Consider the following 244931-nt stretch of genomic DNA (forward strand, 5'->3'; position numbering starts at 1 on the left):
ATATTTTTTTAACTTAGGTTAGGGTTAGTTAATTAGCTACACTGTAAAATATTGACAAATGTAATGGTAACACATAGCATATTTGCTCGAATTTTCTGCTTGTTTTTTAATCTAAATCCTTCCCAGTGGTTGAAGATTTTATGAGGGCAAATATATTGCTTTACTGTTTACTTCATGATGGGGAAATCTCATCAAACAAGCATGTGTTTGCGTGTGATTGCAGGTGAGTTGTAAAACTGTTACGCAACTAACAGATCCCACATCCTTAAAAATGCACACAGTGGGGGCCTGGGTAGCTCAGTGAGTATTGACGCTGACTACCACCCCTGGTGTCGTGAGTTCGAATCCAGGGTGTGCTGAGTGACTCCAGCCAGGTCTCCTAAGCAACCAAATTGGCCTGGTTGCTAGGGAGGGTAGAATCACATGGGGTAACCTCCTCATGGTTGCAATTAGTGGTTCTCGCTCTCAATGGGGCGGATGCGCGGGCATCAATGGGGCATCCACTCAGTAATTTTTTCCCAAATGAAATTAATAGTACTTTTGACAAGTCATAAAAGCTGCTTTATTTCACATGGTGCACGTGGCCTCATGTTGAGCTTACATGACCAGCCAAATACTCACTGTATCTCACTAACCCCTCTATTATCTAACACTTTCACTCACAGAATAATTGAATCATGCTGAATGTGAATAGCCATTTCTACAACGGCTTTCATAATGGAAATCTATTTGATTTTGCATGATCCTGAATCCACAGCACTAGGGGACAGTATAAGTTCAAGATGACTACAATATTAGCCTGCACAACATACATTTTTTTAAAAAAAATAAAAATAACTGAGTGCATCTATAAGTTGTAGCCATTTCGAATTTAGGCTTCCATAGAATAATTGCAAATGTCAAAGTAATGTAACAAGAACACACATGCACACACACACGACAAAAATTATGCAGCCACAAAGACCACAAATCATATAACAATTATTATTTAAACTCAACCTGTCAAAGACATGACAGGTTTCTCCCAAAGCCAGAGTTTTGTGTTGTTTTGAATTCATGATCCTCAAATAGCATCGTCATTGTTGTCTCATTGTTCTCACATGCATAATGTTGTCATCCTGATACCATAAAAAAAAGAAGAAAAAAAGAAAAAAGCAGCAACTAGCCTAAATGAAAAAGAACCGCAAGACTAAGAGAGTGATATGCACACTTAACACTAATGTGTTTTGTGCTTTGCTTGCTTTTCCTTATGGAGAGCAAACAGACACACAGCTGTTTATACACACAAAGGCCACAAACCAAGACACACCTGATGGTGATACACCCATGTCAGTCATCTCAAAATCTCTCTTTTTTTATTCTTTCCGTTTATTCATCCATCAGAGCAAAATGTGTGGGTTTAACGATGAGGTTATGATAGATGATACAAGTTTTATTCTTTGGACTATAGAAAGTCTGTCATCTCTATAATAAGATCAGGTCTATAGTTCTCATCATCAGCACTGATAAAGCACTCAGGTGGGCAAACAAACCCCAGAGAGTAAACAGAGTGTTGACTGACTCACCAAAACACAACCTGGCAACCATGGCACTGTACTACCAGCAAAACATGCAACTTAACAAACCAATCAAATTTAACAACATCCTCTCTCATACAGTCTCCTTTCTTGACTTCATAGCAAGGAAAAAAAGTTACTTTTTATTTTTTTATTTAATTTAATGTAAATACTTTTTTACTTTCACTCAAGTTTGTTTTGGCTAGATACTTGGACTTTTAATTGAGTAAAATTTTCACTCAGTATCCATACTTTGACTTAAGTATAATTTCTGAGTTCTTTTTACACCCCTGCTATCTATCTATCTATCTATCTATCTATTGTTGATTCTTCTTCTTTTTTAAATCGTCACAAATGCCATGGACTGAAAGATTTTCCATGTCCCAAAGGCTCGAGTTCTTGTCAAGTCCGAATCCATTAAAAGTTTAACTCAAGTCCAAATTCGAGTACCCCAACACTACTGTATATTATGGTAAAATTCTCTTTAACCTAATTGTGCTAATGATATCTTTGTAAGACTGTTGCCTCTAGAGAGAGACAGGAGGAATTGTATATCCAACAAATATCAAACCTAAAAGTGAATTTACCATGCTTTTTTGTTCATGTTATATAAGTAATTTATGTTCCAGTTTTGTCCATAATGGGGCTCCATAGAGAATTTTGAACAGCACTGCTTCTACAGCTACAGCTTGAATCAACTAGTTTTCCGTTACTCCTCGATAGCCTTAAAACTGCCTTTAGTTATTGTAAACCTAGAAGCAGGATAGATACTATGTTCAGGACTGTTCATGAAGGGATGACCACTCTCAGATTTCACGTAGACATGTGAGTAAGTTAATTACCCACCACCACACGCACAATTATTTGGTAATGATTGCTTTAAAGTTATGTTGATTGCTGTCACTTGAAGTGGTCCGATTCTGCAACAAATTAGTCTTCTGAGCCGGTTCTTTTTAGTGAATCAAAAAGACTTATGAATCAGTCGGAGCTCGTGTAGGCTCGTTAGACATAATTATGTTATTGTTTGTTCATGTATGTAAAAGAACATGCATACATAAGAAAACTACATATAGTTTAAGAAACATTATGTGTTTTACTTTAAAAAGAGAAAAGTCTGAAAAGGCTACATTACCTGGTGGGCTCAAAATTTAAGTTTGGACCTTTGGATGAGGACATGTCACGCTACCTGTCCGTTATATCTTTTTAATTTGAGGAGCTTCTACCAAATTACAGTCAGATGAATGTGTGCCAGAAATACTGTAGAGTTTGGTTGCACTGCCTTTTGACTTCAACAATATGGGAAGAGTTTTCGTTCGACACAGCCGGGTTGCCAGATTTGAACAAGTTTGCAGGCAAACAACACTGCGTGCTGCAGCCATGGAAGCCAGCAAACAAACTGGATCAGAGATAACAGATTCCACCAAACGGGTTGCCAGAATGTTTATACGCAAATTAGCCAACTCAGCATCCGTTTTAAAGGATTTCTGGGCTTTAAGCTGTCTCCATCTTCCAAAGGCATCTCCAATATTTATCCTTGTTTTACTACGCCTCTGGTCATGGTGGTTTTTAGACAGATGGCGTGGCTTTTTAGGTCGGGTGGTTATCTCTGATCCAGTTTGTTTGCAAGCTTCCATGGCTGCAGCACACAGTGTTGTTTGCCTGCAAACTTGTTCAAATCTGGCAACCCTGTTGTGTCGAAATACTATTGGTGAGTGGTCAGTGGGCGGGATCACACAGGCCAAAACATAAACAGAAATTCCGGCCTAGAGTGGAAACTTCAAAGTAGAATATACTGGCTGTAGCATTGTTATCGGAGAATCCAGTATTTCAACTTAGCATGTTTCCTAATTCTCTAATAACATATTATGGTCATTTTGTGATTTAGTACAGTAAAAATATTACATATAGCACCTTTAATACATTTCAATTTTGAATAATAATTGAAACTAGAATTTTCCAAAGTAAATTAAATGCATTTTACAAAGTGTAAGATGACTTGTATATTTGATGACTTAAGTGTTTTTTTGTTTTTTTTTATTATTATTATTATAATTAATTTATTATTTTTATCTTCTCCTTTCTTTCCTGTCACTTACCTGTTTGTTGTTGTTTGCAAAGGAAATTAGCTAATGGAAAACGTCTTTCTTTTGCCAGTTGCAAATTTTGTTAGCTCATATTTTATTGTATTTTCACAGAGAAATAAACACAGAGGGACTGATTGAGGAATACATTTGTAAAAATAGGTTTTTATTTTAGATGTTAGAAATCAACAATAAAAACAAAGAGACATAGTTGAGGAGGATTCGTCTGGCAGACAGAAGACAGTTTCAGATCGGAGATGAAGACTTCAGAGGAGAGAGACAATCATAGAGAATAAAGCACCAGCCTCTAATCTTCATTTGATCAGGAGTTACAGAAGCGGTTGTGCTTGTTGATCCATAAATGCTTCAGTCTTGGATCATTTTTGTACTGTTCACATAACAATCGTTTTTCCATTTCCTCCTCCTCTTTCCTTTTTTTCTTCTCTTCCTTTTTCCCCACCCTCTTTTCTGCCCAGTTAAGGAGGACAAGTGCTCCTTTTCCTTTGTTCTTATCCTGGCCTTTTAGTTGTTGCTGGGTTTCCATAGGACCATCAGAAGGGCTCACGTGGAACAATCTTATAATTTGATCATCCATCTCTTTTGCTTTTTCAGAGGCGAAGTCTGTGTTTGCCATAGAGTCTCCAGATCCGTCTTTCTGTTGAGGAGCTCTGGTTTGGGCCTGCAGCACCTCAGGCACTGGTTCCTGCACCTCGCCATCCTTCTCCATCCAACCAAAGACCCTTTCACACTTCATGCCATCCTTTAGTGATTGCTGCTGTTTGGCTTTCTCAATTTTACTGTGAGAGAGCGCTTTCCCTGTATACTCCACAAACTCAGTGTCTTCAGTGTCAATGTCAATGAGGAGGAGTTCTGGAACTGGGTCAAACACAGATGAACTGGCTTGAAGCTGTGATTGTTGTTCCACTAACGATTCAAGAAAGTGTCAGGGCTATTACATCATCACATGCAGGAGCTGAGTTTTGAGGAACAATCAATGGTTTTGTCATTGAAGAACAACTGGCCTTGGGTTTGATCTTAGCGGCTTGTGGAATTGGATTTCGGCAGGACATTTCAACAACCAATGATTCTGCCACTGGAGATCTGAGAGAGGAAGAACTGAGTAGAGGTTTGATCTGAAGGGCTGGAGGAGTCTGTTTTCGAGAACCTTTTGAGCAACCAGTGCTTCTGCCCCTGGATATCTGAGAGAGCAAGAACATGCTGTGGGTTTGATATTGAGGGCTGGAGGACTGGTGGAGTTGAGAAATGTAGACAGTAGGAGAGTTTTGTCTTCAACTAGCAGTGGACTTGAGTCTTGCTCTGTTATCTGTCTGTCACTTTCTCCTTCATTCTTCCATCCTTATTTTTCTTTCTCTTCTCTTTATTGCCTGTCTTTTCTTTTCTTCAACCTCATTTCTCTGATGCTCAGTTGCCGTCACTCTTGCAGCAGGCAGAGGTTTCAGAGGTTAAGGCTGTTACTGACTAGAAGGTTGGGGGTTCAAGCCCCAGCACCACCAAGATGCCACTGCTGGGCCCTTGAGCAAGTCCCTTGACCCTATCTGCTCCAGGGTTGCTGTATCATGGCTGAACCTGTGCTCTGACCCCAGCTTAGCTGGGATATGTGAAAAAAAGAATTTCACTGTATATACGCCAAAAATAAAGGCTTCTATATAGGTCGAAGTAGGCTTCTTGTAGGCTTGTTTCTTCTTCTGAGCAACCAACGGTTTTGCCATTGATAATCTGAGAGAGAAACAAGCTGTGTATTTGATCTCAGCAGCTAGCGGAGTTGGTTTTCGAGAGGACATTTGAACCACCAAAGATTCTGCCACTGGAGACCTGAGAGAAGAAGAACTCGGCAGAGATTTGATCTCAACGGCTGGAGTAGTTGGTTGTCGAGCAACCTTTTGAGCAACCAACAGTTCTGTCACTGATGATCTCAGAGAGGAAGGACCTGCTGTGGATTTGATCTTGAGGGCTGGAGGACTGGAGGAGTCATGGAATGGGCCCGCAGTAGAGGTTAATTTTTAACCAGCAGTGGAGTTGAGTCTTGCTCATTTATCTGCTCTGTCACTTTCTCCTCCATCTTTCCATCCTTCTTTTTCTTTCTCTTCACCTTTCTGCCCATCAAGGAGTCGTTTTTGACACTGGGAAAAAAAAAGGTAATTCTGCAATTTAAATTATGAGCAAATTAAAGTGCTTTTTGACCTTGGATACATGTCAATCTATTGTATGAGGACTTTAAAACAAAATTAGGCATGTTTAAAAATGTCTCGGTTACTGTCGTAACCTCCGTTCCCTGATGGAGGGAACGAGACATTGTGTCGATGTAGTGACACTAGGGGTTGCCCTTGGGAGCCCCAAATACCTCAGATCTTTGAGAAAAGGCCAATGAGAATTGGCGAGTGGAATTTGCATGCCATTCCCCCGGACATACGGGTATAAAAGGAGCTGGCTCGCAACCACTCATTCAGGTTTTGTGCTGAGGAGCCGAGACAGGGTCACAGCGGGTAGTACAGCATTGTGGCAGGGGGAACACAATGTCTCGTTCCCTCCATCAGGAAACGGATGTTACGACAGTAACCGAGATGTTCCCCTTCTGTCACTCACTCGACGTTGTGTCGATGTAGTAACACCAGGGGTCCCTATACGAAACGCCACAACTAGCTGAACCGTGTTACGTGGACTGCCGATGCAGGTGCAAGCAAGCTGCTGCGTGCGTAGTAGCAGGTGCACCGGTCTGCACGTAGCCTCCCCCAATGCCCCAAAAAACATCATATAGTTCCCACATCCCTAGGAGGGGGAAGAAATGTATCTAGTATGGGAGCAGGCCGTGCCAGCCGTGGCCTTTTCTCTCTATGTTTTCTCTGCACAGAGTATTCAGTTATTCGGCTGGGGCCATTTTAATGCTCAATATATGCACCGGGGAAGGTGTTTTTTTCCTATCCTACTCTTTCTGGGGGAAAAGACCCCATGGAGACCACATTCTGCTTGGAGGGGAGGTAACGTGGCAAGCACGTCATGTGGGCTCAGAGCCGCACATGGAAGAGGCGTGGTGGTAGGTCCTGCCTGAAAGGGGAGGAGCTCTACAAACATGGCGACCGGGACAGAGAGGCCTCTGTCGAAGGGAGACACAGGTCTGCTGACAGGGAGACCATACTGCGGAAAATACATCACAGGGGGTTACCGGAGTAACCTGCACCTGTGGAGCACCCACCTCAGTAAGGGCATAGTAGCACACGTACTGGTTCCATCTGTGAATTCCTCCACTGAATTCATGAGCCACAGGGCTAGGGAGGAAGGACATCTAGGGTTCACGGGTTCGTGAACTCGCATGGGAAAAGAAGCGCACATCTTCGCCTATTTGGAGGGGAAAGGCGTTATACGCAAGTGATACACCAGCTGTCCGTATTCCCGAACTTAATCCTTTTTGAACCTTTCCCGAACCTGTTCATACCTGACAGAACACGGGACAAAACCAGCTCAACCCGGAGACTGTAAAATCTCGCGAAGGTATTGGGTGTCACCCAGCCCGCTGCCCTGCAGATGTCTGCTAGAGAGGTGCAATGGCCAGTGCCCACAAGGATGCCAGACTCCTTGTGGAGTGTGCTCGTATTCCCGAAGGGGCAGGCACAGCCTGGACCTGGTATGCCATAGCGATGGCATCCACGATCCAGTGGGCAAGCCTCTGTTTGGAGACAACGTTCATTTTCCGCTGTCCGCCAAAGCAGACTAAGAGCTGCTCAGAGTGTCTAAAGCTCTGCGTACGATCCAAGTAGATGCGCAAAGTATGCACGGGGCAAGAGCTGCCTCTGCGACTTTCGTGAAGACGTGGGGGGACAGGGACAGGCTGAAGGGGAGGACCTTGTACTGATACACCCGGCTGTCGAAAGCAAACCGTAGGAAGGGTCTGTGTCGAGGTAGAACCGAGACATGAAATTACGCGTCTTTCAGGTCTACCACCGCGAACCAATCTTGATGCCGGACACACACCAAAATGTGCTTTGGTGTCACCATCTTGAACGGGAGTCTGTGCAAGGCCCAGTTCAGAACTCGCAGGTTCAAGATTGGCCGCAACCCACCGCCTTTCTTCGGTACAATGAAGTAAGGGCTGTAAAACCCTTTCTTCATCTCGGCTTGAGGGACAGGCTCTATCGCGCCCTTGCACAGAAGGGTCGCGATCTCCACATGCAAGGTGGCAGTGTTCTCAGCCCTTCACCGAAGTGAAGTGGACGCCACTGAACCGGGGCAGGCGCCTGGTGAACTGAATCGCGTAGCAGAGTCGGATGGTCCTGGCCAACCACCGCGACGGGTTGGAAAGCGCTAGCCATGCGTCCAAGCTCCGGGCGAGGGGCACAAAGGGGACGATTGTGTTTAACGTACCTGTGGGTGGGGCCTCGCGGTGGGAGGAAGCAGGGGATGCCATGTCGAGGAGCCTCACTTCGTCTCGAACTCGTGGCTGCGCTGAGCGGGAGATCCCGCCAGGTGGCTGCGCTTTGCGGGCATAGGTGCACCACAATCACCTTATCCACCTGAGGGACCTCCGTATACCCGTGGGCCGCCCCGCCATCGAGGGTAGTGAGAGCAGACGAGCTGGGAGGTCTGTTTCGGGCAGAAAAAGTTGCCCTCCATGACCTCGTCAGCTCGCCGTGCACTTCCAGGAAGAAAGGGAGTGGGGGGGGCGTGGCCTCGAACCCAAGAACCAATCATCTAGCCGCGAGGGCTCAGGGGAGGGTGGAAGGTTCCACTCCAACCCGACACAAGCAGTCATTTCACCGTCAGCCTCAGACTGGGTGGGCCGACCCGAAGGTGGCAGCCCAGTCGAGTCCTCGGTGTCTGACATCGCCAGTACACTCTCTGATGCAGTGATCGAGCACTCATCCCGCTCCTGAGCTCCGAAAGGGACACTAAGCTGGCCCTGGGGCGAGCAGGTCTCCTCTCTGAACTCGCTGGAGGCAAACGAGCATGCTGGGGAATGGGAGGTCCGCTGGGATTTACCCGGCAGAGCCGTGCCCATTGAAGCCCCCAAATTGCCTCCAGCACCAGCCGGGCTGGCCTCGTACCCGGAGGTAGAAGGCACGGCGCGGAGGGCGGCTAGAGTGACTTTCCCCCGGAAGAAGCAAAGCCGTGACCACAATGATGCCAAGGTCATATTCTCGCAATGAGAACATGAGTCATCCACGAACGCTTCCTCAGTGTGATTACGACCCAGACACGTGAGGCAGTGCCTGTGGCCGTCGGAAGCAGAGAAATAGCGACCGCATCCTGGAATCACACAAAGACGGAAAGGCATCTTGAAAAAGACGTCTTTTTAGATGGCTCTAATAGAGAAAATATACTCTTTGCAGGAATATAAACTCTCTTAGCACTGTCGAAGCGCCCAGGGGCGTAATCTGCACAGATCTGTGCAGAAGGAGAGAAAAGCCGCTGGAATGCGCCATATATCCAACAGTTAACGCTTCTTGGGAGGTGAATGGACCGGTAGTGGAAGACAGCTTGCTGACACACAACCGCTCGGCTCCGAAGAAAAAATCTGAATGAGTGGTTGCGAGCCAGCTCCTTTTATACCCGTATGTCCGGGGGAGTGGCATGCAAATTCCACTCGCCAATTCTCATTGGCCTTTTCTCAAAGATCTGAGGTGTTTGGGGCTCCCAAGGGCAACCCCTAGTGTCACTACATCGACACAACGTCGAGTGAGTGACAGAAGGTGAACCATAATAGGTGCTCTTTAATGAAATAATTGTCCTGAGATATCTCACTGGTCTCTGTGACAGCTGTAGACTTTGTAATCATCAAATAAAAATGTGTCCATGGTCCGCAGACAGTGACGCTTTCTGCCTGTAAATCATCGTAGTATTGTAGTTGCAGCGAATTACTGAGGCATACTGCATTTTTATGCCATATTATTTATATAATGTTATTTTAGGAAGTCAGTAACCGTAATATGATTACAAGAATTTGAATTGTAATGTGCTACACTACCTTTTATACTAAAAAGTAATTAGATTACAGTGATTAATTACTTTGTAACTAACCCTAACCCAACACTGTCTATATATTAGTGTACTCCTAAACGTTGACAAAATTAACTTTTAGCAAATATACACATTTAAAATCCACAGTCTTTCTCTTCTAGGAAAACGGACCAAAAATATTGATAGCTCAGTATGCACTGCACAGATTTTTATCCAATCAAATGATCTCTAGAATGAGAATGTCCCTCCCCCTTATAACACCTGTGTGAACTTGAGAGGAACTGACTTCATCTACTAAAAATGACCCATGGTTAAAAGTAATTTCAAAAATGGCAAAGTGGAGTTAGTTCTGAGAACATTTCTAGTATGGTTGCAGATATCACTTGGTTTGATATGCCACTCTGTTTGACAGAAAACAACCTGGCAACCATGGCACTGTGCTACCAGCAGAAGAACAGGTTGCATTTTAATGGGAATAAGGTTTGCACTTTTCAAATCTTTTCATGGCTCAGCAGCTCTTGGTTCAAAAAGGATTAATTATTTTGTTCAATCAAATTATATTATGTTTTATGTGTGGCACTAAAACTAGAACAATTATTGTTTCCAACATTATTGCCAATGAGCACACTGGCAACGTAAGAGAAACATCAGGCCTAAATGGAAATTAGACCTGCACATGACCTGTATTTGCATAGCCACAGCTTTTCAAACTGCGCCTTGACATGCAAGTGTCTATCTTTTCTGGAGGGAAAAAAACCCCACTTCTTTCATGGCAACTGGGTGAGATCAAAACAAAACTCCAAAACAAAAAACTGAAACTCTGTCGTCCATAACCAAACCTCACCAAATTGTACAACCCCAATGTGAGATTAAAAATGGAACTGAAACCACAGCAATGAGTCACACTGCTTATCACAGGACACCGTCAGTTCTGAAACTAATTGTTTAGCAAGCACTGTTCATGTGGTGGCTACTATGGGGAGCTTTTAAGGGGAATTGACTGTATGTTGCCAAAACAACAACTGAACTGTTTGGTCAGTTCGTTCTTAGATACTAAGGTTATGCAAAGTAAAAGATGAATGAATAAGAGGTGGGCGTCAAACCACCTCGTCACTGTTGAACTGTGGGTCAAGCTCTGAAGCTTGGCATCCTCCCAACCCTCCCACATGCTCTGGCCTTGCCCTTCAGTGACTTATCAGGCATTTAGAAGCTGTTGCTATGGGTACTGGTCTTAGGTTTTGGTGAAAACAGAACGATGAAAAAGGGGAAAGGCCTGCGGTCATATCTGATGTTACTCGTTGGTTTCCTCTCTCTGGTTTGGTTATATTTTAGCCTAAATGATGCATGGTGTCATGTGTCATCAGCTAATTCAGTCATTTAAGCAGACATCCTATTGCACTGTTACAATATATTGTTTCATTGTAATATGAGTAGTTAATTCCTTTTTCTGTCATCTGGAAGACTTTTGAGTAGTTGAAAGGATGAGATGAGAACTTTTGATGTAAAGTCACAGACACTCATTTTGGAACTTTTCACTCACTTAAACATCTGATTTATGCTTTAACCATGAAACTGTGTGTGTCACATGGGCTTTATGGCATCAGCTTTCCTACAAGCACAAATGAGCTTCAATTTTGGTTTCGTTCTCTCTGTTCTGTCTATGACAACACTGCCGCTCTGTGGTGTATCCTGATACAACTCATGTATATCATCTACTAGAAAAGAAAGGTGCTATCTTTAACAATTTAAACATATTTTTCACACTTCATGCCAGTTATGATGTTAAAATGTATATAATATTCCAAGGCATCAGACTCAAGAATGCAGTTTACAACAGTCAATTTATGTTATATCTAAAAAAAATTACTCAATCACTCAGAAAACAATAGGCCTGTTTAAAAATAAAGGCTAGTTTTATTTGTGCAAAACACAATTTGTTCTTTGTTTATAAGAGTAAGCAATGCTAAGCAGGCTAGCAAGATACTAACACTTGTGCAGCATGCTGTCAGCAACAGGAACAGGAATAGGAAGCCATGTCTGGTTTCCTGGTTCCCTTGCTCATTGTTTTCAACTGTCTTGTTTAGCCTATCAGTCCTGAGGCCTGTACCATGAAGGTTGCTGAACGAACTCAGGGTTTCAGGATTGGTTTCAGGTTGACAAATTCAAACCAATCCTATCAGGTTTAATTGGTACCATGATCAGTAGAGGTTCTAGCTTGTATGGTGTCCTGGGCATATATATATATATATATATATAACAGCTGGTGTATCAATGCGTAAGTGAATTCATATACAGTAGGCCCACAACAAGAACACACAGGCTTATTAATTTTAAAAGTTTGCATTTATTTAAAAAAATAAAAGCTTTTATATTTCTTTTAATTGAAAACTTTATATCATTCAAAACTATTACAAATAAATATAGGCTACTATTGATTACAAAATGAATATAAAGATGAATATTCTCCCTAAGTTTATTTTCCTTTTTCAAAATGTAGTATATCAAAAAGTGTTTTTAGGCAATGGAATAAGCTACTTTGTAAATATATATGGGATAATAGGAAACCTTAAAATGTCTTAATTCTTAAGTTGTCAAAAAAGCTTAGAGGACTAGAATTCCCAAATTTAATAAATTGTTATAAAGCTGCCCAAATTCAATCTATATTGATTTGGATGAACAAAGAATCTAAAGTGAAATGGAGGAAGATGGAAATGTATCAAATGGGGTAACCTATATTAGTATATCCCTGTTCCTACCCAAACAAAGCAACAAATTTAAATCAATAGATAATATTTGTATTAATAGTACTTTTAGAAGTTGGTTAGAAAATAAGAAATAGTAAAATTAAGAAAGATATTGTTAATTTACAAGAAATTGCTAAAGATCCTGATTTCATGCAAAATCGATTAGATAATACATTTAAGTTTTGGGCAGATAGAGGTCTGAAAAGATATCAGCAACTGTTCACTGATAAAGGAATGGATACCTTTTCAAAATTAGCAAAAAATTATGAGCTTCCAAAATCACATTTATTTAATTATTTTAATATACAAGTAAAATAAATAAAAAAAGGAATGCATCCATTAATAAATTATATAATTGATACATACAATACAACTAATCCAATAAAAATGTTAGGAATTTTAAAGAGTGCACTTGAGATGTGACATTGTGAATAAAATGATTTGTAGGGTGGATGAATTAAAAAAAAATAATAATTAGTCAGCAAGACTGGGAATAAATATCATATAATACATTCCATACTACTCATTGCAGTGTTTGGAGGGAATATGCTTGGAAGATACAAATTAGATTTTTTTTAGAACACCTGTTATTCAAAGTAAATACAATAGCATGGTAAAAGGGGATTGTTGGAGAAATTGTGGAGAAAAAAAAATGCTCATTACAGTCAAATTCTATACGAGTGCTCTAAATCGACAACTTATTGGAATGAAGTGATTAGACAGGTTAATTTCATATTTAACTGCACTATAGAAATACATCCAGCCATTGTCCTTAAGAAATAAAACTGAAAATATATTTAGGGTAATCAGAATAGCAGCTTTGAAACAGATTACAAATAATTGGCGTAAACCAGAACCCCCCCAGTTTCAAAGATGGAGAGAAATTATTTTGGAAATATACCAGATAACATTTATAATTAATAATAAAAGTCTGGAATGTGAACATAAATGGGATTTTCTTAAAAATATTATAAATGAATTTAGATAGATTGTTCCTTCAGATTCAAAATTAGATAAAATGAGGTATGATGTCTTCTCATTTAATATATATCTATCTATCCATCTATATATATATATATATATATATATATATATATATATATATAAGAGGTGATGCCTTAACTTTCTTTCCACTTTATTTAAAATAAAATAACATGTAAATGAATGAATTATACATGTTATTTATCAAATATGTTGTGAATGGTTATTTGATATGGTTATTCAAAAATGACCGTGTTTTTTTATTTCTCTTTCTTGATGTACAATTTGAACATTGTCTTTAGTAAAAAAAAAAAAAATGCAAAAATAAAAAGCATAAAAAAGGCTACTGTTGATTAATTAAAAAGTGAGCACTTGGAATACTGTATGCACAAAAAAAAAAAAAAAAAAAAGGTATGCAATAAGACATTTGTTCTGTTTATAAAATACATATTTTGTGTACTGCTTATATTGCTTATTGCTTATATTATTATAACTTCAATTAAAATACTGCATGTTTATTTTGAGTCCATATAAAAAAAGAGGTTTGGGTGGAATTCACCCCTTTCCATAGCAATCTTGAGCTTTTAATCTTTTAAAAACTATAATTTTTTGCATGTATCATATTAATCCATCTTACTGGCCAGTTGTACTGGCATTTTATAGATAGCTTAATATAATGTTTATATTTTCAAATATACACTATATTGCCAAAAGTATTCGCTCACCTGCCTTTAGACACATATGAACTTAAGTGACATCCCATTCTTAATCCATAGGGTTTAATATGACGTCGACCCACCCTTTGCAGCTATAACAGCTTCAACTATTCTGGGAAGGCTTTCCACAAGGTTTAGGAGTGTGTTTATGGGAATTTTTGACCATTCTTCCAGAAGCGCATTTGTGAGGTCAGACACTGATGTTGGACGAGAAGGCCTGGCTCACAGTCTTCGCTCAAATTCATCTCAAAGGTGCTCTATCGGGTTGAGGTCAGGACTCTGTGCAGGCCAGTCAAGTTCTTCCACACCAAACTCGCTCATCCATGTCTTTATGGACCTTGCTTTGTGCACTGGTGCGCAGACATGTTGGAACAGGAAGGGGCCATCCCCAAACTGTTCCCACAAAGTTAGGAGCAGGGAATTGTCCAAAATCTCTTGGTATGCTGAAGCATTCAGAGTTCCTTTCACTGGAACTAAGGGGCCAAGCCCAGCTCCTGAAAAACAACCCCACACCATAATCCCCCTCCACCAAACTTCACAGTTGGCACAATGCAGTCAGACAAATACCGTTCTCCTGGTAACAGCCAAACCCAGACTCGTCCATCAGATTGCCAGATGGAGAAGTGTGATTCGTCACTCCATAGAACGCGTCTCCACTGCTCTAGAGTCCAGTGGCGGCGTGCTTTACACCACTGCATCCGACGCTTTGCATTGCACTTGGTGATGTATGGCTTGGATGCAGCTGCTCGGCCATGGAAACCCATTCCATGAAGCTCTCTACGCACTGTTCTTGAGCTAATCTGAAGGCCACATGAACATTGGAGGTCTGCAGCGATTGACTCTGCAGAATGTTGGCGACCTCTGCGCACTATGTGCCTCAGCATCCGCTGACCCCGCTCTGTCATTTTACGTGGCCTACCACTTCATGGCTGAGTTGCTGTCATTCCCAATCGCTTCCACTTTGTTATAATACCACTGACAGTTGACTGTGGAATATTTAGTAGCGAGGAAATTTCACGACTGGACTTGTTGCACAGATGGCATCCTATCACAGTACCACGCTGGAATTCACTGAGCTCCTGAGAGCAGCCCATTCTTTCACAAATGTTTGTAGAAGCAGTCTGCATGCCTAGGTGCTTCATTTTATACACCTGTGGCCATGGAAGTGATTGGAACACCTGAATTCAATTATTTGGATGGGTGAGCGAATACTTTTGGCAATATAGTGTATTTTTTGCTATGGCTAAAAAGGGTAAATGAAAAGCAATTAAATAAGCTGAAAATCTACATTTAGATTCTCAAATAAATAATTTATCACGAAGAGTCGATTTTGTGGATTTTTAAGATGTTATTTATAAAGTGTGCTTTAAGAGACACGGGGGAGTGACTTGACTGCGTCAGAGATGTCATTTTTACATATAAGCTATTTCTTTCTTCTTGCTTTGATCTTAAACACACTGCAAAAAACTGAATTATACCTGGCAGTTCTGTGGACAGAAATGCCTTGTTGCTGAGAGAGGTCAACAAAGAATGGCCAGACTGATTCGAATTGACAAAGTCTACGGTAACTCAGAAAACCACTCTGTACAACTGTGGTGAAAAGAACGGCATTTAATGTTGTGGCTAATCTGTGTGGCTAAACTGGGTGTGTGTGTGTGTGTGTGTGTGTGTGTGTGTGTGTGTGTGTGTGTGTGTGTGTGTGTGTGTGTGTGTGCACACATACACATTGGCAGCCAAAGGTTTGGAATAATGTGCAGATTTTGCTGTTTTGGAAGGAAATTGGAACTTTAATTCACCAAAGTGGCATTCAACTGATCACAAAGTATAGTCAGGACATTACTGATGTAAAAAACAGCACCATCACTATTTGAAAAAAGTCATTTTTGATCAAATCTAGACACGCCCCATTTCCAGCAGCCATCACTCCAACACCTTATCCTTGAGTAATCATGATAAATTGCTAATTTGATACTAGAAAATCACTTTCCATTATATCATACACTGCTGAAAGCTATTTGGTTCATTAAATGAAGCTTAACATTGTCTTTGTGTTTGTTTTTGAGTTGCCACAGTATGCAATAGACTGGCATGTCTTAAGGTCAATATTAGGTCAAAAATGGCAAAAAAGAAACAGCTTTCTCTAGAAATTCATCAGTCAGTCATTGTTTTGAGGAATGAAGGCTATATAATGCTTGAAATTGCCAAAAAACTGAAGATTTCATACAAAGGTGTATAATACAGTCTTCAAAGACAAAGGACAACTGGCTCTAAAAAGAACAGAAAGAGATGTGAAAGGCCAGATGTACAACTAAACAAGAGGATCAGTACATAAGAGTTTCTAGTTTGAGAAATAGACGCCTCACATCTCCTCAGCTGACAGCTTCATTGAATTCTACCCGCTCAACACCAGTTTCATGTACAACAGTAAAGAGAAGACTCAGGGGTGCAGGCCTTATGGGAAGAATTGCAAAGAAAAAGCCACTTTTGAAACAGAAAAACAAAAAGAAAAGGTTAGAGTGGGCAAAGAAACACAGACATTAGACAACAGATAATTGGAAAAGAGTGTTATGGATCTTAACCCCATTGAGCTCCTGTGGGATCAGCTAGACTGTAAGGTGCGTGAGAAGTGCCCGACAAGACACATCTATGACAAGTGCTACAGGAAGTGTGGGGTGAAATGTCACCTGAGTATGTGGAGAAACTGACAGCTAGAATGCCAAAGATCTGCAGTGCTGTCATTGCTGCACATGGAGGATTTTTTATGATAACTCTTTGAAGTAGTTTAAGAAGTTCTGAACATTTTTTTTCAAATTGTAATAGTAATTTTTCACATTATTAATGTCCTAACTATACATTGTGATCAGCTGAATGTCACTTTGGTGAATAAAAGTAACAATTTATTTCCATAAGAGCAAAATCTGTACATTATTCCAAACTTTTGGCCGCCTGTGTGTGTGTGTGTGTGTGTGTGTGTGTGTGTGTGTGTGTGTGTGTGTGTGTGTGTGTGTGTATATATATATATATATATATATATATATATATATATATATATATATATATATAAAATGTACTCTCATAATATGCAATTAAATGTTATTCTGTGCATACCCCTGGCATTTTTGTTCTCTCTTTTTTCAATTAAAATATGTATAAAATACATACATACATATAAAAAAAACAAGCATGCGTGATGCGTCACCCAGCTTGCCACGCCCCCATCCGGGAATATGACACGCACTCCTTCTCCAGCATGGCGGCATCAGGTGAGGGATTTGTAGGTTTGTGCCTGGGCCGGTTGTAAAATTGTGGGTGTGATGTGTCATTTATGCAAGGGAAATTTCTTTCAGTGACAGATAACGTGTGATCGGAGAGATCGCACCCGTGATGGAGGCGATTTAACGGCGAGGAGTGATTGCAAATGCTTGATCTTGACTTGTGAAGGGACGCTGCGTATAAACTGGCACCAGCAGCTGCGATTGAATGCACAAGAGCATAATGCATCAGCTCGTTTACTTTCTATTTACAAACAGCGTATGAGAATAGTTTAAATGTCCCTTTGAACATATTTAATTCAATATAGAAGTTGTAATCGTTTATCAGAAAGTAAATAAGGCATATGCAGCCTAGCCCGCGTCGTTTTGTTTACATTGCATTGCATTGTTTTATGTTTCAGTTGTGAATACAGTATTGCTTTCTGTTTGCAAGTGAAGCCCTCGAGGCACTAATTAAATAACTGTCCCAACCGCATGTACATGTAAATAGTTTTATTAGCGCAGGCGCAGAGTTGAGGGAGGGGCTGCTGTAACTTCATACATTGGCTTAAGACTTTCCCGCGTTTATCTCAGGACTTATGTAACGTTATATGAACATAACGTCAACGGATTGGCTCAAATATCTGACAGCAGAGCGCCTTGTTTACTTGGCAAGCTTGCGGTATTGACTGCCGCCTTCTGCACTGTCTCGGGATAAGCGCTGTCAGCATTGCTCAAATGGAGATCTTGTGCACCTAAAAATGAAAAATTCTGTCTTCATTTTACTCCCCTTTATTTTGTACCAAACCAGTAAGCAGCAGATGTTAGGCAGAATGTTAGACAGCGTCACCATTCGCTTTCATTGCATCTTTTCTTTTTTCTAAACAATGAATGTGATTGGAGACTGAGGTTGTCACTCTGCCTAGCATTTCCTTATGTGTCTGTGGAAGAAAAAAAGTAATATGGCTTTGGAACAACCTGAGAGTAAGTAAATGATAACAGAATTTTAATTTTTAATTTTTGCATTTGTCTGGGATAAACATCCTCATAGCATTCATATGTTAAGATGAGTCACTATTTATAATTTGTAACCATAATCTTTATAATATGCTCTGGAAAAGCATGTCTGCAATTGTGAAATTCAACCCTTATGGAGATGTCACACTCACATACAAATTTTCTAACAAGGCTGACCTTAAAAGAGAATGGTGCAAATACATATTTTGACAGTCTTGTCAAAACTTAAAGCTCATTTAACATGTCCATATGTAATTTAGCATCAAAATGTGCAGTCCACCATTGTAGAGTTAGCTTGTGTGTTTTGGTAGTTTGCAGAAACCAAACGGGCCAATGTTGACAAAATTAATCAACGAACAGAAATAAGCAACGTCTGAGCTGCCTCCTTCAGCTTTCACAGGTCACTGCCACTCCAGTGCCAGCTGACCTGAATTATTGAATACAGTCAAGTCAGAAGTTTATTTACACTTAGGTTGAAGTCATTAAAACAAATTTTTGAACCACTCCACAGATTTAATATTAGCTATAATATTTAACTATAGATTTGGCAAGTCGTTTAGGACATCTATTTTGTGCATGACACAAGTCATTTTTCCAACAATTGTTTACAGACAGATTGTTTCACTTTTCATTGACTATATCACAATTCCAGTGGGTCAGAAGTTTACATACACTAAGTTAACTGTGCCTTTAAGTAGCTTGGAAAATTCCAGAAAATGATGTCAAGTCTTTAGGCAATTAGCCAATTAGCTCCTGATAGGCAAATTGGAGTCAATTGGAGGTGTACCTGTGGAAGTATTTTAAGGCCTACCTTCAAACTCAGTGCCTCTTTGCTTGACATCATGGGAAAATCAAAAGAAATCAGCCAAGACCACAGAAAAAAAAAAATTGTGGACCTTCACAAGTCTGGTTCATCCTTGGGAGCAATTTCCAAATGCCTGAAGGTACCACGTTCATTTGTACAAACAATAGTGCAAGTATAAACACCATGGGACCACACAGGTAGACAAGTATCTATATCCACAGTAAAACGAGTCCTATATCGACATAACCTGAAAGGCTACTCAGCAAGGAAGAAGCCACTGCTCCAAAACCGCCATAAAAAAGCCAGACTACAGTTTGCAAGTGTACATGGGGACAAAGATCTTACTTTTTGGAGAAATGTCCTCTGGTCTGATGAAACAAAAATGTAACTGTTTGGCCACAATGACCATCGTTATGTTTGGAGGAAAAAGGGTGAGGCTTGCAAGCCAAAGAACACCATCCCAACTGTGAAGCATGGGGGTGGCAGCATCATGTTGTGGGGGTGCTTTGCTGCAGGAGGGACTGGTGTACTTCACAAAATAGATGGCATCATGAGAAAGGAAAATTATGTTGATATATTGAAGCAACATCTCATGACATCAGCCATGAAGTTAAAGCTAGTCACAAATGGGTCTTTCAACTGGACAATGACCACAAGCATACCTCCAAATTTGTGGCAAAATGGCTTAAGGACAACAAAGTCAAGGTTCTGGAGTGGCCATCACAAATCCCTGACCTCAATCCGATAAAAAATTTGTGGGCAGAACTGAAAAAGCGTGTGCGAGCAAGGAGGCCTGTAAACCTGACTCAGTTACACAGTTCTGTCTGGAGGAATGGCTAAAAATCCAGCAACTTATTGTGAGAAGCTTGTGGAAGGCTACCCAAAACATTTGACCCAAGTTAAACAATTTAAAGGCAATGCTACAAATACTAACAATGTGTATGTAAACTTCTGAACCGCTGGGAATGTGATGAAAGAAATAAAAGCTGAAATAAATAATCCTCTCTACTATTATTCTGACATTTCACACTCTTAAAGTAGTGATCCGAACTGACCTATGACAGGGAATTTTTTCTACGATTAAATGTCAGGAATTGTGAAAAACTGAATTTAAATGTATTTGGCTTAGGTGTATGTAAACTTCTGACTTCAACTGTATATGTTGGGATGAGGGATAATGTTGTCAGAGCGTTTGCTCTTTGTTTTGGTTGTGCAGCAGGCTGTTGTCGCCCTACAGTAAACACTGATTCAGTTGCACAGCCCTGGAATGTCCTGACAGTGCAGTTTGTCACAAAATAGCTCAGAAACATGTAGCCTAGTAGATAACAGCAATGCTTCTCTCCACGTGTTAACTGCAGCAGTCCCCCAACAGATGAGACTCTATCTTGGGTGTAAATAAGTTTTCTTTGGTGTATACATTGGGTGGAAGACTTGGAAGTTTTAGATAGTTTTATAATTTGCCTTGTGAAAATCACGTCTTCTCACTAAAAGCCAGTTTACACTTCTGTGTCGAACCTATGGCAGAAGTATAACTGGCCAGTGCAGTGGTTTGCATTTAGAGTTCTGTGCTGGTGTGTCTGCGTTATGTTGACCAGATGACCATGACAAAAAATAAAGTTAGGACCAGTGCCATGTATCACAGAAAAAACTGAACAAATTCTGGATTCCAGGATTGGTTTTAGTTTGACAAACTCACCAAATCCAGTCATGTTTCATCAGGGTCAAATGATATCAAGACGCTAGTTACAAACTTTCTATCAATTCAGAGTTTAATCCCGAGGTTATGATTAGTTCACATGTGCATTCACATGAATGAAGCGAACAACCAATCGCGTGCAAGTCAGAGCGAGTCACATCTCGCGTGAGAGTCAGCGAGATTTACTTCTCCACTGAAGATGTTCATGAAAATTATGATAAATTATAAGACTTTAAACAGTTATAACACAGCACAAGAGGACATTAAAAAAATATTATCAAATCAATTTTACACAACATGAATGATGACTGTGAAATCATAATTATAATACCTTCACACAGCACAGAGGATCACTAGTAAATGATAAAGAATTTAAAGGCATTTACACAGCAAGAAGAAACATTGCTGCTGCAGCTGCTAGAGCACGAAATTGTTTTTGAATGTGATGAAAATATAAAAATAGATAATATATCTATATGAAAGTAACTTTATATAGGTCCACAACAAGAACATTCAAGCTTGTAATTTTAAAAGTTTAATATCTTGATTTGAAATGTAAAAAACTGAAATTAAAAGCTTCAGTATTAATTTAAATTACTAATTTAATATAATTTAACACTATTAGACATTAATACACTATCCAATAATAAAAATGTGAGCAATTGGAAAATGAGTAGATGGTATGCACTAATAAAGACTTATTTGTTCTTTCTAGCAGCATAAGACACAATAAAGAAATATTTGGTGTGCTGGTGTGCTTTGATTGAACTTCAAGTGAAATACTGTATGTTCATGGCATCTCTGCCAGCAAATCCTAATAAGAAGGGGTTTGGGTGGCATTCACACTTTTCTGATATATCTACAGTATATTGTGGAGTGATTAAGTTTTTATATTTTAAAGTCATTCGATCATTATTGATACTGTATTAAAATCTTAATTGAAATTATATAATTATTTTAGGTTTATTTATTCATACATACATATTTTATGGCCAGTGTGGGAAAATTATTGGGAAAAATTAAAGTGTCTTTAAATAAATGCAAGACTGCCAAAAATCTATTTCTTGCGATAAATAAAGATCATAAATTTACAAAAATTATCTCGTTGAAGTGCACATTAAATTGGAGTGAGAGATACTGGGGGTAGTGACTGTCACTTTGCTCACAGCTGATTGGACCAGTAACTGGATGAGAAACCCAGATGAAAGCCTATCCACTTTACTGGTAATTCAGAGTTCAGAGTTCGCTTAAACTTGAGTTTAAACTTATCTAGCTAGCTGCTTAATCTAGATTTGTGACATAGGCCACTGATGACCCACCCCAAACCCCAATTACTGGTAAAATCTTCAATCAACTGATATAAGTTTGTAGTTTTGCACAAACTTCTTAGTGTCTAATACTTAAACACTAATGAAAAAAAAATATATAAAAATCGGTTTATTGTTGTCGCTCTCCTATGTTGGAAAAATTGAGCAGAAATAGAGTGTGCACTGCAGGTGATATGGCACAGAACTTGTGACAGATCAATACATGACAAACACTTAAAGGGATAGTTCACCCAAAAATGAAAATTCTCAGCATTTACTCACTCTCATGCATCCCAGATGTGTGACTTTCTTCTGCTGAATACAAAGATTTTTAGAAGAATATCTCAACTCTGTAGGTCCATAAAATACAAGTGAATGGTGGCCAAAACTTTAATGCTCCAAAAAGCACATAAAGGCAGCATAAAAGTAATCCAAAAGACTCCAGTTCTTAAATCCATATCTTCAGATCAGAAGTGATATGTTAGAGAAAGTGGAGATTTATAGTAAAAAACCTTTCACCTCCATATACTTCTTTTGTTTTGCCAAGTCGCATTCTTTGTGCATATCACCATCTACAGGGCAGGGAGGAGAATTTATGGTAAAAAAGGACTTAAATATTGATCTGTTTCTCACTCACACTTTCTTATATCGCTTCTGAAGACATGGTTTTAACCACTGGAGTCTTATGGATTACTTTTTTTGCTCCCTTTATGTGCTTTTTGGAGCTTCAAAGTTCTGGACACCATTCACTTGCACTGTATGGACCTACAGAGCTGAGATATCGTCTAAAAATCTTCGTTTGTGTTCAGCAGAAGAAAGTAAGTCATACACATCTGAGATGGCAAGAGGGTGAGAAAATGATGAGAGCTTTTTTATTTTTGGGTGAACTATTCCTGTAATTTCATACACAGATAATAAATGCACAACTGAAATGTGTCCTAAAATTATTTAAATTCATTAAAAATGGAATGAATGTATGGTTTATTTGGTACATGTGTGCAAATCTAGACTGTAGCCTATGTCAGATGAGAGGCTGTAGTAGGCTAATAGAAAGATTATACATTTTATTTTGCCATTTGATTAACTTGACCTGAACTGTACGGCGCTAATATTATCCACCTCTCCCTGGTTTTTGGCTTCTAGCTGATGAGGAGGCCTTTCTTATGAGCAGACAGACAGACAGCAGCACCAGGGGTGAGGGGGAAAGTTTAGCACAGTCTGGGAGCTGCTTTGACTGTGGAAATGAACGATCCTCTCATTACTTGTTGCTTGTTTCTCATAACAGAAAAAGCACAGCAATGTCAGTTTAGTAAATCATTTAAGCCAAGACTGATTTTGGGGACAAAAGGCGTCCCGACTGTACATCCGTTGGACCACGGGACACAGCTCGTAAAACCGGAACGTCTGGTCACCCTAGTCTGCGTATTTCTGTGAGTACATAGCCAAGTGCTAGTATATTGAGAGAAAATGCCTTCATTTCTGAAATAACCAAACATTTCATAAAAAAAAGCCCATGCAATTTGTGTATTCAAAAGTATTTATAACTAAATTGTTGTAGCATTAAAATGAGTTCATCAAAGTATGTAGTATTTAGGTGCATATTATGTATTATCCATGTTTCCTGCCATACAAAGGAAATGGATTGGGCATAAACTGTATGCTTGTTCATGAGTCACTTTAATAATAATCATTAAAAAAATCATCAAATTAGTAAATATGTACTCGCTTGACCAACACAAAATGGGTGTCATTTTAAAGCTGTCGTTAGAAGCTGGACTTTACAAAGCATTTAGGCAATAAAACCAACTCTGAACAGGTTCTTTTCAAATTCGCTGACAAATTAGAAGTGTTCTGTTTTCATAACTTATATGATTATTTACTGTACACAATACTGTCAAACATACGATCAAAATGTCTAAAGCCCCTTTCACACACAGATCCCGGGATTAATCCCTGGAAAAGTCGTTCCGGCAACTGTTCTGCGAATAGCTCATAAGATCATTTTTGTTTTGTTTGATGTTAATTGTTTTTGTGTTATTGGCTGCTGTCTACCAACTGAAATGCCTCCCAAGAACAAAAGAGACTGAAAGTGAAAGTAACTATCAACCTCCATTGACAGTGATACTACCCTGCAACAGTTAAGTTGTGCATTTGATTCAGTAATTTAGTTTGATTCTAAATGGGTCTACCTTCCTAAAAATAAGAAAACTAACTAGCTTACACAGACAAGGTAAAACTATGCTTTCTTTTTTTCTTCAGACATTAGCATTTATTACAATCAAAAATGATTAGGCTATTCATTTGCTGTTTATTTGTTGGTGTTTTTGTCTTTGTGTGTGTGTGTGTGTGTGTGTTTTTTTGCACTAGCCATTTTTTGTATGCCTTAAGCACTTTTTCATTTACAAATAAAACATACAAGTAATACACACATTGTAGCCTCTGCTAAATGTTGCTCTGTGATTAAGCATTGAGAAGCGTTGAGGCAAATGTCATCTTTTCGATCATGATTTCTACAAGCTGTAAAATTTTAAATAAAAGCTATATTTGGGTGAAAAAACAAAATGGATTATTTGGAAACTGTATTGGAATATAGCAGTAAATAAATGTTCTGTATCATTATGTTCTTGCCCTTTTTAGGGTTAAGAAAATAAATGTATGTGAACAAACAGTTGGCCTATCGTAAGGTTGCAAGCGCTGTGGCGAGATAGTCTACCTAAAAAGCTATACTGAGTCATTAAAAAACTGGTAAAAGTGTACTGTATCTGGTTGTGTTTCTCATGTAAGGGGGTCTATAATTAATTAGCCTATACCTCACCGTATCTCTGTGGAATGATGTTCATGGATATGGTACACAGCCCTTTTTTCGTCACAATTTAAAAACTGGGTATTGTAACCATTATTTGGCTAAATACCCACAGTTTATTTTTAACATTTTTAAAAACCCAAAGTTCCTCTGTACATCACAGACTTAAACCGCACCATATATGAGGGGGAAATAAAGTTCAAGCTCCGACATTCGGTGTGCTGCGCTCTGAATGAAAAATGAATTAATTTGATCACGTCAGGTTGGTGAAGCTGTAAATGTAGCCGATTGTTTAATTTAACTGATATTTACAATGGAAACGTAATTTCTTGACTTGTAAAACAATTTTTAAAATCCTGTTCTGTGAATTAAAACATATGGCAATGGTTTATGACAGCCATATGTATTTTAAACGGCGGTACATCATGAAACGTTGAATCTCTATTCTGAGCGCAAACTTTCTCCTTCGCATGATATATATGTCATAACTGCGACACGCAACCTTCACGATATCGTCTCTGCTTTTGTTCACACTGACACGTCCCAGGATTGATCCCGGCAATGTTACTAGGGTCTGATCCTGGGATCAAATTTTCGGGCATTCCGGCATCGGCTCGCGTTCGCACAGAAGGATCCCCGTCATTGATTCAGCCAATATCCCGGGATCAGAGCCCAATGTGAATCACAAAGGCATTTTTGCTCCAACATTTTAAATTAAGGGTGAATTTTTGCCCTGAGTACCCCTTAATTTCAGACCCTGACTAACTCTAATCTCCTCAACAGGCTGCACTTTTTGAGGTATCATTCATGTCATTTAATTTCTAAAATGTCTTTACAGCTAAAAAGAATAAGAAAAAGGGTAAGACCCTTACCCTCACTGACTTCTTAGCAGAGGACAGCGGGGGAAATGCTCCACCTACTTACGCACCTACAAAGCCCACCAGCTGGGCAGATGAAACCGATGATGTGGAGGGAGATGGTGAGATTCAGTTACTAAATTAAACATTGTCAACCACATTTGATGTGTTGGGGCTTTGCTCTCAAAATATGCTCTCATACTTTTTTTCTCATAGTTTGATAAACTATCAGTTTCTCAGAAGTTGAATTCATTGGGATGAATTTGGCTTCACTCCCTGACTTTTACAGTTACAACATCATGGCACACGGAGGAGGACGTATATCGTGCGCCACCCATCGATCGGTCCATTCTGCCAACGGCTCCACGTGCCGCCCGCGAGCCCAACATTGACCGCTCCCGTCTACCCCGCAGCCCCCCCTACACCGCCTTCCTGGGCAACCTCCCTTATGACGTCAGTGAAGACTCCATCAAAAACTTCTTTCGTGGACTGAATGTGAGTTTCCTCTCTTCTGCTGCAGTTTGAAAGATTGCAGAAGGCATTGTCATATCCTCTGTCAGAATATTAGCAGACATTGGAGTCACAGGCGAATTTGTTCAGTTGTTTGTGTTGTACTTTGCCAATATGGGTGCTGCCAAACAGCATCTGCTAGAGTTTCAGGCTTGTGCTATTTTGCATGCACCACAACACCTGGTAGCAAATTGTGCATGAAAAAGACAATTTGCAAAGTGAAAATGTTTTCAGAGCAAAATAAGGAGTAGTTTCCTCAAAATGAGATTCTGGAATAGTTCTGAGGAAGTGATCAAGCTCTTTGAAGACTCATTATACTCTGGAAAATCAGATGGTTCTGCAGGAATTATCACTAGAAGTGGGACTGATTTATCGCTTTTACTGATTAATCAGTGCATATAGTTGCTTTTTGGAACTATCGGTTATCAGCAAAAGTCTATGCGGATAGTTGCCGATTTGCACAACCTGAGATTGAGAATTTTTTTTAATTTATTTTTTAATTGTGAATCCCTGAACTCTGCAACAGTGCAGCTAAAAAAAAAAAATGTATGCATCATTAATCATTAAAAAAAAACAATAACCAAAATGTCAAGAATCAATAAGTATTCATCCCCTTAATTTAATACTTGGTTGAACTACCTTTTGCTGCTATTACAGTCATCAGTCTTTTTGGATAAGTCTCTATCAACTTTGCACAAAGTGATGGAGCAATATTAGCCCATTTTTCCTTGCAAAATTGCTTAAGCTTAACCAAATTAGTTGGGGATCAGCGATGGACAACAGTTCTGAGGTCTCTCCACAGATGTTCAATGGGGTGAAGGTCAGGACTCTTGACTTGGTCATTCAAGTGCATCAGTTTTCTTCATTTTAAGCCACTCCAGTGTTGCTCTGGCTTTGTGCTTTTGGTCATTGTCCTGCAGAAACACAAACTTCCCAATTTTACACTTGCTGGCAGAGGGGAGTAGGTTCTTATCCAAAATATCTGTGTATTTTGCAGCATTCATTATCCCATCAATCTTCACAAGATTGACAATCCCTGCTGCTGAAAAGCACCCCCATATCATCAGCATGTTTCACTGTAAGGATGGTGTTATGTGGCTGATTTCAAGGCACTTTGACAAGGCAACATTTCAAAACGGACCAAAACTGTGTCAATACAAGTCACATGTAAGCAAACTGTCCCCTTATTGGTCAGAATGTTTGTGCCCTGTTCCGGGATTTAGCACATCCATCGATAGCTGTTAAAATGATATACCTGTAAAAGTGCTGTTAACCGTAACACATTTTCAAGTGTTGTTTATGTCACGCTTATGTAAAACATCACCGCATGGTACAAAAAGCACGTTCCAGTTGCACGGCAAATACACTTTATCTGACACACAAATGATATGCGATGTGAAATTTGCTTCATGGCCATTTTGATCCGTCATTAATTGCTTTTGCATTATTTATGCATTGAAAAATGCCTGTTCTCACGGTCACAGAGCTGGCTCTCGCACACACACACACACACACACACACACACAAACAGTAGAGAGAAGTCACAGAATTATTTTTTTTTTTAATCTGTCAAAAAGTTGCTGATGTCATCCTACCTTTGTTCTGCCGCTATCTGCGAGATGCGATCATACTAAAATTACCTCAGGAATCATAAAACAGCTCCTATTTTAAACATGCTACTATATCTAATATAGTCGCCAAAAGGTTTTATATGTGTTTTGATGATGAATAAGTGAAGTGCTGATCTACAGATGTCTTCTCCAAAGATCCATCAGGTATGTTCATGGTTTTTATAGGGATATTGTTTGGTTTTTTTGGTCCATTGGGTTCAATTGCATTCTCACCACAAGCAAACCTTTTCAGGGTTCGTTTGCTATCAGTCCGAGACCAACTCATCTTGGTGGTCTCGGATCGATTGTTTTGGTGCGGATCCGAGTGCGATTGCTGTGTTCATATATGCCTAAACTAACCGAACTAAGGGAGAAAATGCACCAGGTTCCAAAACAAATGCTCCAAATGAGCCAGGTGTGAAAACGCCCTAAGTTTGGGGGGTGGCAGCCTGCCCTACGCTGAGTGGCTGTAGTTCCATATTTCTTCAACTTCTGTATGATGGACTGCACTGAGCTCCGAGGTATGTTCATTGCCTTTGAAATGGTCTTGTATCCTTCCACAGATTTGTGCTTCTCCACAGTTATATCCCTCACTTGTTTTAAATGCTCCTTTGTCTTAATTTTTGTTTGTTCAAAGGAAAATCCAGCCATACAATTTAATCTTATTGAGAGGGAAGGTATTTATGCTCATGAAGTAAATGAAAATAGCTGATCCACTAATTTCCAACACTAGTGGAGACTAGAGCAACAAATTTGATGTTTATAAGAAAATATCTTGCACCAGAGCAAAGTCAACCTAGTAATTATGAAGGATGTGAATATTTTTTTATTTTTTTGAGGTTTTGGGGAAAAAAAAGTTATTTGTCAAGATAAATACTATGTTTTGGGGAAAAAAAGTCTGGAGTCTGACACAATTTTTTTTTTGAAAACTGCACTGGGGGCTGAGTATGTTTTCAATACACTGTGTGTGTGTGTGTGTGTGTATATATATATATATATATATATATATATATATATATATATATATATATATATATATATACATAAAAAACTATGCATCAGGTTAATTTGGTAAATACTTATACATAGTGCATTGTAACCAGGCAAAGTCTCTGTAATTTCAAAATAAAAGTCCCCAAATCTTTTTTTTCTGGTTTATTATTGGGAGTTATAACATTATGAATTCAAATTTAGTGTATTATAAACATATCAGAAAAGTCTAGGACTCTTAAAGGGTTAGTTCACCCAAAAATAAAAATTATCTCATCATTTACTCACCCTCATGCCATCCCAGATGTGTATGACTTCCTTTCTTCTGCAGAACACAAATGAAGATTTTTAGAAGCTCTGTAAGTCCATACAATGCATGTGAATGGTTGCCAAAATTTTGACACTCCAAAAATCACATAATGGCAGCATAAAAGTAATCCATAAGACTCCTGTGGTTAAATCCATGTCTTCCGCAGCATAAAAGTAATCCATAAGACTCCTGTGGTTAAATCCATGTCTTCCGAAATGAAATGATAGGTGTGCGTGAGAAACAGATAAATATTTAAGTCCTTTTTTGCTATAAATTCTCGTCTTTGCCCAGTAGGGGGTGTATGCTTGAAGTATGAATGTGAATCACCAAAAACACAAGAAGAAAGTTAAAGTGGAGACTGACTGAGCAGGGAGGAGAATTTATAGTAAAAATTTAATTAAATATTGATCTGTTTCTCACCCACACCTGTCATATCACTTCTGAAGACATGGATTTAACAACTGGAGTTTTATGGATTACTTTTTTTGCTGACCTATGTGACTTTTGGAGCTTACAAATTTTGGCACCCATTCACTTGCATTGTATGGACCTACAGATCTGAAATATTCTTCTAAAAATCTTCATTTGTGTTCTGTAGAAGAAAGAAAGTCCTACACATGTGGGATGGCATGAGGGTGAGTAAATGATGAGAGAATTTTATTTTTTGGGTGAACTATCCCTTTAAGAAAGGGCTTAATATGACATTTGTTTATCGTGTTCAACCATCACAGAAACTGCTCTTGAGTAAATTTGTAAATACTACATTTATTTTGATGGTGTGGTACGTTAGTGCAGAAAGTAAAAATATTCAGTGTGGTCTTTCAATTGATATGAGGTCATAAAAACGGCATGCATAATAATTATACAAGAATAGACAAAATGCTGTTTTAAATGGTTTTAGGTGGAGTATAGCATGTCACATCGTAGAACATGACAACTTCCCAAATGTATTTCATGTCAACTACCCACATGTAGTACATTGGTGTAGTTAGCAGTACAGAATTGTACTAGTGTAGGAGTGTAGTTTTTATTACCACAGCAGGAAGCAAAATCTACAAATCAAATACTAAGTTGAAGTGGCAAAAAATGAAATAGGTTCAGATAATATGGTTGATTGACGTTTTTGGATGTGAAACCTTCAATATAGATAGATTGGGGCACTAGTTGATTGGATGCAACTGATCAAAGCAACCAGACAATATATTTGGATGATGCACCTGTAGTTTTAAGGTGCCCTGATTGAATCTAATTCTGGCAGCTCTGGGACACAAGTGAAGTGACCCGCATGTACCAGGATATTGAACACAGATCTGAGATCTGCAAATAAGATGATATAAGGCAGGAATGTTTAGCAGAAAGACTAGTAAGAATTGAGCTGTCTGTGAGTATATCTCTTCTGTCCATACAGATCAGTGCAGTTCGCCTCCCAAGGGAGCCCAGTAACCCTGAGCGACTGAAAGGCTTCGGCTACGCTGAATTTGATGATGTAGATTCTCTGTTGCGGGCACTCAGTCTCAATGAAGAGGTGAGAACAGTGATCAGTCATCTTGTTAAAGAAACATACATTCAGTCAAGCATGTCCAGACTTTTGAATGTTTACATTTGGTTCTGAATCAGAGCACTCTGAGTTAATGTTTGGGTATATTCATGTTTAGCCACATAGTGGTGCATGTTATCTGTTACAACCATACAAATTTGAGACGCAGGCTCACAGTTGTGTAATGCACAGCAATATTTTTATATTAACCCTTAACCCTTACTCTCTTTTTAGAACCTTGGAAATCGTAGGATCCGTGTAGACATTGCTGACCAGTCCAATGAAAAAGGTTTGCGTGGACAGTGTACAGATCTGTTGCTATGCTGTATTATACAATTGTGAACCTGTATTATTTAAAAGGCAGAGAGAAGAAATTGTATTAAAATTTTTACATTCAAAATGCTGATTTAGCTATTTTTGTTTCCTCACAATCAGAGAGAGATGAGCGGTCCATGTCAGGGAGGGACCGTAATCGTAGCGAACGAGACATGGGCCCAGATAAGACAGATTCTGACTGGCGGGCAAGGCCTAAAGGTGACGCAGATGATGGTCCAAAAAGAGACGAGGCCTTTGGAGAGCGTAAGTAATTATTTAAGCCACAACTCATCTCAGTTTTGTTATTAAAATACTAATAATTTTTTTTCTATATACATCTATACAATTTAAAAAAGTATTTCATTTTGTAATTTAAATATATATATTGTTATGATCCAGACCGTTACCGTGACGGCCAGCGGTGGGAAAGCGATCGTTATGACGGAGGAAGAGAGCGATACCGGGAGCGTTATGACGATAGAGACCGCAGAGACTACGACAGAGGTATACAAGACCCTTTTCATCATTTTGTACTGATAAACAGCACCTCAGCTTGCAGAAATGTATTTGTTTTAGTGATCGGCTTCTATATTGTCTGAAATATGCCCATTTTAAGGTTATATGCGTCTACTTGACCAATTAACAGAAGCATTCGTTCTAGTGTAAGTTTCAAATTTTACTAACAGCCTTGTGAATGGAAAGTAAACATTGTCTTCAAATGTATTTGATTGAATTCTGAGTAGACCTAAATATTGTATAAATATTTTTTAGCAATTTTCTATAAAACATTTCATTTGCCATCATTAATTTGTTTATTGTCAGTTTTGCATCAGCTAGCTGTATCTCTAGATATCGCTATCAGCATCAGTCAAAACCCTGCATCAGTAGGGATGAGAATTCCAGTTCCTCTTATAGATTCTTTCAGTACTTTTCAGAAAGAACAATTTTGAAATGACAAATACAATTCTTATTGCATTTACTGCCTGTTGCCAAATGATGAGATCATGAGATTCTGATTTCTACAGAGCAGATATAAGAAATCAGAAATAAATTTAAAACAATTCATGTGAAAGGCATGCTTGCAGACTTTTTATAAATAAAAATTCTAAACAAACAAGAAATGTGATGACATTTGCATTATTATGTTATTTTATTCATCCACTGGTTAGTACAAATCTCATGTGTATCTTTTTTTTTTTTTTTTTTTAATCCCCTTTTCTCGCAATTTGGAATGCCCAATTCCCACTACTTAGTAGGTCCTCGTGGTGGCGCGGTTACGCACCTCAGTCCGGGTGGCCGAGGACAAGTCTCGGTTGCCTTCGCTTCTGAGACCGTCAATCCGTGCATCTTATCACGTGGCTCATTGTGCATGACACCGCGGAGACTCGCAGCATGTGGAGACTCATGCTACTTTCCACAATCCACGCACAACTTACCACGTGCCCCATTGAGAGCGAGAACCACTAATCGAGACCATGAGGAGGTTACCCCATGTGACTCTACCCTCCTTAGCAACCGGGCCAATTTGGTTGCTTAGGAGACCTGGCTGGAGTAACTCAACACACCCTGGATTTGAACTTGCGACTCCAGGGGTGGTAGTCAGCGTCAATACTTACTGAGCTACCTAGGCCCCCGCTCATGTGTATCTTTAACTTCCCACTGTCATATAACTGCACTGCCTGATTAAAGTCTCACAGGTCTGAAGTACAACATTAAATAAACACATTAACATTTCCAGAGACAGTTTAGACTGTGTTATGTAATCTAATATTTTTATTCATGCTTGTGAGATTTCAACAGTTCTAATTTCATTTTAAGTTGGACATTCATAAATTGCGCATCAGTATAAGATTAATTCAGTAACCGCTCTGACTGATGTAAAGTTTTTTTGGTTCACTAAAAGAACCTACTCATAAGAGTCATTTGTTTTTGAATCGGACTACACTGGAAGTGTCAAATGTTTCGAAATATTACAAAACTGTTTCCAAATATACTTCATATGAAAACTAATGGGTGTGATGTCATTTAGAACAAAATCTGGCCAAAAATACAGAGTTTTTGCATTAATTTCGGTGGTTCGTAACAGCTCACCTGGGCAAACATTTAGGAAAACTTCTAACCGGCTGCTAAACACCTTCTTACTGCCATTGGTCCACATCATCATGCATCTGTATGATCGTTCATGTAGAGAAATTTACCAAGACCATGTCCTGCGATGTGTGTGTGTATATATATATATATATATATATATATATATATATATATATATATATATATATATATATTTTTTTTTTTTTTTTTAATTAGTCTACAAAAGGAATCAAATCTACACAAATACTCTCAAGTGCCCATTCACTCTTGTGCCATCTGCAGTGAAAGCCATTTAGACATCTGCCCAAAGTAAGATATGCATCTATCATCATTCTTTTGTCTGTATTCTACACAGTAACACTTTTAAACACTCATCCTTGCAGCAGTATAAGTGTCATCATAAATTACAATAACAAAGTGCGTATTATGGCCACGTATAGCATGTAAGGCACATTAGCGCCATGAATTTAAAATGTAAACAAGACAAATTAAACATTTTCTTCTGCATAAATATTACTTTAAATCATCATCGAGTGGTTAAAACAGTTTCTTTTACTGACCTCATGTGAATTCTACTCATAGAATGTAAATTACTTAAAGTCATTGATAACACATTTTAATGTCACATTAGTTAAGGTTTTACATGTAGCGTCCTCATATTTAAATGATCCTCCAAACACCTCCCACAGCGGTGTGGCGGGTGTCTCAATGTTCGGGAACAGTATACCGTTGCTCGGCTGTTTAGAACTTCTTTTTACCTCTGAATGAAGAGCGAATAAGAACTTTTCTGGAAGTATATTGAGGTCTTATAGTCACTCGTTCGGGAATCAGGTAACATTGGATGCGTTGCGTGTTTCACGCTGTAGATTCAAAAGTACCGGCTCATAAGAGTCATTTGTTCGGGAATCAGAATGCACTGGGTGTGCTGCGTGTTTTATGCTGTAGATTCAGTAGGGGGCAGCGCAGCTGATGAAATGCGCTGCAGGAAACACTAGCCACTTTTCCACCATCTGGCCAGTGCGAGCCAGAGCTATCAACTGGTCAGCCAGGGCCAATAGCCTCGGACCTCGAGCAGCGAGACCGAAACCAATCTGCATTCCCACCATCAGGCCAATAGCCCCACAGCATTGCCCTAAAACTGCCCTTAATACGCCACCCTGGTGCCAGTATCACACACCCCGCCCATTTCACAAGCAAGAGGGAAACTCGAGCTGAGGTATCAAACTCTGGAGACTAGCTAGCCCTCGAAATAAACACAGATTTGTACTGTGCCCGCAATTTCTTTTTGTTTTTCCAAAACATATTACGTTTGTGCTAGATACACAACTTGGAAAGTTCGGCAACAATATACTTAATCACGTCTTCGTTCGTCAGATGCTGTCCATCTGATGTTGCACATTTTCATCAGCCCAAATATTATGAAGAGCCCTGATTTCATCTACTGACCTGTACTGACGATTCTCCATCTGTTAAGTGAAGCTGGTAGCTAGATATGAAAAATTGGAAAGGAGTATCTTGGTGCTGAAACCTCTGACCTTACTCAGCGAAACTCCGCCTTTCACATTGACCCTGCCTCATTCCCCAGTTGGCCTTCTATGGCCCAAGGGTAATTGGTGGCCCAAGGCCATTGGCCCCAAGGAAGCCCCGAGGAGGCACGATAAAGCCCTGGAAGTGACAGTGGGAACGCAACTTGCCCTGGCACACTCTAGCACACCCTCATTTGGCCCGATAGTGGAAACGCAGCTAGTGTCACAGTATTTTAGTATGGTGTTCGGCACGTATCAGTTGAAAATTAAACGCGCAAGAACTGTTAACGGAACCGAAAGTCATGAAAATCGAATGGTTCCACTATAAAAAAAATAAATTAAAAAAAGGAACCTGAACAAGGTTCTGAACAAGAACTGGTTCTCGGTTCCCAAACCTTCACATTGGTTTGACCACTTGTTTGTTTATATTTTGTCATTATTTCAGGCTACGATTCTCGCAGTGGGGGGCGTAAGCCTTTTGGAAGTGGTTTTCGGCGTGACTACGATGACCGACGGGAAGACTTTCGTGGCAGCGGAGATCGCTATGGTGACCGTGAAGACAGATTTGAGAGACGTGAAGAGAAGCGTGAGGACAGAGGTGGGCTGACGTTTCAACCATTGACTGGGTCACTTCAGTAACAGATGCTGTGGAAGTCTCTTATCAGGTGGTTTAAATGGACTGTACTGCATCCATGTTCAGGTCCCCTTCAGAGGCCCAAGCTGAATCTGAAGCCTCGCAGTGTTCCCAAAGAAGAAGAGCAGAGCAGCGCTCCATCAGCCCCATCAGGACGAGCCGCATCCATCTTTGGAGGTGCCAAACCAGTGGACACGGCCGCTAAAGAGAGAGAGGTGGAGGAGAGACTGAAGAAAGAGCAGGAGAGACTGCAGAGGCAACTGGAAGAGGACAAGAACAGAGGACCTGAACGCAAGCCCAGAGAGAGGTACACCATACACAGATTACACTCCACAGAGCATTGTCAAAAAAAGCAACAAACTTTTATAATCTCTTATAAAGTATATAATCGCAGGTGTGCTTTTTGCTAAAGGTGAACTATCTAAAGACTTAAGTTGTCATGATGCCAGCATTTCAGAAGTCGATGCCAGTGCCATTGGAACTTGACTATTCTTGATAGCAGTTTCATTTTTCCACTCCTTTATTTAAAACATTTTCATAAAGAATTAAATAAAACAATGGCATATAGACTTCAACACTTGATACTGTAATATGTGGCTCTTGACACTTCTTTATGACTAGCCTTTTTTTATTTTTTTTATGTTTTTAGATGTTTTTTAATATGTTATTAGGGCTGTCAATCGAATAAAAATTTTAATCAAATTATTAATAAATAAATTCTGATTTAATTAATCAAATTAATTGCAGATATTAGTATTTTCTTATAAAAGTCCCCAAAGTAAAGATAATTTAATATAATAAATAATGTATAATAATTCAAATAATTCTAAATATAATTAATAATTTAGATCATAATGAAAAATATTGCATTATTAATGCAGACGAGTAAAGCATTGATTAGACAATATAAAAAGTGAAAATGTTACTATAGGTTTTTATAGTTTTAACTGTGATATTTGTAGCAAGACCATGGTAACCACAGATAAAACCTAGCATGGATCTTCACTAACATGGTTAGATGTAACATGATTTCTAAAAAACAAACTACAGTACTTTAAACACATTTCAAAACTATAAATACAAAATGTAAACATTTAGAAACTCTCATATTTGTAACAAAAACATATTCCTTCACTCCCATATAGCTTATTATAAATATAATTTAGCTGTAGTTGTGATATGATAATATTTATTATGAATATATTTCTTCCTAAAGTATGATAGTTAATACAGTTAGGGTTACTATAGTAAATTCAAGGTAATTTTTTTTTAAGGGTGGTGATGTGTGAAAAGTCTTTATGTGTGTGCATATCACAGTGTTTTCTCCTGATTATCTTGTTAATGCTGTTTAGAATGTTGGGCCATTTAATGTGGTTTTGAACTAGTTTATTCACCGAAGGTTTTCATAGAGGTTTACACTGGAGAATTCTTTACCTAATTCAAATGGGTTTCCGGGACTTGCGCTGTGCTTTTCACTGGTTCTCGCCACGCTGTAATGATCTGCGCTCCGTGAGTAAACGCACCTGCTCTTTGCTTGTGCTGCTCTGTCCATTAAGCCATGCTGATAATAATGGGTTTGGTAGCCGATAGTGCTGTTTCGTTCGGCTTTTGATGTGTGTGCAGTTTCATGCTGGGTTGCAGAAAACAGCAGCGCATAAACGGGGAGAGAGAGAGGGAGCCAAAACTGTAGTCACACCAATGCAACCTATAACAAACTGTAGATGTGCCCATGAGAAAAATGGTCCCGACCATTTAGTTGCAGCTGGAGCCCAGCTAACACTGGCCTACAGTCCACTAGAATACATTTTCAGTTGAGTTTGTGAATCTGTCCTGTTCTAACAGGACTCTTGCGTTTCGTATGCACTATTTTTGTTGTCGGTCAATGCACATATGTGTAGGACGAACGCTTTAGAGCATCTCACTTTCAGCGCCATAAATGCTGCATATTTAGGAAGCTGTCAAGAATTTACAACTGGGTCAGGGGGCATAATTAATTGCATTAATTTGTTTAACAAGTTTATATATATATATATATATATATACTATATTGCCAAAAGTATTCGCTCATCTGCCTTTAGACGCATATGAACTTAAGTGACATCCCATTCTTAATCCATAGGGTTTAATATGACGTCGACCCACCCTTTGCAGCTATAACAGCTTAAACTCTTCTGGGAAGGCTTTCCACAAGGTTTAGGAGTGTGTTTATGGGAATTTTTGACCATTCTTCCAGAAGCACATTTGTGAGGTCAGACACTGATGTTGGACGAGAAGGCCTGGCTCGCAGTCTTCGCTCTAATTCATCCCAAAGGTGCTCTATCGGGTTGAGGTCAGGACTCTGTGCAGGCCAGTCAAGTTCTTCCACACCAAACTCGCTCATCCATGTCTTTATGGACCTTGCTTTGTGCACTGGTGCGCAGTCATGTTGGAACAGGAAGGGGCCATCCCCAAACTGTTCCCACAAAGTTGGGAGCATGGAATTGTCCACAATCTCTTGGTATGCTGAAGCATTCAGTGTTCCTTTCACTGGAACTAAGGGGCCAAGCCCAGCTCCTGAAAAACAACCCCACACCATAATCCCCCCTCCATCAAACTTCACAGTTGGCACAATGCAGTCAGACAAGTACCGTTCTCCTGGCAACTGCCAAACCCAGACTCGTCCATCAGATTGCCAGATGGAGAAGCGTGATTCGTCACTCCAGAGAACGTGTCTCCACTGCTCTAGAGTCCAGTGGCGGTGTGCTTTACACCACTGTATCCGACGCTTTGCATTGCACTTGGTGATGTATGGCTTGGATGCAGCTGCTCGGCCATGGAAACCCATTCCATGAAGCTCTCTACGTACTGTTCTTGAGCTAATCTGAAGGCCACATGAACTTTGGAGGTCTGTAGTGATTGACTCTGCAGAATGTTGGCGACCTCCGCGCACTATGCGCCTCAGCATCCGCTGACCCCACTCTGTCATTTTATGTGGCCTACCACTTCGTGGCTGAGTTGCTGTCATTCCCAATCGTTTCCACTTTGTTATAATACCACTGACAGTTGACTGTGGAATATTTAGTAGCAAGGAAATTTCATGACTGGACTTGTTGCACAGGTGGCATCCTATCACAGTACCACGCTGGAATTCACTGAGCTCCTGAGAGCGGCCCATTCTTTCACAAATGTTTGTAGAAGCAGTCTGCATGCCTAGGTGCTTCATTTTATACACCTGTGGCCATGGAAGTGATTGGAACACCTGAATTCCATTATTTGGATGGGTGAGCGAATACTTTTGGCAATATAGTGTGTATATATATATATATATATATATATATATATATATATATATATATATATATATTTAATGGCACTAAATGAATAGGGATGAGTAAAAAGATACATTTTCTGATGCATCGTGGTCTTCAATTAAACGATCTCGATATTAATTCTTAAATCCCACGATCGATCTTTTACTCTTTGCACAACCCTCTATACCAGGGGTGTCAAACTCAGTTCCCGGAGGGCTGCAGCCCTGCAGAGTTTAGTTCCAGCCCTACTCCAAAATGCCTCCTTGTAATCTTCAAGCACTCCTGAAGACCTTGATTAGCTGCTTCAGGTGTGTTTAATTAGGGTTGGAGCTAAACTCTGCTGGACTGTGGCCCTACTGGAACTGAGTTTGACACTCCTGCTCTATACAATAAAGGAAATCACTTGCATTTGCAACCAAATTTCACACTTTGCGACTAAAAATGTATATATTTGGCAACTGGCTGGTATATATTCAGATTTCACTCACCATATAGTGGTGGAGTATTCAGCAGAGACAGTCTTTCACTACGTGTTGAGAGTAAAAGTTGTTCTGTGCAATGCGTGTCCAAAGATGAGATCCATGCGACCCATTTGTCATTGAAAAATGTCTCTTTTAAAGGGGTCATGAAATAGAGAAGCACATTTTCCTTGATATTTACACATATAAGAGGTAACTGTACAATAAAAACACACTGTAAATTCTCAAAACTTCCTCCCCAATCTAAAAAGAGCATTTATAGTTGCCAGCCTGCTGAAACGTCTCATTTTGAAATCTGTCTGTTCGTGGCATCACAAAACATTGCTCATTTGTATTTACACATCCCACAACATGCGTCATCGCACCCTTGGACCCGCCCACTGGCGCGCAGTTCAAGTCAAGAGAGCAGGCCTTCCGTGGCTAACTATTCCAAACATAACATCTAAGAGGACTCATCTGGACTATTTTGGATTATTTTTGAATATATTCATGCTCTAGACAGACATCTTTGACCACTTGATACATATATTGTGCCGCTTTTAAAAGACGCGGTGTCAAGTTACAACTCTGAAAGGGCGAAGCAATTATCTCTCCTTCAGCTGCTGCCTGTATTGCTTTGAGCACAAACACGTCATGGATGCGTTCTTTCACACAGCTGCGCTATTTTTAATTGTTGGTGTATGTAAACATAGGACATCTTTGACGATGGACGTCTTTGACCATTTCGGTGTGTTTCTGGTGATGTGTTCCTTCAGTATGTGCATAATTTCACCGTTCTTTGGACTATATATGTGCGTTTTTTCGGTTCATGCCAGCATGGATTGTTTGTGAACAGACAAATTACGATTCAAGCTTTGCAGAGGAACTGTTATTGAAGGATGGGACAGTTAAAAACACTTCAAAAACATAAGTAAACCATTTCATTCATGAATATTTTAAATCTTATGACTGTTTGATAGTTTATGGTGCTGATTGTTAACAGTTGTGCTTGAGATGAACAGTTTAACATATTCAAATGCAATGTGCTGGATGTGCGTTATGTGTAAACCTTGCAGTTTTGTTTTATAATGTTCTTCCGATTGAGTTTGCTGAATTTGAGGGGCTGCATGATGTTAGCCAATCATAACAGTGGCTGTTTACGCTAAAGATTTAAGGAGATGCTTAGGCCAAAACCGAGCGTTTCAGACAGAGGGCTAAAAATAGGGTGGAAAATGATCATATATTACTAAATTGTGACTGTTTCGGTGCAAAAAAACTTTCATAACATTATCAGTGGACCTCAGGGAAGATAATAAAATTATAAAAATAGCACTTCATGAACCCTTTAATACCCTTTCTGTTCTTTACTGTCAATTGTTTATCACAAACAACAAAAAATAAACATTTGCTTCTAATCAAGCATAGCACTGATGAGATAAAGCCATTCAAGTCTCGTTAACATGTGCTCACGGTTTTCTTAAAGAGACAGTGCCGGATTTTAGCACGTGTTCAACAAATCAATGAAAATACTTGTAAATAGTACAAATTATGCAATTAAACAATAAACATGTAACAAAATATAATATATGCAATATAATATCATATTTATTGATTGAATACAAGGATTTGTTCTTTTCACAAAAGCTAAAATGTGACCAAAATGATGAAAAACTAATAAAACATAATTAATACAATTAATATTTTCCTAATGTACCTAGTTAGAAGGTCCCATGTATAATTAACAGCATTAGCTGGGAGAGAATTTATTTCATATGTAAGCAAAAGGGACATTATTTTACCCATATGAATCAATACCGAATCGAGAGCTTGAATCAGAATCGAACTGGGAAATCTGTATCAATACCCAGCCCTATAAATTAACACATTCAATTTCAGTTCAATTTCAAGTTCAGTCATACAGTACCTGGGTTTCATTAAACCAATCCTACTGTGGTGCAGGCTTGGCTCATTAATATTATTTGAGTAATGTGATGTTGACTCTGGTAAGTGGGTGCTACTTACGACAGTCGACTGAAAAAGGGGGTTGTAAACTCTTTCATGCCAAGGACTCCCAGAAATTAGGATCCGCTTTCGAGGGACCACCGTCCTAAAATATAAAGGCAGTTTTTCATTTAAAAAAATATATATAAATATTGTGAAATAATGTAAATTGTGTAAAAAATAAATAAATAATAATAATAATTTCTAATTGATCTCTTGACTCTTTGTCATCATGGATGTTGCCTCTAACTCCAATATAAAGTTATGCTACAAGTCAAAGCAGTTCTGACAGACTGATAAATGAAAGATGGTGACTTTCCTGTATTTTCATTTTTTTTTTTTTATGAACACTCATGCTCACTCAGGCATCCCAGCTGGCGTAGTGAGGACCAAGCAACCGAGCGCTCACGAACAGGAAGTGAGTCTTCACTAACCGGAAACACATCAAGCAGGGGTAAATGATCACTGACCTGTCTTTTGCACATGAGAAGGCAACCAAACATTACCTGACTTTGTCTTTTGGGTACTGAAGTTTAATTAAAAAACAATGCATATATCTTCCATTATTCTGTGATTATCAATATCTACAAAAACACTTCACCAGATTTCAATAATTCTTTCATCTTTGTCAGGGCCGGGAAAGCGAAGGGAAAGTGAACGTTCTGTGGAAAACGAGGTTTTCAGCCGTGATGAGGAGCCGCCCTGCCATGGAAGCCAGATTTCCTCCTCCAAGCAGGAGGGTCTGCCACTAAAGGTTGTTCCAGCTCCACCACCTAAGGAGAACGTTTGGGCAAAGAGAAGCACCATGAGTGCAGGATCCAGTGAAAGTGACACTAAACCTGCTGTCTCACCCAGCAGCAGTGCTCCTCCAAAAAGGTTTCTGTCTCATTTAAATTATATTAGACACATATGGTATGATTCTTATTTATTTATTTATTTATTTTATTATGATTGTTTCAGTGTTATAATAGTATAAGACAAACAGAATTATAGAGTTCTGAGAGTTTTTCTGACTTTAGTTTTTTTAATATGCTTTATTTTTCAGTTCAACAAGCTCAGCTGAAGTTCCCCAGAGAAGTAAAGGTAAGACTTTTAGATGTACAAATCCACTGAGGTATGAAAGTGATACTGGTGAAGGTGTAGATGACAAATTCAGGGCCGTTATTTAAATTCACGGGACCCGGGACAAAAATCTTGATGGGTGGGCCCCTTTCATTTGCCCATTGAGTACGCTAAACCATAGAGAACCTTAATGGTGACAATGTTCCCGCCCAGTTGGTCCCACCAACAACAACTCTGGATTAATTCAGTCCATACATCCCATTTTCATAAACAACTGGAAACCCCTCATAACATCACAACGGATTGATGTCAGGATGAATTGGTGCTTTGTGTTTATTCTGAAAGCTTGAACAGGGCTAGAAAAAATGTCCTGAAAACATCTGAAAACAAAACTTTTATAAAAAACATTCCAAAATAAGACATTTTTCTAGGGTTCAGCTGTATGGAGCTCCTTCCTTTAGAGAGCAGTCCATAGTCTCCACTGCTGAACACTGGGCTCTCCTTGCAGATGAAAAAAAAGCAGATGGGGTGCGCCAGGATCGGGGCTCCTCCCGGGGTCGTGGTGTGGCCTCAGGCTCTGGAGCAGGCAGGGGGCGTGGAGACGCAGCCAGCCGAGACCGAAGGAAGGAGACAGACAGGTTAACCACTCTTTTGCAACCCTACTGCTCAAAAGTGGAGTGTAGAGGAGTGTAGTAGTGTATCTCAGTAAGGATTTATTCAGTGCTTTGCCATCTTGAGAATTTAAATCTCTAGCTTTTTTGAGACTTATTCATAGTATTTTAGTTTCTTAATGGGTGATGGGTGGACAGATGGGAATTTGTCTGTAATGGCCTCTAGAATACTGTGTCCAATTGCATCTTTCCAAACTCAAATTTTTTTTTTGCAAGGAGCAGTTCTTCCTTAAAAGGGTCATATCCTTTTCCTTGATCTTTTGAAATAGTTTGACGTAGGGCTGGGCGATAAAATGCTATCGATATTTATAGAAGAAAGTGCGTTTTCGATATCGATGATAAACTTTTGAGTAATTTTCAATATTTAATCGATAATAAATCGTTCTACATCTAGACCAGTGGTTTCCAACCCTGTTACTGGAGGCCCCCCAACACTAAACATTTTGGATATATCCCTAATCAAACACACCTGATTTAACTCATCCGCTCGTTAGTAGAGACTCCAAGACCTGAATTGGGTGTGTCAGAAAAGGGAGATGAGGGGGCCTCCAGGAACATGGTTGGGAACCACTGACGATTGGATCAGGTATTTGTCGCTAAAAATGCAAGCAGTTCAACAAAGTTATACAGTTGAAGTCAGGAGTTTACATTCACTTAGGTTGAAGTCATTAAAACTCATTTTTTAACCAATCCACAGATTTGATATTAGCAAACTATAGTTTTGGCAAGTCGTTTAGGACATCTACTTTGTGCATGACACGAGTAACTTTTCCAACAATTGTTTACAGACAGATTGTTTCACTTTTAATTGACTATATCACAATTCCAGTGGGTCAGAAGTTTACATTCACTAAGTTAACTGTGCCTTTAAGCAGCTTGGAAAATTCCATAAAATGATGTCAAGCCTTTAGACAATTAGCCAATTAGCTTCTGATAGGAGGTGAACTGAATTAGAGGTGTACCTGTGGATGTATTTTAAGGCCTACCTTCAAACTCAGTGCCTCTTTGCTTGACATCATGGGAAAATCAAAAGAAATCAGCCAAGACCTCAGAAAAACAATTGTGGACCTCCACAAGTCTGGTTCATTCTTGGGAGCAATTTCCAAATGCCTGAAGGTACCACATTCATCTGTACAAACAATAGTACGCAGGTATAAACACCATGGGACCACACAGCCATCATACCGCTCGGGAAGGAGACACATTCTGTCTCCTAGAGATGAACATAGTTTTATGCGAAAAGTGCAAATCAATCCCAGAACAACAGCAAAGGACCTTGTGAAGATGCAGGAGGAAACAGGTAGACAAGTATCTATATCCACAGTAAATGAGTCCTATATTGACATAACCTGAAAGGCTGCTCAGCGAAGAAGAAGCCACTGCTCCAGAACTGCCATAAAAAAGCCAGATTACAGTTTGCAAGTGCACATGGGAACACAGATCTTACTTTTTGGAGAAATGTCCTCTGGTCTAGTGAAACAAAAATTGAACTGTTTAGCCATAATGACCATCGATATGTTTGGAGGAAAAAGGGTGAGGCTTGCGAGCCGAAGAACACCATCCCAACCATGAAGCATGGGGGTGGCAGCATCATGTTGTGGGGGTGCTTTGCTGCAGGAGGGACTGGTGTACTTCACAAAATAGATGGCATCATGAGAAAGGAAAATTATGTGGATATATTGAAGCAGCATCTCAAGACATCAGCCAGGAAGTTAAAGCTCGGTCACAAATGGGTCTTCCAAATGGACAATGACCCCAAGCATACCTCCAAAGTTGTGGCAAAATGGCTTAAGGACAACAAAGTCAAGGTATTGGAGTGGCCATCACAAATCCCTGACCTCAATCCGATAGAAAATTTGTGGGTAGAACTGAAAAAGCATGTGCGAGCCTGACTCAGTAACACCAGCTCTGTCTGGAGGAATGGGCCAAAATTCCAGCAACTTATTGTGAGAAGCTTGTGGAAGGCTACCCAAAACGTTTGACCCAAGTTAAACAATTTAAAGGCAATGCTGCTGTGGCAAGGAGGAGGGCGGGCCGGGCCGTGATGACGCACGCCCTGCCCTAATCAGGCTAATTAAGCCGATGAGAGTGATAAAAGCCGCCAGAGGCGGCAGTTCCAGAGAGAGAGAGAGCTACAGGCAGCTGCCTTATGTTTGTGTGTTTTTGTTTAAGGTTATCATGAAAATTTATTTATATTGTCAAGCCGGTTCTCGCCTCCTCCTTTCCCAATCCTAACCTTGTTACATTGGTGCCGAAGCCCGGGAAGGAGGAGGGATGCGCCATAGTAGAGTCCTCGCCACTACCATCCACCCCAAAGGAGCAGCCGCGGCCATCCGCCGGGGGACGGAGGAGCCCGGCTGCCTGAAAACGGAGGAACGACCGCCGACCGCAAGGAGAGGAAGGGCCATTGCCAGGGGCGGAGGAGACCCCTACCGGCCGCAAAAATGCGGCGGGTCGTTCCGTCCACCAGGGGCCGGAGGACTGCCTCCTATCCACCCAGAGAGAAGCGGCTGTCATCCACTAGAGGGTGGAGGAGTGACTGAGGACCAGGCTACCGCGTATCAGAGAACCAGCGAGTACGTTTTTTAGGGTTTTTTCTCTCTCCTCTCTTTCTCCCGCTGTTGCTCCGTGTTGGCCTTTCCCTCTCGTTTTTTTGTTGTTGTTGTTTTTCCTTCTCCTTGTCTCCCTCCCAGGTCTGAGAAGACGGGGAAGACCTGCCAGCAGGCGGGTCCGGAAGGGCACACTCCCCCCCCCCCCCCCCCCCCCAGAAAGGGAAAAGAGGGAGGAGTGTGGCAAGGAGGAGGGCGAGGCCGGGCCGTGATGACGCACGCCCGGCCCCTAATCAGGCTAATTAAGCCGACGAGAGGGATAAAGGTTCCAGAGAGAGAGAGCTACAGGCAGCTGCCCTGTATATGTTTATGTTTGTGTGTTTTTGTTTAAGTTTATCATTAAACTTTATTTATATTGTCAAGCCGGTTCTCGCCGCCTCCTTTCCCAATCCTAACCTTGTTATAGCTACCAAATACTAACAAAGTGTATGTAAACTTCTGACCCACTGGGAATGTGATGAAAGAAATAAAAGCTGAAAAAAAAAAAGAATTCTCTGTACTATTATTCTGACATTTCACATTCTTAAAATAAAGTAGTGATCCTAACTGACCTAAGACGGGGAATGCTTTCTACGATTAAATGTCAGGAATTGTGAAAAACTGAGATTAAATGTATTTGGCTAAGGTGTATGTAAACTATATATATATATATATATATATATATATATAATGCAGTAAACTATATATATATATATAATGCAGTACATAGGATAGATAGATGGATAGATATAGATTTTTTTTTCAGTTAATGAAAATTTCTTCATGTGTTGATTCAGTGAAACGAGCGTGCATCCCTATGAATTGTCGGATGATATGCAGTCTGGAGAGAGCATATATATTTTGATAGATGATTCTGCTGACGGATGACAGTTTGTGAGTCACTCTTAGGGATTTCGAAGTTCTCTGGAGGACTTCTAAGCTGTCATGGGTTTAGGAGCTAATTTTAGTGTTAAAATGCTTCATGAATTTCTCTTAGATGAAAAATTACTAGTCCTAAAATGAAGTGACACGCCCCTAATTTTTAAGAGTTGCTCCTAAATTTCCGTGTTAGGAGCTACTTTTAGCCTTAAGATTTTTTGTGAATACGGGCCAAGGTGTAATGGTGATGTGTCTCGCTTGTACATTTCTGATCAGATCACCCAAACACATCTTATGCTGCCTTAATGTGCTATCGGAATTATCCTACTTCACACTTCCGAAGTGGTAGTTACAAGAACATTGCGTTCAAGGGCTTTGTTATTGGAAAGAACAGGAAACATGGACGACGCCAGATTTATTCATACATATTTCTTAAGGAACTTTTATTTTGACACCATAATACATATTACTCAGTTATCTTTCTGACGTTTGTCAAATACAAGCTATTTTCACGGTGTAAAATGTACAACATGCATCAAATGGTTTCTGATATACATAAATGAATATGACCGGATTGTGGGATTGTGCTGTAGTAAATACACCTCTGCTTAAATCTCCACGCTCTTAAAGGCACCTCCGCTTAAAAGGGCACCTTTTGATTTGTGAACGAAAGGGGCAGGGGCTTGCGTCCCCGTTCTGTGCACGTCAGTATTGTGAACAGTCGTGTATTGTGCGCAGCAGCACGACGGAAAACAAGACCGTGAGTTGAAGGGCGCTGACTTCAAATCGTGTAGCTGTAACTAGGATTTATAATCTCCTTTTTTGTGTATAAATAGGAGTGTTTAATTTTTTTCTATTTTGAATTAAACTTACCTTTTTTTAATTAGTTTTACAAGGATAGAGTAATGATGTATTAATTTTAATAATGAAAGGTGTTACTAATTGTAATAATTGTTATAATGAAGGACGTTAACATAAGCAAAACAAAAAACAAATGGTTAAATTCTAAAGATCAGACAGAGGGTGGAAAATTGACAAAATTAGGGGGAAAAAATTAATTTGTTTTGAAAACCATACTTATATTTTAAGTGGATCTCATGAAAAAAAAAAAAAAGGGGTTACTAAAAATGTATACTGACCCCGGTTTTTGTTTGTACAGCTCATCACTAGCTAAATCAAATGCTTAATTTTTAAGCACAGCCTTGACAGACATGTTTAGCAGTGTTTGCTTCTGCAAATATGTGGACATCTCTGGAAAAGATGCATTTGGTCTCAGAAACTAAAGAAAGGGTGCAAGATGACTCCAGAGCATGGGTGTAGATCTCATTTCAACTGGATATGTTCAATTATTGATTGTAATATTGAACATCTTTTCCTAAAGTTGAGGGGGACATGTCCTCCCATCCCCCCTGGGATCTGCGTCCCTGCTCCAGAGTCTTTTTAATGAGTGTAGGTGTGTATGTGAGACTCTGTCTCCCTCTGTTGTGCGTTGCTTTTAGAAAGGATGCAAGAAGAGAGCGAGATCTCAGACCAGCACCAGAGCCAAAGAAATTTGAGGAGCCGTCCGGCCCTGTGAGTGACAGAGCTCTCTTAACACTCTGTGGGTGTAATCCCATGATCCTTGGTCCCCTGTATTCTTTCATGTTTTTTTTTTTCTTCTTCTTCTTCTTTCTCAGATATCCTTTAATTTAAAGGGTTTATGTTGTGGTTTTCTTTCAATAGTCCATGTGTGGAGAGTGGAGATTGCAATGTTATTGTCAGACTATTTGGCTCATCAGGGGCCTTTCCATAATGCCAGTTTACGTGGCTAGCCAGGTATGGTATTTTAGTTTGCGTCAACCCTGGGTTTTAGGTACCACGAAAGTGGGACGCCATGTTAACTTGCGCACCACAGTCATGGCTAACCTTCATAGCAGGTTTTATTCTGGGTAACAGGCCGCTTACAGATGCTGAACCAATCAGCTGTGAGTAAAGTGACATCTCTGACACAATGAAGTCACTCCCCTGTGTCTCTTGAAGCGCACTTTAAATGAAAAACATAGAAATCCACAAAATCAGCTCTTCATGATAAATTACTTATTTGAGAGTAAATACATATTTTCGGCAGAGTGCGTCTTTTATTTAATTTAAATACACTATAATTGTTTTTCATTTACAGACTCTAGTCATAAAATATAAAATATCTATAAGAATATAAACATTACATAATTATAGGCTATCTATAAAACAGCTAGTAAGATCCTGTATCCAATCCTGTAACTGTGAGTTTGTTCAACTAGCTTCATGATACAGGCCCCAGGTCTGCCTTTATGTTAGGGTCCAGCTGTATGTTCATCATGACTGACCTTTTTAAATAAGCGTAGGAAAAGAGTTGGATCTCTTTTTGGAAGAGAGTTTTGCAGCAGTCAGAATTAACCAGTTTAAGGGGCAGATTGACCATAGCTTAGAAAGGCGTCTTAAAATGAGCCAGGTGTTAAAAAGCCATTATTTCATGTTCATTAGTAGGGCTGCACAATTTATCTAAATAAAGTCCAAATCGAGATATGACAATGTGCGATTTAATTAAATAAATTAATAGTCTGCACACTCTGCCTGCTTCAAAGTTTATATGCGCTGCTCTGTCCTGTCTGTATGCACGTTCTCAGAGCATGCGTGAGGTTCACAGTGTTTAATGTTACAGAGCCATTCTGTGCAGGCGCCACAGTTCCATCTCATGCTCAGAGTGACAGCTGTGCTCTGAGTTCAGTTCTGTTTTTTTACGTGCACCGAGCATGTTATATTTAAAGCGCTCCAGATTCGCTTCAATTTCACTTTTGCGTAATTCCAAATATTTCTGACAGCTACAAGTAAACATACAAAAACAAATAATACACACCATGACACCGGATATTTGTGCACAGAGGAGGAAATGATGTTAGTGTCTATGTTTACATGGACACCAGAAAGCAGGTTATTGTGAGAAAGCAGCTTTCTGGTTTACATGCTCTGGATAAGCGGTGTACTCTTTACTCCCAAATACGTGCGGCTCGGTCAGTAAGCAGCTTTCTCCACAGCAAAGTAATTTCCCTGTGACGCTTGTGTAAATAACAAACATGGTAACTGAGAAGACTTAACTATTTTATTCTCTGGAATATCTGGAAATAATGCGAAGCAAAACAGATGTTGCTGTGTTTGTTTCCTTAACTTTCAATCGGGACCTGCAGTGCTTCAATAGTGGGGTTTCCCTTTACATAAAACTCCGGGATTCCCTCAGTGTATGAGAGCATATATACAAACCTAAGGGACTGTTGATATTTTACAGTGATGTTTATAAATGGGTATAGTTTATAGTGTGTGTGCTTTTCCCACTGTAGTCCCAGAAATGCTGAACACTTTCCACTTTGTTGACTTGTTGTTGGGCTCCATCCTATGACGTTTGTTTTTTGGTCTGTTCCACGCACATGCGCACTCTTCAAAAACCTGTTTACATGCACTTAAGAAAACATTTTATTCCAGGGTTTTTGCAGTAAACGGTGTTCTGAAACGTTGTGTAAACAGGAATGGCGATTTCCTTACGCCATTTAAGGAATTAAGAGGAAGCGGTTTAACACACCTAGGTTTTTTCCAGTGAACGCAGCTTAAAGTGGTCATATAAACACATAAGCGCTATTCTAGCAGGTTTTTGAAGAGTGCGCATGTGCTTAAACAAACCGGATAACAAATGTCATAAGATGGAGCAACAGCAAGTTAACAAAGCAGAAAGAATTAAACATTTCTGGGATGACAGTGGGAAAAGCACATACACTATAAACTATACCCATTTATACACACCAATGTAAGATATCAACGGTCCCTCATATGTGCTCATATATTGGATACACTCTTAGATTTATTTAAAAGGGGAAATCCAACTATTGCAGCGCAATTCTGTAGCAGGTCGCAATAGTAAGTTATGGAAACAAACACGGCAACATCTCTTGAATATCTTGGAAGAAAAGCGATTCTTCCTCAGATGCCATGTTTGTTATGTACACAAGCGTCACAGGGAAATCATGTTGCTGTGGAGAAAGCTGCTTACTGACTGAGCCGCATGTATACGGGAGTAAAGAGTACACCGCTTATCCAGTGCATGTAAACTGCAATGCTGCTTTATCGCAATAACCCACTTTCTGGTGTCCATGTAAACATAGTCAGTGGAGGAGCACATTACACAGCTGTTGTGAACTCTGCTATAAAGGTCTTTCTACAGTTGTCTGCCAAAATAAAAGCTCATCGGTTTAGAGTTCCTTGGTTTAACTGGACTGCATAGCAGTGTCCGTGCAAGTTAAGATTTTAATATAGAAATATATTGCTATTATACAAATTATTACTAATATGTCCTGAGGTTCTTTTTTTTTATAGACCTCCTTTACAAGGTTTCACAGCTGTTGACATATTAAGTGACAGGCAAGGAAAAACACCTTTTGTGAGAAATTGAAATCAGGAGGTTGCATTCACACCTAGGTGAATACCTTTGAACATTTTCCAAAATAATTCTTTGGTCCATAAACTTTTATTTTTGGGGTTCTGCAGCCTGTTTCCAAGTACACAAGAATCAGTGCTAACAATAACCACAGTCAACTTAATTCCTTAAAGTTTGAAGCTAGCCTTTGTCATAGCAGTCGAACAATTGAAATGAAAGTCACCTAATTTGGATCACTATCCAAATATTAGTCTGTTCACTTGAAACCAAAGAGCTAATACGGACCTCAAAAACCTAACATGCTTTGCTTACGTCTCGTTATCCCTTTTTGTTTTAACAGACATTCAGCTCAGCCAGTAAATACGCAGCCTTGCTGATGGATGGTGAGCAGAGAGACGAGGAGGAGGGCGGATACTAAAAGGTGGACGGACTATGCTGATGATGGTTCAAGAGAATTACAAAATTAAACCTACAGCTTTTATTTCATGTAGCTCTAAAGGACCCAAATCCACCCTCTGAGAGCAAACACACATTTTAGAGCCACCCTCTTTTACAGGACTGAACCTGAAACCTAGCGGGGAAATACAGGACTTGTTTTACAGTGAAGGAGAGAGTGTGGAAGATTGAATGAATTAATTATAACTAATAAATGTATGGGGTTAAACGAAATACACACATGATTGCATTGTCGCTGCTTCTCTTGCATACATCATAAGTTGAGAGCATTTCTCGTGAATCGTGCACGTTGAATGGCAGAAAAATGTAGTATCACTGGGAAAAGTGCTACAAGATACATGTTTTCCCTGACCTTTTAGGGCTTCCTGAGCTTTCTGAAAGAATGTTTACAGCAGCTGCTTTGCTGAGATCTCTGGTCAAAAAAAGGGGGTAATAATTTCACTAACTTGATTTTATGTCTTAAATGGCCAACAGGTCTGATGATTTGTATTCAGGGAGAACTGTCGCTGGATAATGGCCAACAACGGATCTGAACCTGTTAGTTTCAGTTTGATGTTTCTCTGCATTGCTTTAGGCAAGAGTGTCCCATCTTCTCACTTTTCGTTTAAGGACTTTTTTAAAGCCACTCCTTTGGACTGATGTGCAATAGGAATTAAAGTATTCCTCTGAATTTCAATGTTTCAACAACAGAGTTTGCTGCTGCTTTGGGGTGAGCATATATCTAAAGGTAGTGACATGCCTTGCTTATTGATTTAAAGTGTACCATCTACAAAAACAATAAAAGACTACACTGAGACAATTATGCTTTGTATAAAGATGTGAATTAAGTAAATTCCAAAAGGCTGTCGTTTTATAAATGGTAGAGATTTAAAGCTGAAGTGTGTAACTTTCTCTGTGTTAAAATACTTTCTCTTATCCTAGCTTAATATGCAGAGACAACTATAAATAAGCCATGTATAGGTTCATTTTCTTGAAAGCTGTAAACAGTGTCTCTGTGGCGCTATGAAAATTCCTCTGTTTGATTTAAGTGACCAGTCTCGTGAGACACAACATTGACTTGACTAATGGTGTGAGTTGGAGGCGGGACTATCTGTTTGTTTGATCAACGACAGACGCAGGGCATATTCAGAAAGCTATTTTGAAAGCAAAATGTATTTATTCCGTTTGGTGGCACTAGAGGAGCAGAAATTACACACTTCGGCTTTAAGAGATGGACATATTACACTTTGTGAGTCATTCATTTCCATTTATACACGTGCATGCGGGAGAGTGGGCACGCAATCTTATGCGGAGACAATTCATCTTGTGCAATACAAAGAATACAAATATCAAAGCACCATGGCTTGCAGTGTTGCAGGAAATTTAAATAGTATATTTTGTCATTGTGGATTTATTTATAATGCATTATTAATATCAGAATCAGAATGAGCTTTATTGCCAAGTATGCTTACACATACAAGGAATTTGTCTTGGTGACAGGAGCTTCCAGTGTACAACAATACAAAAACAGCAGCAAGACTTTTAAATAATAATTAAAATTTAATAAAAAATAGATAAATATTGAGAAGAAAAAAGTATATATAGAATAAACAATAGACAAATATATACATACGTAGTGCAAATCTAAATACAAATCGGTTATATACAGTGCAAGGGAATGTAATGGCAGAAGAGGTAGGATGTGTTGGATAATATAAAAAGACTAAGCTGTGTATTGCACATTAATTATTGCTCAAAGGGGCAGTTTTAACTGTTCATGAGATGGATAGCCTGGGGGAAAAAACTGTTCCTGTGCCTGACGGTTCTGGTGCTCAGAGCTCTGAAGCGTCGGCCAGAAGGCAACAGTTCAAAAAGTTAGTGGGCAGGGTGAGTGGGGTCCAGAGTGATTTTTCCAGCCTTTTTCCTCACTCTGGAAGAGTATAGTTCTTGAAGGGGGGGCAGGGGGCAACCAATAATCCTCTCAGCAGTCCGAACTGTCCTTTGTAGTCTTCTGATGTCTGATTTCATAGCTAAACCAAACCAGACAGTTATTGACGTGCAGAGGACAGACTCATTGACTGCTGAGTAGAACTGTATCAGCAGCGTCTGTGGCAGGTTGAACTTCCTCAACTCTGCTGGGCCTTTTTCACAGTGGAGTCAGTGTGGGTCTCCCACTTCAGGTCCTGTGAGATGGTAGTGCCCAGGAAGCTGAATGACTCCACTGCTGCCACAGTGCTTTTTTGAATGGTGAGGGGGGTCAGTGTTGGGGGGTTCCTCCTACAGTCCACAATCATTTCCACCGTTTTGAGCGTGTTCAGCTCAAGGTTGTTTTGACTGCACCAGACAGCCAGCTGTTTAACCTCCCTTCTGTATGCAGACTCATCGTCATCTCGGATGAGGCCGATGACAGTGGCGTCATCTGCAAACTTCAGGAGCTTGACAGAGGGGTCCTTGGCAATGCAGTCATTGGTGTAGAGGGAGAAGAGTAGTGGGGAAAGCACACATCCCTGGGGGGCACCAGTGCTGATTGTACAGGTGCTGGAAGTGAATTTCCCCTGTCTCACAAGCTGCTGCCTGTCCGTCAGAAAGCTGGTAATCCACTGACAGATAAGCGTGGGAACAGAGATTTGGTGTAATTTAGTCCGGAGAATAGCTGGGATGATGGTGTTGAAAGCCGAACTGAAGTCCACAAAAAGGATCCTTGCATATGTCCCTGATCTGTCCAGATGTTGCAGGATATGATGCAATCCCATGTTGACTGCATCATCCACAGACCTGTTTGCTCGATAAGCAAATTGAAGGGGATCTAGAAAGGGTCCAGTGATGTCCTTCAGGTGGGCCAACACCAGTCTCTCAAATATAGATATAATGTCACACAAGTAAGAGTGCTGTTGCTCCGTACATTCTTTATATACAAGTTTAACAAACAAGTGAATAATATTAGACAAAAATTATCCAGTTAGTGCATTTTTTTTATTAAAAGTAGTCAAAGCATCAAAGACAACGCCACTCTCTGCATTGCTCAAAATACTCTGTTTTGAACTAGTGGTGTTCGTAAACTAATCAGTGTTTTTGAAGGAATAATTTAAGTAAACGAATCATTGTCGTTCACTTTCGTTGTTTTGTACATGACTGACTTGAACAAATCAGTTGAGTCAATGATTAAAACAGTCACTCATAACATAAAAGATGCTAATTTGTTGCCACCTACTGGAGTAAATTTGCAATCTTCAGAAATTTTCACTGAACAAATCGGTAAAAGAAATCGAAATGATGATGATGAATTTGAATCCCCACCACTACTTGGAAAGCTGTGAACACATAGAAGCGTAGTGATACTAATGGTGAAGTGTTGCAGTGCTGCTGACTATATATACGCTGATGAGCCAAAACATAATGACCACCTGCCTAATATGCTGTTGGTCCTCTTAGTGCCACGAAAACAGTGCTAAACCGCCGAGGCATGGACTCTACAAGACCCCTTAGATGTCCTGTGGTGTCTGGCACGAAGACAGCAGATCCTTCAAGTCATGTAAGTTGTGAGGTGGTGCCGCCTTGGATTGGACTTTTTGGTCCAGCACATCCCACAGTTGCTCATTTGGATTGAGATCTGGGGAATCTGGAGGCCAGGGCAACACCTTAAGCTCTTTATCATGTTCCTCAAACCATTCCTGAACAATGTGTGCAGTGTGGTAGGGCACATTATCCTTCTGAAAAAGGCCACTGCCATCAGGGAATACCGTTGCCATGAAGTGGTGTATCTGGTCTGCAACGATGTTTAGGTAGGTGGCACGTGTCAAATTGACGTCCACATGAATGACCGGACCCAGGGTTTCCCAGCAGAACATTGTCCAGAGCATCACACTCTCTCCACCGGCTTTTCATTTTCCCATAGTGCATCCTGGTGCCATCACTTCCCCAGGTAAACAGCACACATGTACACGACCGTCCACGTGATGTAAAAGAAAACAGGACTCATCGGACCAGGCGACCTTCTTCCGCTGCTCCAGGGTCCAGTTCCGACACTCGTGTGGCAATTGCAGACTCTTTCAACGGTGGACAGTGGTCATCATGGGCACTCTAATCTGTCCGCAGCTACGCAGCCCCATATGCAGCAGGGTGCGATGCACTGTGTTGACACATTCCTCCCATAACCATCATTACAATTTTCTGTGACTTGTGCCACAGTAGACCTTCTGTCGGTACAGACCAGACGGGATAGCCTTCGTTGCCCTCGCGCATCGATGAGCCTTGGGCGCCCAACACACTGTCGCCAGTTTGTGGTTTGTCCATCCTCGGACCACTGTCAGTAGGTACTCACTACTGCTGACTGGGAGCACCCCACAAGCCTTTGACCCAGTCATCTGGCCATAACGATTTGGCCATTGTCGAAGTCACTCAGGTCTTTACTCCTGCTAATTTCTTATGCATTCAACACGTTGACTATGATAAATGATTGTTCGCTTACCATCTAAACTACCCAGACCTTGACATGTGGCCTTGTTAGGAGATGATCAATGTTATTCTCTTCACCTGTGAGTGGCCATAATATTTTGGTTCATCTGTGTTATATATATATATATATATATATATATATATATATATATACACACACTACCGGTCAAAAGTTTTGAAACACTTACTCGTTCTTTATTATAATTTTTTCACGTTCTAGAATAATAGTAAAGTCATCACAACTATGGAATAACATAAATGGAACTATGGGAATTATGTTGTGACTAAACAAAATCCAAAATAAATCAAAACTGTGTTATATTTTAGCATCTTCAAAGTAGTCACCCTTTGCCTAGAATTTGCGACATGTACTCTTGACATTTTCTCAACCAACTTCTTGAGGTATCACCCTGGGATGCATTTTAAACAGTATTGAAGGAGTTCCAATCTATGTTGGGCACTTATTGGCTGCTTTTCTTTATTATTTGGTCCAAGACATCAATTTCAAAAACTTTTTTTTTTTTTTAATTACATTTTAGTTTTATAATTAAACAAGTTAATATGGTGGCACAATTATATTTTTGTCTACAAAACTCATTTCAAACATTTAAGCATATGCCTTCAGATCAAAAGATTTTTATGGTCATGAGAAACATTTCAGTCAAGTGTTTCAAAAGTTTTGACCGGTAGAGTGTGTGTGTGTGTGTGTGTGTGTGTGTGTGTGTGTGTGTGTGTGTGTGTGTGTGTGTGTGTGTGTGTATGTGTATATTGTGACTTACCTTGTTGCCCATTGTTGCTGAGTGGTTCTAAATGGTCCAGTTTGTTAATCACATTGATAAATACAACTGAATCTCATTGCCAGTAGTCTTCTTAACTGACATTTTTAAAGAGAATTAACTGTTGCAAGGTCTTCCAAAGTCCCTAGCTCTAATATGGATCACTGTGTCTCCAGGACCATTGTCATGCTTTGTCAAATGTCACCAGATGTTCAGTCTAGTTTTGGCATGCCACCATATTCAAAGGATCAACAGCCTTGATGTTACAAGGCATGACGTCTGCAACGAACCGTTCACTAGTGCTTAGTAGTTGTGCATACATCCTGGAAATGAGTCTGAGGGAGTGGGGGGGTTGTGACAATTCTCATTTCCCATGGAAATTCCAGAGGAATCAGGTTTCATTAAGCCAAGCATTATAAAGATGTTATTAAATAGGGAATGCTTAATTAATCTAACAGGATGTAAATAATTTATTTTACAGTTCACCCTGAAGGGTAACTATGTTGAACTTTGTTCAAAAGAAAAGTCCTAAAGAAGGTAAGAAAAATCCAAATTTGTTATTCCAAGAGAGACTGAAGACTGTCCTAGCAAAGATTGCTTCTTGGATCAATTTCTACCTTCTTAACGTTTTGCCTTAGGGTACGTTTACACGACAACGATGTACTAAAAATGGAAAAGTTTTTCCTTTGCGTTTTTTGAAAAGTTTTGCGTACAGACGACAACATTGTCAAAACGATCCCCGTTCACACGTATCCGCGAAAACGACTAAACCGCTGTATTATGCATGTCAGGCCAGTAGTTGGCGATGTCACTTTGTAAAGAAACACTACGCGCCTGCGCACATAAGCATTCATCCACAGAGCGGTGAATACAAACAATGAAGATGGCGAAAGCATCGAGCAGTTTTGTCTGGACAGACGATGAGGTTGCTTTATTACTATAATTACAAACACAGTCCTGTAGTCCACCATTGTAGTTTTTAATGTCTCGCGCTTTGTTTTGAAGTACTTGCACGCATGCCTAATAGACTGAACACGTAATACGCGTGTGCATGACGTCGTTGTTTTCACAATTTCGTGTTTTTGTATGTTTACACGGAGATGATAATGGCATCGTTTTCAAAAACTTGCACTTTGAAACTCGTTTTCAAAAGTTTGCGTTTTCAGGCCCCAAAACGCCGTTGTCGTGTAAACGAACAGCCAAAACGCATAAAAAGTTTTCAGTTTTTAGTTGAAAATGTTGTTGTTTAAACGGCCCCTTAGTCTATGAAAATTCTATTCCACATATGCTGTGCATCCCCTTCACACCCCCTTCATCCCTTGACCTTCTGCTGGATGGGGGCCAAAGAATTTGCCCTTAACCCCAGACTTACAGGCCTCATTAACAGAGCCCAGGCCCCAAAGGGTCATCTCTGTTCTTCGTACAGCAACCCTGACAGGAAGCAGACAGGGCTGTGGGATGCAGATGAGAAAACAGGAACCCAATGTTCTCAGAACATTTGCACATGTTATGTATCTGACATTTTCTCAGCATCTACATTTCTGCCTCATATTATAATACTCTGATCTATGAAGGTTCTCCTAGAGATGGCTTAAAATCATCAGTCTCATTAGCATTCAGTAGATGAGTGTATTGGTCCACATTTAAAGTCAACATAAAAGCATGTCGTTGATACATGATCTTACTGTGCATAATTCACCTGTGCATATGATTCCAATCGAATTGTAATAACAATTGTAATTGATTTGTAATAACTAGGGCTGGGCGATATGGGCAAAAAAATATATTTGTTTAGGATTTAAACCTACATAAGGTGTGTGACCACTTTTCGATGAAATTTCATCATCTTCAGCAGACGTTTGACTCCACTGAAAGACTTTCTTGTGACGCTCCACACTCCAGCTCAGTAGTTACCGACAATGCACCATAAGCTGGAGCTTCCAGCTACTTCGCCTCATTACTGTTTTACATGACAGCAGGGCTAAAGATCTGTCACAAATGACACACTAGATGTAGCCGCTAGCCAGCTATTTTATTTTTTATTTTATTTTATTTTTTTGTGCTGCTAGCCAGCTAATACCTAACTGGCTGGTTTAATGACTGTTCAGTTAGTTGTGTATAACTTTGGCAAACCACTTGTGTTTTTAGCTACACTCTCCTGATCCGATTGTCTAAATAGAACATAGGCTGAATATTGAAAATGACTCAAAAGTTTATCATTGATATCGAGGATTTTTTCCCCGATCAATATCATTTTATCGCCTTGCCCTACTCTGAACCAAGTTTTCTTATTGGCCGACGCCACCAAGGCCCTCTAAAGTTAACCAGCTGTTGACAGATATGATTCCGGAGGCAAGTACCACAGTCCTCTACAACTGATTGAAAACTCTGGCAAAGGAACATAAATTTTTTGCATTTACCAATTTATAAAATCAAGGCCTGCCCTGCAGTTGTTCATGGAATGTCCAGTTTTAGTCTGAAATACGGAATTTCGAAGATAAAAGTTGTTGCAAATGTCATTTTAATTTGCTTTAATCATAAAAACATCCTTCAGGTTCTGGACATAGGCAATATCAACTTGCATACAGTAGGATGTTTATCGTAGCATCTCATCATCTGCCACTCTGTGGTTTCTTGTGAGACATTTACTGTTTAAAAGCCACTATTAATAGCTAAATATCGCACATCCTATTTTGTTCACTTCCATCAGAGCACAGCGTATCTTTTGTCTTCTACTTTAAAGTGACACAAGTATTGATGTCTATTTTTTCCTTTCCTTCCTGGCACTCTGGTCTTGTTTCCAGGCATTTCAGATGCAGTGAGCTTCCAAGTTTCCCTCGGACTGCAAGACAATATCGCCAACTGAAAAAAGATGCTGATAGTTAAGAAACAAAGATTGTTCTTTCAGTCTGGCAGAGTTTAACAGAACAGCACCTGTATACATTCCTTTGCTGCTAACTTACACTAGTGAGCTGGAAGCACTAGAGGGAGCATTAACCTATTTGTTTTTTTAGTTATACTGTACTCAATTGACCAGAGGTTTAACGCCTGGTTGCTCGTCTTGGGACAAACAAACAGGTTAATCAAGTTAGCTTGGTAAACACATAACATTGATAAATAATTTTGTGGCCCCAAATTGGCAGCAGCATATAGTCTACTGCAGTAACCACCAGGTTGCAGCCTTATCATTAAAGTCTGTGATTTTTGGAAGCTCTGGCAGAAGTTAAAAACAAACATGATAAGGTAACTTGATTTACTTTTGTATATGAGACAACTTCTTGTTGTTGTTGCCTGGAGAGTTTTGCTTTTTTTGTCCTTGGTGTGTGGTGCAACATTTCTTAGAATTTGGCAAGATTTCCCACTCTTCCCTGTTTTTGAATAGTGACTAAATTATGGTCCTTAGAATCTCGCACCCACCCTAGTTTAGGCTCAATTGGTTTCATTCGCAGTCAGCAAGCTCTAGAGTGTATATGTTTAAACAAAAACCAAACCAAATGCTGGAAGATTGCAGAACAATATGTGAAAACTAACCACTTGTTTAGGTGGAGACTGTGAAATACACTGCGGTAAATGTGGACATTCTCTTGTATATTCTGAGGGGGTTGAGGTCGTAGCTTTGTATAAACAATAGGTGGCTTTTAAAAAATGTCTCCCAAATGCCCTCTGTAGGTGGGATGTGTTGTGAGGTCATCTGCTGTCCAACTCTAGCTTTGATCCCAAGGGGATTTATATCAGTTGAGGCATTACGAAATACACTGGGGTCAAATGGCTGCTTCAAGCTTAAGCGGGCTTGGAGTTCTTCCATTAAAGTGTTCTTAGGGTAGGAAAGTAAGAAAAAGGATTGCTTTGGTGACATACAGTTACTATTCCTTTATGCCCTAAGGACACTTTTGACAGAGAAATCAAAAACACTATTCCAATTAATAATAAGTAAAAAATCTTTTCTGTAGTTAATCATAGTGACATGGAGCAGATTTGTACTTATCCTATAAGTCAATGTGTGGTTTATGGCATTTTCTTTCCTGTGCAACAATGCATGCCCATTGGCCAGTCACAGGTGCACCAAAGAGCCCAAGAGGCATGAACATGAATGTTTAAAGAATTGTTATAAACTAGGAGAAAGTTAAAGGAGCTGCTATAACCCATCTGAAAAGAATTATAGTAAATTGGGCATCACAAAGGGATCTCATAATGGTATCCTTCCTCTCTTCACTCCTTCTGCTCCTCTTCTTCAGAATGTTATTCTTGTATGTACAATAATTATTACATGTAAAAATCGAAATGTTTAACATGAAATGTGTTCACTCATTTTCTTCAAAAGAGGCGTGCAAGCATTACTGTTACTATTGCTTATACTTAGGGTTAGGGATTTAATTAAACCCCTAACCCTTAGTACAGCAAGTTGTTATAATATAGTTTATACAGTGTGTTGTAAGCACTTGGGTATTGGTACATCTATTACGTTGTCTAACGTTTCCTAAATTGCTTTAAGCATTTTGACTTTATGTTGTTTTTATCTGCAATTGCTTATAGGTCTTTTGCTTAGTGGCCAATCCAAGACTGTTTATTTGAAAATGTTGTCTCGAGGGTTCAATTAGATTCCCGTCTTCCCACTGTCCATCTGTCTGTTTATCTTTCCTTTTAAGGTCTGTGTAGTCTTTGTTTCCCTGTTCTATTTTGAGCAGTCTCATCATCTTTTAGTTCTTACACAACTCTTCATATTTCTTTCTTCATCCTCTCCATTTCTTTTTGAGCAATCAGTATAAGAGGTAAGAGTCCAGACAGACATATGTAGATTCCTTTGTAAATCCTTCCCTTTCCACTCAGTTCATATTTAATCTTGTCTGTATAGTGTGGTCTCTCTCTCTCTCTGTCCTCTAGCCAGTCTTTTTCCCTACTTTATAAGCCATTACACCATTACCAGACAGTGAGAATTATGTCAGCAAATGCAGGGAGCCAAAAAGTGCTCAGCAGCTGTTGGCAGCTGGCTGAGTTTTTGTTGAAAGCGTTTTGAGTATATTGTTGTAGCAAGCACTTAAGGTGTGAAAGATGCATCTGAGGGGTCTCACAGGGGATGGGAAGGTAGGCTCGTCAACTTCATGTGGTGCCAGAGTCACTGTAGAGTATAGTGTGGATATCAGACTGAAAACATTTCCTAAGGATAAGGTCATATATCACTTGATTTTCTGTCTAGGTAATGTGACGTATTCCTCTTAAATATGTATGGCTTTGGTTTTTGTTTTGTTTTTTATGTCCCATTTTCTTGTACTTAGTTTTACTAGAAACTAGTTTGACTAGTTTTGTTAAAGTGCTCTCAATGAAATTAAATATCCCCATTAAAAATTATTACTTGGCTTGTTGAGCGCGTTGCCACGGAGACATAGTGCATGTGCTGGCTTCATGTGGCAACCACGCTGAACTCACCACGCGCCCCACCGAGAACGAACCACATTATAGTGACCACGAGGAGGTTACCCCATGTGACTCTACCCTCCCTAGCAACCGGGACAATTTGGTTGCTTAGGAGACCTGGCTGGAGTCACTCAGCATGCCTTGGGATTTGAACTAGTGAACTTCAGGGGTGGTAGCCAGCGTCTTTACCACTGAGCAACCCAGGCGCCCCTCTAACCCTAAGCACTATTTTGTGCTGCATACATGAATGACACCTCAAGTAATTTGGCTTGTTGAGAAGGGATGTGCTATTAATTTTCTAAGCAATCAGACTTGGACTTTTTTTCTGGCAGATGATTAAACAAGGAGAAACATCCCTAAGGTTTACATTGTAGGAGAGACTCAAGCCAGAATATAGGGACCAGAATATCATAGAGACTTGGGGAAGGGCTCTTTTGACTTGACTGGGCCAGTAAACAATTACCTAGCAACAAAAAAATTACACTCACTTACTCATCAATATCACATAACATCCATAAGATAAGTTACTCTTACTTAGATCCTACTTAGGAGGTTTTTCCTCTAATCAGAACTCACAGTGGTACTTGACTGCTATGTTATTGTTTGTTTCCACAATTTACAAATTGATGTGGTTTCTAGGCACATCTCATGTATAACTGTAAACTATGAGGTTGGTGCACACCTCTAACATAGAAGACAGGCAGTAAATTTTAGGAACGTTGGGACAATCATTTCTCTGTACCTGATAAAGTTGTTAAAGGAGCACTGGTTTTTGGTTAAGAATTGCCCTATGTCTGAATGCAAAAGAGAAACAGAACAGGAAAAGGGAGGGAAACGGGGGGGCGAGGAGGCACGAGTGGAATTTGCCTTAAAAGGGGTGAGGTTTAATAGCACCACAGGCCACTCTGTCACCCCCTTCCCTCTCCCCTCTTCTCCATGCCCTATCCTCCTTTGAGAAAAGAAAGCGAACCTAAAGAAAACTAAAAATATGCAGCTAAAATAGTAGAGTTATCATTGTGTCACAGTTGACTCTTGGAGGCCTCGTCTGGGTAAATCAGCTCAGAAGAAAGCTCTGTATAAGATTATTCTGTTCACACAGGGTCTCAGTTACAATGCTTAAGCCCAGCAGCTACGGATCAATGCTGCCAACTCGCATACCATCTCAGCCCCAAACCCTGCAGAGCTGCGGTTTCCCTCGCTTCCCAGCAATGGTTGTTGTGATCTGATACGCCATTTCATTACCTGGTGGATAATGGTGGTTTCAGTCAGCCTTCACAAGAATACTGGGAAAAATGTGAAAGGAAAAAGAAGTGAAATGAGAAATGGATGATTTATTGTGATCTTAGCATGAGAATCCCTGTGGAGGAAGGAAGATCTGTAAGCGTTGTGTGTTCTGTACTGTGGCTCACTAGATTTTGTTTCTTCTCCTTCTGTACCACATAGGAGAGAAGTGACAAGAGACTACCTATTTGATTTATTGGATTACTTGATTCTGATTCTAAAATCTTAAGAATAATGTGAGTGGTGCTTGCCCATGCAAAACTTTGTTGTTGTGGGTTATTGACCAGGACATTGCTATGTGCTTGCTAAGATTTTCTGAGTGTTTTAAGCATATTGCTTTTAGTGTGTTATTGGTGGTTGCCAGGACGTTGCTATGCATTCACTAAAAGTGCTTTTCCACCAGCAAGCCGAACGGTTCTGAGCATGTTGAGTAAACATACCAGTACTATTTCTACTTGAGCATGGTTCAAGATAGTTGATTGCAAACTATTCCCAGTCCGGATTTCTCAGCACAGTTAGCTAACCCTACTCAGGAAAAAGAACAGTGCTGGTGGAACACCTTAAGTCCATGGTGAATCACGATTAGTCACATGCTCAGTCAGTCTATTATAATTCTGATTTTGCAGCGCCATGATGGGGAAAGAATCTGTTTATATGCCAACAAGCCTGGATCGGTAAAAAATGGCATGATTTAGCAACAGTAACCTGCAGCTTAAGGTGTTCTGAGTGGTTTTTAACTTGTTGCTATGCAGTTGCTAGTGTATTCTGGGTGGTTGCTAGGGCATTGCTAGGTGGTTGATTACTGGCTCAGTTAAAAGTGACCACCCCCAATCTCTGATATTCTGGCTTCTAGAAATGGCTCCGTTCACTCCTTCAGTGTTAATTAATGGGATCTCCAAGGTCAACAAGCAACTCGATTTGAGTCATCATTTATGTCCAGAGCACAAATAAAGTGGGATGAGTTCACATTTAAATTGAATTCTTCCCTAACCATAAGTTTGAGCAATGAGCCACTAATATTTAATAGATTCATCTCAGGTTAGCAGGTAGAAATGAAGTCAACATGTGTCTGTGTATATTCTGGAAGACGTAGAGCACTTGAGCACAATAGTGCGTGTGTTTGAGAAAGTAGGGGGGGTGGGGGCAGATATGCTCTGGATGTGCCTTGCGAGTTATGTACATCTGGTTGACGGTACGTGTGCTTGTTTCAGAGTGCTAATAGATGTTTGATTTAATAGGTATATTCTCACCTTTGTTTACACGTGTGAGACAGATGAGAGTCAACTGGCGAACATGTGTGTGTGTTTGAATGAGAGCCAGGAAAAGGGGAAGGGCCTCGAGTGAGCGGACAAAAACAGCTACTCTTGTGTGTTCGGGAAGCCTCAGCCAGAGAGAGGGAATCAGGAGAGAGACGGACCAGCACGGTCCAAATCTCTATATGGGTTGTGCCCTGAGTGCAGATAGCTGCGGGGATGAGCCGGATCCAGTGCCCATGAGAGGGTCTTTAAGGAGGGAGAGAGCGGAGTCCAGGGGAACCATGAGGTTGACTAAGGTGGGTTGCCTAAGAGAGTTATTTACAAGTGATGAGTTTGGATGCTGCATGCTACCATATGACTTATTTGTTTTGAGCCGATTTGGTCAAGATTTGGTGAAATCCCAAGATTTGGTGAAATCCATGTGTGAGACCTGGGTTTGTTGCTGTGTTATAGTCCAGTTTGAAGTTTCATAACTTGTTGTTGAAGCAGTGGAGGCACTCACTTGTAGTGCGGACAGCATCTGAGTTGATGCACTTGTAATAATGCATATTTTGCATTTACATACTTGTTAAACTGGGTTTAGAATTGTTATTTACGCTTGTCATGATTTTTCTTGCTTTTATAACATTATAAAACTAGATTTTCAAAAAATGTGAATGGTTTTTGCACATGCTAATCTACAGGGTTTGGGTGTTTTGGGTAGTTACCAGGGGATTGCTATGCAATTGTTAGCCAATTGTGGATGATTGTTAGGGTGCTGCTAGTTGGTTGCTAGGGTGTTCATGGTGGTTGCTATGGTGTTGTTAAGTGGTTGCTAGTTGGTTGCTTACTGTCCCTAGTCAAGAGTCCACTCTTTATGATATTCTGAATCACTCATTTTAAAATTGTATGTCTGATGGAAAGAGTAACTCAAATCAGCGCCGGATTTGAGTTACCGTTCATGTCTGTAGCACAAATGGTGTGGGGTAAATTATATGCAACAGTTAAATACTAATGGGGCATTATTTAACTATGTGTAAGTCTGGTGATTTCTTCTATAAAGATGAGAATGCGTTTTCTGGCATTGAGTAACCATGTCTGCCTGATTGTTGACATCAACAAAGAAGGGCTGGAAAACTTGAGGAGGGCTTGATTGTGTGCATACATGCCTGAGAGTGAAAGTCTGTAATGGTCTGATCCCTAAGGCTTGTTCACGTGCAGTGCAGCGTGGGAACTTTGAGCCCATGATGTCACAAAGGCCTGGGAATCATTATACATGTGATGTGTGTGAGTGTGTGTGTGTGTATGAGTGAGCATATTAAAATCTCACTGTTCTCTCTGCTTTTGGTTGTATTTATTCAGTCATGCCAATTTCATATTTTGCTGTGGCCCTGTCATCGGTGCCCATACACACACATTAAAGTGATATCTTCCTTTTCCAGTTTTGTCACTATGGGATTGCAAAAGATTTTATCCACGGTCCTGTTGATATTTTAATAGCAAAGCATGCACAAGGCTGTGGTTTATTTTAAATGCTTCCTCCTACTACTGTAACCATAATGTTTATTTTTACAGACATTTTTCTTTTTAATACCAGACCAGTTTCTTTTCTTTTTCTGTTGGTGCAGTGTCGAATGGTAATACTCCTAAATCAGTATATGATCATGTCACAAATAAAAGGAGTGTGGTCTGCTCTATGAGACACTAATGAAACACCAGTTTTTGATGATATCTAACCAATCAGATATTTTGCTGATGCTTTTAAAGAAAATTATGGTGCACTTATGACAGGGAGACTCCCCTTGAAGCAACCAAGGGTTGGTGTCTTTCTCAAGGGCACAATGGTGATAGCTCATGGATCGACACTTGCAGGGTTTAAATCTACAACCTTTTGGATACCAGCCTTAACCACTAGCCTACACCCATGCATTACTAACTCCTCACACCAAATCAATGATTGTGCCCTTGTATTTCAGATCGTATTAGTCATTGCTCGTGGCTTCTCTGGTTATGTACTGTTTGTTGTGAATAAACAAAGAGAGGCCTAACTGAGAGAACTTGTCTAGATCCTACACTAACTGAGCTGCTATTGTCTTGGTGTGACAAACGTTGAGGTCGCAATCCCATCTCTGTTTTAAAGCCTCTGCATACTTCCTACAAAATTGAAGAACAAATGGGTGTGACGTCATTTCGAACAAAATCTTTCCAAAAAGAGGGTGTTTTGCAGTTTATTTTGGTGGTTCGTAACAGCTTGTCTGGGCGAACTTTTAGGAAAAATTCTTACTGGCTACTAAACACCTTGCCATTGGCCCACGTCATCAGTAGGTATGACCTGGTCAAAGTAGCTCCACCTACTACCAAATTCCCATTCAGTCATTTAAGATCAGTCAACATGAACACACTGGCGACCAGTTATTAGCGAGCTGGTGCAAATTTACCTACATCTTTTACCTATGATCATTCACGTAGAGACATTTTCCAAGACCCTGTTGTTGTTTTTTTATTTAATTAGTCTACAAAGGAATCAAATCTACTCAAATACTCTTTAGTGCCCATACACTCGTGCCATCTGCAGCCAAATTCATTCACACATCTGCCCATAGTAAGGTATGCCTATCATCATTCTTTTGTCTGTATTCTACCCATGAACACTTTTTTATACACCCATCTTTGCAGTAGTATAAGTGTCATCATAAGTTACAATAACAGAGTTTAATCAGCACATATTATGGCCGCGTATAGCTTGTTAGCACATAAGCGTCATGAATTCAGAATGTAAACAAGTCAAATTACATAATATCTACTGCATATATTTAAATCATCTAGTAGTTAAAACAGATTCTTTTACTGATCTCGTGTGAATTCTACTCCTATAATGAGGCATGAAGTTATTGATAGCACATTTTAATGTCATTAGTTGATGTTTTACATGTTGTCTTGAGCGTCCTCATATTTAAATGATCCTCTAAATGCCTCCCACAGCGGTGCGGCGGATGTCTGAATTTTCGCCAACAGTATGCCGTTGCTCAGCTGTTTTGAACTTCTTTTTACCTCTGAACGAAGAAGAACTTCTCCGTAAGTGCGCTGGGGCCTTTATGGTTCTGTGTAATCACATTTGTCTCATGACTATTTTAAGTTGTTGGTCATTCTTATTTGTTTCTAAGAGAGAGCTATTGTTTTGGATGATTAAGGACTTTGAAATTGAACAGATCTTGGGTTTGAAGAGTGTGAACTTCAGCTAAATCTAGGGCTTACATGTGAAAAAATATCTTTTTACATTATAGTATAATAAAATAACTAGATTTTTACATTTAATGAAGAAAATGTGAGTGGTTCTTGCCTGTGCTAAACTTGAGGTGCATCACAAACCGCACAGTTCTGCAGTATTCTACGCCATTTTTTAGTGTAAATAGTGCGAGTAGTATGTTTACATTGAAAATGCAACAAAAAGAAGTGTGCTACGAGTACCTGGATGATGCACTTCTTCAGTGTGGAATGTTGGAAACTTCATGCACTCCGCGGTGACGGCTTGCTGTATGTAGCGGAAAGGGCGGAGTTATCTGGCTACGCTGCTGGTCTGACAAAACTGTTGTTTACAAAATGGAGAATATAGCAACTATCGAAACTTTAGTGAAGAAAGCACCTTAAAAGTGTGAGTTGAATGTTTTACCATTACCCATGCTGAGTGAATATGTTGATTATTTTAGATATAAGTGTTAAACTGAATGGCAGTATATCACATGTGTTTGAAACATCACTTCCATCAGCTGTTAAACAACGAATGCTTCTGTGTAGTAAAAATAAACATTAAGTGTTCCATTTGGGACGATAGTAAATGTATACACCACATGGTTGAGTGCATAGTGTATTCTGTAAGCACATGGTGTATAGTGCATAATTTGGGACACAGCTTTGCTTTCACAATGGTTGTGTGTTCTGGGTAGTTGCCAGGGTGTTGCTATGTGATTGCTAAGGTGTCTTGAGCGTTTTTAGCTTGTTCCTGTGCAAAAGTCAAAAGGTCCCACCCCAAAACTCTGATATTCCCTTATAAAAGATCCCTTTTTCGATGCAAATCTATGGGAATTTTTGGCCCATTTTATCCACCAGGTGTAAATATTAAGTCAAGATCACTTAGAGAATTAATAGTACACCTCTCCTCAACAAGCTGCACAATTTGAGGTACCTGTATCATTCACAAAATGGTGCTGGGTGACTTGTTTGCTGCATTTTAATACTTAGAGTTTATCTAAAATGTTTATTGTACTATATCGTATACTGCCTGGCCAAAAAAAATTGCATACTCTTACATTTTGTTGGACCGCCTTTTAGCTTTGATTACGGCATGCATTCCTCCTGGCATTGTTTCGACAACCTTATGCAATGTCACAACATTTATTTCCATCCAGAGTTGCATTAATTTTTTACCAAGATCTTGTACTGATGACGGGAGTGTGGAACCACTCTGTAAAGTCTTCTCCAGCAAATCCCAAAGACTTTCAATGGGTTTAAGATCAGGACTCTGTGGTGGCCAATTTGTGTGTGAAAATGATTCCTTATGCTCCCTAAACCACTCTTTCACAATTTTAGCCCGATGAATATTGGCATTGTCATCCTGGAATATGCCTGTGCCGTTATGGAAGAAAAAAAATCCATTGATGGGATAACCTGGTCATTCAGTACATTCAGGTAGTCAGCTGACTTCATTTTATTGCCACATAACGTTGCTGAGCCAAGACCTGACTGCTTCATGCACTTCCCTTCTTACACTGACGCACCCATTGCTTTGGAATAGGGTAAATCTGGACTCATCAGACCACATAACCTTTTTCCATTGCTCCACAGTCCAATCTTTATGCTCCCTAGCAAATTGAAGTCGTTATTTCTGATTAGACTCACTAAAAAGTGGCTTTCTTGTGGCCACACAGCTGTTTAGTCCCAATCCTGTAAGTTCTTGTTGCATTGTACATGTGGAAATGCTCTTACTTTCACTATTAAACATAGCCGTGAGTTCTACTGTCAATTTTTTATGATGTGACTTCAAGCATTTTAGTGATCTCCGATCACGATCATTCAAGACTTTTTTCCAACCACATTTCTTCAGTGAAGCTGACGGTTTACCACTATCCTTCCAGGTTTTAACAATGCGTTGGACAGTTCTTAACCCAATTCCAGTGATTTCAGCAATCTCCTTAGTTGTCTTCTTTGCTTGATGCAGGCCAATAATTTACCCCTTCTGAAACACAGTAACATCTTTTCCACATCCACGAGATACGTCTTCCGACATTGTTGTTTAAGAAATGAGAAGCTACACACTGCATCAGTTAGGGTTAAAATAATTGTTGCCAGCTGAAACATATTAATCACTACAATACTGATCCAATCATAGGCTCTTAAGTTTCTGCTTGTTTAAATCAATATGGCAACTTTTTTTTTTTTTTTTTGGACAGGCGGTGTATTTGTATGATAATGACTTTTTAAAACTTGTGGATGTCTGGTCTGTTTATGCACTGTAGACGGCTTGTCTATGTGTGTGTTCATAACAAACAAGAATTATTCATTCTTTAATGCTGTAAAGGATTTGCAATGCAAAATTTGTGTAATGCTTTTTGGTCTTATTTCCCTAATACATTCTCAGTATTGGACTAATCTAATAATCTTCAGTGAAGAACTGCTATTCAGAGCATCAATTGAGTCCATTATCAGTCCTAATCATTAGAAAACTGTTGCACATTATGGCAGATTTAAGTTTCCAATCTCCCAGCAATGTGAAAGCACTGCAGTAAAACTCAAACTATGCTCTTTGTTTATGCTCTTCGGAACTTATGGTATATTCCTGGAATATCAATGGAATGACAACAACTTTAACAAGTGCTAGTTTACTGCAGCCATAATCCACAGGCATCCACTATAAACACCACACAGGGAAAGGCCTGGTCAATGTATAAATAGGCTCTTTTTTTCCCACAGCAAAAAAACACACACTCATGCATGCTGACTGTATAAGACACAGGCACATAAACATGTTTCTTTTACCACTGAAACCAACACACTCGTCCCTCACTGTTTGTACTATGGATATGAATGATACCTTAAATTGGACTTTGGATTGCGGATTGATTATAAATGTTTGAAGTCACAATTTTAACCTGGTAGACAAAAGAAAATATCTAGGGACCTGGGGGTTCTCAACAACCTAGAAGCAACCACCCAGAATACCTTAGCAACTCCCTAGCAAGCAACCACCCACAACATAGCAACATAATTCTTTAGCAGCCATCAACAACACCCAAGCATCATGGCGTTAAGTTTTGCACAGGCAAATACCACTTAAATTTTCCTTTGAAAATGTAAAAATCTAGTTTGTTTCAAAAGAAATGTTTCTAGTCTTTTGCGTGTGTGCCCTTATGCCTGTATTAAATAAACCAGTGACTCAGTAAAGCTCTCTTTGGGTGTGTACTAATACACATTTTCTCTGGGGGGCATGACCAGTCATCAGGGTATTTACTTTGACAGAATGAGGATGATGTGTGGCAAGAGAACCCGAGAAAAAGTGTGTGTATTTGTGCATGGAGGAATGTGAACTGGAAATACCTGAACGGAAAAGAAAAGCCATCCCTATCCTTTTAGTGCCACTCCATCAAAGCACTATTGCGCTCAGGTCATAAAAACAAATCTTTGAAATCTCTGTGCATTGTTTGCTTTCCTTCACCGTTCATAATTCTGTCCTGACATCTGCCCACTGCAGTGTTTGTGGAGTACTGTAAATGTTTTGGGAGCGAGATGGGAATGAGAACAGGGATATGATTCAGTATAAAAACTCTTTGTAAATATTAGGGGGTTTCTTCAACTACAGGCAATTTTATGTCCCAGGGGTTGATTTTTACAAAAGCTAACAGAACTTTTTTCATTATGTACCCTGCTGAATAAAAGAAATCTTAAACCAGCCTAGTTGATTTGCTGGTCTTAGCTCCTTTAAGATGGCCTTAACTCCTTTAAGATGCTCTTAGCTTTTTTAAGATGGTCTTAGCTGGTTTAAGCTGACCCAGCCTGGCCAAGATGGTCTAGTTGGTCTCTAGCTTGGTCAAGCTGATGGTCAGCTGGGAGGCTAGCTTGTCTCCAAGCCTGACCAGCTGAAAATTTCCCAAAGCCTCTCCAAAACCTGCCAAAACCAGGGAACCAGCTTAGGATAGATATTTAGCAGTGAAATGAAGGTCACATTAAAACTATATTGGAAACTTTTTACCATCCCATCATCATTTATTTTGCTATTTTTTAAATGCCTTATTATAACATAATAAACTAAACGAAGAGTTAAATAAATAGACCAATTAAAAGGATAGTTCTCTCTTCATTTACTCACCCTCATGCCGTCCCAGATGTGTATGACCTTCTTCTGCTGAACACAAAGATTTTAAAAGAATATCTCAGCTCTGTAGGTCCATACAATGCAGGTGAATGCACGAGGGTGAGTAAATTCTGAGAGAATTTTCATTTTTGCGTGAACTATCCCTTTGAATATTTATTATGTGAAAATAATTTAAATACATTTTGACACAAATTATGACTGACCCTCAGCTGTGCCATCATTTCAACCAGTTAAGCTGCCATTTTGTCAAATTATGCTAAAGTGTGTAAATATTTTTATTTAGGATGCATAAAATGCTAGCTGATATTACCCTTAGCAAGACAAAGCAGACCAAAAATGTTTTAAATATCATTTCCACCACAATCATTTCCACTGCAGAATGTCATCAGACAGAAATTACTTTGTGGTGGAAATGTTCACAAGATTTTAGAAAAAAATTATTGTGATGCATGGATATCCAGTGTTGGGCATTGCTATAGGAGAAATTAAACTAGAGTGTGAAAAGTGCATTTCAAGAGAATTTCTCAGGGCAATTAAGGGCCAAAAGTACCCATAGCACATAAAAAAACAACCATTCTTGCCCAATGTCTGCTTTCTCTTCTTCATCTCTCTACATATTTTTCTTGCCTCCATCACCTCCCCTTCTTTGAATCTCTCTACCTCCCCCCATATTCAGTCCATTCCCTTCTCTCCATCCTGACTCTCTCTCTCTCTCTCTCTCTCTCAATCTCCATCGTCTATTTCTCACCCTCCCTCCACAGCTGTATTTAATCAGCCCTTGGCTCCACTCAAACCCAATCATTCCTTCTCTCTCCCCTCCCTCCATTTCCTATTTCTGTATGTTCTCATATCTCTCTCTCTCTCTCTCTCACTCTCTCTCTCTCTCTCTCCCCCCTCCCCCCCTCTCCCTCTCTCAGCATCCTCCTCATTTTAATCATGTTTGTGTTCTCCCTTTAACACTCATCCCAAACTGTTGGTCAGCATTACCTCACTACTGGACAAATACATGTTCAACTACATTTAGAACTTTTTTGTGCACTTTTTGAGGCGTAAACTCTAAACACTTCATTTTGACGCAGCCTTAGGTGTTTTCAAAATATCCTGGACTTCCTGTTTTGTTACTTTGAATGATTTTTCTGTGCTGCATGAATACAAGTCTCTGTGCCGCAGAAACATGGCTCCATTGAATCACGGTTCCACCTCCACAGCTGGGGGTGCTTTGAGTAATGATTCTGCTCTATTTTGCCCCAAACTGCTGCGATTACTGCCTGGATTTCACCATCATGGTGAAATCTCTTCCATTCTCACGACTTTTACTATTTCTCTTCCCCTCGCACTTTTGTCTTTCTCACCCATGTTCTTTTACTCCCTTGATTATAATTTACAAACTGTATTTTTACATTTTATGAAGAAAATATGGCTTCTTTTCTCACAGCCATGTTGATATTGTGTTGTGAGTGGTTTCTAAGACTTTGCTAGGTGGTCGCTTGGATGGTTTTGTGCGGTTTCAAGGTTGTTGCTTACTGGCCCAAGTCAAAAGAGCCCATGCCCAAGTCTCTATGATTTTCTGGTCCCTGTATATGGCTTGGTTCCCTCCTTCAAGGACTTTTTTGCAACAAGATCACACAGGAAATCTGCGTTTTAGTTCTGAACGTATTTGCCATTGGCTAGGGTTAGGAATATACTAATGCAATCAATACTCAAATATTTCCGAAAATCTGACACGCTGTGCCTTTTACGTCACATCCATTCAAAGCAGCAAGTGAAAACGCTTGGTCTCAATACTATTTTGGTTAGGGTTAGCTTTAGGTTGGGTTTTGTGCCTTTCACGTGACATCTATTCAAAGAAGTTCTTGCATTTGCGCAGTGCTTCACAACTGTAGCTCCAGCTTTGGCCACTAGGAGATGCAGTTCTGAGATTCGGAAAACAAATTTTAGCAGACAAAACATTCGACCTCCTGTTGCTGATTTTTTGTTTGATCAGTCTGTAATGGAGAGCCTTTGAATCGGCCTCAATAACAGAATTGTGAATTGTTAATGTGTTCAAAGGACTTATTTCTTGTTTCACTCACCCGTTTTCAATATTTATTGGGGTTTTATTGTGAAAATGTTTTTATCTGCCCTATTTATTGGTGTTTTAACTCTATCTTGTGTTCTTATATATTAATTGAATTATATTTTATTTAAGAACGGGAAGGTAATAGACCTTTTTCATGGACTGTGATGACATGTTTCCGCCTTATTTATCAGTGTAAATCTCACAATTTTTTTATATTATACATTTTTTAAATATTGAGTGTAAATTTCAAACATTATGCTTTGTGTTATATTACCCTGGAATTAGTTTAAAAAAATTAATTACCACAGCTGCGAGGGGGTTTCTATTACAAACGCTGAGAGAGTGACAGTAAATTTTTGCATCTTAATCCACCGCTCTATATTTTTTTCCTCTTTTGGAAAGTCATTCAAACGTAATAGTGGATTTTTTCTTTTGGTCTTGGAGCAAATGAGTAAGTGAAAATAATACTTGCTGTGATCTCCCATTCACCGCTGTCGGAGTTTACCCTGCTAACGTTTACTTCAGCGTTCCAAAACCCGAAATGTGAAAAAGATCTATTAGAAATGGTGGGAAAATGTTGTATTTAAGCCAGCCACCACTAGGGGAAACAAGATGGATGAAGAGTGTTTGAGCACATAGACATGGTTGCTAGTGCTGCTCAAGTGCAACGGAAACTCTGGCCTCCAATATTTAAGCCGCCTTTTCACTGTTTCCAACATTCGCATACGACTGTCGTATTTCTCTCCCTAGTGGCAGTCGTGATGAACTGTCAAACTGCTCACAACGGATTTTATTAAATGAAGGAGAAGCTACCAACAGTTTACCTCAGAATGACATTACTGTGAGTTATTTTGTTGAGCAGATTAATTAATTCAGTAAAATTCAGGATTAATATTCACTCAGTATTTATTATTAATAGTATTTTTGATCATTAGTACTGTTTTTATAGTTATAATATTATGATCATTAACAGCAACGACAACTATAATTCAGCAAATACAGGAAGCAGAAATTCATAGATTTGATTTTAAGTATGTAGGTTGTGCGTGTGCAAAACTAAATGACACGTGCACATTTAATCACATTTACTGTAATTACAAAAGCTTTATGTGATCTATTTGCAACGTAAACAATCATTTCTGACTTATACATTCATAACTGTCCAAAATACAGAAGTAGCAGGCGTTTAGAATAAAGTTTAGGTCAAAATCCATTGATATTTCTCACTTCGCGCTGATAGTTTTGCAGGAATATGTCACATCCGGTCGGACGTTCGCATATGGTCTTGTCGCACAAGTTGAAATATTTCAACGCAGCCGAAGCTCAAATCGGATCCGAAAATGTCACATCCAGAGATGGTCGCAAACCCACGCAGCCCCCGTGTGACTCAACATTGGAAATGAATGACTTCCGGTCGGTTGTTTGTCGGATGCAGTGAAAAGGCAGCTTTAGGGAGGGGAGTAGGTACTGCTCTTAGTACCAAAAACATTTTTTATGTAACCCTGGTTTTATTTTCACTCTTAAACACTTATTGCACATTTTGCACACCTACCTAATAAACATATTTTTGGAAAGCCATTCTTTCTCTCTGGTGTGATTCTCCTTGTGACTGCTCTGGTCCCTGTCACACAGTCTGTTTTTATTTCACCTATTTAATCATCCGTCAACTGATTATCATGAATCTGATCATCAGGACCAAACGGAATATGCGTGCACAAAACTCAACAGATTCTTGAAGAATTGTGATATCTTTCATTCATAAAAGTTCTATGCATTCCCCCTTGCATGTTTGTTTATTACATATTTTAGCTACTTTTATGATGCTTTTAGCTACCAGTAAGAGTCTAGTACACTCAGGTCCATTTTATACATTTAACTGTTTAAATACCTTCTGAAGAATTCTGCAGATATTCCTTTAAAAAGGCTGCAGATTCTGTCTGGGCCTGCTAAACACTTAGAAAATAAATGTCACACTTCTTCCCAATAAGCTGCATGTTTTGAGGTGTCGTTCATTTCTGTAGCACAAATGGTGCGTGACATGTTACAGTACATGTCTAGGTTTAATACTTTGAGTTAGAGGAGAAAAGAAGCCTGAATAGAGATTAACTTAAAAAGAGAGCATGTGCGCATGAAAAACGGGAGAAGTGAGTTCTATTTAAACGTGTATTCTAGACAGAAACATCTCTTTCTCTCTCTCCTTCCCTTCTGCTGTTCTGTAAACAGTATAAATTAATATCCATGCGGCTTGGTGAGTGGGATGGGACAAGTCTGCCTGACCTAGGGCCCCTCTCTACGGACCATGTGCCCTCTACATCCTGTCTACTCGCACTCTCCCACGACCTGTGTGTCCTACATGTCTGTCTTTGCCCTTCAGCCCTTACTCTCTCTTTTTTCTTAACTGGATTGTATACATTTTCCCTCCAAAAAGCCCATAAAGGCAGCATAAAAGTAATCTGTAAGACTCCAGTGGTTAAATCCATATCTTAAAAAGTGATATGATAGGTGTGGGTGAGAAACAGTTCAGTATATATAAATCCGCCACTTTCACTTTCTTCTTCTTTTGTTTTTGGTGACTTACATTCTTCGTGCATATCGCCACCTACTGGAGAGGGAGGAGAATCTATAGTAAAAAAAAAGACTTGAATATTGTTCTGTTTTTCACCAACATGTATCATATAATTTCTGAAGATTATTGGATTATTAATAATCATATGGATTATTTTTATGCTCCCCTTATGTGCTTTTTGGAGCTTCAAAGTTCTTGCCACCATTCACTTGCACTATATGGACCAACAGAGCTGAGATATTCTTCTAAAAATCTTTGTTGATGTTCAGCAGAAGAAAGAAAGTCATACACATCTGGGATGGCATGATGGTGAGTGAATGATGAAAGAATTTTCATTTTTGGGTGAACTAACCCTTTAATTTATACCAGATTTTCCACTGCTGTCTTTCCCCCAATTTTTTTTTTTTTTTTTCAACAGCTGCATGATTTTAGCTTCATTTTCTCTCTATCTCTCAATCTCAGCACAATCACTCCTTTCAGAGGAAAATATGAAATGCATGTTTTCACATAAAGGCAACCCATGTTTGCTCACATTTTACTTTTAGGATTAGTCTTCTCTTCATAATACACAAAAATTAAGTAATTCATAGGGTATAATCTTTTAATAATTCATTTAAATTGATAATATTTTAGAAAATATTTTAGTTATGTTTTCTGTTTATGCAGAACATGTTTCATAAACACATTACTCACTCCACATGTTACATAATGTTTATGTGTTGGCTCTGTGTCCAGTGCTGAAAACCACATTTACTAGTTGACTGGGTTTCCACAGAGCACATTACTGTTTATTTTACTTGTGAACTGGATACACTGCATTTGTCACTTCAGTTTTACGGCCATTCATTTTGCCACTCATTTAATGTTTGAATGTTTACTAAATAGGTTATAAAACACTACTGTTTCTGGGATGTTCAGTATGGAGACTTGTTGAAGGTACTTTAAGGGTACTTTTAATATTACAGTGTGATCTTATACTGCGCACTTCTAAAGCACTCTTGTTAAGCGTCCATAATTTAAAGGATGAGCTGTAACTCTACATTTGGACACTTGATGTCGCTATTGTGCTTTCTCTCTGTCAAAGTGCCATTTCTCCTGCATTGATCAATATGCATTGGATTGATTTTCCGTCTTTTGTAAAATCAGGCTGTCAAAGTAAGTTTTCAGGAATTAGTTCTGCTATAAAAAGATGCAAATCTTTGAAAGCACTTCTTGGATCCTTTTTTATTATTATTATTATTATTTTTTTACATCTGTACAGCTGCTTCAGGACTTTGGCAGAAAATTAAATTTAATATTTCAGTACACAAAACTGGTAATCATACGGGCTATCTTAATGAACAACAGAAAAGTAATAGGACATCTGGATTTTCTGATTTTTGTAACAGCAATTTTATTATTCTTAAAATTATTTAATGTGATGATTATATAACAATTCTTGAAAACGATGAATTTATTTGGAATATATATAGAAATATGTATATTATGTTTCTTATGCACCAAACACTGACTATAATGAGAAATACATGTTGAATGCGATGCTGTAATAAAGATGTGACATATTCTAGAACAGCGCTACATTCATAAACACAGACACGTCTCATTTGCATTTCATCCAATAGGATCGCGGTTCTTCAGGATGCAGCCAATCAGAAAAGTTTGCTTGCAGTAACAACATTCCACAGTCTTCTTTTCCCTCTGTAACTCCTCCCACACAGACTATGAGTATTGTGAGAGTAAAGAAAACAACTGCATCAGTGCTCGAGTGCCTCTCCATTGACTCATTGGGAATGTAGCCCACGAAATCTTTAAGGAAACCTCTTTTAGCTGGAATATTCTCCAAGAACATGAGTAAGGTAGGACATGTGCATTTAGTGTAGATCCGATATGAAATGTCCAGAGATCCTGAATATAAAAAGATGGTCACACGTGTTGTTAAAATGTCGAGGGAACATGTGATGTGATTAGATTTAAAAGTAAATGTTATCGGAATATATTGCTGTAATATAATATGGTCTCTTTTAAAAAAACTTGTTACAGCATCCTAGATGCATGTGCGCTGACTACTGCACAGGCTTGTGTTTGTTTTCAATTGTAAATAACAGGAAATTAGATTTGATATAAGCTTAAAACATACAGTTATTCCATATGGTAAAGAAATGCTTTAGTAAAAGTTTTAAGAAGATTGCTGGCATCGGTTGTGCTGTCTTTCGTGAACACGCATGTTCTCTATCTTGACCAAGCAGAATAAAACTTGTCAGATAGCGTTGGGAAATCCGATTCATCATAGCGATTCGTTCGAACAAACGGTTCGTTTTAATACAAACTCTCTCTTTTTTTCTTTCTTTTTTTTATTTTTTATTTTATTTATTTTTATATAAAGTAAAATAGCTGTTTAAAACTATGTTTTCACTATTTGGATATATAGATTGCATCCGTGTTGTTTATTTTACAACAACATTACTAAGAACATCACACGGTGTTTCCGATCTTAATTAAAAAAAAATAAAAATAAAATAAAATATATATATATATATATATATATATATATATAATATTATTATTATTATTATTATTTATTTTAAATATTAGCTATTCCCAATATTGTTAACAACAATATCTTACAGTTTAACTCATAATCAAAGTCATCCTTACACTGCGAATTGTTTGGATCGAGTCGTTGAAATGAATCAAGTCAAAAGGACGATTCGCGAATCGAACATTACTAATTAGGTGCATAATAACAGCATGAGGTCTCTGTCTCTCGCTCTCTGAAGGGGCAATGATCACACGTCTTACATAACCACAAATGAAAACCTTGTAAATCTCTTAAACGTTTTATCACTCTTCTGATTAAGTCTGGCAAGATCTAATTTGAAGCCCCGCGCTCAGTTTGAGTGTCTATTGCGTTATGTCGTCGATGAAAGTCTGAGGAAACACAGAGCTCTTGTTTCCCCCTCTTCTTGCCAGGGGTTAAACTGCACAGAAGAAGTGGAGCAGAAAGAAAGAGTCATCATATGACTGGTAACTAATAGTTACTGCGTCATCATGTATTAAACGCCTCACTAGAGACAAGGGCTGTGTCTCAACCTAGTGAGCTGCCTTACTAGACAACAGTTTTTGCGCGTGCATCTGGTACAGAAGCGACCTAGCTAGTAAGCTGTAGGCTACTGACTTTTCTCTGTCTTTGCTTTAATAAAATAAAGGAATGCTCTTATAACATATCTATATATGATATAGTTGCCGCCAAAATACCATAATTACTACAGTTATTGTTCTTACTGTAAAACCACAATACATTAATATTGAATTTACCTCGAGTGAACCTGACTTTCTGAATCTGTATGTCATTGTGAATTCCTTTCCTCCTTAATTGAGGAATTAATTAAGCAATAATACAAGTTTGTGTGTGTGTGTGTGTGTTTATATATATATATATACATATATACATACATACATGTACCATGTAAATACAATGGTATTCTCTGAAGTTCCATGTAAATGTCAAAGCATATGATTGTTGCAATTATCAGTAAGTATAGTATTACATGGTATTTAAAGACAGTCTAGTAACTATAACTTTAGTTTTAGGTCATTATCAAAATACAGTGACAAACATGAATTTTCAGTCATGAAAAAGACTTCAAATAGTCAAGAAACTCCCATTTAAAATGCGTCATTGTATAACCTTTTATTAAATAATATCAAATGGTTTGACACTATATTGTTTTGATTTTTTTAGAAAATATATTTTGAATTTGTCAGTTGCCTGAAAAAACTTTTGTCCCCTACATCTGGTACACCATTTCAATTACATTTACAGTTATTTATGTGTTTTTTTCCCCCTCTGGTCAAGCGTTAGTGCAAGGCACAACAAGTGTGAAAAAAGCTAAACAAAATAAGTAATTCAGAATTTAAATAATAAAACAAAAAGCATTTGTCCCTTGATTTCACTGCTGTTATCAATGTTAAAAACTTGTATTTTCAAAATACAAAAAGTTGTGGAAAAGAACGTTTAAGGTCAAAGTTCAGAGGAAGAAGAGGCTGCACAAATTTGCATATAGTGGTTTTCAACCGTTGTGTTGAAAAAGTTATGAATTTACATTTTAACTATAATTTTTCACATGGTTCATTTAAAAATGTCATTGGTGTTACATTGTTTAATGTTTATGTGAAAGAATTGTACTGAGAAAAAAAAAGATTAACTGGTATGATTTATTGATTTTAGTCTGATCAGTGGTGTGTGTTTTGTGATGCTATTGACATATCTTAGTAAATTAATCTTTTAAAATAATTTTAACTATTGCTACAACCCTTGCTTCATTCGTAAAACAAAATGAAATAATAAAATAAAAAACAACAGTCATGATGTCCTTTATGAATTAAAATAATGTCAAGATTTAAAAAAAAAAATTGCCCTCAGCTTTTATGGGCGAAAACTGGACTGAAATTTCAATATTTTGTAAGTCAGAATGTCAGTATTTTTCAAGAAATGTTAGAAGGTCAGCTGATACAGCTGACGACACCTGCCCACTTCAGGTATAACTTCTGGTTGGCCAAACTGTTTTGGGAGACTTTATCAGTCGATGAAACTGATAGACACATGTTGGTAACCAGACTTACTTGAATCTTTCAAACAGGTTCTTCTTATTCAAAAGAAGAGAACCTGAAATATCTAACAGAATTATTACATTTTAACAATATATATAAACAGTTTTCTCTAATCTGAATACAAAACAGTATCACTTAAAGGGATAGTAGACCCAAAAATGTAAATTCTCTCATCATTTATTCACCCTCATGCCATTCCAGATGTGTATGACTTTCTTTCTTCAACAGAACACAAATGAAGATTTTTAGAAGAATATTTCAGCTCTGTAAGTCCATTCAATGTAAGTGAATCATGGCTAGAACTTTGAAGCTCCAAAAATCACATAAAGGCAGCATAAAAGTAACCAATATGACTTCAGGTGTTTAAATCCATACCTTCAGAAATGATTCACTGGACATCTTGACATCAGTCTCCTTGGCGATCATGATTTCAAGCTTGATTACCCTTCTTAGCGCCATCTGCACATGCGTCAAGCACTAGGCAAAGTAATCGAGCTTGAAATCATGATTGTCCCAAGAGTCTGTAATGGCAAAATGTATAGTGAAAACGGAGTTATATTTTGGTCTGTTCTCACCCAGAATCGATAAGATCACTTTAGAAGACATTGATTAAACCACTGGAGTCTGATGGATTACTTTTATGCTGCCTTTATGTGCTTTTTTTGAGCTTCAAAGTTTAGAAAAAAACTGAAGCAGAAACACGCTTCTAAAAATCTTTATTTGTGTTCAGCAGAAGACAGAAAGTCATACACATCTGGGATGGCATGAGGGTGAGTAAATGAGATAATTTTTATTTTTGGCTGAACTATCCCTTTAAGGAAGTAAAGGAAGCGTAAAATTCATGGAATTTGTTTATTAGCCTTGTGAGAAATTTGTGTATTTTTGTTTTCGCAACTTCATTAAAAATCTTTTGGAGCTTTGCATGTAGGAGCACATGCATTTTGGCCAGAATGCACATTCTGTCCTCCAGCATCTCACAGCTTCCAACAGGCAAACAGTAAAAATGTGTAGAATGTTGTAAAATGTACTCAAAGCCATTCCTTGATCTTGTTGGCTTTGTCCTTTATGCTTTAATTCAGTAGATTTTGTCATGATTGTGAGATTTCAGTAAAGGCTTTTCAATCTATACAACTCCAAACACAGTTTGAATTTTTTTTTATTATTAGAAAGAAATATAAGATAAGCTCTGTTTTTCAATGGGTCAGTAAATCGTTAATAGCTTAGTAAATAGATGATCTGATTTGCCACTTACATGATAATTACCCTTTGCAGTAGAGTCTCTCTCTCTCTCTCAAAACACTTTCATTGGTCTGTCTGTACTACCTCTGCTAATATCCACCTGAATACACGGAGCGGAGTACAACACACACTTTATTATATCATAGTCCAACTGTAAAGTCTGTGAATTAGAAAAGCCCTTTGGAAGAGTTCTGGATTTGTTAAGAGATCAGTACAGTAGAAGTGTTACCCAGCAGTATTGTAATAATTCCTGGTGTTGATTTTAGAACAGTAGAAAATGGTGCAAGTAATTACTGTGTGATATAAGCAATAATCAGGCTGAATTCTTTACAAGCATATTGAGCCATTTATGCATAAAACGAGTGTGGTTGCTGATTAGTGTGTTTTACTTGGTTCGTTCTTAAGTTTCAAGTTTCACATCGCATTAAAATCCTCGATCATAAGAGTTTGAAGCCGACTGCCACAGTTAGATTATAGTTTTTGAACCTTTACATGTATAAAAGTTCATGTTAGAGTCACGCCACAGGAATTCCCTTTGAGTGATTGGACATGTGTGCGTGAGAGTATTTTATCATTATACTGTATACTGTATTTGTATCTGGCAGCCTGAAAGTCTCCTGACTTTCCCTTAGCTTTTTTTTGGGATATAATATATATATATATATATATATGTAGGAGCATGATAACATTGTGTAGCTGCTCTGTGATTAGCATGTGAAGTCTATGAGTGCAGTACAGAACATCAGTGACATGCTTCCAGGAGGAAGTGAAAATAATAACTTCATACATACAGTTGGATTGGCAGCGCAGCTTGTCATAGGATGCCTGGGCAGCAGGGCTGTAACCACCATAGTCTCGCATAGCCAAATGTTTTACTTGCGGCTTAAAATCAATGCAGCTAATTCTCTCTTAGAACCATCTACTTAGACACATCTGATCGACATGTAAAACAACCAACCACAGTTCAGTCCACAGCATTATCTGAAAAAGATATACCACAATAATAACCATGGAAACTTAAAAAAAAAAATGTGTTCAAATAATGGTGTTGCAGTCTCCGTGAACAGTAAACACTGAAGAAAAAATTGCAAAATGTTTATAGAATGTCCAAAAGTACTGATTGTTTCACAGACACAATACATCGTGGAATATACACACTAGTTTTCTTGCTTTTAAGGCCACATCCACACTAATCTGTTTATGTTTTTAGTTTCCTAACATCATTTTCCAAATATGTGTTTATGGTGAGCATTTTTGGGTGTTGAATGCCAATTCAGTGTGGCTGTGAGGCTTAAACGTAGCAAAATCAATGCGTTTTCAAATGAAAAGGATTAGTGTGGACGTGGCCTCAATCAAAATTTGGAGTATATTTCAAAGATTTAATGTAAACATGCACTAGACGGACGTCTCTGACCACTGCAATGCTTCTAGCTGTTTCTTTCACGACTCTCGCATGACCACCACATTTTTAGATGTTGTGTCAATTTAAAAGAACTTCATGTCTAGATACGCATGCATTCTTTTTTTTTTTTTTATCGTGAGGCTGCATTCCCCCAATATTCAGATTAGAAGTTAATCAGAATGCCTTTTTCAATAACCAATTCTTAAACTTTCACATTCGTCCCCTTCAATCTTGAATAGTTGGTTAAATCCTTGCTGGGTGGAAAATTCATCCTTGAAGTGGCGTAGATTCAGACAGAGATGGATATGACAAAATTTTACAGTAGGTGGCTAGATTATGCACTCAATGTGAATATTATTGGTTCAAAATGACTGTGTAATAAAAGCAGGTGCTGTTTTTTTGGTGAACGTGCCGTGCGTTTGTCATGGAGACATATTTGAGTAGTACAGGAAATGCGCTACACTGACTTCATCACTGGAACAGGCAGTCTCTGTTCTTCCACTGCCTGTCCCACCCTACACACACACACACACACACACACACACACTCTCCTAGGCTATTTCCACCCATTACACTTATAAACACACACAGTTGCGCTCGTACACATGGTTTGTGTTCCTCGCTTTCCTGCTTTCCCCCTCAGTGAGTAGAGAGAGGGTGTTCGAATGAAATACTCCCCAGCTGAGGTACTCACTAAAAGAGGCAAGCATCACCATTGCTATTTGAACAAACCCCTAACGGCCTGGTCTCATGAAAATGACGTGACTGTGGCAACATTTCTGCAAAAGAAATGACGTGCTTCATTACACGTTTAGCTACAGTTTCCTAGTGAAATCTCCAGCAGGGGGCGCCAAAAGTGAGTGAAATGGTGTCATAATCACATGCCGTTTTCAGGTGAATATTAGTCGGGGGTTTTAATGAGTAAAACGTATCTCCCTAACCAAATGCAACATAAAAAGCAAATTTTTTAAAGCAACAACTTCATTTCGTGTTGTAGTAGTAGAGCAAAAATACATGTTTATAAAGTCATAATCAGCCATAGTAGTCATGATTTGTGTGAAAGTATGTAAATAAAACACACAGTTGTTGTAGCGCCTCTAGTGTTAATCTCACGAGAAATCTGCAGTTAAACGTGGAATTCGGCACGTAAATGTCAGTTTGCAAAAATGTCATTATAGTAGCATTCATTCTATGAGACTAGGTTGGTATGTAACTTAACACCTCAAATTGTGTGGCTTGTTAATGAGAGGTTAACTAATACTTTTCTATGCAATCTGACTTGTGATTTTCATGTGGTGGACAATAAAATGGGTGAAAAATCCCACAGACTTGTATTGAAGCATGAACCAGAGCCATATCTAGGGACCAGAATATCATAGAGACTTGGGCAACCACATAGAAATGAGCTAAATTAACACTGGGTACACCTTAGCAACCATACAGCAATGCCCTGGGAATGACCCACATCATCGATGCATTGTGGTGGTGAGTTTCGCACAGACAAGCACCACTCACGGTTTCTTAAATTTTTTAAAAATCTAGTTTTACAAACTGCAGTTGCAGTAAATGGTAGGTTTTAAGTGCCATTGCAAATAACGCCATTATAAATGTCTCATGTGAATGTTTTGGGGTGCAAATCTAATTCCTCTGGCATTACAATCACTTTTTCAGCAAGTGTAGATTATAGCAGTTATTAATCAGCTTCTCACATACTCCCTTGCTGGCTCATCATTCCACATGGAGAGTTTGCTGTCCAACTAACTAAAATATGGTTTGACTTATTTTTCTTCATCCAACTGCTCTATCTATTGCACATATACTTGAGTTTATGATGAATGAGAGAATGCTGCAGGTCTGTTAATTTCAGTGGGGACAGTGCATTGCAAGGTAGAGCAAGACTGCAATCTTTGCAGACCCAGGGATCCCCAGTATAAAAAGCTGGGCATCCTCTCTCACTTTCTCACAGGGGTTAAATGTTATTTATTTTTTGCTTACTTTTTCTGTTTACTATATAATCATCACATTCAAAGTGATTTTTTTATTTTTTTTTAACTTGCTTTCTTTTATAGACTTTGACTTTCAATATTAAACTATGAAAATCCATTAAATATTGCATCTAAACAAAGAGTCAAATAAACAAACCATTTCAATATTTATTTTGAGTGAAAATGCTTATTTTTCAAAATGTACATGCCACAGTTTGCTTTATTTCCACCACACCATTTTTAATCATTTATTTTCAAAAGTTAGTGTACTGTACAACAAAAGTCAACAAAAAGTCAGTGAATTCTTATTGGGTTCAATCAATCTGTAATTTTGCACAATTATGCTAACATTTTGAAACATAATTTACTGTAATTGTGTGTTTTTAAAATACATACAAATGTTAGCTATAAAAAATTATTACCACCTCAGAATTCTGTTAAACACAATAAAAAAATGACACTGTGTATGGTGGGAAAGTTCATGACTGTTCATGACATACACTGTTGGACATTGTTAGTAGACAAATTAAATAAACTAATGAGAGTGTGAAAAATGTCTTAACAAGACTTTATTTTCTAGAAGTCCACAGTGCTAAAAGTGCCCAAGTTGAAGTTTATTCAAACAGTATGAGGAAAATTAACATTATTGTCATTTAATAAAAAAAATAAATAAAAAAAAATAACACTTTACAATAAGGCTCCATTAGTTAATGCACTGTGAAATAACATGAACTAACAATGAACAATGTATTTGTATTAACTAACATTAACAAAGTTTAATAAATGATGTAAAAATGTCACGGTTGGGGAGTATGAAGGACCCAAAAGCAGAGAGAGAGAGAGTTCAACTTTATTAATTCATGCAATCAAGTCTAGGTGCACCAGCACCAACTGAAGCAAGCAGGGATGCAAAGCCGCTCCTGACTAGAGGAGAGCGTGTTCGTGAGGGGAGTGTGTGCATGTGGAAGTCAGAGGCACTCTGATAAGAGTCCGTTGAAGAGAGTGAGGTGTAAACGACACTCAGACGAATTCCCCTGAGACACAGGTAGAGACCGAGGAATCCTCCACATTCTTGGGCATCAAGTGACGGGGCGAATGCAAGCAGACAGGTAACCGCACCTCAATCGACCAGCAGCCAACCAAAACGTGAGCGGTCCATAGAAGGCTGGTGAGGTGCAAGCGAAACCCAGACGAATCTCCCAAGACACGGGCAGATACAGAGGAATCCTCCTCCACAGTCCTGGGCAGAGAGAAGAATGCAAGAACAAGGTACTGCACCTCGATAGACAGGCAATCAACAGATACTCGAGCTCGCTCCAACTACACGAGAGAGAAGTTAGACTTAACTGTAAACAGCACACATGTCAACAGTAACAGGGAACAATAAACTGGCAAAGAAGGAGAGGAAACACGAGGAATAAGAAGGGAGTGCAATTAGGAGAAAGCAGGTGGTAAGTGGGCATGAAACTCAACACTGTGATCAGTGTCTCCACGGTTTGAACAGGCTCCACCTGTGAGACACGAGGGAGAGAAAAACAAACAACAGTTAGAGCCGGCACACATGCTGGAACTGTGGCAAAAATATATTGTTAATTGTTTGTTTATGATACCTAATGCATTAACTAATGTTAACGAATGGAACCTTATTTTAAAGTGTTACCTTGCAGTATCAGATTGTAATGTTTGCCGCAGTGTACTCTGACATAGGCATCGGTTGGCCAATAAGAATTTCATAGAGGCGAGTCCAGTTACATTTACATTTATGCATTTGGCAGACGCTTTTATCCAAAGCGACTTACAGTGCACTTATTACAGGGACAATCCCCCCGGAGCAACCTGGAGTTAAGTGCCTTGCTCAAGGACACAGTGGTGGTGGCTGTGGGGATCAAACCAGCAACCTTCTGATTACCAGTTATGTGCTTTAGCCCACTATGCCACCACCACAGTTGTGCATTTGGAAATCCAATTTGCTGTATTCCCATTTGATTTCAAAATTACGCTGCTTTTTCCACACTCTCAAAACCCATCTTATGCATTCCTTTCCGTCAAACACTCTTTCAGAGCTTTTTCCAGTGCGTAAATGCCCTTATTCTCCTGGTTTGTCTGTGAGAATTTCATTTTGTTTCTTGAATTGTTGTTTGTGCCTGCTTACCAATCTTCCTTTGTCCCTATGATTTGAAAAACTAATGGGTAGCATCTGTTGGGAGACCACCATCATTGCAGGCTCATTTTTGTGATTGATAATGTGATCTTTTGGAGATGCTTCTGATTTGTAAGGCAAATGATGATGGGGATTGTCTCCTTGGGTCACCCCGGGCACCAGTGCCTTGCTCAATGGCACAATTGTAATTGTAGGCTGATTATGGCTAAGGGCAGGGTGGAGATGTAAGTAAGCTGTCTAGTTTAGAGGTTGTGCCTACTTGGATTTAAACCTTAGAGGCCCATTAGGTTTTCACCACCAAATCTGCAGTGGTCCTCGGTTTTCAATTACTTTTTTTCTTAAGATCTTCTTAGTTATTCAACAACAGACGCAGGACTTATTACAGTATGTAGAACCCCACATCATTAAGTGGCTCAATTTGAAACATTTAAAAGAGTCAATTCGGTATATGCTCTTGTTGGGGTTTCCATTCGGAGCATTTATGTACTTGAAGTTGGACTGAGACACAGAAGGTCAGTTCACTGCAGGATATTCCACACAATTCGAGGATCTGTTGAAGCTGGAGCTATTTATGGAAGAGAAGAGAGTGCAGAGGTGAAGAATCATGGGAAAATTGGTGCGTGGGTGTGTATGTTTCCGCCAAAATACCGACTTGCCTGTTGCCTCGTGTGTGTCTATCATTTCTATTTCTGTTTATGTCAAAATTATCTCTTCAATTCCTCCTCTGTTCTTTCAGTTGAGTTTGAAGGGGAGGGTTGTCCTCTCTCAAAGGCTGTCCTTTTACTGCAGAGCTTCGGCACTCCGTTCTGGATAGCTAAAATTAAGTGAACAGTCCCTCCTTGTCTGTGTTTGGTGCCCTGGGGGCCGTCCCTACCCAACTACCCACTCTTGGCACAGTGTTGGCCGGGTAGTAGGTGACTGTTGAAGGGTGTTGCAGTCACACCTCAGAAAGTGTCAGACCTGTAAGATGTGATTTTGTACACTTGGTTAAAGGAGGTGGGGTTGTTTGGTGCATGTAATGGCATGGTAATTGTTTTTTATTTGGTCCTTGACGTAAGTGGATTTTAGCGCTGAAGAGGTAAGCTTTTCATAATGTTTGTTTTATCTTATTAAGGCACACGGAAAGCTAACTGTCATGCTCATTAGTGCTAAATTAGGCCATAATGAACAGGACAACAAATTTAGGATTGTGTTGGGTGGCATCAGGGATTTCTATTCTTTATAAGCTTTCATAGTACACTCAAAGTCAAAAGTTTGGACGCTTCTTTTCATTCTTTATTAGGCTTGGGATCGATTACTTTTTCAAGCATTGATAATCAGAAAATGTTCCTGATGATTATCGTTATATATCGGCATTTAGATATAAATAGGGCTGCTCATTGCGCGATAGTCTTTGTCTCTTCAATCATATTTCTCAACAATGTTTTATTAAAGTCTAAGTGGGAGGGTAAATTAAAGTGAGTCGCACACCGGTGGACAATGGCGCATTCTAAAATTCAAAACAATTATTTTTACGAAGGTACGCACACACCGCCAATGCTCAGCATCAAAATTCTGCATCGCCACAGAGCTCAACTCGCATTGTTTTCCATTAAATCCAATCCAAATCATTATCTAAGTACATATATTATTTACTCTAGCCATCTATGGATTCTATGTCATGTGTATGTATCTTTCATAGAGCCTACACAATGTATTTTCAGTTACAGTACAAGTATGTCTTTTTGTGGTTTGACAGCTTGAATGAAACCTCTTCAAGGCTACATATACAGAAATTGCATAATTATTACTAATTGTTCAATTACGCAGTTACGCTAGTTTCATAGACTAACATGCAAACTCATCAACATCACTTTGTTCATTCTTAATGAACAAAAACCTTTGTAATGTTTGTGTGTTTGGTGAATAGATCCACAACTTAGATTGGACTGCCACATGCACTCTATCAATGCGTCCTGTGTTGTGAGACCTGTGCCTTGTCTGCTTCTCAGTAAATGTTACATCACCCTCTTGTGGTCTCCCAATGCTATTACACCAGACTACATTAAACAGAAGGCCAGCTGAGTGAGTTGGAAAGCATACAAATTAGGATTCTAATTTAAATGTCGGCTAATGTTAATAAATCGATGCCTCAAAAATATATCGATAAAATAACGTGTCGATCAAGTAATCAATATATCGATATTTTATGACATGCCTATCCTTTATCATTACTATTTTCCACATTTTAGAATAATAGTAAAGCCATCAAAATTGTGAAATAACACAAATGGAGGCCTTGTCCTTTGCTATCTGATCCAACTCATTCATTCCGTTGTTTTGTAAAGAAATTCATATGAAGGCACAATTTATATTTGTTTAGAAAAATAATTTCAATCTTTTAAGCATAAACAATTAGATCAAAAAGGTATGTACTGTATGATCGTGAGAATCATATTCAGTCTGTGTCTAAACTTTTTGACTTGTAGTGTAAGTTCAAGCAACTCACATTTACACTTCTTACACCAATTATGCTTAATAAGCCAACAATGTCTGTGGTCGTGTAAACGCTTTAAACATTTTTCTTTAATCTAGGAAGGGTCATTAATGGTTCAAGCAAAAACCGATTGACACACTTAGATTTTTGCTCATTACCCTGATTTTGCTCTGCATGTAAACACCTTTACCGACATTTTACCAGTTTATCCAATGTTCACAAGTGTTGTGCGAATGCTTGTTTGCATTTTGATGTCAAAAGCAGAGAATAACCAGATGATTTTAAATCTCATGTAAATGCGTGTTTCTTACATTGTCAGGTCTTTTGAACAAGCTGATTTTTTTATTATTTATCAGCATATTGTGCATGTAAACACACTCATTGTTTTATTTTATTTATTTATTTTTTATTTATTTTTTTGTGGTTTGTTGGTATATTTGGATAACTAGTTCAGCCTAACTGTAGTTGTGCAGGTATTGGTTTGACAGAGCTTGGATAATGATAAGGAAAAGGAAACCATGAACATGGTAAAAATGAACAGCAGAAATTGAAAGAAAGGAAATCCAAGCATTAAGGAGCTGGAAAAGAGAAACGGAAAAGTGGCTTATGATTTTAGTATGGGTGGGCTCACCAAACTCTATGAGCAGCCAAGCAAATTAACACAATCTGGCAAAGATAATCTCTCTCTCTCTCTCTCTCTCTCTCTCTCTCTCTCACACACACACACACACACACACACACACAACACAAGACAGTCTGGCCTTTCTTTGTAATGGTGGAAGTTTAAATGAGACACTTTAATGCATAACGCATAACTTTTTTCATGGGACATATTTACCGGGTGTTTGCTAATGTTTGAAGCAGCTGATCTTGCAGCATGCTCCAAGAGAAGAAATGACATTCTGCTCTTCTTATTAAGCAATTATAGTCTGCAGTATAAGAGTCAAAGTTGGACTATTAAGATTTCTCAATCTTCTCAGCTGTTGCGCAAAAGTCATACAGTGAAGTCAGTGGAAACAAATCTGACACTATTAACTTGTCGTTTGAACGTGGAGAGGACAGGCTGCAATAACAAACCTTTTGAATATCATTTGGTGTTCCACAAGTGCCACAATAACATTTACATATTTAAATTTTCTGAAGAAAATGTAAGTGGTGCTTGCTCATGAAAAACGCACGGCCACGATGCTGGGTTGTTGCCAGGACATTGCTGTGTGGTTGCTAGGGCAATTTGAGTAGTTTCTAGGTGGTTGCTTACTGGCCAAAGAAAATTTAGGGGGCAATGCACCCTCTAGCCCCTCGTTAGACCCAGCCATGATTTGAGGTATCATTCATGTACATACCACAAACAGTGCATGATGCAGTAGTAATAGAGGTGCTTGCTTGCCTTATTCACTGGTGCTAGTGATACACTGAATCCTACATTAAGAGAGTGATGAAAGATTGAATAAGGAAAGTGGGTGTATGTGATGGTGCTAGCTCAGTGAATCCACCGTGTGCAGCAGTGGGTACAGCGCCTAACAGACACAGGCTGCATTTCTTGCCAGCTGTCCAGAGAGAGAGAGAAAAGAGAGTGGAAAGAGAGCTATACTGGAAAAACGCACATCCAAACACAAAGCAGCATTATGCTCCTCAAATGAGACGTCATACACTGTAATAACCAAACCAAACCAAATGTGCTTGATTAGTTTGTGTAGTCCTTGCTAGTCTTGGCTGTAATCAGAAGTGATAACATACATATTGGCATTTGAGAGCGTGTTGGTGTGAGCTATTTTATCATCAACTCTTAGCCACATACTACACGGTGGGGTTGTTCTCTTGAATCTTTTAGGTAAATCGGAGCATTCTGAACTTCAAAGGAATAGTTCACCCATAAATGAAAATTCTGTCTTTATTTATTCACCCTCATGTCGTTCCAAACCCTCACTTTAACCAATACTTTTATTTTTTGGGTGAACCATCCCTGTGTCCCAGCAAAGGCTGCGTGGTTTTGGTTGAGATTTTGTCTTCCTTCTCAGCACTGAAAAATGAGTTGCTGTCCATGGAAAGACTGGCAGAGAACTGACATCCACAGGAGAGTTCAGGTTAGTGAGGAACCAACAATCGGACAGGAGCTAAGACAGAATAGAATACAGCTTGGATATCTGGAGTGAACTGATGTCTGAATTGTGAGATTACACAAAAAATATCGGATTACAGGAAAGTGATGAGAAAGAGGAATGAGTTAAATGCCAAATAAAAGAGACTTTTTTTAAAAACACTGTTGTGTTTGTGTTTTCCAGGCATGCAAAGGCGAGCCCCACGTCTTCAAAGAAAAAACCTTCAAAAAGAAGCGGCAGTGCGGGGTTTGCAGACAGAGCGTTGAGAGTTTGGGCTCCTTCTGTCGAGGTGAGTGTTATCTGACCATTTCAGCCTAGATGTGGGAGGTATGACCAAAATGAAAAATTTGAGAAATGTTATTTCCCAGCAACAGAATATGTATCATGATATAGTTAGTATACAGTATAGTCAGAGTATAGCTGGAAACTTTACACAAAATGTTTTGTTTTTTTAATAAACATAACCAGTGGTAATATCTATATTTGCATAATTCAGTGAATAAAATGCTTTACAAATTAAAGTACTTCAACTCATTTGTTTATTTTGTCTTTTTTTTTAAACTTGATGGACACAAACCAAAAGATGATTATTTATAACAAATAAATAAGTCTGGCATCAGTACAAAAATAGCTTCACATTATTTAACACTTGAGTTAAAAACAGAAGATTCAAAACTGTACAAATAATATTATAAAAAAAGATAGTTCCAACTCTAAATTCTGATTGGATGAGTAACATTCAAAACCGTGGGAAAACAGACGATATACACACTAAAGGTCAACCGATGGTGGATTTTGCTGAAAGCAACAATTAAGGTGGAAGAAAAGGCTGATAACCGATTAATCGGTCGATAGTTTTTAAATCGATTCATAGAATGTGTATTGAAACATTTTGTTAGTTTTTCCTTACTATGACGAGCACAGACACAGAGGACTTTTAATGATAAGCATATACAAAATACACCAGGGACTCTTATTTATAAATGACAGAGACTCGGCTCCTTTCTAATGCTTTATATTTAAGTATTAACCAAATTAAGGTTTTTAATACCTATATATTTACCAAATTAAGGGTTTGTGTGTGTGTGTGTATATAAATATATATATATTATACACACACACACACACACACACACACACACACGCACACACTGATGAGCCAAAACATTATGACCACCTGTCTAATATGCTTTTGGTCCTCCACGTGCCGCCAAAACTGCGCCGACCTGCCAAGGCATGGACTCTATAAGACCCCTGAAGGTGTCCTGTGTTATCTGGCACCAAGACATTAGCAGCAGATCCTTCAAGTCCTGTAAGTTGTGAGGTGGAGCTGCCGTGGATTGGACTTGATTGCGATCTGGGGAATTTGGAGGCTATGGCAACACCTTGAACTCTTCATCATGTTCCTCAAAACAGGGGCAGACTGGGAAGAGATATCGGCCCTGGATTTTACATAGAAACTGTCCTTTTCTAAATATCGCGGACTCCTTCATCATATCGCAGTGCCGTTTTGCGGCCCTCTTCAGCCAGTCGCGGCCCGTTCAGCATAACGCGGCGGCCCTTTTCAGCTTATCGACACCCGTTCAACCCCATTTCGTGGCCGGCCCACCGGGAAAAGTCACGGTTCTCCCTATGGCCAGTCCGCCCCTGCCTCAGACCATTCCCAAACAATGTGTGGGTTTCAGGGTTTCCCAGCAGAACATTGCCCAGAGCATCACACTCCCTCCACCGTCTTGTCGTCTTCCCACAGTGCATCCTCGTACCATCACTTCCCCAGGCAAACGGCGCACACGTACACAGCCTTCCATGTGATGTAAAAGAAAATAGGACTCATCAGACCAGGCGATCTTCTTCCACTGCTCCAAGGTCCAGTTTCGACGCTTGCGTGCCCATTGAAGGTGCTTTCGACGGTGGACAGGGGTCATCATGGGCACTCTGAGCAGTCTGCAGCTACTCTGCCCCATATGCTGCATGTGATGCACTGTGTGTTGTGACATATTCCTCCCCTAACCATCATTAAACTTTTCTGTGACCTTCTGGCGATTTGGACCAGATGGGACAGCCTTAGTTGCCCTCGTGCATCGGTGAGTCTTGGGTGCCCAACACCCTGTCACCAGTTTGCAGTTTGTCACTCCTCGGAACATTGTCGGTAGGTACTCACCACTGCTGTCCAGGAGCACCCCACAAGCCTTGCCGTTTCAGAGATGCTCTGACTCAGTCATCTGGCCGTAACAATTTGGCCTTGTCAGAGTCGCTCAGGTCTTTACTCATGCCCATTTATCCTGCATTTAATACGTTGACTACGAGAACTGATTGTTGGCTTACCATCATATCTACCCAGACCTTGACATGTGGCCTTGTTAGGAGATGATCAATGTTATTTGCTTCACCTGTGAGTGGTCATAATGTTTTCGCTCATCAGTGTATATCTACCCCAGTATAAGCAGTATAGCAAATTCGGTTGACACATTTCTTCAGACAGACTGTCAGAAACGTCATACCACCCAGCCATATTTCAGCCTTATCGGATGTTTTTATTTATATTACATGCAATATGCCTGTTTTGATGGGACCTAAGGGATTAAATTCCTTGCTGCCATTCAACCATCGTGAACATTTTTACCTTGAAACAATGTCATTCTAGTATTCCTCCCTAACCTTCATATTTCCCTCTCTCTACCACCCGCAGTCTGCAAAACAGCCACTCATAAGAAATGCGAAGCCAAGGTAAGAACCTTTTTTCCATTTCTTACCATGTTATAATCTATTTATCTGTCTCTTTTCAAATTAGCAGGGTGTATAAAATGGGAGTTTGTTTAGTTCTCTCTCACCTTTGTTTGGGGCGGTAGTGTTGGCTGCCGCACCCCAGCACCACACTGCTCTAGTGAAAGGCTCATTGATAAGGCTTGTGCATGCCAGCGCTGGCCATGGATTGACTTGGCAGGCAGGCACACCCATATCAGGCTCTTTTCCAGAGGAGCACCCTGAGATCTAGAGTCCCAGGCCAGGGAGACATGCATCATGCTTTGGATCACAGAGTCATTTACTGAACTCAATTTGTTTCTTAAGATTTTCTGTTTTACAACAGCCGATTTGCGATTGCGATCAATCTTAGCCTCTGACGAAGTTCCTCTGTAGAAATTTTGAGTTTCAGTCCAAATGTGCAATGTGACAGCTTTTACGACAGCTGTCTAATGAAGAACCAATGAGAGCACAGCAATTGATGATGTATGTTATAGATAGAGAGACGTTCTGGTAAAATTGCTTATAAATGATATTATCTTCCCACAGGCATGGAAAACCTGGAAAGGAATTTCACATTTTTATTTTCCAGGCTGTAGAATCATGGATATTAAGAAATCTTTAATTTTTCTAGTTTTTCAGCTCTAAAATATTTAATTGGCTAGATATTGCTCTTATGTAGAGTAAAGCTTGCTTGCAAGCCACAGTGATGTATGATTTGTCAGTTATTGTTTGGTAACAATTTTCAAGGAGGTTCCATTTGTTAACATTAGTTATCTAAAATTCTTTTACATAAAAAAACAATGAAAAATACTTTTACAGCATTTGTTAATCTTGGTGAATGTTAATTTCAACATTTACAAATACATTTTTAAAATTAAAAGCTAATGTTAACATTAGTAATGCAACATAATTAACATGAACTAACAATGAACGCTTGGGTTTTTATCTATTATAACATCTATAAACAACTGCTGTTTAAAAATATAGTTTATTGTTAGTTCGTAATACCTAATGCATTAACTAATGCTAACAAATGGAACCTTTTTTGTAAAGTGTTACCAATTGGTCTTTAGGGTCGCTTCTATTCAATGAATTGGTTGAACCGGTTCACAAATAGGTCTGAATGATTCATCAGCGAATTGGCCTGAATTTGAATGATTTAAAAAAAATCTTTATAGAGTATTCACAAGCTATTGTAACGGTCATGAAAAAGTCATGGAAATTCTTTGGTAAAAAACGGTGGGAACCCTGTACCTTATGTTCCTTATATTTTGTTCTTTATTGTTTTGCTCACACTATCAAAATTATGGTATACATTAATCCAACGATATGCATTAAAACATTTCTAACATTAGCATAAATGGCTTGTTTGGCCCTTTTTTGGTACCATTTTGTGGATGAGTGATGCGGTTATCACGACTGATTGCCCAGTCAGCACTGTCAATCATGACCAAAGACCTAAAACGTATATTGCACAGTCTGTCATAAAAGACTGTTGATGTGGTCTGCCTTGGCTTTTACCCAAGACCTCACAGGGGTCATACAATCTGACAAGCAAAAAATTGCACAGTATGTTCACGGCTTAAGATTCAAACTCAGATTCAATCCTTTATCCGCAGCTCCTAAAGTGTCTAAAGTGTAAAATTCTCTCATCATTTACTCACCCTCATGCTATCCAAAGTGTGTAATACTTTCTTTCTTCTGCTGAACACACATGAAGTTTTTTTGAAAAATATCTCAGCTCTGTAGGTCCATACAATGAAAGTTAATGGTGGCCAGAACTTTGAAGCTAAAAAAAAACACATAAATGCAGCATAAAAGTAATCCATACGACCCCAGTGGTTAAATCCATATATTCAGAAGTGATATGACAGGTGTGGGTGAGAAACAGAACAATATCTAAGTCCTTTTTTACTATAAATTCTCCTCCCTGCCCAGTATGTGGCGATATGCATGAAGAATGCGAATCAATAAAAAAACAAAAGAGGAAGAATGTGGAAGTGAAAGTAAAAGTGCAAACAGATCATAAAAAAAGGACTTAAATATTGATCTGATTTAACCACTGGAGTCTTATTGATTACTTTTATGCTGCCTTTATGTGCTTTTCAAAGTTCTGGTCACCATTCACTTGCATTGTAAGGACTAAAATTCATACACATCTGGGATGGCATGAGGGTGAGTTATTGATTAGAGAATTTTAATTTTTGGGTGAACGATCCCTTTAAGAAGCAGCTGTTCTTAATGTGATGATAAATACACAGTTATATATTACTTTAGTCCTTCTTGGCACTGGCAAAGGTTTGGTCAATGAGCAAAGAACTGTAAGTGGTTTAACTTACCACATGGTTATTCAATCAGCAGATCTCTAACCCACTGAAACCCTCTTTACGACATAGAGAGCTGTATCATGCTAGCAAGGCAGAAATTGAACAGACTGATGAATAGATAATGTTCAGAAACTGAGTTCATATAATTAAGTGCATTTAAAGATGAAGTGTGTAATTACTTGGACGTTAAAATACTTTCTTCCCTCTCCCACTCTAATTTGCAGAGATAACTACAAGTAGGTCATTTGTAGGTTGATTTCTCCGAAAAGTGTAACACTTTGACTATGTGGCACTTTCAAAACATTTCTCTGTTTGCTTGAGCATTACGATGAGCCCAACACAGTAACTTTGGACTACCTGTTTATCTACCAATGTCAGAACAAGCACTATTTTTATTCCATTTGGAGCCTCTAGTGCCACAAAAATTACATGCTGTATATTTGTATTTATTTTATTAATTAAAACCATATTTTATTTTTCTTAACAGTATAAATATGTATTTTTTAACACTTCTTTTTACACATATACAACTTCCTGAATACCACCCATTTGACAAAAAAAAGAAAAAGTTTAGGGTTAGGTGTAATCCTCCCTTTGTGCGTCACCACTGATGGTTTGTTTGTGCAATTTTAATAACTTAAATCTGAGAAATGATGATTGTCTGATTCGTCTTTTGCTATGTTTCATGCATAATCAACTTTCTTTAGACATCTGGGGGCCAAATTGTTTTAGTAAGAAAGCACAAGATTAGTATAACAGTCCCATCTTTGTTTTCCCAGAACCAATTTGGTTTTGCTTAAACAATTGTGCTTGAGGCATCTTTCTTTAAAAGAAATGCCACTTGCTTTGTGTTCTATAATGTCATGACTAGTATCAAATTTTTGAAGTCTGCCCTAAGTGTCCAAATACTTTTTTGGGACAGCTGTACAGTATGTGTACCAAGCATAGCCAATCAAGATCCTCAGTGTTTGCAGTGATAGTCATCATCTTTGCCTTGGATGGGTGTGGTCACCCTCCTTGGAGAACCCTCTAGAGCATAGACCAGCCTTCCACCTCTTAGCACTTCATACAACAGAACAAAAACTTCATACTTAAGCCCTCTTAAGTTCAAATACCATGGCATTAGTCCAAGTCATGTGTTCAAGGCGGCCCAAAAACCTCTTGTGCTACTAATTAAAGGTGAAGTGTGCCATTTTAGTGCCACTAGCATCACCAAACAGCATTGCAAAATTAATGACTTCTTTCATCTACCATTGGCCAAAAAAATAGATAGTCCCTCCCCCAAACTCACACCATTGGTTGAGCCAATGTTGCTGTGTTAGGGTGGTTGGGCTCTTCAAATTGTCTCATTTGTTTTTTTATTTTAATTTAAGCATAGAAAAATTACACACTTCACCTTTAAAGTGTTCTCAAACTATAAAATCTCAAAAATGTTTGACAGAATTCAGTACATACACTCAAAAATCAAAACACTGCTCTTAAATTTGGCATTGTGCAAACCTGCAACGAAACCACAAATCTCAATCAGATACTAATTCGTTCTGTTATTACATATCTGACCCAAAATAGTACTAGTGACTGCAGATGTTTTATTGTGAAGGGTAGAACATTAGTATAAGCCCTTCTCCTCTGCGCTTTAATGTAGAAAAGCCAGTCAGTGGAGATTCAGCTGTTTCTTGTTGCTCGCATAAGCTTTTGTCCACTCCCAGGGCTCTGTGGCATTAGATTTGAATCATTTTATTCACCTCCTCATTGCACTGCCCTTATGGGATTTTAAACGGATTTGGAGCTGCACACTTAAACTGTGAATTAAATGGAAATGTCCATATGTTGAAAGTTGAAGCTAACAGTGTGGACAGCTCGAGCTCTTAGAAATATAGACATGTAGACCGTAGAGAATTGGAAAGGAGCCAAATACTCTATAGCGGAAGATGGCTAGTTCAATTAAGGGGCCATTTAGAGTTGTATCTGTTTTATAAATCTGTTTATACATTTAGCGACCCTATTAATAGACCTATTGATAATATTACTTATCAATATAAACAAGAAAGGTCACTGCATGGTGTAAATGGACCTCAGTTTTTCTGTTATTTCAAATTGTATCATGTAACTGTCCTATTAGAATCTGTTGTTTTAAATTAAACATTTGAAGTTGCCCATTAATTGTTTAAAATCCACGACTGATTTTAGTTCCAGGTTCAGATTTCTCTATCTCTAATCCAGTCTAAACTATTGCAATCTAAATATCCCAGCCCTCCCCAGGATGGCAGCTGGCAGCAGATGGTGCTTATCAAGACTGACTCATTGCTCATTTCAGTTAAGATCCACTTTGTTTATTTCAGTCATTGTTTGGGTGAAATACTCTCTTCAGTCTTCCAGTAAATGAGTTTCCATCTGGTCTGTAACCAATAAGCATAATTTATTTATTTTATCCACTTACAAGGAAAAACCTCAGTTTCCTGAAAACAGATATGAAAGGGAATTATTGTCAGTAACACTCTGTTTGTCTGGTGTATGATGTACCCTCTTCTACAACCTTAAACTACAGGCAGAAACCTCCACCCCTAACAAGAAATGTATTCATCTCCATATTCACACACATGGCACTGTCCATGAATACTTGGGTGTCCTATTACTCTTTTCAAGCATGAGATGACAAATGTCTTTCTTTTTTTTTTTTTTTTGTGAGAACTATTAGGTTTGTTGTATGTTAGATAAACTATTTAAAACTAGATTTATATTGCATGAAAGAATGGTAGTTTAAACATATTAAATGTTCATACCCCCCAAAAAGGTGATTTATCCCTGTTACCAAAGTTATTACAAGAAAAACTTGAAAACCTGGGCTAGAGGTCTTCACGGGCTTTAAAATGAAACCCGACCAGTACCCCAGACAGTGTGGCACGACCCTACCCGGACCAAACAATACAGTCAGATTATAAGCCCGAAAAATTCTCCAGTCTTGCGCAGGACGCTGAAGAAACAGCGAGACGTGATGCAACAGTCATAGACATTCATCCAGCATGTGTTTATGTAGGGAAACAATGGTAAAACAGAGCAGATGCATGCAAAAACACATTAGATGTGAAGGGCCCTGAACTCATCAGTTCGCGCGTGGCTGTGAGTGAGAGCTCGTGCGCGAAACGAGTTTGGTTGGCCTGTTTATTTTTTCATTCATTAAAAACCTGAATCCAACCCCAACCCAAAGTCCTACAGTACTTGAAAAACTGACCGAACCCGGCCTGCAACGCAGCGGGTTCTCGGGTCCTGTCTCGCCTGTGTCGAGTTGCAGACCCGGGCCAGACAGGGGAGGGAATGTTTGCACTATCTGTGAGTGTATGCACGCAAACTGTGGGTGTATTGTATATTTATTAAGTGGTACAAAGCGCAGTTTACTATTTTCCTGAGAAATAGGTCATTGCGCTAAGATGTTTCAGAACCACGTCTGTTTTCAGCGCAGTCTAAACTCAGCTCCTGCGCTTGCAGTGAAAATACAGTAAAACTTTAAATTATGTCAGTGACAATCACTGTTGTTGCCATTTTAAGAAACTAATTTTTATGAGATTTTTGTTAAACCTTCTAGAGGTCACAGTTTATTTTTCAATTATTATTATTATTATTATTATGTTTGTATTTACAATTGGATCTATTATCTCATTTGTATTGGTATTTTTTCACCTATTTTCGTAGAGTGATATTTAAGTCAGTGCAAAACGGGAACCACTTTTTCTATGTATATAAATGGAGCGTGTCACTGTCATAGAAATATGCCTGACGTTCAAAAGAGACATAATTAATGCACAAAAGAACATAAGTCTTTATATTTCTATTCTTCTTATTCATTGCTTACAGGCAGCCTTTTTACACTACCAACTAAATATGAATGTGTTGTCTTTGTTTATATCGCTGGTGCTTGACAGGGAATGGACTATAATTGGACGCAGATGGTGCCAGAGAAGAACCTCAGAATTAAATTGCACTTCATCCAGCCCATTAATGCTTTGCATGCGCAATTTGCCAGACCCACTTGCACCTAGACATGCCCATTGACTTTGCATGTATGACTTAAGGCATAGTGCTACGCTTAGCGCTGGCGCTCTTAAAATATGGCCCAATAGCTCTTAAAATGTCACGAGCTACCCACCAGGACTCTGACTTATTTTATCATATGATATTTTATTCAAATTGTTATGTTTAATGCATAAAAAAAAAAAAAAACAGTATTTAGATCAGTCACATATGACAGGGTTGCAAAACTTGCAGCCTTACATAAAATAAAGGAAAAGATGGCAGAGAAATCCATCGAACGGAGGAAGAATCATTTCCACCACTTTTCAGGGAAAAAGGAATCCTGTTTGCAACTGGTGACAAAAGTGGGATGTGAACTTGTATAAATTGGGAAGTGAAAGGGTGGGCTCTTCCAGTAAATCTTTCACCTCATCTCCCCTCTTTATGAGCTCATCTGCCATGTGTTTCCAGAGCTTCCCCCAGACCAGTGTGTATATACAGTATATATGACTGTTTAACCCTGGCCTCTTTAACTCTGTGAGTGTGTGCCTCTAGACTTTTTTTTTTTTTTTGTGCTAGTTTCGCTTTGCATCATTTAGAGGCTAGCACTCTGACTCAGAGGTCTGGATTACATCCGCCTCCTAACGTTGGGTAAAAACATGTTTCCCAAACAGAGTTATACTTGCAGAACTTAGGGAGTATAAATCCATGGTGGAATCAGTTGCTGGTGTAGTCAGTGTTGCTTTTACCAATGTATCGCCTTTCGACCGAAGCTGTAGAAATGTCAAAACATGGGGTTTTCCTGTCCTCCACTTATGAGATTAAAGTATGACTTATAATGGTATTTGGAGATCAGTTTTGTCCATTGAGAAATTGAAACTAGACCCGTACAGGAAAGAGCATCTCTTGTTAAGACCAGAGGATAACCTGAAGCTACAGCTGATGTGTTGGCAGATGCTGTTTGAACAGTTTAATTAGATCACACTGATGATTCATAGTGGAAACAAACATCAAGCTAACAGCGTGCATGTTGTTAGATAGAGGTGAATAGTGTCGATTCAGCACCTCTAGCGACACCAAACAGAATTTCTCAAACACTCTATCTATCATTAGTTGAACAGAGAGTCCTGCCCCAAACTTACAACACTGATTCAGCCAATGTTGCTATATCGGGTTGGTCAGGATGCTCAAACAAACAGAGAAATATTTTCATAGCGTGTCTGCCAAAGGGTCAAGGTTTAACTCAGTATGGCCCTGTTAGCCCCTTTCAAAAAGCATCTTTCTCCTTCAATGGACAGTCAAAAGTAGCCATGTATTCTGATAAACTCACACTTTTTGCAAGCGACATATACCGCAAATATTTTATTATAGTCTCGTAGATGTTTCACCAGTGCCCTGGAGCTCAGAATAGCCACTAGTGATGTCATCAGCCAATCAGCATTTTGTCATGACGTCATTTTAGAAATTAGCCACATGGCACTTAAGGCTCAAGTGACTGGCTCAGATTAAAAAACCTGAATGCTGAACTGAGTGACAATGAGCAAAGATGGCTGATTTCAAATTCTGTGTTGCCAAAGCGAACCTGCGTCAGTCAAGCAACTGCCAATGAGATAAATGGGAATTCTAACAAATAGTTTTCTTAAGGTGCTGGGGCTGTTCAGACCAAACGCGTTCTAGCACCTAAAAAAAAAAGCTTGATGCAGTCGAACAAATATAACAGAACACAGGTGTCTTGAGATGCACTTTTAAAAATCGATTTTTTTTTTAACCTGACATGGCGTCTAGAAAACGTGTTACTCCTGTGCGAGATGCTGAAAAAACAGTGAGATGTGGCGCAAAGGTCAAAGAAAAACGATGAAAAAGGAGCACAGACAGACACAAAAACGTGTTTCTTTGTGAATGGCCCCATGTACAACTTCTTGGTCTCTGCATATTATGGGATATGGGATGAGAGAATTTATTTTTAACATTGAAAAAAGCACACTCTTCACCTTTAAGCGTTATTGTTGCAGATGATAATGAATGAATAGCCATACAGATGTGCTAATAAATGGATTTGATAAGGCGTGAAGAGGATTTGCAGGTTTTGCTTTAGAATCGGATTGATTTCTCTTAATTACTTCACGGATTATAATATGCTACGAAGATAGCTCTGTTTTTTTCTGACAGACCTTCTGCTTTTGTTCTCCTGAAAGATGTTTCAAATAAACTTCTCTGTCTTTTTCTTCACTCAAATAATACCAAGCAGTTGGCATCAGCTATTGGATTTCGTCATCTGTGTAATTGGCATCACATGCTTTGCTCTCTGTTGAATGCCATCCTTATGCATAAATTTAAAGTGAGTGAAGATTTCTATAACTTAAGTACGTCATTCAATATGTGCCTGTCTTCATATTTATAGTAGCAATAAATTACTTTATAAACAAAGATCATACCAACAGCATGCCATTCTCTCTAAGTTAAGAAGCCATTTGATTTTTCCACTCCTGATATCTGATGATTATACTTTGTATACTTGTTTGATTTTGGTTTCATTTAGATGGAATATATTTACTTCTGTTTATCTATCTTGTCTCTGGTCTTTGATTAGCTTGACTCTGGAGATTTGCGATTCCTGTTTAGTTTGGCAACAAGAAAATAAAAGGGGTGATATAATACTGAAGAGGGACTAAAGGAGAAGGAGAGAGAGCTAATTAGAGTATGATTACAGCTCAAATTATTTTGTATATACATCTTGTCTGCAAGTGTTTGGAAAGTATCTCAGTTATGGATCTCCATTAAGGCAATCAATCCAAATAAAAAGATGCAATCAGCCGATCTCTCTGTATTCCCAGCCTCTCCCATGAGATCTGCTCAAAGCTGAGAGTGTGTTAACAGTGAATTGAGGAGGACATACAGTGTTAGATAGTGTTAGGGACATGCAGATGTCAGTGTGAAAGATCTTTGCTTGACTTATGCATCAATAATGTGAAGAATGTGGTAATTTCTAATAGTTAAAGGGATAGTTCACCCAAAAATGAAAATTCTCTCATCATTTACTCACTTTCCTGCCATCCCAGATGTGTACATTCTTTTTATTCTGCTGAACAAGAATGAAGATATTTAGAAGAATATCTCAGCTCTGTAGGTCCATTCAATACAAGTGAATGGTGACCAGAACTTTAAAGCTCCAAAAATCACTTAAAGGCAGCATAAAATTAATCCATATGACTCCAGTGGTTAAATCCTTATCATTAGAAGCAATACATAAAGTGTGGGTGAGAAACAGATCAATATTTATGTCCTTTTTTTTTTTTACTATAAATCTCCATTTTCACTTTCAAATTCTCAAAGTGAAAGTGTTGATTTATAGTAAAAAAGATTGAAATATTGATCTGTTTCTCACTCAAAGTGATTGCATCACTTCAGAAGACATACTGTATATTAAACCACTGGAGTCGGACGGGTTACTTTTTATGATTCCTTTATGTGATTTTTGGAGTTTCAAAGGTCTGGTCACCAGTCACTTGCATTGAAAGGACCTAGAGAGCTGAAATATTCTTTTAAAAGTTTCTGTTTGTGTTCAGCAGAAGAAAGAAAGTCATACACATCTGGGATGGCATGAGGGTGAGTAAATGATGAGAGAATTTTCATTTTTGGTGACTATCCCTTTAATATGAGTGGTTTGATTGCATCATTGTGTACGACTTGTGTATGATATCTTTTTTTTTTTACCACTTTTGTACAAGTTATTTAGGACCGTGGTCCTCAACTGGTTTTGCTTCAGGGTCCAGAATTTACATTACATTGTGATGGCACAGTACCAAACATAATCCGTATTTAATGTAGTCTGGGTCATATTTTCTTTCCTATTTTGCTGTTCTAACTATGATTGAGTATTATAGCTAGTTGCATTTTATTATTTGCATTTAGCATTGCTTTTCCCTGCCATCCGTGCCACTATCAGAACAGACCTTTGACCATTTTCGGGTCGCCACCCACAAGTCTAGAACCACTGATTTAGATGCTTTTGTATTATTGCATAAAAGGAATATTTTTCTCTTTGTGTTTACATGTGTTTATGTCTGCATATATATATATATATATATATATATATATATATATATAATAATATGCAGTTGTTCCAACCACTCTGTCAGTGCTCGTACATGCTGGCTGAGTTTTTTTAGGTGTTGGACGTGTCAGCCTTGACTTTGATTCCCCCCTCAGGAATAATTATGACATCATTCCACATATTCTGTGAGGTCATAATCTGTAATTCATCTTAAAGTCAAAGTGGATAATTTCTGCATCATTAGCACCACCCAAAGGAATTGTGCTCTGTTTGTTTAAGTGGCTCATCATAGCAACTTTGACTCAACCAGTGGCATGAGTTTGGGACTCAACAATCTTAATCAACAATCAGTCATTCTTGCAATTCTGTTTTTAATTATTTTTGGTGCCACTAGTGGTGCAGAAATTATGCACATCTTTAAAAGTGCACTCAGTAATTTTCTTCACATTATAAACAAATGATTCGATCATTTGGACAAATATGTGTAAATGATGTACAGTACACTCGCATGAGATAAATCAGAATCAGAATCAGCTTTATTGCCAAGTATGCTTACACATACAAGGAATTTGTCTTGGTGACAGGAGCTTCCAGTACACAACAATACAAAAACAGCAACAAGACTTTTAAAAAAATATTTAAAAATTGAATAAAAAATAAATAAATATTGAAAAGAAAATAAAGTATATATAGAATACACAATAGACATATATATATATATATATATATATATATATATATATATATATATATATATATATATATATATAAAGACTACACATTCATATAAGGGACCTAGAAAAAGTTGTTTTATTCTACATAAGGTGGGTTGCCTCTTCAGGTGGTTGCCATGTTGGGATTACATGGCCAGCTGAATACTGCTCACTTTAAACATTTTGGTTACAGAACTCATCATATGACATATACACAAGCGAATAGGATTTTTCTACTATAGCATTGGTTACCAAAAACCTTTTGTTGTTTTATAATGCTGCATTCACACCGATAGGTGTCAATATAAAGTTCAAGACAACTTTTTGTTGTTGTGTAATGCTTCATCCACACTGATAGGTGTCAATATAAAGTCCAAGTCATCCAATCAGCAAAACATAAATAAAAATGTCATTGTAAAAATGTAACATCCCATACAAATAGATCCTTACAGGTGCAATATGTAACAATTGTCATGTAATATTCGCCCTTTTTTTGCCAATGTAATGCAACTTAAAAATGAGCCCTTCCCAGACTTCCTAGGATGCCTATTAAAGACTGTAGACTGATTTTCATGCGAAGGGAGTGGGTCGCTTTTGCTGGGAAAATCCAAAGGATATGACGTTTATGCGCGCTCCCGAGAGCCTTGCCTCAGACAGTATTAGCTTCTCTTCCGCTATTCAACAGCGACAACAAACTGCAACATTAGGTAACATTATCTTACAGATGGAATCCAGCAAACGGCCAGCTCCCAGCACCACACCGACTCCTACACAAACACAGAGTAAGCCAAAAAATCCAAAAACATTTATCTACTGAATCCCATCTGGCTAAGCGGGAACGTGATCGTGATGGAGCGAAAACTAGAGTGAACATCGGCAGGGCATTTGATTCCTGGAGGGACCTTCGTTCGGTTTTGGGGATCAAAACCGACCCTGAATTGGCGTTCTTCTTATTGGACAGGTAAGCTTACATAACTGCAAAGCATGTGAAATATAGTGCCATAAAGACCGATCTGTGTAATTTTAGCTAAACTACAATAACACATGAAATGAATGCTAGACAATGTTCAAGATAATGCAAAAAGACCCCTTCATTAGTGTAATGTAACTTGGTTATACAGAAAATATATACATTATTGTTATAAAACAATAGCGCATGGATATATCAAAATGACAGTTGTGATGGAATCTCATCAATACTGAATTGTGTCAACATATTTATAATGTACAGTATATTTTATAAACAGCTACTGTCATCATCCACCAGATTTAGCTAACAGTTATTGATAAAGCTGGCTAGCTAGCTAACGCCGACAAAGGCTATTGTATAAATGCAGTCTATGTATCATGCAAAGAAAAGTGATTACTTCAAACTAGAGTCTCACATAGTCAGACCTATATCCACACTTTGTTTTAGCTCTGTTCCAGCACTGGAGAGTCAAATATAATATGCAGTCTCAAAGTTTGTAGTAAAACAATCATAACTGTGTAATTTCATCTGTTAGCATGATGCCGGTGAATCATGTTGTCTCAAACAAGTACATTAAGTCATTGTTTTGGTCGATGGTCACATCCCTATGGGTGCACAGCGTGAGCACGAGCAACAGGCTGCAGTTCACTTAACGGCCACAGGTGTCATTAATAACAAGTGTTTCTGAATCTTACATACTGCACCTTTAATCTCCAATCAAGGAAATTATTCAAACTGATCCAGTGAGTATTTAATCATGGCTGAAAAAAAGCATATATTGAGTCTGTAAAATAGCATTTTAATCCTAAAATGACGTCCCTGATTGACTGTATCCTCCTGAGACCCGAGCGTGACTGCTGTGTGCATTTTCCATTCCTCTTTTTGATTTGTAACTAGTAGCCCCTAAGAAACATGCAAACAAAATTCATAAAAATGTATGTCCACATACTGTATGTGCACAGTGGGACTAAGTTGTGAAATTTTAAATAATACCAAGCTAAAGAAATATTTTTTTTAATCAAATTTTGTGGTTATTCCTGTTTTTGAGACGTTACAGACATTACATCAGAAATTAGCATAATTAATTCTGATTCAAAGTTATGGTCAGCATCGTCCAATCACTGCCAACCATGTTAAAATAAAATTATACATTATAATTCTGAATCTATGTACTGATTACTATTGTACCATGTCTGCCAACCATGTTGAGTTGTTCAAACATCATCTGTAGCCTGAAACTGAACTTTAAACAGGAAGTTTGGATTGAATGCAATTAGCTGCATAGAATGCTATTATAAGCTCCCTTGCTCCCTAATTAGAGAATGGCTTAACCTCCAATGTGCTGTCTGTTTGCACTGGTCTCAGAACAGGTCGAAATTCTCCTTATTTACATCCTAACTCCGAATACAGCCTCTGAAAGCAACATTTTCCAGCTTTTGGATGCATCCACTGATTCTCAATGTGATAATGCACAGTGAATATAGGGTATTTTAAGGAAAATGAGCTTATAGCCCATGTACGTGGTCATTGTGTTTAGCAGCGTGCCACTCCGTGATAAATCAATGAAATTTTAAAAATGGCATATCGGATGAAACTAGAGACTCAAAAAGGTTTTAATGTAAAAACTTAATGAGGTTTCTTACCAGATGTAGTTTTGTTGTCGTTTCCCCAAAGACAAACTCGGCTGAGATCGGTGGCATGTTGTTTTGTCACATGACTTGGTGTGTTGAAAATGTAACCCTTTAATGACAGCCTAGAGTCTCCTGAACTGAGATCAGTTGGTTTAAAGGAAATTAATTTATGCATAGCCTATAGCGAAGCCAAAACATAATGCCCATACATGTGGACGTGAGGTCTCAGGAGACTTCATTAAAGGCTGTTTTCCACCAGTAAGTAGTTAAATAGTGTGGAAAAGCTGGTATCTACCCCTCCTGAGGGTCCTTCATTCTGCTCAGACTAATTACACTGTTCACACCCGAACCCCTTCTGCCTTCGTTCTCCTCCCACACTTCCTTCACTGCTCTGACATCCCTCCATCTCTCTCTCCCCTCCTTTCTCCATTTCCTTTCCTCTCATGTTTATCCCCACCCTACACATATTTGTTTACTACTTACAAAATCTTTCTCTCTCCATCCTATATGTTACACCTTCTGATCTACACTTCCTCTCTCTGTCCATGTTATCTCTACATACATCTTCAGCCTTCAGCACACATACACACACACACACACACACACACACATTTCCTCTGTTCCTCTGAGGAACTCTTTAAAAAGCCTTGCACTCCTATGATCAGGAAATAAATGCAGAACGGATGGAGCAATTCTCCTGACTGACAGTATCAAAGTCTGTCAAGACAAATCAATTCATGAACTTCCTATAGAAACCAAATAGAAAATATAATTTCCTCCCGGTCTCTGCAGAAAAACTACTACACAGACAAACATAAACACACATATGACATCAAAATTTACCCTATTTACTTACTCTGTACATGTTCCTTACTCTGACTCATACATGTATGTCTTCGTAATCTTTCTTCAAAATGTAATAACTTGCTCCAATTCTGAAATGGCAATCCATTTCGGCTGATATCTTCTTGGCTTTGTGAGGTATTGGTTAATATTAACCAACAGACAAATAGCTACAGTATTGAGTTTATATATATATATATATATATATATATATATATAACATTAATGTAATTATATATATAATCTAAATTAAATTACTGTATTAACTACATTTATTTATTTATAAAAGGTCATGACAATAATAGCAAATAACAATAGATTTGACAAAGAAGCACTACCAATCTTCAATAGTAGGTGTAACCTATGTAAAAGTTTAAGAATTGGTCATTAAAAGAACCCATATTAAATGACCTAATGTATATATGGTGGTTACGTAACTTGGTGGAGATGCTCTCAAGGGTGAACTTGATCTTCAGCCTCCACTTCCCAGTCAAAAAGCCTCCTCAAAAGTGGATGCTGACAGTGTTTCTTCCACAATCGTGGAATCGGGTAGTAGTCTTACACATTCAACAAAAAACTTGTGGACACCTTGTATGGAACTCTCACTTTGTTTACAACCTAATCCATTCTCAATAAAATCAAGTCCTGCCCAACATATTTTTCTCATTGCATATCCAGTTTTACTCTGAATGGGACATCTCAGTGTAGAAGTAAAATGGGTTGTGAATGCCATTTCATGTTGACTTTGAATATCGTGCTATACTTAAGGTTGTGTAAGATTGCTGTCTGGCTGTAAATTCAGTATTGTACTCGGAGCGTGGCAACAATAGTGATGTCAGTCAAGTTTCGTTTGGACCTTTGATTTAACAGAGCCACTCTAGAGTCAAAACACATCTCTTTCACATAAATAACCCTCCTTACTACTTCTGTGGTATTACACTTGGCACATTTAGTTGCATATGGACCGCTCCTCACCCTTACCGTCCCAGTACATGTGGGAACATGTTCCTCAGGGCCCACTGCATAATACAGGGGCACAGAACAGGGGGCTTTACTTTACAGAGAAATGGATGAAGGAAAATTAGGACAGGATGTTGGGAGTGAAGCTAACAAACGTTGTGGATATAAAATGGTTTTGGAAGGTTTTAGCCAATGTTTAACCCCAAGTTGTTTTGAATTCTTCAAGCAGGACGTGAACTGTTTTGAACTGACCAGGAGTAGCGTCATGAGAAGTGTGGTTGTTTGTTTGCACAGGTATGATGTGTTAGTGAAAAAGAACATTCTGTTTTACTTTATACCAATGCATTGTTAAAAATGTGGTAGCATCTAAATTAACTGGATCTAGTCAAGTAAAAAGTATTATTAATGTCACTGAATCAAACTGACTTCTTTAGGTTACACCAACAAAAGTAATTTTAATGATTAAATCAAGTAGAAATAGATCATTTAAGGTAACAGTTACCACTTTTTACAGTGTAGAACATGTTAGTGCTTTGGATATCATGTTTAATATCCAAGTAAGCATATTGTGATATGCTGGTTGTTAATATACTGTACAAAGCGAATAGCGATACAGTAATATGTCATGCAGTGTTTATTTATGTGGTACAATGGAGATATTTGTATGATGCAGTTATTGATTTAATGTACACTACCGGTCAAAAGTTTTGAAACACTTATTCATTCTTTATTATAATTTTTGTTCACATTTTAGAATAATAGTAAAGTCATCAAAACTATGGAATAACATAAATGGAACTATGGGAATTATGTTGACTAAACAAAATCCAAAATAAATCAAAACTGTGTTATATTTTAGCATCTTCAAAGTAGTCACCCTTTGCCTAGAATTTGCAGACATGTACTCTTGACATTTGCTCAACCAACTTCTTGAGGTATCACCCTGGGATGCTTTTTAAACAGTATTGAAGGAGTTCCCATCTATGTTGGGCACTTAGTGGCTGCTTTTCTTTATTATTTGGTCCAAGTCATCAATTTCAAAAACTTTTTTTTTTTTTTTTTTTTTATAACATTTTTGTTTTATAATGAAATAAATTAATATGTTGGCACAATTATATTTTTGTCTACAAAACTAATTTCAAACATTTAAGCATACGCCTTCAGATCAAACGATTTTTAAGATCATGAGAGACATTTCAGTCAAGTGTTTCAAAACTTTTGACCGGTAGTGTATATTCAGTTTCAAAATTGTAGAAACTATGCTTTGTCCACTAATGCTTTAATGAACAATAATAGAAGTTCAAAATCAACAGCATGACTCATAATTTCTCAGAAGCACTGTTGTGGTCAGTACTTTGCTTCTGGCATCTCATATTAAATTCTTGTCAATGTAAAAAACAAATAAACAAAAAAACAGGTATGATTAGTCAGAACAAATCTGCAAAAACTGTACTTTGAATTGTACAGCAGCTTGCCACTGGGACAGTACCCTCAACGGTACACCCACTTTACCTTCTTTACACCTTAGGTAATATGTACTCTTTAGGGACAGATTATGTACAAATACATTCCAATTGACTTATAAAGGGTACTGCGGGTGTACTTTTCAGGGTACTGCCCCAGTGACAAGCTGTTCTACCTCTAAAGGAACAATTTTTGCCATTTTTTGTTCTAAAAGTGTTGGGCAATTCACTCCCTTCCAAATCTACACCCATGAGAGAATGAATAAAGGATAGAAACAGGGAATAGAGAAGGGACACAAGTCTGCTGCTGGTGTTGTGCGTATACATTTTGGCCCTAGAGATGGAATTCTGGTGAGTTTGTTCTGGCTGTGGGCCATCTGAGGAGGCAGGGAGAGACTGGCATTCTACAAAATAAGACAAAATGGAAAGTGGAAAGCATGGATCAGAAAAGAAGAAAGAAAGCCAGACGGGTGATGGAGGAAGCTGGAGAGGGAAAGGAAGAAGGTTAAGCTACAGGAGGGAACAAAGTTTTGGTGAGGAGGGGAGGCAATGGAAGGAAAACTATTTGAGAGAGGAAAGAGGAAAGTATTTTGGAAAGAAAATGAATGTGCAAGCTTGTGGGGCAAGAAAACCCATGGTTACCATAGTTTTAGCCAGAATAATATAGTTACTACATTTATTGGAGCTTCAATAAACCTGTGGTAGCTTGGTATTAGCTACCACTGTCAAAAAAGACATTAAAATTAATTTTCTGGAGAAAATATGAGTGATGCTTGGCCGTGCAAAAGTCACAGCAGAATGATAGGGTGTTCTTCTGAGTGGTTGTCAGAACGTTGCTATGCAATTGCTAGGGCTTTGCTAGGAGGTTTTCTAGGTGGTTGCTAAGTTACTTACTGGCCCAAGTCGAAAGAGTCCATCCCCAAGTCTCTTTGATTTTCTGATGGCTCAGGTCCCTCCTTCAATGTAAGACTATGGGATTTTTATTTGCCCATTTTAAAGTATATGGTATTGAAGGCTGATTGTCACTGTCCTCTCACAAATATTCTACTATATCATCCTCCTAAGGCTCAATCTGACTTTTTTTCAGAACTCAGTGAACTGTTGACTCTTGCCTGTGCTTTGTCATCTCGTGTCCTCCTGCTTGGTGACTTTAATATTCATGTGGATACAGTTTGCTCTAATTCATCTCAACTGTTGTCTGTTTTTGACTGTTTTAATTTGACTCAACAGGTGTCTTTTTCTACTTATACTCATGGTCATATTCTTGATTTAATCTGTACATTTGGGTTTGATATTGATTCAGTGTCTCCTTTTGACACTGGCATTTCTGATCATAAGCTTATTGAATTTAGTTTTAGTCTACCTGCTCAGAAAAAAATGCAATAAAAAATGATATCCTATCGTGAACTTAAATCTGTCGATGTCACATTATTTTCTGCTTCCATCGCTTCCTCTGCAATTTCTGATGTATTTGATGTCTCCTGTCCTTCATCAATACTTTCTAAGTACCACTCTGTTATTTCAGAAATTTTGCATGAGCATGTTCCTATTAAGACTAAGTCTGTTCCCTCCTCCCACACTTCCCCCTGGTATACACCTGAGATCCAGGCCTTAAAAGTCACTGGTAGACAGTTTGAGAGGCTTTATAGGAAAACAGGTCTTACTGTTCACGATCTAGCTCTCACTGAACACCTCAACGCATACAAAATTGCTCTGAACTCTGTACGGTCTAACTATGTCTCTACAATTATCAGTAAAGCAAGCAATAGGCCCAAGGTTTTGTTTGACATGATAAATAAGCTCACCCAACCTCCAGCTCTTGATGTCCATGCATCTTATGAGCTTTGTTGTTCTTTCCTGAGTTATTTCCAGGAAAAGTTGAATGCTGTCCACCAGTGCTTTATAGATGAGGCTTCAAATTTTAGTTTTATGCCAGACCACTCTTGTCAATATTTGTCTAGTTTTACTCCTACAAACCCATCCTCTATCAGTGACTTAATACTGAAGTCCAATTCTTCATCTTGCCGACTTGATCCTGCTCCCACATCCCTCCCTAAACTCTGTCATTCTGTCATCTCTGCACCTATCTCACATTTCATAAACAGATCTCTAGCTTCTGCTTCTCTCCCTTTACCGCTTAAAACTGTGGCAGTAACACAAGTACTTAAAAAAAAAAAACCTAACTTGGACCCTACTGTTCTTTCTCATTTTCACCCTATCTCTAACTTACCATTCATTTCAAAAATACTGGAAAGAGTTGTTGCCTCCCAGTTACAATCTTTCCTTGTTCAAAATAATCTTTTTGACCCCTTTCACTTTGGCTTTTGCCCACATCACAGTACTGAAACTGCCCTTGTAAGGGTTGTCAATTACCTACTACTCACTGGTGACTCTGGTTCTCTCTCCATTCTTCTATTACTTGAACTTAGTTCTGCTTTTGATACTGTTTGCCATGAATTACTTCTCTCCCGCCTCTCTGGTGTCGGTGTCACTGGTGCTGCTCTCTCCTGGCTTTATTCATACCTCACAGATAAACAGTTTTACATTTCAATGCAAAATTATCAGTCACCTACTATTTCCCTGAAATTAAGTTCTTGGACTTCTACTATTCATTATAGATATACTGCCTTTAGGTCAACTCATTCGCCACCATGGTTTCAGTTACCACTGTTATGCTGATGACATTCAAATATGTACAGCTTGTAGATCTGCACCCACTCTCCAGACTGGTCCACTATCAACATGTGTAAATGAAATGTAAAAAATGGCTTAACTCCAACTTCCTAAAATTGAACATGGATAAAACTGAGATCAATATTATTAGAACAGCAACACTTACGAAAAAAATGTCTTATGACTTTGGTTGTGATATTGATGCCACTTTAATTAAACCATCCAATACTGTAAAAAATGTAGGTATCATCTTTGATCCCTTCCTCACTTTTGAAGCTCATATTAAATCTGTATCTAAAATTGCCTTCTTTCACCTTTGCCGCATTGCTCGCCTTCGTCCCTTTATCAGTCTCAAAGACGCCGAAACACTGGTTCATGCATTTATATCCTCACGTTTTGACTGTTGCAATGTCCTTTTGTACAAAATGATTTAACACAGTTAATGTCACAAATTTGCTTATTTGATTACTGAGCACGAAATTGTGTGGAATCTTAAATATTTCTTATATTATGTCATACTTTTTTCAAAATCACGCAGAGAGGTAATTACCAGCACGCAAGCAACAGCAAGAGAGGAGCAGGCTATTTTATTTATATCAAGTTTTTCGCACCTGCATTCAATCTACATCTTGATGTAATCCTTCCTCACGATCACGCAGCATGTTTTCATCAGCAGAATGGGAGACTAAACACTATTAAAATGTGACGAGACTCGTGTTGCGTGCGAGCCATTCGCGCATCACAAGCCGATCAACTATTTAGCCATTTTCGGTAAATCGCACCTGCAAAATCCTATTTAGATTTTGAGTAGACTCAGATTTTTGAACCACACGATGTGGGTTTATGTTTTCTCTTTTAATCGTTTAATGTAATTTTGTGATATGGTTTAAGGAGGGTGTACCTGTATGCTGGGTTGTAAATCTCAAGGATTCATAGTGGTGTTTTCCTTATTACATCACATGATGTTCTGAAAGCAAAAAGAAACAAATGAAACAAGGAATGTAGGCTGTCATCTGTGCAGCCTGACCGAAGCAAAGCGGGCCATTTATTCGCGTGATTAACTGAAAGTGAAGCGCTGCCGGCTCGTGATGTGCGAATGGCTTGCACGCGCTGCACGAGTCTGTTGGGTATACTGCAGTCTCGTCATATTTTTCCTTTTTGTTTAGCCTCCCACTCAGCTCATAAAACATGCTACATGATCATGAGGAAAGATTACATCAAGATGTAGATTGGAATGCAGGTGCGGAAATTATATAAATAATCACTGACACGCCAGCAATGGCGAGAGAGAAGTAGACTAATGCTGGCATGCATGCCATAGGTTGTGGTTATCACTGGTATTCATTGTCATAAACGCCGCATTTTTAGGATGCTCTGTCAAGTTAAAAGTAGTGGAAACTTTGAAAATCACGTCTCAAGATTCCTGTATTCTGTTGTGTTTCGCCCACCTGTTGTGCTTCCTCAGAGTGAGTGAACCTATTCACACGTACTTCAAGCTTGAAAAAGTCAGTGATTTTGCTTGCTGACATCGCCTCTACATCTGCTTCACCTATGTAATGAACATTGAGAGATATTTCTGCCCACTTGCGGCTCGTATGGTAGGAAAATTCGTACATTTATTACGGAATTTAAGTACACGTCAGAAGGCATGATTAATTGTATTATTATTTTTTTACGCTTTATTTTTTATATAATAGCACAAAATTAACACGTTAAATCAACAGCCCTAATTTTAACTGTACATCATTCTAAATTCAGTCATAAAACTCTACATGGTGCAAGCTGATACTGTAGGTCCTTTGAACATGTAATCTGTTAGCCAATTGGCTTGCATACTCCTTGGCAAAAGTTGATAGATCCTTTGACATATAATCCATTAGCCAATCAATTTGCGAACTTACTTTTTGTGTAACAATTAAATTGGCTCAGTTGTTTGCAGGTATGTTGGTTTAACAGCTCTCTCTGAAACCCTCCTCCTCCCCAGCACCACTTATCTAGAGCAGCTTCAAGGGGATTGTACGTACACTCTATTGCCAAAAGTATTCGCTCACCCATCCAAATAATTGAATTCAGGTGTTCCAATCACTTCCATGGCCACAGGTGTATAAAATGAAGCACCTAGGCATGCAGACTGCTTCTACAAACATTTGTGAAAGAATGGGCCGCTCTCAGGAGCTCAGTGAATTCCAGCGTGGTACTGTGATAGGATGCCACCTGTGCAACAAGTCCAGTCGTGAAATTTCCTCGCTACTAAATATTCCACAGTCAACTGTCAGTGGTATTATAACAAAGTGGAAGCGACTGGGAATGACAGCAACTCAGCCACGAAGTGGTAGGCCACGTAAAATGACAGAGCGGGGTCAGTGGATGCTGAGGCGCATAGTGCACAGAGGTCGCCAACTTTCTGCAGAGTCAATCGCTACAGACCTCCAAAGTTCATGTGGCCTTCAGATTAGCTCAAGAATAGTGCGTAGAGAGCTTCATGGAATGGGTTTCCATGGCCGAGCAGCTGCATCCAAGCCATACATCACCAAGTGCAATGCAAAGCGTCGGATGCAGTGGTGTAAAGCACGCCGCCACTGGACTCTAGTGCAGTGGAGACGCGTTCTCTGGAGTGACGAATCACGCTTCTCCATCTGGCAATCTGATGGACGAGTCTGGGTTTGGCGGTTGCCAGGAGAACGGTACTTGTCTGACTGCATTGTGCCAACTGTGAAGTTTGGTGGAGGGGGGATTATGGTGTGGGGTTGTTTTTCAGGAGCTGGGCTTGGCCCCTTAGTTCCAGTGAAAGGAAATCTGAATGCTTCAGCATACCAAGAGATTTTGGACAATTCCATGCTCCCAACTTTGTGGGAACAGTTTGGGGATGGCCCCTTCCTGTTCCAACATGACTGCGCACCAGTGCACAAAGCAAGGTCCATAAAGACATGGATGAGTGAGTTTGGTGTGGAAGAACTTGACTGGCCTGCACAGAGTCCTGACCTCAACCCAATAGAGCACCTTTGGAATGAATTAGAGCGAAGACTGCGAGCCAGGCCTTCTTGTCCAACATCAGTGTCTGACCTCACAAATGCGCTTCTGGAAGAATGGTCAAAAATTCCCATAAACACACTCCTAAACCTTGTGGAAAGCCTTCCCAGAAGAGTTGAAGCTGTTATAGCTGCAAAGGGTGGGCCGACGTCATATTAAACCCTATGGATTAAGAATGGGATGTCACTTAAGTTCATATGCGTCTAAAGGCAGATGAGCGAATACTTTTGGCAATATAGTGTATGTCTAATTGTACAGCAGCAGCATGTCCTAATTGCTTGATGCAGGATGTCTTACGTATGTCTAATTGTGCCGCAGCATTATTTCTTACATGCTCAAATCAGCACGTCTGTGTATATTCTAGCAGTGGATATTCTTCGTACTGCGTAAGCAGATCTAGTTCGTGAAAACCAAACTTACAACTTGTCATATCCATTATAACATTATGTTCTGAGAGTTGTCATGACTGAACTGTAGTACCAGTGGTTACTGTGGTATTTTGGTTAACATGGTAAACTTTTGTTAGGGAAAACCAAAATACAGAAGTAGAGAATAAGAGAGGGTGAATGAGGAGGGCATTAAAAATATGAACAGGATAGATGTGGAAATGTTTATGGAATGATTGACACCCAGAGGGAAAGAAAGAGGAAAAGAGAATGGAAGCAGGAGAAATGTTTAAGAGAGGAAGCAGGAAAATGGTCCGAGGGAATTAAACGAGGAAAAAGAAAGATAGAGAGAGGCATTGAAGAAGCAACATCTGTTCAGAGTGAAAGACCTTGAGAGAGTATGAAGTTCTTTCTCGGATCCTTGCTCAGTAATTAGCTCTCAACGGCTAATGTGTTTTACACACTCAGTGATATCTCTTACACATGGTAAAAATAGTTACACAGTGTTTCACTTAACACTTATCTTCCATTACAATGTGACAGGCGGGCCATGCAGCCCTGATCATGCAGGGAGAGTCTGTATACTGTACCTTGGAGTAGATATCTTTTCCTTTAGAGGTAAACAGCACTGGGGTGAAATATTATCCTGACTATTTTAATTGCATTCTGTCTTCACTCAGTTTTGAGACATAATCGTTCACCTTCTTCAAATGTGACGGCAGCTTTTTAGCTAAGAAAAGAGGAAACATGATATCATAATAGGATCCCACCTAGCAACATACAAAACAACCATGCGAACAAACACATAGGCTACGTTTAGAATGGAATACTAGCGTACTGCTGGTTAATGTGTACTATCCAGTATACACTGAATACTGATTACTTTTAGAAATAGTATGTGAAACAGTGTACCTTACAAACATTTTAAATTGTGGCATATTACACTTTTTTTCACACGACCTAATCACGTTGTATGTGAGTGGCTTACAGTTATAATCTTGGAAATAAAATGATTCCTCCTTTTTGACTGATCATGCAAAAAACACTGTCTTTTATTTATGGATAGTGATCATATGAAACCATTTATTATCACATAGTTGTTTGGCTCCTTTTTAAATCATAATGATAACAGAAATCACCCAAATGGCCCTGATCAAAAGTGAATGTTTGGCCTTGTTACAGACACACAAGGTGACACGCACGGGTTTAAATGGCAATTAAAGGTTAATTTCCCACACCTGTGGCTTTTAAAATTGCAATTAGTGTCTGTGTATAAATAGTCAATGAGTTTGTTAGCTCTCACGTGGATGCACTGAGCAGGCTAGATACTGAGCCATGGGGAGCAGAAAAGAACTGTCAAAAGACCTGCGTAACAAGGTAATGGAACTTTATAAAGATGGAAAAGGATATAAAAAGATATCCAAAGACTTGAAAATGCCAGTCAATACTGTTCAATCACTTATTAAGAAGTGGAAAATTCAGGGATCTCTTGATACCAAACCAAGGTCAGGTAGACCAAGAAAGATTTCAGCCACAACTGCCAGAAGAATTGTTCGGGATACAAAGAAAAACCCACAGGTAACCTCAGGAGAAATACAGGCTCCTCTGGAAAAAGACGGTGTGGTTGTTTCAAGAAGCACAATACGACGATACTTGAACAAAAATGAGCTGCATGGTCGAGTTGCCAGAAAGAAGCCTTTACTGCGCCAATGCCACAAAAAAGACCGGTTACAATATGCCCTACAACACCTTGACACACCTCACAGCTTCTGGCACACTGTAATTTGGAGTGACGAGACCAAAATAGAGCTTTATGGTCACAACCATAAGCGCTATATTTGGAGAGAGGTCAACAAGGCCTATAGTGAAAAGAATACCATCCCCACTGTGAAGCATGGTGGTGGCTCACTGATGTTTTAGGGGGGTGTGAGTTCTAAAGGCACAGGGAATCTTGTGAAAATTGATGGCAAGATGAATGCAGCATGTTATCAGAAAATACTGGCAGACAAATTGCATTCTTCTGCATGAAAGCTGCGCATGGGACGCTCTTGGACTTTCCAGCATGACAATGACCCTAAGTACAAGGCCAAGTTGACCCTCCAGTGGTTACAGCAGAAAAAGGTGAAGGTTCTGGAGTGGCCTTCACAGTCTCCTGACCTTAATATGATCGAGCCACTCTGGGGAGATCTCAAACATGCAGTTCATGCAAGACGATCAAAGACTTTGCATGACCTGGAGGCATTTTGCCAAGACGAATGGGCAGCTATAACACCTGCAAGAATTTGGGGCCTCATAGACAACTATTACAAAAGACTGCACGCTGTCATTGATGCTAAACGGGGCAATACACAGTATTAAGAACTAAGGGTATGCAGACTTTTGAACAGGGGTCATTTCATTTTTTACTTTCTTGCCATGTTTTGTTTTATGATTGTTCAATTCTGTTATAACCTACAGTTGAATATGAATCCCATAAGAAATAAAAGAAATGTGTTTTGCCTGCTCACTCATGTTTTCTTTAAAAATGGTACATAAATTACCAATTCTCCAAGGGTATGCAAACTTTTGAGCACAACTGCATTTCTGCCTGTTCTTGCCCTTAAAATTTGTTTCATTGGTGTGCCCTAATGTATTCAGGTTGATTCAGTGATGTTAAATAGTGTTTCTGACTTAATTTTGATGTTAGTACAGTAATCACGTTTTTAGGCTCACGTTTTTACAGTGTGGTATTGTATTATGCTATTCAGAACATACTATAAGAGCCATTGTCATTGGATTATCTGTGCTGTCAACCACAGATCTATAACTATTTACATCTAATCACACCCTCAAGAAAGCAAACACATCTATAGCATGAATATGGAGATGCACACACAGACCAAACACACAAAAAACATATGATATGCTTCACCACAATCAGGCCTCCTCCTTCCTCCAGTGCCTCATAAATTATGTTTCATTGTGTTGTTGAACAAAAACATACATCTTTTAATAACTCTCTATCTCACTCTGACTCACACAAACACAAACACACAGTCATAAGTCAAGGCCGAGTGTAATGTCTCTGTGGTTCAGAGTGAGTTCTCCTGCCTCAGCCCTTTTCCTGTGGCCAAACAAACAGGGCAGGACTGGGCAGGGTATCGGATGTGCAGAGAGGGGAGTGTCTACATGTTACGTAAGCATGACTGTCTGCATACACACACACACACACACACACTTATTTTCCTGCCTGGTGTAAGCACATTGAACTGTAATGAAGTGAAATCTCCACCCACTTTCCCTTTTAGGACAAAACATGTAGACATGTAAACATGGTGTGTCTGTTGGGTGTGTGATGTGCATACCACAATTTATGTTGTTGTGTCCTGTTTTTTTATTTTTTTATTTACGAAATCATCCAAGAGGAATTTGTGCAATACCCTTGTGCAAAAATAAACCCCCATAAAGCCGGCCTAATATGTTTGGCTGGTCTTAGTTGGTCTCTTCAATCAGACTGGCGGTTATCTGATTTTTAGAGGGTTTTAGGCACTTTCAGTTGGTCAACCTGGGAGACCAGCTTAAAACATCTAAGACCAACCAAACAGCTTAGACTGGTTTAAGAAGGTTTTTCTTTTTCTTTTTTTTCTTTTTTTTTTTTTTTTTAAGCAAGGAAAGTGTGTGGTTATTGCTCATCATCCACAATATCTCTCTCTCTCTCTCTAGTTTATGTAGTTGTTATCAGCAGATAGTTTTCTTATCTGTTGCTTTGGAGAAGTATTTCCTTCAACCCATCGCTACAGATCCTGCCTCGCCACTCCTTTCCCCTCATCCTGGGAAGGAACGGATAGACGAGAGGATTGTGTGCGAGTGTGCTTTGGATGGTGGAGGTGATGCAGAATTTGTGTTTGAGTCATGTTTCTTTCCTCTTTTTCAGATCAACACAGCATGCATCACGGTGCAACCCTCCGAACTGGTGAGTGAATCTATCTCTTGCTCTCTTGGGGCAAAAATGCCACAGAAAGTGGGAAAATGCTCAGTGTATTTAAAATATGGGGGCATAAATTTCCAGTTGATTTATCTGTTGTGTAATTCTAATCTAAGCATTTGATACATTTCAAAGTATCATATTCTAGGCCTATCTTAAACACAAATTGTGGCCATATAATTTAATTGATTCAGTTGAAGTATTTGAAAGCAGATGGACGAAATACTGAGTGTTATATTCCAGGGGGCAAATAGTCACCTCTTAAAGGCATAGTTCAGCTAAAAATGATATATTCTCTCTCTATGCTATCTCAAACTCGTATGACTTTTCTTTTTCTGTTGAACAAAAACTAAGATTTTTATGAAGTTTTTTTGTCCATACAATGCATAGTCAAAGGGGTCCTAAACTTTAATGGTAAGGAGAATGAAGTGTGAACGAGCTTCTCTCATGAAGGTGCCAAGGAGACTGCAGATGTCAAGATTAATAGTGGAAAGGGAGTCTCATTTTGTTCTGTTATCACACAAAACAGACCATAACGCTTCAGAAGACATGGATTAAACCACTAGAATTGTATGGATTATTTTTACGCTGCCTTTATGTCCTTTTTGGAGCTTAAAAGTTTTGGACCTCACCGACTATGCATTGTATGTATCAAAACACCTCTTATATCCTTCAAAAAATCTTCATTTGTGTTCAGCAGAAGGAAGAAAGAAATGGCATAAAGGTTAATTTTCCCTTTAATTACAGTAAAACGTACATTTATTCCACTGTTCGATACATCTCACTATCTTTAAAATTTCTTCTTTAGTTCTTACTAGCAGGTTTTCTTACCTAATTACTGGTTAACCCACATTTCATTCACTTTCTTTTTCATTTATTCATTCACTTATTCACATTTTCACTTCCTTGTTCATTCACTCAGTCTCTCACTCATCAGCTTTTTCATCTAATAGAAAAAAAATGTGACATTACAGTCTTTTTTTCTACCATCCATTGTGTTTAAAAAGCTGTAGGGTACAGTATCAGAAAGAAATTGCCTTAATAAACTGACTGTGTACTTAGACAGCATTTTTGGGCATCTGACTAGGTTTTGAACCAGCCAGTTTGTGTTTGATGTAATTTCATTAGTGTGCTTTATGTTGTAGTTCCTAGTCTGTTAAAGTAATAAGAAAAATGTTGCCAAAATAGGGCGCAATTGTGTCTTGTTAAACTGTTTATGATCTTATATCTGTCCTCTCATCTGCTGCAGCGGAGGGGAACATCCTCCTCTAGACACATTCAGCATCTGGTAAGAACTTTTCTGTCACTCCTATTATCTCTCTTTTACACATACATTCACAAACATTAACACATACTGACATTAACACATCAGTGGACAGTATTTTGTTGCTTGATGGCGTCTTGCTACTCATCTGAGCTTCTTCAGTTCATAAGTTGATAACTTGCATAACTGGTGAAGCCACTGGGATGAATAAAAAATGTCTTCAACAATTATAATCCGCTGTAACTACCAAATTGTCCATGAGCTTCTACTATACCCTGAATGAATGAAATCCTTCACCAATATACTTCACAACTTCAACCAGTCGAAGTCAATTTACATTTTTATTTTCAAAGTATGTTTTTTTTTTTTTTTTTTTTTTTTTTTTTAAATCCCTTTTTTCTCCCCAATTTGGAATGCCCAATTCCCACTACTTAGTAGGTCCTCGTGGTGGCACGGTTACTCACCTCAATCCGGGTAGCGGAGGACAAGTCTCAGTTGCCTCCGCTTCTGAGACGGTCAATCTGTGCATCTTATCACGTGGTTCATTGTGCATGACACCGCGGAGACTCCCAGCATGTGGAGGCTCATGCTACTCTCCGCGATCCACGCACAACTTACCACGCCCCCATTGAGAGCGAGAACCACTAATCACGACCACGCGGAGGGTACCCCATGTGACTCTACCCTTCCTAACAACCGGACCAATTTGGTTGCTTAGGAGACCTGGCTGGCGTCACTCAGCAAACCTTGGATCCGAACTCGCGACTCCAGGGGTGGTAGTCAGCGACAGTTCTCGCTGAGCTACCCCCCTTTTTATTTTATTTAATAAAGCAGTGGACATTTGTTTTGTTTTGTCAGCTGTGACCAGAGAGATCAGATTTCCATGGCCCTCACTGTAGTTCTGACTCAACTCCACTGCCTAATCTGAACCGTTAGACTCCAATGCTTCAAGAATAGCTTCTTTAGGTTCTTTTCTTCATTTTCTTTCGCTGTTGAGCCGTAGACAGCGATTTAGTTCTTACAGAGGCATTCATCTATTTACATATTGCACATGTGCATCTCCTTAAGAGTAAAAGAGGCTCTTTTTTGACTAAAAGTTGGAACAGTCCCCTAGAGAAAAGTTGATTGTGTTTGATGTGTTAAAACAAAATGATATAATCATATTTTGTCCTTTCTTTCAGGGCTCGACCAAGTCTCTGACCTACACCAAACAGAGAAACACTCTCCCAAGGTAAGTCTGGCTGAAAAACAAAAACAAATCTGTATTTATAAATTACCTCATTTCATTAGGGTTTTATTCCCTTTTGATTTGATGTGAGAAGTCAAAAATCCTCTTTGGCTGCAGTTAGGAGCAAAGAGCTCATAACTCAAGCATGTGTCAGGGCAAATGGTCAGTTCAGCTGTTCAACAGTGACATCTCAGCTGTGTCCAATCAAAGGCAACTCTAATTATCCACTGAAGTGACTTTCAGCATATTTACTGGACTTTCACATGATAAAAATTATTTTAATGGTTTTGCTTTGGAGAGCATTTGTTTCCATCCAAATCCAGCTTCTGATGGATGCTGTTTTAACATGGGTTTTGGCTGGTCCAATGTGGTCAAGGCAGGTTTAGATGCTTGATCAGCTGGTCTACTGCCTTTTGGACCTGGTTTCTACCTGGAAGACCATTTTTGTTTAGTTGGTTAGACCACCTTGTATCAGCTACCATGTTCCAAAAAGCAACTTAAATTTTGTAATCAAAATTACATTTTTGGGTTACTTTTTCTTATATTTATCAGCTATATGCTAGTGTACCAACATTTAAAATAAACTTTTAGCATATATTCTGGGAAAACAATCCAATAAAAGTAGCCAATCATGTTTCACGGCCATAATGTACCTTAAAGGAAAGGCTATTGTTTGTTTTTTAGTTTTTTTTTTTAGATGGCATGATCTGTTTTTTTAGTAGTATTTTCAAGTGTGTTCTTTCTTTTTTTTTCCTCTCTGTCTCTCAGGAGCTTCAGTGTGGACCGGGTGATGGACAGAGTAATGGAGAGGAACTATGATTTCGACCTCACCTACATTACAGAGCGGATTATTTCTGTGTTTTTTCCCCCTCTGCTGGAAGAGCAGCGGTACCGTCTCAACCTCAGAGAGGTAGCGGCGATGCTCAAGTCCAAACACCAGGACAAGTTTTTGGTGAGTGACTCAGTCACAGCAATGGTCACAACACTGTGGAGCGAATTCACTAAACAGTTGCGCAACTTTTGTATGCGTTTTTTTGTTTGTTTGTTTTTTTTTTTTTTAGCAAAAAAACGGCATCTTATTTACTAACCACCAGTGGTCCAGTTTAATCAGACCCTATCTGTACTGGTATCACACCTCACCATGCACCATGCAGATGATGTAATTGTCATTCTTTTCGTGACGTTTCGAACATCTTGCTCTTCCTCAGACTTAAAAAAACAAAAACAAAAATTTTAAGTCTGAGAACGAGCAAGATGCTTGAAAAGTCACTTATGAATTAAAATCCTGTTCAATGGAGTTTTCCAGTTTTTTTTTTATTTTTTTAATAGAATTCTGCACCCTGTTTTTGCCTGGTTTTGGATGTGCATGCCTTTTTTTACTTTATTGTCATTCTTTTTTACCACAAAGTTATTGCTATTTGCCTGGTTAATGCTATTTTGCTATTACCACTGCACAAAGCAGGTGAAAACAGAATTTCATTTAACCAAAGAACCGACATGCAAACTGGGGAATTGCAGCATGCAAAAAGCATTTAGCACTATTTTTTGGGGGCGAGTTTGTGTCGTTACCTGATTTACATCATTCCTTTTGTGAATCGGGTGCTAAAACAACACAGACAGCATGTGCAAATAAACAACGCTATCAGCAGCCACAATTCATTCTTTGTGAATTCCTCAATGTGTTTTTGTATGTCTGCCTGAGTTAGCCAACATGAAGCATAGTCATTTGGATGTGTCGGTGGCATTTTCTTTATTCCGGTCCATTTCCCTCCTACAGTTATTCAATCTATCCGAGAGAAGACATGACATTACTCGATTAAACCCAAAGGTAGGGAATCAATTTTATGATTCTTTACAGTTGAACTTTACAGGCCTGATTAAACCACCCAAGATTGAATTTGCTCTGTCTTTCTCTTTCACTCTCTCTCTCTCTTTATCTCTCAGGTTCATGACTTCGGCTGGCCAGATATGCATGCTCCTCCTCTGGATAAGATCTGTGCCATGTGCAAAGCCATGGAGAACTGGCTGAACTCCGACCCCCAGCATGTGGTCGTTCTGCACTGCAAGGTTAGAGGTCATAGCTGTCTTTGGACAGTTCATGTCAGGGTCACAGGCAATGACAGAGTACTAAAGGGTGCTTACATGACCCTAAAGACCACCCTGCAGAGAGTCACCACAGAGAGTCACCACAGATGATGTTAAACATTTAATTAGACCCCAAAAGAGGGCTGAAAGATTTACAGAGCTTGTGGTACATGTGAGATGTTTAAAACACCAGTAAAAGCATGAAAGCTAAGAGATGAGAAAGCAGTGATTTTGTAAGAATACATATCGGATGGTCTAGATCTTTGTGACTGTCTTGTTTGTGTTGGCCAGACTTTAAGTACACATCAAATATTTAATGCTTTTTCATTGATTATTAGCATTGGTTGTTTTTCAGGGCAATAAAGGAAAGACAGGAGTTATTATTGCTGCCTACATGCATTACAGCAAAATATCAGCAGGGTAAGTCCATGTGTACAATTTGTCCACATTTAGATAATGTACTTTACATGAAAAAGCATTTGCAATATATTGCAATATATATACTATGTAAGCAGGGACTTCAGGATCAGGAATTTTTTGGGTAGTGAAAAGTGGAAACACGTGTAAGAGATAATGTAGAGTCAACCAGTCATTATCTCAAAATAAACCGATACAGGGCGATTAGTCTTGTATCACCCTGAAGGTTTTTTTTTTTTTTTGTGATAACCAGATGACTGTATATTATCCTGCTTATTTCATGTCAATTTACCAAATAAGTTTATAAATGGACTTAAAATTTAGAATTGTGTTGAAATTATCTGTTTGTTTGGTTTTTTTTTTTATGTGAGAAAAAAGACCATTGAGTGATACGAAAGACATGAAACTATAGCGCAACTATGTAGGAAATCGGTTGCCTTGGACAACAGTCAGAAATACAGTTTAATAGTCGTTATACATACAGTGGCAAGAAAAAAGTATGTGAACCCTTTGGAATTATATGCATTTATGTATAAATTTCTTTTAAAATCTGGTTTGATCTTCATCTAAGTTAAAATAACGAACAAACACAATCTGTTTTAACTAATAACACAGAAATTATTGTAATTTTCTTGTACATATTAAATACATCAATCAAAAATTCACAGTGTAGGTTGGAAAAAGTATGTGAACTGCTAGGCTAATGACGTCAACAAAAGCTAATTAGAGTCAGGAGTTGGCAAACCTGGCATCCAAGTAATAAAACGAGATTGGAGGTGTGGGTTAGAGCTACTTTGACTTATAAAAAGCGCTCAAACATTTGAAGTTTTCTTTTCACAAGAAGCATCTGCTGATGTGGACCATGCCTCGCAAAAAAAAAAAAAAGGAATCCCAGAAGACCTACGATCAAGAATTGTTGCTTTGTATAAAGCTGGAAAGGGTAACAAAGTTATCTCAAAGAGCTTAGATATTCATCTGTCCACAGTTAGACAAACTGTGGAGACGATTTATTACTGTGGCTACTCTCCCTAGAAGTGGCCGTCCAGCCAGGATGACTCAAATGGCACACCGCAGAATGCTCAATGAAAAAAAATGAACCCTAGAGTTACAGCTAAATACTTACCGGAATCATTGGAACTGGTTAACATTAAAAAGCCATGGTGTCCATGGCGGGACACCACAAAGGAAGCCGCTGCTTTCAAACAAAAACTTTGCTGTGTGCCTGATGTTTGCCAAAGTCGACCTTAACACTCCACTATGCTACTGGGGAAATGTTTTGTGGACTGATGAAACTTAGCTTGAATTGTTTGGGAAGAACTCGCAGTACTACGTATGGCATAAAAATGGTACCACATACCAACTTGAAAAGATCATCCCAACGGTGAAATACAGTGGGTCTGCTTTGCTGCTTTGGGACCTGGACTGCTTGCCATCATTGAGGGAAAAATGTATTCCTAAGTTTATCAAGATATCTTACAGGATAATATCAGGGTGGCTGTGTGCCAGCTGAAGCTCAGTAGAACTTGGGTGAAGCAGCAGGACAATGACCCTAAACATTGAAGTAAATCCACTATAGAATGACTTCAAAAAAAGAAAATCCACCTTTTGGAGTGGCCCAGTCAGAGCCCAGACCTTAACCCAATAGAGATGCTGTGGAATGACGTTAAGAGAGCCGTTCACACCAGACATCCTAAGAATATGGCTGAGCTGAAGCAGTTCTGTAAGGAAGAATGGTCCAAAATTACTTCTGAACATTGTGCAGGTCTAATCTGCAGCTACCGGAAATGATTTCAGCACTGTGAATGTTTAATGGGATGTGTTCAATAAATAAGTATCTAATATAAGTAAATAAGACATGAAAAATTATAATTGTTTGTGTGTTGTTAGCTTAAGCACATTGTGTTGGTCTATACTTGTGAGTTTGATGAAGATGAGATCACATTTTATGACCAATTAATCCAGAAAACAAGCTAATTCCAAAGGGTTCACATACCTTTTCTTGCCACTGTAAGTATTTCACCACAGAATACCTGATTCTGTGATTGACCAATCAGAATCAGGTATTCCAGAGAGATCTAATAATATACTTTCAGAAGTGGAGAAAGTAATTACATTCTGAAGACATACATTTGTTCTCCTTAGAATAACGTGCACTGTAGATTTATGCACACTACAACCAGGGACATTTATTTTGAATGTAAATAGGGTAAATTTTGTTGATTTGCAAAAATGTGGCTTTGATGATGTTTCATATATGTCTTCAACTGCATTTGTGCACACAGAGCAGATCAGGCCCTCAGCACATTGGCCATGAGGAAATTTTGTGAAGATAAAGTGTCCTCCTCTCTCCAACCCTCTCAGAATAGGTACATCACTCCAGATTTTTGACTTGTTTGTTTTTGATTGAACTTTGTTCTTCTTACTTACTTTGCACTCACATACTTTATATCTCTCTCTGCAGGTATATCTATTACTTTGGTGGTCTTCTCTCAGGGGCCATTAAAATGAACAGCAGTCCTCTCTTCCTCCATCAGGTCCTCATTCCTACCATCCCCAACTTCCAGGAAGATGGAGGTGAGTTGATGGTTACAGTACATAATTCCCTGACATCATAGATACATATGCCCTCAGTTAGTTCACTAGGATGTGAGATGTGTATCTCTATGTGTGGGTGTATGTTCATTTAAGTGAAACCTCTTTCACATTCTCTTTCACAGCCATACTCGGACTCAAGATGGCGCCGAGTATGGCTGCTGCGTTTCGAGCTCCGACACAACATAGTAGTGTTTTGTTTGTTTTGTTCACAATTCTTATGTTTTTTTGTCTTGGATGTTGTCTGCCTTATTGTCTACGACAGACAAACACTTTTGGACATTGGTTCAGCAATTTCTCACCGTAAACCGGACTTCAAATTTCTCAATGCCGACCCGCTGTTTACAAACACGCAAGCGGAGCCCTTTGTCTGGGCAGCACGGCCGCGGAAACACAAAAGGAAAAGGGGAAACAGAGCCGGCGTTCTCATCAGAGTAAGACGCTGCACAAATCGACCCCCGCTACCCACTATTCTACTGGCAAATGTTCAGTCTCTGGATAACAAGCTCTGCGAGCTGAAAGTTCGGATCTCTTTCCAACAAGATACAAGGGACTGCTGCATTATCTGCCTTACGGAAACTTGGATGTCTACGGAGATTCCAGACTCAGCCATTGAACCCGCGGGGTTCTCCGTGCACCGAGTGGACAGAGTGAAAGACCTCTCAGGTAAAAGCAGAGGAGGTGGTGTATGTTTTATGATCAACAAATCCTGGTGTGATCAGAGGAATGTACATTCTATCAAGTCTTTCTGCTCTCCTGATCTGGAATTTCTTATGCTTCTGTGTTGACCATTCTGGCTACCGAGGGAATTCACAGCGGTCATTATCACTGCTGTGTACATTCCCCCACAAGCCGACACAGACCGGGCACTCAAGAAACTGTATGGGAGTATAAGTGAGCAGGAAACCGCGCACCCTGAGGCCGTGTTCATTGTGACCGGGGACTTTAATAAAGCCAGTTTCAAATCAGTCGCACCAAAATACCACCAGCACATTAGTTTCAACACACGAGGGGACCGGGTTTGGACCATTGCTACTCTCCCTTCCGGGATGGCTACAAATCCCTCCCCCGCCCACCATTTGGCAAATCGGACCACTCTTCCATTCTGCTTCTGCCCGCTTACAGGCAGAAACTGAAACAGGAAGCACCCACCCTCAGAACGATCCAGTGCTGGTCGGACCAATCAGATTCTACGCTACAAGTTTTGATCACACGGACAGGGAGTTGTTCCGGTCCGCCTCTGATGACAACATCGAGCTTTACGCTGATAGCGTAATGTGTTTCATCAGAACGTGCGTCGAGGACGTGTTTCCGACCAGAACAATACGGATCTATCCGAATCAGAAACCATGGATAAATAACAATTTTCGCGTGGCACTTAATGTGCGGACCTCCGCTTTTAATTCCGGGAATGCGGAGGAGCATAAACAAGCCAGTTATGCCCTCCGAAAAACTATCAGAACCGCAAAACGCCAGTACAGGAACAAGATTGAAGGACAGTTTAACACCACCAACTCTAGAAGCATGTGGCAGGGAATTAACATCATCACAGACTTTAAAGGGAATAAAAACTCTGCCATGAACACCGCTGCCTCTCTCCCGGATGAACTAAATACTTTTTATGCTCATTTCGAGGGAAATAACACCGCCCTCGCGGAGAGAGCTCTCGCGGCTGAAGCTACAGAGGTTAGTTCACTCTCCATCTCTGTAGCGGATGTAACCCGATCCTTCCGACGGGTGAATATCCGCAAAGCCGCGGGCCTAGACGGCATTCCGGGCCGCGTCATCAGAGCGTGCACGAACCAGCTGGCTGGTGTTTTTACGGACATTTTCAACCTTTCCCTCTCTTTGTCTGCAGTCCCCACATGCTTTAAAACATCCACCATTGTGCCTGTTCCAAAACAATCAAAAATAACTTGCTTAAATGACTGACGTCCTGTTGCTCTGACCCCCATTATCAGCAAATGTTTTGAGAGACTAATCAGAGATTACATCTGCTCTGTGCTGCCTCTCTCTCTTGACCCGCTGCAGTTTGCTTACCGCAACAACCGCTCCACTGATGATGCCATTGCATCTAAAATACACACTGCTCTCTCCCACCTGGAAAAAAAGAACACTTATGTGAGAATGCTGTTTGTAGACTACAGCTCAGCATTCAACACCATAGTGTCCTCCAAGCTAGATGAGAAACTCCAGGCTCTGGGCTTAAACAGCTCGCTGTGCAGCTGGATCCTGGACTTCCTGTCAAGCAGATGCCAGGTGGTTAGAATAGGCAGCAACATCTCCTCATCACTGACCCTCAACACTGGAGCCCCACAGGGCTGTGTTCTCAGCCCACTACTGTATTCCTTGTACACACATGACTGTGTGGCAACACATAGCTCCAATGCCATCAAGTTTGCTGATGACATGACGGTGGTAGGTCTGATCACTGACAATGATGAAACAGTCTACGGAAAGGAGGTGCACACTCTGACACACTGGTGTCAGGAGCACAACCTCTCCCTCAACGTCAGTAAGACAAAGGAGCTTGTGGTGGACTGCAGAAGAAAAGACAGAGAACACAGTCCCATCACCATCAATGGAGCACTGGTGGAGAGAGTCAGCAGCTTCAAGTTCCTGGGTGTCCACATCACTGAGGAACTCACATGGTCCATCCACACTGAAGTCGTTGTGAAGAAGGCTCATCAGTGCCTCTTCTTCCTGAGACGGCTGAGGAAGTTTGGAATGAACCGCCACATCCTCACACGGTTCTACACCTACACTGTAGTGAGCATCCTGACTGGCTGCATCTCTGCCTGGTACGGCAATAGCACCGCCCACAACCGCAAAGCACTGCAAAGGGTGGTGCGAACTGCTAGACACATCATCGGAGGTGAGCTTCCCTCCCTCCAGGAAATATATACAAGGCGGTGTGTGAAAAAAGCTCAGAGGATCATCAGAGACTTCAGCCACCCGAGCCATGGGCTGTTCTCACTGCTACCATCAGGTAGGCGGTATCACAGCATCAGGACCCTCACCAGCCGACTCCATGACAGCTTCTTCCCCCAAGCAATCAGACTTCTGAACTCTTGATCTCCCACGATCAAAATACATCAGCACTGCACTTTATTACCCTACTCTTATATCTCACACCGGACTGTCATAAATTATATTATTATTATATTATATTCTCTCTTAACAACTGACTATCAACAGACAGCCTGAATGTCAATACAGTACAATACTGTACATTCTATATATACTATATATACTTTTTTATATATTTCTATTTTTTATTTTTATTGAATAATGTGTATCTATATAGTGCGTATTGTATACTGTACAGTGTATGTTATTATTTGTATATTGCTGAGTGTAATTATGTGTATATCAGATGTTTAAATTGTGCTGTGTAAATCTGATGTTATTGTAAATTGGTACTGTCTCATCACTGTCACGACTGCTATGTTGATCGGAACTGCACCCAAGAATTTCACACACCATTGCACTTGTGTATATGGCTGTGTGACAATAAAGTGATTTGATTTGATTTGATTTGACATTCACACTGAGATGCACAAATACACTAACACACATTGCAAGTTTGTTTTTAATCTTATGCAGTGGAGGAGAGACTAAGTGGGAGTTTGCAAATTGCTTCCTAGTCTACATCTAATCTATCTCTCATTTATTGCCCAATCTCTTCTCAGGTTTCTTCCCTTTCCTGAAGATCTATCAGGCCATGCAGCTTGTCTACACTTCTGGAATATAGTGAGTGAGAATCTAATGGAATATCTCAATTTAAAAAGGACACAAATGTCATAATTTATTCATCCTCATGTCATTCCAAACCTGAATGAATTTCTCTCTTCCATGGAACACAAAAGAAGTAATTTCGCAGAATGTCCGATCTGCTCTCTTACATACAAAGCAAATTAATGGAGGCTATAGAGCTTATTCACAGCAATACCATCTTTGATTTTTGATGGGAATGACAACGAGGCTGTGAGGGATAGACGTTCAGTCTTTTAAGTGGGCTATGCTGCAGTTTAAAGTGTTTCTGGATCGTTCTGCGGACAAAACATTGAAAAAACATCTTTCCAAGAACATTCAGTAGACAAAAAACTCCAGACAGCATGAGTTGTGGAAAATAAATAGGATCTAGGAGCTTTATAGAGCTTTATACCATGCGTGCCATTGAAGAGATGTTATACCCGTTACTCGTGATACTCGTTTTGATACCCGTTAAAAATCAGATATGGTGCTATGGTACTATTGTGAATAAGGTCTATGTGGGGGGGCCTTGGTAGCTCAGTGGTAAAAGACGCTGGCTACCACCCCTGGAGTTCGCTAGTTCGAATCCCAGAGCGTGCTGAGTGACTCCAGCCAGGCTTCCTAAGCAACCAAATTGGCCCGGTTGCTAGAGAGGGTAGAGTCACATGGGGTAACCTCCTCATGGTTGCTATAATGTGGTTCGTTCTCGGTGGGACGCGTGGTGAGTTGAGCGTGGATGCCGCAGTGGACGGTGTGAAGCCTCCACACGCACTATGTCTCCGTGGCATCGCGCTCAACAAGCCACGTGATAAGATGTGCGGGTTGGTGGTCTCCGACGTGGAGGCAACTGGGATTCTTCCTCCGCCACCCGGATTGAGGCGAAAAATCCCCCCCCCAAAAATAAGGTCTATATGGGACATCAAAAAATTGGAGCCTTTCAGAATTCACAGATAAAATCTTCCTTTCTGCAATCGCTTTAAAATCTCATTTGCACTTGCATTCAATTCAAATATGACGATCAGTCAAGGTCATGTCGCGACAGGGTTGAAGTCCATGTCATTAGCCTCATTTCCCCTATCGGGCCAGTGTTAGCCAGGGCTATCAACTGGTCAGCCGGGGCCAGTAGCCTCAGACTATGAGCCGCGAGACCAAAATCGATCTGCTTTCCCACCATCGGGCCAATACCCCCACAGCGCTGCCCTAAAACCCGCCCTTAATACACTGCCCTGGTGCCAACGTCACACACTCTCAAACTGGGGTATCAGACTGTGGAGACTAGCTAGCCCTCGAAATCAACATGGTGGAGACTGAAGCTGCTGTTTGTTTGGTTATTTTGGTCTTTGCTTGGTGGAAAGCGAAACCTGACTCAGAAAAACTCCGTCTTTGACATTGACTGTGCCTCAATCCCCAGTTGGCCTTCTTTGGTCCAAGTGTAATCGATGGGCCAAAGGCGTTTGACCATTGGCCCCGAGGAAGCCCAGAGGAGGCACGGTGAAGCCCAGGAAGTGACAGTGGAAACACAACTGGCCCTGGCATGCACTAGAATGCCCTCATTTGGCCCGATAGTGGAAATGCATCTATTGGTTCTCATGAGACACATTGGTGTCAAATGTGGCAGAACACATCTTGACACGCTATATTAGGATTAACATACGCACAAATGACGTTTGAGAACTGTGGCAGATGGGAAGATCATCAGTGAATAAGACCTTATACTTTAAACTGTGCCTCGCACAAAGCTACTGTATTGTACAGCTATCAGAAGACTTGGAATATAGCACATGAGTCATGTGGACTTCTTTTATGGTGCTTTTTTTGACACCCTCATTTTCATTGAATGGAAAATACCAGCTTGGAGATTCTACAAAGCATCTAATTTTGCATTCCATGGAAGATAGAAAAATGAAACTGTATGTGTTTTGAGCGTCATGAGTACGAGTACATTTTCATTTTTGGGCGACCTATAGTATTCCTTTAATTAAAAAAAAAATGCATTTTAAAATCTGTGTGTGTGTTGTAGTGATTTGCAGGGTTCTGGGAGCAGAAGGCTGATAGTCACTATCGAGCCTGCGCTGCTGCTGAAAGGAGACATCATGGTATGTGCTTCTATTTTGAACTGACCCTGATATATTACCATTGTCAAACTATAGACCTTCTCCCTCATTTTAATCTCCTTATATCCCTCTCTGTCACTTTCTTTATGTTCTCTCTCTCTCTCTCTCTCTCTCTCTCTCCTGTAGGTAAAGTGTTATCACAGATGTGTTCAGGCTGCTGAGAGGGACTCTGTGTTTCGACTGCAGTTCCATACCTGCACTATTCATGGAGCTCAGCTGTGGTTTGGCAAAGGGGAACTGGATGAAGCCTGTTCAGGTACATTCACAAACCAAGAGTCAGATGCCAAACTCCTATATTCTCACAGTAAAATAGTGCTGTCTGTCAGTAGATGTAATTCTGACCACTTCAAGCTGAAATTGCCTAGGGATATCAGCTGAGTGAGCTTCACTTTTTATGATGTGTTTTTTATTGTTTCAGACTGTATTCTTTTAGCTGTGCTGTAAATTATCGCCCATGTTCCCATTGGGAAACACCTGCAGACCACAGCTGCATAATTGAGATGAGATACAGATTTTACGTCATAATGCATTCTCTATGGGCTTAACATAAGAGCATGGAAGGCAACTTCAGTTGCTTGTAAAACTACGGGAAAATTCCTTAACATCAATCATTGTTTTAATGAGAAAAATTTATCGTATAAGGTTTAGGATGAAGTTGGCCTTTAAAAATACTCTGTATAAATGTTTATGGCATTTGCAGTGTGATGCAGCATAAAACATTGAATGAACATCCACTATGGACCATTATGAATGCCAAATGTTTGTTGTAAGTGGTCTTCTGTCTTATCAATGATTAACACTTTGAAATGTTCTGTGAAGATGACAGATTCCCCACTGATGCCACAGTGGAATTTGTGTTTTCGTCTGGACCAGAGAAGATCAAAGGTCAGATAAAACTGTGCTTTATCTTCATTAAACAGCAAATTAATTATTTACTAATGGACAACTCTTTATTTGCCATTTTAAAGACCACATGAAATGGTTTGACGAGCACAATTTTATTTCCTGTGTTGACCTATTGCCTATTGAAACTAAAAGTTGGGGTGGAACATATCGAAGGACTTGTCCTTTTTTTAAATAGCATATAGTCTATTTCAAGACACACCACCAAACCATGATTTGCTGCTTGCTAATGCTAGCCAGTAGCAGGTGATTATTTGTAATTAAGGGGGAGGGACATTGTTATTGTAGAGACCACTTTATTGGACAAAAATGTTTATACGCCCCTTGAGCAGGATGATTTATCAATATATTTGGTCCATTTTCCCAGTCAGTGACGGATTTAGGCATGGGTGACATGGGCAGCTGCCTAAGGCGGCATCTTGCGGGGGGGGGGGTACATGACTGCTTTCAAATGCTCACATGCATATTTGAGCATGTGCTCTGTTACACATTTTACACTGAAATGCACAACTAATCAAATTAAAATTGTGATAAGTCCTAGTGTGATTATTAAACCACGAAATGCTGCAATCTTAGTCTGTATGAGCTGCATGAGCTTTAAATGAATGTGTGAAGCAGACCGCTCATACACTGACTCCACAGACAATGAGAATCATTCACGTTGTATGAGAGATGACAGAGCAGAGCACTAATCCACTCTGAAGCGTTATTTTGTATATAATTTATATAATTAAATCACAGCATTTGCGCTTAAATTATCACACTGGGCCATGTAGCGAACTGTTTATCTGGAGAAGTTAAACTTCCATCAAAAATACACCTCAAAATAAAAGCATGATTCATAATAAAAGCTAAATGCCTGAAATTGAAGAAATTGCAACAGAGATATATTATAACTGTATAGTAAAATGTAATCCTCACTGTAGAAATAATAATTATTAATGAATAATGATTGTAATAATAATTAAAATTAAGCAATATATCACAAGCAAGAGTGCTTTTGTACTGAAATGTTTGTTAAAAAATGCAATGGTATGTTGATAAGTAATTGTTCTATTTTTTTCCTAAAAGTTTTTAAAAGTTTAAGGAAATTTTTCTGATTAGACACCATTTTGATAATGAAATTAAATTAAACTTTAAAACAAGGAATTCTGGAAATATAATTTTAAAAAAAAAGAAAAAATGATTTGGGGAAAAAATAAAAAAGATTTCAGTAGGACCCTACTTAAAAGCAAATAAGTGTTAGAAACACTTGAAGGAAACATGCATAGCTTTTAATTTATTATTTACATTGAAATGTAAATTAACTTTAAATAGGCTAAAGGAGTGTGCTCAATAGCACATTATCATATTAGCACATTTTTTCTGTGGTATCGAAATTGGTGTCGAGAACCGGGAAATTTCACTGGTATCGGTACCGACTACTGAATTTTGGTACCGTGACAACACTACTCACTGAGCACTTTATTAGGAACACCTGTACACTTACTTATTCAAGGGATTATCTAATCGGTTATTCAGATACGGGTCAGGAGCTTCAGTTAACGTTCACATAAACCATCAAAATGGGGAAAGAAAATTTTATCTCAGTGATTTCGACAGTGGCATGATTGTTTGAATATTTCTGTAACTGCTAATCTCCTGGGATTTTCACGCACAACAGTCTCTTGAGTTTACTCAGAATGGTGCCAAAAAAAAAAAAAAAAAAACATCCAGTGAGTGGCAGTTCTGTGAACGGAAACTCCTTGTTAATGAGAGAGGTCAACAGAGAATGGCCAGACTGGTCTGAGCTGACAGAAAGGCTACGGTAACTCAAATAACCACTCTGTACAACTGTGGTGAGCAGAATAGCATCTCAGAATGCACAACATGTTGAACTTTGATGCGGATGGGCTACAACAGTAGAAGACCATGCCAGACATTTTATTAGGGCCACAGTGTTTCTAATAAAGTGCTCAGTGAGTACATGTGGGGCGAATAGTTAACAGACATGGACTAAAAGCCAAAAAGCTCCAGTTTCCCATATTTCATTGATTCATATTTGGTTGTCTATGTCATTTGTAATTTTATTGTGCCTTTGTATGTAATTCAGGAAGAATGAGCCAGAGGAATGATCCAGCTGTCAGTGTTGACTATAACACAAATGATCCTGTGGTGCGCTGGGACTCTTATGAGAACTTCAATCAGAGATATCAGGACAGCTTAGAGGGTACAACAATCCATTCTTTAATGTATCCACACACTAGCACTTATTCATGCATTTAAAGGGGACATATAATTGAAAATGTGACTTTCTCTTTAGAAAAAAAAAGAGTTTGATGTACTATATAGACACCCAAACATTCACAGTACAATACTCTCATTCCCATCCACCCAGGCTGCTAATTGAAACCAAGCCAGGGCTCTAACCATCTTAGATATTTAGGAATCATGTACTCTGAAACATTCGGATTAGTGGTCAATCAATATATTTTTTTTAAGTTCTTAAAATATAACCTTTGGTTCCCCAAAAGTTGAATATTTTGTTGCTTTCTGATGAAAGCTGCAAAAATGGGTTGTCAGAAATATGACCACACGAACATATCTCTGCCCTTGTTTATGTACTAATGCCTTTCAGTATTCAGCAGTTTGGTAGGGGTGTTGTTACTTGTTTCACATGTGTAGAGATTTACAGCATTTACATATTGAAGTCTGAAAGGTACAGAAGCGTAAACAACCTGTTTAATTGAGAGGGTCAGAAATAGGATGGTAAATGGTTAGTTAAAACTGAATTACAGCTGTTTTTGACACAAGAAACCTTGACTTATCATGTAAGTGAACTTTAGGGGCAAAATGCTACAAAAGTGGAGACTTTGATTCATTACATACAAGACATGTGTATTGCACCAAACCATAATCTCTCAAAATCCATGTTTCATGCATCACAACAGATATCGCACACACACGAGGGCCACTTGATGGCAGCCTGTACGCGCAGGTCAAAAAGCGTCGAGCTGCAGGCTCCACCTCCCTGTCCTCCACCAATGGGAGTCCTGCAAGAAGCTCTGATGAGAGACCTAGTCAGCTTCTGTCTGTCAGCACTGATTCTGGACACTCATCTGTCCCACCTGACCGCCTCGATGAACCAACACGACCGTCCCCACCTACTCAGCAAGAGAAGGAGGAGCTTGAGCGGCTCCTGGGTGGAATTGAAGGTGACGGAAGTGTTAGAGATCGTGACCGAGAGACAGCCATTTTGGATGATGGCGACTCCTTGCCTCCCGAACGGACTGGGTCACTGAGGTTAGGCCGTTCATGTTCATGTCGGGTGGGCTACCGATCCCAACGTTGTGTCGAGCCTGGGTGCGATGGACTCCATCACTTATCCAATGGCTATTTCCTTGATCGTCCTCCTAATGGACACACTGGAGCTCCCACTCCAGGTATGACTTCAGTCATTGGGCTTTGTCAACACCACAGTGTCAATCCTCACCAGTCTCTGCCACCTCCGGACTTGCTCTGGGATCGCCAACAAGGCCCACAGCACTACCTTCACCGCACTTGCTCAGAGGGGCCATCACGTCACTTGTGCCCATATCCTTCCCAAGACATCAGCCCCCATCCGCATAGTCTGTCATCAACTGGGCGACTACTCTGTAGGGCAGACGAGTACATTCCATATCCCCACCATCACCTCAACCATCCACACCACCCGAAACCCTCTGGCCCTTACCATGATGTCATGATGCTAGATGGCCTAGTGACACCTGGCTGCCCATGTCGGGATTGCTGCATGCGGCGAGAAGATTTTCATACCCTCCGTTTGGACCGAGAAGATGGACTACACTGGGAGCGAGAAGCAGAGCTTCACCGGGATACTGGGTTGAGGCGTGGCAGAGAGTCTGATATCCAGAGAGGGGCAGACCAATGGGACCGGGAGGTGGGGCTTAGGCGGGGACGTGAAATGTCACTCCACTGGGACAGAGACAGAGAGGCAGAGCTACAGTGGGAGAGGGAACGAGAGGCAGAATATTGGCACAGAAGGACCACTATATCGCCCTACGGGCCCCACGGTCATGACTTACCAACATTTAACTTCGATCCCCTGCCCGCCGGCCACCCAGCATACCCCGAATCCTCCCGGTCCCACTCACACTCCCATCTGGATCTCAAATACAGCAGCAGCTCCAGTGAATACCAGACGCCACACCAGGCATGCCCTTGCTTCTCCTACCAGCCCTCACCTTCAGAGAGCCGTGGATATGCCTCAGGCTACCAGTCTGAATCTACGTCCCCACTACCCCCTCCCTCCGGCTCCTGCCCTGGCCCAGTGCACCACACCAGTGGACCTACAGACAGCCAAACAGACTCACACACTCAGCAGTACACCTCTGACACAAATACAGGTGAGATGTGACGGACTGATGACTTTAAGTTCAGTCATGAGTCTCTGCATGGCCCAATTTGATAGGTCCTTTTTCCTCTTTGACTAGCATTTAAATTGCCTCAGTTGTTTGCAGATAGACAGTCTCACTGCATCATGCTATGAGAGTTTCTTTTACTAAAACCTAATGTCTAGATATGCTTCATGGGGATTCCATGTCTAATTGTGCAGCAGCAGCATGTCTTATATGCTCAACACAGCATATAATATATATAATTTAATAAGATAAATCTTTGAAATGTATAGCTTTGGTAAACATGTTTTGAATCACCATACGGAAAAAAAAATGTTTAAAACATCTTCTTTATCATTCAGTTTGAGTTGTTTAATTTCCTCTGTGCATGATCATATCTGTTTATCAGTCTGTAATGGTCTTCAATTTTTCCATCCTCTTGCTCTGTCAGATTGCCCTGGTGCAGATGGCATAGGCTGGCGCAGTCACATCACCCATAGTTCCTTAAGGCGGACACATCCAGATCCACATGCTCCATGTTCCACACCCTCAGATATTTCAGGACCTCCAACACCAGTCCACACTAGCAGTCCATTGCGAACCCAGGAGAGGTAACTAGCTCCAACTTTGTGTGGTTATTACTCTGTAAATCAATGTGTTAACTTCTGATTTAATTTAAAGTGATAGTTCAACCTAAAATGAAAATTCTGCTGGAATTTACTCACACTTATATTGTTAAACCTGTATGACTTTTTTCAAATGAGATGTTTGAGCCTCAGTCACCATTGACTTTTATTATATGGAAAAAAGATGAGTAAGTAAACTAACTTTTTAACATTGTAAAATAAATATTTTCTCTGGTTTTCCAGCCCCAGTCTGAGTGTCCGTGAATATGACATGAGAGAGATGAACAGTGAAAACAGTTCAGTCCAATCCCACAACAGGCCTTACCCACCTGCCCTGCAGTCCAACAGCACCAATCAGGTGCCTCAACAAACTGTACTTTCATCCAATCAAGAGATCCCTCAGACACACCCTTTCCCTGCCACGGCCACCACCACCCAACAACTCTCCACCTATTCCATGCCTACAACACCCCCAACCCCACAAATCCACACCACACCTGAACACTCCGCCCCTTTAACACCCCCATCAGAATCAAGCCAAACACAAACCAACTGCTCGCCTACTGCTGCTACAGCGCCACCCACAAGGGAAACGGTACCTATGCCCCAGACAGCCCAACCAGAGACTGTTAAACCAGTAGCCCCACATTCCGTTACTCCAACAACACCACAGCCCTCTTCTCCCGTCCCTGTTGAGTCCATCCCACCTCACCCGCAGACTAATGGAGGGTCACCATCTCCTGAACCAGACACCCCTAAACCTACTTCCTCTGCCCCTGCTTCCCCACAACGGCCTGTTGGTGACCACGAGAGCTCATCCTCACCTGAACCCCCAGTACCTGGGTTCGCCACACTAGGCAGGAAGCTAATGCTGGGCTCTGAAACTTCACATCCTGCAGGACACATGCAGGTGTGCACTAGTATAGGGGGAAGCCCAAACTCCTCAATGGGCAACTCCACACCCACTTTCCCTCTCGCCCCAGCCTGCTGTACCCCGTCTCCTCCACCAGGCTCCTACTTAGGGTGTCCAGCCATCTCTGTCCCACATCCGCCCCTTCCTGAGAAACGCCGCCCGTCCGGGCTGATAGGCTCACCCAATGGGAGGTCTGGAACCTTGAGGGCATCCGTGGGTCACCAACCCTCTGGACAGCACCACGTTACATTCTCCCCTTCAGTTGGAGAGCTGACTGTGTCTGCTGGACAGGGAGATGACAGTGTGCAGGGTGATATAGACAGCCCCGTCAGTGTGAAATTTGTGCAGGACAGCTCACGGTTTTGGTATAAACCAGGCATCTCCAGAGAGCAAGGTGAGACGAGAAACCTGATGGCTTTGCAAGTCACTGTGGTTTATTTATCTTTATTAAATTAATTAAATCAGGGCTCAACAATACGTTTTTTTTTTCTGCTGCCCAGTTGGGCCAGTAGTTCAGATTTTTACTTGTCTAACCAACATTTTCACTGGCCCAATTACAAAGAAATATACATATTTTATAATTTACTTATATTTTCAGCAAAGTATTTTTATATGTACCAGAATTGCTATTTTATTATTTTAATACATTTTAAGGTTTCTTTACCGAACATACTGTACATATTTTTTTTTCTTCAAAATTTTAAGATAAATAAATAGCTGGAGCATTAGTAAGCAATCACCTAGCAACTGCATAGCAACACCCTAATAACCACCTACTTCTAACATTGTGGTGGTGAATTTTCTAAGGGCAAGCAGAACTTTCTTCAGAAAATGTAAAAATATACTTTTACTATCTTAAGCAAATAGTTCACTCTAAAATGGTCATTTCAAACCCAGATAACTCTCTCTCTTCTACAGAACACAAAATAATATATTTCAATTACGGTTATCAATTGTCAGTTTTTAATTAAAATAACATGATATGCCAATTAATTAATCAGATACATCGCAATTAATTGCATATATCAATATTTGCTGAAATAGGCCCCAAGTAAAGATAAATCTATATATAATAAAATAATTTCAAGTATAATATACTGTATATAATAAATATAATAATTCAGAATATTCAAAGACAATGCATTATTGTGGCAGACAGGAAAGCATTGATTAAACAACATAAAGTGTCTTAAGAAGTCAATATATTGTTTGCTTTATTTATACATAGCAACATGGTTCTTACAAGGTGCTTGAAGTGCTTGAAGTGCTTGAATTTGGCTTTTTCAAATGTAAGTCCTGGAAAACTCTTGAAAATAAAAATATTTTACCAAGAGGTGCTTAAAAAGTTCTTGAATTATAGAAAATCATAAAATATGTTGCTTAAATCATTTAATAAATGAAATGTATTTATTTATTTTCTGGAAAACACGAGGACAGACCACAGCTGAAGCAGGCAGCGCATAGATGGTGCTGTCACGTGGCACCTGTTGCTTTTGGCAGCGCTGTTCAGAATGGGCCAATCACAATCAGCTGTTACTGGAGGATTTAAAAATAATATATTTTATAGATACTGCTGTGGCGGATTTAACAAGTATGAATCTTTGCAACTATCAGTTTTAATTAAAAATTACTCTCCAGAGTGAAAAAATTATATGAGATGTAAAACGTTCTGAGATTTGAATGCAGATCAATGGAGGATCAGTTTTGTGAGTCGTATAGCGCCCCCCTTGTGTAAAGACACAAAATAGGTTATTTCTGACAACATTTGGGTCAATATCAAAATGTTGACAAACATGTCCCTTGACAATTTTAGTCACGAAAAAGCTTCCAAATAGTGAAAAGAAAAATAAAAAAGGTATCATTCTATAACCTAACCTTTAATCATATGAAATTACTTGACTCTTTTTTGCGAATTTTTTAGAAAATACATTTGAAATTATCAATTGCCTGAAAAAAAAATCCTTGTACCCTTCATCTGGTACACCACTTCTATGACATGCAAAGTTATTTATGTATTTATTTTGCACTTATTTTTAATACAAGCATTAGTGCAAGGCCGAACAAGTGTGCAAGAAAGCAAAACAAAATTATTATTAATCATTTTAATCATTTTAAAAGAATGTTTGTCCCTTGATTTCATGGCACTGGTGTTATCAATGTTAAAACCTTTTTTTGTGTTTTAGCATTTTTTTGAGTGGGGAAAGTTTTTAAGGCCAAAGTTCAGAAGCTGCTTAAAGATGCATATAGTGATTTACCCAGCATGTTAATTCACATTTTAACTAATATTTTCACACAAAAATATTCGGTGTTGTACCTCATTGAACCCTCAAAATGTGGTGTTGTAACCCATTTAACCCCCATTAGTGTTAACTTAGTGTTAACTTGCTTTGTTCGTGAAACAAAATTAAATAATAAAAGAAAGAACAACAGCCAAGTTGTCCTTTATGAATAAAAATTAACATCAACATGTTTCAAAATGTTTACCCTCAGCGTTTATAGGCAAAAACTGAACTGAACGGAAAATCTCAATATTTTGTAAGTTGGCAAGTCAACTCTACAATTCTTTTTTTTTTTTTTTTTTTTTTTTTGAGAATGACCCATTTGCAATTTGGGTCAGTTCCTCACATAAATCTGTTGTGTGACTTTAGAAAACATGAAAACACAGCACATGAGTCATATGGACTACTGTTTACGGACCCAGTTATTCACTTTTGTTGGAAAGTGTAGTGCATTTTAAGGGAGCACACTACAATTGATAATCAATTTTGTCATGAATGAACCAAGAATTGTTATTGAGAATATGTTGTTAAAGATGCACATTGAGATATGTTGTACTAGTAATAAGTGGTGTTTTATAAAAATAAATTAACTGAATGAATAAAACATTTTATTTAAAATTAACAAGTAAAGAATTAGTTTAATGACATCTTGAGCATAGTCCTTGAAAACAAATAAAAATGTGCTTGAAAAGTCCTTGAAAGTCCTCGAATTTAATTTGAAGCATCTGTACGAACCCTGTAGCAATCCATTTTGCAGTTGATCAATCTGTTGACTTGGGCTGTTCTCACAGGACACGCGTTCTTGTGTTCCATCTGTATTCATGTGTCAGACGGATGCTTTTGGAGCGTTTCACTGTTTTTCAGAGTGTCGAGCCATAAACACTGTGTTTTCATGACGCAGTGTCAAATTAAATGTAGTTCTAAACTTTTAAAACTGCTTGAGACCCCTGCACTCTGCTCTGTTGGTTTGTTGCCTGTACAGCTCAAGGAGCTCTAAAATGCCAGGACAGCTACGCCTTGCCTGTACAGCTGGAGCTGCTCTGACTGCCCCCTACTGACCGCGAGTTGCAAAAACATGGTGGTACTTTAAGCTTGACCTGCTTTATTGGTAGGAAAATTCCTTATTCCTCATACATTCGGTCAGGGGGCATAACTTATTTTTTATATAATTAATTGCACTAAATTAACTATGACAGCGTTTTAGTAACCAGGAAAAAAAAAAATATATACAATTTCGAGAATAGTCATATTATATAATACTAATATATTACTATATTTTGAGAATAAAGTCAAAATTCTGAGAATAAAGTCATACCATTACAAGATTATAATCGTAATATTTTGAGAATAATGTCAAAATTACAATAGTAAAGTTGTAGCATTATGAAATGAAAGTCGTAATATTATGAGAATAAAGTCAAAATTACGAGAATAAAATATAAATAATATTTTAAGAATAAATCGTAAGGAAAGTAACAACAAAGTGATGTGGCGGACAACAGCAAAGTGGAGCATTTGGGTCTTTACAAGCAGTAAACACCATTAACCAGGGAGATAACATTGACTGTGCAACTTCATTGTCAAGTTAGCTGAGCTGAATTTGTGGGAAGTTTTTGCAAGCTCTCTGTTCATGAATGAGGTGTGCATTAGTACAGGAGTTTTCAACCTGTGGGCACGTGTCAAGGGAGGTGCAAGATGCGGGCTTGCTTACGTGGTAACATCCCCTTAGTTATAGTATTGTTTTGAGAGCAAAAACCAACAAAAAAGCGGACCATGGCTGGGTTTCCCAATAACGTTGCAACTTAAGCAACTTGGGCTGTTTCCCTAACCAGCGCGCAGATCGCTCATTAAAATAGAACTTAAGTGTTACGGGAGATGTCTGGTTCAAAGGTTCTGAAACTTTGGCAAATATGTCCAGGAGTTTTTCCTTCTCAAAATGAAAATAATGTGGAAATATTGACAAACATGGAAGTTGTAACCTTGTCAAGGCACCGAAATTTATGAACTATTACAAAATTTAATTACAGAAATAATGATGACTTTAGTAAGACAAGGTTTCAAATGTATTAGTTCTTAGCTTTATAGAGATTAAAGAAAGTGACGCAAGAAATGCCTGTAACATGAATGCACACGTGGTGCATCATAATAAGGGGCTCTCATGTAGCCTAAAGTTTTGTTTATTTGGCTGGGACCTGAATATATGCACAAAGAACAGGATTAAAATGATGGACATCAGTACTGAAATGTAGACCAATGTAAATATGAATAGTTCATCTGGATATAGTTCTATGCACTGTGTACTTGTAGCCTTCCCCTGAATAAATTCAATATTCAATACAAAAAAGAATCTGGATATATGCCAAGCTGTAATGCTCTTCTCCATCATTTGATTAGTGTTTGATGAATTACTGCTAATATGATGGGTTGAAAATGTTCACAAACATCTGTTTTACATAAAATTCACTTTTACTACTTTTATACTTGTGAATGAAGCACAATCTATAATGAGCCTTATTTACATAGAAAGGAGGTGTGTTTGCTGCGAAAGGAATGACAATGGCTTCATTTAAATACTTAAGATGCAGACCCAAACGCTCCACTTTGCTGTTGTCCACCACATCACATTGATGTCACTTTCCTCACAATTTACTCAAAAAAAAAAAAATAAATAAACGATTGTATTCTTGTAATTTTGACTTTAATCTCATTATGCTATGACTTTATTCTCAAAATATTATGACTTTATTCTCTAAATCTTAGATTTTTTTTTTTTTAGCGTGGCACTAAAACGCCGTCATACATAACTTATTTTTTTAATGCGTTATTTTTTTATATAATTAAAAGCACCGAATTAACAATTAAATCGACAGCTTTAATTGTAAAGAATGTCGTGATTACTTATTTCCATACAATAGCAGTTTATAGTGAGTAAATAATGACAAAATTTTCATTTTTGGGTGAACAATCCCTTTTAAGTAAATTATAAGAGAAAGCTTGTGCTTGTTTGGAGATCATTCCATGTGGGAGACCTTTGCTTAAACAGTTTTACCTGTGCAAAAGGAGTTCAACAACCTTGTCTTTTTATAACTGGCATTGTGGTTTTGCACATGCTGCAACAGATTGCTGTAACATCTGCTCTGGATGCTTTTGTAAATGGGGATGTCTCATTAAACTGCCCTGTTTCCCTGTCAAACAGCTATAGCAGCACTGAAGGAAAGAGATCCAGGGGCCTTCCTCATCCGAGACAGTAACTCCTTCCAGGGGGCCTACGGTCTGGCCCTGAAAGTTGCCAGCCCGCCTCCCAACGTCAATAACCACAGCAGCAAAGGTATAGCACATCTGCACTGCAGGCATTTCCTCACACAAACATTTGTCTTGCTTCAACGTTGCTCCCAAAGCTGTCTTGTCTGCACAGAAAATGCACAACTGCACCTGAAGTACTCTAACAGAGCTTAAACATTGCATGAAATCACTCCTTTACTTATAAAGCAAAATTATGTATGATATTAAGTTTTGTTTGCAGAGAAATCTAACAAAACTTTGAGGTTAATGCTTAAAGCAAGAAAAATTATTTGCCAATGGTGTAGTAAAATAAACTTGCTTTCCCTCTTAATTACATTTATTTTTATTAGACTTCTTGTTTTAAGCATAAACCTCAGTAAATGAGAGTTTTCGGAAAACAAGACTTGAACGTAATTTTGTGAAAATGTATCATGTTTTAAAGATGTTTTGAGGATTTTACTGAAAAACAAGACAAAAATACAGAGTAAAAAAACAGAACATTGGTGTCTTTTGATCATATTGCTGTTGCTGCCATTTTAGAAAAGCAATAAGCCACAAGAGGCTGTGTGTTACATTCATTTTACCATGGTTAAGGGGGTTTTAAACACTCCGCTTCACACTGAGCCAAAAAACACCACTTACCTATAGTAAAATCACTATAACACACAGCCTATTTTGGCTTATTTGTGATTAACATTTTTATTGATTTTTCAAAGCAAAGAAAAACAAAACATATATACAATGAATCAACATTAACTCCCACTACTTCCCCTCCCCAATCAAGAACCCCACCCGACCCCAAACGAACATCCCAGTGGTCTTACATAAGTACACACATATACAGAGAATAAAATAATAAATAAATAAATAAATAATATACAGTGCATCCGGAAAGTATTCACAGCGCTTCACTTTTTCCACATTTTGCTGTTACAGCCTTATTCCAAAATGTATTAAATTCATTATTTTCCTCAAAATTCTACAAACAATACCCCATAATGACAACGTGAAAGAAGTTTGTTTGAAATCTTTGCAAATTTATTAAAAATAAAAAGTCACATGTACATAAGTATTCACAGCCTTTGCTCAATACTTTGTTGAAGCACCTTTGGCACCAATTACAGCCTCAAGTCTTTTTGAGTATGATGCTACAAGCTTGGCACACCTATTTTTGGGCAGTTTCTCCCATTCTTCTTTGCAGGACCTCTCAAGCTCCATCAGGTTTGATGGGGAGCGTCGGCGCACAGCCATTTTCAGATCTCTCCAGAGATGTTCAATCGGGTTCAAGTCTGGGCTCTGGCTGGGCCACTCAAGGACATTCACAGAGTTGTCCTGGAGCCACTCCTTTGTTATCTTGGCTGTGTGCTTAGGGTCGTTGTCCTGTTGGAAGATGAACCTTCACCCCAGTCTGAGGTCCAGAGCGCTCTGGAGCAGGTTTTCATCAAGGATGTCTCTGTACATTGCTGCATTCATCTTTCCCTCGATCCTGACTAGTCTCCCAGTTCCTGCCACTGAAAGACATCCCCACAGCATGATGCTGCCACCACCATGCTTCACTGTAGGGATGGTATTGGCATGACGCTTGTCATTCAGGCCAAAGAGTTCAGTCTTTGTTTCATCAGACCAGAGAATTTTGTTTCTCATGGTCTGAGAGTCCTTCAGGTGCCTTTTGGCAAACTCCAGGTGGGCTGTCATGTACCTTTTACTGAGGAGAGACTTCCGTCTGGCCACTCTACCATACAGGCCTGATTGGTGGAGTGCTGCAGTGATGGTTGTTCTTCTGGTTGTTCTTCTGGAAGGTTCTCCTTTGGCCAGGCGGCCAGCTCTAGGAAGAGTCCTGGTGGTTCCATACTTCTTCCATTTACGGATGATGGAGGCCACTGTGCTCATTGGGACCTTCAATGCTGCAGAATTTTTTCTGTACCCTTCCCCAGATCTGTGCCTCGATACAATCCTGTCTCGGAGGTCTACAGACAATTCCTTGGACTTCATGGCTTGGTTTGTGCTCTGACATGCACTGTTAACTGTGGGACCTTATATAGACAGGTGTGTGCCTTTCCAAATCATGTCCAATCAACTGAATTTACCACAGGTGGACTCCAATCAATTTGTAGAAACATCTCAAGGATGATCAGTGGAAACAGGATGCACCTGAGCTTAATTTTGATTGTCATGGCAAAGGCTGTGAATACTTATATACATGTGATTGTTTTTCATTTTTTATTTTTAATAAATTTGCAAAGATTTCAAACAAACTTCTTTCACTTTGTCATTATGGGGTATTGTTTGTAGAATTTTGAGGAAAATAATGAATTTAATCCATTTTGGAATAAGGCTGTAACATAACAAAATGTGGAAAAAGTGAAGCGCTGTGAATACTTTCCGGATGCACTGTATATATATATACATATATACATACATACATATACACATATAATAAACTTACAACTCTAAACTATACCTCTCTCTCCACAGACCCACTCCGAGAGCCCCCCCAAAAACATCAAATATCTACCCCATTTCCCAATAAAAGAATCCCATCCCCAGCCTTCTACACGTTACCTCTTCGAAGGCTGCCACCCTTCCCATCTCCTCGCACCACTCCCGAATTGAGGGTGCTCCCACTGACTTCCAACCCCTTAAAACAATCTGTCTGCCTATCATCGCACTGGTGATGACCCAATTGTTTATGTATTTGTCACCTACGTCGATGACCGCTCCATCACCCAAAACACAGAGTCTGGGGCAAAACGAATTCCGAATGCCCAACACGTCACACACAGTACTCTGTACCGTCAACCAAAATTCCTGAATCTCAGCACACCACAAAAAAACATGGGCCATGTCTCCATCCTCTTATTGGCATCGCCAGCAGGTGGGTGTGTCTTTAAGACCAAGCCTATACAATTTAGAGGGTGTCCAATAGAACCGATGTAAAATCTTGAATTGTATAAAGCGCACCCTTGCGTCTCTCGATGCAGTTTTTATGTTTAATAAAATCCTAGCCCATTCTCCCTCCTCCAATTCCAGGTTTAAATCTTTCTCCCATAATCTCTTGAGAGTGGTTGAGACACCGTCCCCCAGACTCTGAATTAATAAGGAGTAATACGCTGATGCCTCATGGCCCTTTCCAAAAGCAGAAATCACCTCTCCTAGAGTTTCTGCTGCTTTAGGGGGGTGTATGCTATTCCCAAAAATAGTACAGAGCAAGTGGCGTAACAGAAGATACCTAAAAAACTGAGATCTGGGGATCCCAAAATATTGAACCATATTTTCAAAGGATCTCATCACACCACTCTCATAAAGATCACCGAGTGAATTAACCCCCCTCGCAATCCACTCTGACCAACAAAAAGGGGACTTATTAATGCATAGTTTGGGGTTTAGCCAAAGGCTCGAGGCAACATTTAGATAAATATCTGAATTAAACACTCTGGACACTTTTGTCCATACTAAGTGCAAATGTGAAATAACGGGGTGTGATTTAACTTCTCTATTTAGTTTGATGGAAAGGCTTTGCAATGGCAAAATAGGGGCAAGAAGTTCTTGTTCAATGCAGAACCAGGGAGGGGCTCTTTCAGGTGGAAGCGACCAATGAGCCAAATGTCTGAGACCGAATGCATAATAATAAAACAAAGTCTTGGGTAGGCCTAGCCCACCTTTGTCAATCGGCCAATGTAACTTATTGAAATGTAATCTGGGGCGCTTACCACTCCAAATGAAAGACTTCGCTATGCTTCAAATTGCTTGAAATAAGAGAGGGGGATATCTACCGGGAGAGACTGTAGCAAGTAGTTAAATTTTGGAATACAATTCATTTTAATAACATTAACCTTCCCAATCATCGATAAATGTAATGAAGCCCACCTGTCTACATCGCTTGAAAACCTTTTTATTAAAGGGTCAAAATTAACTCTGACTAAATCAGACAGATTTGTTGGGAATAAAATGCCCAAATACTTAATGCTCTGTTTGGGCCACTGGAAGGCGCCTGGCTGGAAGGCTGTTACTGGATAGTACGCTGTCAAAGCCAAAGCTTTGGATTTAGACCAGTTGACTTTGTATCCTGAGAATTTGGAAAAGGAATGAATAATTCTGTGAAGGCAAGACGTAGATTTAATAGGGTCAGAGACGAATAATAAAATATCATCTGCATAAAGCAGAAGCTTATGCGCCACGCCTCCCGCCGTCACCCTTGGAAAATCATCCTCCTTTCTTATCGCGGCTGCTAATGGGGGCAGTGGTGGCTCAGTGGTTAAGGCTCTGGGTTACTGATCAGAAGGTCAGGGGTTCAAGCCCCAGTACTGCCAAGATGCCACTGTTGGGCCCTTGAGCAAGGCCCTTGACCCTATCTGCTCCAGGGGCGCCATATCATGGCTGACCCTGCACTCTGACCCCACCTTAGCTGGGATATGTGAAAAAAAAAGAATTTCACTGTATATGTGCAAATGTATAATGTGTGATAAATAAAATTAATTAAAAAAATTAATTAAAAAAATAATGGTTCCAGGGCAAGACAGAACAATAATGAGGAAAGAGGGCAACCCTGATATGTGCCCCTATCCAGAGTAAAATAATCTGAAATGAATCCATTTGTTTGTACCGCTGCTAAAGAGTAACTTGATCCAACCAATAAACATACTCCCGAACCTATACATTTCCAGAATCTTAAAAAGATAATCCCATTCTACCATATCAAACGCCTTTTCGGCATCAAGTGAGATGGCAGCGACCGGAGTCTGATCATTCGCCACTAACCACATGACATTGATGAAACACCTAATATTATCAGAAGAGCTACGACCCCGAATAAACCCCATCTGATCTATATGTATAAGAGATGTCATAACTTTACTTAATCAGTTAGCCAAAATGTTTACATCAAGCTGGATCAGGGAAATTGGACGGTAACTTTTACACTCTTTGGATCTTTGTCTTTTTTTTAAGAATCAGACTGATCTGGGCTTGTGTCATGGTTGGCAGAAGCTTCCCATTCTTTAATGATTCAGAATAAACTTCTAACAAATGTGGAGCCAGTTCTGTAGCATAAGATCTAAAAAATTCAGCGGCAAAACCATCTGGCCCCGGAGCCTTGCCTGTAGGTAGGGACTTAATTACCTCGTCAAGTTCCTCCAAGGTTATCTCAGAATCAAGAGTTTTTTTGCTCTTTCATCAGTTTAGGGAGTTCTAATGGTTCCACAAAGTTTCTAAAATCTTCATCAGTAGACGAAAACGTGGAACTATAGAGATCAAGATAGAATTCTATAAAAGCATTATTAATATCAATAGCTGAGGTAAATATTTCACCACCAGCAAATTTCACTGAGGGAATGGTAGAAAAAGACTCTCTCTGCTTTATATATCTAGCCAAAAGCTTCCCTGCTTTGTCCCCTTACTCAAAGTATGACTGTCTTGCCCTGAATAACCAAAACTCCACTTTCTGCGACAAAATAGTATTAAATCTGTATTTCAGTCTGGTCAATTCTCTGAGACCATCAGATGACATTCGGTGCTTCAGCTCTGCCACGGCACTTTTAATATTTCCTTCCAACTCCACGAGTTCTTGTGCTTTGGATTTTTTGGTGAATAAGGCATACTGTGTGATCCTACCCCTAAGAACAGCCTTAAGTGCCTCCCAAGCCACGCCCACAGAAGATACTGAGGACCAGTTGGTCTCCATATAGACATATAGGATTTTGCAAAAGGGACACATTAAGGCGCCAACTATATGATTTCTTTTTCTCTGTATGTGGCAACATCTCTAAGTTCACCAGGGCATGATCTGAGACTAAAATGTTTCCAATTGAGCAATCCACAACAGATGAAATGAGGGACTTAGATATATATATATATATAAAAAAAAAGGTATAATCCCTACCAGATGTGTTCAAAAGTCGCCAGATATCTGCAAGACCAAGATTTTTACACATCCTGTGAAGTGTCAGTGTTGCTCTAGGGGGCTTGCACACATTTGCTTCACTATGATCAAGGACTGAGTCCATCAAAAGATTAAAGTCTCCTCCCAATATTATATCATGAGGGGTGCCAGCGGCTTGCAACATCCCTTCAAGATCTATAAAAAAGCCCTGACCATCAGCGTTAGGTGCGTAAATATTAGCCAAAATCAACCTTTGCCCCGAATTTCTCCTAAAACAACAATGACTCTTCCTAATTTATCTTTAATATGTTTGAGACATTTGAATTGTAGATGCTTATTTATCATTGTAATGACTCACCTGCTCTTACTTGAACCAGCACTAAAGAAAACACGTCCACCCCATATCTTACCAAATTTTTCAGCTTCCTGCGGGGAAAGATGTGTTTCTTGAAGAAACACAATATCATATTTCTTACGTTTAAGAAAAGAAATAACCTTCCTTCTTTTTATAGGGTCCAACCCATTCAATTCCACGTGGAGAGAGACAACTTATTCATATTAACATTTGACATATTGATATAATAAAAATTGTCAAAAATAAAAAATAAAAATTGTGTGTCAAAAACAAGATTACACAGACCACATTCCCCATTAATGCAACAATCAAACCCCAGACTTCCCCCCCGAACAAAACAAACAGAAAAAAGAAAAACGTGTGCATTAACCCCGCACACGACAGCACCAACCGGCGTAAATCCCTCAAAACTCAAAGAGTCCATGTACGCCAACGAGAACCCCCGCGATAAATTTGCCATCGGATTATTCAAGTCTGGTGTTTCTGCACAAATTTTGTGAGGCAAAATTACATAACAGAAAATACTTTGTAAAACAGACGCCAGCCAACAGGCAGAATAACAGAAAAAACATGTAGATTCATTAACAGAACTGTCTCGAAGGTGTGTAAAAAATACACCATAACTTACTCAGCCCATCAACTTTATAAAAGATGTCCTTTATGTGAGCATGTAGATATTTTGCAGTCATCCATAGTGTCCATTCTCGATCTGGCCGGGAACTTCAGATATGTAAAAAAGATATTCCATCAATGCAAAGGTTTCTTGGAGTCATGCCATAAAACAAACTCCAGTCCCTAGGCGGAGCCAATGCAAAAAGAAACAAAAATGGCACCCAGCTTTCTCAGATAATAGAGTTCCTCAACCGCGAGTCAGTCCACAAATAAGAAACATCAAATGGCTTACTCCAATGTATTTATGAAGGAGAGTGCCTGTTGCCATTCTTCATTTCTATTCTCAGTTTGGCCGGGAACATCAGTGCAAAAGCGATCTTCTGTTGGTGTGAGTTTCTTGCATTACCTGAACTGATCGCGTTTCTCTCTTGTCGAATTCGCAAGGTCCGGGAACAAGAAAATATTGTGATTCTTCCAAGAAAGCTTTCCTTTGCTCCTCGCCTGGTGCAACACGAGATCTTTATCGGATGATTTCAGAAATTTGGCCAGAATTGATCAGGGCCTGTCTCCTTCAGCAGATCTGCGAGCCGGGACTCTGTGAGCTTGCTCGATTTCCAGTTTATGGCCTGTTATGTCGAGCAGACTCAGGAAGACCTCGTCCAGGAATTTCACCATATCTCTGCCCTCTTCATGCTCAGGAATTCCAACAATTTGTATGTTATTCCTAAATTCGTCGTTCAATTTTTTCCTAAATTCATTCCAAATCTGTTTTGTCCGAATTGGATTAGCGGATAATTCCCTTTCCGATGAGTCAAGATAATCAATCCGTCTTTCAACTTCTGTCACTCTTGTAACCAACTCAGAGAATTTTGTTTGCATCGCCGTAATTGATCGACGTATTACAGCGAGATCCTCCAAGTCAGCAACAACCTTCGTCAGCATTACCGAGATGTTGGACAGTTGACACTGAATTTCTTCTCCCGACGTGCTGTCCAAATCGAGTCCCCGGCTCGCAGGGCCGCCAGAGGCCTCAGCTTGAACACATAAGTGTCTTTTAATGTCTCCAGAGTCTGAGGATTTTGACTTCTTTGCCATGTTTACCTCAAAGAGCAAGTATGTAACTGGGTGTTTCGAATCTCACCGGATTATAACATGAAAATAATTAAAAAACTAGCAATGTTCGCAGAGCTCGTGTCTCACACGTTTGCTTCTCGCATGGCATCACGTACTCTCCCCTCTTTTGGCTTATTGATTTATTCACTGCCATAATTAATACCATTCCAAGTAAAAACAAGAGCACTGTAATTTATTTTGGAACCCTTCAACTAAATATTTAACATTAGAAACTTCTTTGGGAAAACGACTTTGCCTTTAAACAATTACATATGTTGGTCTAAATATCCATTAAACAAGCAGAGTGCAACATTTTGAGACATCAAACCTCTTGATTTTGTATACAATCAGTGTTAGCATCATAGTGTGCATTAATGTTGTGGTCTGCTCTGTGCATATTGTTTCCTGTCTGTGAGCAGGGGGAGACCCTATGGAACAGCTGGTTCGACACTTCCTCATTGAGACAGGCCCTCGAGGAGTGAAGATCAAGGGCTGTCACAATGAACCCTACTTTGGTGAGCAACACAGTGCAGTTCAGGAATTCTCATTAAATTAATATGGGACTGCTCATCAGACACAGATTAATCTTAGGCTTGGTCTAAATCTTAAGATTAAAGGAATGTTCTGGGTTAACCCTCCTGTGGTATTGAAAAATGACACCTCCCTTTGGTATTTGCGGTCATTTTTGATCAGAAGGGTCAGATGTGTAACCCCTTTTTTTGATGATAATGATACCATTTCTTCTTCCCTGAAGTAAGAACAATAAAATTATGCATTTCTTTTGGGATTTTATGCTATTTTGATCTTAATAAAATGTAAATTTCTAAATGTTACCATTAAATTGCATATACAAATAAAGAAAAAATGTAAAATGTTTTTAAAAATTCAGAACCTACACTTATATATGTTGAAACATGAAGAAAATATGAGAATGTGACATGAATTGCTGCCATCTGGTGAACAATATAAATAATATGACTTGAAAACCATGTCATGCCAGTAACAGCCAGTAGATGGCTGTAGCCACCTACTGTGTAGTCTGATGGCTTTTTTTAACCTAATTTTATATTTTATCACAATATATGCATTTGTGTATATATATTTAGACATTATCAAACTATTGTTTGTCAAAGTTTAGCATTTTAAAATGTAAGTGTCAGTTTTTGCAGTTAATGTCATTATGCTTGCAATCAAACCTGACCATGGTGTTACAAAGAGAAGACACAGAATAAGCATTTTTCTACCAATAAATAATTTCAAACACAAAAATGTATTAACTCAAAGTAAATGCATAATAATTTCAAGAAAATGAACATCAAGGAACAGAAATTAACTGCAAAATTCTGAAAATTCTATGAGAGTATAAAACAGACGAATCAGAGTAAACATTTTGCAATTTCAAGCTTTCTAAAGTACAAATACATTTTTCAAGCACATGCGCACGTGTGTGTGTGTGTGTGTCAGATTGCTGTCATCAGCTGGAAAAAAACAGATGACTTGTAATGCCAACAGTGACCAAGACATGGCTGTAGAGCTCCACTTGTTGATGCCCTGGTTTTGTTAGTGTGTGTGTGTGTGTGTGTGTGTGTGTGTGTGTGTGTGTGTGTGTGTGTGTGTGTTGTGTGTGTTCTGCATTGAGTGTGTTATTGTCTCACCCCTTCATTTCTGAGTGTGTGTGTTTAGCATTATGACTGATTTATTTATTTATTTTTGACAAATGTAAAAAAATAGTTCTGTGTTATAGTCTTACCAGTTAATTTTTGTGTTTGCGTAAATGTGTGTGTATGAGTGGGTGTGTATGTTTTGCACTGAGGATGTTTTAGTCTTACACTGTAATTTATGTCAGTTTTTTCTGCATTGTGACTGATTTATTGATTGTATTTGACAGATAAAAAAAACAAAATTGCTCTGTGTTTTGGTCTTTCTCATTTATTTTCAATGGTCGGTCAATATTGCCCACAGATACCAAAGGTGTTATTTTACGACCACTTAGACTTATCGAATCTAATTTTTTTTTCTTTCTCTTTTTTCTTTTTTTTTTGTATGTTACGATGGCAAATGGAGGAAAGGTCACCAAGTCTTGTACTGCTCAGATAAATTACAAAAAATTATTAAATGAGGAAAATTTATTTCGGTCAAAAATGACCGAATACCATAGGAGGATTAAATGCAAGATATGCTCTATGATGCTGTCAATAACCAATTAAAATTGTTTTAACTTTATAAACAAAGTCCCTCAGTTTATAAACAAAATGGCAAGCCATTGCACCAGGATAAACGTAACATTTTCCAAAGTATAGCCACGAGACATACAATATACGTGTTAACATGGGACAAGTTTGTTAAAGATACTTACTAGCCTTGTTTGTGCAAAGATATATAAGATTTTTCACCTCCTCTTATGGACATAAGTGGAGGTGAAAACTCAGTAACTTTCAAATGAGATGCACAAAGTTCCCCAATGAAAATCTCTGGTTCTAGACTGGACTTGATCTGCATTTGAAAGACCATTATCTGAGTAAAAATGTGTAGTGTATGGAACTGCCTGGGAGTTGCGCTCCGGTTAGGGTGAAAATGAGTTTGCACTTTTTTGAGATATCTGCGTGGGGGATCTGTTTGCTCTGTGCATGCAAGGTATTCAGACAGCAATACAGTCCAATCTCCATTATATCTCTGCCATGTACTCTAGCAGAACGCATAATATGCCAAATAGCTGTGAACTTTGCCTCATAGAGAGTGAAAGTACAGCCATGAGTTTTAGAAGTTTAGATAAAGCTTACAACTGTAATGTTGAGTTTATATTATTTTTTCCGGTATTTGAGCACCAAAGAGCAGAAATTCTTTATGTCTGTGCGACTGTGATTAGTTACCATCTGGCTTCAGCCTGTTATTTTTGCAATCATTTTCTAAGGTAAATAATGTTGAATTGTTATGAAAATGAAATGATGAGCTCTGATCTCTCTGTGTGTTTTGTCACTGGTAGGGAGTCTTTCAGCACTTGTGTATCAGCATTCCATTACACCGATCTCTCTGCCCTGTGCCCTCCGCATCCCAGAGAAAGGTAAACAGAACAGTGCACATCAATACTCACAGCCAGCTCAACACACCATGCTGACATATCATGGTGCATTGAAAGCACTATCACAACTTCGACAAAAGTATAAGGTTATGGTTAGTTTCATATTTATGAAAAGGAGGCTTTTTGGGGTATTAAAAGGCATGAAATGAATGGTTGCTTTAAGCCTTCAAAAGTACAGCAACATTGTGCAAAGATTGAACTATCATTCAAAAGTTTGGACACACCTACTGTACTCTCAATTCTTAACTCTTACTATTTTTCACCATTTAAAATAATAGTAAAGTTATCAAAACTATTACATTTCACAAATGGAAGTATAGGAATTATTTAGTGATCATGTACACTCACTGAGCACTTTATAAGAAACACTATGGTCCTAATAAAGTTCCTGACGTGGTCTTCTACTGTTGTAGCCCATCCACCTCAAGTTTCAATGTATTGTGCATTCTGAGATGCTATTCTGCTCACTACAATTGTACAGAGTGGTTATCTGAGTTACCGTAGCCTTTCTGTCAGCTCGAACCAGTCTGGCCATTCTCCATTGACCTCTCTCATCAACGAGGCGTTTCCATCTGCAGGACTGCCGCTCACTGGATGTTTTTTGTTTTGGGCACCATTCTGAGTAAATTCTAGAGACTGTTGTGTGTGAAAATCCCAGGAGATCAGCAGTTACAGAAATACTCAAACCAGCCTGTCTGGCACCAAAAATCATGCCACGGTCTAAATCACTGAGATCACATTTTTTCCCCATTCTGATGGTTGATGTGAACATTAACTGATGCTCCTGACCCGTATCTGCATGATTTTATACACTGCACTGCTGCCACATGATTGGCTGATTAGAAAATCACATGAAAAATTAGATGTACAGGTGTTTCTAATAAAGTGATACACTCAGTGAGTATATATTAAACCAATCAGACCTATCTTATTCAGTATCTTCTTCAAAGTAGCCACCCTAGATTTCAGCTCTGCACACTCTGGTCATTTTCTTCACCAGCTTCACATGGTGAATTCTGAGATGCTTTTAAAACATTATTAAGGAGGTTCCCATGTATGATTGGCAGTTGTTGGCTGCATTTCTTCACTATCTTGTCCAACACATTCATTAAAAAAATACATAGAAATTCAAACATTCAAGCATTAAAGCAAAAGCTTATAGATCAAAGGGTCTTTTTCATGTCAGGTGTGTCCAAACATTTGACTGCTTCTGTATATGATTTTATATACTATAATGTAAACAAATATATGGCTGTTTCTTCAACTTCTGGCACTTTTAGCACTGTGTAGTTTTAGAAAGTAAAGTCTCATTAAAACATTTTTCACACTCATTAGTTTTTTAATAGGCCTACTATCAATGTGTATGTACATGCATCACAGAAGATTTGTCATTTTTCCTGAAAGCCATAAAAATAAAAAATAAAACACCACAGTGTAATTTTTAGCACATCGCAAGTTCTGTATTGTGTTTAATATAATTCTTTGATGGAAATGACAAATGTAATGTTTTTGAAAAAAAAAAAAAAAAAAAAATGGCTGCCTCCTTTGTCTTGCTAATGCTAATTTCATAGCCAATTTATGAATTCTAAAAACACAATTACACAAAATTAAAAAACACTTTTTGCGTAATTTGGCGAAATGAAAGCTTGATTGGAAATGATGGCCAGTAAAAATACTCAGCTCACAAGTGATATTTACCTTTCTGTTTTCTTCAAACATCATTTATCTCATATTTCTTCTTAAAGGGACAGTTTGCACAAAAATGATAATTCTCTCATCATTTACTCACCCTCATGCCATCCCAGATGTGTATGACTTTCTTTCTTCTGCAGGACACAAACTGAGATTTTTAGAAGAATATTTCAGCTATGTAGGTCTATACTGTGCAAGTGAATGGTGACCAGAACTTTCAAGCTCCAAAAATCACATAAAGGAAACATAAAAGTAATCCATAAGACTCCAGTGGTTAAATTCATATCCTCAGAAGTGATATGATAGGTGTGGGTGAGAAAAAGATCAATATTTAAGTCCTTTTTTACTATAAATGTCTACTTTTAATTTTACTTTCAGAATGTGTCAGAATGTGAAAGTGGAGATTTATGGTTAAAAAAAAAAAGACTGAAATATTGATCTGTTTCTCACCCAATAATATTGCTTCTGAAGACATTTATTTAACCTCTGAAGTTGTATGGATTACTTTTATGCTGCCTTATTTCGATTTTTGGAGCTTCAGAGTTCTGGTCACAATTCACTTGCATTGTATGGACCTACAGAGCTGAAATATTCTTCAAAAAATCTTTGTTTGAATTCAGCAGAAGAAAGAAAGTCATACACATCTTGGATGGCAAGAAAGTGAGTAAATGATGAGGTTCATTTTTTGAATGAATTACCCCTTTCATATTGAAAGTCTGGGTCTGGGACAAGGCTAAAACTGTCAAATCTGTACATAAAAGGCATTATAAAAGTACTAAAAAATAAATGATGAAGTTCTGGTAAAAAGTTTCCAATTTAGTTTTGATAAGACCTCCATATATATATATATATATATATATATATATATATATATATATATATATATATATATATATATATATATATATATATATATATATGTGTGTGTGTGTGTGTAAAAAAACCTGGTACCTGCAAGTGCCTGAAGTTGAAGTAACAACCATATATTATCACAAACAATTTGACTAAGGTTTGAATTGGAGAACACTGAACATAGGCTTTAAGGTATAAGTTATAAATTAATAAGCAGTATTATAATCTCAGACACTAGCCTATATTTTTTTTTCACTTCCTCAGATCCAATAGGAGAAGTCCCTGAGGTTCAGCCAGTCAGTAATATGAGTACAGCTGCAGACCTTCTCAAACAGGGAGCAGGTGAGTGTGTCCTAACGTTATTCTATTTTTAACCCATTTCTTTTGCCTTTTCCCTTTTATTAGTTGACGTCTGTATTTATTAATCAATCCCTCTTTCTCATCAGCCTGCAATGTGCTATACCTGAACTCTGTAGAGACTGAGTCACTGACAGGGCCCCAGGCTATCGCTAAGGCCACGGGGGCCACAATGTCACGCAACACTCGGCCCTCTGCCACAGTGGTCCACTTTAAGGTGTCAGCCCAGGGCATTACACTGACGGACAGCCAACGCAGGTATGGCCACTAACCCTAACCAAGTTTTTAAATGACCTAGTTATTTTTTACAAGGTACAACACACGTTCAGAATGTTCCTTTCTTTGCTTTTGAAAAGATTAACACATACCTTTCCAGTTACAGTATATACCAAAAAAGCGTAGCTCCACAAACTGAGCAATAGAAAGTTGTGGACAGGTTGTTAATACTGTCACTCAGAGTTAACTGTGAGAGGTTTGGGATTTGCAGGGTGTTCTTCAGGAGACATTACCCCATTAACAGCGTGACTTTCAGCAGTGTGGACCCACAGGACAGAAGGTAAGGTTGTATTGACAGAAGTGTGGTAACTGTCTAGTAACTGGTCTACAATGAGAGACTAAGGATTTTTTTCTTCCAAGTACTGGTTTATATGTCCACTCAACATATTTTTCCAAACAAGGCTGTTCTGCATTTTCTTTTTGAAAATGTATTCTATGTCTAATTAGTCTTATTATTTTTTATTTATTTTGTACATGTGTGTTTCTTGACTAGAACTAGTAGTAGAACTAAAATGAAATCTTATCGGCTTTTAACACAGAATAATCAGGTAGTGCATGAATGTTTCCCGGCTGCGCTGTCTGTCTGTGTGTCTGTGTTTATGCATGTTTTTTATTTTTATTTATGTGTGTACAGTTTCAGTTGTATGTAAAACACAAGCTTTGTGGCTCATGCTTTACAAATATCCTGCCCTGTGCTGACATGTTTTTTTCAATGATTACTTTGCGCCCTGTAAACTGTTTGGTGTCTGTGATTTTTATTTCGCAAAGAATTTGCTCACCACAGACAGGCTATCAGTGTGAGGCAATAATCTGAAACCAGACGTTATAGGTCAGACTTTCAAAATCACGTCACCTGGGGCGTAAGCAGAATTTGTCTTTTGAGTGGGGCTCCAAAAAACTTGGGCAAGACTGCAAACTGTGTGGGCTGGGGTGGGTTTGTGCCTGGCCAGCACTACACAACAATGATTATATGTAAAGCTCCAAAATGCAACCCCAAACCAATGTATGTTTGGTCCAAATCATGCTCTACATAAGTATGTGTACTGTATATGCAAGTGCTTCTAGCAATGCAAGAAAGTGGAAAAAAATGTCCTAGATGTTTAAAGTAATGTTCTGGGTTCAATTTAAGTTTAGCCCAATAGACAGCATTTGTGGCATAATGTTAATTCTTACAAAAATGTTTTACTCATCCCTCGTTTATTTATTATCTCAGTTCCAGTAAGGCACTTACAATGGAAGTGAATGGGGCCAGTCCATAAATATAAAAATACACAGAAAATGCACAATTCAAGAGCAAGTCATAAACCGTATATGTGTTAGCATGATTTTAGTGTGATAAAATTGCTTACTAATCATACCTGTGTAAAGTTATATCCAATAATACAGTTTTGTTGTCATGACAATGTAGAGCCAGTAAATGCTGTAATGTGATAAACGGTGTAACACCGGTAAATCCTTGATTTTATTAAGTCATGTTAACAAATATGTTTACATCTTGTAGCTATACTTTTCAAACCAACCTAGTCTCATTGAATGAACGTTACTATAACTCAGTTTTTGCAAACTGAGTTTTATGTGCTGCTTTCTACGTTTTACTGTAGTTTCCTAGTGAAATTAACACTAGAGGCGCAACAAAAACTGTGCGTTTTATTCACTTTCACACAAATCACGAGTACTATGGCTGTTTGTGACTTTATAAACACTTATTTTTTTGCTCTTTTACTCACACACTTCTATGTTATGATATCAAAACATTTGTACTACAATGTAACATTTGAAAAAAAAATTTAAAACTTGTTTGACAGACCCACTTACATTTACACACTTATTCAAGTGTATTTAGCTTGCGGCCTTGCATGGTAACTCACCAGATAAAGTGTTGGACTTGGAGACTGAGCGTCCAGCCCAGCCAAGGACACTCGAAAAAAAAGTGTCATAGAAGCGACACGATATGACGTGGTTGCTTCAGTAAATGTACATTTGCTTTTACGACACAATTGGTTTGGTTTAGGCATTGGCAGTGTTGGGGAGTAGCTAACTACATGTAGCGACGCTACTAACTTAACTACATTTTTCAGTAGCTTGACATTAGCTTAGCTGCTTTTAAAACAGAGTAGCTTTTCCAGTAGTGAACTACTTTTTCCAGCAAGTAGCGGTGTAACATGTCCAAACGCTACATCATGTTGGTCAGATTATAACTAATAGCTTTCCTTATTGCATAGAAGCCAAACTTTTACCGGCAAAACATCCGACAATCTGGCAACATATTTCTGTCTGCTGATCAGAATCAGGCAGCGCCGTCTTCTTTTGTAATGGCAGATCACAGACCAAAATAGTGAATTACCGTCATCTACTGAGAGCTTATTACAGCTCACTTGGATAAGAAGAGATTGTCTGATGGTTATGTAAAGCGAGCAACCACAGTTTGTTTACCTTTATAAGACGTACAGGGGCAGGTAAATCTGAAAATGGTAAAAGAACACCATTTTATTCTTCTGTGTAACAAAGAATGTTTCAGACACTTTGTTCTTAATAGATCACACAACAGCATATTTACCTTTACTATTTTTATTTTTTCCTTTTTCACACAATTTGGAATGCCCAATTCCCTATATGCATTTAAGTCCTCATGGTGGCGTAGTGATTCGCCTCAGTCCGGCTGGCAGAGGATGAATCCCAGCTGCCTCCGCGTCTGAGACCGCCAACTCGCGCATCTCATCACGTGGCTTGTTGAGCATGTTGCCACGGAGACATAGCGCATGTGGAGGCTTCACACCATCCACCGCGGCATCCATGCCCAACTCACCACACACCCCACCAAGAACGAACCACATTATAGCAACCACGAGGAGGTTACCCCATGTGACTCTACCCTCCCTAGCAACCGGGCCAATTTGGTTGCTTAGGAGACCTGGCTGGAGTCACTCAGCACGCCCTGGGATTCGATCTAGCGAACTAGCGAACTCAAGGGGTGATAGCCAGCGTCTTTTACCACTGAGCTACCCATACTCGCTTCTCATCATCTGTGCGTTATTGGGAGCAGCGAGTGAATTGTTATTATAATATTTATAAATATACAGTATATATTATTATAATAATTACTATCATGCAGAACTATTTGATTTCTCCATTTCTTAGCATTTAATTAACTATTATTTTCATGTAAAATAAATAACATGAATTATGGTATGTATTATTATGCAACAATCTAAGATGACCATCCGTCCACTTTTTTTGGACCTGAAGAAGGCGAACAAATATTTGTAGAGCAACCTCTGTACGTGACCTGTAAAGATGGCACTTGTATGCCAATGGCAAAAAAGTCAGAAAATACAATGAGCATGAACCCAGATGAGGTCTTTATTCACATATTATCCACACTAAATATTATGTGACAAGAACAAAAAATGCCAGCCCAAGGAGAGTTTGTCATAAAAATTTGATCTTTAGGGAAGTAGGCTACACTTGGCCACAGCAGGACTGAAAAGTGTGAAGCATAGTATAAAAATGATTTTTTAATGACATCTGATCTCTTTTGTTTTTATTTTATACTGTTGTATTTTATTTTATAGCCATTATAAACTGTATTAATGTTACTATTCATTAAATGTTTTAATTAAATTTAATTAAACACATTAAATGTATTTAATTAATACATTAATTAATAAATGTCATTAGTGTAAATTTTGTTATTAATATTATTGGTTTGATAGTAACATTAAAAAAATATTGCTTCATTAAGTAGCTTCAATGTAGCTAGCTACTTTTTGATAGTAACTTGTAGTGTAGCTAACTACTTTTTCAAAAGAGTAGCTTGACTGTAGCTTAACTACTTAAAATTATGAGTAGCTTGTAGCTTGTCAAACTACAGTTTCAAAGTAGCTTCCCCAACACTGTGCGTTGGTTAAAGGTAAGGAAGTCTGTTTTGTTCACCTCTCATTTATCTTTTAAAACACGATCAGTTTGTTTTAGGCGTTGGTTAAAGGTAAGGATATCTTTTGGGACACTACTGGTTAGGTTTATGTTAAGGTTTTAGGTTAGGGAAGTGCTAATTAGCTGGATATTTTAACTGGGAAACTGCAGCCTAATGTGTAATGAAGCATGTCGTTTTGGTTTACAAATATTTTGCCATTGTCACGTAAATTTCATGACATCAGACTGTTTGAAACTGGGTATTTTTTAATATTTATGGACTGGCCCCATTTGCATTGCTTCACTGTAACCACAATTTGTATTTTTTATAAATGAGGGACAAATCGAAATTATTTTTGTTGTAAAAATGCTGTCGATTGTGCTTAACTTGTTTTGAATCCGGAATATTCCTTTAAAATGTGGGGGCAAAGATTCACCCGTAATAAATTCCTTTTTTTTATTTTTTTTTTATGACATTTTAAATTTCATAATCTATTCTAAGCCTAAAACCCATGTTGTTATGTTTTTTTTTTTTTTTTTTTAAATCCTTCATTAAGGTAAAACAATGTCCCTGAAAATGTATTCCAGAGGGGAAATATTTCCCCTTAATAAAAAAAAGTTAATTTCTTACATTGCTGTTGATGTGTTTATAGCAAACTACCTGATTAACATCACATCTGGTTTAAAGACGGATATTTGAAGCCAACTCTGTCACCTCCTTGAGGACTGAGTTTTTTTTTTATCACCAGAGTAAGGCTTTATCACCACGCATGCATGTTCTGAATGAACAACGGGACCATCTGTGTTTGCATAATTGTGCAGAGTATGTTTCTGGCTTTGGAATGAGAGCATGTTCATGTGTGTGGCTGCAGCCATCCTTTTTGTGAACGTGTGAGTCTGTTCCTCAGTCTTGTCTCTGTCTCCCTCTTGCTGCCGTAGGTGGACTAACTCAGACAGCACGACCTCTAAGTAAGTCCACATGTTGATATGTGTGTCTTGTCTGGACTGTTACGAGAGCTTGTCTCTTTTCTGTATTGCTGCTGAGTGACTGATAGTGCATGTTCATTTAGTCTTAGATTACTGTAATACTTCTAATATTGATCAACCTGTTTGTCCACTCCAATACTGTAATACTCTCACTTTTGGTATTAGGTTTAACCAGTGTTTCTACCAAATAAAAAAGAAGCAGGCCTTGTTTTGGATATCACTCGTTATGCTGAGTGTATGTCTGACTGATATTTCTATCCACAATCACTTACTTGCTTTTCTGTTTTCTCAGAGTATTTGGTTTTGTTGCAAAGAAGCCCGGGAGCATGGCGGAGAATGTGTGCCACCTTTTTGCAGAGCTGGATCCCGAACAGCCCGCTACTGCCATTGTCAACTTCATTAACAAAGTTATGCTGGCACCACAGAGACGCTAGAGACCCAGGGAGAAAGATCATTTGTGATCTTAAGTTACACCACAGCACCTGCCTAAAATGGCTTTGTGCACTTTCTGTTAAACACAAATGACAACAAAGTTCAAGGGCTTCGCAACTGCATTTTACTGTCTAGCAACTTTTTGTTTGTAATCTAAGACAAAGGGCTTTACCATTGACTAACATGATACCAAAACAAACGAAAAGCCAAATATTTCAGAATGTAACCAGACTGAAGCAAACAGTTTGTTGAGGTCAAGCGGTTTTGCCTTTTGTTCATTGGATTGTGTAATTGACTTTATGAAATAAAATCACTCATAGCACCATGATTGCTAAACTATGTAGACTAAGCACCAGGGGTTTTCAGAAAAGATATCTATAAGGCACTGTTATTGACCCCCTGAATAAAATGTTATATGCACTCGGAAACATATACTGTACCTTGCACAGATATCAGTCTTTGCAGTACGACAATCAATCAACAGTTCATGTACATCACTTTTGTTCTTTATTCACTGTAACTTTTAGGCCATGTCCACACTAATCCGTTTTCGGTATGCGGTTATGGGAGGGCTTTTTTCAGACTGCATCCATTTTCAGAGGGGGGAAACACAGTTCTAATGTGGATGAGAGGCATAAATGTAGCTAAATTAATGCGTTTTCAAACGAAAATGTATTAGTAGGCCACATTAACACTAATCCGTTTTCAGTGTCACAATGTCATTGTTTCCCAACGTATACAGGTATGGAGAGTGTTCTCGAAACGCTCTGTTTCGATGGAGGGAAACGTAGTTCTAATCTAGCTAAATTTATGCATTTCTAACAAAAACTTAGTAGTAGTTCTTGTCCAAACCAATCCGTTTTTGTTTGAAAACTCTGGAATGATGCCGATAGGAAGCTATAAAATAAGTGTTGTTTGAAACTTCATCGCTTATGAGTGTTTTCGAAACGCTCCAATTGTGATGGAGGAAAAAAGGCCGTTCTAATGTGCATGAGAGGTTTAAACGTAGCAAAATGAATGTTTTTAACAAAAGCTTATTAGTAGGTCATGTCCACATCAATCTGTTTCTGTTTGAAAACTCAATTTATAGTTTCCTAACGCCAACGTTTTCCAAAGTATGCGGTTATGGAGGGCGTTTCTGAAATGCTCAGTTTTTGGTGGAGGAAAACACCATTTTAATGTGGATGAGAGGCGTGAATGTAGAGAAATAAATGCGTTTTCAGTTAAAAATGTGTTAGTATGTCACAACCACAGTAATACATTTTTGTCAAATTCCATTTTCAGTTTCCTAACCTGGAGTGTGTTCGAAACGCTTCGTTTTCAGTGAAGGAATATGGCGTTCTAATGTGGATGAGAGGTTTAAATGTAGCTAAATTAATGCGTTTTCAAATGAAAAACATATTAGTAGGCCACGTGCACACTAATCCGTCACTAATCCATAAACTCAGTTTTCAGTTTCCTGACATCATTGTTTTCCAAAGTATGTGGCTGTGTAGTTTTTTCGAAACGCTCCATTTTTGGTGGAGGAAACACCATTCTAGTGTGGATGAGAGGCATCAAATGTGTTTATAATCTAAAACTTAGTAGGTCAAGTCCACAACAATCCATTTTCATTTGGAAACTCCAACACCATTGTTTTCCAAAGTATGCGGTTATGGGAGAGTTTTTTTCAAACCGCTCCATTTTCAGAGGAGGGAAACAGTTCTAATGTGGATAGAGGCATTAATGTAGCTAAAATGCGTTTTCAAACCAAAACATATTAGTAGGCCACATAAACACTAATCCGTTTTTGTTTGAAAACTCAGGCAAAACAATTACATTGAAAACTAAGGCAACGTCCACGCTAATACGTTTCATTTGAAAACATTAATTTACGTTTACGCCTTTCATCCACACTAGAATGCCGTTTTCCTCTCCAGAAAATGGTGTTTAGAAAACGATGACATTAAGAAACTGAAAACCGTTTTCAAATGAAAACAGGTTAGTGTGGATGTAGCCAAAATTACTGGTCAAATAATGTTTTTTATTCAACAGCAAATTTCAAATGTGAAATTTTTTTATCCTTTTGACTGGAAAGGAGGTGCCATGGTTTCTGAATCTGGCCCGAAGAGTTAGCGAGCGATAGGGGAAGTTTGAGAGTGTTTGAGATGGAGGACCAGACATGGCGTAGTCGTTAAGCTAAACAGTCAATGTGCTGTGCTGGAGTTCCAGTGTAAAGAGAATCATTGCAAGTATGTAGTATAATGTCATAATGAGGGCTGATAGTCATGTAATTTGTTTGCCTTTATAGTAGGAAGGAATTAAATTTGTCCCCTTATGTTATGTAATATTTCGTGCACTGTTCACAAATAGAATAAAATACACCATCCACACGACATCATTTATGAAACATAAGCTTGGTCAGAACGTCATACATCATGCTGTACTGTTGTGCCTGCCATATTGTGTAGTGGAACATTATATTGGAATGTAATCAGTCTTTAAACTGATCAAGACAGGTGGAGTAAGTTTCCATCTTCATAACGTTTCAGTCTGTATTTCATGTTCACAGATTAAAAATTTCAAGAAGTTGTTTGTAACCAAAGACAATGTATTCATATGCTCTGTATTCAATTACGATTTAAGCTGTGCCATTTCTTTTACATACCTGTATCAAGTTATTGCTGTTTTTGACAGATAGTAAGACACGTCTATGACAACTTTAATATATTGTATTCTGTATTTTCTTATTGATCTTTGTATGTAGTAATATATTTTCTCACATGCAGCTGACTTGGAAAGTAAAAAAAAAAAACTACATGGAAGGACATTGATAAAAAAAAAAGATTTTTTTTTTTATTACCATATGCTATTTTTTCAGTGTATCCACAAATGATAAATATAATAAAGAAATGTAAAGTCATGGTACAAAATCTAAATTGATGATGTGTATTATTTTTATGCTGATGTAGCACCTAAAAGATGCTGACCTAAAGAGTCTGCACTATTCCTGTTCTCAATTGGGCCACTATTTATTCTAGATAATTCATTAAAAGCAAAAACGGGATATCTAATTATTGAAAATTATTTAAAATAAAAAAATAAACCTATTAATTATTTTTGGAATACTTGTTTTTTTGTTGATGGACCAAACAGAGATAAACATACATATGTCAGCATATACATTTTCACATTATTATACAAAGAAAAAGTTATTAATTATAAGGCCATTTATTCAGAAGTGTGGTACAAACTGAAATAGTTGATTTGAAATATATGCCATCCATTTCTTTTGGACGTGTAACATTCATAAATTATTCATTCTTTCCATTTCATCAGTTTGTTTGTGGTACAATTACAGTTTAATTACTCAATGCAATGAGTAGGACATTATATGCACTCTCTATTTTTATCTAAATTGACTAGCATGAAGACTTCTTAGTATTGGCCATATCAAAAGAGACAATGTAAACAGGGTACACAACATAACATCTTTCACAATCTTTGGTAGCTGTTGTTTTTATATAACCAAACTAGACAAAATATTTCTCTACTCAAATACAAAGGAAAACATTTGGCTTAGCTTCATTAGTAACTGAATAACTCGGTCTGTTGAAGATGAGACTTGAGTGCGTTTTGCGCCGTTTCGGTTTAAATGTTGTGGATGATAGAAATACAGTGACCTTCTGTACACACTAGTGAAAAACAAATCAAAACAGAAGCAAAAAGTAAAATTGAAAAAACATTCATCAAGTGCTGGTTATAAAATGTTCCCCTTAAGTTTGGTTTTGTGTTTGTGAAAAAAACAGAGGTAAAAAAAAAAGATAAACATTCACAATTTCAGTTTCAATTCTACCAATGAGCAGCCCGAAATTTAAGGCCACACGTTACCAACATGGCAACTAACCCTACAGTACTTGAGGTGATTCGAACTTGCATTTTCAATAAAGAGCATTCACAAGGTGAGAATTCGTAGTCTTGAGATTTCAAGGAGGCTAAACAAATCTGGTCCTAGACATCTTAGTAAAAAAGTTCATTCATACGGGCATAACATTTTCTTGGTTGACAGGGAAACAATCTACCCTTTAAGGTAAGCTGCTGATTCAATTCAGGTGCTGTAGTGTTTAATTTACAAACAAAATATGTGTAGCATACAGTGCACTCTTTATCTGCAAGTTGATGGGCAAACTTTTCTAATGTATAAACCTCAACACAGAGGAGCCCTTTAGTACCAGTGAGGTCAATCCATTGCATACAACACAAACAGGTTCATTGAAACAATAAATAAACGCTTGTTCCCGAGAGGAATAGTTGCGGCTTTAACTTTCATGTGTCAGGGTTCTCAGAGTCTGTTGGTACATTGGACAGATCTCAGCAGTGAATGTGAATGAGAATAAGTGATGGAGATGGTTTCAGGAGAAAGCCGGCTGACAGACCGTGTCGTGCTCATCGGTGTATTCAGCATGGTGGTTGGTATCTGGACTGTGCTGGTCATCTGTCTCAGGAGACATGGAGCCATTATAGTCCTCGACCTCCATTTGCTCCTCTTTAATTTGAGACTGATGCCTGTTCACACAATTCACATGAAGAATGTTTTTTTTGACTTGGCTACTTGGTTTGATATTTTGTTATCCAATGCAATGACAAACAAAATTTTAGGTGTGTTTTAAGAGTCCAAATACTTTTTGAGGCCACTGTATGGCTTTATATTTCAATGTAAGGTAATGTGTTGCGCGAAATCAGGATTTCCCTACTGTAAATCCCACATTTTTAGTCTTGTATTGAGTAACATTAGATGATCATCAGTGTTTATAGTGTGTGTTAGCAGACAGTGAATATACCGTGACTCACAGTGTGGGCAGAGGAGAGAGCTCCAGACTGGAGGAATCGCTGTGGGAGCAGTCATCCTGCTCGTGAGAAGTCATGTCCTCATGCATAGTGCTGGCCAGGGCCTTCAGACTGGACACTCCCATAGACGCAGAGCCATATAGGGGCAGACTGCTGTCCGCCATCGCTGCCTGAGGACAAACAGAATTTTGAGAGCATGAAAACTAACATTGGTATTTTACATAAGTTAAACATTAAGGACATGAAATAAATCTGTCATGGCTTTTAGCTACTTCAGTTGTAGGCTCTTCATGTCGTTTTGGGATCAAATGAACAAAGTTTGGGTTTAACCGGGTAAATTATAAGATGGCTTAAAGAATGAAGTGACATCAGTTGATGAGAATCTATACCTGCAGAGCAGATAGGGCAGGACTCTGACCCAAACTATTCTGGATGTTCTTCACCAGAGGTGATCTGCAAAAAAATGGCAAAAACACCATTAGCAACAATGTCCTCTGAAGAATCTGGACAAATAAACCTCTGCAACCACATGCAATCAACTTTCAACTGAAGATAAGATGCATGTTTACCCAGTGATCTTCTGAGGTCGCCTTTTCTGAAACTCCAACTCATCCACGGTCCAAACGGCCCCCTTCACATTCTCCACTCGTACGAAACACTTATGGAGACTGAGGTTGTGGCGAACAGCGTTCTGAGTTCACAGAGAAAGCAACGGGATTAGAAATCAGAACATCTAACTGGCATAGTGCACAGAAAGTCTTGAATATATATTGTCCAAGAGAAAAACAGTGTAGTTCCATGTAACTGTGAATTTACCTTCCACGTTGCTGCATTGCGTCTGAAATACGCAAATGTTCGAGTGAACCAGTTGTAGATTTCATTTAGTGTTAGCTGCTTTTCTGGAGACTCCAAAATGGCCTATAAATGGGAAGAGCAAAAAACATGTACACATCAAATGTACTGTCATGAAGTATAATTAGCTTGTGTCACTGAATAAGTGTCAAAAGGACATTGTGGATGCAATTCACACAAAACACTTCCTTAAATGCACCTCTACTATGATGAACATGTTATCAATTTCTGCATTCAAACTTTTTGTTTTAACCCTTAAATGCATGGGAATTTCAAACTCTCTTACATTTTCTGGTCTTTAGAGCCTCGGCACTTATATCTATCACAAATAGATCTAAAAAATGCCCAGATAGTGTCAACTTTTCAAAATGTTTTCAAGACAATTAGAAAACAATAGAATGAAATACATTTTGATATATGAAACATTAACATACAAATATATCAACAAGATAATGCAACAAATCAGGACAAATCTAGAACAGGATTCATTAATTCCCCACTGAAATTTCATGAGGCATAACTGGCTGTCAAACACATACTGAGCTATACATAACACAATCTACACAAGTTACACATACAGTTGAAGTCAGAAGTTTACATACACCTAAGCCAAATACATTTAAACTCAGTTTTTCACAATTCCTTACATTTAATCGTAGAAAACATCCTCTGTCTTAGGTCAGTTTGGATCACTACTTTATTTTAAGAATGTGAAATGTCAGAGTAATACTAGAGAGAGAGATTTATTTCAGCTTTTATATCTTTCATCACATTCCCAGTGGGTCAGAAGTTTACATACACTTTGTTAGTATTTGTAGCATTGCCTTTAAATTGTTTAAATTGGGTCAAACATTTTGGGTAGTCTTCCACAAGCTTCTCACAATAAGTTGCTGGAATTTTGGCCCATTCCTCCAGACAGAACTGGTGTAACTGGAGTAAGGTTAGTGGCCATTTGGAAGACCCATTTGCAACCAAGCTTTTACTTCCTGACTGATGTCTTGAGATGTTGCTTCAATATATCCACATAATTTTCCTTCCTCATGATGCCATCTATTTTGTGAAGTGCACCAGTCCCTCCTGCAGCAAAGCACTCCCACAACATGATGCTGCCACCCCCATGCTTCATGGTTGGGATGGTGATCTTCAGCTCGTAAGCGTCACCCTTTTTCCTCCAAACATAATGATGGTCATTATGGCCAAAATTAAATTTTTGTTTCATTAGACCAGAGGACATTTCTCCAAAAAGTAAGATCTTTGTCCCCATGTGCACTTGGAAACTGTAATATGGCTTTTATTTGGCGGTTTTGGAGCAGTGGCTTCTTCCTTGCTGAGCAGCCTTTCAGGTTATGTTGATATAGGACTCATTTTACTGTGGATATAGATACTTGTCTACTCGTTTCCTCCAGCATCTTCACAAGGTACTTTGCTGTTGTTCTGGGATTGATTTGCACTTTTCACTCCAAACTATGTTCATCTCTAGGAGACAGAATGCGGCTCCTTCCTGAGCGGTATGATGGCTGCATGATCCCATGGTGTTTATACTTGTGTACTATTGTTTGAACAGATGAACGTGGTACATTTAGGTGTTTGGAAATTGCTCCCAAGGATGAACCAGACTTGTGGAGGTCCACAATTATTTTTCTGAGGTCTTGGCTGATTTATTTTAATTTTCCCATGATTTCAAGCAAAGAGGCACTGAGTTTGAAGGTAGGCCTTAAAATACATCCACAGGTACACCTCCACTTCAGTACACCTCCTATCAGAAGCAAATTGTCTAAAGGTTTGACATCATTTTCTGGAATTTTCCAAGCTGCTTAAAGGCACAGTTTACTTCGTGTATGTAAAAATTACTCATGTCATGCACAAAGTAGATGTCCTAAACGACTTCCCAAAACTATAGTTTGCTAATTAAATCTGCAGTGGTTAACAAATGAGTTTTAACGACTTCAACCTAAGTGTATGTAAACTTCTACTGTAAGCATTTTCTCAGGCACTTATTGAGTCTAAATAGATGCACAACTTGCATCATTTAGTACATAATATACTCAAATGACAATAGTCATATCATACTGTTCATGTGTTAAACTTGCTATAGTTTACTTCCACTTTGTTTCTTCATAAAATAGCAATGTCAAATGTAAATCAGGTCAATCACTGAAACAACAGCACCACCTAATTAATTGTTGCACAGAAAATCAACATGATATTTATTTGTATGAATATAGTACTCTTGTAATAATAAAAATAATAATAAAAGAAATACATATCCTGTGATAGTAAACTTATATAGATTTGAAATAATCTTAGTGCAAAAAAATATTACACTATTACATACTTAGGGTCTCTAATGTCCCTATACACTGGTACTTAAACCATTATACATTTTGTGTGTGTGTGTGTGTGCAATTTTAGCTTTTTTTTAAATTTGTTTTTATAAGAGAGAGAATGAGGAATACTAAAGAGGTGTGGGCATAACTAAAAAAATAAAATGGATGAGGTACAGGGGGTGGAATGAGGACCTGGCTAAGTCACTTAAGACCTGAGGTATGCGTATAAGTGTTAAAATATTCATATTTGAAAAACGTATCTCCACCTAATCAAAGTCAGGTCATGTACCAACATACTGATACATGTTATAAAAATAAAAAATAAAAAGAGAGGAACCATTTAGACCCTCATGACAGTGTGGGACGTTTTAAAATCTCTAATAAAAATATTTTTACAATTTTATGAAAATTAAAATTTTGTTCAGGTGAAATGGATTAACTAAGAAAACATTGATATTCATAATATTTGTAAAAAATAAATTACATTGAAAAAACATAAAAGAATGATTAGGTTGTATACACTCACATCTATTCAAGGTGCAATGAAAGTGTTTTAGTACCTTTTACTACTTACGATATTTTTTTTAGTCATTGAATCAATTTAATTTTATTTTTTTTATTTTTTTTTTGTAGACAATTCTATAAATGTTTCTTCAAAACTTTATAAAAACCAACATGGAACCACAGATGACTTTTCTACAAACTTGACATTATAACTTTTTTGAAAGATTTATCATTTTTCATTACCTCGGACAACCTTATTTGTCAAACAATGAAACAATAAAAGGGACTTAAAGTCCATTAACAAGACTGAACTAAATTTCATCTCAAATTATTTCAGTCAATAGACCAATCCTTGGGCAATGTCTCCACTTACATCACACACGGAAGTGGTGGAAAAAACGTACGCAAACAGTAAACTTTTATTGGATTCTGTTGATGAAAAATTATTTCGAGGGCTCACGTAGACGGCTGTAGCTTCAAGTCATCAACAGAGCTGGCTGGACTGAGGAGATCATTTCAACTCATGGCTTTGCAGCAAACATTATAACAGGTATGTTATTAAATCATGTCATTATAATAATTGTTTAGCTAAGAAAATGTGTGTATTTATGATGGTGTTGTGTTGCTCTTTTGTTTAATCGTCTAATCTGTCAAATCTAACAATTGTTTACCAGCTTACTGCCACCACATACTGCGCATGCGCTGACATTTTTGTTAACAATTGGATTGTTCTATAGTCAGTAGTTGACAGTTGTCAGAAATGGGTTAGGTTGTGGTTCTTTACCTGTCTGATCAAAGCTGCATATGTAAATGGAGGCCTGACTTCAGCACTCAGGTAAAACTCCTTATTCTGCACAATATCTATGAGACACAAAAGTCATGTTAAGCTATGTTTGTCAATTCAAATCAGTTTAAAACTGGGTCTTTAACCTGTGTGAAAGCAGTTTTGTAACTAATCAAACACCACTAATACACATGAATGTTTGGGATAGAGTACAGCTAATAAGCACTAGGGGGCATTTTAATCAAAGAGAAGGCCCAGAAACTTCCACCAATACCAAAACAGTGTTCCACATTAAGAAATATTGTTCATAAATTGGCTTTGTAGCACAATTAGAGTGAGTAAAAATAAAAGAGCTGCCCTAAAAAAGTACAGTATCTCACATTTATAATGCTCTATTTCATCCAAATTAGCCAAGGCGTAATTCAAAAACACCACCGCAGAATTTGAGGAATGTATAAAATCTAAATAAATATATGCTGTGACCGCTGTAATAGTGGCTTCAGTAGTGTCAAACTGTAAGTAATCAGTCTCACCTTGGTCCATGGCCATGTTGTATTTGTCAGAGTAGCGTTTGCGGATAGGTCCCATGCTGTGCAGGCTGGTGGGGATAATGACGGAGGGTGTCTGGGGCAGTGATGTGAGGGGGGTGGATGGTGCTGTGGCACTCTGGGAAAGACTCATAGAGGGAGTGGTCTTGGGAACAGTTCCCTTGGCAAGAGTGAGGTTGGAAACCAGATTTACCTAATAAAACATATACAAAACTAGGAATTACACTAGCAATACTAGAGTAGTAATCTGTTGTGTTAATCTGATGTTATTGTAAATTGGTATATGTCTCATCACTGTCACGACTGCTATGTTGATCGGAACTGCACCCAAGAATTTCACACACCATTGCACTTGTGTATATGGCTGTGTGACAATAAAAGTGATTTGATTTTGATTTGAGAACTACATTTTTACATTTTCTGAAAAAAACAAAACAAAAAAAAACATGAATAGTGCTTGACTTGTGCACCGTGCAAATCCTGCCACCACGATGCAATGGTGTTGTGTAATAATAATTCCTTGCCTTGGCAAGCAGCACTAATAATGTGTTTACATTTACAACAGAGTAAATGATCAATTGAATGACATACTGGCTGAGGGGCTGGTTTGGGCTCAGTAGATTTGACATGAAGGTGGGCCATCATGGCTTGAAGACGTTCTTTGTCTTTAGTGAGCTGTTTGACAAACACAAACAAAACAGAGATGTACCATAGATAAGGTGAAGACGCCAAGCAGGACCTTACAAACTCCCATTCTCTACTGTTCATACTATGAATTCTTTCTTCATGTGTACATACAAAGAAGGAAAAAGATTACAGCTCAGATTAGAGCAGGATGTTTAGCAACATGCAAAACAGAAAAACAAACAACACCTAGAATTATCACAGCTTTCATTCATCTAATCCAAAACATGATAGACATTATCAAACCAACTGTTTTGTTAGAAGTCAAGGAAACGGTATTGAATGGATTTTACCTGCAATTCCAGCTGCTGAACCACCTGCATCTGAACTCTGCATTGCGCCGTGCTCTTGTCGTCCAGTGCATGTTCGTTGTTCAAATGCCTGAATGACAAAGCAGACAAGCAACAGATCTTTCAATATAAATAATAAAAACAAGACTAGTCATAAAGTAACCGTATAATCTTAAAAAAAAATTTCACCACAAAAACAAATGTTGCATCTGGAGAGTGAATCAACAAATGGTTCATTTGGATGGTTTGTTTCAATTAACTAGTCTAAAAATACATTAAAAAAATGTTTGTTTGAGTTATCATTCCAAAGTAGGCCTGTCATGATTATTTGAGCCCACCACGATTATTTGAGATAGCCGCGATTATTGTGCACTTCAAATTCCAATCGTATTTTACCATACAAATAAGGGCATTTTTGGCAAATACAGAAATGACAATTAACACACAATTAAATTGTTAATCGCAATTATTTATATGACGATTAATCATCAACCAAATTTCATAATCATTACAGCCCTATTCCAAAGTGTTCCCAGAAGTCCCTGTGCTGCATTTTTCACGTTCTCGTTTTGTAGTTAAGTACATTTTTGTTCCTCACCATAAGTAGATTGTTTCAGATGTAGCACAATCAACCAAATCATTCAAAAGAACCAGTACAAAAGAGCAATTTGTTTGAGAACCACTAATCAAATTGAAAGGTCAGAATGCAGTACTACTGCTGAGCTCTAGGGGGCAGTCTATTCATAGAGAAACTGTATGGCCAAACAACTTCCACGAAGAACAAAAACTTCCACAAAGGGGAAAAAAAAAATTAATGCACTAGTTTCTCTTCAACCAGCAACATATTTATTAGTACATCTGCACGCAAAATTGTTGACTGCCTAATTATCAGAAAATACAGCACTGCATTTGCTCTTGAAGAAGTGAAATTAAAATAAGTAAAAATACATAAATCAAAATTTTCATGATTACAGCATCACGATATTTGTCAATTCTATGATTGAAGATGATATATTAGGAAGCTAAACACACATACTCTTGGATACGGTGTGTGCAGGGAAATCTCAATGCAGCTTGTGTAGTGTGATGTGATGTTTTTAATAGTGGAACCATGAGGTGAGCTGAGGAACAAAGGCAGTGTTGTGGCAATAGACAGGGTGGGGCTTCAGACTGGGAGCAGGGGTCAGGGTCAGTGGAAGGGGCACAGATAAACATCCTCCTGTTGTTTGTTTTGGGAGGGATGGCCAGGATCACCATGGGTACTCTGTTTATCAGTGCACTGAGCTCAAACCAGAGGGGCCCCACTGCTGCACCGCCACAGGGGAGAGAGAGGCAGAAAGAGAACAGAGAGAAAGAAAGAAAGAGAGAGGGGAGGAAAGAAAGAAAAAAAAAGAAATGAGAGGGATACACATATACACCGATCAGCCAAAACATTAAAACCACCTGCCTAATATTGTGTAGCTCCCCCTCGTGCCGCCAAAACAGCGCCAATCCGCATTCTGAGATGATATTTTTCTCACCACACTTGTACAGAGCGGTTATCTGAGTTACTGTAGACTTTGTCAGTTCAAACCAGTCTGGCCATTCTCTGTTGAGCTCTCTCATCGACAAGGCATTTCCATCCACAGAACTGCCGCTCACTGGTTGTTTTTTGTTTTTGGCACCATTCTGAGTAAATTCTAGAGACTGTTGTGTGTGAAAATCCCAGGAGATCAGCAGTTACAAAAAATCAAACCAGCCCATCTGGCACCAACAATCATCCATGTGATTATCTAATCAGCCAATCGTGTGGCAGCAGTGCAGTGCATAAAATCATGCAGATATGGGTCAGGAGCTTCAGTTAATGTTCACATCAACCATCAGAATGAGGAATAAATTTGATCTCAGGGATCTGGACTGTGACATGATTGTTGGTGTCAGACAGGCTGGTTTGAGTATTTTTTGTAACTGCTGACCTCCTGGGATTTTCATACACAACAGTCTCTAGAATTTACTAAAGTCTACGGTAATTCAGATAACCACTCTGTACAACTGTGGTGAGAAGAATATCATCTCAGAATGCTATTCTGAGATGCGGGTTGGCGCTGTTTTGGCGGCACAAGGGGGACCTACACAATATTAGGCAGGGGTTTTGATGTTGTGGCTGATCGGTGTATACAAGTGAATGAGTAAGAGGAATTTAGACCAAAAAAGACTAGTGAGATCATTCAACCAAAAATGAAAATTCTGCTATCATTTACTCTCCTTCATGTTGTTCCAAAAAAGCAAATTTTTCCCCAAAAGCAGATAGAAAGCTAGCCTCTGTCACTTTCTTTGTATAGAAAAAGATGCTAAGAAAGTGAATGATGACTGAGACAAACATACTGCTTAACATCTCCTTTTAAGTTCTGTGGAAGATATTTATTTATTTTATTTATTTATTTATTTATTTTTGTGGTCATACTGGTTTTGAAAAAACACGAGGTTGATAAATGATGACAGACTTTTCATTTTCGGGTGAACTAAAGGACTTGAGGAAAAAAGGACTAACAAACAAGAAATAGAAAAACTAACTAAGACTGGGGAGAGTAAAAGGCAAAAATGTGATACATAATACGCAGAAATTATTATTAGATTACTTGTGCATATGGCTCCTCCTGTAAAGATCTACAAACAGGCAAACAGCATAATACAGCACAGAAGAGAATAATAACAGAAGATGATGAGAGCTGTTGACTCACTTGAGAAATGACTGGAAGTCTCCGAACACTGCTTCGCAGCCTGGCCACTTGCACACGCCATGGCTGTACAGAGGATGACCGCTCTGGGAATGACTCTCCTGAGAACTGAAGCAAAAACAGACACAATAACCACATGGACATTTATGCAGGTGAAAGTTTGTAATTCCACTGCAGAATTCGACTGTTGGCTCAGTTCTGGGTACCTTCTTAGATGAATAGCTCTGGACAGTGACAATGGCGTGCAATATGCTAAGACATTGTGTTTACATACACAAGAATACTCCCATTTTATTCCGAATTTAGCCATATTATGGATGTGTCATGTAAACGCATTAACCTGATTGTCTTAACCAGTTAAGCAAATGTTTCTATTTTGAGAAACCCAAATAAAACAGACGGAATGGGATGGAATGACGTGATCCAGTGGATCAACAATGCTTGGTGCTGCAAGTAATTTTTTTTTATGAAATGACATGCAGAAACCATCTCTTGTACCTGTCAGATATCACTAAAATAGGTGCCATGAAATATCACACCTTTCTCTGTAACAACCCTCGGCTGGATAAACAGCGATGGAAAAGATGTCCGTGAGCCGCGGTCAGATAATTTGTTTAGCTAATCATAAGACTTTCTGCCTGTTAATCATTGTGCACATTCACAGGGCGGCATATATAGATGAAGTTACTGTTTACAAACAAACACTCCACTCCGGTTCTTCCTGGATCTTTTGGCAGCGGAGAAAAGAACTGCTGTCTATGAAATTTAGCTGAAAATGCCCAAAAAGTGTTGTTTTTGGGGTTGAAACTGCACGTTTCTGAAAGATTAGAGATTTGGGCTTCTTAAAATTACCATCAGGATTGGTGGATCAAGATAAACTCTTTGACATATTTTATGATATCTCACGGATTACAATCTTTTTTATCGCATCTGCTCTAATGACACCCACTTCTCCGCAGAGCTGCTGTTGCTGGATTTGATCTGTTCACAAAGAAATCGCACAAACTCTGATTGGAAACTGCTGTTTTTAAATTGCTGCAATAGATGAGGCAAAATATGATTGATAAAAATCTAATAAATAAAATGTAATCCTGCTAAAATAATGTCTTTGCATTTATTTTGAAATGCAAGAAACAATTTTGAAACGTGAAACAGCTGAAATTAAGTTTGAACATGGAACATGATGATATTGAAGTCAAGCATTATTATTTACTGTGTGTGGGTTTAAAATGTAAGCAGTAAAGATGCATATTGAATGTCTAATGGTAGACTAAATCGCTTACAGTACCTTTAACACATTATCACAGTTAATGCCGTAAACATAATGTTCATTAATATAGAAACCAAGTGAAAGAAGCGATGGATGCGCATCTGTGTTTGTTATTCCTTTGCTGACAGGACGACATGCACTGCAGACAGTCTTTTCTCTATCTGCTGGAATGATTAATGAACGCATAATCGATAAGCTTAAGCGATCAAATTAATAAGATAAATAATCGATCATCATTTATTCATTAACATCCCCATGTCAGAATTGTAAAAATTAAGCAATAAAAGAAAGACATTTTTTGGACACTGTGACCACAGTGTTTACATATACAGTGCATTCAGAAAGTATTCAGACATATTTTATGTTGCAGCCATATGCTAAAATACTTTAAATGATTTTATTTTTCACATCAGTCTACACTCCATACCCCATAATGACAAAGCAAAGACCAGATTTTTGATAACTTTGCAAATTTACCTACAGTGCATCCGGAAAGTATTCACAGCGCTTCACTTTTTCCACATTTTGTTATGTTACAGCCTTATTCCAAAATGGATTAAATTCATTATTTTCCTCAAAATTCTACAAACAATACCCCATAATGACAAAGTGAAAGAAGTTTATCTGAAATCTTTGCAAATTTATTAAAAAAAAAAAAAACATGAAAAAAAAAATGAAACAAAATCACATGTACATAAGTATTCACAGCCTTTGCCATGACACTCAAAATTGAGCTCAGGTGCATCCTGTTTCCACTGATCATCCTTGAGATGTTTCTACAACTTGATTGGAGTCCACCTGTGATAAATTCAGTTGATTGGACATGATTTGGAAAGGCACACACCTGTCTATATAAGGTCCCACAGTTAACAGTGCATGTCAGAGCACAAACCAAGCCATGAAGTCCAAGGAATTGTCTGTAGACCTCCGAGACAGGATTGTATCGAGGCACAGATCTGGGGAAGGGTACAGAAAAATTTCTGCAGCATTGAAGGTCCCAATGAGCACAGTGGCCTCCATCATCTGTAAATGGAAGAAGTTTGGAACCACCAGGACTCTTCATGGAGCTGGCCGCCTGGCCAAACTGAGCGATCGGGGGAGAAGGGCCTTAGTCAGGGAGGTGACCAAGAACCCGATGGTCACTCTGACAGAGCTCCAGCATTTCTCTGTGGAGAGAGAAGAACCTTCCAGAAGAACAACCATCTCTGCAGCACTCCACCAATCAGGCCTGTATGGTAGAGTGGCCAGATGGAAGCCACTCCTCAGTAAAAGGCACATGACAGCCCACCTGGAGTTTGCCAAAAGGCACCTGAAGGACTCTCAGACCATGAGAAACAAAATTCTCTGAATTCTCAAAATTCAAAGATTGAACTCTTTGGCCTGAATGGCAAGCATCATGTCTGGAGGAAACCAGGCACCGTTCATCGCCTGGCCAATACCATCCCTACAGTGAAGTATGGTGGTGGGGTGTTTTTCAGCGGCAGGAACTGGGAGACTAGTCGGGATCGAGGGAAAGATGAATGCAGCAATGTACAGAGACATCCTTGATGAAAACCTGCTCAAGAGCGCTCTGGACCTCAGACTGGGGCGAAGGTTCATCTTCCAACAGGACAATGACCCTAAGCACACAGCCAAGATAACAAAGGAGTGGCTAAGGGACAACTCTGTGAATGTCTTTGAGTGGCCCAGCCAGAGCCCTGACTTGAAGCGCTGTGAATACTTTCCGGATACACTGTGTGTGTATATATATATATATATAAAATGAAATATCACATTGACATAAGTATTCAGACCCTTTGCAATGACACTTGAAATTTAGCTCAGATGCATCCCATTTTTCTGGATCATCTTTAAGTCGTTTCTACACTTTGATTGGAGTCCACCTGTGGCAAATTCAATTGATTGGACATGATTTGGAAAGGCACACACCTGTGTATATAAGGTCTCACAGCTGAAAATGCATATCAGAGCAAAAACCAAGTCATGAGGTCAAAGGAACTGCCTGCAGAGCTCAGAGACAGGATTGTGTCGAGGCACAGATTTGGGGAAGGCTACAAACAAATGTTGGCTGCACTGAAGGTTCCCAAGAGCACAGTGGCCTCCATAATTCTTAAATGGAATAGGTTTGGAACAACCAGGACTCATCCTAGTACTGGCACCCAGCCAAACTGAGCAATCGGGTGAGAAGGGTTTTGGTAAGAGAGGTGACCAAGAACCCGATGGTCACTCTGGTTGAGCTCCAGAGATCATGTGTGGAGATAGGAGAAACTTGCAAAAGGACAACCATCACTGCATCACTCCACCGATCTGGGCTTTGTGGCAGAGTGGCCAGACGGAAGCCTCTCCTCAGTGCAAGACACATAAAAAAGAGGCCTTCTGTATTTTGCTGAATGCAGCAAAATACAGAGATATCCTTAATGAAAACCTGGTCCAGAACGCTCAAGACCTCAGACTGTGCCGAAGGTTCACCTTCCAACAGGACAATGACCCTAAGCACACAGCCAAGACAATGCAAGAGTGGCTTAAGGACAACTCTGTGAATGTCCTTGAGTAGCCCAGCCAGAGCCTGGACTTGAACCAAATTGATGGAGAGACCTGATAATGGCTGTCCACCGACGGTCCCCATCCAATCTGACTTGAGAGGATCTGCAGAGAAGAATGGAAGATCCCCAAATTCAGGTGTGCAAAGCTTGTCACATAATACCCAAAAAGACCTGAGGCTGTAATCGCTGCCAAAGGTGCTTCAACTAAGTACTGAGTTAAGGGTCTGAATACTTATGTCAATGTGATAGTTCAGTTTTTCTTTTTAATAAATTTGCAAAGTTATCAAAAAATCTGTTTTTTCTTTGTCATTATGGGGTATGGAGTGTAGACTGATGTGAAAAATTAATAAAATAATTTAAAGCATTTTAGCATAAGTCTGCAACATAAAATGTGAAAAAATGAAGGGATCTGAATACTTTCTGAATGCACTGTACAAGAAAATTTCAATATTACTTGGAATTTGGTCATATTTTGATTATGTATGCATCATGTAAATGCAATAACCTGATTGCCATAACCGGGTTGAGAAACTGTTTTAGTTTCTATAAATCTAAATAAAGCAGATGGAATATGCTCGTTTTAATCAGAAATCTTAGTCATGTAAACACCTTATTCAGAATATCCAATGAAATGCATTATTAATTTATATTTGCGCAAGTCAAATAGAAGAAACACATTTTTGAAGTGAGGAGACTTTTGGTAACACTTTAGAGTAAGATTAAGTGTTAGCTTAACTAATAATGAACAATACTTTCACAGCACTTATTAATCTAGGTTAATGTTCATTTATACATATACTAATAAACTTTTGATGTTCAAAAAATGTATATGTTACATATACATTAGTTAATGCATTATGAACAATAGTATTTTTAAAAATAACACTGACCAAGATGAATTTATGCTGTTAAAAATATTTTAATGATACCTAATGGATTAACTACTGTTAACAAATAAAATCATATTATAAAACCTTATTGTAAAGTTTTACCAGATTTTTTTATACTAAAAATGGAGCATAAGAAATGGTCAAGGCAAGCATCTTCAGAATGTTTAATAATAATGTTCATGTCGTAGTTTATTTGGAATATGCCTATTACTGTGTATTGAGGTACATTCCACTAGCTAAGAAGTAAATAAATAAAAATAAAAAATTCAGAATAAAGGCTTAACCAAAACAGTGACAGACCTAAATCAAAAAATAATGTGCATGTAAATGTGTTCACTGTGTGACTGTGACCCTTTGCGGTCTACTCTCCCCATTCCAACCACAATAAAACTGCAGTAAATGAATTTGTCCCGGAGCAATCTCTCCAACATTTGGAAAAATCTGTGATGTCTACAGGAAGATGATAAAGCTCTATTCTTTCCTTGACAGCTGGCAGAGAATGTAGCCGAACATATTTAGGACTTTGTTTCAAACAGTGGACTGTTTGAGTAAGTGATTACTTTTGTACTTGCCAAGAAAGAAAAAAAATGCCAAGAAAGCTTCATTTGTTTGGGATCAACAGAGGTCGTGTCCTTTGACCCATGACCCCTTCCTTTCTCGCCTCATAGAGAGCACCGTGTATCTCTACCAGCAGATTCCTTGTCTGAACTCCAAAACAAAGAGAGAGAGCATCCACAACAGGCATCTTTCTCTTTGTGCGCTCGAACACAACCTCAGCCTTACCAGATGACTCACACTCCACAAATTAGAACAGACTTTGTTTTTTCTTTCTTACAACATACATAACAATCAAATAAACGCGCACGCAGACACAATAAAACAAACACGTGCAATGAACTGTTCGTTCTTGAAGACGGGCTCTGAATTTTCCAGCTGAAATGTCAAAAGCTTGTCTAACAGGAACTAGGGAAAAACGTTACAGTTGTACAAGGATAAAGGAGGAGATATTTTAAAGGATTGATTACATTTTGTCTCTTACTTCAGCATGTGAATGTATCTGCATGTCACTCAGTAAGCTAGGGAGAGAGAGAGAGAGAGAGAGAGAGAGAGAGAGAGAGAGAGAGACAATGCCCACATGTTGTGGTCTTCTGGAAGAGGTAAAGGGTTTGTTCTCTGGTGCCAGTGGCAGCACTTAAGGTTTTAGTTGCAGGCGTCTCTCTGGCGGGCAGGAGTTTACATGACACATGAAACTGACCACAGTCCTTGAACGCTCACCCTCCACCAGTATCACACAAACAATCACTGGTGCACCAAGAAAGGGCTCTGCTGACAGTAAAGACATATTCCAGCAACACTGGGACACAATGGCACCTACTGAAGCCTGACCAGTTACTGTTCATTGGGTGGTGTGGTGTAATGGTTGAGGTTCAGGGATGGCAACCAGAAGGTTGCTGGTCTGCAGCATTCGAGGAGCAATCACAATTGTGTGACAAGTTCACTGCGCTTTTCTATGGGGACATTACGTAAAAGTTGCGGAAACAAACTCCAATGGCCCTTATAGTGTATGCCCTAACAGATGTAGAATTTGTCAAGATTATTACCATTTTTGGACAGTAGACTATATAGTAAATGTGAATGAATTCAAGCAAAGTGACATCAGGCCCATGGGTGGGGAGGCATGAGCTTCAGTAGGTTAAGAGATGTAATGTCAATTGCAATGAATTTGCAATCTATGTGGGGACTAGTTCTTTCAATTAGTCAAACTCCCACTTAGACTTTGGGGAAACAATTAATGTTACTTGAATTTGTGCTATTTTAGTGCATTTCTATCTTTATACTGTGGAAGGCTTTGTTTAGAAAATGTTAATAAAGCATTATATTGTTTTGTTTTCTTTCCTAAGATGGAAATAAATGCATTTTGACAAGAAAAGCAGCATATATGGTGTCACATTTCAGCAGTTTCAAAATTTGCCATTAATCATGATTAACTATAAGAAATTTTGCGATTAATCGGCATTAAAAATAGAATTGACTGACAGCACTAACACACATATACATATATATATATATATATATATATATATATATATATATATATATATACACACAAACACACACACAAACACCACAAGCCCATCTGACACCAACAATCATGCCACATACAAATCACTGAGATACATTTTTCCCCCCCACTCTGATGGTTGACGTGATCATTAACTGAAGCTCCTGTCTCGTATCGGCATGATTTTATGCTCTGCACTGCTGTCACATGATTGGCTGATCAGATAATCGCATGGATAATTGTTGGTGCCAGATGGGCTGGTTTGAGTATTTCTGTAACTGCTGATCTCCTGGGATTTTCACACACAACAGTTTCTAGAATTTACTTCGAATGGTGCCAAAAAACAAAAAACATCCAGTGAGCGGCAGTCCTGCAGATGGAAATGCCTTGTTGATGAGAGAGCTCAACAGAGAATGGCCAGACTGATTCAAACTGACATAGTCTATGGTAACTCAGATAATCACTCTGTACAACTGTGGTGAGAAGAATATCATCTCAGAATGCTATACTGAGATGCAGATCGTCATTGTTTTGGCGGCACAAGGGGGAACAACACAATATTAGGCAGGTGGTTTTAATGTTGTGGCTGATCGGTGTATGTATGTATGTATGTATGTATGTATATATATATATGTATGTATATATATATATTTATATGTATGTATATATATATGTATGTATATATATATATATATAGTTCCTCTTTAGGTTGAAGAGACATCTCAGTACTTGGTTTTGTAAATCAGACAGAAGTTGTCATGCTGTTGTCTGAAAATACAAAAGACCACCTTAAAAAAAGGCCGCCTTACCATGGGAACTTTTGATACTTTACATGTAATAAAACACCTGCGCTAACTCACCTTGAATTTTATGACCACTTATCTCGGCTTTTATGAATCAAATAATGACGATTATACAAAAGACACCATGAGCAGAACGTTATGAAGCTGAACACACAATGTTACAAATAGGTCTGTAGGTTCCCACAGCTGGTGGGCAAAGTGCTTTTGACAAACAAGCTTTGGGAACATACAGACAAACAGGTTTAGACCTCAGCAAACTTGAAGGCACGGGTTTGTTCGTGTGAGTACGTGGGTGTTTGTGAGTGTGTGTGAACAAAGGCCTGCAGGGCACACATCGATACAGACTGATGCCTTTCACACGGCAATGAAGACATCTGCACCCTCTTAAGACATCTGACATTTTTCAACAATTTTCTCTTGAATAAATACAAAATATGAGCCAACCTTTCACAGCTCGACTGGTTAGCAAATATTCATGATAAATTTAAGCAAGACGAAGATGGTGTAGAAAAACTCCTCTGAATACTCAGCTTTAACATTGGGTGAAGTCAAGACCACAGAAAGCGGCATGCAGCTAACATTCACGCAAAACATGCAGGTTCATTAAGTGAAACACACCAGAAAGCTAAATCTTAAGTGGTAACTACTTGTTTTTCCTTATAAGAATATAATGTCTCAAAAATTTGATTAACTAAAAAGGATGATGCAGTACCTTTCTCTCCGGCCGGGTCGGGGCACTTGATGTCCATTAGTGCTGGAGTGGTGGTTGATGATCTGGGTTTTGGGGGGAGAAGGGGACTTGTCTCCTCTATTCTTCTCCTCCTGCCGTGCGTCTGCTGTCTCTTTCCACAGCTGCTGAAGTTCAGGAGGGATCAGGCCTGTCAGAAAGACAGTGCTGTCATTAGATCACTTGAGAACTAATCAGATCTCTTTTTCTACAGAAACATGAAGCTCATGCGATTTCTGGGATTCAAAAAAGCTCTCATCTAACAGCATCCACTTCTGAAACAACTGTGTGCACATGTCATCAAATGACAGATTATAATAGATTTCATATGATCCACCTGATACAGTTGGATTCTGCAACCAACAGCGCAGTGATTTGGTGACCTCCAGACGTATTTGTTGATGGCAAGCTTTCATTAGTCTTGTACTGCTCTATCATGTTGTGCAACAGCGAGGCATTCTTACCTTGAGACAGAGTGTTGGTAAGTGCCGACGGGATAGAGAGCAGGCCCTGTCTCTGCAGGTTCAGTAGGTGCTGCTGTTGAACGGAGAGTAACTGTTGTTGGATGGCCATCTGCTGAGCCATCATCTGCTGCTGAGCACAGAGAGAGACAGTCACTTGTCACTCAAAATACAGTTGCCAGTCCTGTTGTAGAGTGCTAAATACAGAAACATTCTCACACACAGTTTGGTTATTTACGGGAGTGACGACCACAAACTGACCCTTTACTCGATCACAAAACAGTCACACAATGTGTCGTCTGAGTTTCTTAGCATGGTTGCAGAGACCAAAACCAATACTTTAGTCCTCGCATAAATGCGATTTTGTAAACACAAGTTTATACTAGGGATGTGCGGAACGACTAATTTCACTGAGGTTTAAAGGACATTTTTTGAAGTCAACTAGTCTAAAAAGAAACCAACCTTCAGGAAACAGTAAAAAATTAAATGTTTATGCGACTCATTTATAATACTTAATCTATTCCAAATCTGACGCTAAATTCCGTAAAGAACGTTAACCAATAACAGTTACAATGTAAACATTATTTTTTTTACAGTTGCTATAGGATAAAAAAATAGGCCTATGATGTAGCCTAAAATAAACCTAATGTATTCTAAACATGATGTGCACACAGAATAAAAGATAGTTTAACCTGTTAAGCAGTAGGCACCTTGTTGAAAATAGCCTTCATCCCTGATCAGCTAGCCTAAAACAGCAATCTTCTAGGCTGCTTACTCAAAAGCATACATTTTTGATGAGCAAAATGAACACGTCTACATGGTCCGGTGAAAGACGGGACTTGACTCACCTGAGGCGGCTATCCTGCACTTGAAAAAGCCTGCTCAGCGGAAAAATAACGTACAAGCACGCACATATTTTAAGAAGCCACAAATGTAAAAACATCCTTAGGGACTTTCAAACGTTTGGAAATCCGATTCCTGCACCACCACCGAAGTGATTTCATAATTACTTTGCTGAGTTTGCTTGTCTAGCGAGAGGACATTTTCCTGCGTGCACCGCGAGTGAGAGAGGGAAGAAGCACACGCAGCCTGAGGTGAAATGAAACTTTGTATCTGCTCCAGATATCCTCTTTTTAAAATAATATTTGTATTATTAATTCTATTTAAAATATGTAACATTAATACGACAGTAATTAAAGCGCAGCCTTTGTAACAATATAAAGTCAAACGTAAATGTGTAAAAATGTTGATCAGTTTAATGGGGGGAAATATTAACCGACTAGTAATTCCAGCGTCGACTAGCAGCATCCGGACCGCTTAGTCGACTAGTCTCACACATCCCTAGTTTACACTATAAACACTTATACAGTCCTTTATAACTCTACATTGGACTAGCAGCAACTACAAGGATTCATTCTCTAATGCTAATCATCATCTTTTCTTGTGGCCAGGGTTGAATTACTCACTACTGTTCCTAATATCCATAAAGCAGTCAAATGACAGAAACATGGCTTGGGAAAAGCCTGCTGCATAACAGAGCAATCTTGCATGAATTCCTGAGGAAGCGTGACAGGTTCCTAAACAGCTCTGATGTTCTTTGTAGGTTTCATTGTGATGCGGTTACCTCTTTACTGGCTTTTCCAACATGCTGATGCTGCAGAAGCTGTAAGTGGATTTCCTCTTGCTGCTTCTTATAGAACTCCTGGAGATGTTGCTGAGGGAAAAAAAGGGAGTACACAAAACATTTAACACCAGATACAGGGAGAAAACAAAACACGTCATCCACCTAAGGGTGTTTACACAACAAAAGCACAAGTGTGAAAGTGACTTCTCGTAAGGGAAATATTCAGTTCAGTAGCTGAAAAGTAAATTTTTTTAATTACATTTAAATTGGAAATTTTAAAATGAATTATTAATTTTGTGTGAAACTGAGTCGCCAAAAAGGTTTCCAGTATCCAATGGAAGGCTAAATCAAAAAACAAACGCATGATGAAGGGGTTTGCTTCAGAATCAAAGAAAATGCTAATGTTTAACTAAAAAGAAGCCTCATTTTTGGCTTGGATTGAAAAACCATGCAGAGTTGATATAAAAAGATAAAATATTATTTTACTAATTAGTTATTTTTCAAATTGTTTTATTGAAAAGGACATCAAAAAGGAACTTTTTTTCAGAAGTTTTTGAATCACTTTCCATCAAAATGCGTATGAGGCTATAGGGCTGGTCAATTAATCAAATTTTATTTTCAATTACGATTTTGGCTTCCAACGAATATGAAACAAGATAATCGAGATAAAACGATTATTGTGCCGCATTCCGTTTCACAATGAAAGCGTTATATCTTTAAAGCATCCTTTATTAAGTTCAAATAATAAGGAAGCGGGTTATGGAAATAAACTCCGAAACTGGCATTTCTCTGTGCAGTCAGCGCCGCATCTATGCGTTGTGTGAAGTAACCGGGGAAGAGATTGCATCTTCTCCCGGCTGATGCACACTCTGGCGCGGGGATGCGCGTCACTCGTGCGCGATTGCTGCAGCTAGATTATAACATGATGGCTCGCAACGTAGTGAATCATAATATATGTCACGTTTACTGTGTATCTTATCATGAAGAAAATCGGCAATACGCAGCTCTATTAAGAAGGTTTTTTGTGGTTAAAGATGGATCGAAGTGAACATAAATGTGAGAGAGTGTAGTCTTAGCCCATTACACACTGGAACAAAATAAGTTTTTGATTAGACTGACTTGTTTTCCAAAATTATATCAAACTCTTAAAACAACACACATTTACTTTAGGAGCTATACTGCAGAAGAAAAAATTCTTATCAGAGAATGTTGAATACAATATTTAATCAGGGATTGACATTAACGCTTGTCCACGACAAGTGGATTTTTGAAGGGGCAAGTGAAAGAGAATTTTACTTTCCCGAACGGACAAGCAGACTGATTAAAACGAAAAAAATAACTGGCTATATTTGTGATGGCCTAGGCCTGTGTCACTTATTAGAAAGTTCATATTCTTATTCTGCTGCTGAAAATAATCCAGAGCATGTAATTTTATAATTAGCTAGTGATCTAGTAACAGCTGTGCCATTTGATTGACAGGCGGCATATGTATGTGTGCTGAACATGCGCGTGTTTTCCGAAAATGCTTGCGCTAATGCGCACCTGAATGGTCAAATACATTTCAAAATTCCGCCAAAATGCCCATCTTGGTGAGGTATTCATGTAAAAAATTAATTTGTATTAAAATGTTGGACTTGTAAGTATAAATGTAATCTAATAGACCTGCTGTCGTCTAGTGTAGTGTGTCATTATAATAATCAAACAACCATAAGAAAATGAGAAAACACTCACTGCTCTTGACTGAGTAACTTTAGTAGTATTAATGTATTATAATCATACAGTGAAGACCAGTAGTAGTTTTATGTTGCATTTAATTTTGAATGTTTACTTGAATGCTTGATATCCTACTGCTGATAAAAACTTATAAAGCTGTTAAAAAAGCTCAGAATTTTCTTAATTTGTATTTTTTGTTCTATTATTTTTAATCTATTTCTATTCATTGCTGTTTTTTATTGTTATTTTATTACTAGTCTTGAATAATACTTAAGAACTTGAAATCATTCTCCCATAATTAACATATTACTTAGTGTTATTATTTGTTGTGGTTTTGAAGCTGGTATTGAGAATCCTCAAATTTCACTACCGACTACTGAAATTTTGGTATTGTGATAATCTGTAGCCTTTATTGTACAATGGTAGATCTTGCTGCAATAACATGATGAACAAAGTAGATCTCATTCCATAGAAGTGTGAGCACCCCTGCTGTAAATGATGGCGATGGAGGCTTTCCTTTATTTGACTACCATACGTAACATAAAATAATTATTATATGACAATAGCCTCCTCCCCAAGGAGGAGAAGTTAATGTTTTTTTTAAAAGATCAATAAATGCTTGATGTTTCCAAAGTCAATGAGTAATCATGTTAAATATTCGTGATCTCAATATTGACCAAAATAATTGTGATTATGATTTTTGCCATATTCGAGCAGCCCTAGGAGGCTGTACTGTCATAAATATTCTTATCGGCCAAAAATGTCAAGAATATCACTATTAAAATTTGTATTTATATCGTGCACCCTGACCAAATGGTTATTTAATACATGAACCCTTTTTTGTTGATTTTACAGGACACACACACAAAAAAAAAAGACCTATATATTGAGATATATACAGTTAACGCATTATAAAATTACTCGTACTGTAATAGAGAATTGTGGTCATATCGCCCACCCCAATTTCTGGTTACTGAAAAGCACATGCAGGACAAAAAATAACAGACAAGATAGATAAATGCCAAGTGCATAACACTGCATCTGCAGCATCATTTTTGCGACGAAAAGGTGCACTTACACTGTGGTGCAAATAAACGTGTAAAAGGTTTAACAGACGTCAAGATTTTCACTGAACAAAGACATAAATTTCAGGCTGTTTCTTAACAAAACGTATCGTTTGCTTTCAGAAGACCTGGAATATGACGCATGAGCCACATAGACTGTTTATGAAACTTTTGTGTCCTTTATGAGGCTTGAAAGCGGAATCTCTGTCCACTCACACGGAATTGCTACATTATTGTGTGTATATCGGTTAATATTTGCTTATTCTATTTCAATTTGGTTTTTCTTAACGCAGCCTCCCAAACTGGGCTATGTGTACCCCTGGGGTACATGAGATGAGGGTTATGCATACAAAATTCTGAAATTCATCCCAGTCTAAAATAACATTCAAACCATGTTCAAGTATTATTCACTGGCAAATGTTTTTATTTTGTGCACTCTCAAGTGTAGAAACACCAAAATGGTCATCTCATAAATGTCAGATAGTTAGCATCCAATTAAATAATTTGCGGTTAATAAAATGCATCAACAAATGTTTTGTGTGTATGTGTACCTGCTGTAACATGAGGGCCTGTTGTTGTTGCAGTAACAGTTGGAGCTGTTGGGGACTCAAGACCTGCTGCTGGAGGATCTGCTGCATCTGCTGAGGGGTGATCATCTGAGTTATCATCCCCACAGACACAGGCACCTACACACACATACACACACACACACACACACAACTTAATGTTTAACTATTTATTTTACAGTGGGATATTGTGTATACACCATTGATGAAATCTGCTTTTTGTAAATGACTGATTGTTTGAAGGACAACATGTCAAGCGGCTGGAAGACAAATTTATTGGCCTTGCTCAACCCATGATGTAAAACGCCAATCAAAGAGTCCATGAAGGAAGACAGCAAACACTTTGAAAACAAGTGAACAGCTCTGAAAGAGATACTGAAGTCTATGCAAGACCTCTTTGTAGATTTTATTGTTTAGACATTCAGGGAATCGTTTCCAAGTCCTTGGGGCTTCAATGGTCAACATCAACAAGTCTGTGTAAACAAATACACAAACAACTTTAAAAATAACAAGGCCTGCGGTCCTCAATAAAACTCTGCAATTTTAATTTTTTTTCCTAAAAGCACTCATTTCAGTTATCTAATGTATAATCTGCCCATAAACTAAAAAAAGATTAAAAAGACAAATACATTATTCATTTGTTGACGACAACTCAAACACTGAAATTAAAAACTCTACAAACGAAAACAGATAAACAAAAACACCACAGAGGCGAGGGTTTTAAATGTAAATGCACTGGATACACAATGACTTAGCCCATGCTTCACTTGGCCTCAAGCAATTACCGCAGCTCAAGCCAAAAACACACACATGCATACACTCACGCACTCACTGCTTAAAATGTTTACAATAAACATAAACAGAATAATTAAAGTCACATTTAGAGATTCGTATAAATAATCCATCTACTGGGGTACACAGCAACTGTAAAAACAAAACTGGAGATTGCATTTTAATTAAGTCTCTGCAACACAAACAAACACAAATTTCCAGTAAAGAAGACTGTGTTCAGTCTCCTATAAACATTCTGCTGCACTGAGATACTGCAGCAATGAGAGAACAATAACAACTGTTACACACACCCAGGCCTTTCTACAAAGGGTTTGTGTGTGTGTGTATGTGTCTGTGTATAGAGTAGAGATGCCACGGTGCGAGTTCTATTTCCTTTCGTTCCAGACCAGAGGCAGTACTGAAAGCACTAGTGGAAAACTCTTGCGCTTGCGCTTTGACCTAGAATCGAATTTGAAAGTTTCGGTCTAAGAGACTCTTTCCTATCATGTAGGGAGAGATTCAGCCCCAGGGAACCTACAGCGACCCCTGTTGCTCAATCAGAATGTTGGTGCAAAACCTACATTTAAGCCTCCTCATCGGTTTCACCGTCAGCGCCCCCAACCTCCACCTCCTCCTGCCAGATCTTACTACGAGGGCATCAGTCTCACATGCGACACCAAGCCCCCCATCGTTCCCCCCCACATCTCTGCAGACAAGCACAGACAGGAGTGCTGACGTGGTAAGGTATTGGGGATTGATAACAAATCAGAGGCTACTGACTACCCTCTCAAGAGGCATATGGTTTCGCTGTCGACCCCCTGTACACACTGGCGTGAGACCCACGGTAGTTCACAGTTAGACGCCATTGCGCATGAAGTTCAGGTGTTGCTGCGCAAAGGAGCAATAGAACTTGTCAATCCCCAAGTTCATCCCAGGGGATTCTTTTCCACTTATTTTCTGGTCACAAAGAAAGATGGCGGGTTTTGTCCGATCTTAGATTTAAGGAGTTTAAATTTTTTCTAAAGTTCCTGCCATTCCGAATGTGACCCACAGTAGTTCACGATCCACGGCAGGTAGATGCCATTGCGCACAAAGTTCAGGTGTTGCTGCGCAAAGGAGCCATAGAACTTGTCAACCCCCAAGTTCATCCCAGGGGATTCTTTTTCAATCTTTTCCGATCTTAGATTTAAGGAATTAAAAAAAAAAATTCTACATTTCCTGCCATTCCGAATGTTGCTCACGGCAGATGTTTTACAGGCTGTTATGCCTCAAGACTGGTTTATGATGATAGATTTAAGGGATGCCTACTATCATATTCCAATTGTTCCGGAACACAGGCGATTCCTTCGATTTTCATTTATAGGTCAAATATTTCAGTTCAGAGTTCTCCCGTTTGGCCTCTCTCTGGCATCAAGCGTGTTTTCGAAGTGCGTCCAGGCTGCACTGGAACCACTACAAAGGAACGGCATGAGAGTGCCATACCTGGACGATTGGCTTGTCTGAGCAGCATCACCACAGCAGGCAATGGATCAAACTCGCCAGTTGCTGGACCATATTAAGGCTTTGGGGTTCATGAGGACTGCAGATGTGGCCAGGGCAATAAATTGCAATGTCCATACTGCGAGACGCCTAAGACAGCGCTACAGGGAGACAGGAAGGACAGCCGATCGCCCTCACAGTGGCAGACCACGTGTAACAACACCTGTGCAGGATCAGTACATCCGAATATCACACCTGCGGGACAGGTACAGGATGGCAACAACAACTGCCCAAGTTACACCAGGAATGCACAATCCCTCCATCAGTGCTCAGACTGTCTGCAATAGGCTGAGAGAGGCTGGACTGAGGGCTTGTAGGCCTGTTGTAAGACAAGTCCTTACCAGACAGCACTGGCAACAATGTCGCCTATGGGCACAAACCCACCTTCGCTGGAACAGACAGGACTGGCAAAAGTGCTCTTCACTGATGAGTCATGATTTTGTCTCCCAGGGGTGATGGTCGGACTCACGTTTATCGTTGAAGGAATAAGCATTACACCGAGGCCTGTACTCTGGAGTGGGATTGATTTGGATGTGGAGGGCCCGTCATGGTCTGGAGTGGTGTGTCACAGCATCATCGGACTGAGCTTGTTGTCACTGCAGGCAATCTCAACTCTGTGTGTTACAGGGAAGACATCCTCCTCCCTCATGTGGTACCCTTCCTGCAGGCTCATCCCAACATGACCCTCCAGCATGACAAAGCCACCAGCCATACTGCTCGTTCTGTGCGTGATTTCCTGCAAGACAGGAATGTCAGTGTTCTTCCATGGCCAGCGAAGAGCCCAGATCTCAATCCCATTGAGGACGTCTGGGACCTGTTGGATCAGAGGGTGAGGGCTAGGGCCATTCCCCCCAGAAATGTCTGGGAACTTGCAAGTGCCTTGATGGAAGAGTGGGGTAACATCTCACAGCAAGAACTGGCAAATCTGAGCTGTCCATGAGGAGGAGATGCACTGCAGTACTTAATGCAGCTGGTGGCCACACCAGATACTGACTGTTACTTTTGATTTTGACCTCCCCATTGTTCAGGGACACATTATTCCATTTCTGTAAGTCACATGTCTGTGAAACTTGTTCAGTTTATGTCTTAGTTGTTGAATCTTTTTACGTTCATACAAATATTTACACGTTAAATTTGCTGAAAATAAAAGCAGTTGAACATGAGGACATTTCTTTTTTTGCAGAGTTTATATATATATATATATATATATATATATATATATATATATATATATATATATATATTTGCCACATGTAAATAAAACACTTCACGTTTTTTTATCGTAGATTCTACATTTTACTAAAAACACCATGTGCCATGGTTATTTTCGTAATAAATCAACTATAATTAACTTTCTATTAATAATCTATTAAAACCAAAAATTATTGAGAGAGAATGCAAACCTGTTTTCAGAAAATAAATTCCCTCCCTGCTACAATTTTAGTTTTTTCCATAGACAAAACGTATTGATATTAAGTCTTCTCTAGCCATATGATAGAGTCATACGGACCACTTTGAAAGTGCTTCTTTGTAGTTTTTTGTGTCCACCTCATTCACCTTTACTGTATGGAAAAGAGCAGTGTGAACATTCTTTAAAACATCTCCTTTTGTGTTACACTAAATTAAAAACGTCATGTGGGTTTTGAACGACATGATGATAATTTATTTTTGAATAAAACATTTTTTTTTTAAATTCACTAAAAATTAGATATTTGCTATTTTGCTTGTCAAAAAAAGACAAACTACGAGGTGTGGAATTTCAACACAAACTTTTTTAAATGTCAAACCCAGAGACTAACACAAACATACCAGCGAATAAATGTAAATATTCACTCTCGGGGCACAGATGAGTGTTGTCTCCATGACAACAGACAAGTCCAAACATTGTTTTGTTGTTGTTATTGTTCTTGCCAGTGTGTCAGAGAACCAACTCCCCATGAGTGAGTACATGTCAACAAGCAATCGCTTCTGAAAACACAAGCCATAAATCAACAGGCTTCAGCAGCCCAAAAACAAATACAGCCCGTTGTTATTCCCCTTCAATACCTTGAACAATTTTGGTTTGGTTCCCCGCCCAAAGTAAAAATAGCTTTCTTTCCTGCACTGTGCATCTGGGTAAATATAAAATGCAAGGGCAAGGGCAAAAAACAAAAATAATAATAAAAAAAATTAAAAGAAGAAAACAGGCACAGTTCTGTGAACACATCTCTTATAAGACAAAGAGAAATAAAATTACAGGAAAAACAGAGTCATAAAAAGTTGAAGAGACCATTCAAAGCTTTTAGCAGTAGTGTGCTATTTTGTACAGATGTCAAGGTCTCTACAAGACATGAAAATATTAAATAATCAATGTTCCTCTTTGAGTGTGCTAAATGCTTGATGGGTCATTCAGACAGTCATTACTGGTCTGAAAGGAGAACACTTCAGCTACATGATGCATTTCTAATTGTAAACAATGAAATGATCAAATAACTACTAAATTAGGAGAGAATCTTCTTTAAAGCATAAAATGAACTATTTTTTAATTCAATGGTATGTAATAAAAAAGTTAAAAGCATGAGCATAAAGAGAGAATTGCATACCTGAGAATAGTGTCGATTTCGAATTTTACAACTTTTAAAAGCGTGTAAAGACTATTTGTGGTGAGAAATTCAATGAAAGTTTTATAAACAGTAGTTAGAGAATACCACAATTTAAACCTCACTAAGCAAAACTGCCTGAAACACTAACTCAAACACACCAAGATCTATGACTTCCAATACCTGAACATGCCAAATCAAACATCATCTCTGTGTATCTGCATCTGACTCAGCTAGCCAAGCTTGTCTCAATACTCACAAACCTTGATAACTCCATAGGCGGTAAAACTGCTGCACAGAAAGAAAGACTGGTGCTAATGTCAGTATCCTCCAACTGTTCTATCAACTACCAAACCCTGCATACCAACCCACCACTTCCACCAATAAACACTCACTAAGAGCTTAAACCTGCTGCAATCAGCCAGTCACATGGTTCAGGCCAGTAACCCCGCCTCCCTGCACTTGCCATAGTGCCGTGAACTATTGTTGACTTGAACTATTGACAATCTGCACCCCTATTTCACATGCAATGGAGGAACACGCAAGAAGCATTCAACTCATGATGAATAAATAAAGGCAGATGTGCACTGAGTGGCATAGAGTATGTTTGTTTACTGCTAAAACAATAAAGCTGTCTAATTCTTCTCAGTAAAACAGGCTTATCTGTTAACCGCCGATACAGAAAATACTAGTTTTACAATAGGATAAACACAATAAAAGTGGACTTGTAATCCTTCATCATAACAATATAATAAAACACACCCTTACTGTCCTATCTGTTTATGATCTGTTGAAGGCAGCATAAACAAGTGGGTTTGTGTAATAGGGTAAACCACATGGTTCTCAGGAGGTGTCCGTGTGTGCAGCGGGTGGAGGAGGGTATGGCTCTACCTGTGTGTCTGCCTCCTTTTCTGTGCTCTTCGGGGACTTCTCACCACTCTGCTGCTGCTGTTGCTGCTGCTGTTGTTGTTGTTGTTGAGCAACTTGTAGCACCTGAAGATGCCAAAAAACAATAACAAGTACCTGATTGGTTTCTGAGCAGCTTTAGCTCTCCCAGGAACATTCATGTTGTTTTCAAGAGGCACACATGCAAGTGCAACATATTTCGCAATCTAGATCCATTAATAATTAAATGAAAGCCAGGTTTTTGTTAACCCAAAAAATGTCAATTCTGTCATCATTTACTCACCGTTTCGTTCCATCCAAACCCATATAACTTTTTTTCTTTTGTGGAACAAAAGATGTTGGGCAGGGTGTTAGCCTCAGTCACCACATTCACTTTCATTGCATCTTCTTTCCACACAATGAAAGTGAATGGTAACTGAGGATCTCATTCTGCCTAACATCTCCTTTAAAGGAATAGTTCACCCAAAAATGAAAATTCTCTCATTATTCACGTACCCTGATGCCATCCCAGATACGTATGACTGTCTTTCATAAGCAGAACACAAATGAAGATTTTTAGAAGATAGAGCTTTGTCAGGTGCCGGGGGCCAGCACTTTGACGGTCCAAAAGTCACATTTAGGCGGCATAAAATTAATCCACACGACTTCAGCCAATCAATGAATGTCTTCTGCAGTGAATCGATAGGTGTATGTAAGAAACAAGTCGATATTTAAACGTTTTTAACTTTAAATCGGCGCTTCCGTCCATGGCTCTGATGCATTTTGAAATGCTGTTGTAAATAAGCTCCACTTCCGAATTCTCGTGTGAACTCACCGACACGCTTACGTCACACTTCATATCGGCTGCTGGCAGGAAGCGTTTTTTAAAAGTTAATAATGTTTTAATTATCGATTTCTTTTTTACACAAACGTATCGATTCCAGAACATGTTTTAAAGTTTAATCATCAATTAATTCTTAGAACTTTTAATAAGTGAAAATATAACTTTTTAATGTCATTGGATTTCTTTTTTTTGCCACACTTTTATACAACAGCTGTCTTGCTTGTGATAAACTGATTAATTATTGTTATTATTATTACAGAGAATATTAAATGTTACTATACAGTTGTAATATATTTGTATGAAGTTTTTATTTAATTTCTTCAATTTCAAGAATCTAGATTTTATTTTGAATCGTGCTTTTATTATGATGTGTGTTTTTTGCCGGAAGGTTCACTTTCCCGGATAAACAGTTCGCAACATGGTCCAGTGTGATCATTGAAGACTTTTAAGTCACATCTGAAATCTCATCTGTTTACACTATCCTCTGAGTCTGACAAATGAAATGTAGAACACAGTTTTTGAGTGTTTGTGTTTTAGACTACTGGTGTTTGTGAATGTGGTAATTTTGAAATGCTTTAAATGTTATAACTGTGAAGCACTTTGGTAAACTCTGTTGTTTTAAATGCGATATAAATAAAGTTGAGTTGAGATCAAATGCTGTGATTTAATTATATAAATATATATTTTACATGTGTTGTGTGGTTCACCGTGGATTAGTGCTCTGCTTTGTCATCTCAAACAACATGAATGATTCTCAATGTCTGTGGAGTTTCTAGTGGATGAGCAGTCGGATTAATATATTAATTTAAAGTACACACCTCATCCACAGTAAGACTGCAGCCTTCAGTGGTTTAATAAATCACACTAGGATGTCACTTGGATTAATTGTCCATTTCAGTGTAAAAGCAGCAGCAGAGCACGCGTTCAAAATAAGCCTGTGAGCATTTTAAAGCAGTCGTGTGTCAGTCATATTGCACGCTGATATAGAGTCGGTGCTTGGTACTACCGGTACTGAAGAAACACTGGTATCGTTACATCTTTTTTTAGTATCGACTTGGTCCCAAAGTACCGATACTTTTGACAACACTAGCCCCGATTTACTTCACAAAATCGAAGAATGAATGGGTTTGATGTAATTTATAACAAAATCTGCCCAAAAAAAAAAAAAGAGGTGTTTTTTTGGGCAAACTTTTAGGAAAACTTCTAACCGGCTGCTAAACACCTTACTGCCATTGGTCCACTTCATCAGTAAGGTGTGACCTGGAGCTCCACCTACCTTGACGCCGACAGCTTTTGTTTACATGTTCAGTCAAGTTCAGTCAACAAGGACACACCGGCATGTAGAGTTATTAGCGAGCTGGTGCAAATTTACTTACATCTGTACGATTGTTCGTTTTTGCTTATGGTAATTTTCCAAGACCATGACTTCCGATTTTTTTTTATTTGTTTAATTAGTCTACAAAAGGAATCAAATCTACTCAAATACTCTTAAGTGCCCATTCACTCATGTGCCATCATGTTAGCATATTAGCGTCATGAATTCAGAATGTAAACTAGAGAAATTAAAACATTTTCTACTGCATAAATATTACTTTAAATCAAAATCGAGTGGTTAAAACAACATCTTTTACTGACTTCATGTGAATTCTACTCTTAGAATGAGGTTTAAAGTCATTGATAACACATTATTAAGGTAGATGTAAGTAGTGGTCAACTGATATATAGCCGAGGCCGATAAATCAGCTGATATTCTGACTTTTTTAATTTAATTCTCATCGGCCGATACATTTTCCTGTTTGGACGATTTTTTTCTTGAGGGCGCTGAAAATCGCCTACTTGCATGTGAAGCGACTGAGACATGTAAATGACCAGTTACGGTTCGTTTCGTTGTTACGTGCATCGTGTTACTACAATAATAGACCGGTGTGCAACACAGTGTCATTTAAACGGCAGACCCGTTTGAGCTCATAAATGTTAAAGTGCTCGCCTGTTTCATTCTCCCTCTCTCTCCTCAACAGTTCCCTGCAACTTTTAACACTCTTGTCTAATGATAAAAAGTAAAATATAAATAAAACTAATATCATTTATACCATCTGCTAAGATGCACATATCTTGTTTAAACAGATGTAATAAACCAACCTCACACAACTTGAGCAGATCCAGCATCCTGTGGAGTGCTCATTTATTTACTTCTAAAGCATGTATTCTAACAGCCTCTCATCAACAGTTTCCTGTAACTTTTAACTTTTTTAATGATGAAAGGCAAATATTAATAAAAATTTGATTACCTTTTGCAAATATGCAGATATCTCATTTAAACAAATATAATTCACGAACCTCACGAAAATCCAGCATTTTCTTCCCGTCGAGCGCTCATCTAATATCTTCCTCTGAAGCGCATATTCTATCAGCCAGAATCAAAACTTCAGGATCAGGATCAAAAGTTCCTCTGATTCACAAATCATGGCAACAATCCAAGCAGGCGATCCAGGCTGTTTAAACTGTCAGGAGATTGCTGCTGCTCGCTGTATCCGCATTAGCGTGTTAGTGCAACCAAAGTCTTTCTAGCAAGTCAGTCCAGTGTCGGCCATGTCTGGAACACTCTCGGGAGGCTATTTCCAGTCATGACAGTGCAGCTCCTATCTACTTGAATGGGGAAAGTCCAAAATCTCCAAAACGGTTGGTCAAGATTAAGATCAAAGGACATATTTCAAATCAGCAGTAAAATCTGACAACACTTGTATCATAAATGGTGCTTCTTTACCCCAGATTACGCAAAAAAAAAAAAAAAAAAAAAAAAAAAAAGCAATTTTCCCAGCATTTATAGCTAATGCGCATGCACGTTCTCGAGTTTATTGACAGGCGATGTCTGTCTCTAAAAGGTGATTGGCTCTTTTACCTGTAAGGCGGGACTTCCTATCTACATCCATTGACCGTTGGCTGCAGTTGGGTTAATTTCTCCCATTCATTTTAATATAAGTGGCCCATCTCTGCTAAATAGACTCTGGTGCAACATCAAGGTAAAAGCACTTCACGTGTGCTATAAGTAATTATCTTATTCACTATGCACTGTATGTACAATTGGTTATATTCAGTATTTTTTTTAGTAAATGTGATTGCTAAATGTGGACATACCATCCATGGTTGCTGGACTACTGTGTGTACTGTTATTTCCTTCTTACTAATATATTAACAATTTCTTCATGTAAAATAAATTACTAAAATTTGATCACTAAATAAAAATCAGAAGAAACTGCTATCTACCTTTTAAAATGCAATATTTTTTTAGATTCTTTTTTACAAAGTTTGTGTGAAATTGAGTAAATAAAGTGCTAAATAAGAGTTTCATTTTTTTTGCAATTTTATGTTTATGTTATTTACTTTATTAAATTGTGTGATATATCGGCATTGTATCGGCAACTTTGCTCTCTGGATATCGGCATCGGCCAACCACTACATGTAAGGTACATTTACATGTTGCATCCTCATATTTAAATGATCCTCTAAATGCCTCCTACAGCAGTGTGGCAGGAGTATGAATGTTTGCAAACAGTATACCATTGCTCAACTGTTTTGAACTTCATTTTACCTCTGAATGAAGAAGAACTTCTCTGGAAGTATATCGGGGGCCTTTAGTGTTCAGTGGAAAGAAGAAAGTCATATTTGTTTTGAACAACATGAGGGTGAGTAAATGATGACTGAATTTTCCTTTTTTTTTATTTGTTTATTACTATGAGTGGACCACAGCATTACAATGATGATTGTCAGCTATTTTATTTTATCAAAACTGGCTGAACATGCTACTATAACAGTCACACATTGTGTAATGCAAGTGTATTGTGGAGGATTCAACCTTTGACTCTACCAACAACAGTATTTCCTTTGTGATAGGATCCTATCACACATTCCTCAGAAAAATATCAAACAGTAATATGCATATGGAAGAACATTAGGATAATTCTTTTAAAAATATTTCACTGTGTTCCTACAACTTTTGACCAAAGAATGACTTTTCTATGTCTTTTCTAAGTCATAGATAAGTATTTTTAAAAGTAATTTAATAGAAATTGCACTGAAATAAATAAATAAATAAATTTTAGCCAACAAAATATTTGAGCAGATCATAGCTAGAAAAAATTATATTCACTATAGAAATGTCCATACATTTTCATTATTTCTCCCAGACTGGGAAAACCATAATTATCAAGTTCTCCAGAACAGTGGGAACCTTGAATCTAAACCGGCCCTGCATTTCAATACACCTGTACTTTTGAAATCGAAAACAACAGTCACAAAAACAGTCGTCAGGAAACGGTCATCGTAAAGTAAATAAACCAGAACGACACAGCAGTCGAACTCAAAAGTTGTTGAAAGGAACATCGCTCTCCCTTGGTTGCTTTTGTCTTACTTCCCCTATTGTGAGGCCCACCAGATAGAATCAAGGAAAGACTAATGCAAATAGTGCATGCAAAAAATATCCACAGTGCTGGGACCATCCTCTCAGATATGACCTCTTACACCTCGGAAAGGTCAAACATCTGGCCCTGTGGAACTCCCCAATTCAAAAAAAGGGTGGAGAGACAAGCAAACGGATATGGGAAACTTCAATAGAATAGTGTCAGGGAAAGCAGACAGATCATGTCACAGTAATCATTGGGAGAAGAAAATTATATAGCAGAGAGAGTTTACAAGATCTGATTTTTTATTTTATTTTATTTTTTTATATGGAACCCACAGCTGTCTGGCCAATATTCAAAAGGCTGCGGGCGAGTGCGGTGATATCATACATCTGGAATCTGAGCATGAAGCATTGGAGCAATATTTGGGTACTCTCAGCATGAATCTCTGTTACTTAGTGACTGTTCGGTCGCAATGTAGCATGTGTGCCTGTTTTGCACACAAGATACAGGGAGAGAAAAGCTTTGGCTCCATAATGACTTTTAGTGACAATGTGAAAGTATTGATGAGAAACGGAACTGAGCTCACTGAGCTCACTTCTGATTCACCTCAGAAAACACATGTCAACGATTTCAAATGAATGATTAACCCTCACATTAAAACAAGGCTGTGTCATCGATTGCTCAATCTTTCAAATGGGCAACAAAGCTATTGTGCAACAAATGTTGACTTTGCTATGAAAATTTAATTGCTTTGAGAAAGTCTTTCCTGGAACACTGCCTAAATGTCAGCCTTTAAAATATAAACGTGAAATAGGCCAAGTCATTTGTGCACCACTAGCATCACCATACAATGGGCACATCCAAAAAAATGTTTTCATGAGCACTCTCACCATCTGCCACTGTTCGGCCAAACAGGTCATCCTGTCACAAACGTAGACCATTTGTTGAGCCAGTGTTGCTGTGTCAGGCTGGTCGGGATGCTCAAACAAACAGAGCAATGTTTTGATACCACCACAAATGAACAATATTTACACTTTTCAATGGATTACTTGCAGTGGTATATTAAGCTGGAACAGGAAAAACCATATTAACAGAGGTAGACTGATTAATCTGTGTTGATAGTTACTTTTTGGACTTATTGGTTATCTGCATAAATCTATGCCGATAGTTGTTTTTTTGTTCCTCCATGTTTCTCTGTGGCCGACGAGAGAGAGTGTTGGCGCTGACTGCTAGTGTAATGTGTTTGAGTAAGAAAGAAACTGAAGGCACTCACTTGTGTTTGCAGGATCTGGGTTGTGAGTGACTGTGACGAAGAATTTTCTCTCTTCTCACTCTCTGTGCTCTGACATTCCTGCCCAGCTGGACTGCTATTGGTTGTTTGATCAGTCTTGGACTCCAGCATGTCGGTATGACAACCTGAAATACACAAGACTGTCAGCAAAACAGCAAAATTATTTGTGACACACAAAAGTGTCCGTCATGCTTTGGCAACCCTTTTTCTTTCTTTTTTCCCATACACATGATATAGATCTAGACACAGACTAGATCATGACAAAACATGCGTGCCAGTAGAACTGACATCACAAAACAAACATTTTTGTTTGTACTACTCACAAATATAATAGCTGCAATATAAACAAACCCTTCAGAGAATTTGCAGCATCTGAAGCCAACAAACATGTTTAATGCCACACACTCACAAAAACAAGTCATACTGATGGATGTCTTAGATAAGAGTAAAATTTTGCAGCCAAGATTCAATTAAGCCTTTAGAAAAGGAGTTACAATGCTAACAAAGAACTACTGTTTTACAACAGCACAATAGGGTGACTCACAAAATTTGTCAAGAAGATGACAAGTTCACTTTTGACTCCAAATCAAAAAACAAATAAACTATATTTTGCCTATAAAAAAAAAAAAATAAGCCTATTTTTTAGGGCCATTAAGATTTTTTTTCATTGTGACATTGTTTTCATGACACTTTAGACCCCAGTTCCACGGTTTGTACAGTTGCTTAAGAGTTCAGAGTGGATTTTAGCACACATATACATGGTTGCTAGGGTGTTCTGGGTGGTTGCTAGGGTGTTCTGGGTGGTTGCTTACTGGCCCAAGTCAAATGAGTGCCAAGTCTCTATAATATTCATGTCCCTAGATAAGCTAAAGTCCTTATTTCAATGTAAATCTATGGGATTTTCCCATAGTCCGACTGCTTAGTTGGCATGAAATCAAAATTGACCCTATTTATTTTATTAACGCATGATACTGGTCTTATTGTGAAGGATTCATCCATGCATATTTTCTATTTTATAAAAAAAAAAAAAATGTGACCTCGTAAACTTTCATCAAATTTCCATAACTTGCTCTTACGGTGAAATGACTGACTCTTCTCTACTGGTGTGTGCAAGAGGTAGTCAGTTTTAACTCCGCCCCTTCAAAAGTCTTGTAAACAAACTTGACGTCAAAGCAGCTAATGCAGAGGTGAAGTGTATTTTCGGCTTCCCCCCGAAAAACTCACGTTCCTTTCCCCAAACTTCCTTGGTTACGGGCCAGCTGGCTTGAATTGACATTTTGAAGGAGGAGGAATAACGGTGAATTCGCCGTTGTGATGGAGACATTTCACGCTTGAACTGCTGAGGTGATCACTACTGAATCCAATGCGACTCGGATGCCTATGGAGTGTATTCATATTTTAAAATGCAGATATCTTGGGATGTACAGCAAGAATAAGTGTTTTTTCCATTTATATTTACTGTATTTTGATTCAAAAAGTTAAAATATTGAGATCTTTTACTCGCTCGTTCTTCAATGGCTACAGCCTCTTCGTAAACAAAGACCGCAATGTGCTATTATCAGTGTGTTGAGATTGCTTAAACTCCCAGGTAACCGGCTCTGGCTCGAGCAGCATGGTGGAAGGGGGTGTGTGTTTATGTCTGTGTGTCGACTGCAAACTCGCATTCAGATCCGCCTCCACTCCGGTCTGCAACGCCCACTTTTCACAATCCAATCAACAGCCAATGGATAAACTTAAGTCCCCACCCTACATTTTTTTCTTGTTCGATAAACTGTTTCACTCTGAAATACGTCACAATACAGAAGCTAGGTCAGTCACAACTTCCGCTTCATGCCATCTTTAAGACGCGGTAACACCTAACTTTTCACAATGAAATTCCGCAGGTGAAGGTGGCGTGAGCGGACGTTGAGCGTGTGTGAAACCAGCAAAAATAGCTGTCAAGCAGCCTCTTTTTAATGCTGCACTTTATACTCTCTTTAGACTTAAGTTAAAAAGAAACACACCGCTAAAGTGATATCCTTGTCCACTGTGAATATTCAGTGTTGCGGTGTACGACGCACCGCCCACACAGAGTTCACTACCAAACCAAGCAACTTCCCATTGGTCGACAAGTTCCCCCTTATAGGCATTGCTAATAAAGAACAGTATTTGCTGTGCCAAGCAGCAGATTTGTTGCAAAAAGTTGTACCAAGACTGAAGTGAACCTTCTATGCACCTTGTCTTTGACTAGGGAGTCTTTGGATGGACAGAAATCGGTTTAAACAATCAATATCCTGCTTCTTCCTTTCTTAATTTTGGCAAACATCTGTGTGAAACAGCCTGATCGCATCAGTGTGTTTACAAAAAACTGACACGAACAAAGAAAACATTCCTTGCCGCCTGATACAATCAGCAAAGAGAAAGGCCAGAGTACTAACTGTGGCTCATTTTTAGTATCACAGATGCTGGTTTAATAACTTAAAGAAAACACATTACTAATTTATGCACAACTATGCTAAGCAGGTTCTTATGGCAATTGGTGTAACCTGTCTCCTTGTGTTTCATAAAGCTTAAAATAACCCATTTAGGACAATGTAGCTGTGTGGGCAAGTGTTATTTGTAGTGTCATCAATACAGTACAGTACATTTTCTTTTCACCCAATCCTAATCACATTAAGAACACTTAACTTCATAAAAACATGGTTCTTTCAATCCCAAACACTTAAAGACAATTACAGAGCTCTCCTTTCACTGGCTGCACATTTTCACCGGTTTGGACATGGTTAAACACTCTCCCACACAAGGAAGCAGGGGCCGATATTTGTTAAATAACTGATTGCCACCATGACTACAGTAAACACTGGGTCCCTGGGCTTGGTGTTTATTAACAAACACATCTTCCTTCTGGAGTCATTTAACATTAACCAGGTGGTACGATCTGCAGATCTGGCAGGTGCCATAATAACACAGGGAGGGCCTTATGTAAACAGCTGGGAAAGGGCGGGGGAACGGCTCAAAAAGCAACACAGCTAGAGTAAACAGCGAAGAAAATCTCTAGACAAACAAGCAACCCCTCTCCTGACATGAATGTGAACCAGAACAGAGCTCGTGGGACTTTAGTGCTTGTTATTTAGTGCTGCTAACACAGCTGATGCCTGTTTCGGCTGGCAGAGAGTTTTTTAGTTTAACAGAGGACGATAACGCCAGATACACACCAAGGACACATTACAAATTGGTGTTAGAGGTGAAGTTGATTAGGTCCACAAAACAATTAGTGAGCAGAGGATTTACTAAACATGGAAAGTTTACAAATTTGCTTTCATATTTATATTTCCAATTGTAAGTTTATATTTCCCCTGAACAAAATAGTAGATAAACTAGTCTAGGCCTATTTCAAATGAATAGATCAAAAGTTTAAAAGCTGAAATAATGTCACACCCATTAAACAAGCTTTGTAGTTGAAAAGGGGGTGTGGAGTTATCACAGCAATAGGACAATTACATTTTGACTGTATTGTTTGTGAACTATTTTGTCACTAATTCAACAGAGAAATGTGGTGTAATATCAAACGTAAAATCCACAGATACCGTGCTTCTCATATACATTATGCAGTTACACACTGGAGAGAATATTAACCATTACAAATAAGTACTGAAAAGTGTCAAAAGTGAGTGCTTTGTCAGTGTTTTGCAGGGTCAAAAATGGTCTTCTGTGGTGGCTGAAGTACATCTACACACACACACACACACACACACACACACACACACACACACACAATGCATTTATATTTTTATTTTTTTACCTAACTGCAATTCATTCATATTTAATACAGGCTAAATGTGTGGTTGCATTTCATGTTTGTGTCAAATAAGTTATTTTTTTGATCATCTAAGCATCTAAATATTTAGATTTTCCGATGCATCGCGATCTTCATTTCAACGATCTCGATATTGATTCTCAAATCCCAAGATCGATGTTTTACTCTGTGCGCACCACTTTACTACAATGAGAGGAAATCACTCGCATTAGCAACCAAATTTCGCTCTTTGCAACTAAAAATGTATATATTTGGCAACCAGCTGGTAAATGTTTACATTTCACTCACTAGTAACTGTGTAGTATAGTGGTGGAGTATTCAGCAGCGAGATCCTTTCACAGCATGTTAATAGTAAAAGTTGTTCCGTGTAATGCGTGTCCAAAGACAAGATCCAGGCGACTCATTTGTCTCTGCAAAATGTCTCTTAATACCCTCTCTATTCTTTACAGTCAGTTGTTGATCAAAAACAACAAAAAATACACATTTATTTTCATTTTAAATCTAATAATGCATGGCACAAATGAGCCATTTGAGTCTCTCTCGTTAACATGCGTTCATCTAAAGATGCTCTTTACAGAAATGCTGTTTTTTGTTAAAGAGACAGTACCGGTTTTAGCACGTGTTCAACAAATCAGAACAAAAACTTGTTAATAGTACAAATTATGCTATTAAACAATAAACATAAAACAAACATTTTTATATATGAAATATAATATCTTATTTATTAATTGAATAGGTTACACTTTACAATAAGGTTCCATTTGTTAACATTAGTAAATGCATTAGTTATCATGAATAAACAATTAACAATATATTTGTTACAACATTTATTAATCGTTGTTAATGTTTATTAATAAAAATACAACTGTTCATTGTTAGTTCATAGTGCATTAACTAATGTTAACTAATACAACTTTTGATTTTAAAAATGTATTAGTATATGTTGAAATTAACATTAACTAAGATAAATACTTAAGTATTGTTCATTGTTATTTCATGTTAACTAATGTTTTTAACTAATGATAACAAATGGAACCTTATTGTAAAGTGTTAGCATTGAATATATGGATTTGTTCATTTTTAAAAAGCCAAAATGTGACCAAAATGATGGAAAACTAATAAAATATAATTTGTAAAATGTATGTTTTCGTAATGTACCTAGTTAGATGGTCCCCTGTATAAATCACAGAATTAGCTGGGAGAGAATTTCTTTAATATATAAGCAAAAGTGACATTATAACTGAAATTTACCCATATGAATCCATATCGAATCGAAGGCGTTTTGCGACAATTTTTCCTAATAGTGCGATTAAACTTTGCAAGACGTTGCACTGGTGTGACTACAAAGTTGGTACAGAGTTGTTACTGTAGACTTTGTCAGTTTGAACCAGTCTGGCCATTCTCTGTTGACCTCTCTCATCAAAAAGGTGTTGGTGCCAGATGGGCTGGTTTGAGTATTTCTGTAACTGCTGATCTCCTGGGATTTTCACACACAACAGTCTCTAGAATTTACTCAGAATGGTGCCAAAACCAAAAAACATCCAGTGAGCGGCAGTTCTGTGGACGGAAACGCCTTGTTGATGAGAGAGGTCAACAGAGAATGGCCAGACTGGTTCGAACTGACAAAGATAACCGCTCTGTACAATTGTGATGAGAATAAAATCATCTCAGAATGCTATTCTGAGATACAGGTTGGCGCTGTTTTGGCGGCACGAGGGGGACCTACACAATATTAGTCAGGTGGTTTTAATGTTGTGGCTGATCGGTGTAAGTACTAAAACACCCTGTGTAACTAGTAAGTGGATTACGAGGTAATGTAACTGGTCCGTGAATATATGAATCATGCAAGAATCAGTGGGTTCAAGAGTGTATATTCTGCCAGTCATAGGCTGCCAACAGCCCTGTTTGCTGTGTATAAATGTGCTGGAAATAACAGCAAACTGCCAATCAGAACCAGTGTTGGCAAGTTTGACTGTTTAAAAGAAAAGCTAATGCACATTTGTTTGGGTAAAACCTTACTCCGTTGTCAGAAACAAAAGCTAGTCAACAGTGTAACTGCTGGAGAATGTTGTGTGCACTTGGCTATACAAATTCATGTTTATTTGACTTACACTGGCATCTATGTGCGCAGATGATAGCCCGTCATCTTATGAAAGTTCCTTTACATTCCTAATGCCTAATTTTCCCATAAACACAAACTATAGCAGACAAGCAACACAAACATGAGGATTTTAGGGGAGAGGTGAAGCCTCCGAGGACTTCAAATGTCAGGAGGGAAAACATACACCAACCTGAAGGAATGCCTTTGAAGTCTCAATGAGGAGTTATTGATACATAACACAAAGTGGAAGGGAAACCACAACCATGAATGCACAGAATCTCCGACAGAGTTTAGCTCATTTTAAAAATGTAATCTTAGGCGTTAGATTGTTCTTGAAAGGTGACATTGCGTTAAACGTCAGCCCTTCAGATGTGAGATGTGGCTCTTTGACTGAATTAAGAGTAAAGATAAGAGAACAAGTAATGGGCTACACAAACAAACAAATCAATAAATTCCAAGCCTCAAACCAGCTCAGTTGCCATGACAGTAAACAGTTAATAGTACAATAGAATATTCCTGTATAAATAAGGCAGCGAAAGCATGTGGGATCAACAAAATGGTTTTCATTGTGTAATTATGACTAGGTCTGTGGATGGTGGGACTTGTTTAATGCAATGAAACATCAAACCGGACAAATAATATGCACAGGCACGACTGTCTAATGATGTTAACTTCTATGTCGGGTATCGATAGAAAATTAATCAATTTGCCCAAATAATTATAAAAAGAAAACAAACGCAAATGGACTCAGTCAACCTATTAAATCCCCATGTATCTATTTGTGCTTTTTTCCTCAGCAACTAGAGAAACAGAAGCCAGTTTATCATTAGACAACCTCAGGCTATTCTGTTACAGAAAATTACACTGAAACTGAAACTTAGATTTTAAAATACAAGCAAACACCTTTTGCACAGTCTCAGAATGAATCACTCAAATAACTATTTAAAAAGGGGGCACAACATGTGGAGGAAATAAAGCTCCTATTTCAGGAAGATGTTGAAAAAGAGTCCAGTAAATGAAATTATGTTTGGCTAGCTAAATATATTAAACAAAATATTTACAATGAGTGACGCACTGATACAACATTTGTCCTCTTTTGTAATGCAAGTTATTGCAAGACTGACACTGCAACATCTGCATATTCACTGTTTTATGCTTCATACAGCCTATGTGTCTTACAATAGGAAAACAACACTACTAAAGTAAAGAGCATATCTACACAATCTTTATACATAATTCATCCTCAAACAAGCCATGGAAATAAGTTTAGTTTCTTATTTCACAAATCATCTCTATCTAAAACTTAATATTGCATAGCAAACTATGTTGTAGATGGCTAAACAGATCAAGCTGTTGAGAGCAGTTGGCAGAGAGGAGTTGCTAATAGGACTATGTACAGTTGAAGTCAGAAGTTTACATACACTTAGGCTGAAGTCATTAAAACTCATTTTTTAACCACTCCACAGATTTCATATTAACAAACTAATTTTGGCAAGTCGTTTAGGACATCTACTTTGTGCATGACAAGTAATTTTTCCAACAATTGTTTACAGACAGATTGTTCCACTTTTAATTGACTACAACACCAATTCCAGTGGGTCAGAAGTTTACATACAGTAAGTTAACTGTGCCTTTAAGCAGCTTAGAAAATTCCAGAAAATGATGTCAAGCCTTTAGGCAATTAGCACCTCTTTGCTTGACACTGACATCATGGGAAAATCAAAAGAAATCAGCCAAGTCTGGTTCATCCTTGGGAGCAATTTCCAAATGCCTGAAGGTACCACGTTCATCTGTACAAACAATAGTATGCAAGTATAAACACCATGGAAACATGAAGCTATCATACCGCTCAGGAAGGAGACGTATTCGGTCTCCTTGAGATGAACGTAGTTTGGTGCGAAAAGTGCAAATCAATTCCAGAACAACAGCAAAGGGCCTTGTTAAGATGGTGGAGGAAACAGGTAGACAAGTATCTATATCCACAGTAAAACGAGTCCTATATCTCGACATAACCTGAAAGGCTGCTCAGCAAGGAAGAAGCCACTGCTCCAAAATGGCCATAAAAAAAGCCAGACTACAGTTTGCAAGTGCACATGGGGACAAAGATCTCACTTTTTGGAGAAATGTCCTCTGGTCTGATAAAAATGTAACTGTTTGGCCATAATGACCATCGTTATGTTTGGAGGAAAACGTGTGAGGTTTGCAAGCCTAAGAACACCATCCCAACCGTGAAGCATGGGGGTGGCAGAATCATGTTGTGGGGGTGCTTTGCTGCAGGAGGGACTGGTGCACTTCACAAAACAGATGGCATTCATGAGGCATGGGCGCCTGCAGGATTTAATCTGAGGGTATGCACAGAAATCTGCCATAGAGGTCTGCACGGGCCTTAAAATGAAATCCGAACCCGAGACCCTACCTGGCCCGAACGATACCATTAGATTTTAAGCCCGAACCCTAAATCGCTTACTATCTAATTTCTTCTCCTAGCAAGTACTGTTGCAATAGGCTGTATTTTATGTAAGCATATAGGCAACATTGGTAACACTACTGAAACTGTAAACATACACAGTTTTAACAAGGCACAGCAGCCCCTTTGTACACTAGAGCAGGAGGGAGAAAAAGTAGGGATGCACCGAAACAAGCTTTAGGCCTGCATAAACTTACAGATACAAATTATGCATTTTCTTTTTTAATTTTTCTGGATTCCATGTCAAATGTTTTAATTAAACATTTGATCAAATTGTGTTTAATCAAATAAATACTGTACAGCTTCAATCAAGTGAAAATATAATAATTTGCAACAATATAGAGCCATAATAATATTTCAACAATAATAAAATATATTATATTTGGTTAAAAAAAAAAAAGAAAAGAAAAGACATGCAGAACAGAACTTTACATTATTAATGACAACATTAAATGAAAACAATCTGATTACCTGAGGCAAAAGGCTGCCATGGCTGAATCACAACATGCTGATATTCAGTACACTTGCTTTTGTGATATTGCTTACAGATAATAACACTAATAATATAACCATTTAATAATATATTATTGTTATTATGAGTATTATTGCGACTACTTTGAATATTACACGTTTATACAGTAGTAATATTTTTCTGTCGTAATGTCTTCAATTTCACACATCTGGTTGAATAGAGCGCTTATTTCAGCAGGACTTTTATTTTGAAAGACCTTTGAAGTACTTCCTGTTTGTGAAGGGTTCGTTATATCAAGCTTCCCGCGACTCGCAAGATGAAATCTCCAAGCTGCAACAGTGAATTTGAGAGTTCACAGCCGATTATACTCTAAACACACTGCGGCTCTGCAGATGGATACTATTGGACACACTGCATGAAAATAAAGCATTAGTAGTGTGTGTTGTGTTTGTGTGTACGCCTGCTTGTGTGTGTGATGGAGATGACAGAGCAGAGCCTCTCATTCATTCTGTGGTGCGCATGTTAAATTCTCCTGTTTAATTATCACACTTGGCCATATCGAGACTTTTTTTTATTATTATTTTCAAATGGTCTTTGATTTCATTTCAAAACTCTCACATTACATTACATTTTGCTAATGGCAGCATATTTTAATATGGTACCGAAATGAACAACAAGATGATATCGTACCGTTTTAAATTTTTTGGCATTGCGATATTTCGTTAGTATAGTGAAATGCACGGTATACCAAGCAACCCTTCTATGTAGTACAGTGTATGGTGTCTGGATGCATAGCTCTATTTTTTGAGAGGTTTCTCTGAGATAATGGAAGAGGCAGCCCTCATAGAATATCACATTTCATAGCTAGGCTATGAACGCAAGACAAATTACACAGATACACAAAACCACAGTGTACGGCCAAGCAAAGATAGGCAGACTACATCACTGAAATTGCAGGGCTAGACAATATTATCTTAAAATGTGTGACAGGCATAGTAAGGACATTAGTTTGCTATAGTGCCTGCTTTTCATTCAGGTGTACTACTATGTAAATACACTTTACTGGGATGAAAATGCTGTGGTTTCTACTGGGGGAATGCATATCATGGTGATGCAGACTTGTCAAGCATTTATTACCGAGTTCATTCAAAGTTATTAAATTTTACCAACAGTTTGAGCAGGATAAAACTAATGCTAGGGCTGAAATTCTAATTTATGCCAAGAATAAAACAAAATGTGATGAAATAGGCCTAAAATTGACTTTCAGGCAATTTAATTATATCTTATGGAATAGATGACCTGTAGGTTTTTAGTACATTGTATTGAGTCCATTTATATATATTATATTATATTATATTATTTATATATATATATACACACACACACACACACACACACACACACACACTGTATATATATATTATTTTATTTTGTTTTTGCTTTAATGACCTAGGCATAACTACAGTAACGCCTTCCAAATCGGTCAGAAATCTAGGGGTAACCATCGACAACAGACTAAATTTCACAGACCACATCTCAAAGACTGCAAGATCATGCAGATTTACACTCTGCAATATCAGGAAGATAAGGCCCTTCCTCTCTGAACATGCCACACAACTGCTTGTCCAGTCACTTGTCATAACTAGATTGGACTACTGTAACGCTCTCATTGCAGGCCTCCCTGCATGTGCAATTAGACCCCTGCAAATGATCCAGAATGCAGCAGCACGTCTGGTCTTTAATGAACCAAAGAGAGCGCATGTTACACCACTCCTTGTCTCTCTCCACTGACTGCCGGTTGATGCGCGTATCAAATTCAAGGCTCTGATGCTGGCATACAGAACAGTCACTGGGTCTGCTCCAGCATACCTAAAATCATTTATGCAGAGCTACGCGCCCACTAAAAGCCTGTGGTCGGCTAAGGAACGTCGCCTTGTTGTACCAACACAAAGAGGCACCAAAACACTTTCCCAGACTTTCAGCTTCATCGTACCACATTGGTGGAACGACCTTCCCAACTCCATCCGTGAAGCTGACTCACTCTCTGTCTTCAAAAAATGACTAAAAACACATCTTTTCCATGAGCACTTAACCAGTCATTAAAAAACAAATAAAAATGTTTTTCCTGTTGCACTTTATTCAGTTTTGAATACTATTCTGATGCTAGTGAAACTTTGTAATACAGCACTTTTCATACCACTGTCTCCTAAGATGATTCACTTATGTTTTCCTCTTTTGTAAGTCGCTTTGGATAAAAGCATCTGCCAAATGAATAAATGTAAATGCATAAGAAGATCTCAGTTTCACTATGCAAGAATGAATCCTGTAGAGTGCAACAGTTCGGTTTCCGAAAGCAAAAATTTCATTCATTTTCTCCGAAGATGAACTGATTTTTAGCGATAACCAATAATTTTTCAATAAAGACCTACCATGAGCTACAAGGTTGTTAATCGATATTATATGTTTCCACTGAAACCATCAGTCTGTGTCATTTCAACCTAATATTTAAAAAATTGTGTTTAATAGTTTAATTCCTGATTAGAACTACACTACTCATGTAGTTCTTTCCCTCAATAAAGACACCAAGTACACAGTCTTGTACTTTTGTCTTTTTGCCCTATTTTCGTATACTTTTTTATTTTTATTTTTTTTAAATCGAATGCTGCAAATCAAAGTCTGTATGTTGTGATTCACCTCAGAGCTGGTTGGTTTGCTTCATCTTTTATGAAGGATTTAATTAAATCCCTTTGGAAAAAAAATGAATGAAAAAATACTTCCGGAACAAAGACAAAAGTGGACGGGCACTGTTGCAAGGTTACATTGAGGCACTTACAATGGAAGAGAAAAAAGCCAATCAGTGAACGTTAAACTCCTCAATGTTTCAAAAGTATATCCACAAGACGTCAAAAGTATGCACGTTAATATGATTTTAGTGTGATAAAATCGCTAACCTTTTCTGTGTAAAGTTATAGACAATTTTACAACTTTGTTGCCATGACAACAGCCTCTAAAACCCTAAAATGACTGTAAAAATGTGTATTTAAACAAATTTACAGCTCAAATTGCACAAGTTTTAACAGAAGAATTAATGTAACTGCTTTTATAAAATTATAAGCTTCATACTTCTGTTTAAACCCTCTAAAAAATTCCCCCATTCACTTCTATTGTAAGCACCTCACTGTAACATCGATTTCTGCTTTATTTTTTTAAAGAAAAGGAGGGACAAGTTGAAATTATTTTTTGTGGTAATCAACATTATGCCACAAATGCTGTCGATTGAGCTTAACTTGTATTGAACCCAGAATATTCCATTAAAACCTCCAGCTGTATTTTCATAAGCAGATGCAAGTCTTTTCTTTTTTTTCTCAGTAACCCACTGGTAACTTCACAAGTCATATTGTTAACAGGCCTACGGCGTATGCTCCACTACAGATCGCATCACTCAAACTCTCCAGGATGGCAAACAGAGATAGCATAACAACACTTTACTTTTCCGGAACATTTGAATAAGTCTGCGAGTCAGTTGAGATAGGGACACAGAATAATAGCCATTTCCATACAGATAAAACTGATAGTCAGTGTAAAGTGAGAAGCAACTGCTTCTCAACTATTCAGCAACAGGTCCAAAAGGTGAACCTCCAACTATGCTTATTAACCAGAAGTTGATTAGAGATGCATAGATGTGTCAGCCAATAAAAGCAATTATGATTCTTTAAAAAACAGCTGATGATATTAGACGATTATTTCATGTCAATCAAAAGGGGGCAAAAAAAAAAAACATCAGACAATTAGTCTACAACTCGTGCTGTGTGTAAAAGAAAATGTCTCTTGTGTGGAATTACTTTGAACTGGATGACAATGACAGCAGAGTTGCAATTTGGAAGCTGGAATTTCATGGTGGAACTACCGTTAGGCTAAAACTTTTAACACAACTCATTTAAGTACTCACCTTACAGCTCGAGCAATATGCTGTGACAAGTTTGTTAAAGCTTAAGCAGGGACTGCTTCAGCTAAGAAGGGACAAGCTTAATCATTTGGTAATCAGTTTATGTGAGTTAAGAATGTACTTTTTTTTTTTATAATTAACTTTATGTAAATTAGTTTTGTTTAAAACAGAGACCAGTTACTCTGAAATATGGAAAACATGTATAGACATAGAGAACAAAATGTTATTTACATTTCTTTCAAAGTTGTGTAAAGGTGCTGTAAGTTATTTTAGCCATTCCGGAACTTCCACCAGACCAGCCGTTGGATTAGCTACAGCCCCTTTTCCAAAACCCCATACTCCAAAGACACGTGCATATACACAAACACACAAGTGACTGTTGTGAGCAGATGGAGGGCAAAGGGTCTCTCTGAGCATTCTGCACAACTTACCAGCACTTTTTCGAACAGATATGAGCCACCCTGTGAACGTGCACAGTCTGACAGGCAGAAAGTCTTCTGATTAGCTAAACAAACGATCTGAATGTGGCCTACAGACATCTTTTACCCTGCTGTTTACGAGGTATGTCATAAAATATTAATATATCGATTATTAATCGGCATGTTATTTTATCTATTTATTTGAGGCATCGACATATTAACATTAGCCAACAATAAAATTAGAAGCTTATTTGCGTGCTTTTCAATTCACTCAGTTGGGCTTCTGTTGAATGTTTGGTGTAATAGATTTGGAAGACCACAAGGTGGTGATATAACATTCACTGAAGCAGGTCACAAGGCACAGAGATCACAACACAGGATGGGTATTTTAGAGCTTTTTGCATAGGATGCATACACACAAAAGTTACAAAGGTTTTTGTACTTCAAGAATGAACAAAGTGATGTTGATGAGTTTGCAGGTTAGTGTATGAAACTGGTTTAACTGCGCAAACTTAATGATTAGATATTGTAGCTGTGAAGAGGTTTCATTCAAGCTGACAAAATGACATACTTGTAACTGAAAATACATTGTGTAGGCTATATGAAAGACACTTATACACAATATATCAACCAGTGATGGCTAGAGTAAATAATCTTTGTCCTTTGATAATGATTTGGGAAAAATTTTATGGAAAAACTATTCCAGATTAGCTCCGATGAGCAGAAGATTTTTGAGCAGCCTCAAGAGACGGCGAGATTGCAATGTGTATGTACGTAAATAATTTCGAATTTTAGAATGCGACATGTCGTCTGCCAGAAACGTCGTGCAGCCCCTTTTAATTTACCTTGCCGCTAATACTTTACCAAAGTTGTGTTGAGAAATATGTTTGAAAACACAAAGACTATTGTGCAACGGGTAGCCCTATTTAAGGCTACATCTACATTAATCTGGATACATTTCAAAACGCTGTCTGTCTATAGCGTTTTCAAGTGTTTTCCAAAAGTTGCTCATCCACACTGAAAAGTCTGAAAACGCTCACGTCCCTGTACTGCGCATGAGTAAAACGTAAGATGCTTTGACATGCGTCATTTCTGTCAGCCGTTTATTTACTTTCCGCCTCTTTGAAATGTCGCGGCAATGTACGGTCTGAAACGCAACTGTCCTCGCGTTCCGCCACTGAACAACAACTGAGAGTAAACATCCCGTCTCCTTTGAAGAAATGTAAGCTGATGTACAAACTGACTTTAATCTTCAACAATGCAATCAAACCAAAGCCAAAACAACCGCGATACAACGTCGTCCACCATCTTGTTTTGGACTGAATGGGTCACATGACTGCGTCACATGACTAAAAATGTGTCATCGTTTTTGAAAGCATCCGTTTTCACAGTCCACACTACAACGCGAAAACAGCATTTTCAAATGTATCCACTTTGGAATGCGTTTTCAAAAAGCTCCGTTTTCGCAGACATAAACGCCATCTCAGTGTGGACGGAGGGCCAAAACGGAGAGAAAAAGATGCGTTTTCAAACGGAAATGTATTAGTGTGGACAAGGCCTATATCTGAAAATATCCCGGTATATATCGATAATCATTGGGAAAATCTTCCGATTATCAATTTGTGAAAAAGGCATCAATCCCAAGCCTACGGTTTACCTAGGGCTGTTAAAGAGAATGGAGTGATATTTCATGGCACCTATTTTTGTGATATTTGACAGGTAATAGCAATGTTTTCTGCATGTCATTTCATAAAAAATCACTAGCAGCAACTTTAATCATCAGTAAATCAGCAAAACAATGGTATCGGCACACAAATATTTTCTATCGGTAAATCCCTAATGATAATGCATAAACATCAAGAGCAATTCATTTTGTTTCAAAAATAACCCACACAAAAGGCTATGTTTATTCACTACGCCAAATGTTAACCGGAAAAGGGGAGACTAATGCTGGGTGTAGCATTAGTCTCCCATTTTCCAGTTAACAAAAAGAAGATTTTTGTCCCCCGCACTTTTCCAAGCTAAACCCATACTGAGTAACATGGTGGATTTGTATACAGTATTCTTTGCATTTTATTACTTTGGGCTGATTGAGCAACCATCCAGCCAATCACAGGTGAGTTTCATGAGCCGAAACAACCCTTACGTAATAGGCCGTCAGTCAGATAGTCTAATCAACACAGCTCCATTCATTTCTACAAAGTTGTTTTCAACAATGCTCATTTATCCATGTTTTTTATCTGCATTGATGTTGATCTAAATTAATAATCTAGAGATGAGGGGGGCCTGGGTAGCTCAGTGGTAAAAGACGCTGGCTACCACCCCTGGAGTTCGCTAGTTCGAATCCCAGGGTGTGCTGAGTGACTCCAGCCAGGTCTCCTAAGCAACCAAATTGGCCCGGTTGCTAGGGAGGGTAGAGTCACATGGGGTAACCTCCTCATGGTCGCTATAATGTGGTTCGTTCTCAGTTGGGCGCGGATGCCGCGGTGCATGGTGTGAAGCCTCCACATCCGCTACGTCTCCGTGGCAACGCGCTCAACAAGCCACATGATAAGATGCGCGTGTTGATAGTCTCAGACGCGGAGGCAACTGGGATTCGTCCTCCACCACCCGGATTGAGGCGAATCACTACGCGACCACGAGGACTTAAAAAAAGCGCACTGGGAATTGGGCATTCCAAATTGGGTGAAAAAGGGGGAAAAAATACAAAAAAAAATAAATAAATCTAGAGAAGAGGAACATACAAATGAGAGTTATTTATCGGCATATCATTCTTGATTGGCAGCATTACGTGAAATGCACTGCAGCAAAAAAACAAATGACAATCCTTCTTTTAAGCACACATTGTAAGTGGAGTTTATATCAGCGCATGAGTCTTCATTAAGTTATGCTTTTTACATTATGTTTGTGAGGTAATAGTTTGATCTGTTGCTTTTGTTGATTCAGGCAGATTACTAGATCTGTGTTAAATATGTAAAGCTATTTTTAATATCAGCTCCTGTTTTTTACCTCTATGTTGGTGTGAAGTCGACAAACTGTAGGAAAAAAGACAGATCTGCTGTGTTCTTAGAACACTTAGGCATTTTGCTGAAGTGAATAGATATGTAGACGTGCTTTTTATACATGAAAATGTATGGACATTATTCAAACTCAATTATTATAAGACTATTATTGTTGTCTTTTAATAAAAAGATAAATGTCATGCTTAGTAGCTCACAAACTGTAGGGAAATGATAATTTGCTTTGTTCTTTTAATGCTTAAAACCTCTACTAAAGTCTCTTTATAGATCTGTAGACATACAAATTTTAAAGGATACAATTTTTCTTTTGATCATTGATTCAGTGACTAACTTATTTCACACAAGACACTCATTTGTCACCACCTTCTGGCATCACCAGAAATGGTCACCGAATCATTAAATGGATCTGAACTCATTTTAGTGAACGTAGTCAAAACACTCAAGCCACTTGGATACATTTAAATCCCACAATGAAAAAATAAATTGTACATGCACAATTGTCATTATTGTAATTGATTAAATAATTTATTCAGGACCAGTTTGTGCTCAGTCTTTTATTGTCATGTGTGAAACAGAAGCAAGTGCTCCGCAAGATGCCCTTTCTTTTTGCAGCTACTTTTGCAAAATTTTGGAATTACTTTGCAATACTTGAATCTTTAAAATATTACAAATATTTAAAGTAATAATACACATCTATTAATATAATACTTATATATTAATATATAGTGTAATATAATAATACTGCACTGAAGAGTTAGGTCTGTGCGAGCCACAAACTGACAGCTGTGCCCCCCCCCCCACTTTTAAAATGACTGCTACGCCCTTGGACTAATGAGTGAATAACAAACCAAGACAAAACCTGTCACCTTGGCTAGCCAAGCAAACAGCCATTACACTTCCTCACCACGATAAAGTTTGCTCAGTGTTAGCTCACTCATCTGAAACTCCTTTACCTGAGGGGAAACCCTTGGTGTAGCCAAACAGCAAGATAGGGGAAACAAAAGTTGAAACTCCCACCTAAAAAGGAAATATCTGTCACGTTCATCAGTGCATCCACGCCTAGATGCGCCACACGTGCTGCTTCCTCTGAAAGATCTATCCACAATACACTTACTCCCACTTTCCCAACTATCAGACTTTTGCCTTACAAGTAGCATTTTCGGCATTGTAGACTGTTGTTTCTTAGGCAGACAGCCATCACTGTATTGAAGTCTGAGTAAGGTATGCCATAAAAATGTTAATCTAGAAATGTCTAGAAATCTATTAATAATTAAACCGATTATGACATTGACATTACCGGTTCCTGGCCATCTTATTGACTGTGGTGTGTACCATTGGATGTCATGTCATTAGGAAGTTAGCCAAGGCATGCAGTGCATACTTGGTACAGAGATAATATCATTTAAAGGACAATAACTCTTCATCAACAACCTTGATGTAATAACACAGTTGTGCAATCCTTCAAGACCTGTCAACACAGGTACCTCCGTCACAAAGAAACTTTTGAAGCAACATAGCTGCTCTAACGAAGAATCCAGGATACATGAAAAAGCATGAAGGAGAAACAACTGAGAGAGGGAGAGAGAGAGAGAGAAGAACATACTAAGGAATCAAATCTTCTTCAATGCCCACCTTAACGTGAATCCCAGTTGTGCTGAATGGACAAATGTCTTTAATAGACGTCACAATGGAGCATGAAGTGTGAGGGAACCAGATCCTAAGGGCAGGTAACACCTGGTTTAAGAAAAGACACTTTAAGTTGGGATGCCTCTAAAGGGCAGATGCCTCTGGGCAGAAATTCTGTCTAGATAGGCAGCTCACCAGGTTTTGAGACACAGCCAAAGTAACACATCTCCATTAAAGGATGCATGTGAGCCGGTTAAAAACCGTCCAGTTAGAATTAACAATCAATTTAATGGGGTTTGAGGCCAACGTGCAACTGTCTTCCAATACAGAACAAACTGAGTGTCTTAAGTTACTCGGGCAGTTTTTGATCTCCACTTTAACTGAGAGAAAGGCGCACATGTTACCAGCTAACACTCCGAGGAGGTGGTTCAATGGCATCTAACGGCATTTGCAAGTGTTACGAAGCCACTGACTTTGCTAAAGGCAAATTACCTATTATAAAATACCAAATAAATGGCGATAAAAGAGTGAGGCACTTTGAATTAGCTGCTGCTCCTGGTTTCCAGCACTGTCGTTGAGGGTGATAAGGCTAATAATTAGCAAATGAACCAAGCATGTTTATTAGGAACAAAACACAGAGGAGGTAACTTGACAAAAAGAAGAAAAGAAAACTCACCGGGGATGAACTGGCTGTACAACGGACAGATTAGAAGACTTGAACAGAGACCGCGGAACGAACTTTCGCGAGCTGGTAAGCGCTGTGTGTCGGGCTCCCATGAAGCTCGCGTAGCTGCGCGCTGCCTGCCAGTCACACCGCATCTGCCGCGTGGAGCACAATGTAAACAAGTGTATTCATCCGCCGTGCGCGTCCCGGTGAACTAGTTCACGGACCTCGCGACCCGCTCGTTGCGTTTATTCGGGACTGTTTACAAAGAGCGTGGAAGCGTAAAAGATGTACAAGATTAATTTGTCAAAGTAAAGACAAGACAGTGTTTTGTGAGTTTCAGAACATGAGAGTTGTAGTGCCGTGACGTCACGTCCACCTGCTGAGGGCTGAAGTGATTCGCCGCTTGTGCTTTGACGGCAGCAGTGCGGAACAGATACTGTTGCGCGTTGTATCGGTTATGATCAGCACTGTCTCTGTTTAGCACAGGCGAATGGTAAAGGAAGTGTGGACCTTCTACGCAACTGGTGAGAGAGTGATTTATTGGAGATGCTGAAAGGTGAAGACAGAACATTATGTTTAAATGGTGAGCAGCGCCACTTAGTGGTACAGGGTGTTTCTTTGATTTTTCCAGTTGTTAATGATTACTGGATTAAGATTTAAAATCATTTTATAGATATATTATATTTTCCCAGCAAACACATTACGTTCCCCTAAAGTTAGCATATGGTTCTCGTTTGGGTATTTATGTAAACCAATTCCCAACGTTCTAGGAACGTTCTCTTTAGGTTTTATTTTTTAAATCATTAACTAACGTTCCCAGAACGTTGCAAGGAGGTTTTGTGTGATAACCTAATAAGAACTTATACAGAACGTTCTCTAATAGTTATTTTCAGACTTTATTTTTCATTCACAATTTTCATTATTTTTCGCTAGGCATAACATTAGGGAAACGTTCTCCTAACCTGTATGGCACGTTCTGTTTCTGTAAAAACAACCTTCCTGGCTAACCAAAAGAGATCATTAGAATGTTGCTACTAGAACCAAAAACTAATGTTCCCAGAATGTTGTGGAAGCCAAGAAATGTAAGCTTTGTTAAACCTGAGAATAACATAATAATAATAATAATAATAATAATAATATATACACACACACACATATATATATATATATATATATATATATTCACTATAGAAATTTCCATGACTTTAAGATTTTATTGTATATCTAAACTCAGCAAAAAAGAAACGTCCCTTTTTCAGGACACTGTATTTTAAAGATAATTTTGTAAAAATCCAAATAACTTTACAGATCTTGATTGTAAAGGGTTTAAACAATGTTTTCCATGTTTGTTCAGTGAACCATAAACAATTAATGAACATGCACCTGTGGAACGGTCATTAAGACACTAACAGCTTACAGACGGTAGGCAATTAAGGTCACAGTTGTAAAAACTTAGGACACTAAAGAGATCTTTCTACTGACTCCAAAAGAAAAAACACCAAAAGAAAGATGTCCAGGGTCCCTGCTCATCTGCGTAAACGTGCCTTAGGCATGATGCATGGAGGTACTGTATGAGGACTGCAGATGTGGCCAGGGCAATAAATTGCAATGTCTGTACTGTGAGACACCTAAGACAGCGCTACAGAGAGACAGGAAGGACAGCTGATCTTCCTCGCAGTGGCAGACCATGTGTAACAACACCTGCACAGGATCGGTACATCCGAATATCACACCTGAGGGACAGGTACAGGATGGCAACAACAGCTGCCTGAGTTACACCAGGAATGCACAATCCCTTCATCAGTGCTCAGACTGTCTGCAATAGGCTGAGAGAGGCTGGATTGAAGGCTTGTAGGCCTGTTGTAAGGCAGGTCCTTACCAGACATCACCGGCAACAAGGTCACCTATGGGCACAAACCCACCTTCGCTGGAACAGACAGGACTGGCAAAAAGTGCTCTTCACTGACAAGTCATGGTTTTGTCTGATGGTCAGACTCGTGTTTATCATAGAAGGAATGAGCGTTACACCGAGGCATGTACTCTGGAGCGGGATCGATTTGGAGGTGGAGGGCCCGTCATGGTCTGGGGCGGTGTGTCACAGCATCATCGGACTGAGCTTGTGCATTACAGGGAAGACATCCTCCTTCCTCATGTGGTACCCTTCCTGCAGGCTCATCCTGACATGACCCTCCAGCATGACAATGCCACCAGCCATACTGCTCGTTCTGTGCATGATTTCCTGCAAGACAGGAATGTCAGTGTTCTGCCATGGCCAGCGAAGAGCCCGGATCTCAATCCCATTGAGCACATCTGGGACCTGTTGGATCAGAGGGTGAGGGCTAGGGCCATTCCCCACAGAAATGTCTGGGAACTTGCAAGTGCCTTGGTGGAAGAGTGGGGTAACATCTCACAGCAAGAACTGGCAAATCTGAGCAGTCCATGAGGAGGAGATGCACTGCAGTACTTAATGCAGCTGGTGGCCACACCAGATACTGACTGTTACTTTTGATTTTGACCTCCCCATTGTTCAGGGACACATTATTCCATTTCTGTAAGTCACATGTCTGTGAAACTTGTTCAGTTTATGTCTTCGTTGTTGAATCTTTATGTTCCTACAAATATTTACACATGTTAAGTTTACTGAAAATAAAAGCAGTTGAAAGTGAGAGGATGGTTTGTGTGGGGTGTTCTGAGTTGCTTTATGGAAAGCTTTATTTTAAAGGGATAGTTTACCAAAACATTTAACTTCTCATCATTTACTCACCCTCATGCCATCCCAGGTGTGTATGAAGATCTTTGGAAGAATATTTCAGCTCTGTAGGTCCATACAGTCAAGTGAATGGTGACCAGAACTTTGAAGCTCATAAAGTCGCATAAAAGTAATCCATATACTCCAGTGCTTTAATCCATGTCTTCTGAAGCAATATAATAGGTGTTGGTGAGAAACAGATCAATATTTAATTCCTTTTTTTTTTTTACCATAGATCACCACTTCCACATTCTTCTTTAGTTTTTTGGTGATTGCATTCTTTGTGCATATCGCCACCTGCTGGTCAAAGGTGAAAATTTAAAGTAAAATGGAATTAAAAATTGAACTGTTTCTCACCCACACCTATCATATCACTTCTGAAGACATGGATTTAACCACTGGAGTCTTATGGATTACTTTTATGCTGCCTTTATATGATTTTAGGAGCTTCAGAGTTCTGGTCACCATTCACTTATATTCTATGAACCTACAGAGCTGAGATATTCTTCTAAAAATCTTAGTTTTTTGGGGGGTGAACTATCCCTTTAAAATTCACAATTTTCCAATTTGTCAATGACCGTGGAAACCCTGACAGTAACAGGATACATGACTTTGATTGCGGAGTACGTCAGCATTTTATTTGAAATAAATGGTAGTACAATTTTATGTTGAAAACAACACTTGACACAACACTTGCATTTTGAATTCTGCTTTTTATTGATTCAATATTTCAAAACCTATAAGCAAAAAAAGAAAAGAAAATGATCTTATCACTGATTAAATACATAAAGATATACAGAACATTCTGAGTGAAACCCTGGGAGAACACAAGGCACCGTTCCAGAAGATTGACAATCAGTTTGAGGTTTCGGATCCTGATTGGGAGCCCTGGAAAACTGCCACAAATGCTCCGAAAAATAAATCCAAAAACCCATCTCAGTACTCACATCTCATAAAGAGATCAAGTGATTGGTAGGAAAAGGCTGAAATATGAAAGGTCAGCTGCATGTAAAAGTTATTTTGCACATCCCTGCCCATTTGAAGGACAGGCTCATAATTGTGCTTTTTAGTGCATTAAAGGACCTCATTCACAATGCAGGTCTATTTGGGCTTGCAGTTTCTGACTTTGACAAACCTAAATCAAATTACCACGCAGCAACATGGGAGACACAGCAGAATGTGAACTACACCAGTAAAGACAAAGAAAAACATGAGAAACACTGTTTTAACTCCCTCTATGCAAGTTCAGAAGGATCTATTGTGCAGATCTTTATATACTTAACCAGACAATGATGAATTATACAGGAGAATGGAAAAGAAATCTCTTTGGTACTGACAAACTAAACATATATTCATCAAAGTGCTCTGATGATTACCCAGGTATTTGTCAGTTTCATAATTTGACAATATCTACATTACCTCCCCTTCACTCATAAGTTTTCCAACACAACCATCCATTCCAAAACACAATAAGACAGACTACAATAATAAGCACTCTGAAACAAGACACAGTGTGTTTATAGTCAATTAAAAGGCAGTTTAGAGAAAATGCATAAGTAAAAAAAAAAAAAAATCTCAAGACGTAATGATTTACGACCATGAAAATAGTAAGCATTCGGACATTTACGACACAGACACTTAAGGGTAAGGTATAAAACAGAGCTACAGTTAGTAATACACAGAACAATGCAAGATTCCAACCACAATAAAGTAGCAATAAGTTGCATTTGAAAAAGAGACCTAACAAAAACAAAACTAACAGTGCTACAGTATGGATGCCATTCTAAAATAGATTTCACATATATAGAATACTACAGGAGGAGGCCTGGCTACAGTTTTCTAAATCATAAAATCTCAGCTGTTTGAAATATCTGCAATCATTCCAAGATTTTGAGCCTAAGGTACAGAAATCATTTCACTTAAATATTCAGTTTTGGGTGAAATTGGGAAATTGCATATGCATTTTTCTTCAAATTCAATGTCATAACACCCGCTTAGATTTGTTAAGAAATCTGTATTAACCTCCAACCCAAAGAGATCTTCCCATAAAGAAATGTGCAATACTTTTGCATAAAACATGGCTTCCCAGAAACAGATTAAGCTTAGTCTAGGAAATCTTTTTAGTCTAGTGCTAAAACTATTCCATGATCCTAATGGACACTCTTATTCTGTGAAGGAAATGTCAACTTTAACACAATAATGAGCATTAACTTTGACAAGCAGCAATTGGGTCACTGGACTGAACATTTAAACAAATTAACATAATAAAAATAAGGGGAAAAACAATAATTGGCAACATCTCTCGGTTGTGATGAGTATATTACATATGCTACTGCTATGTGATCTTATTGATATTTCCTAAATATCTGGCACGAGAGAAGTTTCGCAAAAATCATGGAAGGATCATCTACAACATTTAAAAAACTTTCCTAAGATATGAAACAACTGCAAAACCCAACAGTTCTGTTCGTCCAGGAGGGATTTTCCATTTTCAGTCCATTTTCAAGGATCAGTCCAAAAAAACAGAAAGAAAATATGTGATGAATGTGCAAAGCTTGCTAATGTCTTGAGCGACCACCTTCAAATGCATGATGCTCCTTGTGTGCTGGAAAAACAGAGAATTTTAAATCAGTCACCAGCATTAGTGCAATGCTGATTAGTTTGCAGTTCTGCACATGGGTAATTAACTCATAAGGGGGTTTTCAGATCGAACACGTCCTTGCGCTACAGAAAAATCTAGACATGCAACAGAATGCTGGTGTCTCAAGATGTGTTTTTTTTTTTTTATGTAAAAAAACCTGGAAAAAAAAACGTGAGATGGGCACAATGATCATAGATGTCAGAGACAGATGCAAAAACGTGTTTGGTGTAAACGGCCCTTAACATGTCCATAGACGTGTTTTGAATCAGCATCAAGATTTTAGATTAAGTTGTATATGAATTTAGAAGGGAACATTTTTTCTTAGGTTTAGCACCATTCTAAAACTCATTTTTCCATCATCAGTTCATTTTAAATGGTCCAGCTGTGTGACAAATATGAATATTCCATGTTGTCTCTCAATGAATATGAGGTCATTAAAGCTGCATGCATACTAGTTTTATTTTAGAATTAGCAAAATGCTGTTTCAAATATTTTTAGATAGTCTGCAGGACATGCCAACTTCCCAAAAGTACACAATAAAGGAATATTCCAGGTTCAATACAAGTTAAGCTCAATCGACAGCATTTGTGGCATAATACTGATTACCACAAAATCTATTTTGACTTGTTCCTCCTTTTCTTTAAAAAAAGCAAAAATCTGGGTTGCAGTGTCACACTAATGGATGGAAGTGAATGGGGGTTAATTCGTAAATGTTAAAATATTCACTGTTTCAAAAGTATATCCACAATATGTACACAATATTTGTGTTATCATGATTTTAGTGTGATAAAATCGCTTACTAACCTTTTCTGTGTAAGTTATAGTCAATTTTACAATTTCGTTGCCATGACGATGTAATGTCAACAAACCCTAAAACGACTGTAAAAATTAGTATTTAAACAACTTTCCAGCTCAAATAATACATGAATTTTAACAGAAAAATTAATGTAAGTGCTTTAATACAATAATAATCTTCACATTTCTGCATTTAAACCCTCCAAAAATTGGCCCCATTCACTTCCATTGTAAGAGCCGCACTGTAACCTCGATTTTTGCATTTTTAAAGAAAAGGAGGGACGAGTTTAAATTATTTTCTGTGGTAATTAGGCCTGTCGCGATTATTAAATAACTGTCATTTATTTGATCTGACCACGTTTATTTGAGACAACCGCAATTATTGGGCATTCAAATTCCAATCACATTTTAATGCCTGAATAAGGGAATTTTAAGCGAATATATTGCATAAATGAATGCCATGAACGGCACGTTTGTGTGTCAACCAGCTCCTGTCCTGAAGAGTGCGTGAAATGCTCTGATGTGCGCGCAGTCAGCAGAGGCTCGCGCCAAACTCCCGCAAAAATATAAGCGAACAAGTATAAACTTTGATACTGAACGCAAAGCGCTCCAGTTCCACTTTAAACGATCAATAATGGCAAATGTTCTTGGTTCATAAACACTGTGTTAATGACACGCAGTGACAAAGAGGAGGAGATGCTGATACAATGATTAAACGAAATCTCAAAGGTTTTGCTTCATGACAAATAAGGGCTCGTCCGTTTAATCAGATCATTAAAATAACGTGTGAAAGTGAAGAAATTAGGAAAGAAATGTTTTACTATTGCGTAATATAATACAAATATATATATTAATAATATATATTTCAGTTTTTATTAAAACATTTTTTTAAATATATTCGTTCAAAAAACAAATGTAAATGTAAAAATGACCAAAACTAAAGTTGACCAAAAAGAGTGGAATGGCCAATACCCAATGCGCTCTAAGTCCTCATGGTGGCGTAGTGACTCACCACAATCCGGGTGGTGGAGGACGAATCTCAGTTGCCTCCGTGTCCGAGACCGTCAATCCACGCATCTTATCACGTGGCTTGTTAAGCGCGTTACCGCGGAGATGTAGCACGTGTGGAGGCTTCACGCTATTCTCCGCGGCATCCACGCACAACTCACCACACACCCCACCAAGAGTGAACCACATTATAGCGACCATGAGGAGGTTGCCCCATGTGACTCTACTCTCCCTAGCAACCGGGCCAATTTGGTTGCTTAAGAGACCTGGCTGGAGTCACTCAGCATGCCCTGGATTTGAACTCACGACTCCAGGGGTGGTAGTCAGCGTCAATACTCGCTGAGCTACCCAGGCTCCCAATATTTTGATATTTAAAACATTATTTTTCATGTCATAAGTTTTTAAAGCCTTAAAAGGAAATCATAATTTATTCCTAATTTATATATTTGAAGTTAAATATGTAAAAATTACTTCTTAAGGCGAATGAAGCACACATGCAGAAAAAACAACACTTATTTTATGACAATTAACTGTGAAATCATGAAATTTATCGTCACAGCCCTAAAACAGACTATTAATCGTTATAATCACAATTATTTTATTTGACAACTAATCGTCAGCCAAATTTCATAATCGTGACAGCTCTAGTGGTAATCAACATTGTCAATATTGTCACAAATGTTGTTGATTGAGCTTAACTTGTACTGAACCCGGAACAAGCTCTCATGCATCGAATAAACAGTGAACTCTCAGAATGCTCGAAGTGAAGTACTGCAGTGAGAAGAAAATAAACCAGACACTTACGCTTATAAAATACTGCTTTAAAAGCTATCTGCGGAAGAAGTTCGTAGATTCTGCCTAAAACGTTTGCCTCGTTTGCAAAAGAGGCGTTTCCATTCCAGACCTGAACAACGTCCTCCCGTTCTCTCACGCTGACACTTACTCCAACCACTTCATCCTCTAAAATACATTTTTTTTAAATCATTACTTTAATATAATGTAAATATAAAAGAATGCTTTGTGCCATGGTACTGATACTTCACTCACCTGATGCACAATAATCTGTGAATTGTTCACCAATCGTGGCCAACAACAGCTCTTTCCACACAGCTAACTGATAGAAAAAGAGATATGACGTAGAATAATTACAATCTGCCAGCAATAAAGCAGATTAGCAGTAATAAAAAGGAACCTACTGATTTGTATCTTATGAATTTGGATTCTACATTCTAAAAGGGCAATTTCACACATACAATGTTTTAAATCGACAAAGCTACTAGAAGTCATTAAAGGAATAGTTCACCCACATGAAAATTCTCTCATCATTTACTCACCCTCATGCCATCCCAGATATGTATGACTTTCTTTCTTCTGCTGAACACAAGCAAAGATTTTTAGAAGAATATTTCAGCTCTGTAGGTCCATACAATGCAAGTAAATGGTGACCAGAATTTTAAAGCTCCAAAAATAACATAAAGCAAATGTTCACCTTTGACCAACCCTACCAGTAGGTGGCGATATGCACGAAAACAATGCAAACGTCAAAAAACAAAAGAAGAATGTGGAAGTGAATGTGGTGATCTATAGTAAAAAAAGAATTAAATATTGATCTGTTTCTCACCAACACCTATTATATTGCTTCAGAAGACATGGATTAAAGCACTGGAGTCATATGGATTACTTTTATGCTGCCTTTATGTGATTTTAGGAGCTTCAAAGTTCTGGTCACCATTCACTTGCATTGTATGGACCTACAGAGTCCTTTTTTTTAAACTATAAATCTTCCATTTTTATTTGATTTATAGTATAAAAAAAATATAAAAAAAGGATTTAAATATTGATCTGTTTCTCACCCAAAGTGATTACATCACTTCAGAAGACATATTAAACCACTGGTGACTTTATGTGATTTTTGGAGCTTCAAAGGTCTGATCACTATTCACTTTGTTGAATTGTATTGACCTACAGACCTGAGATATTCTTCTAAAAATCTTTGTCTGTGTTCAGCAGACGAAAGTCATAAACATCTGGGGGAAGGTGAGTAAGTGATATAAGAATTTTCATTTTTGGGTGAACACAACTTTCCTTTAATTTTCAAAGGGAACTGGAAATGAGTGACACTGAATACTGGCGATGTGATGTGGGCCTGTCCAGCAACTCAACTTGAGAAAAGTTTCACTCAATGTAAACAGGCAGCGATGTGATGCAGCAACAACAATTGGAGTGAATACATCGGAGCACACGTGATCCGTCTCCTGTAGTCGAGCGTAGGCAAGATCGAGATGTTTTTCATTTCATTATGCTGTCGATAGAGCTGTTCAGCCGTGACGTCAATTTGTAGGTGAACCTGGAAGTCTATGGGTTCCCTCAGGATTTTCTTATGGGTTTTTATAATGGGGTTCCTGAACTTTTGTGTAAAATAAGGTCTGTGGTAAACATTACTTGACGATACGTTGATTTTGAAGCCGCTGTGCATTTTTAAAAATAAGTATGTAATTCAATACGGCTTCAAAATTCCTGTTTGCGGTATGACTGTGTGTAATTTATGTTTTAGAGCAAAACGTCCATGTATCGTCAAGTAATGTTTACCACAGACCTTATTTTACACATAAGTTCAAAAACCCATAGGAAAATCCAGAGGGAACCCATGGCTTCCCTTTCCTTCTCTTCCGGGTTTTTGAACTACAAGCTGAACAGCTCTATTGAGCTTAACTTGTATTGAACCCGGAATAATCCTTAAACTGCTATTTTCTTTTACAACTGATTCCTTGTCTAAGTAGAATGACATCTTACTTTTATGAAAAGCTATGGCCATTTGTGCAGCCCATAAATAACATTAGAACAACCAGCAGTAGGAACAACCTCGTGTGATAAAATCACTGTACGTGTGAATGCCCCATAACAGTAGATAATGTCGATAACAATGGTCAAACTGCTTTGTAATTTATAACACCAGTGATAGACTATAGACTTACTGTGCTTTCCTTTGGCACTTTCATTTTCCAAACACCTCCCATTGCATTGCTTTCCTCTTCCCTGTTAACAAATAAATATATATATATATATATTCAAAGCAGGATGTTTAATGTAAAGTGCCTCGACCATATTTACAAAGCTATGGATGGCGTATAATTATATATCGATGCTATTAAGTATATTATAGAAACTACCCCAGAGTTTTCTTGCATAAAAATAAGACTTACCAAAGTGGTCTTCTTTCTCCTCTCATTAGGTGGTAGCTACACCTCAAAGGGAGGCAGGACACAGGAGGGATGTTGTTGTACACACTCCAGAAGCTCTTTATGCAATGACAAAGTCAATGTAGTGATGCACAATAAATTGGTGACCATATCGGTATCAGACAATACTGACGTTTAAACTGTCAGCATTGGTCTGAATAGGCTAATACTGGAAGCAGATAATATCATGGCTTTATTTTTCCCGATTCACAAGGTATAGAACTCTTTTTTTTTCTATGCCAGGCTACACTAGTACTAAACGCATTTGGCAGACACTTTTATCCCAAAATATTGCATTACTACCAATGATTTCATGCCTGGCTTCTCTTCAAGCATATACAATTCTAAATTGGAGCTACAATGTGAAAACAAATTAAACAAAATAGTATAGATTAATAATTCCAACCATCATATTGGTTATTATACATACAGTACTTTAACGTAAAAATAATTATAGGCATTGGGCAAAATCTGTATACAGTGCATTCCTTGGTATTCATCAACATATATGTAACGCTACATATTCACTAAATGGACAAGTAAGCAAATCAGGCAACAGAAATATATTCTGTGCTCACAAAGCAATTCAAAGCTGTAAATGACTATTAATACAAATGATTGAGACTGTCCCTCATACCTGAACAGTGTGCACTGTGTATATCTTTTTCAGATTTGATTCACACTCCGCTGCCGTTGTACCTGGTAATGACCTATAAGATAAAAATTGCATTAAAAAGAATGACAAAATTTACACAGCTTTATACATTAAACAAGACAATTGTGGCACTTCAGCCATACTTTTGCTATAAATCAGAGATACATAGAGGTGTTATCTTTTGTCTTATTTAAGATGCAATTTAGTGCTTAAAATCATACAATGAGACACAAGCATTTCACAATCCTCTTGAAAACCGAATTTCAGTCGGACAGTAAACAGGACTTCAACCCTTTGAAAATCATTACCAAAGTAACTGCGTTGAGAACTTTACATGAAGGAAACGTAATAAAAAAGGAAGATAAAGGAATGGTTCACCCAAAAATGATAATTCTCTCATCATTTACTCACCCTTGTGTCATCTCAAACTCGTATGACTTTCTTTCTGAATGTGAATGGGGACCAAACTTTGAAGCTCTAAAACGCACATAAAGGCAGCAGATTGCATGATTTAATCCATGTCTTCTGAAGTGATCCAGTTGGTATTGTTTGAAAACAGACCAAAATATAACTGATTTTTCACTGTACATCTTGCCATTGCAGTCTCTAGGCACGATCATGATTTCAAGCTCGATTACACTTCCTTGTGCTTGACACGTGCAGAGCGCTAGATGGCACTAGGAAGTGAGCTTGAGATCATGATTACTGATGAGACTGATGATGTCAAGATTTATCCACAATATTCTCAGCAAGTCCACTGTATTTCGCTAGGTTGGCGAAATTTCCAGTTGGCTAGCGGAAGTTTTTTGTGTAGATGGTCTCTGCTTGCTTGAGTGTCATGCGGTTAGATTGCTTCCTTTATGTGCTTTTTGGAGCTTGAAAATTTGGTCACCATGCACTTGCATTTTATGGACAAACAGACATCATATGTCCATTAAAATTTCTTCCTTTGTGTTCCACAAAAGAAAGTCATACGAATTTGAGACAACATAAGAGTGAGTAAATGAAAAGAGAATGATCATTTTTGTGTGAACTATCCCTTTAAATTCCAAATTCCAATTACATCAGAGAACACAAAACTACTCTGAAAAATATTCATTTCAGTAGGCATTAAAACTAATCTAGAACTCTCAATGACTTTCCATTCAGTTAAATCTTATGCAAATGAAGCGATTCATCCTAAAACTTCGGAAAAGCTGTAATCTGCTGCATTTTACGGTGGTTTGAATGTTTTACTTGGAAAAACTCAAAAAACGATGGCACTCATGATAGAGCCTTGAGGCACACCCATTCAATGTTACACTGTAACATGATTTATAAAACTCCAGAAAAGACAGATCTGATATTAAGTAACAACCATGACCTGCAGGTGACTCCGACCTACTTTTGTAATTTATAATATCAGATCATCGTCATGACACATAACTCTTACAAACTCTAAAATAGGCGTTTGAGTGTCCTATTAGTGTAAGATGTGCTCATTTATTACCTAAAAGAGTCACTTAAGGCTAGTTATACAATCTATTAAGTACAGATTTGATCTAGGGCCTTTGTTGGCATCCGTGAACACTATGACCAGATCACCTACCGATCGAGCCAGAAGGTCCAGGGCGAGTGCAGCGGCAGCGACGTGCCGTCCTCGACGTGATTGCTGATGTTTTCCAGCTGCTTCTCGTCGATGTGGATGTCGTTTTCTGTGGAGTTTACAGGGCTGCTTTGTCTCGCCGTGTTCAGCTGTAGGTTTGGGGCTGCAGGAACCGCCATCTCTCGCTTTAATGACGCTAATCGATGTTTGAATGTTTTGCTGGGAGATCTAGTTTAATCCCCACATCAACAGAAAGGCAGATTATTGATTCTAACTCACTTGCCGTTCGGCCGGCTGGACTTGCCGCGTCATCGACACAACAACAACAGAGTGGGGCTGGGTGAAGTCAGACACAGACCCTGCTTTTTTCCCTGCACTCCAAAATAAAAGCATATAGCCATATTTTAAAATAAAAGCATGTTTTGGATTCGACCTCCTGCTGGATTTTTATAGACCTACACCACCTTAGGGCATGTTCCTGGATTAATATGTGTTTTTTTCATGTCCCAGGGGTTGATTTTTATTAAAAATCGTATGTTTAAACTTTTTCTTTTGTTTTTCACCTTATTCAGCCCCGCCCCTTTTCCCGCACTCCGCTCTTCCGCATTTTGTCATCTAACTTCCTGTTTGTATTGCAGCTACTGAGAAGAGTCTATCAAAATGGATTACGTGTGGGAGCACCGAAAGTATTTTTTTCCCAAGAGTTGATGGTGTGAGTCTACAGCACCCCTTTACTACATGAAAATGCTTGTGAGGTGTATTTTTTTTCTGACACCTTTTCTGAGGTAAATTGGACCTGTAAGATCACATTCATTCAGCTATGACGTCACTGCACTTTTTAATGAAACAAGCATTTAATTGTTATAAGTGTAATTCTGCTTATGTTTTTTACAACTTGTTAATAATTTAAGTTAATGTGTTGCTGACATGCAATTTCCAACACTGACAGCTCATATTACTACACATGCAAGTCCATAACATTAAAGGAATTTACAATTGTGCGTATTAAAATTAATTTGTTGCCCTACATTTTTAAGAAGCTTAAATGTGATTAAAATAGTTGTAAATGGAATATAAAATAAAACACACTTTCACATGCATATGTGTATATATAAATATTGTAGTGTAACCGGTCCTGCTCAACCCACTCCAATCGGGATTTGAACCGGCTTCTCTGGTGTGGGAGGCAGGCGATAACGAGGAGGCTAAAGGATAAAGCCTCTAGCGTCAGTCGCTAGTGCACCTTATGAGGCCAGGGGAGTGAGGTATACACACCACACAGCTACCTGCCAGCTGGCTACTGTTACACTCACCCCCTAAACCTCACTCCCATCTGGGTCACGGCACCACTGTAACTGGTCCTGCTCGACCCGCTCCAAATGGGACTCCAACCAGCTTCTCCGATGTGGGAGGTGGGCACGCTAACAAGGAGGCTAAAAGCTACAGCCTCTAACCATAGATTTTATTGTTTTAGCCTTTTTCCCAGACTTTCAATATTAAACTATGAAAATCTATAATAAAAACTTATACATATTTAAAACTATGATAATCTAAACCAGGGACTAAAAATGGTTAAAAGAATGAAAACCAAAAACTGAATGAGACCAAGGAAACCACCTCAGGGTAGGGACAAGATCAGGAGGCCTGGTTGGTGTCCACAGGGCTGAAACAGGGTTAGGTGGCCAGGGAGGCAACCACAGACTAGAGACTGGAACCATGGGAGACTCTGAGGGTGGAGCCGTGGTAGGCGGAGCCGTGGGAAGCTCGAGGGGCAGAGCCGTGGGAGACTCGAGGGGCAAAGCCATGGAAGGTGGAGCTGTGGCAGGCTCGGGAATGACCTCTGTGGTCGTAGGCATGGACATAGACTCGGGAACGACCTCTGTGGTCGTGAACATGGGCAGAGACTCGGGGACGACCTCTGTGGTCGTGAGCATGGGCATAGTCTCGGGAACAACCTCTGTGGTCGTGGGCCTGGGCAGAGTCTTGGAAACGACCTCTGTGGTCATGAGCATGGGCAGAGTCTTGGAAACGACCTCTGTGGTCGTGAGCATGGGCAGAGACTCGGGAACGAGCTCTGTGGTCGTGGACGTGAGAAGAGACTTGGAAACGACCTCCGTGGTCGTAGGCATGGACATAGACTCGGGAACGACCTCTGTGGTCGTGAACATGGGCAGAGACTCGGGGACGACCTCTGTGGTCGTGAGCATGGGCATTGTCTCGGGAACAACCTCTGTGGTCGTGGGCCTGGGCAGAGTCTTGGAAACGACCTCTGTGGTCGTGAGCATGGGCAGAGACTCGGGAACGAGCTCTGTGGTCGTGGACGTGAGAAGAGACTTGGAAACGACCTCCGTGGTCATGAACACTGGCAGAGACTTGGAAACGACCTCTGTGTTTGTGGGCATGGGCAAAGACTCGGGAACAACCTCTGTGGTCATGAACACTGGCAGAGACTTAGAAACGACCTCTGTGGTCGTGGGCATGGGCAAAGACTCGGGAACGACCTCTGTGGTCATGAACTCTGGCAGAGACTTGGAAACGGAAGCCTTTCCACTCCTCCTCCGGACAACTGAAGTAGGCAATGCAGGCTCTGGGACAGATGAGGATGGCAACGCTGGCTCTGGGAAGGACAAGACTGGCAACACTGGCTCTGGGATGAACGAGGCTGGCAACGCTGGCTCTGGGACGGACGAGGCTGGCAGCTCGTTGACCGTGGCAGGCATGGGCTCGTTGGTTGTAGCAGGCGTGGGCATGGGCTCGTTGGTTGTGGCAGGCGTGGGCATGGGCTCGTTGGTTGTGGCAGGCGTGGCGTTGGCTCGTTGGTTGTGGCAGGCATGGGAGTTGGCTCGATGGCCGTGGCAGGCATTGGCATTGGCTTGTTGGCCGTGGCAGGCGTGGGCGTTGGCTTGTAGGCCGTGGCAGGCATGGGCGTTGGCTTGTAGGCCGTGGCAGGCATGGGCGTTGGCTCGTAGGCCGTGGCAGGCATGGGCGTTGGCTCGTAGGCCGTGGCAGGCATGGGCATTGGCTCGTAGGCCGTTGCAGGCGTGGGCATTGGCTCGTAGGCCGTGGCAGGCGTGGGCTTTGGCTCGTAGGCTGTGGCAGGTGTTGGTGTTGGCTCGTTGGCCGTGGCAGGGGTGGGTGTTGACAATTTGTGAGGAAGAGTTTTTGTGGCCCTACGCACCGATATCAGTGGCGAATCATTCAATTTGGAGACAGGGGCCGTGGGAGGCTTGGAGCAAGGAGTCGCGGAAGGCTTGGCCGTGACCTGGCGTGGAGCGGACTCAGACTTGGCCGTGACATGGCGTGGAGCGGACTCAGGCGTGGCCGTGACATGACGTGGAGCGGACTCGGGCGTGGCCGCGACATGGCATGGAGCGGACTCAGATGTGGCTGCAAAACATGGCGTGGAGCGGACTCAGGCGTGGCCGCGACATGGCGTGGAGCGGACTCAGGCGTGGCCGCGACATGGCATGGAGGCTAATGTATACTATGCTTGCTATGATTTCTATGCTGAAAATTCTTATAAATGCTTACATATTTTTGCTTAATTTTTGGGTGAGGCAAGTCCTTTATTTTGAGCTTGTTTATCCAGACAAGGACGCTTGTTTCTCTTGTGAGATCTGGCACTAATGCAACTGGTATCTGTCACCAACCCTTAGCACAGAGTACTGTCATTTTAAAAAGAATGTCATTAACCGTTCTTTTATTTCGTTCTTACAAGTTACCATTTGGAAACGAGGCTGCGGAACGGCGGAACTGGAACGAAAATTTGCAGTTTCTGCACTGTAAAAAATGATTTGTTGACAACTTGACTTAGTCATGTTGTTGCATTGACTTTTTTAAGTTTGGCAGACATTACGTGTTAAGTTATACCTATACTTATCTATAGTTGTTGAAATAACTTGTTAATTTTTAACAAGTATGAAAAAAGTGTAGCTGACATGCAAAATTGGGACACTCAATTTGTATTCACAGAAAACAGTTTCAGTTGAGAGAACTATTGGTCCTTCATTGGAATTTTCACAAAACACACTCTCCCACACATCCATAAATGACATATACCCACCCCATTTCTCCACGAACAAGCTATACTTCCCCATTCTTCTAAATGACCCCTGTTCAAAGGCCGCCACCCTTCCCATCTCCGAGCACCACTCCTGAAAAGAGGGTGGTCCAGCCGACCTCCAGCCCCTTAAAATTATCTGCCTAGCGATCATGACACTGGTTAAGACCCAACTATTTGTGTGTCTATTTTCAATATCGATGACCGCCCCATTGCCCAAAATACAGAGTCTGGGGCAAAATGATACCCGAGTGCCCAAAACATCGCACACCAAAACTCTGAACCTTCTCCGGTTAGTTTGATAGAAAGGCTTTGCAATGGTGAAATAGGGGTATGAACTTCCTGTTCAATACAAAACCAGGGCGGGGCTCTTTCAGGTGGAAGCGACCATTGAGACAAATGTCTGAGACTGAACGCATAATAATAAAACAAAATCCCCACCTTTGTCAATCGGCCTATGCAGTTTAATGAAATGTAATCTGGGACACTTACCATTCCAAATGAAAGACTTCGCTATGCTATCAAATTGCTCGAAATAAGAGAGGGGGACATCTATAGGGAGTGACTGTAGCAGGTAGTTGAATTTTGGAATACAATTCATTTTAATAACATTAACCTTCCCGATCATCGATAAATGTAATGAAGCCCACCTGCCCACATCGCTCGAAACTCTTTTTATTAAAGGGACAAAATTAACTCTAACTAAATCAGACAAATTTGCTGGGAATAAAATACCCAAATACTTAATGCCCTGTTTGGGCCACTGGAAGGCACCTGGCTGGAAAGCCGTTATCAGGCAGCAATTTAGACCAATTGACTCTGTATCCTGAGAACTTGCGGCTGCTAATGGTTCCAGGGCAAGACAGAACAATGGGGAAAGAGAGCAACCCTAACGGATGCCCTATCCAGAGTAAAATAATCTGAAATTAATCCATTTGTTTGTACCGCCGCTACAGGGTGTCTATAAAGCAACTTAATCCATCCAATAAGCATACTCCCACACCCATACATTTCCAAAATCTTAAAAAGATAATCCCATTCTACTATATCAAATGCCTTTTCGGTGTCAAGTGAGATGGCACCGACCGGAGTCTGATCATTCGCCTCTGACCACATGATATTGATGAAACGCCTAATGTTATCGGAAGAGCTGCAGCCCTGAATAAACCCCACCTGATCTAAATGTATAAGAGATGTCATATCTTTACTTAATCGATAAGCCAAAATTTTTGACAATATTTTATTGTCTAGCTGGATCAGGGAAATTGGATGGTAACTCTTACACTCACTTGGATCTTTGTCCTTTTTAAGAATCAGACTGATCCGAGCATGTGTCATGGTTGGCGGAAGCTTTCCATTCTTTAATGGTTCTGTATAAACTTCTAACAAAAGTGGAGCCAGTTCTGTAGCATAAGATCTAAAAAATTCAGCATCAAAGCCATCTGGCCCTGGGGCCTTGCCTGTAGGCAAGGCCTTAATTACCTCATCAAGCTCCTCATCTCAGAATCAAGAGAATTTTTTTGCTCAGTCATCAATTTAGGGAGTTCTAATTGTTTCACAAAGTTCCTAATATCTTCATCAGTAGACGAAGATGTGGAACTATAGAGATCAAGATAGGATAGTTGTCCCCCAACTCAAAGTATGACTGTCTTGCCCTGAATAACAATCGGGTCAATTCTCTGATGCCATCAGATGACATTCGGCGCTTCAGCTCTGCCTCAGCACTTTTAATATTCCCTTCCAACTCCACAAGTTCTTATGCTTTGGATTTTTTGATGAATGAGGCGTACTGTATGATCCGACCCCTAAGAACTGCCTTACGTGCCTCCCAAGCCACGCCCACAGAAGATACTGAGGACCAGTTAGTTTCCATATAGACGTTGATTTCAGCCTTTAACATTTGTTGGAAATCAGGATTTTGCAAAAGGGATACATTAAAGCGCCAACTATATGATTTGTGGCAACATCTCTAAACTCACCAGGGCGTGATCTGAGACTAAGATGTTTCCAATTGAGCAATCAACAACAGATGAAATAAGGGACTTAGCAAGATTTTTACACATCTTGAGAAGCGTCAGTGTTGCTCTAGGGGGCTTACACACTTTTGCTTCACTATGATCAAGGTCCATCAATAAATTAAAGTCTCCTCCCAATATTATATCATGAGGGGTGCCAGCGGCTTGCAACATCCCTTCAGGATCTATAAAAAAGACCTGATCATCAGCGTTAGGTGCGTAAATATTAGCCAAAATCAAACTTTGCTCCTGAATTTCTGCTAAAACAATAATGACTCTTCCTAATTTATCTTTAATATTTTTGAGATATTTGAATTGTCAATGCTTTCTTATCAGTGTAATGACTCCCCTGCTCTTACTTGAGCCAGCACTAAAGAAAACCCAATATCTTCCCAAATGTTTCAGCTTCCTGCGGGGAAAGATGTGTTTCTTAAAGAAACACTATATCATATGTCTTACGTTTAAGAAAAGAAACAACCTTCCTTCTTTTTATGGGGTGCCCCAACCCATTCACATTCCACGTGGAGAGAGACAGTCCACACATATTAACATTTGACATTTTGACATATTAAAAAAAATAGATTGTGTGTCAAAAACAAGATTATAAAGACCACATTCCAACATTAGTGCAACAATCAAATACTGAACCAACAAACAGAAAAAAGAAAAATGTGCATGACAGTGCCAACTGGCATCCATCCCT

General features: G+C 38.9%; 5 protein-coding genes across 15 annotated transcripts; 2 read left to right on the plus strand and 3 right to left on the minus strand.

Annotated features, from left to right (window-relative positions):
* The first annotated feature begins 17274 nt into the window (after positions 1-17274).
* On the plus strand, positions 17275-51952 carry eif4ba (eukaryotic translation initiation factor 4Ba). 5 transcript variants are annotated; one of them, XM_051662298.1, is made up of 18 exons: positions 17303-17311; positions 23268-23318; positions 23410-23554; positions 24197-24261; positions 25766-25906; positions 26074-26279; positions 30613-30729; positions 30976-31030; positions 31177-31320; positions 31456-31560; positions 35119-35271; positions 35374-35614; positions 41422-41510; positions 41689-41932; positions 42102-42139; positions 42627-42756; positions 47756-47828; positions 51038-51952. In XM_051662298.1, the coding sequence occupies exons 2-18, from the start codon at positions 23288-23290 to the stop codon at positions 51113-51115; spliced, it is 2055 nt and encodes a 684-aa protein (XP_051518258.1). In that variant the 5' UTR covers positions 17303-17311; positions 23268-23287; the 3' UTR covers positions 51116-51952. The 5 variants fall into 5 exon arrangements, with proteins under 5 accessions (XP_051518260.1, XP_051518258.1, XP_051518256.1 ...); XM_051662295.1 differs by lacking the exon at positions 17303-17311 and adding an exon at positions 22581-22942; XM_051662296.1 differs by lacking the exons at positions 17303-17311; positions 47756-47828 and adding an exon at positions 22577-22942.
* Positions 51953-64232: 12280 nt separating this feature from the next.
* On the plus strand, positions 64233-170314 carry tns2a (tensin 2a). 4 transcript variants are annotated; one of them, XM_051662278.1, is made up of 28 exons: positions 64233-64608; positions 92439-92544; positions 94945-94982; positions 121972-122010; positions 123272-123310; positions 124468-124517; positions 125283-125466; positions 126292-126342; positions 126459-126581; positions 126955-127019; positions 129299-129382; positions 129478-129590; positions 133301-133361; positions 135385-135460; positions 135605-135734; positions 136298-136363; positions 138474-138590; positions 139312-140766; positions 141209-141368; positions 141627-142690; positions 147772-147903; positions 156235-156330; positions 158799-158876; positions 161703-161780; positions 161885-162053; positions 162283-162351; positions 166923-166952; positions 167263-170314. In XM_051662278.1, exons 1-28 carry the CDS (start codon positions 64366-64368, stop codon positions 167402-167404), a joined length of 5058 nt encoding a protein of 1685 aa, XP_051518238.1. In that variant the 5' UTR covers positions 64233-64365; the 3' UTR covers positions 167405-170314. The 4 variants fall into 4 exon arrangements, with proteins under 4 accessions (XP_051518238.1, XP_051518239.1, XP_051518241.1 ...); XM_051662281.1 differs by lacking the exon at positions 64233-64608 and adding an exon at positions 78013-78138; XM_051662280.1 differs by lacking the exon at positions 64233-64608 and adding an exon at positions 92222-92240.
* On the minus strand, positions 86540-207078 carry LOC127420260 (forkhead box protein P1-B-like). The gene is made up of 18 exons (XM_051662341.1): positions 206950-207078; positions 200439-200540; positions 194644-194778; positions 191316-191405; positions 189695-189824; positions 189216-189381; positions 180939-181043; positions 178222-178309; positions 177836-177919; positions 177230-177437; positions 176697-176773; positions 173046-173147; positions 172799-172920; positions 172619-172682; positions 172233-172399; positions 171818-171947; positions 86932-87030; positions 86540-86839 (listed from the first exon to the last, which is right to left on the minus strand). Exons 1-18 carry the CDS (start codon positions 207076-207078, stop codon positions 86540-86542), a joined length of 2298 nt encoding a protein of 765 aa, XP_051518301.1.
* Positions 168003-225893, minus strand: LOC127420231 (forkhead box protein P1-B-like). 4 transcript variants are annotated; one of them, XM_051662301.1, is made up of 18 exons: positions 225491-225893; positions 224821-224922; positions 206950-207092; positions 200439-200540; positions 194644-194778; positions 191316-191405; positions 189695-189824; positions 189216-189381; positions 180939-181043; positions 178222-178309; positions 177836-177919; positions 177230-177437; positions 176697-176773; positions 173046-173147; positions 172799-172920; positions 172619-172682; positions 172233-172399; positions 168003-171947 (listed from the first exon to the last, which is right to left on the minus strand). In XM_051662301.1, exons 3-18 carry the CDS (start codon positions 207076-207078, stop codon positions 171794-171796), a joined length of 1923 nt encoding a protein of 640 aa, XP_051518261.1. In that variant the 5' UTR covers positions 207079-207092; positions 224821-224922; positions 225491-225893; the 3' UTR covers positions 168003-171793. The 4 variants fall into 4 exon arrangements, with proteins under 4 accessions (XP_051518261.1, XP_051518263.1, XP_051518262.1 ...); XM_051662303.1 differs by having other exon boundaries at positions 189695-189821; positions 225491-225892; XM_051662302.1 differs by lacking the exon at positions 224821-224922 and having other exon boundaries at positions 225491-225892.
* A 3030-nt stretch (positions 225894-228923) lies between these two features.
* On the minus strand, positions 228924-238514 carry eif4e3 (eukaryotic translation initiation factor 4E family member 3). The gene is made up of 7 exons (XM_051662320.1): positions 238157-238514; positions 236551-236623; positions 235878-235972; positions 235650-235710; positions 233722-233788; positions 233479-233634; positions 228924-230835 (listed from the first exon to the last, which is right to left on the minus strand). Exons 1-7 carry the CDS (start codon positions 238330-238332, stop codon positions 230789-230791), a joined length of 675 nt encoding a protein of 224 aa, XP_051518280.1. The 5' UTR covers positions 238333-238514; the 3' UTR covers positions 228924-230788.
* Positions 238515-244931: the final 6417 nt, after the last annotated feature.

Source organism: Myxocyprinus asiaticus, chromosome 29, assembly GCF_019703515.2.
Source record: "Myxocyprinus asiaticus isolate MX2 ecotype Aquarium Trade chromosome 29, UBuf_Myxa_2, whole genome shotgun sequence".
In the NCBI taxonomy this organism is placed as follows: Eukaryota; Metazoa; Chordata; class Actinopteri; order Cypriniformes; family Catostomidae; genus Myxocyprinus; species Myxocyprinus asiaticus.

Coding starts and splice junctions, on each gene's coding strand:
- tns2a (XM_051662278.1), top strand. CDS start 64,366: ATGAGAGCCAGGAAAAGGGGAAGGGCCTCGAGTGAGCGGACAAAAACA. Junction 126,343..126,458: donor TTACTCGATTAAACCCAAAG/GTAGGGAATCAA, acceptor TTTATCTCTCAG/GTTCATGACTTCGGCTGGCC. Junction 141,369..141,626: donor CCATTGCGAACCCAGGAGAG/GTAACTAGCTCC, acceptor CTGGTTTTCCAG/CCCCAGTCTGAGTGTCCGTG.
- eif4ba (XM_051662295.1), top strand. CDS start 22,810: ATGGATTACTTTTTTTGCTCCCTTTATGTGCTTTTTGGAGCTTCAAAG. Junction 23,319..23,409: donor GACAGACAGCAGCACCAGGG/GTGAGGGGGAAA, acceptor TTCTCATAACAG/AAAAAGCACAGCAATGTCAG. Junction 35,272..35,373: donor AGAGAAGCGTGAGGACAGAG/GTGGGCTGACGT, acceptor ATCCATGTTCAG/GTCCCCTTCAGAGGCCCAAG.
- LOC127420231 (XM_051662301.1), bottom strand. CDS start 207,078: ATGCTGGAGTCCAAGACTGATCAAACAACCAATAGCAGTCCAGCTGGG. Junction 172,683..172,798: donor CGACCTCAGAAGATCACTGG/GTAAACATGCAT, acceptor ATTTTTTTGCAG/ATCACCTCTGGTGAAGAACA. Junction 172,400..172,618: donor CTGCCCTATCTGCTCTGCAG/GTATAGATTCTC, acceptor GTTTGTCCTCAG/GCAGCGATGGCGGACAGCAG.
- LOC127420260 (XM_051662341.1), bottom strand. CDS start 207,078: ATGCTGGAGTCCAAGACTGATCAAACAACCAATAGCAGTCCAGCTGGG. Junction 194,779..200,438: donor AAAAGGAGGCAGACACACAG/GTAGAGCCATAC, acceptor ATGTGTGTGTAG/GTGCCTGTGTCTGTGGGGAT. Junction 171,948..172,232: donor CTCTCTCCTCTGCCCACACT/GTGAGTCACGGT, acceptor TTGTGTGAACAG/GCATCAGTCTCAAATTAAAG.
- eif4e3 (XM_051662320.1), bottom strand. CDS start 238,332: ATGGCGGTTCCTGCAGCCCCAAACCTACAGCTGAACACGGCGAGACAA. Junction 235,973..236,550: donor ACACAGTGCACACTGTTCAG/GTATGAGGGACA, acceptor CATTGCATAAAG/AGCTTCTGGAGTGTGTACAA. Junction 235,711..235,877: donor GGAGAAAGAAGACCACTTTG/GTAAGTCTTATT, acceptor ATTTGTTAACAG/GGAAGAGGAAAGCAATGCAA.